We start from the raw sequence: 288,358 nt of genomic DNA, 5'->3' as shown, positions 1-288,358 counted from the left end.
TACCAGGAAAAGGGAAGAAAAATGAGGAATTGTGAAGATAGGATAGGACAAAATTACTATTTACTTTGTGTCCAAAAAGGATATTTGGAATGATAAGAAAGTCAAGGAAGAGTCAGATTTTACTGAGGGGTGAGATCTTGGCATTCTATTTGAGCAGTACAAAGCCCTGGTGGATGCATGCTTTCTGGAAACTGTGGTAGCCATTAGATCCTTAAATTTGTTGGGTAGAGGGGCAGGAGGTAGAAGGGCTAGAGCAACAGCCCAGTGGTAGGGCATTTGCCTTGCATGTGGCTAACCCTGAATGAACCCCAGTAGGATTTCTGGCAACCCATATGGTACCCAAGAATGCCAGGAATGATTTCTGAGCACAGAGTCAGGAATAACCCCTGAGCGTTGCCAAAAATTTGTTGACTAGGGCTAGGCTCCACAGGTTATTAGAGTTATTGTGAGTGGAGGTGTTTGACGTGTGTGTGTGTGTGTGTGTGTGTGTGTGTGTGTGTGTGTAGGTGGTGGGAGGATTCCTTTAGATGAGAGACAGGCAATATGTTTACCCTAAATATCTAAATGAATGTATTATCTCTAAATATAAGTATAAATCAATTATGTCTATTTAAGCCTATCCACCTAATCTAATCTAACATATAACATAGTATAATATCCTGATCCAGTGGTGATTGCTTCAAGGAAATACTTTGCTTAAGAAAGGAAATATAGAGAAGGATCAAAACAGGCACATTAAATGATGAGTTCAAAGAAACCCAAAGGAACAAAGAAACACTGAGAATATTCAACTTTTTACCTTCCTTCTTGGGGTGCCTATAAAACATAAGGTGTCAGACCTCCAACCAGACAAACCAGTTCCAGTGAGCTCCACTTATATTCCAACCATAGGACAAACAATCTCGCAGTTCTTGAATGTTACTGGGGTTGACTCCTCTGATATGTATGCTAAAGACAGCTTTGGCCTCTAGATATTCTAATTTAATTTTTAAATTAAGTAACATTCACTGGGTTAAAAAAAATCCAAAAGTCTCAAAGGTAAAAGCAAAATTCCTCTTCTCTTTTCACTTTCTTCATCTTCTTTCTCAGTGAACCACTCTTCCTGGTTTTTCTATATCTTCCCGATCTCTTTAGGAATTAAATTTAATAAGCAAATAGAATGTTTCTCTTTTGGGGGAGTTTGGCCCACACCTGACAGAGCTCAAGTTATTTCTTTTGGCTCTATGCTCAGGAATAATTCCTGGCTCAGGGAACAAGATGGAATGCTGGAGGTTGAATCTGGGATGTCCCTGGGTTGAATCATGTGGAAGATAAGACAACCTTACTCATTGCACTATTTATCTGGCCCTAGAAAGGCAATTCCTTTTTTTTTTTTTTCTTCTACATCTAGTGGAGCTCAGGCTGGCTCTGTACTCAAAAATTAGCCCCGACAGGCTCTGGGGATCATATGGGATGCTGGGAATCGAACCTGGGTTTGCTACAGGCAAGGAAAATTCCCTACCCACTGTGCTATTGATCCAGTCCCCCAGAAAAGCAATTTTTATCTCCCCATTTTCTGCACAAATTGTAGCATCCAATACCAGTAGTATCTTTCACAACTTTTTCCCTCATAAGCCACTGTATTTTGTAGACTTTATATTTTTTGCTTGTTTTTTTTTTTTTTTTTTTTGAGCAATATTCAGTGGTGCTCAGGGGCTACTCCTGACTATGCACTCAGGAATTAACCCTGGTGGGCTCAGGGGACTATGTGGGGCTCTGGGGATTGAATCTGAGTCGGCTGTGTGCAAGGCAAGCACCCTATCCACTGTACTACCCAGCCCCCCATTTTGTAGGCTTTCTATGTCAGCTTATTGACTTTTTTTCTTATTATTTTTATAGCTACATGATAGACCCGTGACCTTAAATTTTATATTTAGACCACTATTGATAGTAGGCAGGGCATTTTCAATCCTTTCTTTATACAATGATGCCAGTTCATACCCTTGCCAATATGTCACTGCCTCTACATATATGCAGGAATATTTGAAGGTACATTTCTAGAACATGAATCTCTGGGGCAGAGACAAAACATATATTCCCTACTTCTCCCTCAGCTTTGGTAGCAGAGTAGGTTTTGAAACTGGTTTGACAAGCTAATAGGAGAAAAATGGTACTTCTGCAGCTTTAATTTGAATTTCTAAGTATGGTTTGAATAAATGTGTAAAGAGTAATTTGCATTTGTATTTTGGTATTCTTTTTCTTTCCTTTTTTTCTTTTTTGGTTTTTGGGTCACACCCGGCAGCGCTCAGGGGTTTCTCCTGGCTCTACGTTCAGAAATCGCTCCTGGCAGGCTGAGGGGGGGGGCGGGGGGGGGACCATATAGGATGCCGGAATTCGAACCACCGTCCTTCTGCATGAAAGGCAAACACCTTACCTCCATGCTATCTCTCCGGCCCCTGGTATTCGTTTTCATTTAAAGTGAACTATCCTGAAAAATTCAAGTTCATAGCTTCCCACATGTATTTCCAATGTCTCTGTAATCTTTGAGAAAATAGCTTTATTTTAAAAATAGCTTCTGACATGCTTGGAAAATAAAATGAGTGCCATCTACAAGTCACCACTGAAGGATATAAAAGCCCTACAGAACGCTTTAAATTAACTTTTGAGAAACATAACAGAATTCTAAAAAGACTTCAATCTCCAGAAAGTTATGATACTATTTCAAGTCTGGTTGAGGTCGAAGCAGCATCGTTAGAGTCTTTGTCAATTTATGATCTCTATTCTTGTAATAAATATTTTCCCTATGAATTCGCCAGCATTCCCTCACCCTCTATGAATAGCCCTCTTCTCTGGTCTTGAACAGAGTACAATAACTACTTCCTATGTTCTAGATATGCCCTATAGCATGCATGCCATTCCCAATGGTTTCCCAATGACCATCACTCCAGGCACCTGGGAGCTAAACAAGAGGCAGAGTGGTAGTTCTTTCTTTAGTATCACACTTTGCCAAGAGAGATATAGATTGTAGAGGGCTCAGCTGTTGGCACTTTCGGGGGTCCCAAAACCCACAAATTTGACAGAACATTTGGGGATTTTTATTGGTATCACCTTAAAGTTCATTTAAAATGATGTCTTTCGGATTTAGGAGACTCAATAAACAGAAAGCACCTGTTTCTATTGACTGGCTTCTCATTCCAGACCAAAGCCAGGTTCATCAATGATCCCAACATTCAAGATGGGAGTCCTCTAGTCATGAGGCCTGCCTAACAGCTAATACGCCTGGGTTTAAGTCTTCATGGCCTCAGTAGCATCCATGACAAGCACAGCTGTTTTCTTCCACACCCTTCCTCACCCAGCCCAGCTTGGGAATCCGCCTCAGAAACTGGCCCAGCTGGTGTGTCCTCTAATGAGTGGTTGGGTCATGAGGAGGAGGACCTGAGCTGGAGGGGGGTGGGAGCCCCCAGGGATTAATTTGCCTGAATAGTTCTCAGCTGACTCAACTCTCGGCCATCAGGCTTTCTTTCCTCTGCACTCTTGGCCTTCCAGGTCATCCTGGGGAACCCCAAGCCTCACCTGGACCATCTCTTGAATCTGAAAAGCTTGGGGACACCTCTGCTTGGTTTGTGGGCACGTCTACTGGCCTCAGAGTCTATCGACGAACATTTTTCTGTTGTGACTTCAGCTCCCTTTTCTCCCAGAAATCCTGGTCTACACTTCCTCATCCAAGGGAACCTTGGATGAACTCTTGGATCATTCTTGGGTGATGCCTTGAAGGTGGGGAACAGGGGACCTGAAGGGAGAATGGCATGTGCTGAGATTCTGGGAAATTCTTGCTTTGGACTCCCACTATTTATTCTTGAGAGCCAGCTAGAGGATTCTGGGTAGGAGTTCTGCTATGGTCTAGCAGGATGTACCAGCAGAACTTTCTTCTCTCCAGAGAGCAGCGCAGGAAGGGGTGCTCCTTCCCCAACTCCTTCCCTCCCCCTTTAGATCTCCCTCAGAGGAAGAGGAAACCACCTTTGAGGAAACACAGGGGGGTACTTGGCTGTAACTGTGAAGGTTTCCAGCATCTTCTGCACCCTGGCCAGGAAGCTCAGGTGGCCATTGCAGCCCAGAGTCCTGCTCAGGCAAATGGATCTCACTTCAGATGTCACTAGTCCCTCTCCTCCTTGTCCCTCTCAAGAGACTGCAGATGAGGAGCCTGAGGTGGGAAGATGTCATAGTACTTCCAACCAGGCATGCCTACTGCCCCTCCATCCCAGGCCCTTGGCTATGTGGAGCAGGGCAGCTTTCAGAGCAGCATAGAGGCCCTCCAGGGGCCCTCCCTCATGACTGCTTCCTCACCAACAGCACCCAGGGCAAGATGGCAGCCACCACAGCCACCACAGCAATGAGGGTGATTAGCAGTAAGGCCCTGGAACGGCAGCAGAAGGATCTGGTGGAGCTGGGAGCTGGGGACGAGTCCGAGAGCTCTGCAAGACTACGCCTGGGCAGGACACTGTCCTGCTCCCCTAGGGGCATCCCATGGCGGCTGATGATGAAGATCTGGGGCTCCCGGGCCATATTAGGCAGCACATCCAAGGGCAGTTGAGTACTCTGGCCTGAGGATGGTCTCCAGGCAGACTGGGAGAGAGCCACGGGATTGGTATGACCCCCAGAATCTTGGGGTGGTGCAGAGGGCAGGCCCACGGGCACTGCCAGGGTCTGGGAGCTCTTGTCCAGCATAGAGGGCCAACGGGAGCTCTTCTTGCTGAGGAAAGTGACATAGCGGCAGATGGGACAGACGATTGTCCTCTGGACTTGCCCATCCACACGGGTGGAGAGGAGGTATTTGACCAGGCAGTCGTGACAGAAGACATGGCCACAGCTCAGTGTCCGGCTGGCACCTTCAAGGTCACGGAACTTCTCATAGCATACGGGGCACTCACTGCCCGAGCTGTCTTTGCTTTCTCCTTCTGACATGGCCACTCTGAGGAGAAAGGTCTTAGCTGTAGGAGGGAAGGGAAAGGCTGTGAGTACTGGGGCTGCTATACTCTGTCCTCTTGCCCTTCTTTCTTAAGTCCCTTTCACACCTTTAGCTCCTATTGCCTTCTTCTCCTTCTTTTGGCTTTCTGTCTTGGTTTCCCTCCTGTTCTCTTCTGCTTCTCATCAGTAGCCTACTGGTAGCAAATGGACCTAGAATCTAAGACTTAGGAAGAAAAGGGGTGCACTACTGCAAGGGAGACTAAAAGATAAATAAGGGGAAAATCCAGATATATATATGGCAGGAGACATGTGGTGTGTGATGAAAATATAGCCTCAGAGACACTCTCTCAACTCAAATCTGATAGACACCCATGGTGGGATTACCACTGCATTTTCTTGTTTTTTTGTTTTTGTTTTTGTTTTTGTTTTTTTGTTTGTTTGTTTGATTGGTTGGTTTTTGGGTCATGCCTGGCAGCGCTCAGGGGTTCCTCCTGGCTCTACACTCAGAAAGCACTCCTGGCAGGCTCAGGGGACCATATGGGATGCCAGGATTTGAACCACTGTCTTTCTGCATGCAAGGCAAATACCTTACCTCCATGCTATTTTTCTGGCCCCATATTTTCTTGTTTTGATGCTGGAAGTGAAGGCAGGAGACCCCAAGCCCTTGGGGAAGCAGTTGACTAAAAACTTGCTCTTCTTCTACCCCTCACGTAAATCCCAACTTAGATTTACACTCAGTGTAGCCATTTCCCAGACAAAGCTTCTACTATTCCTCAACCTTCCCTCTGATCATTGGTTTATATTCATTTCTTGGATTGCATACCTTTGTGCTAAGCCTGATTAAAAAACAAAGACTGTGGGCCCGGAGAGATAGCACAGCGGTGTTTGCCCAGGACCAAAGGTGGTTGGTTTGAATCCCGGTGTCCCATATGGTCCCCCGTGCCTGCCAGGAGCTATTTCTGAGCAGACAGCCAGGAGTAACCCCTGAGCACCGCTGGGTGTGGCCCCCCCCCCAAAAAAAACCAAAAAAAGCAAAAACAAAAACAGAAAACAAAGACTGTTTTGAAAGTAAAACTCAGAACTCACACATTCAAAGGCCGGCTGGCCCTCCACATGGTCATGGTAAAGAGTTGCGGGTTCATGCCTCCCAAGGCCACAGCTCAGGTGTTCTTCAAATTCTTACAAGTCTGCCCAAGGCACTGAGAGAACCTTTGGTTAACCCTGGTGAAGGCCGATTCTCATCCTTTGAAGATATGTCTGGTATTTGGGGAATGGCCCAGAGCCGTGCTTGGAACTAATCCTGGGAACAAAATAAAAGAACTTTTCAAATGGCTGTTGCAATGATAAATCAAAGATATAGAATTATTGTAAAGAAACAAGGTAGACTGTAAACATTACTTGACAGCAAAGGAGAGACCCCTGTGGTATTAGCAATAGTGGCAGAATTTTTGGATTAAGTACACAGCTTCCAAGGATGTTGACTTTGTGTAGAAACACTACTTTGGGTTTGTTGCAAGCCCAAGTGTTCTAATTTGAAAACATTCTATATCATAACTCTGTCACCTAAACTCATCTCTAACAGCAATCTTAATAACCTACATAGTCAGAGTCTTCCATTAGTGACATAGACAAAATACCCTGGGACATGTTGACAGATAGGACTCTGTGTAGTTCCCAGACCTGAGACATGATATAATGGGGACAAGATCAGTTCCCTGATGACACCAGCAGTGATACCCAAACAATAAGCCTGGAGTAGCACCTGAGTACCATTAGGTATAATGCCCAAACCCAAATAAAATAAAGTAAAATAATATAAATACAGAAGAAAAACTATAATTTGTTCAATAACCAATATATATACATTCTCTTCTCTTACTTCAATTCCAAATCTAACTTACCATACCAAAAATGTCCCAAGAGGGGACTGGAGAGATAGTACATTGGTTTGATCCTTAGCATCCCATATGGTACCTAAAGCCGACAAGGAGTAAATCCTGAGTGCAGAGCCAGGAGAAATCCCTGAGCACCACCAAGTGTGACCTCCCAAAAGTGTGGCCCCCCAAAAAAAGTTTCACAAGGGGCCTGGGAGATAGTACAGTAGATAAGATGATTGCCTTGAACATAGCTGACCCAGGATTGACCTTGGCACTGTATATGGTACCCCAAGCACACCCAGGAGTAAAACCTGAGTGCAGAGGCAGGAGTAAACCAGGAGCACAGGAGTAAGCCAGGATATAATTAGGCATATGGCCCCCAAACAAACAAAATATTCCAGGAGGCTAGTTCGATTTACACAGCACCGCATGGTTCCACCCAACTTTCCTGGCACTGAGTCTAGAGAAGGACTTGAGCACTGGGTCACCTCCCCCGTCATGAACAAACCAAACCAAATCAAAAGTAAACAAAATGCTCTAGGGCTGTGAGATGGTTCAAAGTCTAGAAGGCATTCTTTGCATGTGGAAATCCTGTCTTCTATTCCCAGTACCACCAAGCAGCACTGGAAATGGCCTCTAAGCTCCAAACCAGGAACCTCTCTATCCAAATGAGTGTGGAGACCCCAACCAACCAACCAACCAACCAACCAACCAACCAACCAACCAACCAATTTTTTTTGTAAATGTCCCACAGTTATGAGAGAGCAAAAATAAACAAGCTGGAATGAACCTTACTGTGAAGGCAACACCAAAATGATTTTAGGGGTATCAGTTTTTGGTTTCTAAGGGGTACAATATGGCTCCCAAGTGCTCAGACTTTGCCACTGTGCTCAAATTCTTCATGTATTTATTACTGTCTATATAATTTTGGGTAAGTTTTAATTTATTATTTTAATTTATTTGTTTGTTTATTCATTTATTTTTTGGATCACACCCGGTGACGTTCAGGGGTTACTCCTGGCTATGCGCTCAGAAATCACTCCTGGCTTGGGGGACCAAATGGGACATGTCCTAGATTAGTGTGTGCAAGGCAAATGCCCTACCACTTGTGCTGCTGCTCCGGCCCCTATTTTGATTTTTATTATTGGGGATATACACTTGTTTTTTTTTTTTTTTTTTTTTTTTTTTTTTTTTTTGGTTTTTGGGCCACACCCTGTGACGCTCAGGGGTTACTCCTGGCTATGCCCTCAGAAGTTGCTCCTGGCTTCTTGGGGGACCATATGGGACACCGGGGGATCGAACCGCGGTCCGTCCTAGGCTAGCGCAGGCAAGGCAGGCACCTTACCTCCAGCGCCACCGCCCGGCCCCCCGGGGATATACACTTGTCTGTACTCAGGTCTTACTTCTGGTTCTGCACTCAGGAATCACTCAGTCAGGGATCAGACTTAGGTTAGCTTCATGTATGGTGCAGGCTCTAACTTCCGTACTATGTCTTCAATCCCTAAGTTTTTGACATCTCTGAGCCTCAGCATCCCTATGTAAGAGAAGGCCAATACTAATAGTATTATCTTCTTTTTCTCAGAAGCTGTGCAGATTATTAAGTGATCTGATGCGAATGAACAACCTGGCTCTGAGTAAGTGCAGAGTAAATGACAAGTTTTGTAGTTAAGGCATGCCGAGTCCTCTCCCCTCCATGCTTCTGCTTTTTCTTCCTTCTTTCTATTCCCCATGTAGGAGTCATGCGGATGACTAATGAAATCACACCTATGACAGACAGCAGCTCCCTCAAATTAGGATAAATGGACAAGATGACACTTGATTCACTAAGGAGAGGGAAATGGAGAAAAAGTAAAATGGTGGGGGTCTTACCAGGGATTACTGCACCCCCAAGTGCCTGCAGGAGTGATCCAGAGTCAAGAGTAGCCCCCGAATATTTCAGGGTGTGGTCCTCCGCAAACAACAACAAAAAATAAAATCGTGATTCCAGTGCTTCTCAGTTATTTTTATGACAAACTTGAAAATGACCAGAGTTGGGGCTAGAGTACTAATACAGCAGGCAGAGCACTTGCCTTGTAAGCAGCCTACCCAACTACATCCCTAGCATCTTCTATGGTTCCCTGAGTCCACCAGGAGTGATTCCTGAGGGCAGAGCCAGTAGTAAACCCTGAGCACTGACCAGGGTGTCCCCCCCCAATGAAACAACCCCCAAAATGTCTAGAGTAAACCAGAGTTATTCCCAGGATAACCATGATTTTCTAGTTCAGTCAGCTGCTAACACGTTACCCAGCATTTCACAACTCCTTTTAAGTGTATGGCAGAAATTCCATTCCTCTGTTCGTCTGACTGTTCACCAAGTATTTATGGAGAGCCATAAAAACTGCGTGGCATAAAAACTGAGGTAGGCATAAGAGATAAGCAGTGATCAAAGGGGTCCTTCATAAACTTTAGAGTAGGTTTTTTTTTTTTTATCAAAGTTTTCCTGAAAATAGACCCATTCTGACCTTGTTTCCATTCTGTGGGCCCTCCTGTCCTACCAGATAGCCTCCTCATTTGGTGCCATGGCCCTTATTTATGTGGTTTTCTGTGGCCTCCTTGGAATATCCTGGAAAGGGGGGGGGCAATAGTGATCCTATGACTGAGAAACACTGCTTTTTAGAATCTTGTAAACATTTGTAATTTTTCTTGAAAATATTATTTTTTTATTTTTAAATTTTCTTTTTTATTTTTGGGTCATACCCAGTGACATTCAGGGGTTACTCCTGGCTCTGTACTCTGAAATTGCTCCCGGCAGGCTCGGGGGACCATATGGGATGGCGGGATTTGAACCACCATTTGTCCTGGATCAGTTGATTACAAGGCAATCGCCCTAATGCTGTGCTATTTTTCTGGCCCCTTGAAAATACTATTTTAAGGAAGAATGATCGAGAACTGAAACTGTTTGGGTAATTGATAAGTAGGTATCAAGGCAGGCAAGAAAATTAAAACAGGGGGCCGGAGAGAGCATGGAGGTAAGGCGTTTACCTTTCATGCAGAAGGTCATCGGTTCGAATCCCGGCGTCCCATATGGTCCCCCGTGCCTGCCAGGAGCAATTTATGAGCACGGAGCCAGGAAAAACTTCTGAACACTACCGGGTGTGACCCAAAAATCACAAAAAAAAAAAAAAAAAAGAGTATAAAAAAAAAAAAGAAAATTAAAACAGATGAGAAAGGGAAATAAAAGACTTTCGGGGAAATTTAATTCATGTTAATTTTCTAGGTCAAGGAAGAGGAAGCATTGATTTGTCTGAGATTATCAGAGAAGATAAAAGAGAGATATGGGAAAGAGAGACTTCATAGGGGATAAAGAATATATTTTTAGAGTCCGTGGATACTAGGTGAATAAATTTGAGCAGAATCAGGACTATCCTCTTTGGGATGAGCAGGGGGAAGAGGAGAGTCTGTATTTCGAGTCTATATTTCTCACCTGAATTCAAGGAACAGTAGAGATCTAGGGAAGAAAATACAATCTAAGTTCCCACTGGTGGCCTCTCTGGGCAATCCTTTCCTGTCCTGCTGGAGAGGCATGTCATTCATGCCTGCACAATGCCACCCTCATTCCCCACCTTCTTTTCATTTCCCTTTCTCAGTCCTACCCTGATCCCTCCCTTCTTCATCTCTCCCTTTCTTTAGATTCCATCTCATTCACCATCCTCGAGTTCCCGTATAGCTCTGACTTGCATGCTGGGTAGAGGTGTAAGTCATCAAAAGTAATTCAAGAAACACGCTCTGCTTGGGACACAAACGAACGAAACAACAATGCATGGTCTTCTGTACCCCAAACCATCCCCATGGCTGCTTTAGGAATTTGGGGGAGGGCAATGTTGGAATGTCGGAATGATGTGGGATCCAGTGTCGAACTAATTATAACAGCGACTATTTATTGAACACTAATTATGTGCTTGGCATTTTGTATCCCTTCCTCACCGAATCCTGACAACAACTCTGGGAGGTAGATATTATCTTCATTTTACAGATGAGGCCCAGGGCTTAAGTCAAGTAGCTTAAAGACATACTGTTGGTCCAAGGCAGACCCAGGCTTCTATCCCTGACTAGCCTGGCTACATAGCCCATACTACACACTACTGCCTTTCATGAGGGGTTAGGCGTGTCTCTTTGGTCAAAGAAACAGAAGAAGATGGCCTCAGACCTCATAGAGAGATGTTGATTTTGTAAACACCCAGGAATACGTGTACCTCACAGAGCCTCAGAATCCAGTTGTACTCTATCTAGTACAAATTATATTTTTATGTCATTTGTACCTCAGTAAAATGGTTAAAAAAAAAAATAGGTCCAGAAGCACTGATGGAAAAGTAGCCATTCAAACTTGCCTCCTCAGAGTGAATTCAAGCATGCCTTCCCCTCTTTTGGATCTGAAGGATAAGGGCTGGTCCAAGAGAGAGGTGACCTCCTGAACCCCTAGCACCCAGCTTCCCCCACAGTGCAACACATCCTGACACTAGGAGGTATCACCCCCCCAAAAGAAAAGTTACCCTTGCCCCCATCTTGAGCAATTTATCTGTGAGACAGAGCAACACGTCTAGACATCTGAGCTTCTCTTCTAGAACCACAATTCAAGGTCACTTCTACACTCCCCCATCCTCCCTAGCCCCCGGAATCTCTGCATCACTCCAGTTTACTTTGACTGGACCCACCTCCATCTCTCCCCCAGACTCACTTTGGGCAGGACCAGGGAGAGCAGCTTCCACCTCTCCACCAGGGCCTCCTTGGAGCAGATCTGAGCCTCTCAGAAGTGTGGGGCTGGCGGCTGCTGTCACCGTGACTGCCGACTGCCTCAGAGGCATTTCCTAATGACTGAGCAGGTCTGGAGGACAGCATAAGGGAAGTGAATGTCGCCCAACCCGTTTGAGGCTGAGAGGGTTTGGCAGCTGGTAGAGTCAGGTGATCATGAAGATGCTAGGAAAGGAGCCCCTGGTTCGTGGAGGAACCTACAGAGGGGTTCTGGAGGGTCCTCAAAGATGGATGTCCCCAGTGCAGTAAGAATATTGTATCCATATCCTTCTACCTTCCTCCATCATTTTAGTGATTTTTCTCATTCTTCCATTGAAGGGATCTTTCTGGGAAGGCTCACAAAAAAAAAAAAAAAAGTTACACACAAATGTTTGGGGAATATGCTTTTGTGCACTTGTCATTTGTCACTTGTAAACGCTAAGGAACTTGGGGTTCTAAAAGACAATACTACATGGATAAAGAATCAGGGGGCTGGGCCGGAGAGATAGCATGGAGGTAGAGCATTTGCCTTGCATGCAGAAGGATGGTGGTTTGAATCCCAGCATCCTATATGGTCCCCTGAGCCTGTCAGGAGCGATTTCTTAGTGTAGAGCCAGGAGTGACCCCTGAGTGTTGCCGGGTGTGACCCCAAAACCAAAAAAAAAAAAATCAGACAGGAAAACCAGCTAAGTAGAACTGTGTATTCATATGGCAAGACATCCCCCTCTGTGAGATGAAGCAGAAATGTTTCAGAACAATTTGTCTAATGCCATTTAGAAAACTAAGAATATGATCGTTTTAATAGTAAAATATCAAGAGAAAGACATAACTGGTGGTACAAGTTATTTCTAGAGGGACTTTCTAAATCATTAAGTGCTTTCATATGTGAATTTTACCCTGAAGGGATCTTTCTTTTCATGATCAAAAGAAAAGATAATTAAGAATAAGGCAGGCATAATATGTGGGGATATATCTGTGGGAGTGGGGTGGTGAGAGGGCATCTTCAGCTGAAGGCTTGAGGTGCTGTGGGTCCTCAAAGCAAGGGGTCAGAGGAGATGCAGACTGTGCAAATGCCCCTCATTTGGGGCTTCAGGAAATCGCAGGAGGGGCTGGAGCAAAAGTATAACAGATACAGTGCCTGCCTTGTATGGGGTTCGATCCCCAGCACCCCATGTAGTCCCCTGAGCTCCACCAGGAGTGAGTGTTGAGCACAGAGCCTGGAGTAACACCTAAGCATGTCCAGCTATTCCCCCTTCAAGAAAAAGAATAGAGCAAGAATAGAACAGTGGAGGAGCTGCAGGAGTGGGAGACCAGAAACTCTCTGGATTTTCTGGCTTCCTAGACTTCTCAGGGATGACAATAAAATTCTTAAAAAAAATTAGCTTTGATGGGGCCGGGCGGTGGCGCTAAAGGTAAGGTGCCTGCCTTGCCTGCGCTTGGACGGACCGCGGTTCGATCCCCCGGTGTCCCATATGGTCCCCCAAGCCAGGAGCAACTTCTGAGCACATAGCCAGGAGTAACCCCTGAGCGTTACCGGGTGTGGCCCAAAAACCAAAAAAAAAAAAAAAAAAAAAAAAAAAAATTAGCTTTGAGGCCGGAGATATAGCATGGAGGTAAGGTGTTTGTCTCTCATGCAGAAGGTCAGTGGTTTGAATCCCGGCATCCCATATGGTCCCCTGAGCCTGCCAGGAGCGATTTCTGAGCATAGAGCCAGGAGTAACCCCTGAGCACTGCTGGGTGTGACCCAAAAACAAACAAACAAAAAAATTAGCTTCGAATGTTTAAACTGGGCCAGCTTCAAGATTCTGTCTGTTTTTGAACAGGGTGTAAACCAAGCCCTGGAAGATCATGGGTTCATTGGCTCATGCAGCAGAAAACTGGCCATCTTGGGAAGAAAGGACTGGCTAAGCTCCCACCCTGCTGAAGTTACGCCTGCTGCCTCCATCACCCAGAATCATTGTTTTCCTGATGGCCCTGTCTCATCACTAACATTCTACAATTCCCTTTTGGGACACCCATCTGACGAAATTTTAGGTATGCCATTTTTTGGGCTGCTATGAACATTTTGGGGGGGAGGGCAAGTTTGGGCACCCTCCTCCTGTATTTTCCTTCTTCCAGGAGGCCTAGCAGTCGAATACATGCCTCTAAACATCAGGGTATCAGTAATAGTGTTTTAAATCTCTGGACAACTTCATTTATTTAATTATGTAATTTCTATAGGAACACACCAATTTATTTATTTATTTATTTATTTATTTATTTATTTTGTTTTTTTGGCCACACCCGGTGACGCTCAGGGGTTACTCCTGGCTATGTGCTCAGAAGTCGCTCCTGGCTTGGGGGGACCATATGGGACGCCGGGGGGATCGAACCGCGGTCTGTCCTAGGCTAGCGCAGGCAAGGCAGGCACCTTACCTCTAGCGCCACCGCCCGGCCCCAAAACACACCAATTTAACAGAAAGGACAGCTAACAACAAAAGCTTACCAAACTTTCTGCCATTCTATTAATTACTCTTCCTTAGGAATACAATAATTTTCACAAATATGCTTGCTAGTGTACTCTTTTCTTTATTTTAAAAACTATTCTCGCGGGCCGGGCGGTGGCGCTAAAGGTAAGATGCCTGCCTTGCCTGCACTAGCCTTGGACGGACCGCGGTTCGATCCCCGGTGTCCCATATGGTCCCCCAAGCCAGGAGCAACTTCTGAGCACATAGCCAGGAGTAACCCCTGAGCGTTACCGGGTGTGGCCCAAAAACCAAAAAAAAAAAAACAAAACACAAAAAACAACAACCAAAAAAAACTATTCTCGTTGGCATGGAGGTAAGGCATTTGCCTTGCATGCAGAAGGTCATTGGTTTGAATCCCGTTGTCCCATATGGTCCCCCGTGCTTGCCAGGAGCAATTTCTGAGCATGGAGCCAGGAGTAATCCCTGAACACTGCTGGGTGAGACCCAACAACCACCAAAAAAAAACCCAAACAAACAAACAAACAAACAAAAAAACCCCCAAAAAGCACAAAAAAACTATTTCTTCTCTTCCTTTTTAATTTATCTTTTTAATTTTTTCACTCATTTGGAAACAAATGTATTATGATCAACTGTGTCAACTATGTGATACATTTTATTTAAATGAATTAAAAAAATAAGAAAATAAAACAAAAACAAAAAATAAAATTCTTACAAAGTGCTAAAGTTTGATTCAGTTCAACAGACTTCATTTATACACATTAAGAAACTTTAATTGTAGGCAGTGAGTGAGTAGCTAATGATAATGTAGCTTTCTGAATTAGAGTACATTAAATTTTGTTGTTGTTTTTGTTTTTGTTTTGGGGCCACACCCGGTGACGCTCAGGGGTTACTCCTGTCTATGTGCTCAGAAATTGCTCCTGGCTTGGGGGACCATATGGGATGCCGGGGGATCAAATCGCATGATCTGTCCTAGGTTAGCCGTGTGCAAGGCAAATGCCCTACCGCTGTGCCACAGCTCTGGCCACAGAGTACATTAAATTTTTAACTTCATGTGCTCAAACAATATTACCATGTAGTGGTACATAGAATATGGAAGAGTAGATGATGGGGGCCGGGCGGTGGCGCTGGAGGTAAGGTGCCTGCCTTGCCTGCGCTAGCCTAGGACGGACCGCGGTTCGATCCCCCGGCGTCCCATATGGTCCCCCAAGAAGCCAGGAGCAACTTCTGAGTGCATAGCCAGGAGTAACCCCTGAGCGTCACAGGGTGTGGCCCAAAAACAAAAACAAACAAAAAGAAAAAAAGGAAGAGTAGATGATAAGTAAATTAAAGGGGCCAAGGAGAGGCACAATGATTTTCTGACAGGAGGGCCTATGTTCAAACCCAACCCTAGCATAGTAGGACAGTCTCCTGAGCACCACCAGGAACAACCCTCTATCAGGGGTCTTCAAACTATGGCCCGTGGGCCACATATTGTATTTATTCCCATTTTGTTTCCTCACTTCTAAATAAGATATATGCAGTGTGCATAGAAATTTGTTCATAATTTTTGTTTTTACTATAATCTGGCCCTCCAACAGTCTGAAGGACAGTGAACTGGCCCCCTGTTTAAAAAGTTTGAGGACCCCTGCGTCTAAATTGTAAGCTAGGAGTAGCACTGGACACTTCTAGGTGTGGAAGAAATGAAGGAAATAAGAAAGGGAGCTGGAGTGATAGCACAGCAGTAGGTAAGGCATTTGCCTTGCTTGCAGCTGACCTGGGATGAACCCAGGGTGGACCCGGCTTTGATCCCCCCCCAAATTCCATATGGTCCCCTGAGCCTCCCAGGAGCAACTTCTGAGCACAGAGCCAGGAGTAATCCCTGAGCACCGACAGGTGTGGCCCCAAAAAAATCAAAATAAATAAATTAATTAATTAATAAAAGAAGAAGAATGAAAGGATGAAAGGCTTAAAACAATCTCTGGCCACTTTAGTAACAGTATTGCAAACCATAGTGTCTAAAAGGAAAGATAAAAAGGAGAGAGAGAAAGACAGAGAGATACAGACAGAGACAGAGAACAACAGAAAGACAGAGACGAAGAGAAAAAATGTCTGCCCAGAGGCAGCCAGGGGAGAGGGCTGAGGGAACATTGGTGGCAGGAAATGTGCACTAATGACAGGTGTTGTACATTGGATGACTGGTAATCATGAACAACTTTATCTGTGGGGGAAAGACTGTATTATGAACAGCCTCATAACCATAGTGTTTAAATAAAGTAACTTAAAAGAAAACAAGCAAAAAGAAATTAGTTTTGGGGTACTGACTATGGCATACAATGGGCTTAGGGTGCCTCTCATTGGGATGGCTGTGATCTGGAGCTTCATTGACCTCTTTGTGTCCTGTTTTATCCCTAAGGGTCCCAACCGTGGAGTTATCACCGCCATGTTGGTGACCTGTTTAGTGTGCTGCTCTTCTGGCTGACTGTAATTCTGGCCCATCTCAAGCCTCTTTTTGGACCACAGCTGAAAAATGAAACTATCCGGTGACTCAAGTATCTGGCTGTGAGAAGAAGACCAACCTCTATAATTTAGACTTTGAGGTTCTAAGGAGATTTCCTCTCAAATCACCTCACACCACACAGTTTTCTCTGGCTCCCCCATCTTGGCAGTCAGCTGCCTTAAACACATCCCATTCGAAGTTGTCCATGGCTGGTTGCATGAGGTACATACCTTAAGCCTTGCACTTTCTCTCTTCAGCTTAGCATCGTAGCTTCTGACTATTCCTAGGGCTTTCTGGCCATTACAGGAATCACAAGTACTTCAATATCACATCCCTGAACCAGATCAAGTTATCCTTAGAGATTCAAACAATGTTATGTGATTTATGAAATAATATGAAGTTTCTGATATTCCCAATTATTTTTCACTGGCCCTGTCATGATTATCTCTTTTTGTTTGTTTGTTTATTTTTGGGGGGGGATCACACCTGGGAATGCTTAGGGGTTATTTCTGGCTCTGTATTCAGAAATCACTCCTGGCAGGCTCAGGGGACCATATAGGATGCTGGGTATTGAACCCAGGGCAGCTGCATGTAAGGCAAGCATCTATAGTTCAGCTCTAACAACCACTTTTTTTTTTGTTTGTTTTTGGGTCACACCCAGTGTCAAGTGCCAGATTAGACTCTTATTGATGATGAAGTAACTTCTCCAAATTCTGTCTTTTGGTTTTATTTATTTATTTATTTATTTATTTATTTATTTATTTATTTATTTTATTTTTTTGTTTTTGGGTCACACCCGGCAGCGCTCAGGGGTTACTCCTGGCTCTATGCTCAGAAAACGCCCCTGGCAGGCACAGGGGACCATATGGGATGCCGGGATTTGAACAATCGTCCTCCTGCATGCAAGGCAAATGCCCTACCTCCATGCTATCTCTCCAGCCCCATCCAACAGCCACTTTTATAACTGCCTGTTGTCAGAGTGTTGATGTACAGACTTGATGAAGAAATCTGGAAGTAGTAGAAACCATTAGAAGTTGGAGAGGTGGCCGGCGAGGTGGCGCTAGAGGTAAGGTGTCTGCCTTGCAAGCGCTAGCCAAGGAAAGGACCATGGTTCGATCCCCCGGCATCCCATATGGTCCCCCCAAGCCAGGGGCAATTTCTGTGCGCTTAGCCAGGAGTAACCCCTGAGCATCAAATGGCTGTGGCCCGAAAAACCAAAAAAAAAAAAAAAGAATGGGGGTAACAGCTCCACTTCAACCATTTGGGGCCGGGCGGTGGCGCTGGAGGTAAGGTGCCTGCCTTGCCTGTGCTAGCCTAGGACGGACCGCGGTTCGATCCCCCGGCATCCCATATGGTCCCCCAAGAAGCCAGGAGCAACTTCTGAGCGCATAGCCAGGAGTAACCCCTGAGCGTCACAGGGTGTGGCCCAAAAACCAAAAAAAAAAAAAAAAAAAAAAAAAAAAAGAAAGACGGTGGTTCGAGTCCCGGCATCCCATATAGTCCCCCGAGCCTGTCAGGAGCAATTTCTGAGCGTAGAGCCAGGAGTAACCCCTGAGCGCTGCCAGGTGTGACCCAAAAACAAAACAAAACAAAAAAGTTGGACAGGTTTTGCTTAGGTTTTCCTGTGGGTGGGAAAGGGCCAGGGATGGAAACAGGCCTTTGTTTGCCTCTGTCCACTGGCTAGCACAGCCAAAAACAAGCACTGAAGAGGCATCCCAAGCTGGAAAAGAACTTTTGACATTGAGTCTTGATAAATGACCGGAGACAATAAAATATATTAATAATATGTTTACATGAATAGAAATAATGATATGTTAAGTAATATATACTGTCCTATCAGTAATAACATGATAGAACAGTGAATGCTCAACATATGCAACTAATCTGAGAAAGTGAATATGTTAGAATACTTTAACTTAACTTTTTTTTTTTTTTTTTTTTTTTTTTTTTTGGTTTTTGGGCCACACCCAGTAACGCTCAGGGGTTACTCCTGGCTATGTGCTCAGAAGTTGCTCCTGGCTTGGGGGACCATATGGGACACCGGGGGATCGAACCGCGGTCCGTCCAAGGTTAGCGCAGGCAAGGCAGGCACCTTACCTTTAGCGCCACCGCCCGGCCCCACTTTAACTTAACTTTTAGGGGGTGAATCTTAAACATTTAGTAAGATCCTAAGTAAGTAAGACATGGAGCAGGAAGATTTCACAGGGAGGGCCAAGCACAGCTCAAAGAGTTTGAGTGTGTGTTTTGCACATAGAAGATCTGGGTTCAGTCTAAGGTATTGCATAACCCCCCAAGTACCATATCAGTCATAGTCCTCAAGCACTCCTGGAAGTGGATCCTCAAATATAATAATATAATAGTAATTATTTTTTTTTTTAGTTTTTGGTTTTTGGGCTACATCCAGCAGTGCTCAGGGGTTACTCTTGGCTCTGTGCTCAAAAATCGCTCCTGGCAGGCTCAGGGGACCATATGGGATACCAGAACTTGAACCTGGGTTTGTCTTGGATCAATCGTGTGCAATGCAAATGCCCTACTGCTGTGCTATTTCTCCAGCCCCAGTAATTTTTTGTTTGTTTGTTTTGAACCATACTTGGAAGTGCTCAGTGCTTACTCAGTGTTCAGGGATCACAGGGGGCAGGAATCTGGGTGCTAGGGATTGAACCTAGGTCAACTATGATCAAGGCAAATGTCTACTTGCTATATTATCTCTGTAGTCTCAATTGTAGCTAACGAGCCATTTTGGGCCTTCTCTGACTGTCCTGCTGAATTTGATCCTCTCTGCCTATCGTTCCCTGAGGGCTCTTCTTCTTTGAAAGTGAGCAGTCCCACCACAATAGGTGGAGCCAGAGGAGCACCTCTGAACAACACCACCATAACACGTAGAAAAAGCCACACTAAAAGTGTGACAATGGGAACAATGCAGGTCAACACCAGGCATAGAAAATGAAGATGGCAACTCTGATGACCCGAAAACTGCCAACCACCAGTTAGTCTCTCAGATAAGGAGCTTAGAGAAGAAAAATGGAGAATGTTCATAGAACCCAATTGTAGTTAAACACACAGAGCCTAGCAAAATGTACATCCTGTTTTTCTCCCTAGACAGAGTAAATATCTTATTTTTCTTTCTAAACGTGTGGAGTTTTGTCTTGGCCTCCTCACTATCTTTCCACATATTGAGAAGGGCTTAGGCAGGTTTTAGCAACCACATTGGGGGCTCCAAAGTGTACTTTTATTCCAGTCTGTAAGGTATTTATTGCAGTATGGCGGCGAAGTAGGTCTGTATGAAGCGCTGGCCTTAAAGTGGCTGAGTGAGTCCATTTTCAGACCTTCATAAGATGTAGAGTGATTTTTTTTTCAAGTGGATGGGGAAGAAAAGGTGAAGCTCATGTGGCTTAGGTGGAGTATGGGTCAATAAGAGTTTTAACCATAGGCTTCACTTGGAACTACATCTAAGATAGGCTCTATTGAGGGAGTGGTGAGGAAGGGGAGATGAGTATTTCCAATGAACAGTCTTCAGACTCTGAGTTTGAAGAGATGGTAGCTGATTCATTATATACTTCTTAAATTATCAGCCCTGAAATGTTCTTTAGATCGAAGATGCCCCTCTCCTCCTGGGGCATGATGTGGGAGAAGCTCTGATTTTTTGATGTGAAAAATGTAGGTAAATGTACCAGAGCAACACAGCAACTCAGAAGGTGGCCATGGACAGCAATTCTCTAGTAAAGGTCGTGGCACCTGCAGTCCAGCACGAGGTGTCCATCACAACAAAAAAAATCTCAATCACTGTCTTTGTCACTGCATTGAGGTCTTTGTTTTCAGGTCCCTGTTCGGGTGCCAGATATAAGTGAGGTTGGTGAAGTCAGATATGGGCAAGCAGAGAGCTTACCAATTCAAAGACCATCCATGAGCCATTTCAGAGAGAATAACTCCAACAGTCTTTCATTTTAGGTGGGGAATGGCTATTTACAATGTGTCTCAGCCAATTAGGTTAGGAGGAAAACAGGAAGAAGAGATAAAAAGTATAAATGCTCAGGTCTGGAGAGATAGCATGAAGGTAGGGTGTTTGCCTTGCATGCAGAAGGACAGTGGTTCAAATCTCAGCATCCCATATGGTCCACCAAGCCTGCCAGGAGCGATTTCTGAGCGGAGAGCCAGGAATAACTTCTGAGCGCCGCTGGGTGTGACCCCCCAAAAAAAGTCCCCCCAAAAACGAAAAACGTATAAATGCTCTGTTTAAAGGAAAAACAGGACTTGTACTCTGCTTTAGGGAAAAACAGGACATGTGCTCTGTCTAGGGAGAAACACAGGATGCAGTGCTCTGTTAGGCTCTGTCTGTTTAGCTACACCAATCATTAAACATTTTTTGACAGGTAGGGGGGAATTAATAATTAGAAAGTCTGAGACCATGATAATAGCTAGAATCTACACACTGTAATTTGATTGAGGAAGTATTGGGAAATTAAGGTCAGCATAGACTTCACAGGTACCTGTGTGAATAAAGACCAAGTGCCAGTGCTAGGTGATTATTTAATCTGTTTTTTGCCTCTTATTTCAACCCTCAAGTGAATAAAATAGTACCTATTCTATTTTACACTGATGATTAAGTGAACAGATGCAAATAATATGCCTGGAAACATTCCTGTTATTAAGAAGTAAGAACTCCATTAAAGTTATCTGCAATCATTGCCACTAAAGTGACTATAGGCTAAAGAGGGGCAGGGGAACTACTATAGGACTCTGGCCTGTTCTTGGCTTAGGAAATAATTTCTTTTTTTTTTTAGGGAATAATTTCTTTATTCAAAATTCTGTATTTACAATAGCCAGAGTCTGGAAACAACCACGATGCCCTTCAACAGATGAATGGCTAAAGAAACTGTGGTACATATACACAATGGAATATTATGCAGCCATCAGTGGAGATGAAGTCTTGAAAATTTTTTTTTTTTTTTGGTTTTTGGGTCTCACCCGGCTGTGCTCAGGGGTTACTCCTGGCTCTATGCTCAGAAATTGCTCCTGGCAAGCACGGGGGACCATATGGGACGCCGGGATTCGAACCGATGACCTTCTGCATGAAATGCAAATGCCTTACCTCCATGCTATCTCTCCGGCCCGAAGTCATGAAATTTTTCTATACATGGATGTACATGGAATCTATCATGCTGAGTAAAATAAGTCAGAGGGAGAGAGAGAGAGATGCAGAATAGTCTCCCTCATCTATGGGTTTTAAGAAAAATGAAAGACATTATTGAAATTATTTCCAGCGAGGAGGGCTGAAAAGACCAGCTCATGATATGAAGTTCACCATAAAGAGTGGTAACTGCAGTTAGAAAAATAACTACACTAACAACTACCATGACAGTGTTAATGAGTGAGAGAAGGAGAAATACAGGCAGGGGATGGGAAGGAGGGAGGGGAGCACTGGTGGTGGGAATGTTGCACTGGTGAAGGAGGGTGTTCTGTTTATGACTGAAACCCAACTACAATTATGTTTCTAATCATGGCCCTTAAATAAAGATTTTATATATTAAAATTTTTTTTTGCCAACTCAGGCTAGAGCAATATCACAGCAGGTAGAGCATTTGCCTGGCTTGTAGCTGACCCAGGTTCAATCCCTGGCCTTCCATACAGTTCCCTGAGCACAGCCAGGAGCAATTCCTGAACCTGCTGCAACTCTTCCCATAAAAACAAGAAATCCTAAAAACCCATTAAACCCATTTGATTATTTTTTAAAGGTAATTCGCCAAAATAGGAAAATATTTTCATTGTAGTTTAGGTAACATGACTTCAATGATGTTAATTTTTGTGATTTTGATATAGTCAAATCACACTTTCAGCAACACCAAAGTGCTCAAGATCCTTTATTCCTGTCCTTTGTCGTTTCTAGTCTGCCTCTTCTTTCCTCCCTCTCACCCCAGTCTCATCCACAGAGCTTGGTAATTGCTCTGATTTATTTATTTAGTTGTGTGGTCTTTATCTATTATTTTAAAAAACTTTTTAATTGAATCACAGTGAGATACACAGTCATGAAATTGTTCATGATTGAATTTCAGTCTTGCAGAGTCCAATTCCCTTCACCAGTTCACATTTCCTGTAAGCTAAGTCCCCAGTTTCCCTCCTCCTCCATCTGCCTTGGTGGCAGACATTTTCTTCTCCTCTCTCTCTCTCTCTCTCTCTCTCTCTCTCTCTCTCTCTCTCTCTCTCTCTCTCTCTCTCTCTCTCTCTCTCTCTCTCTCTCTCCCTCCCTCTCTCTCTCTCTCTCCTTTCCCTCTCTCCCTCCCTTCTATTCCTTTTAGACACTGATCTTCAGTATTGTTACTGAAGGCGTATTATGCATATCATTTTATCTCCTTTCAGCATCTAGTTCTTGTTCAGAGTGATCCTTTCCAACTATCATTGTCATAGTGGTCCCTTCTTTGCTCTAACTGCTTGATTTTTTTGTTTTAAAATTTATTTATGGATTTATTAACCATCCCATTTTGTGTGTCCTACTTTGACTGCAGAGAGACAAATGCTGGCTGAATGAGGGAAATACATTTTCAAGTGAGTTGATCAGGTCACATTGAAGACATGAATCCAGTTCAGGGAATCTCACGGGGTTGTTGTTATCAAGTCAATAAAGTATTTTGTTGGGAGAGGTTGGCCAGGGTGGGAAGGGGTCCAAAAACTTCCTTGCAGTGACCATTTTAATTTATTTTTTTGGGGGGGGGGCATAACACTTGCTCCAACTAACAGCAACTTTCTGTATAGGATTAACAGTTGGGCCAGGTCAGGAGTTCCCAAATTTCAGAATTGCCTGATTTAAAGTATAGATTTACAGAATCTATCTCTGGGCCTGAGGAAGTGCCTAAGAAATGACATTCTATAAAATAATTCAAAATAAGGGAATGGTTCAATGAATGGATAGGTAGGTTATAAGATATGATAGTGCATGCTAATGATGAAATTCTATGGACTGGACATATGAATTCTTATTGTAAAAGTCTTTAAGGAGTCAGAGAGATAGCCTTGCCTTGCATGCTATGCCTTGCCTGGTACCGCCAGGGGTCAGTCTTGAACACAGAGCTAGGAATAGACTCTGAGCACCAAGACCTTAACTTTTTTTTTTTTTTTTGTGGTTTTTGGGTCACACCCGGCAGTGCTCAGGGGTTACTCCTGGCTCCACGCTCAGAAATTGCTCCTGGCAGGCACGGGGGACCATATGGGACACCGGGATTCGAACCGATGACCTCCTGCATGAAAGGCAAACGCCTTACCTCCATGCTATCTCTCCGGCCCCAAGACCTTAACTTTTTAATATGTTCCTGCTCAGGGATGATCCACAGAATTGTAGGCATTTACCCCAAAGAGTTGAAGATAGAACGGAAATATATATATATATATTACATGTCCAGGTTTGTAGCAGTTTAGAGTTGCTTCCTGAAGGTGGAAGCAAGCAAACTATCTACTCAGCAAATGGATGAATAATCAAAATATGGCCTTACTCAATGGAATATTATTTAATCTTTTCTTTCTTTCTTTCTTTCTTTCTTTCTTTCTTTCTTTCTTTCTTTCTTTCTTTCTTTCTTTCTTTCTTTCTTTCTTTCTTTCTTTCTTTCTTTCTTTCTTTCTTTCTTTCTTTCTTTCTTTCTTTCTTTCTTTCCTTTCTTTCTTTCTTTCTTTCTTTCTTCCTTCCTTCCTTCCTTCCTTCCTTCCTTCCTTCCTTCCTTCCTTCCTTCCTTCCTTCCTTCCTTCCTTCCTTCCTTCCTTCCTTCCTTCCTTCCTTCCTTCCTTCCTTCCTTCCTTCCTTCCTTCCTTCCTTCCTTCCTTCCTTCCTTTCTTTCTTTCTTCTTTCAGCACCATGATTACACACATGATTGTAATTGGTTTTCAACATAAAAAGAATGCTCCCCTTCACCAGTGCAACATTCCCACCACCAATGCCCCCCATCTCTTTCTTTCCCCACCACCTGCCTGTATTCGAGACAAGCATTCTACTTCTCTCACTCATTAACATTGTCATGATAGTTAGTGTAGTCATCTCTCTAACTGCTCTCACCACTCTATGTGGTGAGCTTCACATCGAGAGCCAGTTCTTCCAGCCCTCATCTCTGTTGTCTCTGGGCATGATAACAATAATCTCCTTAATTTTTTTTTTTTTTTGTGGTTTTTGGGTCACACCCGGCAGTGCTCAGGGGTTATTCCTGGCTCCATGCTCAGAAATTGCTCCTGGCAGGCACGGGGAACCATATGGGACAACGGGATTCAAACTGATGACCTCCTGCATGAAAGGCAAATGCCTTACCTCCATGCTATCTCTCCGGCCCCTTTAATTTTTTTTTTTTTTAGGTTTTTGGGCCACACCCTGTGACGCTCAGGGGTTACTCCTGGCTATGCGCTCAGAAGTTGCTCCTGGCTTCTTGGGGGACCATATGGGACGCCGGGGGATCGAACTGTGGTCCATCCTAGGCTAGCGCAGGCAAGGCAGGCACCTTACCTCCAGCGCCACCGCCCGGCCCCTTTAATTTTTCTTAAAACCAATAGATGAGTGAGACTATTCTGTCTATCTATCTTATTTCACTACTTATTTCACTCAACATAATAGATCACATGTATAGGAAAATTTCATGACTTCATCTCTCCTAATGACTACATAATATTCCATTGTGCATATGTACCAGAGTTTCTTTAGCCATTCATCTGTTGAAGGGCATCATGGTTGTTTCCAGACTCTGGCTATTGTAAATAGCACAACAATGAATATAGGTGTGAGGAAGGCATTTTTGTATTGTGTTTTTGTGTTCTCAGGGTATATACCTAGGATTATTCAGTCTTTAAATAAAGGAAATTAAGCCAGAGCAATAATGCAGTCAGTAGGGAATTTGCCTTGCATTCCAACAACCTGAGTTTGATGCCCAGCATTTTATAGGGTCTGCCAAGCGCACCAGAAGGGATTTAGGAGTACCAGGAGTAACCCATGAGCATTGCTGAGTGTGGCCCCCAAACAATAAGAACAACAACAACAAAACAAACCAAGACAACAACGACAAAAATAACAAAGAAATTAAACACCGGCCACACAATATGCTTGCAAGGCAAGAACCCTACCCGTTGTACTCTAAGCTAGCCTCAAGGGCTTCTTTTTTTTTTTTTTTTTTTTTTTTTGGTTTTTTGGGCCACACCCAGTAACGCTCAGGGGTTACTCCTGGCTATGCGCTCAGAAGTTGCTCCTGGCTTCTTGGGGGACCATATGGGACGCCGGGGGATCGAACCGCGGTCCGTCCAAGGCTAGCGCAGGCAAGGCAGGCACCTTACCTTTAGTGCCACCGCCCGGCCCCAAGGGCTTCTTTTTATTTCAAACTCATGACCCTTCCAACGCAGCCTTCTTTTTTTTTTTTTTTTTTTTTTTTTGTTTTTGGGCCACACCCGTTTGATGCTCAGGGGCTACTCCTGGCTATGCACTCAGAAGTCGCTCCTGGCTTGGGGGGACCATATGGGATGCCGGGGGATCGAACCGCGGTCCGTCCTACGCTAGCACTTGCAAGGCAGACACCTTACCTCTAGAGCCACCTTCACGGCCCCACCAACGCAGCCTGCTTAGCTCAACCAGAGTCTGCTGAAGACAGTCTCTTCTCTCACTGTCTGTGGATCAAAGTACAGCTTGCCCTCTCGTCCCAGACTCGTCCCATTGACCACAAATCATGGTCATAGTAGGGACTTTCAGTTCAGGTGCAGAGATAGCACAGTGGTAGGGTGTTTGCCTTGCATGAGGCTGACTGGGAGGGACCCGGTTTGATTCCCAGCATCCCCAGCCTGCCAGGGGCGATTTCTGAGTGCACAGCCAGGAGTAACCCCTGAGCACCACTGGGTGTGGCCCAAAGACCCTATCAATCAATCAATAAAGAAAGAAAGAAAAAATAAAAAAATGATGACCCAGGAAACTAGAGTGAATGCTAGAGGTCTTAGTTCTATTTCAGACACTGCAAGGCCCCCCAAGTAGCTTCAGATGGGATCTCAAGCACCAAGCCAGGAGCAGCGAAGTGTTGCCCCCAAACAAACACAAAAAATATTTATTTTTATGATTATAAATGCAACAATACTTCGTGGAAAAAAGTGGGAAATTCTTAAGAACACACACACACACACACACACACACACACACACACACACACAAAAGACTTAAGCTGTATTCTTCCGCTACAACTACCATAGATAATTTGTTTATTCTACCTTGACTGTAAAATTAATTATATAGAGAGAGTATATGATAATCATCATTATTTTTAAGTTGAGACATCAGAATTTATAATAGTTTAACATGGATGCTTTGGGCCTGAGATATTACTGCTCCATATCCACCACTGTGCCTATGTTTCTTATAGCTATCCACTCCCAAACCAACTTGGCAAACTCAATTTTATTTTTGTTTATTTTTATTTTTTTGGCCAAACCAAGCGATGCTTAGGGAAGAGTTCTGGCTCTGCAATCAGGAATCACTCCTGGCGGTTCACTGGGGATGATTTGGGATGCCAGGGATCAAACTCAGGTCGGCAGCATGCAAGGCAAGTACTCTTTCAGCTGAACTACTCAAGCCTGGCAAACTCAGTTCTGAGGGCATAAACTCAGGGTTTCATTTTTATGATACGTTCCCTTGCCTTGTTTCTTTCTTTTTTTTTTTTTAAAGCTCTCCAAAACTTAGGCATGTGCATCAGCCCTGACCATGCCTTGTTTCTTTCTTTCTTTTTTTTTTTTTTTTTTGTTTTTTTTTGGGCCACACCCGGCGGTGCTCAGGGGTTACTCCTGGCTGTCTGCTCAGAAATAGCTCCTGGCAGGCACAGGGGACCATATGGGACACCGGGATTCGAACCAACCACCTTTGGTCCTGAATCGGCTGCTTGCAAGGCAAACGCCGCTGTGCTATCTCTCCGGGCCCATCCTTGTTTCTTTATACATGACACTTAAATGATATAATCTAAAAATTGTCCTCCATCACTTTAGATGACATCCTCAAGCTCCACCCAACTGACCTGCAAGATTTAATTATTTATTTTAATTAAGTAGTATTCAATTGTATATACGTACAACAATCTGTTTCCCCCCTTTGGTTTTTTGAGACAAATCCAGAGCTCAAGAAACTTTATGGAGATGAAAATTGAACCCAGGCCTCCCACATGCAAACCTTGTGCCCAATTTATTTGAGCAATAATTTCTTGATCAGTTCAGCAGTGAATGTAGGCATATATATATCTCCTTTTTTTGTTTTTGTTTTTGGGCCACACCCATTGATGCTCAGGGATTACTCCTGGCTCTTTGCTCAGAAATTGCCCCCTGGCTTGGGGGGACCATATGGGATGCTAGGGGATTGAATTGCAATCCATTGTAGGCCAGCATTTGAAAGCAGACGCCTTCCCTCTAGCGCCACCGCTCCGGCCCCTATATCTCCTTTTTAATCAATGCTTTTGTGTTCTTGGTATACATGTTAAAGAATGAAATTATTTGTTTATATGGAAGGTTTCTTTTTAATTTTTGGATAACTCTATAATGTTTTTCATAGAGGCTGAGCCAGATGACATTTCTATGAACTATTTTTTTGGGGGAGGGCTTTTGGGCCACACCCGGTGACGCTCAGGGGTTACTTTTGGCTATGCATTCAGAAATTGCTCCTGCCAGGCACAGGAGACCATATGGGACACCGGGGATCAAACCCAGGTCTGTCCTGGGTCAACTGCGTGCAAGGCAAATGCCCCACCGCTGTGCTATCACTCCTGCCTTCCTATGAACTATTAAGGGCTCCCTTTTTTTTTTTTTTTTAACCACAGTCCCACCAGCACAGGTTTTCTTATATAGTTTTTTTGTTTTGTTTGAGTCACATCTGATCCTTTTGTGGTGTGTTTTTATTTGTCATTGTTGTTTTGATTTGCATTTCTCTAATCAGTGATGATAAATTCTTCTTTTTATGTTTGTTTTTGAGAAATGTCTGTTTTCTCTATATTGTCGTTTTTTTTGTTTGTTTGTTTATATTTTGGGGTCACACCCGGTTTTGCTCAGGGGTTCCTCCTGGCTCCAGGCTCAGAAATCTCTCCTGGCAGGCTCAGGGGACCATATAGGATTCCGGATTTGAACCAATGACCTGCATGAAAGGCAAACGCCTTACCTCCATGCTATCTCTCCCCTTACCTCTATGCTATCTCTCTGGCCCTGTTGTTGTTGTTTTTAAATAAATTCTTTAATTGAGTCACCATAGCATACACAGTTACAAAGTTGATTGTGGTTGAATTTCAGACATACAATGTACAACCTCTTTCACCAGTAAATATTTCCCATAACCAATGTCCCCAGTTTCCCTCCTGCCCTTTCCCTTGCCTGCCTCTGTAACAGACATTATTCTTCTCTTTCTATCTCTCTCTCTTTCTTACTTTTATTTCCTTTTAGATATTGTGGTTTGCAATATTGTTACACAAATACGCATGTCACTTTATTTTCTTTAAACACTCAGTTCTTGTTCAGAGCAATCATTTTTAACTATCATTGTTATAATGATATAACAACTTATAATATAGTTTATAGTTTATAAACTAAACTAAACTTCCCCACTATTTATGGTAAGCTTTTTACCATGGACTAACCTTCCTGGCCCTGGTCTCTATTGTCTCTGGATATTATTGCCATACTCTTTATTTTTTAAAAAAATCCACAAATGAGTGATATTTTTCTAAATCTATCCTTCTCTGACTCATTTCACTCAGCTTAAATACTCTCATATCCAGGGGCCGGGCGGTGGCGCTAAAGGTAAGGTGCCTGCCTTGCCTGCACTAGCCTTGGACAGACCGCGGTTTGATCCCCCGGTGTCCCATATGGTCCCCCAAGCCAGGAGCAACTTTTGAGCGCATAGCCAGGAGTAACTCCTGAGCGTTACTGGGTGTGGCCCCCCCCCAAAAAAACCCCCCCCAAAAATACTCTCATATCCATCCATGGATAAGCAAATTTCATGTCTTTATTTTTCCCTAAAAGCTACAGAATATTCTATTATATGTATACACCCTGGCTTAATCTATCGTATTCTTAATTTATGTGTTCTCGGGCACTTGGGTTGTTTCCAGATTCTGCTTTTTGTGAATAGTGCTGCAACGAACATAGGAGTGAATTTGCATTTGTGTTTTTGGACCCCTGCGGTATATTCACAGGACTGATACTGCTGGTCAAATGGAAGCTCGATTTCTCGCTTTCTGAAGAATGTCCGTGCAACTGACCTGGTTTTCATTCTTGGCACCCCAGATGGTCTCCTGAGCCTGCCAGAAGTGATCCCTGAACAGATCCAGGAGTAAGACCTGAGCACTACAGAGTGTGTTGCACAGAAGACAGGTTTTTATTTATTTAAAGTGTTTTAATCTTTGGTAACAAATAGCTTAAAGCCTTAGTACTTCAAATAAAAGCTATTTCCCATTTGCTTATTTCTTCTTCTTTGGGATTCCCTTTGATGAAATGTTCTCCTTATTAAAATGTTATGCTATGAATCTCTTATATAGGGGCTGGAGCAGTGGCACAGTGGTAGGGTGTTTGCCTTGCATGTGGTTGACCCAGGACAGACCTTGGTTTGATCCCCAGCGTCTCATGTGGTCCCCCAAGCCAGGAGCAATATCTGAGCGCAGAGCCAGGGGTAACCCCTAAGCATCTCTGAGTGTGAACCAAAATCAAAACAAAACAAACAAACAAAAAATTGAAGTGTATTAGTTGACAACACTATACATATTCTCCCCCCTCAATTTGGTCTATGGATTCAGGTCTTTCGTTGACCTGAACCCATTTGGATTTGGACTTGGTGTTTGACTTTCCTTAGCATGGTATTAGAAAGGGGTCCACATTCATTCTTTGGCATGTGACCAGGTGAGTATCTCAGCACTATTTGCTTGAAGAAGAAGCTTTATTTTCTACCTCAGGCCTTTTGCTCCTTTACTGAAGATTAACTCCCTATATCTGAGGATCTGTCTCTAATCACTCAATTCTGTACCACTGATTCAAGACTCTCTTATTCTAGTACCAACCATGCTAACACTATACACATTTTAGGAGTGCTTTTATACAAGTCTTCAAGTGTAAATAATCATAACACACCCAACATCATTTGCACAAGGGTGTTGTTTATTTTTGAAGCTTAAAGGGGGTTGGACCATACTCAATGATGCTCAGTGACTTACTGGCTCTGTGTTAAGGGAGCACTCCTGCCAGTACTTGAGATCATGTGCAGTGCCAGGAATAAAATGGGATTTGATTGTAGGCAAGTTATACTATATGCCTATGCTATCTCTAGGACCCTGAGCAAGAATTTGTGACTGACTTCTTTTTTTTTTTTTGGTTTTTGGTTTTTGGGCCACACCCGGTAACGCTCAGGGGTTACTCCTGGCTATGCGCTCAGAAGTTGCTCCTGGCTTGGGGGACCATATGGGACACCGGGGGATCGAACTGTGGTCCATCCAAGGCTAGCGCAGGCAAGGCAGGCACCTTACCTCTTGCGCCATCGCCCGGCCCCGTGACTGACTTCTTATACCATACTTCTTTTTCCTCCTAAATTTACAAGTTGCTTTCATTATTTAACAAATTTATTTTAGTTACCATGATTTATAATTTTAAAATACTCTTAGTAATAAAATAATATTACATAGTAATATGTATATAAACATTATAAGACAACACCTTCCATCAATGAGTATTCCTTTTCTTCCATCATTATCTCAATATCCAACATTGTCCTCAAGATTTTAGGTTTAAAAAAAAAGATTTGGGGCCGGGCGGTGGCACTGGAGGTAAGGTGCCTGCCTTGCCTGCGCTAGCCTAGGACGGACCGCGGTTCGATCCCCCGGCGTACCATATGGTCCCCCGAGAAGCCAGGAGCAACTTCTGAGCGTCACAGGGTGTGGCCCAAAAACCAAAAAAAAAAAAAAAAAAAGATTTTGGTGAACTCTCATGCTTCTCACCTAAGAATTCACTAAACTCCTAAGGAATGGAAAAGGACAAGGGACTAAACAAACCTGGGGTTATTGTAGTTATTGTATTATTGTAATTTAGAGAATAAGAAATTTTTGTCAGGAATAGTGACACTAAGAGGCACCAACAGGTGAAGGAAGCAAAAATTAAGGAGGTAGAAAGAAATCTCCAGGAGAAAACTCAGCTGCTGCTGCTGCTGCAATTGAACTGTGACGATTTTATTTTTTTATTTATTCATTCATTTATAAAATAAATTTATTTTTACTTTGGGGTCATTCCTGACGGTGCTCAAGACCTTTTCCTTGGGGCTGGAGAGATAGCACAGTAGGGCGTTTGCCTTGCATGCAGCTGACCCAGGATGGATCCAGGTTCGATCCCTCGCATCCCATATGGTCCCCCGAGCCTGCCAGGAATGATTTCTGAGCACAGAGCCAGGAGTAACTCCTGAGTGCTGCTGGTTGTGTCCCCCCAAAACAAAACAAAACAAAACAAAACAACAACAAAAAAGAATTTCTCCTGGTTCTGATTCAGGAATCATTCTCGGTAGTATTCAGGACACCATATGAGGCTGCAACCTGGGTTGGTCCATGCAATTGTGATTTGACTTTCTGGAGCTGAATCAAGGGACCAATAAGTATTCGTGTCCAGCAGGTGGTGCTGTAAAGATGTCTCATGCCAAGACTCCCCAACACTTAGGGAGTGGCAAAGTCACTGGAGCTTGGGACAAGCCTAGGAGCCTTTGAAGGGGTCAGTGGGTAGGGCATTTGCCTTGAGCGATAATACATCAGGTAGGGTGTTCCCCAGAGCACCACCAGGAATGGCCCCTAAGCACTAAGATCTCTGAGCACCTCTGGGTGGGGGACCAAAATAAAAACAAACAAACAAAAGGGATTGGGGCATGAGAAACCTACTGGCTTAAACTACCATGTTTTCCTGGAAATAAGACATCCTGCCAAAATAAGACCTACTTGCAAGTTTCCTTCTGGATGAAATATAAGGTATCCCCCAAAATAAGCCCCCCTCCAGGCTCTAACTAATGAAAATTAATTTATGGTAAATTGATCGTTAGGGCTGCCCTGACCGGCATCTGTAGAATTCATAGACCATAAAACAAAACAAAACAAAACAATATAGCTTAAAAATGGTTCAGAATACAGTTATTTCTGACATTCCATGTTTCAATACCATTTCTACCACCAGTCTAACATTCCCTCCACCATTGTTCCCAGTTGCCCATTAAGATCCCCGACTTCCAAGCCTGCCCCCTTGGCAGGCACAACATAATTTATTGCTTGTTATAAGTGGATAATGGAATTAACAACAACAACAAAATACTTCAGTAAAAAAAAAATTAGTGAAAATTGTGACACAATGGGGTCATCAAGTCATTGTTTGAGATTTGTCTGGGACTGACTGTAAGAGTCTATTCATGCATTGAAATCAAACTTAATCGACATGAAGTTTTCACTAAGTCTTGTCTCTCTGCCTTATGGGGAGAGGCTAAATAAGTGGTTGGCACTTTTTGAGTCATCAGAGCTCCCATCTTCATTTTCTTTATATATATATATATATATATATATATATATATAATTTATTGATGAAAATGCATTACATAGTTGACATAACTGATCATAAAACAATTGTTTCAGGAAGACCAAAAGCAACATGATTAAAAAAAAAGAAATAGAAAATTGAAAGAAAAAACTTAAAGAGATGGGAGAGAAAGGAAAGAAAATGCTCAGTGGCAAGTATATTTTTGAAAATTATTGAATCACCAATGAACTCATTAATGCACTAGCAGAAAGTTTAGTAAGCTCTTATTATTTTTTTTAAAGGGTGAGAGTTAAAAAAAATACAGTAAAAAGGCCTGGGTGGCAATTGTAGCTTGCATAGGCCCAGCAAAATATGGGGGAAATAGAAGGGAAAAAGCCTTGACTAAGTACAAGGAGACCATACCCCTGAAATTTTCTGGCATAAGACCGACTCAGAGCTCCAGGCACACTAGGCTGTCCAACCCCTGATTCATTTTCTGTGGTCCTGGTAAAAATTTTTTGCAACCATCTTCATTTTCTATGTATGGTGTTGGCCTGTGTTGTTTCCCCATTGTCATGTCTGTAGTGTGATGGGCCCTTATTTCTTTTCTACTCCATATCTTTTTACGTATGTACTATTTTTTTCTCAGAAGATATTAAAAGTTTTATTCCCAACTTACTTCTTTGTTCCTCCACATATCTATTGCTCCTAAATTTCTTTAACTCTATTTTGTTCATTATTTTACATCGAATACTTTCTCAAATACTTGGTGACTCATTGTTGAACGTTCATTCTGATGATTATGAAATAAGAAGCTGACTGGACTGTGAGTATGGTGGGTGGATCTTGGTAGTTGTTGTGAAATATGAGGCAATCAAGTGGGAAAATGCAGTCTATGTGATTGTGAGACATCTCTGGAGTCAGTCTGTTCTGTCTAAAAAAAATCTTGGGCCTGCTTGAAGATCCCAAGTTGAGTTACTAGCATTCTAGGATGCCATTAGGGGAAGGCACAACATCTCATTATTTCATGAGAGTCTTTGAAGAACATTTCCTCACTTCATTCTTTTTCCCTTTTTGATAATGAGACTTGATCTTTGGTGTCCCTACGAACTCAGGTCTGGTACTTCTCTGACTTAGTTTATACAAACAATATAGGAGTCCCCTTTTATCTGTGGAGGTTTATTCCAAGACCGATATAAATGCCTGAAACTTTAGATAGTACCAAATCATGCATATGTATTACTGTATATATAATTGCCCACATATTTTTCTTCTATCTACCTATCTATAATGGAGTGTCATTTATAAATTAGCCACAGAAAGATTAAACAACAATAATTAATAACTACATGGTAACTACGTGGAATTAATAGGCTAGTATACAGTCATAAAAGCTATGTAAACGTGCATTTCCTCTCTATTTTAAATAATATTTTTGGATCAAAATTGACTGCAGATGTTTGATACTATAAGATGCAAAATCAGGGCCTGGAGAGATAGCACAGCGGCGTTTGCCTTGCAAGCAGCCGATCCAGGACCAAAGGTGGTTGGTTCGAATCCCGGTGTCCTATATGGTCCCCTGTGCCTGCCAGGAGCTATTTCTGAGCAGCCAGGAGTGACCCCTGAGCATCGCCGGGTGTGGTCCAAAAACAAAAACAAAAAAAAAAGATGCAAAATCAAGGATATAAGAGAGGACTACTGTGAAAATTTCTGAATTGGGAGGGAGATAAATAGCCCAGTTGCATGAGCTGTAAAATTTGTGTCTCTGTGCTTTGTAAGCACCTCATTTTCAATCTATCTTCCTGTTGGTAGCCTCCCTTCGTTCTCCAATTTTGCTGACACTTCTAATCCTGTGACTTACTGTGGTTCAGAAACTTCTCTGATCCATCCTATCAGCTGTCCAGCTGTCACTCTCTAGCTGACTTTTTTTTTTTTTTTTTTTTGTGGTTTTTGGGTCACACCCGGCAGTGCTCAGGGGTTATTCCTGGCTCCGTGCTCAGAAATTGCTCCTGGCAGGCACGGGGGACCATATGGGACGCCGGGATTCGAACCGATGACCTTCTGCATGAAAGGCAAACGCCTTACCTCCATGCTATCTCTCCGGCCCCTGACTTCTTTTTTTTAACCTTCAAAAGTTCTGTTGACATTTTTGCTCTCTGTCGTCGCCTTTTCCATTCTGTGTCCTGGTGAGCTCTACCTTTTAAATTCTCATTCTATCTTTGTTATGGTGATTCAGGAGGAAGTGAAGATGCTTTTGTTCAGTTCATCAAGATAACTACTGGTTGTAGTGTTTTCATTCCAGTATCGACTTCCTCAAAAGATTATGTTGCCAGCATCAGGGAATTACCATTTGTTTTTTTTTTTTTTTTGGTTTTTGGGCCACACCCAGCGGTGCTCAGGGGTTACTCCTGGCTGTCTGCTCAGAAATAGCTCCTGGCAGGCACGGGGGACCATATGGGACACCGGGATTTGAACCAACCACCTTTGGTCCTGGATCGGCTGCTTGCAAGGCAAACACCGCTGTGCTATCTCTCCGGGCCCCTTAAAGGCTATTTTAATTGAACTAAGGAATTACATGTTTATTAATCATTTGAATTTTTCTAAAAGTTATTTATTTATATATACATATTATTTTTTTATTTTTTTTATATATATATACGTATTATTATTCCTTTTTTTCTTTCTTTTTTTTTTTTTTTTTTGGTTTTTGGGTCACACCTGGCAGTGCTCAGGGGTTATTCCTGGCTCCAGGTTCAGAAATTGCTCCTGGCAGGCACAGGGGACCATATGGGGCGCCGGGATTCGAACGGATGACCTCCTGCATGAAAGGCAAACGCCTTACCTCCATGCTATCTCTCCGGCCCCGTATTATTCCTTTTTTTCCCCCTTACATCCCCACACCACTTTTTTTTTGGTACTCTGAACCTCATGTATGCAAAACATTGAACTATATATCTCTGAGTTCCATCTTTGATTTTTTTTTGGGGGGGGTCACAACTGGCAGCGCTCAGGGGTTACTCCTGGCTTTGTGTTCAGAAATCATTTCTGGCAGGCTCAGGGGACCATATGGGATGCCGTGATTCAAACCAATGACCTTCTGCATGAAAGGCAAATGATTTACCTCCATGCTATCTCTCCAGCCCCTGAGTTCCATCTTTGGACCTATCCTTTCTGTTTTTGTGATAACCAGATTTTGTGGAGCTTGCATGTTTGAGTGTATTGATCACTGGGTTTTGTGTTTGTCAAAGTTCTTACATTTTAGTTTTGGGTTGTGTGTACCTAACAGCTAGCACAGTGCTTGTAGCGCTCACACACTTTAGTTGTGCTGTTGCTATGGTATGCTGATGAGTGTTGCTTATGGGGTCTTCCCTGAGTAACTTATGTGAAGTAGAGAGAGAAAGGTGGGGTGCAGCTCTGAGAAGGAAAGTTACTTCTTTCTCTCTATCCACCCCTGACAACCTGGAAATGGCAGGGAGAATTTGGATTGGAGAAAGTCACCTATGAACCGAGCCCTTGCAGGGCACAGACTTTATGTCCAATATGCTCTGGGAAGCACCTGCCAACCTGTACCTGATGTCTACTTGTTCTGCATGGAGAGGGAGTGATTCCTGTTGCTGAATTTCTAGGGAATCGTGTACTCATGTTGGAGTAAGGAGTTATTCTTTACAGGAGAGGATAGTCTGTCCTAGACCTCACCCAGGCTTTTTAGGACTGTTGCCCTGCATTTATAGAAAACAAATTTGAGGAGGAGACAAGATAGTGAAATAAAGACAACTTTTATTTAAAGATGAGGAAGAGGAAGAGATATGGACATTCTTCAGGTAGCCTGTCCTGTGGACAGAGTTGGGTAGGGAATTGTCATAGAGGAAGAGCTTTAAAAAACTTTTTAAATGTTTTTTGGTTTTTGGGCCACATCCAATGGTGCTCAAGGATTACTCCTAGTTCTGCATTTAGGGATCATTCCTGGCAGGCTTGGGGAACTATATGGAGTGTCAGGGATTGAATTTGGGTCAGTTGGGTGCAAGACAAATGGCCTACCTCTCTAATCTCTCTCTGGCCCTAACTTCAACTTTTGATGATCTTTCTTCATGTCCTATCCCAACCTTTTGTCTCCTGAAATTTGTCCTCTCCTTCAAAATTGGTGGTTGAGGCTTCTCCTAAACTATTTCTGGCACCAGTTAGAGTCTTACCAGGTCTTAAAAGGTTCCTGTTCCACAAAGTGGGACCTGGAAATAATACTCCTAGAAGCTTTGGGCTAGTGACGCCCCAAGAACTCAGTGCCAGCCTCTCTTTAATACCCCATCCTTCCTAACTGCCTGTCTACCTGCTTCATGAGGTTCTGAACCAAATGGCAGTGTGGCAAGGTTTCACACTCAGTGTAGGTGAGGGGTGCCAGTTTCATGTTTGCACAGCAGGTTCTCCCACTGAATCGGGGCTCTCTCATTCTATTACTCTTTTTTGTTTTCTAGGGTAGAACAAGGTTAAATGGTTGTTTTTTGGCAGCTCTGTGAAAAAGTTTAAGGTAGGCCCCTTATTTTACTGTGCATGCAATCTTAAAACTATAGGCTTTAGAAATAGAAGTTTTGAGTCACCATGTCTGCATCCATCAGCTACATAGATTCAATCTATTCTCAAAAGAGGTGTAAACCAAGTCTTCAAAAATTATGAGTACACCAGTCATTCAGCTGAAAGCTGGCAGTTTGAGGAGAAGAGATGGGCCAAGTCCCACTCTGCTAAAGACACTCCAGCTGCATCTAGCACTGAAAATCATCAATTTGCCAATGGAACAACTTCACCATTCACCTACATCTTTCTGCAGAAACCAATCTGACCAAAACTTCAGGTATACCAGTATTTGGGGTGACACCACCAGGACTTTTTCAGAGTCAGTGCGGACACCCTCCCTCCACTTTCTCGTACTTCTGGAAGACCTGGCAGCTTAAAACAAGTCCCACGAAAGCCACAATATCAGCCGCAGTGCTTGAAATTCCTGATCAATTTTAAATTTTTAATTTTGTTATGCCAGCAGGAACACACCGATTATGATGCCAATATGTATTTGAAGCCACTGAATATTCAGAAACAAAAGAGAAAACAGAAAGTCTACTAGCAATAAGAGATTAGTAAACCTTTTTTTTTTTTTTTTTTTTTTTTTTTTTTTTTGGTTTTTGGGCCACACCCGTTGACACTCAGGGGTTACTCCTGGCTATGCGCTCAGAAGTTGCTCCTGGCTTGGGGGACCATATGGGACACCGGGGGATCGAACCGCGGTCCATCCAAGGCTAGCGCAGGCAAGGCAGGCACCTTACCTCTTGCGCCACCGCCCGGCCCCGAGATTAGTAAACCTTCTTACAATGACTTAATGACCACACTGAGAGATGCAGTAATGTTCACACATTTTCTTGTTTTCTTCTTTTTTTTTTTTCTCTCCCTTTCCTTTCTTCATTTTTTTTCTAAAAATTTCACTCCTACTTACCTGGAAACAAATAGATTATGATCAACTATGTTATACATGGTCTTTATATATAAAATACTTTATGTGTAATAAAAGAAAATAGTTTTAATGACTATATGTAAAACTTGATAATGTTCCTCTTCTCTTGAACTATAGAATTTATATTCACTGTGAAAAAGTTGAAAAGTGGGGCTGGAGAGATAGCCCAGCAGTAGGGTGTTTGCTTTGCACTTGACCAACCAGGATTTGATCCCCAGCATCCCATATGGTCCCTCAAAACTTCCAGGAGAGATTTCTGAGTGCAGAGCTAGGAGTAACCCCTGAGCACTGCTGGGTGTGGCCCAAAAAGCTAAAAAAACTTTTTTTCATTATTTAAACATCATGTTTTACAAAATTGCTCATAATACAGTTGTTTTTGGCGTTCAATGTTCGGCACCAATCCTACCAATAATGTAACATTTCTTCCATCATTGTTCCCAATTTCCACATGTACCCAAGCCTTGGCAGGCACAAAATAAATTACTTCAGATGCTTGCTACAACTAAATGGTAATGGAATAATTGAAAAAATTTCAAAGAAAAAATTTGTGAAAATTGTTATATCTCACAATGGGAACATTAGGTCTGAACATTATCTGAAAGTTTATTAAACTATTGCTTATTGGACATTCTGTTATTGGTTTTGTTTGTAGTTTTTAGGTGGCAATTTTTTTTGGACTTTCTTTGCTGTTTTTTGTTTGTTTGTTTGTTCTGGTTTTTTGGGTCACATCCAGCAGCACTCTGGGGTTACTCCTGGCTCTGTGCTCAGAAATTGCTCCTACCAGGCTCGGGGGACCAAATGGGATGCTGGGATTCGAACCACCGTCTTTCTGCATGCAAGGCAAACACCCTACCTTCATGCTATCTCTCCAGCCCCTAGAATTTTAACAAAATTTTAACATGAAACACTTACAAGACTGTAAGAGACCATAGCTTTTGAATTTATTTAATTTTGGTTCAAAGTTTTGACTAGAGGTTTTCCTTTCAAATACAATTTAAATATATTAAAAAGGGAATACTCATTAGTTTGGGACATTTAAAATAATCCGAACATACCTTCAAAGGACACAAATAGAATTCCTGGTAATTTACTTTACAAATTATTAACTTGAGGTCTTCAAAAGTAGGGACATTTGTTAGTTTCTTGAGTCAGTTTTGGTCAACCTTTAATAGTTATAGTTTATGTTTTTGTGTTTTATAATTGGAAATTTAAGAAATTATTACAGCTACTTACTGTGGGAATATTTTAAATGTTGTATAAGCTATATCCTTTGACAATGTGCCCTCAGAGTATGAAATAGAGACGGTTAGAAAAAAAGAGTGCAGGGGTGTGATTTATGCAAGAAAGATGTGTGGATATTATGAAAGATCATTTGTGAATACTAGAAAAAGGAAGGGAATTCTGTGAAAGTGTTAACAGCCAGTTGCAAATAGGAATGGAGGAAACTGACAGAGTTAACTTAAAGGAATTGCAGAAATTTAGAATGTGTACTAAGGAAAGAAACTATATAACCAAAAGAGATGTTATTATTAATATTATTATTATTAATATGCCTCTAAATTAGAAGTGAGATAATGTTTTGTATAAAAAGAGTTTAGATCTTTTCAACTTGTGTTATAGTGTTCTTATGCTTATTGGGTGGGAATATCTTTTAGCCTAAAAAAAGATAAAAGATAAAGGTTTGAAAAGAATAATCAAGAATTTGAGAAAGTTCATTGAAGTTCAGTGGAAAGATTCTTGAAAAATTAATGCTAGTCAACTTTTGACTAGGAATTTTAAAATCTAAATTCTGCAAACTATAGTGGGCATTCTTCCTGGTATTCAAAATTCAAAGTTTCAAAGTTCTGTTCAAATAACGTGTACAGTAAAATTTACATATTAGTGGTGGAATTTATGTGATGTGGATTTATGGTGTGTAACATGCCTTAGGCCTGTGAGTACATAAACCGAAGCCAGGAGAATGAATAAAACTTCAAAAAAAAATTCAACTTTTTGTATGCTATGTAGGATTAGACATGTTTAAACGATTTTGCATTTGCTGCCATCCAATTGAAAGATTTTTTTCATTACTTTCTGCCAGAGATATTGATAGCTGTATCACAAAGAGCTTTATGAATACGGTTATTTTTTTCAAAATTGAATCTGTAAAGTTATAATAAGTCTTACTTTGGAAAGCTCCAGACATTAGACAAATAGTTTCAAGATTTTCTGTGTGTAAATTTGAGAGCGATTTGCTTTTTCTCTCTCCTTAGTATTTCTGATGTTTCATGGCATTATGTTGAGTTTCATAAATACAGGCAGGAAGTTTTCCTCTCTGTAGTGGGGATCACTCTTCTTGCAGACAGGAAATCTTAAAAGTCAGGTAGGAGACCCCAGGGCTCTCTTTCAGGGGGACAAAGTTGAAAGGGGTTGAGGTTGAATGACAAGCAAGTCCCTACTGTCAAGCACTTGGCTGACATAACATGGAGCTGATAGAGTTGGAATGGCCAGAGGAAATCGGAGATTCTCTAGGAGTTTTTGGATCTGCACTGACTGGCCACAGCCTGTGAGTCTGGGCCCTGATCTCACCCTCTGCTTTCAGTCTCAAGAGAAGAAAAAAGGGCCGGAGAGATAGCACAGCGGCGTTTGCCTTGCAAGCAGCCGATCCAGGACCAAAGGTGGTTGGTTCGAATCCCGGTGTCCCGTGCCTGCCAGGAGCTATTTCTGAGCAGACAGCCAGGAGTAACCCCTGAGCACTGCGGGTGTGGCCCAAAAGCCAAAAAAAAACCCAAAAAACAAAAGAGAAGAAAAAAGAATCTGGAGGCCAGAATCTCTCCCAATTCTTAGGAGATTGAAGAGGGCTGTCCAGGACATTCCTACAGAAGGTGAGATGCTCAAAGCCATTCTTCAGGTCATTATGCTGAACTGACCTTCTCATCTCTACATCAGCCAAACCTGAGTAACCCTGATGTGACAGGTAAAATATTAAACACCTGATATGTCCTTGACCAATCCCCAGAAATTCTCTGTAAATAATGGAAATCTCCAGGTAGAGATTTCTCCAGTATTGCTATGTTTATGCAAAAGAACAAGCAGAAATTATTCAGCAGTCTGGCAAGGTTCAAGGTGGAGAGAAAAACCAATGCAATTAAATGCATTTTAGTGGGCTTAACTTAAAGCCCTCTTGTCTTGGGTAACCTATGTGGAAGAGGATGTAACTTAACCTGAATAGGAGAAGTAAAAAGAAGTGAACTCATTTGCGTTTTTTAGAGTACCATTTACTGCTCCCGAGCCTGATAAGTTTAAGTAATATTCCCTTGTCTAATTTGTCTAATTTGTCTGATTATTTTCATATTGATAAACTGCAAAGCCCAACCTGTCAATTGCTCTTAATAATTAAGGCAGTGTGAGCTAGGGCCTACAGTCTCTTGCCAGCTTGAAGAAGTTACAGAAGATGGACCATTGCCCACTCTCCCTTTTAATGACTATCCTAAAGTCATAAAATCTTTAGGGAATATATGTAACAAGAAGGTCATCAGGAAAGCGTCTGGGGGAATAAGGGCAAAGAAGGGTCACAGGAATTCAACGATCTAAGGCACTGACATCAAGTGGAAATTATATTACGCCTATCTATCCCAGAGGTTGAGGCAAGTAGCAAGAATTAACTAGACACTGACATTTAAAGAGGATGGGTGGTATCAGGAAAGGAGGAGAGCAAAGATTGTGCCTTCTCCTAGAAATGTTAAGAGTAAAAGAATTGGGGCCGGGCGGTGGTGCTAGAGGTAAGGTGCCTGCCTTGCCTGCACTAGCCTTGGACGGACCACGGTTCAATCCCCCAGCGTCCCATATGGTCCCCCAAGCCAGGAGCAACTTCTGAGCGCATAGCCAGGAGTAACCCCTGAGCATCACCGGGTGTGACCCAAAAACAAAACAAAACAAAAAAAAGAGTAAAAGAATTGACACCAGGTGTAGGAGGCCATTCTCTTGGATCCAGAGCAGGAAATCACCCCAGACTAACAACTCTTTTAAGTTATGAAACCTCCTCTCTCTTCGAGGTGCAGAATTATAAGGACCCCCTGCACATTCAACTGACTCAACTTCCAGAACCAAGGCAGAAGGATGGTACATCATCCTGATGTACCAGCTGACAGTGATAACTGCAGGATGGTTGGTGAAAATGAATACCTGGGTCCGGGAAGGTGGCGCTAGAGGTAAGGTGCCTGCCTTGCAAGCGCTAGCGCTAGCGTAGGACGGACCACGGTTCGATCCCCCGGCGTCCCATATGGTCCCCCCAAGCCAGGGGCGATTTCTGAGCGCATAGCCAGGAGTAACCCCTGAGCGTTAAAGGGTGTGGCCCAAAAACCAAAAAAAAAAAAGAAAAGAAAAAAGAAAATGAATACCTGATTTATTTATGGATTATACCTGGACAATAAGCCAGACTGGGATAGAGGGTTTGTGAGTCAAACTGTCACCCCTGGGATCTCTCTCCTAAACTTTCATTTCTGCGATTTGTGAATTGTGCCTTTGCTTAGAGATAACAGCATTTTGTGTTTTAGTTGCTTAAAAAGTTAACTGCTGTTGTCTGATGTTAACCCCTAGACTCTTGAAACTCTTGAAACTAGAAAAGGGGGTTGTTAGATCCAAGACCCTGAAACTCTAAGTTGTCTCAATGAGCAACAAGCCTGAAGTTGCCTAACGTTTCCTCAGACTTTGAAGCTATAACTCACTTTAATGAGCATCAAGTCTGTAGTTGTTTGAAAGTTTACTCACCTCTTCCCCCTCTCTTCTCAGATACTGCTCTCCATCACATTCCCAAGCCAAATTCTGAGAAATTGAAATGTCAGCGTGTACTGTAGAGTGGTCAAGGCCTCCTTGTATGTAGGCCTCTCTGTTTTTCAGCCCAAATGATATCAGACCAGGTAAGGAGGATGGGGCAAAAGTTAGGACATCTGTGAGATGGGAGATACCTGTGTAAGGGATGGATGCAGGAAATGAAAATGAAAATTGAACCCATCATGTATACTATGGAAGTTAAACTGTTTGTATTAACCAATGAAATGCTCAGCCTGCTAAAGCCTATATAAATTGCCTGCTAGTTTCATGCAGCGCTTTTGTCTTTCATGAGACTGGGCTCAGCTGTAGCTGAATAAACTCCCTTTTGCATTTCACATTATCAGAGGTGGTTTTTGACTCTCAGCATCGATGGGGTAACCTGCTCGAACCCTAACAACACGAATCCCACCACCATTGTTATCTTTCCTTCACCAGTATCCCCAGTTACCCACCCACCACCATAGTCTGTCTCGAGGCAAGCACAAACAAATTTACTTCATATTGCTTATTACAACGCAAAGGCAACTAGAATGATCAAATCTTAGATCAACACAGATCAATTTGAAACAATTGTTCTGTCTCTCCATGGGATTACTAAATTCAGTGTCTAAGGATTTACTGGGCTGTGGTTTGGTACTTGTTGAGCCTTTTTTTACCACTAGTTAGGCTGATGGGGTACAATGATACTAGGGCTGACACTACAGGGTATTAAGGTGACACATGGCTGCTTGCTGCCATGTAGTATGAATCTAAAAAAAATTAGATGACTTGGAAATTTGACAAGGCCAAGTCAGAGAGCTGGGCCCTTTCTGTCAGCGTGTCATGGGTGGTTTTGGGCTATTGCTGTTCAAGCAGAATGGGGAATCTGTCTCCCTCTTCTGAGAACCTAGTCTGCCCTCTTGGCTGGTACATTTTATGTCCTTTCTTGACTCAAGTTGAGGTTCTTTGGGTATTGATTGTCACTCCAGCTATGCGATCCTGGAAAAGTTTCTTCACCTCTCTGAGTCTTGGTTTCTCACTTGTAAATTGGGAAAATTAATAGTTACTTCAGAGGATTTTTTTGCGAAACGGTATTTATCAAGCATTTATTACAGAGCCTGTTTCATATTAAGTATCTAATAAATGAAAGCTATTTTTACTGCCTGTTAATTGTTATAGAAGAGGATGACAGTTATATTACCCCATATGCTGTGTATGGAAAGAAACCCTTCAAAACTGATATAGAGCTTAATTTGCTGCTAGGACAGATGTCTAAGTCACAGTAAAAAATCATCTATGGCTACTTAGCTCTCTTCCCAGCTTTTTCTTCCCCAGGACCTGGATGGTATCCAGATGAGGGCTGAATAAAACCAGGCAATTTCTTAACATTGGTAGGATTCATGAATGTGAACTGAGAGGTGAAACGAACCCCACTTTACAAATATAAAATATTCGTCAGGCAGAACTGAGTCCTCAATGGCATGAATCACTGAGGAGAGGATGCAATTGAGAAAATGTATCATACTTTCAATTTATGATTAATAAGCTCAAAGCCAAGAAGAAAAAGTGGTTTGTTCTGGCTACTGTTCATGCTTGGAAAATTACCTTTGTCTGTAAAAGCAGTAGACTGTATTCTATTTTTTGTTCCCCAAAGAACATTCTGTATAGAAGTAGTGTCTTGTGAATTGATGTTTGGTGATGCTGAAAAATATTATATGCTTATTTTGAGGACCATTAGGTAAAATGTGAATAGCAAACAATCATATTATTTTATTGATGTGATCAGTTAGGATGAGGTTATGTAGGATTTAAACTTTTGGGGGTGCTGGTGGAGAGATAGTACAGTGGGTAGGATGTTTGCTCTGCATAAGGCAGACTCAGATTCAATCCCTGGAACTCATATGGTCTCTGAACCCACTAGGAATAGTCTGAGCACAAGGCCAGGAGCAAGCCCTGAGTACTGTCAGGTGCAGCCCCCAAATAACAACAACAAGCCAAAACTTATTTTGGGGGTGGGTGGGCCAGGGGTTGGGGCCATACACAGCAGCTCAGGGCTTGTTCCCACTCCGCACAGGCATTATTCATGCTGGAGCGTGGAGGACCATGTGGTGCCAGGGATGGGATTGGAGTTGTTCCCAAGCGAAGAGGATGCCTTAAGCTCCTCTGCTATCTCTCCAGCCCCTTAGATTCAACTTGGTTTTGTTTGGGGGGCTACATCTGACTGTGCTCAAGGTTTATTCTTGTCTCTGCACTGGAGCCACTTCTAGTGGGGCTGTGGAACCAAAACTGTGGCACCAGGATTGAACCTGGAGTGGCCAAATGCAAAACAAGCATTTAAGCCACTGTACTTTCTCTCAGGCTCTTTAAACTCATTTTTTAAAGGCTGTATTTATTCAGTAAGAAATTTTAAAGATGATATGTATGCAGAAATGGTAAATATTGTAAAAATGGTAAAATTGGAATATTGATATGTTAGGCATAATAGTAACCCTCAAAATATGAATAGTAGAATATCCATGCTCTAATCCTCAGAATCTCTCTCTCTCTCTCTCTTTTTGGTTTTCGGGTCACAACCTACCGCGCTCAGGGGTTCCTCCTGGCTCTATGCTCAGAAATCGCTCCTGGCAGGCTCTGGGGACCATCTGGGATGCTGGGGTTCAAACCACGGTCCTTCTGCATCTAAGGCAAACGCCTTACCACTGTGCTATCTCTTCGGGCCCAAGAATCTCTTAATATGTTATTTCTATAGCAACTAAGACTTTATAGATGCTATTATAAAGACTTCTGTGATAAGATTTCTGGATTATTCAGATGGACTCAGGGAAACAAATAGCAACCTTATAAGAGAGAAGCAGGATGGATAGAGTCATAGAATACAGTGCAATGATAGGAACAGTGACTGGAGAGAGACAGCTATAGGCCAAAAACTCTGAAGTCTCTTCACTCAGTGAGTGAGATGGAGCTGTCTCCACTGGAGCTTCCAGAAGGAAGCAGCCCATCTGATAGAACCCTGATGTTTGTCCTTTTAAGTCTGGGCTTAGACTTTAAGAAAATCAGTTTGTGTTAAGTCACAAAGCTTATAGTGAAATTCTTTCTCTTTCTTTCTTTCTTTCTTTCTTTCTTTCTTTCTTTCTTTCTTTCTTTCTTTCTTTCTTTCTTTCTTTCTTTCTTTCTTTTTTCTTCTTTTTCTTTTTCTTTCTTTCTTTCTTTCTTTCTTTCTTTCTTTCTTTCTTTCTTTCTTTCTTTCTTTCTTTCTTTCTTTCTTTCTTTCTTTCTTTCTTTCTTTCTTTCTTTCTTTCTTTCTTTCTTTCTTTCTCTTTCTTTTCTTTCTTCTTTCATCTTTCTTTATCTCCCTTTTCTTCCCTCCCCTCCCTCCCTCCCTTTACCTCCCCCTCTCCCTTCCTCCCTTCCTTCCTTCCTTCCTGCTTCCTTCCTTCCTGCCTTCCTTCCTTCCTTCCTTCCTTCCTTCCTTCCTTCCTTCCTTCCTTCCTTCCTTCCTTCCTTCCTTCCTTCCTTCCTGCCTGCCTGCCTGCCTGCCTGCCTGCCTGCCTGCCTTCCTTCCTTCCTTCCTTCCTTCCTTCCTTCCTTCCTTCCTTCCTGCCTGCCTGCCTGCCTGCCTGCCTGCCTGCCTGCCTTCCTTCCTTCCTTCCTTCCTTCCTGCCTGCCTTCCTGCCTGCCTGCCTGCCTGCCTTCCTTCCTTCTTCCTTCCTTCCTTCCTTCCTTCCTTCCTTCCTTCCTTCCTTCCTTCCTTCCTTCCTTCCTTCCTTCACTCCCTCCCTCCCCTCCCTCCCTCCCTCCCTCCTCCCTCCCTTCCTTCCTTCCTCCCTCCCTCCCTTCCCACTGTACAATCTGTCTGTCCTCATAGTAGTTTCTCACAACAGCCACAGACAATGAACACATGGGGTGTTAAGTATGAAACGTGATTGATTCTGCAAGGCCAGCAATTCCCCTGAGTGTAGCAAAGGCATGCTGTCTGATGCTTCCCTGAGTCACTTACCCCCACCTACCTGGAAGGGGCCCACGCCTGCTCACAGGAGCACACTGACCAAGGAGAAACAGGGTTCTCTACTTAATCCAGTGCTGAGCCCTTAGATCCCAGGACAGGTTCTGACTCATAGGAATAGTGTTATCTGGTTCAACCTGCTCATTTTACAGATGAAGAAACTGAGGGTCAGAGACTATGGGTAACAAGTAAAATCCCTTGTGACGATTTTGATTGGTGTTACTAAGGCAGTGGAGGAAACAGTCATGTGGAGGAGTGGCTGGTTCTCACACCAGGGTGGGTCGTGCAGAGAAGGGCTGGGGTGTCCACCTTTGGGTGGGGTCATGGGGTCAAGAGTGGACCTTGCCACCCTTTGATTATTTTCTCTGGCTGTGTGTCTTTTTCCCTGCTTCCTTCGACATCTCTTTATCAAGGTCTTAATAGCTACCTTGTCAAAACACAAGTTTAGCAAATAGTTGAAAGAGCAATATGCTTGGAAGAAAGGTTCCTTCACTTCTTTCTTATTCTGTCCTCAGCGTGGCCTGCTTCTATTTTCTTTTCAGAAAAGATACATTTCTACTGTCATTAACACATGAAACGTGGGATGTTTCTTTTTCATATTTCCATATCTAAGAGTCAAAAGTGGCCTTTGTAGACTGGACATTACCGAATAAAGCCCGGTATCTTAATTTTGAGCTGAACGAATAAACAAAATGCTCTTCTTGTAAAAGTCACACGTTTTCTTTTAGCTTTCATTAATATTTTTCTATATTATAAACTGTGATTTACCAAGTTGTTTATAAAACAGTTGTTTTAGACATTAAAATGTTCCAACACGCTAAATGTTCTTAGGTCATTTTCCTGTTGAAAACCCCACACATCATTATGTTGTCAGTTAATGGTTGTGTAGAAGTTAAGAAGTTGAAGATTGTAGGGTAGAAACTTAACATCTGAAGAACCAACATATTTAAACATTTACTAGAGAGAATAACTTTAGGTTGAGTTTATTAGGGAATCATAGCAGAGAAAATAAATTTTTATGATGTGCCACAGAACTGGGAATCCTGCTAAAGAATAATAGCACTAATATTCCATGTTACTCTTGTATTGCTGGAGTGACTTGATTGAAAGACTGAATTTTATTTATTTGGTTTTGGGGCCACATCTTGATGTGCTCAGGGTTTATAGAGGGACCATATATATGTGTGCATTAAAACCAGTCCTGCCATATGCTAGGCCACTATCTCTATGGCCCAAGACCAAATATATAAAAGGCCATAGAATCACAGACTTAGGAAAATCATATTCAAAGACAAAAAAAATTGTGAGTAGGGCCCGGAGAGATAGCATGGATTTAGGGTATTTGCCTTGCATGCAGAAAGACGGTGGTTCAAATCCCGGCATCCCATATGGTCCCCCGAGCCTGCCAGGAGCAATTTCTGAGCATAGAGCCAGGAGGAACCCTGTAGCGCTGCTGGGTGTGACGCAAAATCCAAAAAAAAAAAAAAATTGTGAGTAAGAGAAACTTACACACATATAGATGAATGGAGCTATACTCCTGAAATTCCACAAAATTATAAATAAATAAGTTGACCAAATATTTTCCAAATACTGCATATCTGGGCAAGAGTACAGAAGGTAATGTATTTGCCTTGCATGTGTCTGATTGGGATTTAATCCCTGGCATCATATGGTATCTTAAACCCCATCATCTGTAATCCTTGAGCACAAAGTCAGGAGTAAGTCCTGAGCACAGCTCACCAAAAGTATATATATATATATATATATATATATATATATATATATATATATATATATTTCTTTTTATATGGGTATATAACATTTAAAATATTATTAATAATATGGGCCCGGAGAGATAGCACAGTGGCGTTTGCCTTGCAAGCAGCCGATCCAGGACCAAAGGTGGTTGGTTCGAATCCCGGTGTCCCATATGGTCCCCCGTACCTGCCAGGAGCTATTTCTGAGCAGACAGCCAGGAGTAACCCCTGAGCACCGCCGGGTATGGCCCAAAAACCAAAAAAAAAATATTATTAATAATTCTGGGCTAATACATTTTAAAATTCACTTGAAGTAGGTAAGTTCTAGAAATGTAAAATCTAGTGAGGAGATTTAAAAATATTCAAGGGGAAATGTGAATAGGTCTATAAAAGTATAAAAGTGTATTTTATTCTAAGAAAAGGAAATTGGTTTTAGGTTAAAAACTATCATAATGTAGATACTGCTTAAGAGTTTGTATTAACAAAGAAGATATTATATTAAAAGTGCCTGTGGGCAGGAGAGATAGCATGAAGGTAAGGCGTTTGCCTTGCATGCAGAAGGATGGTAGTTTGAATCCCAGCATCTCATATGGTCCCCCGAGCCTGCCAGGAGCGATTTCTGAGCGTAGAGCCAGGAGGAACCCCTGAATGCTGCTGGATGTGATCCCCCCCAAAAAAAAACAACAACAAAAAATAAAAGTGCCTATGGATATAAAATTAAATCTGCTCAGACATAGGACATTAAATAAAAATGAATTGAAAGTGTAAAATATCCTTAGAATGCTAGGAGTAAACAAACCTTTCCAAATCTAGTAGAAGGCAACTAGAATTAATATCATACTTAGTGTCAAGTTCTGATAAGTGTTTTTCATTTTATTTATTAAATTAAATTTTAATTTATTCATTTTTTTAAAAATATTTATTTTATTTTTGGGGGCCACACCTGGCAGTGCTCAGGGTTGCTCCTAGCTCTGCCCTCAGAAATTGCTCCTGGCAGGCTTGGGTGGACCACATGGGATGCTAGGGATTAAACCCAGGTCAGCTGTATGCAAGGCAAATGCCCTACCTGCTATGCTATTGCTCTGGCTCCTATAAAAATTTTTAAATCTAATTAAAGAACCGTGTTTTACAAAGTTATTGATAGTTGAGTTTTAGGCATGTAATAGTTCAACAACAATCCCACCATCAGTGTCATTTTCCATTACAAGTCCTCCAATACTCTATTTTACCCCATTCTTTTTTTTTTTAAATTAATATCTTTATTGAAACATCTTGATTACAAATATGATTGTTGTTGGGTTTCAGTCACGTAAAGAACACCCCCCTCCACCGGTGCAACATTCCCATCCTCCATCTTCTGCTTGCCATATTGGCCCAGGGGTCACTCCTGGCTCTGCACTCAGAAATTGCCTCTGGCAGGCTGGGGGACCATACGGGATGCTGAGAATTCAACTGGGTCCTTCCCCGATTGGCTGCATGCAAGGCAAATGCCCTACCACTGTGCTATCTCTCCAGCCCCATCAATACCATTTTTTTGAAGAGTTATTTAGTCCATTTCATGTTCTCAACTCCTTTATCAAAAATTAAGTGTCCAGGGTCCGGGCGGTGGCGCTCGAGGTAAGGTGCCTGCCTTACCTGCGCTAGCCTAGGAGACGGACCGCGGTTCGATCCCCCGGCGTCCCATATGGTCCCCCAAGCCAGGAGCGACTTCTGAGCGCATAGCCAGGAGTAACCCCTGAGCGTCACCGGGTGTGGCCCAAAAACCAAAAAAAAAAAAAAAAAAAAAAAAATTAAGTGTCCATATGTAAGAGATTATGTTGTTGGATATTCAATTTTGACCCACTGATCAGAAAGCCTACCTTTTTTCCAGTACCGTACAGTTACAATCATTATTGCTTTATTATGGAATTTCAAATTAGGTAATGAAATACCGCCACATATCTTATTTTTCGGTCTGACTTTGGCTATTTATGGTCTCCTCTGATTCCATACAAACGTTATTATTGATTTTTCTAGGTCCTTGAAGAATGTCATCTAAATTGGAATGGGGATTGCATTGAATATATAATATAGATAGGATAGTCATTTTAACAATATTCATTAGAAGCATTTTGTTAGACTTCGTATCACTTGATAAATATAATTTTTGTCTGTTGCTGACTGGAAAAAGATTTATGGAAAAAAAGAAGCATTTTGTCTTTTATTTTATTTTAAAATAATTTTTTAACTAAATAGCCACGAGATACAGTTACAAAGCTGTTAATGATTGAGTTCAGCTGTACCACGCCCAACACTCATCAATTCACTGATGCACAATTCCTGCCAGCGATATGATCAGTTTTCTTCCTGCTCCTGCCCTCTCATCTGCCCACTGTATACCTCTGTGGCAGACATTTTTCTTTTCTTTTCTTTCCTCTCTCTTTTCCTTTATTCTTTTTATGCACTGTAGTTTTCAACATTGTTACTGAAGGGGTACCATGTACCTTTACCTTCTTACTAACTTACTCCCTGTTCTTTGTGGCAAGTTTCCAACCATGGACTAGTCCTTCTGGTCCTCTATTATCTTTCAGTATTATTATTATTATTATTATTATTATTATTATTATTATTATTATTATTTGGTTTTTGGGCCACACCCGGCGATGCTCAGGGGTCACTCCTGGCTGTCTGCTCAGAAATAGCTCCAGGCAGGCAGGGGGACCATATGGGACACCGGGATTTGAACCAACCACCTTAGGTCCTAGATTGGCTGCTTGCAAGGCAAACACCGCTGTGCTATCTCTCCGGGTCCTATCTTTCAGTATTATTAGCATACTATTTTTTAATATCATATAGATGAATGCTATCATTTTTTTTTTTTGGTTTTTGGGCCACACCCTGTGACGCTCAGGGGTTACTCCTGGCTATGCGCTCAGAAGTTGCTCCTGGCTTCTTGGGGGACCATATGGGACGCCGGGGGATCGAACCGCGGTCCGTCCTAGGCTAGCGCAGGCAAGGCAGGCACCTTACCTCCAGCGCCACCGCCCGGCCCCGAATGCTATCATTTTTTAAATATGGTGTTTGGATCACACTTGGCAGTACTCAGGGGGTACACTTGGCTCTGCACTCAGAAATTACTCCTGGCAGGCTCAGGGATGATATGAAATGCCAGGAATCAAACCTGGGTTGGCCACATGCAAGGCAAGTGCCCTACCCATTGTGTTATTGCTACGACCCCTGAGTGCTATCATTTTATGTCAATCCATCTCCCTCTGGACTCTTTTCACTCAGCATAATACTCTCACAGTCATCACAAGATAAGAAAATTTCATGACTTCAACTTTCCTAGATCCTTCCCAGGTTGGCTGCATTCAAGGAAAATGCCCTACCGCTGGGCTATCTCTCTGGTCCCGGAGAGGGCTATTTCTTAATAATCAAGGCAAATATACTTTAGGAAGAAATCACACTGTAAAATATTTATACAACCAACTATTGGTTTGGGGGCCACACCAGGTGGAGCTAAGGGGTTACTCCTGGGTCTTTGCTCAGATATTGCTTCCTGGTAGGTTCAGGAACCATATGGGATGCCTGGAATCGAACGTAGGTCTGTCCTGGGTTGGTTTCATGCAATGCAAATGACTTACCACTGTGCTCTGGCCCCATGAAACGCTATATGTCTTTTAAGCACTTTCATTTCAATAGAATTTCAGGAGCAAGTAAAACTGGTGCCACCTTGGCTGTTTAAAGGTATATGATTGGATACTGCTTTTGTTTAGAGACACACTGTTTATGTAGGTGTGATGCCAACAGCTCTTGGAGTTGCCAGGTGTTGACCAAATTAGCAATGATCAGTGTCATGTCATCCTTGGCCACTGAGGTCTAATTCCAGACTGCAGCTGACTCTGGGGGTAGGAACCAGGACTAACAGAGAAGATCAAAGCTTGCAGGAGCAGAGGCTCTGAAATCAGGAAAATCACAAGGCTGCCAACAGTTTCAGAAGAGAAAGTCTACAGTTCAGGTAGGCTGCTGGGGAAGGAAATTAGATATAAGAATCTGGGAGCATGATTTTTTATCAGATATCAGATTTTATCATAGGAGAAAAATGGTCAAGAAGAGACTTGCAACTTCAGTTTCTAAACAGCACCCTAATCCTTTGAGATACCAGCAACTTTTTGCGGCTTCAACCTAAATTGTTCTTATTTTTCTCTCTTGCCACTTTCAAACTATGCACAAATGTAATACTTCGCAGGCAAATGATCCTAGATCTAGAAGCAGGCATTTTTGACAGACAGGTTCTTTAGAATATGAAAGGATGGGAGAGGTTTGAAACTATAAACACCTCATAGTAAAGTCCTATCCAGTTTCTGCCTTCCTGTTGACTCGCAGCCAATCGGAATTTGAAAGTTAGTGGATAAATTCTATCAAATGAGCTGGACTTGAGCATTGTGAATTCAAAAAGCCTCTAGGCTGGGCCCGGAGAGATAGCACAGCGGTGTTTGCCTTGCAAGCAGCCGATCCAGGACCAAAGGTGATTGGTTCAAATCCCGGTGTCCCATATGATCCCCCCCCCTCCCCCCCCCCCCCCCCCCCCCCCCCCGTGCCTGCCAGGAGCTATTTCTGAGCAGACAGCCAGGAGTAACCCCTAAGCACTGCCGGGTGTGGCCCAAAAACCAAAAACCAAACAAACAAAAAGCCTCTAGGCTACAATAGAAACAAAAATGAAATATTCCTATTTATTTATTTTTGATTTTGGGCTACAACTGGTGATGCTCAGGGTTATTCCTGGCTATGTGCTCAGAAAGTGTTCCTGACTTGGGGGACCAGATGGGATGCTGGGTCTATCTGGGTCAGCTGCGTGCAAGACAAACATCCTACCACTGCGCCATCACTCTGGCCCTAATTTTTTTGTCTTGGGGCCATATCCAGGTGTGCTAAGGACTACTCCTGGCTCTGTACTCAGTGATCCACCTGGCAGGGCTTGGGAAACCATATGGACTGCTGGGGATTGGGTGAGCCAAATAGAATATAAGTACACTACTGCTGTATAACTTCTCTGCTGTACTATTTCCTTTGAGATGGTACAAGCCAGTATATTTATGGCTGTCTGGTTTGAAAGAATCAAGAACTAATTATAAATGAACATTTTTTTTCTTTTAAATTCTCTTTCTTCTTCCCTGTTGGGTCACACTTTATTTTACCTAAAACAAAGTTTATCCCTAGTCTCTTTGGATTTGTTTGGTTATGACTTGGTTTCACTCAAAACAAGGATTGTTTTATATGTAAACCTGGGTGAGACAGGCTCAGGATATCTACCCGTCCTTGGGGTTGTCGCTATACTCAATAAAAATGGTAGTTTTGGCAGGCAACAGGATCTCCATTCTAGGTAAACAACAGCCAGACTACAAGTGTTTCACCCTCAGCCTGGTTTGAATTATTTCTTGTGGTGACCCTGATTCAAACTCATTCACTTGGGCTTGGAGATACGGATCGTGGGGTGATTTTACACTTCCCTTTGTTGTTGAGATTTTGGTTACTGAATTCTGCACATGTTCCTGACTGGTGCTTGCACATTTGGCTGTTCAGACTAAGTTTTAGCCCTCACATGTGCTTATTGGGATTGCATGTATGTTGTCTGGTTATCGTGTTGACCAGTTACTGTGCTGTTCATTCGTGCGCTTGCCTGTGTTGCACTTCCTGGCAGTTTCCCCTGTGCATATTTCTGTTTGTTTTAGAGCCAGACGGGCCTGTGTTCAAAGCTTATTCCTGGCTCTGTGCTCAGGAATCATTGCCAGGCCTTATGTGGAGCTGGGGATGAAAATTAGGTTGACCACATGCAAAGCAAGTGTCCTGCCTTTTATACTATTAATCCAGCCCCATTGTATTTTTTTTTGTTTGTTTGTTAGTTTGTTTTTGGATTCTGGGTTACACCGGCAGCAGTGGTCAGGGGTTACTCCTGACTCTGTGCCCAGAAGTCACGCCTGGTAGGCACAGGGGACCATATGGGATGCCGGAATTCAAACCACCATCGTTTATACAAATCTGTCTGTGGCGTGGTTGAGAATTGTGTTGCTGGGGTTCACACAGAAAACAGATGCCAGGCTCCAACAGCAGAGCTGCCAGAATAGCCTTAGCAAGTGTTAGCATTTGGAACTTGTGACTATAAATTTGCAAGGCAGCTGAGCCACATAGCTATCCAGATCCATAAATGAGCATTCTGGGGTTGAAGCTATAGTACAGACTATAGGGTGATTGCTTTGCATGCTGATAACTCGGGTTCAATCTCTGGTCCCTCAAGTACCACCAAGAGTGATTCCTGAGTGCAGAGCCAGGAATAATTCATGAGCATAGTTATGCGATCTAAAAGTGAACAAATACTAAAGAAAAAGTCAGCATTCTATTTTATTTATTTATTTACTTATTTATTTACTGTGATGCTGGGGTTCAAACCAAGACTTCACACCAGGCAAGTGCTGTACCTCACAGGTATATCCCTGGTCATAAGTGGACATTTTTTCTCTTATTTGGGGGTCACACCCAGCAGTGATCAGGGCTTCATTTTTTTTTTTTTTTGTGGTTTTTGGGTCACACCCGGCAGTGCTCAGGGGTTACTCCTGGCTCCATGCTCAGAAATTGCTCCTGGCAGGCACGGGGGACCATATGGGATGCTGGGATTCGAACCGATGACCTCTTGCATGAAAGGCAAACGCCTTACCTCCATGCTATCTCTCCAGCCCCAGGGCTTCATTTTGGCTTTGCGCTCAAGCATCACTCTTGATGGAGCTGGGGGACCATATGGGATGCCAGGGATAGAATCTAGGCCTGCTCCATGCAAGGCAAATGCTATTCCTGTTACACTGTCACTCTAGCCCCGTAAGTGGGCATTAAAATCAGACATTAACTGTTCATCATTTTCTATTTTTCAGGGAATATTAGTCATCTACTTCTGTTGTTATGAAGATTACTTAGACATTTATTCACCCAAACAATATTAATTGAATGCGTATTCTATACCAATCATTATTATAGGCATTAAGACAAATTTCTCTATTAGCTCCCCCTCCTCTTCTTTCTCCCCTCCTTTACTTTCTCCTTCCCCTCTTCTTACTTCTCCTCTGCCTTCTCCTCTTCTCCCTTCCCTTCTCCTCCTCTATCAACTTTCTCTTTTTTTGTTTGTTTGTTTTTGGTTTTTGGGCCACACCCATTTGACGCTCAGAGGTTACTCCAGGCTATATGCTCAGAAATTGCCCTGGCTTGGGGGGACCATATGGGACGCCGGGGGATCCGGGGGATCGAACTGCTGTCCGTCCTATGGTAGCGCTTGCAAGGCAGACACCTTACCTTTAGCGCCACCTTCCCGGCCCCTCAACTTCGTCTTTACCCTTTTCTCCCCACCCTCCTCCTCTCCCTCCTCCCCCTCCTCTTCCTCCTCTTTCTCTTTTTCCCCTCTCCCCCTCCTTCCTCTTTCCTTCCTCCTCTCCCTCCCTCTCATCACCACCCTATGTTAGAAAAAAATTTTCTCTATTAAACAATGGGCACAAAATTTTACATTCTTTTTTTTTTTTTTTTTTTGGTTTTGGGCCACACCCTGCGGTGCTCAGGGGTTACTCCTGGCTGTCTGCTCAGAAATAGCTCCTGGCAGGCACGGGGGACCATATGGGACACTGGGATTCGAACCAACCACCTTTGATCCTGGATTGGCTGCTTGCAAGGCAAACACTGCTGTGCTATCTCTCCGGGCCCACATTCTTTTTTTTTTATTATTATTATTATTATTTATTTATTTATTTATTTATTTGGTTTTTGGGTCACACCCGGCGGCGCTCAGGGGTTACTCCTGGCTTTACACTCAGAAATCACTCCTGGCAGGCTTGGGGGGGGGGCATAGGGGATGCTGGGATTCAAACCACTATCCTTCTGCATGTAAGGCAAAAATGCCTTATCTCCATGCTATCTCTCCAGGCCCTGTTTTTTTTTGTTTTTTTTTTTATCTTTGTATCTGTTAGATTATACCTTATTTTACCCAAAACAAAGATCATCCCTGGTTTCTTGGCATCTGTTTACAACTTGGTTTTACCCCCAAATAGAGATTGTTTTACATGAAAACATGGGCAGGACTGGCTCAGTATAGCCTTAGTCCTCAAACTGGTAGTGGTCTCTGTACTCAATAAAAATAACTGTTCTGGCAGACAACTGGATCTCCAGATGAGATAGAAGATTGCTAGCCTACACGTGTTTCATCCTCAGCATGGTCTGAATCTTTTCATGTGTGACCCTGCTTCAGATTTGTTCGCCTGAGGTTGGAGATACAACACGTGGGTGATTTTTTAAACTTTTAATCAATTTTTTAAAAATAATATATTTATTTAAGCACCTTGATTACAAACATGTTTGTTGTTGGGTTTTAGTTATTTAAAAAAAGACACCCCCTTCACCAGTGCAACCTTCCTACCACCAATGTCCCCCATCTTCCTCCTCCCCCACTCCTTGCCAGAATTCGAGACATTCATTCTATTTCTCTCACTCACTACCACTGTCATGATAGTTGTTAGTGCAGTTTTTTCTTCATCTGAACTCACCACTCTTAGTGGTAGGCTTCATATCATGGTGGTCCTTCTGGTCCTTACCCTATTGTCTCTGGGTGTTATTACAATAATGTCTTTTATTTTTCTTAAATCCCATCGATGATTGAGACTATTCTGTGTCAATCTCTCTCCCTCTGACTCATTTCACTCAGCATAATATTTTCCATGTCCATCCAATGTATAGGAAATTTTCATAACTTCATTTTTCCTGATGGCTGCATACTATTTCATTGTGTATATGTACCACAGTTTCTTTAGCCACTTAATCTGTTGTCAGGCATCTGGATTGTTTCCAGAGTCTGGCTATTGTAAATAGCGCAGCAATGAATATGGATGTGAGGAAGGGATTTTTGTATTGTATTTTTGTGTTCCTAGGATATATACCTAGGAGTGGTATCACTGGATCATATGGGAGCTCAATTTCCAGTTTTTTGGAGGAATCTCCATATTGCTTTCCATAAATGTTTGACTAGACGGCATTCCCACCAGCAGTGAATGAGAATTTCTTTCTCCCCACATCCCTGCCAGCACTGATTGTTCTTGTTCTTTGTGATGTGTGCCAGTCTCTGTGGCATGAGATGGTACCTCATTGTTGTTTTGATTTGCATCTCCCTGATGATTAGTGATGTGGAGTGTTTTTTCATGTGCCTTTTGGTCACTTGTATTTCTTCTTTGAGAAATTGTTCATATTTCTTCTCCCCATTTTTGATGGGGTCAGATTTTTTTTCTTGTTAAGTTGTCAGTAACTTATATATCTTAGATATTAGCCCCTTATCTGATGGGTATTGGGTGAATAGTTTCTCCCATTCTATGGGTGACCACATGGGGGTGACTTTACAGGTATCCAGTGCTGGGTTCAGGGGATTCTGGAGCTATTGTCAGCAGTCCTTGGCTGACTATGTGGGCCAGATAGTTCAGTGCTTGGATCCAGCCACACAAGAATTCCATGAACAGTAAGTCAATATTAAGTGAAAACTCAATGAGCAGCTCAACTATGCTTATCATTTGACTGTAGTTGTTCTCTAGCTTCTGTCATGCCTTGAAAAATAAATTTGTGTGATTGTTGTATCTCTCCACTAGGAAATAAGCTCTGGGGACTGAAAGATGGCTTAATAATCAAGGCTAAATATCTGGCATGCACCACAACCCAGGTTCAAGCCTGTACCTTGGGGCCAGAGAGATAGCATGGAGGTAAGGCGTTTGCCTTGCGTGTGGAAGGTCGGTGGTTCGAATCCCGGCATCCCATATGGTTCCCCGAACCTGCCAGGACTGATTTCTGAGCGTAGAGCCAGGAGGAACCCCTGAGCACTGCCGGGTGTGACCCAAAATCCAAAAAAAAAAGAGAAGAATTTTAAAGTCTAAAGTCTGCAAAAATAGTGGGTATTCTTCCTGGTATTCAAAATTCAAAGTTTCAAAGTTCTGTTCAAATTACATATACAGTAAAATTTAGTCATTAAAGCACTAGCAGAAAGTTTAGCAAGCTCTTTTTTATTTTTTGAAGGAAAAGAGTTAAAAATAATACAGCAAAAACGGCGTGAGAGTGGCAATTGTTGTTTGCATAGTCCCAGCAAAATATGGGGGAAATGGAAAGGAAAAACCTTGGCCTAAATACAAAGAGACCTTACCCCTGAAATTTTCTGGCATAAGACCGACTCTGGGCTCTTATGTCTAACCCCTGAGTCATTCTCTGTGGTCCTGGTAAAAATTTTTTGCCAATTCGCTCGTTGGTGTCAGGTTTCTGTAGTTAAAGATTCTGGTTTCTGTGCATCTCCTTCATCAAAGTCAGGATGATGTGGCGTGTCCTCTAGTTTCACCTCAGCATTAGGGGGCAATGCGGAGAACCCTGCCCTGAAAGCAGGTTGTTGCTGTTGCTAAGTTGTCTGGTTGTTAAGAGAACCCTCTTTGGGCCCGGAGAGATAGCACAGCGGCGTTTGCCTTGCAAGCAACCGATCCAGGACCAAAGGTGGTTGGTTCGAATCCCGGTGTCCCATATGGTCCCCTGTGCCTGCCAGGAGCTATTTCTGAGCAGACAGCCAGGAGTAACCCCTGAGCACCGCCGGGTGTGACCCAAAAACCAAAAAAAAAAAAAAAAAAAAAAGAGAACCCTCTTTGGAGTAAGTCCATGCCAGGGCAGCGGTAGAAGTTCCCTGGTAGAGGTTTGCTTCCTGATAATGTTATACACAACTGTGGTTGTCTCCGTAGATGGTATCCATGGTTCAGGGTATATGGGCAATGACCGTTCTTTTGAGGCTGGAGCCAAGTCATTATGCCAGTGTTCAGGGTGTAATGTCCCACTGCATTACAAAATTTGTGTTCCCATCTCTATTAGAAAAGAGCGTGTGTGCTCGCTTTGGCAGCACATATACTAAAATTGGAACGATACAGAGAAGATTAGCATGGCCCCTGCGCAAGGATGACACGCAAATTCGTGAAGCGTTCCATATTAAAAAATAAAAAGAAAAGAGCTTGTTTGCATATGTAATATTTTTCCATTTTAATGCGCCTATGCAAACAATGCCACAAGGTATTATTGGTGCATCTGGGGCCCAAAAGAACAAGTCCAACAAGCCCCGTAATTTGGCTCTAACATGAACTCTAAGCAGACTCTTCTACCAGAATTCCTTATTGAACAGATCACAAAAACAAACAAACAAAAACCAGTGGGTGAAATTGTCACTATATAAGAGGATATTCAGTAAGAGTTATAGCTGTTAAGGGAATACATGTAAGATACTCAAAGAAGAAATACATATCTCTTCTATTTGTTTAGAAATAGCCGGTGTGTGTGTGTGTGTGTGTGTGTGTGTGTGTGTGTGTGTGTGTGTGTGTGTGTGTGTGTTAAGTCCGGGACAACACTTTGGTCTGTGATTTGGCATTCTGGAGTATGCGAAATGACTCCCAGCAGTCCCACATAAGGAAATGTCTTTGAGTGGGGACTTCTCAGAAGCCGAGTATGGTAGCAAACACAGGTACACAGTGAAGGAAGGTGGAGGACAGGAGGCCGCTGAAAGTAGATCAATAGCAACAGAGTATTGGTTGCTTCTCAGGCTGAGAGTCTATTTTTTCACTTTGGGAACTGGTTGGCAGCTGGCTTGAGTGGGGATAATCTGCTTCGTGAGGAGCCAAGAACTGAGGGTAAAAAGGGTTAAATGTGGGGTAATAGCAGATGGGGGTGAGAAAGAAAAGGACTAGAAAGGACTAAGCTGATGAGCCAAAGGGGGGAGGACAGTATATTGTATTCTGTATATTGCAAACACAGATTAAGCCCTATGATATCCTATTAAACTACCTATTGGTTTGAGAATGGACACTGGTGGGAAGGAAAGTTGCCAGTGACTTCCCCAAGCCTGTCCCTCTCATGCAGGGTGGGGGTTGGGGAAGGCCTGGGGTCCCCTTTATTTTATTTTTTTATTTTTTTGGTTTTTGGGCCACACCCGTTTGACACTCAGGGGTTACTCCTGGCTATGAGCTCAGAAATCGCCCCTGGCTTGGGGAGACCATATGGGACGCCGGGGGATCGAACCGCGGTCCGTCCTACGCTAGCGCTTGTAAGGCAGACACCTTACCTCTAGCGCCACCTTCCCGGCCCCCCCCTTTATTTTTTAATTTTAATTTTTATTTTAGTGGTTTTTTTTTGGGGGGGTCACACCCGGCAGTGCTCATGGGGTTATTTTTGACTGCACTCAGAAATTGCTCTTGGGTGAGGTGTCTGCCTTGCAAGCGCTTGCCAAGGAAGGATCATGGTTAGATCCCCCAGCATCCCATATGGTTCCCCCAAGCCAGGGGCAATTTCTGAGCACTTAGCCAGGAGTAATCCCTGAGCATCAAACAGGTGTGGCCCGAAAAAACAAACAAACAAACAAACAAACAAAAAAAGAAATAGCTCTTTGCAGGCCTGGTGGACCATATGGGATTCTGGGATTCGAACCACTGTCCTTCTGTTTGCAAGGCAAATACCCTACCTCCATGCTATCTCTCCAGATCCCTAAGTTCCCCTTTAAACTCCTCGCTGGCACCCACCTCTCTGGCCCCCTGGATGGGCACCCAGGGATAGCCCTGGTGTCCTGGAGGAAGGAGAAGGAAGGCTGTTGGGGTCCCTGCAGTCCCCCCTAAGCTTGGTAAAAAGGCCTTTGGCATGGAGCTTTGCCATTGCCAGGAGCAATTTCTGAGCACATAGCCAGGAGTAACCCCTGAGCGTCACTGGGTGTGGCCCAAAGAGTAACTTCCATCGGTGGACAATAAGTGAACAGTAAGATAAAGCGGGCTCAGAATGTTGTGGAATGGCTCGAATCCCAGTCCATACAGGTTGCATTCAATGACAAAGGCAATAATAGATGCTAAAACAAACTTGGGGCTGGAATATTCACTGCTTAGTATAATTTTTGAAATCTTAACCTGATGCTCATTTGGTTTGCTGGGTTGGAACACTATTTGAGGGAGATAAACTTGATAAGGGATAGAAAAACAGGAGGTTTTGAAGTGGGATGGCATGGAGGGAAATATTGGGAAATAAATGGGTTTAAGACTTCATGAAGAGGCCAGTGAGGTGGCACGGAGTTAGGCATTTGCCTTGCATGCAGAAGGATGGTAGTTCGAATCCTGGCATCCCATATGGTCACCTGAGACTGCCAGCGATTTCTGAGCGTAGAGCCGGGAGGAACTCCTGAGCGCTGCCGGGTGTGACCCAAAAACCAAGGGAAAAAAAAAAAAGACTTCATGAGGAAAAGTCTTTAAGGTTTTTGTGACTGAGTGAAACTGAAGCTGGGAAAAGGTATAATTAAGAAACATGTGATAAGGACTGTGTCTTAATGACTAGAAAAGCAGTAATACCATAATTAAAAAATATAAATATTTAGGGAATTTTAGTCGGATCAAAAGAAGAATATGAGGTGCGGGGGAGATAGTACAGTGGGTAGAAGCAATCTTGCATGTAGCTTACTATGGTTCAATACCCGGCATTCCATATGGTCCCCCAAGAACCACCAGGAGTAAATGCTGAATTCAAGCCAAGAATTATCCCTGAGTACTGCTGGGTATGGCTCCCAAATAAAAATAAAAACAACAGCAATAAAAGGAGTATATGAGGGCTGAGGAAATATTTCAAAGAACTGGAGCACATCCTTTGTATGTACTACATGGTCCCTTAAGTACTTGCTAGGACTGACCCCAAAGGACTAAGACCTAAGACAGGAGTGGCCCTAGAGTACTTAAAGGTGTGACCCAAGTCCTCCCTCTATTAGAGTCGGTCTATCTCTATTCCTCCCACTGGTGGAACCTGGTCTCTGGTTCTTTGTTGCAAGGGAAACTGAGATACTTGACTGTTCTCTGGAATTAAGATATGGACCCCTTTAGCTTAATCCAATAAAAACGTTGTATGTGACCTCAGCACACACCTTCCTAGGGAGTTACAGGTAAGATCGGGGCAACTCTTACTCACTTATTTCTAATTCAACTAAGATTTTATAACTGTGTTTCCCATAGAAGCTACTTTCAATGTTCACTTTGACTTTATTTTCCTCAATGTGCATTTTGGAAGGTTATGGGAAGAGGGATGCTGTTATTTCTCTTCGATAAACCAAGGTCTACCCCCAGGGAAGTTTAGTAAACAAGGTAGGAGATGAGTACAGGTGCTTTAAAACCCGAGAGCCCTTCCAAGCAAAGCCTATTCATTAAGATGGAGTTAACAGAACAGTTCTTAAAATCATCAGTTTTGGGTCTAGGCTAGATGAGAGGGGTGGTGACCTAGATGATGCCAATATTCTCGGCAAGACATGACCTTCTATTAGGTAATTCAGTATGCTTCCCAGAACTTCAGCTAAGAGGTGGAGATAAGGGATAAAGCTTTTATTTTTTTTTCTCCTTCTTTGAATCTTTTCTTTCTTGGCACTAGGCTCATAGTGTCTCCCTGTCTATGATCTAATTGACAAAGGAACACCTTTGGACTGGGGAGGAAATTCTCAGAGCCTGAATGAGTTTCCATTATTTTCTGGGTCATTGGAGTTAGATCTGCCTTTGGAGATTAGATTGCTTTTGGAGTTAGATCGGATTAATTTAAATCTCACCTCCTAAACTGGCACTACCCAAGAAGGATGGAGCCAGAGGAGCCTGGCTGCTCCACTTTGCTTCGCAGCCGTACTTATTTTCTAGTCCATAAACCCTAGCACAACACGCAGAAAACATCACACTACCAACGTGACAATGGGGAAACAACGCAGGCCAATACCCTGCGTAGAGAATAAAGATGGCAGCTCTGATGATCTGAAAAGTGCCAACCACCTATATAGATTCTCAGATAAGGAATTTAGAGAAGAAATATGGAGGATGTTCATAGAACTCAAAGAAAGCATAGATTGAGCTGAACAAATCATAAATAATCAAGAGGAAATGAAAATAGAAATCAGAAAACTCCAAACTGAAATAATAGGACTGAAAAAACTTGGCAGGTGAAATCACTGGAAAGCCTTTCCAAAAGAGTAACAGCAGCTGAGAACCGAATCAGTGAGCTGGAAGATGAGGTGCATAACAACTCCATACAGCAAAAGATTGAAAAGAGCCTTAAAACAAATGATCAGACAATGAAAAAAAAATTCTCAAACAATGTGAACAGATGAAAATAGAAGTCTTTGATAAACTCAACAGAAACAACATAAGAAACATTGGTGTCCCAGAGACTCAGGAAGAAAATCCCCAGCAAGAATCAGCAGTCAGGGGCCGGGCGGTGGCGCTGGAGGTAAGGTGCCTGCCTTGCCTGCGCTAGCCTAGGACGGACCGCGGTTCGATCCCCCGGCGTCCCATATGGTCCCCCAAGAAGCCAGGAGCAACCCCTGAGCGTCACAGGGTGTGACCCAAAAACCATAAAAAAAAAAAAAAGACTAACTGAAAGGTCTACTTTAAGCCAAGACAGACCAAAATACACTCCAAACTCCCACACAAAGATGACAATAAATCCCATGACAATTATCTCTCTCAATGTCAATGGATCAAATACACCAGTTAAGAGACACAGAGTGGCAAAATGGATAAAAAAGCTGAATCCTGGGGCCCGAGGGATAGCATGAAGGGAGGATGTTGTTTGCCTTGCATGCAGAAGGACGGTGGTTTGAATCCCGGCATCCCATAAGGTCCCCTGAGCTTGCCAGGAGTGATTTCTGAGAGCCAGGTTTCAGATTTAGATTAGATTTCAGATTTAGAGCCAGAAGTAATCCCTGAACACTGCCGGGTGTGACCCCTCTCCAAAACAAAAACAAAAAGTTGAATCCTATACATTAGAAGGACATGAAAACTTATGCTGAGTGAAATAAGTCAGAGGGAGAGAGACGACACAGAATAGTCTCACTCATCTCTGGGACTTAAGAAAAATAAAAGACTTTATTGTAATAATATCCAGAGGCAAAAGAGATGAGGGCTGGAAGTATGGCCCACTGTATGAAGCTTACCAAAAAAGAATGGTGAGAACAGTGAGTTAAGTTAGAGAAATTACACTGACAACTATCACAACAATGGTAGTGAGTGAGAGAAATAGAATGCCTGTCTTGAATACGGCAGGAAGTGGGGAAGGAGAAAGATGGGGGGCTTTGATGGTGGGAAGTTTGCACTGGTGAAGGTGGTTGTTCTTTTTTATAACTAAAACCCAACTACAAACAGGTTTGTAATCATGGTGCTTAAAGAAAGATATTAAGAAGATTCACTCCTGGGGCCAGAGCAGTAGCACAATGGGTAGAACTTTTGCCTTGCATGCAGCAAACACGAATTATATCCCCCACATCCCATATATAGTCCTCTGAGCCAGGAATGACCCCTGAGCACAGAGCCATAAGTAAACCTTGAACACTATGGGGTGTGGCCCCCAAACAAAATAAAAACAAAACCTCAGCTCTTGGCCTGGAGCAAAAGCACAGCAGGTGTGGACCCAAAAGCAAAACCAACCAACCAACCAAACAAAAAAAAGCTCAGCTCCTTTGAATCTCAGTTTTCTTTTTTTCTTTTTTTTTTTTTTTTGGATTTTGGGCCACACCCAGCGGTGCTCAGGGTTACTCCTGGCTGTCTGCTCAGAAATAGCTCCTGGCAGGCATGGGGGACCATATGGGACACCGGGATTCGAACCAAACACCTTTTGGTCCTGGATCGGCTGCTTGCAAGGCAAATGTCGCTGTGCTATCTCTCCGGGCCCGAATCTCAGTTTTCTAATATGAAAAATGGAGATTTTAATATCAGCCTCATGATTTCTTATTAATGGAAAGTTCTGTGCGTGAGTTTCTAACCCAGTGTTCTTGAACCTTCTATCTGTGGATTGACACCTGTCTGCATACCTGCTGATGGAAACGATTTCTTTCACCTGAACTGATCAATATAGTACTGATCCACTGCTGTTAATCTAATTAACTTTTTAAAAATATTGTATTAATGGTAAGTTCTGTGCATGTTTTCTAACCCAGCGTTCTTGAACCTTCTATCTGTGGATTGACACCTGTCTGCATACCTGTTGATGGAAACGATTTCTTTCACCTGAACTGATCAATATAGTACTGATCCACTGCTGTTAATCTAATTAACTTTTTAAGAAAATTGTATTAATGGTAAGTTCTGTGCATGTTTTCTAACCCAGTGTTCTTGAATTTTCTGTGAATTGGCACCTGTCTGCATACCTGCTGATGGAAAAAAAAACTTCCTTCACCTAACACCAGTATTGATCCACATTTATTTTACTCTAATTAACTGAGTTTTTTTTTTTTTTTTTTTGTGGTTTTTGGGTCACACCCGGCAGTGCTCAGGGGTTATTCCTGGCTCCATGCTCAGAAATTGCTCCTGGTAGGCACGGGGGGACCATATGGGACACCGGGATTCGAACCAATGACCTCCTGCATGAAAGGCAAATGCCTTACCTCCTTGCTATCTCTCCGGCCCCGAGTTGTTTTTTTTTTTTTTAAATTGTATTAACACTAGTCATCTTGAAGGGTAGTAAACATAGTAGTGATAATACTGTGATGTCTTCCTTGAAGACAACTATAGACTGGGTGGGTTTGAAGTTTCTATTTCCTTTCTTCCTCTTCCTGAAACATATGCTCCTCTTTCTTGCTGAGTCTATTTTTTGGGGGGGGGCCACCTGTGTAAAAATGGGGACAAATTCAAGTCCCTAATTTTACAAGGGTCCTTATGATTCAATGATGCCATGGAAGCAAGCCTGGAACTGCAAATCCACACACATGCAACAGCCAAAGTTAAGTGTGTTAGTTTGAATTTTCTATTTCCTTTTTTCCTCCTCCTAGACTACATGCTCCTTTTTCTTGCTGAGTCTATTTTTGGGCCACATGTGTAAAAATGGGGACTAAGCCAGGTCCCTCATTTGAAGGGGGTCCTTATGATTCAATGATGCCATGGAAGCAAGCCTGGAGCTGCAAATGCACACAAATGCAACAGCCAAAGTGAAGTATGTGAGGCATGGCGGTCGAATCTGCCTTCACTGCTGTCCTCTTCCCTTCCCACTCCGGGGATGGATCTAGATGCAGGATCTAGCAGCGCAAAGTCTGAGCCCATAGAGACAAAACGCACTAAGCCTTGGGAAGGCCTGTCTTGGCCCCGCCGCGGGGAATTGTGGGAGCGGACGCAAACGTAAGCCGTGATGACGTCAGCACGCCGGCGACGTCAGCGCGCCGGGGTGCCGCCGCCCCTTCCCTTCCCTTCCCTTCCCACCTCCGCGTTTCCGCCGGAGCCTACTACCGCTTTGAACTTCCGCCCTCCCGCGCGCTCTGCGCATGCGCCAGCACTCCTTGCGCACGCGCACACTCGACTCGTGACGCGCTCAGCAGCCGTGCGCATGCGCCAACCAGCCGCGCGCATGCGCGGTCCGAGCCCCGCCCCAGCGCGTCACAGAATGGCCGCGGACACCTCGGCGGCGCTTGACGTGTCGGGGCGGAGCCGGCGCGGAGGAGGCGGAGGCGTGGGCGGCGGAGCCGGGGACTGCGGCGGGGCGCGGGGCTGAGATTTGGGGCGCCAGCAGAGCGGCGGTGTCGGGGTGCGACGGCGAAGATGCGCTTTTGACGCCCTCGGAGGTGAGCGCGGGGTGCGGCCGCTTTTGAGGGACCTGCTGAACCCCGGGGTCATGTCGGGGGCCCCTCTGGGCCGGTTCGGTTCGGTTCTATCCGATTTGGACCGGTTCGATCCGGCTTGATCCGGTTCGATCCGGTTTGAACCGGTTCGATCCGGTTTGAACCGGTTCTGTCCGGTTTGGACCGGTTCTGGCCTGTTTTTTCCGGCTCTGTCCGGTTCGGTTCGGTTCTGTGCAGCCGCCCCAACCGCTCTAAGTGTCCTGCAGCCCAGGTGGGCGTTGTCTGGTGGCCCCAAGTGGGTGTCACCGTGTCCAGGGGTGCTGCCTGGTCCCCCCCTTTCCTGCCCACCCACCTCTAGGCGCCTTTTTAAAGGCCCCAGCTGGGTCGTTCGGAACTTGGGGGGCCCCAGGGAGGCCTCTCGTGGCTCTCTGCTGCTTGCCACACGCGCTTCTGGGGCGTTCCCCCAAAGCTGACATTGCTCAGGACTTGCCCATCCATCACCCCAACTTGGTGCCGTTGGGGACAAGTGTCTTGTCACCAGACAGGTTCTTTCTGGAGCCTCTGGGACTCGAAGCTCGACAGGTAAGTATTGAAAAAATTTGCACCCACCACACCCACACCCACACCCACACCCAAAGCCACGGCTCTTTGATCCCTGATATTCCTCATTATTAATAATTTTAGGCTCCATGTCTGTAGCTGCATGTTGGCATGTTTGCATATCTCTGATGCACATTCTTGCTCTCTCTCTTGGGCCCTTGTTATTTATTACCCACGTAATTGTCTTGGTTGCATCCTTGGCCTTGGACCGACGTGGGAACCGAACCCAGGAAGGGTTTGCAAGCATTAAGTGCTTTGGGAATGGACTTGAAGTCTTCTGGGTTCTTTTTTGTGGGATTTTTTTTTTTCTCTTTCACATCCCTAGAAAAGAAAACCAAAACCAAAGCAAAAACACAAGCGTTTTTTGACTTGTCAGAAATAGATCGAGCTGGTTTTGTGTGTTTTTTTGGTCCAGTGTTCTCTCTCTTGAATGAGTATTTCCTCCTCCTCTCTCACCTCTCTCAATCTTTCGATGCAAGTTTTGTTCCCCAAAATTGTCTCGCTTGCTCGCCTCTCGTGGGCCTGTGAGTGTTTTCATACACTTAACAGATTTATTGGAATTTTTTTAGGAGACACATAGGGTCAGATCTGCCCAGTTGTAAGAAAAAAAATGCTGCTTTGAAACTCGTTCCATGGTTCCTGGCTAGTTGTTGGCCTGATAAGTGGCATTTATCAATTAATCGACTTGGGAAATAAAATAATGGCTTGGCTAAATCTTGAGGTTAAGTGTAAGCATTGTAAAATGGAGCGGACATTTTTGTCTAGATTTTTTCTTAGATATATTTAAGAATTTAGAATATGGAAACCAGAAACATTTGGCCCTTGTTAGAAGTTGGCCTGTCTTAATGAACTGATAGCTTGACTTAAACATTTTTCTAATTTTTATTATTATACCATGATTTATCAAGTTGTTCCTAATACAGTCGTTTTCAGGCATTAAATATTCAAACATCGATCTCATCACCACCAGGGTGACTTTGCCTTCACCACTGTCCCCCATCTACCACTGATGTAGGCGCACATTTACATCCTATTGCTTGTGACCACACAAAGGCAAATGGAATGATCAAAACCTAGATCCACACAGGTTTATTTGAAATATTGTCCCGTCTCCATGGTATTACCAAAGTCAGCGTCTGAGAGTTGACTGGGTCGAGGTTGGTGCGACTTGAGCCTTTTGGAGTGCTATTTAGGCTCGCTGACATTGGGAGATGTAACTTTCTCATTAGATTTCTTGTAGTACTCTTGGACTTGGCACTTCTGTAAGATATTGAGGTGTTGCGCTGTCTTAAAAAAATGGTAGTTTGGGGAAAAAAAAAGTGGGGAAGATAGCATACCTTGGGGCGTTTACCTTGCATGTGGCCACCCTGGGATGGACCTGGTTTCGATTCCCAGCATCCCATATGATCCCTGAGCCTGCCAGGAGCAATTTCTGAGCTTGAGCAGGAGTAATCCTTGATCATTGCCGGGTGTGGCCCAAAAGCCAAAAGTAAAAAAAAAAAATGATAGTTTGACTTAAAAAAAGTCCCCCACCCTTATGCCTGACTGCGGAATTACTTCTGGTAGTGTGCAGAGATGTGTCTTGCCTGGGTGAATCTGGGTAGGCTGTGAGCAAGTCTTACATTTACTCAAAAATCTTTGACCCTCTTTTACATTTGTTTGGGTTTTGGGTCTCACCCGGCAGCGCTCAGGGGTTCCTCCTGGCTCTATGCTCAGAAATCGCTCCTGGCAGACTCGGGGACCATATGGGGATGCCCGGATTCGAACCACCATCCTTCTGCATGCAAGGCAAATGCCTTATATCCATGCTATCTCTCTGGTCCCTTACTCAAAATTTTTTGACCTTTTTTTTTGGGGGGGGGGCCACACCCGGCGTTGCTCAGGGGTTATTCCTGGCTGTATGCTCAGAAATAGCTCCTGGCAGGCACGGGGGACCATATGGGACACCGGGATTCGAACCAACCACCTTTGGTCCTGGATCAGCTGCTTGCAAGGCAAACGCCGCTGTGCTGTCTCTCCGGGCCCAATTTTTGACCTTCTTAATAGGGTTCTCAGGAGGTCTGTGGGTAGGCCTCACGTGCAATGCTCATCACCTGGTCTGCAGGCTCAATGCCAGGGCCCACAGGTGCAACGCTGCTCCAGTTCTGTGGTGCCAGGCATTCTCGGCCTTCGCCAGCAGGGCTGGGGGCTTCCAGTGCTGCGCTTGGTAATGCTCTGGAGACTGTAATGGTGCTGGAGTCAAACACAGGTCAGGCATATGGTTTGGGTTCTTGCTAGCATGATCTTCTGCCTCCTGTATTTTTTGTTTTGTTTGTTTTTTGTTTTTGGGCCACACCCGGCGATGCTCAAGGATTACCCCTGGTTCTGCGCTCAGAAATCGCTCCTGGCTTGGGGGACCATAGGGATGCAGGGGGATCAAGCCACAGTCCATCCTAGGCTAGCCATGGGCAAGGCAGGCAGACACCTACAGCTTGCACCACCGCTCTGGCTCCCTGTATTTTTATTTATTTTTTAAGGAGAACTTTGTGATTAGGGAACTCACAAGCAGATTCTTAGGGTACGGCAGGCCAGTCCTTGCTATTCTCAGTTAAACCAGTAGTGTTTCAGTGCTAGGTCCTGCTTTGCAGAAGACCACCAGGATCACTGTGGCAGGGCCTTTCGGGCCACACTTGGTATTGCTGAGAAGGCCGTACTGTGTCAGAATGACCCCTGTCCTATTGCCTTGGCACCCTGTTAGATTAATTAGATTCTCTATATGCCCTGTCCTGCAGCCCATTATTGCCGTCGCTATAATTTTTTTTTTTTTTGGTTTTTTTGGGCCACACCCGGCGGTGCTCAGGGTTACTCCTGGCTGTCTGCTCAGAAATAGCTCCTGGCAGGCACAGGGGACCATATGGGACACCGGGATTCGAACCAACCACCTTTGGTCCTGGATTGGCTGCTTGCAAGGCAAACGCCGCTGTGCTATCTCTCCGGGCCCTACGTCGCTATAATTTAGGGCTGCATATAGGTCGTGGAGTGCCAGGTGTTCACCGAGGTTTGCACTTTCAGTTCTAGTGCTTGCACATGTGCGTGCCAGCAGTGGCACTTTGGTTTATGTACTTGATTTTGTGTTTTGGGCCACACCCGGCGGCACTCAAAGATTCCTTTTGGCTCTGGGCTCAGAAATCTTTTCTGGCAGGCTCGGGGCACCTTATGGGATGCTGGGAACCGAACCCAGGTCTGCGACTTGCCAGGCAAACGCCCTGCTGCTGTACTCGCCCTCCAGTCCCTGTTTATGCACTTGAATTATGGTTGTGGTGTTTGCTGGAAGGTTGCTGCGGTATCCACGTATATGAGTTGCTCTTGGCTGTTTTACTCACACATTGTTTTAGTTGTCTGTAGATGTCTTTTTTGTTTTTGTTGCTGTTGATTACGCATACCTGGCTGGGGTGTAACTAGACTCCACCTGCAGTGCCAAGAATAGACAGAAGAGATCCTAGACTCGAAGAACAGAGCTGCCAGGAGGGAATTCGAAGCCTCGACTATGCTTTTCAGAAGAGCAATGGCGCAGCAGTAGGGCGTTTGCCTTGCACACGGCTGACCCAGGACTGACCGTGGTTGGATCCCCCAGTGTCCCCTACGGTCCCTCGAGCCAGGAGCTCCCTCGAGCCAGGAGCGATTTCTGAGCGCAGAGCCAGGAGTAACCCCTGAGCATCATCACCGGGTGTGGCCCCAAAACAAAAACAAACAAAAAATCAAGTCTCTTAGTAGCTACTTTAAGTATCTTGCTGGTGCCTTCTGACGCACTTAAATATTTAGGAATGTGAATTCTTTTTGTTATACATTACCTTGATAAATAAGAATTAACCACCTTAGGGGCTGGAGAGGTGGTGCTAGAGGTAAGGTGTCTGCCTTGCAAGCGTTAAAGCATTAGCTAAGGAAGGACCGCGGTTCGATCCCTGGCGTCCCATATGGTTCCCCCAAGCCAGGGGTGATTTCTGAGTGCTTACCCAGGAGTAACCCCTGAGCATCAAACAGGTGTGGCCCGAAAAACCAAAATGAATTAACCACCTTTGGGGGCTGGAGAGATAGCACAGCTGGAGGGTGTTTGCCTTGCTTGCAGAAGAATGATAGTTTGAATCCCGGCATCCTATATGGTCCCCCGAGCCTGCGGGGGTGATTTCTGAGCGTAGAGCCAGGAGTAGCCCCTTAGCGCTGCCAGGTGTGACCCCAAAAAACAAAACAAAAAAAGAAATAACCATCATTGTCTATAATAACCTTTTTGAGACTGAGGGCTATGTTGTCTCATACCAGAAAGGTCACCTCAGTTCTTTTAAGGGGGCTGTTTGGTTTAAGAAATGTCTTCCAGTCTTTAATTTTAAGCCTATAATTTTTCTGACTGTTCAGATGTGTTTCTTGAGGGCATCAGATTGTTGGATTCAGTTTTTTGTTTGTTTTTGGGCCACACCTGGCAGCACTCAGAGATTACTCCGGGCTCTGTGCTCAGAAATCGCCTGGCAGGCCTAGGGCACCATATTGGGATGCCGGGTTCGAACCAGGGTCCATCCCTGGTTGGCTGCGTGCAAGGCAAACACCTTACTGCTGTGCTATCACTCCAGCCCTCCATTCTATCAAATCTTAATGGGAGTCTAGTTGGGTGAAGAATTCTTGGTGAGGTGTTAATTTTGTTGATTTAAAAAATATTTACTATATCCCATCATTGTCTTTGGGCTCAGAAGGTCTTAACTGGTAAATCCTTAAATCTTAAGGTGCCCTTTTGTATGTAATTTGCCTCTTTGATCTCACTGCATTCAGTATTCTGTCGCTCTGTATGGTTTTCATCATTTTGCTCGGGATGTATCTTGGGAGTATTTTTATTCGGATCTCTTCTAGCTTAGGGCGTCCAGGATGTGGGTGTCTGCACTCTGCACTCTCCAGCTCTGAGACCTTCTCAGCAATTATATCTTTGTTTGTTTGTTTGGTTGGTTGGTTTTTGGGTCACACCTAACAAAGCTCAGGGGTTCCTCCTCGCTCTACGCTCAGAAATTGCTCCTGGCAGGCCCGGGGGGACCATATGGGATGCTGGGATTGGAACCACCATCCTTTTGTACGCAAGGCAAATGCCTTACCTCCATGCCATCTCTCCCTCCGGCCCCAGCAATTATATCTTTGACTGTTGTTTCTTCATAGGGGTTTTATTTCTGATCCCTGGGAACTCAGTGAATCTTATGCTGTTTCTCTAAATTCATCACAATTTTTTTTAATTTCATTTTTTACTTTATTTTGAGGATTTTTCCATTTTCTGTTGCTTGGAGGTTTACTGACTCTTCAAATTCACTGATTCTGTCCTCAGCAGCTGGTTCTCTGCTGGTGAGGCCTTCCAGTGAGTTTTTTAGTTTGCCTACCAATTTTTTCATTTTTGATATTTGTTTGTTGATTTTATTTTTTTTCATTTCAGTACTCATTCTCTTGAGTTTTGCTGGCTATTTGTTCCATGGTTTCTTTGAGCTCATTAAGCATCCTAAGCATTTTCATTCTGAAGTCCTTTTCAGAGCAGTAACTTAGGTGGCTATTACTGATTGATTCCTCAGGATTCCTTTTTTTTTTTTTTTTTTTGCCTATTACCTTTGTTGGGGTTTGCTTATTTTATTCTGAAGGTGTGTTTTCTCCATGTCATTTGGTGGCTCCTTCACTGCCAGGGAGATCTCTGAGAAAGCTATAACGAGTGTGGGAGATGATTTTTCTGGCCTCACTAACTGCTGCTGCTTCAGAACTGTGGTGCCAACTTCTGTTCGGGTCAAGTCTGCTGCATTGGCCACTCTCACGTGGGCGAAGGGAGTGTAGTCTGGGCAGCCCCCTGACAACGCTCAAAAACTTTCCTACTTTTGAGATTTATTCTCTACTGTATAGATGTCTTGTTGAGGGAAAATTTCGTAGGGCATGGATATGTAATGAACTGCCTCCATTTCAGCTTCATATTTATAGAGGTACAACTAAAGTGTCATTGTAGCTTATAGGTTTCTATACTTATATTTTTGGGGGTGCTATTCCTGGCTTTCCACTCGGGAATCACTCCTGGTGGTTTTTGGGGAACCATATGGAATGCTGGAGATTGAACTTGGGCTAGCCAAGTGCAGGGCAAATGCTCTACCTGCTGTATTATCTCTTTGGCCTCTGGTTAACTTTCTGTAGTCTTTTTTTTTGTGGGGGGTCACACCCGGCAGTGCTCAGGGGCTACTCCTGGCTCAGAAATTGCTCTTGGCAGGTTCTGGGGGACCATTTGGGATGCCGGGATTTGAAACACTGTCCTCCTGTGTGCAAGGCAAATGCCTTACTGTTGTGCTATCTCTTCGGCACCCCAACTTTCTGTAGTCTTAATAGCTCCAGCTACATAGTTTAAAATATATATATATTCTTTTGTTTGTTTGTTTTTGTTTTTCAGTTATACTTGGTGGTGCTCAGGGGTTACTCCTAGCTCTGAGCTCAGAATCATTCCTGGTAGGCTCGGGACCATATGGGATGCCAGGGATTGAACCCAGGTTGTCCTGGTCTGCTGCATGCAAGACCCTACTGCTGTGCTATCAATCTGGCTACATATAGTCAATATATTTTTTCATTGTAACTTAAGACAAACTGAAAACTGTCCTTTTTTTTGGGGGGGGGTCACACCCAGCAGTGCTCAGGGAACCATCCAGGATGCCAAGGATTGAACCTGGGTCAGCTGCATGCGAGGCAAATGTCCTTTCCACTGTGCTATGGACCTGAGAGAGTTAGCACAGCGGCGTTTGCCTTGCAAGCAGCCGATCCAGGACCAAAGGTGGTTGGTTCGAATCCCCGTGTCCCATATGGGTCCCCTGTGCCTGCCAGGAGCTATTTCTGAGCAGACAGCCAGGAGTAACCCCTGAGCACCACCGGGTGTGGCCCAAAAACCAAAACCAAAACCAAAAAAAAAAAAAAAAAAAAAGAAAGTGTCTTTTGAATGTCCAACGTAGTAAATATTTGTTTTGGGGGGGTCACACCCGGCAGCGCTCAGTGTTTCCTCCTGGCTCTACGCTCAGGAATCACTCCTGGCAGGTTCCGGGAACCATATGGGATGCCGGGATTTGAACCACAGTCCTTCTGCATGCAAGGCAAACACCCTACCTGCATGCTATATATCTCTGATCCCTACCACTTAATTTTTATGCTAGTCCTGTTTTATTATTATGAAGAACTGAAGCATTGAATAGTTGATAGCTGAGGCAGATCTGAAATTATCTTGAGGCTTGTTGATCTCGGTTCTGGGCACTTAGCATCTGCTGTGCTGCTCCAGCTATTTGTTCCCTGCTTAAATTTTCTGAGATTGTTGTTTTGGGCCGTAATTGGGGTCACTCCTGGCAGTGTTCAGGGTACCATGTGCTGGGGGTGGAACGTGGAGCTCCTCCTGCATGTAAGGATGTATTCTTTTTTTTTTTTTTTTCTTTTTTCTTTTTGGTTTTTGGGTCACACCGGCGTTGCTCAGGGGTTACTCCTGGCTGTCTGCTCAGAAATAGCTCCTGGCAGGCACGGGGGACCCTATGGGACACCGGGATTCGAACCAACCACCTTTGGTCCTGGATCAGCTGCTTGCAAGGCAAACGCTGCTGTGCTATCTCTCCGGCCCGTAAGGATGTATTCTTGCCCTTTCAACTATCACCTTGAACCTTTCTATAGTTAAAATGCCTTTGGGGGAGCTCCTATACAGGGCTATGCTCAGGGCTTACTCCTGGAAGTGCTCAGGGTGGGAAGATCAATTCTGGGTGCTGGCCCTGGTTAAATGTTAGTCTCAGATTTAATGCTGTTAGAGGAACAAGTACGATCCACTGTGCTCTTGCTTTGGCCCACCCATTATGTCCTTTAGAATGAACATTTTTGTGTCAGGATGTAAAATTGCTCATTGGTATGACAGCTATATCTTCACTGTGCTGATGAATCTCCATGTTTCCCATAGCAGTTGAGCCAAACAACCTTTCACAAGCAGTGGGTAAGAATTCCCTTTTCACAACATCCCTGCTAACAGGTTGCTTCCTCTGGTAAGAGATGGTACCTTGTTGTCTTGATTTGGATTTTCATGATAACGAGCCTTGTTTCATGTGTCTTTTGACCATTTGATTTCTTCAGAGAAGGGTCTGGCCATGGATTTGGGGATTTGTAACCCCATTGTTCAGAGAGTTTTTGTTCTAATACCATGCTGTTTTGATGACTATCTTTATATCTTTATAGTTTCATATTAGTAAATGAGATACCTCAATATTTTATTTCTCAGTGTGGTTGGTTGTTCAGTGTTTTTTTTTTTTTTTTTTACTTTTCTACACAGACTTTATTATTTGCTATTCTGAGTTCTTGAATGGCATTGGAATATAGATTGGTATTGTATTGAACTATAATACTTTAAGTAGGATGGTCTTTTTGCGGTATTGATTTGACAGTGCATATGCCAATATGTCAGTAGACAGTCCATCAATATGACAGTGTCATGGTTTGACAATCTATGAGCATAAAAATGATTTTTATTTCTTACAGTTTTCTCCTTTTAACAATCTTTTTACTGAGACACTATGGTTTTCAAAGTTGTTCACAGTTGAGTTTTAGGCATACTATGTTGCATCCATGCCAGTCCCACCACCATTGTCAGCTTCCTTTCACCAGTGTCCCCAGGTTTCCCATACCCCCAGCCCTCAGCCTGCCTCTTTGACAGGTACATTTTTTAGTTGGTTTGTTGTGGTTTGGATTTCTGCTTTCATTGTTACTGGATCTGTGATTTGAATACACTATAGAGCTATACGAGGCTTTTACATCACTGATGTACCCTATGCCTTGTACGCTTGCCCTTCATGTCTATCTCTTCATACTTCTTGATTTCTCTCTTAGTGTCTTTTTTTTTTTTTTGGTTTTTGGGCCACACCCGGCGTTGCTCAGGGGTTACTCCTGGCTGTCTGCTCAGAAATAGCTCCTGGCAGGCACGGGAGACCATATGGGACACCGGGATTCGAACCAACCACCTTTGGTCCTGGATTGGCTGCTTGCAAGGCAAACGCTGCTGTGCTATCTCTCCGGGCCCTCTCTTAGTGTCTTAATAGCTTTTATGGTATAGATCTCTTACCTCTTACCTCTTTTTTTTTTTTTTTGGCGGGGGGGGGGGGGGGCGAGGTCACATCCGGCAGTGCTCAGGGATTACTCCTGCCTCTACGCTCAGAAATGGCTCCTGGCAGGCATGGGATGCCAGAATTCAAGCCACCGGAACTCTGTATGCAAGGCAAATGCCCTACTTCTATGCTGTCTCTTGAGCCCCACAGATCTCACCTCTTTTTTAAGGATGCTTTCTAGATACTTGAATTTTTTTTTTTTTTTTTTGGTTTTGGGTCACACCCGGCAGCTCTCAGGGGTGACTCCTGGCTCTACGCTCAGAAATCGCTTCTGGCAGGCTCTGGGGACCATATGGGATGCCGGGATTTGAGCCACCGTCCTTCTGCATGAAAGGCAAACGCCTTATCTCCATGCTATCTCTCCGGCCCCGGATACTTGATGTTTTTGAACACTATTTTAAATGGAGTAGACTCTATTTTCTCTGTAGTTTATTATTTGATATAGGAATGCATCAGACTGTTGTTTTGGGCCACACCCAGCTGTGCTCAGGGATCATTAGTCTTGGCTCTGCACCCAGAGATCACTCCTCCTGGGCTTGGGGAACCACATGGGATGCCAGGGATGGTTGGTTATGTGTAACTGGAAGTGACCAAGAAGTAATTTAAGGCAAAAGAATTGATTCCCATTCAGGAACCAAAGGCCAAAGCCTGACAGGGACAAATTAATACACAAACATATCTTATAAACAGATATAAACAGTGAGATTCCTTAGGGAACACTACTTAGCTAGGCTCTTTCCTTTAAAATTTATTTTTTATTTTTTTGGGGTCATACCCAGTAGCGCTCAGGGGTTCCTCCTGGCTCTGCGCTCAGAAATCGCCCCTGGCAAGCTTGGGGGACCATAAGGGATGCCGGGATTTGAAGCACGTCTGTCCTAGATCTGCTTTGTGCAAGGCAAATGCCCTACTGCTGTGCTATTGCTCTGGCCCCAGCTAAGCACTTTTTTTTTAAGTTTTTTTGGGCCTCACCCGGTGATGCTCAGGGGGATTACTCCTGGCTATTCGCTCAGAAATCGCTCCTGGCTTTGGGGACCATATGGGATGCCGGGGGAAGCGGTGCTTGCAAGGCAGATGCCTTACCTCTAGCACCACCACTCCAGCCCCATAGCTAAGCACTTTTTTTTTTTTTTTTTTTTTTTGTGGTTTTTGGGTCACACCCGGCAGTGCTCAGGGGTTATTTCTGGCTCCAGGCTCAGAAATTGCTCCTGGCAGGCACAGGGGACCATATGGGGCGCCGGGATTCGAACCGATGACCTCCTGCATGAAAGGCAAACGCCTTACCTCCATGCTATCTCTCCGGCCCCCAGCTAAGCACTTTTTAAAGTGAGAATTGCCCATAGATTCTCTGTCTATGTATTGATACGGATCAATTACAAAAAAGCAAAGAGAGCCACGTGCAGACTAGTTTAAACTGGGCATGTGAATGATATTACAGATGAAGAAAACAATCCTAACCCAAACTCATGGCACTCAGCACTTCTGGGTGTGGCCTTGATGACCCCAAGCGACTCTGGGTCCAGGCACGGAATTGTCAGGCCTACACCACTGGCTGTGTATTGCTTGCGGGAGGGGGGGGGGATCTTGTTTATTTATTTTACTTCATTTAAAGAAAATGCACCACACAGTTGACCATAATACATTTTTTTTCCAGATAAGTGAGAGCAAAGTTAATTGGAAAAAAAATAGAAAAAATAAAAAGGAAAAGAAGAAAGTTTCTTTTCTTTTTTTCTTCTTCTTTTTATTTATTTATTTATTTTTTTGCTTTTTGGGTCACACTCAAAGCTCAAGGGTTACTCGCTCTGGGCTCAGAATTCATATGGGATGCTGGGGATTGGAACCACTATTTATCCTTGACTTGCTGCATGCAAGGCAAACTTCCTCACACTGTGCTATCTCTCAGGTCCGATGGATTTTCTTATTTATTTAACTGCGCTTTCTCATTTGGTGTTTTCCTTACTAAGGTCACTACAAATTTTAGATTAGAGCCTTTCCCCAAGAGAGCTACCTACTTTTCTGTTCTTATAAATGACACTCATTCTATCTTTGATGTAGATGTAAAAACTACTCAGACGTCTTGTTTGTTTGTTCCATTCCAGAAATAATTACTAATGAAACAGGTATTTAGATATTAGTAAAGGCAAGTGACACTTTGAAATCAAAGAGAAAATAATACAAGATGGCAAATGACCTACTGTATTTTATTGCATGATCATTGCCACCTATATAACTGTAGCGCCCTGTTTTTTCAGTTCAAAAATTGGTTTATTTACTTATTTATTTTTTGGGGGGGGGTCATACCTGGTGATGCTCAGGGGTTCCTCCTAGCTCTGTCCTCAGAAATCATTCCTGGCAGGCACAAGGGACTGATTAGAATGCCGGGATTCGAACCACCATCCATCTGGGATGTGCTGCATGCAAGGCAAACACCCTACCTCTCTGGCTCCATATTTATTTTTTTTTAACATATAACCAAAGAGCTTTTATTTTTTGGGCCACACCTATGGCATTCAGGGGTTAATCCTGGCTCTGCACTTCGAAATCACTCCTGGTAGTCTTGGGGGACTATAGTGGATGCCAGGGATTGAATCCAAGTCGGCTGCATGCAAGGCAAACGCCCTACCCGCTGTGCTATTGCTCTGGTCCCACCGTAGAACTTTTCAGAGTTTTTCCCCTGTTAGTCACACTGCTCAAGGTAAATGACAGCTATGCTTCCACCAATGGATCTGCATCTGTTTTCTTTAAGCCCAGAATTCTCAGTGTTGTACACTGTAAGGATGGGTAACAGACCCTTTAAAGACCACTTTTGCCATTTCCACAACATTGTTGATAACGAGCGGTGATCCCAATTGATGCCAGTTGGAAATGAAAGAACTATAGAACTTCAGAACCTTAGAACTCTTGCGCCAGGGGAATTACGGGTTGGGAGGAGCAGGAGGGAGAGGTAGTGCCCAGAGGAAGCACACTTGCTTTGAACTTGGCCAACCCCGGTTTGACCCTAGCATCCCCTACGGTTCGCCCAGCACTGCCAGGGCTGATTCCAGGGTGCAGAGCTAGGTAGGAGTAACTGCTGAGCATTGCTGGGTGTGGCCCCAAAACAAGACAAAACAAAACAATCCAAAAAAGAACAACAACAAAAGGAAAGCTGGGTCTTTAAACCTGAAGGAAAGCCAGAAGCTTCAAAACTGACAAGAATTTTGAGTACTTGAGATGGGTCCGGAGATAGCACACTGACTGAGGACAAAGTAAACAGTAGGAGTAACACGAGGATCCCATATCAGGCAATGGAACCAATGATAGTGGCACAGAATTTTTTTTTTTTGGTGAAGCAAGATAGTTTGTTGTTGTTGTAGTAGTAGGGTGTTTTTTTTTTTTTTTTTTGTTTATGTTTTTTAGCCACACCCAGCAGTGCTTGAGGGTTACTCCTGGGTCTGACTCAGGTATTACTCCTGGTGGCGCTCAGGGCCATATGATACGCCACGGATCAAATCCAGGTCAGCCATGTACAGATATAAAGCTAATGTCCTCTCCACTGTACTGTTGCTCCAGCCCTGCAAGGTAGTTTTTATTGAGTGGAACTTGCTCAGAAAGATGTGAGAGGAGAGGAAGAGGAGAAATGTCCTCAGGAACTGTGTTGAGGAAACAGATTTCTCCAGAGTGGAAGTAAGGAAGCAAAGCCACACTGAGACCAGCAGACGAGATGTGTGTTGAAGGGAGAACAAAGAATTGTGTGTATAAGATTAAAACTTGGATGTCCAACCTTTATATCGCTGGAGTAAATTTTCTCCAAATACTATTTCTCCAAAATACTATACTGTATTTTGACTGTATGGCTGGAGAAGAGAGCTCAGAGGGGAGCCCTTGCCATCCACTTCAATATAAGTAAAGTAAATTCTGGACCTGAGTTCAGACTTTGAATGCAGAAGGCCCGTTTCAGTCCTGACACTACATGATTCCTCTGCATTGCCAGGACAGACCGCAAACATTGATCTGGGTCCCCTGAACACCATCAGGTGTGGTCTAAATACCTTTTTTTTATTTTTTATTTTTTTTTATTTTTTTGCTTTTTGGGCCACACCTGTGATGCTCAGGGGTTACTCCTGGCTATACGCTCAGAAATAGCTCCTGGCAGGCTCAGGGAACCATATGGGATGCTGGGATTTGAACCACCGTCCTTCTGCATGCAAGGAAAACACCCTACCTTCATGCTATCTCTCCGGCCCACTCTTGTTTTTTTTTTTTTTTGGGGGGGGGGTTGGGTCACACCCAGCAGTGCTCAGAGGTTATTCCTGGCTGTCTGCTCAGAAATAGCTCCTGGCAGGCACGGGGGACCATGTGGGACACCGGGATTCGAACCAACCACCTTTGGTCCTGGATCGGCTGCTTGCAAGGCAAACGCCGCTGTGCTATCTCTCCGGGCCCTCCGGCCCACTCTTAAGACATTTTTTTTTTTTTTTTTTTTTTGGTTTTTGGGCCACACCCGGTGACGCTCAGGGGTTACTCCTGGCTATGCGCTCAGAAGTCGCTCCTGGCTTGGGGGACCATATGGGACACCGGGGGATTTGAACCGCGGTCCATCCAAGGCTAGCGCTGGCAAGGCAGGCACCTTACCTCTAGCGCCACCGCCCGGCCCCTCTTAAGACATTTTTATGCTTAACTTTAAAGTGCTGCAGATTTAATATTGCCCCAGATTTTATACTTTTACTTAGGTACCTTCATTCTTTTAATTTAGAAAATTATCTCTCATGTTTCACAGGCTTTCTTGATCATGGATGGTGAGGCTATACCAGATTTTTCAAGTTTAAAGGAAGAAACTGCCTACTGGAAGGAGCTTTCCTTGAAATACAAACAAAGGTAATATTGAAAAGCATAATATATTTTCATTACCTCATAATATATTTTCATTGACTTCAATATGTAGTGTAAGATGTAGAGCAATTGCTTTTATTGCTTGCCTATTTGATGGAAATATTAGCAAATATTCAGGCAAAAATTATTGAGTTTTTTGGGGGCCGGAGAGATAGCATGGAGGTAAAGAGTTTGCTTTGCATGCGGAAGCTCGGTGGTTCGAATCCCGGCATCCCATATGGTCCCCTGAGCCTGCCAGGAGCAACTTCTGAGCATGGGGCCAGGAGTAACCCCTGAGCGCGGCCGGGTGTGACCCCCCCAAAAAAAATTACTTTTATAATTAACTTCAAGATGATCCTTATGATATGTGATATAACTCATTGTTTCCATTTTGTTTCCGTGTAGTTTCCAGGAAGCTCGGGATGAGCTAATTGAATTCCAGGAGGGAAGCAGAGAATTAGAAGCGGAACTGGAGGCACAGTTAGTTCAGGCTGAACAAAGAAATAGAGACTTGCAAGCTGACAACCAAAGACTGAAATACGAAGTGGAAGCATTAAAGGTAATTAAGGCAGTAGAAGTGGGGAACTCATATTTTCGGTTTATTAAAATCAGTATATAAATTTAACTTAAGAGCAATAGGGGCCGGAGCCATGCTGCAAGTGGTAGGGCTTTTGTCTTGCATGTGCTAACCTAGGACTGACTGTAGTTCTATCCCTTGGCGTCCCATATGGTCCCCCAAGCCAGGAGCGATTTCTGAGCACATAGCCAGGAGTAACCCCTGAGCATCACCAGTTGTGGCCCAAGAGCAAAAAAAAAAAAAAAAAAAAAAAAGAGAGCAATAGGCAACAAAGTAGAAGGTAGCAGTGAATGTAAGGCTTTAAAATTTTAAAATTAGGGGCCGGGCGGTGGCGCTGGAGGTAAGGTGCCTGCCTTGCCTGCGCTAGCCTAGGACGGACCGCGGTTCGATCCCCCGGCATCCCATATGGTCCCCCAAGAAGCCAGGAGCAACTTCTGAGCGCATAGCCAGGAGTAACCCCTGAGCATCACAGGGTGTGGCCCAAAAACCAAAAAAAAAAAAAAAAATTTTAAAATTAAAACATTTAAAATATTTTGGGGCCCGAGAGATAGCATGGAGGTAAGGTGTTTGCCTTGCATGCAGAAGGACGGTGGTTCGAATCCTGGCATCCCATATGGTCCTCCAAGCCTACCGTGGGCGATTTCTGAGCGTGGAGCCAGGAGTGAGCCCTCAGCGCTGCCAGGTGTGACCCAAAAACAACCAAAAACATTTTTTTTTTAAAATTAGAATAGAAAAATTAAAATTTTGGGTCATATCTTGAATTGATCAGTTTCTATTCAGAGTGGAAATGATCAAACACCTGAATTATACATGAATTCAAGTACATAGGAATGAAAGTGTCATTTACACTGTGGGAAGGAGAAGGAGATTGGGGTAAAATTTTTGGATGGCTCTGTTTTTAACTTGGATCACATTACTTATTTATTTATTTATTTATTTTCACATTACTTATTAAAAAAAGTTACATGTCATGACATTTCCCTTCCGCTGCTCCCTGCCTTTAGGAAAAACTAGAACATCAATATGCACAGAGCTATAAACAGGTTTCAGTATTAGAAGACGATTTGAGCCAGACTCGGGCTATTAAGGAGCAGCTGCATAAATATGTGCGAGAGCTGGAACAGGCGAATGACGACCTGGAACGAGCCAAAAGGTAAGTAAGGATGCGCATTTTGGTGGAAAAACCAAGGCGGGCGATTGGTGGTTCATTTTGTCTTTAGACTTAAGTGATAACTTCTGATCTTATTCTCAGAGTAAAGTGAATTTATACGAAACGAAATCCTTTCCCTTCTTTGAAGTATTTCCTTTTATTTGCTCTTCCTTCTTTCACATGGTACTGTTTTCCTTTGGCACTCTTTTTACTTTAAAATATCTCATTTGCTTTTCCATCTTTTCTTGTTTCTTCGCCACTACCACGCTTTTATAGGTTCTCTCATATATGAATTCTGCCATCTGAAAAGGAATATTTGATCCTTTTCTGTTTAAATATTGATGACTTTTCTCAAAATACAAGTTTTGTTATAAAGGCAGTCTCTAGTGGCTTGCTTCTCTTGTTGCCAAACTTTTATATTTATATATATTTAATTTTTCTTAACATTCCAGTCTTTTTTTTTTTTTTTTTTGGTTTTTGGGCCACACCCGGTGACGCTCAGGGGTTACTCCTGGCTATGCGCTCAGAAGTCGCTCCTGGCTTCTTGGGGGACCATATGGGACACCGGGGGATCGAACCTCGGTCCATCCAAGGCTAGCGCAGGCAAGGCAGGCACCTTACCTCTAGCGCCACCGCCCAGCCCCAACATTCCAGTCTTAATGATATAATATTATTGGTATATATTAATTATGTAGCAGTTGTTGGTTATTTTTGTCCCCTTGATATTTATTGAGTGACTCGCCTGCCCGTGGATGTCACAGATACTTATTTAAAAAGATAAGTTTTTATCTAAAAAGATAAATACTTGAGTGGAACGAGGACTGGTGCTGAATTTCTAAGATCCGTAAGAAGGAAGCAACTGAAATGTCTTGAGGGTGCTTAAGCATTCTGAGGCTGAGTCAGCAAAGGGAATAGAAGTTAAATCAGCAGAGAGAAAGATGCAAAGACAGAGGCAGGAAAGCGTCAGGAGTTACTCATTTTCCACTATGATTAATGAATGACCAAGTGAGGTCACTGGAGGAAAGAGGATTGGGGCCAGATTGTGAGCAATCTGGTCTGCTGTGTTTGAAAACATGGTGGATTCATGGGTGGATTAGGTGGGTGGGTGGGTGGGTTAGATGTATTTAAGTATTTTCTATATTTATTTATTTATTTATTTATTTATTTATTTTCGGCTGCAGTTGGTCATGCTCAGGGGTCACTCCTGCCTCTGCATTCAGGAATCACTCTTGGTGTTGATGGAACTATATTGGTTGCTTGGGGTCGAACCTGGGTCAGCTGTGTGCAAGTCAGGTGCCCCCTATCTATACTGTCACGCTCTGGCCTGTATTCATGAAATTTTTTGGGGGTGTGTGCTTGGGCCACACCGGGCAGTGCTTGGGTTCTGGCTCTGCATTCAGAAATCTTGCTCCTGACAGGCTGGGAGGATCATATGGGATGTTGGGGAACGAACATGGGTTCGTCCCAGCTTGGCCGCCTGCAAGGCAAACTCGCTACCTCTTTGATATCGCTCCAGTTCCCCTATTTATGAATTTTAAAACAAAATAGTATTATCAGGGGTTAGAGCAATAGGAAGGCAGGTAGGTGCTTTCCTTGGATGAGGCTACAAGGATTCTACCCCTGGCATTTCATATGGTTCCCCAAGCCTACGAGAAGTAATTCCTGAGTTCAGAGCCAGGAATCACAACTGAGTATCTGCTGGTGTGGCTCAAACCACCTCCAAAAACAAAACAAAACAAAAAACCCTCAAAAACCCAAAATAGAAATACCAGAATTTGATGTGAGATGGTAATACTGAGAGAAATTAGAAGTTGGGAAGAGATTTGAATACCGCGTAAGAGTAATTTTGGATGATATTTATAAACTAAGGACTAAACGTTGAGAAGAAATGAATTGAGAACCATTTTGGGAGTTGATAGGACTTGAGAAAAGCTGGACATGTCATTAAGACTTAAAAATTGAGATTAGAGGGGGCCAGAGAGATAGCACAGCTGTAGGGCATTTGCCTTGCCTGAAGCCGATCCAGGAGGACCGTGGTTAGAACCCTGGCATCCCATATAGTCCCCGGTTCCTGCCAGGAGCTATTTCTGAGCACAGAACCGGGAGTTTCTGGGTGTGACCCAAAAACAAACAAAAAACAGATGAACAAAAAATCGAGATTAGAGGAACCAGAGCAATAGCACAGTGGGTAGGGCATTTACCTTGCACGCAGCCAACCCTATTTTGATCCTCTGCATCCTATTGGGTCCCCCAAGCTCATCAAGAGCATGATTCCCGGGGCCAAAGTGGTGGCGCAGTAGGGCGTTTGCCTTGCATAGGCTGAACCAAGGTGGACGGTGCGATTCGATTCCCAGTATGTCCCATATGGTCCCCCAAGCCAAGAGCGATTTCTGAGCGCATAACCTGGAGGAACCCCTGAGCATCACGGGGTGTGGCCCCAAAAAAATAAAAAGTGATTCCTGAACATGACCCCCTTGGCACTGCTCGGAGTGACCCAAAAGCCACCCAAAATTTGAGGTTAGAGGGACTAAAGGGGGATAAACTAGTAGGTAAGGTGTTCGCTTGGTATACTGCTGACTCAAGTTTAGTTCCTGACACTAATCCCTGAGCCTGCTAGGATTGGTCGTTGAGTGCAGAGCCAGGAGAAAGCCCTGAACATATAGCCAGGAGTGTCTAAAAAATCAAAGCCAATTTAATACTAAAAATATACTATTTTGAGAGTAGGAAATTTTTATTTCTGTAGCAGATAGCATTTAGTGGGTAGGAGTCTCATTGTAAATATATACATAATTTTGCAAGTTAGAAATTCAGGGAGAACGGGGCTGGAGAGCTAGCACAGCGTTAAGGTGAGTTTGCTTGCATGCAGGAGGACGGTGGTTCTAATCCCGGCATCCCATATGGTATCAGGAGTAACCCTTGAGCGCTGCCTGGTGTGACCCAAAAGCCAAAAATAAAAATAAAAATCAGGGATTGTGGTTAAAATCCAATAAGGAGATAGAAATTGCTAAGTGACCTTTTTGGGAGGAAATGTGGAGATGGGAGTTTTAGATCAAAGGACATATTGAATGGAACCACTGGTAGCTGTTGCCAAGTGCTTCTGACTGGGATGAGATCATTCTGTTTTCAACTGGGCCAAGCGGGCTTTCTTACATCAGAAAGTGTCATGTGATAAACTTACTTTTGTTTTGATTAGCCATTTGCACATGTTTTTTTTTTAACTCATGAACTCTATTTCTTTTTTAGGGCAACAATAGTTTCACTGGAAGACTTTGAACAGAGGCTAAACCAGGCCATCGAAAGAAATGCATTTTTAGAAAGTGAACTCGATGAAAAGGAATCTTTGTTGGTTTCCGTGCAGAGGTTAAAAGATGAAGCAAGAGGTAAATTATTCTTTAATTTACCTTATATTTATTCACTGACAGAATATCTTTAAGTTCGGAGTTCTACACCAACTTCAGGATCTAGTTTTATGTTTTGAATCTTTTAAAGTTGTTGTGGGAGCCACATCTGGGGGTGTTTAGATGACACCTGGGACCACTGCCAGCTATGGGGATGGGAGCGGGGTGCCCTGCACCTGGGCAAAGGGTTGGAAGCCAAGGCCTTATGTCACTTCCTCCCTCCATCTTAGATTTATCTCGTCTTCTCAGTTTTGTGAAAGATGCTTTTCCTGCTCCATTTCATCTTCCAAGCTCCTTTGTCATGGATTTAACTATAAGGTTAAACTATGAGGGTTTCTCTGGGTTCTCAGTTGTAATTCATCGCTCAGTCTTTCCTCCTTCTAATACTGTGCCATCAGCTGGACCTTGTTCACCTTTTTGAGTTGGTACCTAGATATTTGATGTACAGAAAGTGGATGCCGGGGCCGGGTAGGTGGCGCTGGAGGTAAGGTGTCTGCCTTGCAAGCGCTAGCCAAGGAAGGACCGCGGTTCGGCGTCCCATATGGTCCCCCCAAGCCAGGGGCGATTTCTGAGCACATAGCCAGGAGTAACCCCTGAGCGTCAAACGAGTGTGGCCCAAAAACCAAAAAAAAAAAAAAAAAAAAAAAAAGAAAGTGGATGCCCTTACCTTTCACTCAGTCTGAGAGGAAAGGCTTTCGGTCTTTTGCTGCTGAGTATAGTTATGGTTGGCTATATATGGGTCTGTTATCTATGGCTTTTAAATTGCTGTCTTTGAGATTAAGATTCTGTTTATAATACTAATAGCGGTTTCTCATGCCCTAGTTCCAACACCATACCCAAGACCGATGTACCTCTCTCCGTCTCCCAAACTGTTTTCTTTCAACTAGAAAGGTTTTTTTCTTTTTTCTTTTTTTCTTTTTGGTTTTTGGGCCACACTTGGCAGTGCTCAGGGGTCACTCCTGGCTGTCCGCTCAGAAATAGCTCCTGGCAGGCACGGGGGACCCTATGGGACACCGGGATTCGAACCAACCACCTTTGGTCCTGGATCGGCTGCTTGCAAGGCAAACGCCGCTGTGCTATCTCTCTGGCCCAGAAAGGTTTTTTTCTAACCTTATTTTGTTAAGTTTTTTTTCTTTAACATGTGAATGGATGGGGGCTGGAGTGATAGTGCAGCGGGTAGGGCATTTGACTTGCACACAGCTGGCCTGGGTTTGATCCCTACCACTCCGCATGGTTTTTTGAGCCTGCCAAGAGTGATCTTTAAGTGCAGAGCCAGGAATAAGTAAGCACTTAGCACAGCTGGGTGTGTCCTAAAAAAAAAAAAGCAAAAAAATAATCATGAATGGATGCTGAATTTTATGAAAAACTTTTCTCTGCATCAGTTGCTATGGTTATATGGTTTTTCCTTTTCTTTTGTTGAGATTATGTTAACTGCACTGCTGAACCAGCCATTTTTTTGTGGAACGGGGGACAGATAGTATGCAGGAAGGAGGGTGAATGCCTTGCATACTTCTCATTTGGTACCAGTCTGGTCATCTGAATTCTGCCAGGATTGATTCCTGAATCACAGAGCCAGGAGTAAGCCCTGAACACTGTGGACTCAAAATAAAAATAGCAAATGAAGTGCTCATATTTTTCTGTATCATTTTGGTTCCGTACAAATTCTGCCTTGGACTATGCTTTGTTTCCGCATAACTATACTATTTGGTTATGACTTTAAATTTTAATTTTTATGATTTTTTTTTTGGTTTTGGGGCCACACCTGACGACACTCAGGAATTATTGATGGCTCTGCGTTCAGAAATCACTCTTGGCAGGCTCCAGGGACCTTATGGGATGCCAGGGATCGAACCTGATCTGTCCCAGGTTGGCCATATGTAAGGCAGAAATGGCCTACTCGCTACATAGCCTCTTGGTTATGACCTTTAAAAATAAAATGTAGGGGCTGGAGAGATAGCATGGAGGTAAGGCGTTTGCCTTTCATGCAGGAGGTCATCGGTTCGAATCCCAGCGTCCCATATGGTCCCCCGTGCCTGCCCAGAGCAATTTCTGAGCCTGGAGCCAGGAATTACCCCTGAGCACTGCCGGGTGTGACCCCCAAAAAAAAATAAAATGTAGCATTTTTATTTGTATTTGATCTATATTTTTTATAGTACCAGTTCTCCTCTAACTCAGGGCTTCACATGCAGTTCATATTCTCTACTGCTGCCCTTAGCTATAGCATTTTTCATTTCTAAAAGGTAATATCCTTGTAGAGGTTAAATGTTTTACTAGGAAATGTGCTTCTGAGCAATAATGCTGTAAGAAGAATGACTTTAAGGCATTGAAGCGGGATTATGCAAGGATGGGGAGATGATACAGAAGGGAGGGCGCTTGCCTTGCTCTCGGCAGACCTGGACTGGTCCCCGGCATCCCGTATGGTCCCCCCTGAGCGTCACCGGTATTAATTCCTGAGTGCGGTGCCAGGAGTAACCTCAGCATCGCTGGTTGTGACCCAAAGACAAAACTAAAAAATGCCGAATGTGTCTTTGCTTGAAGCCTTTGTTTCTCCTAGTGAGTGTTCCTGCTATTTGGACATTTTCCAGATTTAAGGCAAGAGCTAGCGGTTCGAGAAAGACAACAGGAGGTCACCAGGAAGTCTGCTCCCAGTTCCCCAACGCTAGACTGTGAGAAGATGGATTCCGCTGTCCAGGCGTCGCTTTCTTTGCCAGCTACTCCCGTAGGCAAAGGAATTGAAAACACTTTTCCCTCACCAAAAGGTTGGTCGTTTCTTTTCTTCCTCCTCCTCTGATAGATGAACTTCAGCTGGTTTGTTGATGATACAAGCATTCCTAAAGTTCCAGCCACACTGTCAGCTTCAAAGTTAAATCCTGACTATGCGATGCAGAAGGAAGAATTTTTTTTTTTTTTTTTTTTTTTTTTTTTTGGTTTTTGGGCCACACCCGTTTGACGCTCAGGGGTTACTCCTGGCTATGTGCTCAGAAATCGCCCCTGGCTTGGGGGGACCATATGGGACGCCGGGGGATCGAACCGCGGTCCGTTCCTTGGCTAGCGCTTGTAAGGCAGACACCTTACCTCTAGCGCCACCTTCCCGGCCCCAGGAAGAATTATTTTTTGGGGCCACTCATACATAGGAAGCAATGTGATTTTTAAAAATTCAAATTTTTCTTTCCCTTTTCATTACTTTTCTTTTCCTCTTCCCTCCCTTTCCTTCTTCTCTTCCTTCTCTCCTCTCTTCTCCTTTCCCAGGTGGGTCCTGGGGGCCCAGTAAACCTGATGGTCTGGTGCTTGGATTAGGAGATGTAGTGTTGAATTTAGGACTTCACATATGTGCTCTACCACTGCAAACTTTCTCACTGGCATAAGTTAAAAGATTTGTTTGTTTTTTATTTTTTATTTTTTGCAGGGGGAGGGCTTCCCAAGTGACTCTGTGGCATTCCTGGTGATTTTAGCCAAGTGGGTTGGGCATTCGATGCTAGGGCTTTTTTTTTTTTTAATTTATTTTCATTTCAAGAAAATGCATCACATAGTTGACATAACTGATCACAATACATTGGTTTCAAGATAAGGGAAAGCAAAGGTATTGAAAAAATAGAAAGAAAAACCAAAAAATAAAATGGAAGAGTAGGAAAAAGGAAGAAGAAAAAGTTCAGTAGAATGGCAGGACTGGAGGATGAGGTGCTTCTCAGATACAGGGCACCCTGGTGAGGCTCTAGGCCACTAGACTGATCTCCTGTGTTATTCAGGGACCTTCACGGCTGTATTTGACAATGCTTGGGGAAATGTGTGGTGCTAGGAATGAAAGGAAACCTTCCATGCATAGCATATTTCCTAACCCTTTAATTTCTTTCTTCCTGGCCCAAGTCAAAGATTTTTTTTTTATCTGTTTATCTGTTTTATTTTGCTTCTTGGAAATTTATTTTGATTATGGTATTAAATAGTTTATAGGGTTTTAAGAAGACAGAAAAGTAAAAACATTTGTACTCTTTGTAACTTAGAATTTATTAACACTGAAATTATTTTTCCATTTTGTTTACTTTTTTATACATACCCCCTTAGTCTCTCTACATGATTTGTGGTCATATATAGATATAGTTTTGTTGTTTTAAAATAGTTTTGTTTGCTTTGGCCACTTAACATGTCTTGGGAGACTAGAAGTTTTCATAACACAGAAAGTGATCTCTTGAAATCAAGTAAGATTGACTGTGATAGACATTCCTTCTGTTTTATGCTTGACTAGCTACTATTTTAATAGTCTTATTTGTTTAAAAAAGGTCTCTAATTTGTAGGAAATTAACTATTTTCTCTCTCTGTTGTTTGTTTTGATCATGGGTGAAGAGAGTGGAGGTCTGTGTTATGGTATTTCTCATATGTTGCATGCTTCATATGCCAACATCTGGTCGCAGTGTTCTAGAGATCACACTTAGCACCAGGGATCACAAATGAAGCAAAGATTTAACTTCAAGGTCCTGGCTTGGGGGACCATATGGGATGCTGGGGATTGAACCAAGTCTGTCCTGGTCAGTCAGCTGCGTGCAAGGCAAACGTCCTACTGCTGTGCTATTGCTCCGGTCCCATACCTGCCATTTTTAAAGAGTAACTGATGAATATACATTACGAATATTCCTTTTGGGGCCGGAGAGATAGCATGGAGGTAAGGCGTTTGCCTTTCATGCAGAAGGTCATCGGTTCGAATCCCGGCGTCCCATATGGTCCCCCGTGCCTGCAGGAGCAATTTCTGAGCCTGGAGCCAGGAGTAACCCCTGAGCACTTCTGGGTGTGACCCAAAAACCACAAAAAAAACCCCACCACCACCAAAAAAAAAAACAAACAAAAACAAAAACAAAAAAAGAATATTCCTTTTGAATTCAGTCATTGACTTTTCAAATAGAGATAAGCAGAAAAGCCATTTAATAGCCACAGGAGACTAATATTTAAACTTTTAATGAAATGAATTGAGATTATAATTATTGTTATGTGGCAAAACTGACACATAGTAAAAATATTTTATACTGTTACCACTGCTAATTTAATGATTTGTGTTTTATTTCCCTCTAGCTATACCAAATGGTTTTGGTACCAGTCCACTGACCCCTTCTGCTAGGATATCAGCATTGAACATTGTGGGAGATCTTTTACGGAAAGTAGGGGTAAGTATTCCATCATTTATCTGTACAGATTTCAAATGAACAAGGTCTTATTATGATTATTTTTGTTTGCTTGTTTGGGCCACGCCAAGTGGTGCTCAGGTTACTGATAGCTCTGCTCAGAAATCACTCCTGGCAGATATTGGGGGACCATATGGGATGCCTGGGATTGAACCTGGGTCAGCCACATGCAAGGCAAATGCCTTACCCACTGTACTCTCTCTTCCTGCCCCAGCAAGATATTATTTGTTAATTTGACTTGAAGGAAGAAAAAAAAGGATGCTCTCTTCTAGTAAAGACTAATTAAGCTGAGAAGCGAAAGTATTCTTTTTTGTGTCCCTCCCTCCCTCCCTCCCTCCCTCCCTCCCTCCCTCCCTCCTTTCTTCCCTCCCTCCCTCCCTCCCTCCCTCCCTCCCTCCTTCCTTCCTTCCTTCCTTCCTTCCTTCCTTCCTTCCTTCCTTCCTTCCTTCCTTCCTTCCTTCCTTCCTTCCTTCCTTCCTTCCTTCCTTCCTTCCTTCCTTCCTCCCTCCCTCCTTCCTTCCTTTCCTTCTTTCCTTTTTCCCCTCCTTCCTTTTTCTCTCCCTCCCTTCCTTCCTCCCTTCCTTTCTTCCTCATTCCCTCCCTCCTTCCCTCCCTCTCCCTCCTTCCCTTCTTTCCTTCCTTTCTCCCTCCTTCCTCCCTCCCTCCCTTCCTTCCTCCCTTCCTTTCTTCCTCCTTCCCTCCCTTCTTCCCTCCCTCCCTCCCTCCCTCCCTCCCCCTCCCTTCCTTCCTCCCTCCCTCCCTTCCTTCCTTTCTCCCTTCCTTCCTTCCTCCCTCCCTCCCTTCCTCCTTCAACCCTCCCTCCTTCCCTCCCTCTCTCCCTGCCTTTCCCTCCTTACCTCCCTCTCTCCCTCCCTTTCCCTCCTTACGTCCCTCCCTCTCTCCTCCTTCCCTCTTACTGTTGCTATTCTCTGAGTTTGAGTCCCATTGGACATTCTTTTGTTCTCTATGATTGTTTCTACTTTGTGGAGCCACCATTTTTTTCTAAAATACTTTCTCTAAAGCCTTCTGTGTTTTTCCTACCCTTTACTCTTTAAAGTGTCTTTTTACTTCTGCTTTTATGATATAATTATTTTGCCATTCCCACCCTTTCTTGGTCAGCTGTTGGGTTATTATTTTGCTAATCCTTTTAGTATAGATATTCAGAATTTTGTCCTTGATTTTTTTTTTTTTTGTCATATTATCCCTAGCCTTGATTTTTTTTTTTTTTTTGTTTGCTTGTTTTTGGGCATACCCGGTGATGCTCAGGGTTTACTCCTGGCTATGCCTTGGGTACCATATGGAACACTGGGGGATCTAACTGCGGTCTGTCCTAGGTCAGGTGCCTGCAAGGCAAAAGCTGCTGCGCAACCGCTCTGGGGTCTCACCGGGCAGTGCTCAGGGGTTCCTCCTGGCCCTACACTTAGAAATCACTCTTGGCAGGCTCGGGATGCCGGGATTAGAACCACCGTCCTTCTTCATGCAAGGCAAATGCCCTCCCTCCATCTCTCCAGCCCCATTTTTAAACTTTTAGTATTTATAAACTTTTATTAAGGTACCAGGATCACGGTGTTTTAAAACATCATTCCAACACCACACCCGTCTCTAGAGCACTTGCTTTTCTCCCCAAGGGTCTGTCCTTCCTGGCCACTCTTCTGTGTAAACTAAGTTTTGTAGGAAAAAAGGCACTCTTCAGAGGTCTATTCTTGTTTTGGAGGGGTTGGGCACAACCTGTGTGGATGCTCAGCGCATGCCTGTTGGTGTTGGGTGCCATGGTTCTCACCAGGGTCCTGGCTGTAGCCACATGACCTTTGTATGTCTCTCAGTCCCAAGGCAAATTCTTAAAGAGTTAGTGTAATTTTCTGGTTAGTTAATTATAGGCCAAAAATGATAGGTATCTGTCAGACATTTTACAGTGTTCTGTCAGAATAGCTTTTAACTTCATGTGAATGCACTTGGTTATTTTGATGAAGTAGAAAGGATCAAAACTCTATAAGCATTGGTTGCATTGAAAAGTCTCAACAGATGGGGCCGGAGCAATAGCACGTCGATTGGTATGTGTGTTTGCCTTGTATGTGGCCAACCTGGGGTGAACCCTGGTTTGATTCCCAGCATCCTATATGGTTCCCCGAGTCTGCCAGGAGCGATTTCTGAGCACAGAGCCAGGAATGCTACGGGGTGTGGCCCCCAAACAAAACAAAACAAAACAAGAAAATCTCAATTGAGCTTAGAGTGTACCCCAAATAAGGCACTCAGCTTTGATCCCTACAGGCTTGTCTCGAGTGTCAAACACTGAGCGCCACTGAGTGTGGCCCCCAAACAAAACAAGAAAATCTCAATTGAGCTTAGAGCGTACCCCAAATAAGGCACTTAACTTTGATCCCTTACAGGTTTATCTCGAGTGTCCCTTGAGCACAGAGCCAGAGTGAGATCGGAGCACCTTTGGGGGGCGTGGCCCCCAAACAAATTCTCAACTTACATATATTTACAACTTTTTTTTTTTTTTTTTGGGCCACACCCGGCATTGCTCAGGGGTTACTCCTGGCTGTCTGCTCAGAAATTGCTCCTGGCAGGCACGGGGGACCATATGGGACACCGGGATTCGAACCAACCACCTTTGGTCCTGGATCGGCTGCTTGCAAGGCAAACACCGCTGTGCTATCTCTCCGGGCCCTATTTACAACTTTTATGGTACTTGCTTTCAACATTCTCCCTTGATTTTTTCCTCCTCTGTACCTGACCAACTAATGGTTCACATTGTAGAAAGAAACAGTGGAAAGCTGGATAGGGTCAGGAGACCTGCGCTGTTTCTACTTGTGCCAGAGTTTTCCTAATTGTCTGGTGAGAACTATGTCTGTATTGCTCAGGAATGTGTGTGGAATAAATGAAATACCATGAGCTTGGAAATAGAGTCAACATCTGGGGCTACTTCTTTTCCATTATGGTGCTGGGGAGCATGGGTATACACCATGTAGTGCCCAGAATGGAGCTCAGAACGGCTCCTGTATGTGTTCTTCCCAGTAACTTCCCAAGCCTCAAACATTTCCTCTATAAAGAAATGGCTTGACACAACCCAAAAATACCTTCTGCACACCTATATTCATTGCAGCGCGATTTATAATAGCCAGAATCTGGAAACAACCCAGATGCCCTTCAACAGATGATTGGCTAGAGAAACTGGGGTACATATACACAATGAAATATTATGCAGTCGTCAGGAGAGATGAAGTCATGAGATTTTTCTACACATGGATGGACATGGAAACTCTTATGCAAGACGGAGAGAGACAAAGAATAGTCTCATTCATCTATGGGTTTTTTTTTTTTTTTGGTTTTTGGGCCACACCCGGTAACGCTCAGGGGTTACTCCTGGCTATGTGCTCAGAAGTTGCTCCTGGCTTGGGGGACCATATGGGACACGTGGGGATCGAACCGCGGTCCGTTCAAGGCTAGCGCAGGCAAGGCAGGCACCTTACCTTTAGCGCCACCGCCCGGCCCCTCATCTATGGGTTTTAAGAAAAATAAAAGACATTATTGTAATAATACCCAGAGACAATAGAGATGAGAGAGGAAGGACCAGCCCATGACTTGAAGCTTACCACAAAGAGTGGTGAGTGCAGTTATAGAAATAACTGCACTAACAACTTATATCATGACAGTGGTAGTGAGTGAGAGAAGTAGAATGCCTGTCTTGAATTCAGGCAGGGGTTGGGGAAGGAGGGAGATGGGGGGGAACATTGGTGATGGAAATATTGCATTGCTAAATGGGGGTGTCCTTTTTTATAACTGAAACCCAACGACAAACGTGTTTGTAACCATGGTGCTTAAATACAGGTCCATTAAAAACAACGAAATGAAATAAAAGAAAAAGAAATGGTCAGAAACCGCATTTTCGATGAGTGACTCTTATTTTGACCATCGATCCTTCTTTTCGCAGGCCTTAGAATCCAAACTAGCAGCTTGTAGGAATTTCGCAAAGGACCAAGCATCACGGAAATCCTATATTTCAGGGAATGTCAACTGTGGGATGATGAGCAGCAACGGCACAAAGTTCTCTCCATCAGGGCATACCTCTTTCTTCGACAAAGGGTAAGTCTTGCCAGCTTCAGGTGAAAGAATTTGAGTAGTGACCATGTAAATGATTGAGATTATTGAAGCCTTCGAAAGGGAACACTCAGTTTCATAAACCTACCTGCAGTCTGTGCTCCCCTTTAAATCTCGGGGGACGTGAAATCTGTTGTCTTTTTATCCCCATGGAGAATGTACTCTGGCAACCTGACTGAAGCGTGCGTAAACGTAGCAGAATTGAGCTCTGGGGATTACACAGGATTATGATATGATTTTGTTCTTAAGGTGCTGGTGGCTAACAGACTTTCTCAGCGAATACTGCTTAATGGTAGAGGAGAGCCTCTTAACATTTGTGTATGCGCACATTGCAAACCGTCAGCTTCAAGGTTTCAGGAAAATAGAAAACCACTGTAGCAAATAGTGTTTGGGAGGCAATTTTTATACGAGAAGATGTTCTTTGAGAGAATTGAGGACTTAAAAATCTGTGCTGGGGCCGGGCGGTGGCGCTGGAGGTAAGGTGCCTGCCTTGCCTGCGCTAGCCTAGGACAGACCGCGGTTCGATCCCCCGGCGTCTCATATGGTCCCCCAAGAAGCCAGGAGCAACTTCTGAGCGCATAGTCAGGAGTAACCCTTGAGCGTCACAGGGTGTGGCCCAAAAACAAACAAACAAACAAAAAAATCTGTGCTATAAAATTGAAGCCGTGATATATTCTTTTCTTTTTTCCTTTTGGTTTTTGGTCATACCCAGTAGTGCCCAGGATTTATTTCTGGCTATGCACTCAGAGATTAGTCCCGGTGGAGCTTGGGGTGTGCTGGGTGGTATGCTGGGGATTGAATCTGGTCTGCCAGGTACAAGTTAAATGCCCTGTTTGCTTTACTATCCCTATGGCCTGGCTATAGTGTTTTTGTTTTCGTTTTTGGGTTACACCTGATGGTACGGGGGGGTTGCTCCTGGCTCTGTGCTCAGAAATCGTCTCTGGGAGGCTTGGGAGATCAAATGAGATGCTGGGATTCAAACTATCACCTGTCCTGGGTTGGCTGTGTGCAAGGCAAACGCCCTACCCATTGTGCTCTGGCCCTAGCTATGGTATACTTTGAATGCTGCATATAAAAGACCAGTCAGTACAGAAGTACACGGAGTAAAACAGAAACTTTTTTGATTTATCACATTAGTTGTGAGTCCTTGGGGCATGTCTATAATGTCATGTCATTATAAAATATGCATATATATCTTTTGGTTTAAATTTTGGGCCATACCCAATACTGCTTAGGACTTATTCCTGGCCGGGCTTGTGGAGGGGGCCATAGAGATGGCAAGGATCGAACCCAGGTTTAGTTGCAGACAAAGCAAGGGTCTTTTCTGCTGTATTAGTTCTTCAGAACAGAATTATATTTTGAATATTGCTCTATAACACGCCTTAAATATTGCTGTTATCTTTCCATATCACTGTGTACTGTTCTTGTCCAGTCAAGCAGAACTCAGGCTGCTAACACTACACAGCCAAGCTCTCACACTGGAGAGCCTTCATGCCAGTTAGGTAGGACCTTGTGCCTTGGGAAGGCTGATCTGCTACTGTGAGGGAGCTGTGATTGAGTTAGGAATTAAAGGTAGTAGAATCCACTGGCCCTGTCTCTGCTATAAACTACAGAGGATGCTTCTTATTCTTACTCTGTAAAACCAGTCGAGACACAACTCTAGAAAATTCCAGTTTCTTAAAGAATTTCACATTTTTCATTCATCCCAGTCACTATTGACTTACGTTATGGAAGAAATGATTTGGTACTATTTCACTTTAAAAAGTCTTTGTTCATCATAGTGTTCTGGTGTCTTTCTTTTATTATATTTTGTGGGGTGGGGGTCACACCTAGTGATGTCAGGTCGGCTATGTGCAAGGCAAACTCCCTACCCACCGTATTATATTTTCAGCCCTGACGTGTTTGCATTTCTTTTAAGTGTTTCCGGGGTTGGAGTGATATAGCACTGAGGGGAGGGCTCTTACCTTGCATTCAGCCAACTTAGTTTCGAACCCTGGCATTCATTCCATTTGGTCCCCAAGTCTGTCAGGTGTGATTTGTGCGTGCAGAGCTACAAGTGACCCCTGAACATCACTGCGTGTGCCCAAGGACAAAACAAACATCAAAAGGAGCTTTCTCCCTTGAGGCATATATATTTTTTTCTTGAAGGATTATCCTAAAATAGTAAGTCATGAATCTGTTTAATAAATGTGTAGACATTTTATTTTTATTTTTTTAACCACTAACTAAAAGTTATTCCATCACCAACTATGAGTAAACTATAAAATTACCTGCTAAGTTCCTACACCTAAAATCATAGTTTAAATTATTAATTTGTTTCTCGCTGATCTCACCACGTTGATTTCACCATGTGGCTTTTGTAAACTTTTAGAGTTTAGATGCTGGTTTGTTCCACGCTGATTTCACCACGTGGCTTCTGTAAACTTTTAAAGTTCAGATGTTGGTTTGTTCCACGCTGATCTTACCACGTTCTGTAGACCATGAGGTTGCAGGTTTTCAGTAGACCATGAGGTTGCAGGTTTTCAGGTTTGCCACGGAGCAAAGCTGAGCTGAGGCGTTTTTGCTTCTGGGCTGATAACCTTTCGCCGCTTTTCCCTCAGGGCAGCACTTAGCAAGCCAGTTTTTGGCCACAGCTTTTGCAGAGGGCTTTTGGATGTTCAAAGTTCAAAGTTATTTAAACTAAAAGTTCAGTCCGAAATTTCCAAAGCCGAAATCCAAATTTAAGCTGAAGGTTGTTATTAGAAAATCAGTCCACTTTAAATACAGTCTTTTTTTTCCTCCGTTTCCAATTTAAGCTTTTAATTAGTTTTTTTACAGGCCGAGGTTTTTGTTTCTTGTAACAAAGTTTCAGTTCTGGGCCTGGGCCTGGGCTGGAGGTGATGCAAGCTTTCACCTCTGTTGTTTTATTTGCCCTTCTTTCCCTAGAAGGGGTTACGGCCATATTTGAACATGGCTTCACGTGGCCAAACCCTTTGGGCTGACTGCATTTGAAAAGAGCCAAAATGAAACAGAAGAGCAGAAATTTCACCATTTTCGCTGTTTTGTTGGGTCCAGGATTCAGGTCCCTGTTCGGGCGCCAGATGTTGTGTGAAATAATTAACGATGGGGCTGGATGGCGATGGATGGAGGCCTTTGTGCTTAGGCTCCAGCCACGTGGCTTCATCCCCCATCCAGCTGGCGGGTTCCAGGCCCAGGTGATGGCGTAATCAAGACTCACTCACAGGCAGGCTTCAGGAAGCATTAACTTTATTCATGGCCTATTCACCACATGTGTGTGGCCTATCTCATAACCTTTTAAGCACTAGTTATTCTTGGCCCTGCATCTAAACTCCTTTCAGCCATCTTTCCTTTGGGCTCCATGCTGGTCAAAGACCAGAACACAGAAACCCAGAAGCCAGAGCGCACAGCAGCACAGAAAGGGCAAAGAGCCAAAAGGGCAAAAAGCCAAAAGGGCCCGAATTCCCTTGGTCCAAGCCTTATATAACATTTCCCAGACCCCTCCCAGGAATGGGAGGGTCTAGCAGGTAAGGTTACACCTACTATCCGGTTCCCAAGACCCCTCCCAGAAAAGGGTGGGTCTAGGGTTTTAAATAGGTACACCCACAACTATCAAGCTTTAACTTTCAAGAATTCTTTTGGGGGGAATTGTGTACATATAAAATAAATATTCCTCAAGGCAGGAGTGCCTCTTTTGTATAAAATAAAACAGTGGAACAGTAAATGGAATAAACAGATTTACTTTAGAGTGGACATTTCTCCTAAATAATAGAGGGAATGTTGAGGTATAATTTTATTTAATGTTGGAAACTTTGCCTCATGATTTCTTCTTGAAATTTAATTATTTACAGTAAAGCTATTCTCTGTCTGTAGTCATATATGGGCCTTAAAATGTGAGAAGAGGGACCGGGCGGTGGCGCTAGAGGTAAGGTGCCTGCCTTGCCTGCGCTAGCCTTGGACGGACCGCGGTTCAATTCCCCGGCGTCCATATGGTCCCCCAAGCCAGGAGTGACTTCTGAGCACATAGCCAGGAGTAACCTCTGAGCATCACCGGGTGTGGCCCAAAAACAAAAACAAAAAAAAAATGTGAGAAGAGGCACAAGTCTTAAATTGGTAGGTTACTTGGCCTGTAAAAACTTTTGATAACAGTCATGATGATCTCTGACATTTCAGGCTTACTCTGCCTATTGTCTAGAGAGACTGAAAGCTGTAGAATAGCTATTTTTATTTATTTATTTATTTATTTATTTATTTATTTATTTATTTATTTATTTATTTATTTATTTTTGGGGGTCACACCCGGCAGCTCAGGGGTTCCTTCTGGCCCCAAGCTCAGAAATCGCTCCTGGCAGGCTCGGGGGACCATATAGGATGCCGGGATTCGAGCCAATGACCTTCTGCATGCAAGGCAAACACCTTACCTCCATGCTATCTCTCCAGCCCCAGAACAGCGACTTTTAGAGGTGAACTCAGGCTCTGCATGTTGTGTAGATGTAGGGCGATTCAGTACTCCCTAAAACTCGGAGAGGGCCTTGGGCCCTGTGGCAGTCTTTGTCCCCATAGGGCCATTCTAGATGCAAGTTTAAGCATTATTTTCCAAATGAAACCTGGAAATGTGCTTTCCTAGTTAGAGTGTCTGGTTTCAGGAGGTAAATATCTTACTGCACTGTTCTATAGAAATTGGGAGGTCTGTTTTTGCAAGTTTTTAGTTTGTATTACAAATTAGTTAGCTAGTATTTATATTTGTATATAGATATGATCAATACATGTCTTCTCGCCATTTTCCTGAGTACAATTCTGGTGTATTTTTAAAAATAATTTTTATTGAGCCCACTGTGTCTTTCACAGTTGTATTTGAGGTACATAGTGCCAGAGAATTAGGGCCATTCTCACCACCATGTTGACCTTCCTCTCTGCCCCTCTTTCCAGCATACATTCCATCTCTCCATCCTCAGCCCCCTGGACTGCTAGTGTAACAGGTCCCTTTTGGGTAGAGCTTGTTGAAGTTTGGGTCTCTTGATTCTATTGTCAATGACTTTGGGTTGGGTATTTAGGTCTCACCATTTTTTATTTCCACTGATGTTCGTGAGACTGCTTGCCTCTGGTACCACCCACCTGTTTCCCCCTCAGTTTGTGAGGCAGAACAAGATGATCCATGTTTGGTTTTTCCGTCTTATACTTTATTATTTTTTTTTTTTTTGGTTTTTGGGCCACACCCTGTGACGCTCAGGGGTTACTCCTGGCTATGCGCTCAGAAGTTGCTCCTGGCTTCTTGGGGGACCATATGGGACGCCGGGGGATCGAACCGCGGTCCGTCCTAGGCTAGCGCAGGCAAGGCAGGCACCTTACCTCCAGCGCCACCGCCCGGCCCCTTATACTTTATTTTGATTTTTCCTTCCTTTGTCCTGCCTGGTTCCTTGCTTATGGTCTTTTTTCCTGATCTATTTACTAGATAAAGACCTTGGTAGCAACTAGAAAAGTAAGGAGGGAATCCCCAGGTCAGAAAGGGAAAGAAGCCATTTCTTGAAGTCTAGTTTTAATTTCAGCACGAGAAAGAAAAAGCCCTCGGGCACAAAAGTCCTGCTCTACCTCTCACTCCTAGGGGTCTGCAGGGCCGTCCCCAATTTTGCTGGTGTTCTTAGAGACTTCGCAGCTTAGTTTGGGATGAAGGTAGAAGCATCATTTGGGACAAGTAGGCTTCTGGTGCATTGCAGAGATATCTCGATAGGGTTAAGCTTGCTTTCTTGCCTCAAAATCTTCAGGTGCAGTGAAGTCACACACAAAATTATACCTTATTTTTATTTATTGCCTTATGCTATAAAACTATTTTCTAAGTTCTGGCTATTTGAGGGTTGTGATCATTTTTGCCAGTGCCTAGAACTGGTGTGCTGAGCCCATTTCTCAGGGATTTCTGCCTCTTCCAGCTGCTAGGTCCTCCATGTCTGTATGATATAGCTAGACCTCAATCTTGGAGAGACTTAAGGCCTCTCACTATATTTCTTTCCTCCATCTTTTCTACTTAATCTTTTTGTCACCCTAGTCTTGAATCAGTCTGATTTCTTGGGCTGTGCTTTGTACAGGTGGGCATAAATAAAGTTTAAGGCATGATATAAGAATAGTATTTGTATTACTGTTTTAATGTGTTTTTTCCCCCCTTTTTTTATTAGGCAAGAAAAAGTCATATTTCCCTCGTTGTTCATGGGTAATTGAATTTGTTTGCTGTGCCCTTTTTTGTTCTTTCTCTTTATGGCGTGTGGTGAAAGACACATTAACAAACTAGTTTACTAACTGCCTGGGCTGACTCTGCTTCAACCAACTTACACCAGAGTGAGCTTGAAACTTTCTGTTTGACTGGACTCTAGACCCATATTATTGGCTCAGTCGTGCAGAACAAGAACAGATTAGCTGTAGTCCTCGTGGGGCAGCCGGGCAGTTGTTTCTTGCCAGCCTGATGGCATGACTGAGAGATTACTGTCATGATGAGGCCAGGAATGTGGGGAGGGAGGCAGAATTGAGGGTCACTTCCAAAGCTCTGATCCAGTTTGACTCATGGGACTGCTGGGTTTCTTAATTCAGTGTCTTCTGCTTCCTCAAAGCAGGCGCTGATGGTAGGACTGTGGGTCCTCCCTCTTGTGTTCTCTTGGACATCGGAATGGTAGACGGGGCCACATACCGAAAAGTTGTTTTTGCAAGAATGCATTTGAGTTGGCAGAGTGAACTGGGGATTCCATTTGGCTGTAGCTAGCTGTGTTGAGGTTCTGTTTCTCCGTCTAACGAGGAGCGTGCGTTCTGCATGCCTGCTCTCTCGGATAGTGCTAGCCAGCTCTCGTCCCTTCTCTAGTGCTTTCGCAGGCGGACCTGTCTGGGTGCTTTGACAGACTCAGTTTCCATCCTTTCTCTCTTTGGCATTGGATTTATTGTCCTGATTAAGTCACCCCTTTTTACTTTTAGCTGCGTTCCCTATCTTTTCAGACTCTAACTAGATTTTGGTTGGCAAGGCCAACCAAATTTTGTTTGGAACCTTTTTTGCATAGACGAGTCCCAGATCTGTCTCTCCATCCCTGCCTGTCCTTTCTCCGTTCAGTCCTGTGTTATCCGCTGGGACATTTCCCTCCGGCTCTGTTGCTGCCCCTGAAACCCATTGAGGTGAGTATGGAGCTGTTGTTTTTCTTGATAGCCTTCACCTCACACAACTTCGTTGCTTCCTTCCTTGGACATCTTCAGTGAAATGCAACTTTGCTTCAATATCACACTTGACTCTTGGTGTCCCTCTTACTGCCTGGAGATATCTGGAGTAGTTCTGTTGAGGGAGGGAAGTGGTTTTGTGTCCATTAGCTTTGCTGTACTAGAACTTCTGACCTTTTGGGTGGAGCTCAGCACTGTTGCTCTGTCTTTCATTTATTTATTTTTTAGATTTATTTTGGGTTTTGGGCCACACCTGTTGGTGCTAATGGGTGACTCCAACTAGTGGACTCAGGAACCATTTCTGGTGGTATTTGGAGAACCAAATATGGGATTCCCGGGATCAAACCTCAAACCCAGGTTGGCCTTGTACAAGGCAAGCACCTTGTCCTTGGTACTATCTCTGTAGTCCCAGCAGCTGCTCCATGTTTGGCTGGCCTCTCTAGATTCTCTCTTGGACAGAATTTTCATTTTATTTATTATTGTATTTTTGGGTCACATCTTGTGATGCTCAGGTACTGCACTCATAGATTGATCACTCCTGGCAGGCCCAGGAGCCATGGGGGTGCCAGGGAGTGAACCCAGGTTAGCATGTGCAAGGCAAGTACCCTACCCTCTGTACTAATTCTTGAGCCCAGAATTTGGGATATTTATCGCTGAATCAAACTTTTCAGAGCTTCTCTTGTTGTTTATGGCCTGTGTGTGAGTAGCTTTGAAGTTAGTTTCTTCAGGCATTGACTATATTTTTACCCCTTAATTAGTCGAAGGTCATATCTTTTTGCATATGACAAAGGTCGTATCTTTTATAGGATCATACCTCTTCTGTGTATGAAACAGTGATTGTTGGCTGGACGTGCGCACGTGAGTGTGTGTGTGTGCACGCGTGTGTGCGCGCATTTTAGTTTCTTTGAATTTAGAGAACCTCTTGAGTCTTCCGTTCAGTTCTTGACCCTCTGGGAGGATGGGATGGGTAGCCGTGGTGGGCACATGAGGACACTGGACCCTTGCAGCTGACCACATATGCAGTCTCTCCCATATTGCGAGTAGGACTGTTTCCTGGGGTCCTTTTTTAGGAAAGGCGGGAGTGGCTTTCTGAGCGAGTGTTCAGGTCTCTTCCTCCAGCTCTTGCTGCTTCTCTGGCTGTGCTGCCCGGTGGGTGGGGCTGGCTTGATGCTCAGTGCTGGCTTTTCAGTGCTGGGTTCTGGCTGAGGCTTCTGTGCTGGCCTTGTCCGCTGCTCGTGAGTCTGCAAAGTAATTTACCTCTCTGGGTTTGCTTGCTAAACAATGTTAACAAGTTATTTTTCTCCCCTTTATCAAGATACCTATAAATATTGTTAGAAATGTGAGAAACAGCAAAAACGTAAAAAATTAAACAATTTACCACAGCGCAGGGGGAAAAAAGTAACTGTTATTAAACTTGACTCCGCATACATGATTTTAAATTCCTGTGTGTATCCTTATGCAGTTTTTATTTAGATAGTTTGTGCATCTTTTAAAATCCAAAATCTAAATATGGACTCTCTGCTCATATAGTCATCGTTGAACAGAGTTGGTAAATGTGCTTTTTTATTTTTCTCAAATTAGTTTTAATTACTTTCTGGCTAGTTTCCTATGCTGTTCCAACTGGAATTGGTTGTTAACGGTCATAGACTATTCCAGCTTTTATTGCACTATTATTTATGGTTGCCTTTTGGTTTCCTGATGGGAAAACCAGGCTGCCATGGCCGGAACAGACAGTTTCATTCACATAGGCTCAGCCTTTAATTCGCTGAGGCTTTCTAGGCCCCCTCAGGCAGTTGGGGTTCTCCTATGGGCCAGGAACGAGGACTAATGAATTTCTTGATGTGTGTTGAGTGCTTTTTCAATGAGTCTCTCTCTCTTTCTCTAACCCCTTCCCTTCTCTGTCTGCTCCCCCCACAGGGCAGTAAACGGCTTTGACCCGGCTCCTGCTCCTCCTGGTCTGGGCTCCTCGCGCCCGTCGTCTGCACCGGGTATGCTGCCTCTGAGTGTGTGAGTGCCCGGCCTCCGGTGGGGCCTCCTGCCCTCCGTCAGTGACCCCGGACACCTGCGCCTCACTCCAGGGTGCCTGGGCCCAGCCTCTTCCCCAGGGCCGGCAGAGGGCAGGGCAGGCTGCATGCGGTGGCGGCCGCGGGGTCCGCCCAGCCCGGGACTCCACGCGATCTCCAAACCGGCTTTGATCTCTTCTCGCCGTAGTGCCGTTGGTTTCATATGATTGCACTTTTGTGGGTCACAAGGTGGTTGGTACCCGTGTGTATTGCTTGGTCACTGGATGCAAAAGTACCATTTCTCATACCAGCCTCCTTCTCCTGTCCTGCTGTACCCCGTAGGGTTTATTGTGTTTAGGACACAGCAGATCTTCCTAGACGTGCTCCCCAAATCAGGTTGACCACATGGCCTCCTCAGGGGTCATGATCATGCATCCCCCAACTCGACTCATCCCTGCCCCCAACGTAGGCCCCTTGCTATCACAGAGGAAGGCCACCGAATGAGGTCCCAGTTTTTGCACCTTCTGATTTGACTTCGGCAGTTTCCATTCTGTAAACGTCTCCCCGAGCAGCGGAAGGCCTGCCCGAGTCCCGGGTGGGGGGTCCCCTGGGGCCTGGGCCCAGACGGGCTGGGCTTCTGTGCAGTCTCCCCATGTGCCTCAGATAAGGGCAGGAGGTGTGGCAGCTCCTCGCCAACCTTCTAGTCTTCCAGTCACACGGCATCTTCAGACCAGTTTTGTTTTCCGGGGCCCTTCCAGTTGTCGAAGGTCTGAGCGACCCGATGCCGGGGCTGGCCAGGGCTGGCTCCTGCGAGCAGACCGACAGTGAGAGGTTTGTCCCTGCACATCCTTCGATTATGTTCATGCTGCATCGACTGTTTACATTTGTTTTATTGTATGTAGGTTTGTGGACACTGTTGCCTAAGATATTTGTCTCTCCCTTGGGCTTTGTAGCTTTTATTTATTCAGAACTCATACGGGCATGTCCTACTCTGGGCAGCTGTAAGAAGAACATCACGTGGCTAATAATATTCTTTCCCTCAAAAAAAATCTTTTAATGTGGAAACAATAAATTTCACAGTAAAAAAAACAAAAGCAAAACCGACGTTGTTTTATTGAGTTTGTATCATCCTGTGAAAGAAGGACTGGAGTTGCAAAGCCGGGCTTAAATGTCACTTCTGCTCGGCTCCAGGATGCAGGCAGACGTTGAGTAGCTGTGGAAGGGGGCCAGGAGGACGATTCAGGTGGCCTTTGGGGATACCAGATGTACGTTGCATGTTCTCATGCTGACTCTGGTGCTAGCCCAGGCCCCATGTGCACACGGGAAGGACCGGGACTTGGAAGGAGGCAGTCGGCGAAGTCATACGTTGCAAATGGTTCTAGGTGTTCTGGGATCTGGGATTTGTGGTTACTAGGAACTGGGTTTCTCTCACCCCTCAGGCTTTGTATTAAGACAATGTGTAAACTGAGGGATTCTGAATGTATTAGTTTCTGAACATGGTTTGCTTATGACGAAGCATAAATAAACTAGTTTTAAAACGAAACGAAAACCTAGTGAATCAGTTTATTTCCCCCTTTGGTTTTGGGGCCAGCTCAGATGTGCTGAGGGGATATTCCTTCTCACAATTTCTGTCTCTGGTGATGCTCAGAGGACCATCTCAAGCAGGTAACCAAATGCGCTGTCTCTCTGGCTTATAAATCTAATATTTAAGTTACAAAGAAACAGTGAGTGGGATACATTCCCTGAATTGTTTTGTTACTATAAGGGCAGAAATATATAAACACAAAACTTCTATTTTACTGTAAGTCACACCGAGAGATGCTTGCAGCGGTCTGAGTGCGGTGACAAAATGGCTGCCTGGACAGTTGCAAGGAAAACTCCCAGGTCCTCACTGACTCACGCAACACCTTCCAGTGTCTTTTTCAATCCTCCTTGGAAGAGTTCAGAGGAGGGGGTTACGCATTTTGCGGTCCTCCTCATACACACACAGATCTAACACAGCACGTAGGGAAGGGACTAAAGCAAGGACAGTTAAAAATATCCTTTCACTTAAGTCCTGGAGCGCCCCATCTTCAAATCCACATCCCTGGCCTCCCAAGGATTTCTTTCTTCCTTTCCAGCTGAGAATGCCTGATGCCCATTTTGCCCCGACATTTGGTGTCCAGTCGACTGCAGGGAGGGCTGTCGCAGGGAGGCCCATCTGCCCACTGGGAGGCACCACTCCTTCAGGGTGAGGAAAATATGGTCCAGGAAAGGGGCAGCTGTGTTTTTTTGTTTTGTTTTGTTTTGTGTCACATCCGGTGGTGCTCAGGGGTAACTAACTCCTGGCTCTCTGCCCTAGAGGAATCTTTTTTTGTTTTGTTTTGTTTTAGTTGTTTGGGTCACACCCCCCAATGCTCAAGGCTTACTACTGATTTTGCACTCAAGGATCACCCCGACTTTGCCCCCTGCGGCCCCTAGGTAAATTGAGTTTGAGACCCCCTGAACTAGCCTATTTTCTACATCTCAACTACTTCTAAGAAACCTGGGCACAGATACCCCATACGACCAAGACCAGACATGGAATTTAAAAAAAATCAGCATTATCCGCAGGATTTTGTAACCCCTAACTCTTGTACTGGAGGGTGCTCAACCTAACTTGCTATGGAATGTCCTTGGGTCTCAACACTTAAATCTGCCCAAAGCTTTTTTGGGGGGCCATACCTGGCAGTACTTGGGGATTGCTGCAGACTGAATCTGGCTGTGTAGGCCACTTGCAAGGCTGTGGCTCAGTTGTGGCCTCCCAAAGCATTTTTACTGGGCATCCTGTCCCCCAAATATCTGAAACCCTGGAGTCTTAAAAATATTCAAATCCAGAAACGAACCTCATTGGTTAGAGATCTAGGTCCCAGGTGCGTGCTTGTCAACATCTGGGACTATGCCAGACAGCCTTTTTCTTCTCAGTGTAACTCCTCCAAGGTCTGCTGAGAATAAGACTTGTAGTGAGAACAGAATTATTAGCTTATTATCTGACAGTTTTTGAAATATAGTATTCTCCAAACAAAAGGGGGCTTGACAATCAGCAGTTTAAGACTCACAATCATTAATGGATGGCAGGAGAAAAAAAGATCGAGAAGATGAAAAAAATAATTCCATGTTCACATGATTAGTTTCGTTTATTGAGGTCTGTTTATTCTCAATGGGTGCTTTCTCCTCCAAGGAAACAGAGCAGGCGTGGATATCTATAATGAATAAATTTATTGTCTTACAAAAATCATTGTCTAGAAATGTGGGAATACAAGAAAAGATATTTGCAGTCAGGTAGGTGTCTGGTGGTCAACATCCAGTCCAATTCATGAAGGGGGGAGAGGGAGACCAAAGATTCTAAACCCACAGGACCAATTCTTCCTGACAGATGGTAAAGCTTTGAACCCAAAAGGTCTGTATTCTCAAGCACGGATCGGAGGATCTAGGATCTATAGTTAACACTGATTCGTTGTCACTGAATGTTGAGGATACCACTTTGACTAGAGAGAGGTACATGATACGGAGCAGTCGGAACGCAATACATTAAATCGTTACAGAGGCAAATAATATATTTAACATTGTCTTAGTACTGTAGTGTCTAAGGCACTTTCTGTAATGTCAGTTGCTTCAACTACCAACCAAAAAAAAAAAATACAGAATGCTAGATGGTCGCTAGAACACTGTCCGAGGGAAGGGGAAAGGAAAAAATGAAGAGGATTCACATCCACTGGCATGTCCACATTCAGGCAGGCGGCGTCTGTCTCCGAGGGTCACGGAGCCTCATGGACAGACGGAACTCGCGTCTGACACGAAACCAGTATTTCCCATTTTGGGCTGAAAGCAGCGGCTGAATTTCACGGTCGGCATGAGGGCCTGGCTAGTGAGGGGGGCGCGCCTGGCACCGACTCCTGCAGAGGGTCCCACGCTGCTGGCTCCTGAGCGAGTGGCAACTATGCTCTCTATGCGCAGGGCAGGCCATGACAACACATGTGGGGACACCGCCTCTGGGAGACAGGCACGTCTCAGACGAATCCCAAACGGATGTCGCCTTCCCCAGTCCCACCCACCCCTCCGAATTGTTCCCGAGTCCCTTTCACAGTTTGCTCACTGAAATAGTGTTTGATCATTAGCGGAAGGAAATGAGATACGAGTGCAGTTTAGGTCCATCACGTCCTAAGAGACGACGTACGTGTGTGGCTGAGGATTGGGGGGGCCACGCGACACAGAACTAAGTTACCTGTCCTTACGACAGAGAGCATGCAGAGTGACCGAGCGACAACCACGGGGCTGCTCCACGAACCCAGTGACTGGCAACGGGGGTCTGGAGTTGGCTGGAAAAAGTTTTCTTCTTAACACGTATTAGAAAATGGGCTCCGGATGAATATATGGAAAATAGATGCAGTGGTGAGACACTTCTGTTTAACATGTGCATGTTTCGGGGGTGTGTGTATATATTTATATATATATACTTATATATATAAAAAAGGGGAGCGGTTGTACCTATGTCTGAAGCAGAATACAGTATGTATAGGCTGGAGAGCCTTAAGACACAGGAGATCTTTCCGGCAGGAATCCCACAGCTGGCCCATTTTCTAAAGCTCTAGGCGGCCCCAAGGCAGCTGGGTTGGGTGAGTCCTTGCGTGTCCCACTGGATCGCCTCCGCTTGCTTCCTCTGACTTTACTCTGACTGGGGGGGCTGCGTCTCATTGACGTCGCTGGTCTTACTTTCGGTGTCGTCGTCTGAGAGCTCCAGGGAAGCCCCTTCAATGTGCAGCTGGCGCCGTCCAGATCGGCTCGAGGAAAAACTGATCGGGCCACCCCGCCTGCAGAGAAAAGAGCAGACATACGTGGGGAAAGGTTGAGAGACTGACAGGCTCAGAACTTCTTCCAGGCCTGCCGCAAGGACACGATCAGCCTGGGGTGGTTGTGGTGAGCAGGAAAGGCTTTGCATGGTTTCATCTCTGCTCTTGCCTGCCCACAAATATCAGCAGCACAGTTTTCTCAACCATTTTCTGATCTTAATTTCCTTCTGTGTCCACATCTCCCCCCAAGATGATCCTTTATCTTAATGGGCCTCCAGGTAAGCAATTTTTCACCCGTGGCCCGAGAATGGTGGGTAGAACCAACATATGGCTATCTATGAACAACTGAACACTCAACTATCAATGTCCACCTTAGTAGACCTTCATCCAATGACATAAGATCCTGTTGTATGATATCACAATTTTTAACAATTTTTTCTTGGGGCTGGAGTGGCAGGTAGGGCATTTACCTTGCACCAGCCAACCTGGGATGGACCTGGATTCTACCCTTGGCATCCCATATGGTTCCCTAAACCTGCCAGGTGTGAATTCTGAGCGCAGAGGCAAGAGTGACCCAAAAACCAACCCATCAAACAAACAGAAAACCCAAACAACCAATTTTCTCTAATGAAGTATTTTGTCTCTGATAATTCCATTACCATTTAGCTGTACCAAGCACTATGAAGTAGATGACTTGTACCTGAGTGTAGGGAATTTTACATTGGCAGTAGAGTTAACTGGAATATTGAATATCAGAAATAGCTATTATGAACAACCCTGTAAACAACAGTGTCTAAAATAAATTTAATTAAAAACAAATAAAAATACCCCCCCCCAAAAAAAAACCAATATGGTTGTCTATGGAAGAAATGGTAAAAAAGATGAATTAAATATTATGGATACAATTTATGGGCTTCGTAAGATCTCTTGCAATTTTTTGTGTGTGGCTTATTCCTAGAAGAATATTAGCCCAATGACCGATCACTCCCGGTGGGCTTGGGGGACCATACGAGGTGCGGGGATCGAAAGGGATCAGCTGTGTGTAAAGCAAGTGCCCTACCTGCTGTATTCTACTTCTCCTGTCCCCCACTTGCATTTCTGATAACTATCATTTATGTTATTTTAAGTTTATGTCATTTTAAGTTCACTGTATACCAAAGTGGGACATGAATTTGGTCTGTGGAAAGATGTCTAACAATAGTGCTAACGGAGAAGGGAACTGACTTCACAAGAACTGGCTATCCTATTTTTATTCTATTCTTTTATTTCCCAGCAGTGCTCATTGGTGCTTTTGAGGGGCTCCTGGGACCCCATGCGATGCTGGGGATCAAAGGTGGGCTGGCCAGATGCAAGGCAAGCATCTTCCCTGATGTAGTATTGCTCTGGTCCACAGGGACATAAATCCTTAAGGAAATTTTCAGACCAGTAAAACCCACATCCATAGCTGTTTTTGCAAGCTCTGGGTAGACTTTGTATGACTGAGTAACTCTTAAAGTACTGTTCAGGGTCACTGACCGTAGCCGGTTCTTCAGGGTGCTGACCTCACGGGTCAGGGCCTCATTCGCTTCGGTGGAATCATCCAGTTCCCGCTGGAGCTTGCGCCTCGAGGCATTGGCCCTGGTCGCTTCTTCCTCTGCCTCCTCCAGCTGGCGTTTCAACTGCTTCATCCTGGCATTGGCTTTCTCCATCTTGGGGAATTTAGACAAACCCAAGTCAAGCCATACGGGTGAATCCAAGTCGGTTGCTGCCACCCTGAGCCCTTTGGTACAACTGCCACTCAACTGATGACAGTCACATGTGCCCCCAGAGACCCGCCATCCTGAGCAAAGTCAGTGGCTCCAGAACTAGAGGGAATTTAAAAAAAATACCAAAACTCCATTTTAACCCATAATTTTCTACAGGAAAAATGGTGGCTTAGTATACAAAAAAGAGTCTACACTGCAGCAGGCCTAGGAAGAGGTTATATTTCTACATCTCTCTCAATCTGTGGGTGTTTTGGATAATCTACTTTGATTCAAGTACTGAAAGACCTGATCAGAGAACCAAGAGACCCTCTTTGAATGGCTATTCAGTGACTGACCAGTACACCTTAAAGGTCCATCTCACACACACCCTGAATTTTGCCCCCAGGGTTGCCAGCTGAGATGGCAAAAGTGGGAGAGGAAAAGGGGAGAAGGGAAAGAAGAGTTTGGGCCACAGGTAGTGAGTGAGTCTTTCATCCTGTCCACCTGTTTTGTCTGCTTTACCTCCTGTGTCTACACTGGCAAGTCTTGTGGCAGAGGGAAGAATGCCAGATGCCAATGGAGACTTGACCACAACTTAAAGTCCTGATGAACATGCCCTTGACTCTCCAGACAAAATATCCTGGGGGCCATGGGGATTTCTCAAAGGCTTAATCTGATCCCCAGCACCACAGCTCCTGTGTCCATCTATCTCATCAACCAGCTAAATGTAACTGCCTCCTCTTCCTATATATGCATTTGAGGTCTGGCAGTGAACCCAACAGGCAGTGTTCTCTGCATTCCCAAAAAACCTGCAGTTTAACGGGGGGACAGAGACGGTGTGATCTCAAAGCCCTCCAACATATTTTTTATGCCTGATGGCTCCAAGGGACACATCACCTTGGCATCCCTATCACCCAGAAAATCCTGGTTACGATGAGAAATAACGTGAGAATGAAGAGCTTCAAATAGCATTTTCTTCATTTAGCTCGTCCAAAGTAGAACTTGGCTTTTTCTGCAAGTCTCCTGCGGAGGCAGTGCCTAGCTGAAAGACGAGCCCACTGCCCTGCTTCTCCCATACCTGTTCTTTATATTGGTCTGCGTGTCGGCGTTCATCTTCCACCTGCATGAAGATTTCTTTCAGCTTCTTCTCTGTACGGCGCACTAGTTTGTTGGCAGCCGCTCGTTCCCTATTGGAAAAGGAAATTTTAGTTTTTTTGTTTGACTGTGTTCAGGGATCATGCTTGGCAGGGCTCATGTCAGATGTTGGGGATTAAACAAGGCAAACACCTTACTTTACTATATTGCTCCAGACCTAGGAAAATGTTTTTTTTGGGTCACACCCAGCGGTGCTCAGAAATCACTCCTGGCAGGCACGGGACCATGTGGGATGCTGGGATTTGAACCACTGTCAGTCCTGGGTAGGCAACATGCAAGGCAAACGCCCTACTGCTATGCTATCTCTCTGACCCCTAGGAAAAGTTTTAACATCTACCCCCACCCCAGAGGGTGATACACATATTGAAATTGTTTCCAGGGCCTAGAAATTTTTCCCTCTGATCAAAATATGGATTGCCTTTGAAATTTATGAATATGGCAAACAGAAAATGTAATATTCCTAGGGATGTACCGTAGAAACACAAAAATACAATTCAAAAATCCCTTCCTCACACCTTTATTCACTGCACTATTTACAAAGCCAGACTCTGAAAACAACCAAGATGCCTTTCAACAGACGAATGGCTAACGAAACTGTGGTACATATACACTGTAGCAGGTCAGCCCCTGAAGAGGTTGACTGATGGTGGGATGGAGAATGAGGCCCTTCTCTTCCAGCTCGGAGCACGCGTCTGCCACCCTGTCTAGCCCACGGTTCTGAGGTGAAACGGCGGGTAAACAGCTCGCAGACAATCAGGCTCGTGGAAATATTTGCTTTATTCGGATGGACAAAACTGAAGTCCAAAGACTCAGATTCAGTTCCAGCCAGCAAAAAAGCTCCTCGCCTTCCACAGACCCTTGCTCTTATACTCTAGAGTCAGGTCCCACCCAATGGTGGGATCAGATACCAACCAATGGTGGAAGCAGAATCAGGTCCTACCCTAGGGTGGGGGCAGAATGCCAGGTCACACCCTAGGGTAGGGCACAGATTAGGGTGAGCAACATAGTAATCCCCCAAAATATTTACATACACAACATACACGATGGAATATTATGCAGTTGCCAGGAGAGATGAAGTCATGAAATTTTCCTATACATGGATGTACATGGAATCTATCATGCTGAGTGAAATAAGTCAGAGGGAGAGAGAGAAAGATGCAGAATGGTCTCACTCATCTATGGGTTTTAAGAAAATAAAGACATTACTGTAATAAGGCCCAGAGACAATAGAGTGAAGGGCTGGAAGGGCTGGAAGGACTGGCTCACAATTTGAAGCTCACCACAAGTGTGGTAAATGCTCTTACAGAATAACTACACTAACAACTAGCATGACAATGTTAAAGAATCAGAGAAGAAAAATGCCTGTGTCGAATACAGGCAGGATGGGGGGCGAGGGAGATTGGGGGCATGGGTGGTGGGAATGTTGCACTGGTAAAGGGGGGTTGTTCTGTTTATGCCTGAAACCCAACTATAATCATGTTTGTAATCATGGTGCTTAAATAAAGATTTTATATATTAAAAAAAGAGAAAGCATAAAAAAATGTAATATTTCCTACACAAGCTGTTACATAAGCTACCTTTGTTGATTTCTTGGATTGAAATTTAGCCCAGAGAAACAAAACAGTATAAAGTCTAGTGTCCATTTCAATTTAAAATTTACTGAAATTTGGTTCATTGGTCATTACACGTCTTGCATAATTGAGGCTCTGGGTTCAATTTCTGGCATTGCAAAAACAATTTCTCCTCCCTCCCTCCCTCCCTCCCTCCTTCCTTCTTCTTCTTCTTTTTTTTTTTTTTTTTTGGTTTTTGGGTCATACCCAGTGACACTCGGGGGTTCCTCCTGGCTCTACACTCAGAAATAGCTCCTGGCAGATTCGAGGGACATATGGGATGCCGGGATTTGAACCACTGTCCTTACCTCCATGCTATCTCTTCGGCCCCTTTCCCTCATTCTTTAGTTTAAAATCAAAGAAGTTACCTTAATTCCAAAGACCTACAGAATCCCATGTGAAGAACGTATTTAAGGAACTCCATCAAAGAAACAAAATTCTATTTTTCCTTGACAAATACACAAATATCAAAGTGATGGAGTCAGATATCATGTTAACTACAATGGACCCACAAACCCTTGCTTTGTTTGCATGCAGTGGAGCAGTTGTATTTACTGAATGCTGGGTGAGGGAACAGGTTCAACTCTTGAATACAGGCCCTGCGTGTCTGGGTCTTAAGTTCCTTTCACAAAATGGTGCATAAAGATTCCAATAGTTCTATCGACGCTTGCCCCAAACTGCACCATGCCATTCCTCATAAATTTCAGAATGGTTTAATACAGAAGAATAGAAAAAAACAAGTCCTCCCCGTGGGATAAGGAAAGCTGCTGTTTCTGTTGTGTTTTTCTTTGCTAACGAAGCATTTTCGAGGATGCCAACTTGGGAAAACCGACTTATACCATTTAGCAAATCATGGGGCACAGCATAAGAAGCTTCAGCTAAGTCTAAGGCAGGCAAGATCAGCTTTCTTTGAAGACTTATACCACTCACTAGCTTGCAGCCTGCATACCAGGATTCTTATTTTTTATTTTATTTATTTTTTAGTTTTGGGGTCATACCCGGAAGCGCTCAGGGACTGCTCCTGGCTCTACACTCAGAAATCACCCCCAGTAGGCTCAGGGATATGGGATGCTGGGATTCGAACCACCGGCCTTCTGCATGCAAGGCAAAAGCCTTACCTCCATGCTATCTTTCTGACCCCACATCCCAGTATTCTTGGCATTTCTTCCATTCCAAGGGGAACTTTGTTTCTGTCAGACTAAGACTGAACCTAAACCTTGCATGTAGCAGAAATCCATGTTTTAACTTATAGTAGCTAAACCTCTTACTTGGCTTCCTGCTCCAGTTGCTCCTCCAGCTGTCCGATCTTGGCTTCGAGAGCTGCGATCGTGGCCTTGAACTTGGACTTGACGGCACCCTCCAGCTCCTGCAGCTTGGCCTTCAGCTCTTTGTTCTGCCTCTCCAGCTGCTGCCGGGCGTTGTCGCTCTTCTGGGCAGCACTGCGCTCTGCGGCTAGCTCTGCGTTCAGCGTGTCCACCTGGCGGATGGGGGGACCGAGTGAGACGTGCCAGGGAGGCAGCACAGGCCTTGCTTGCCCTGCCAGGCTACTGAGGGGCTACCTGGAGTGTGGTCTTGCGGAAGCGATCGTTGAGCAGTTCCATGTTGCTCTGCTCTTCTTCAAGTTCCTCCTCCAGCTGTGCAATTCGCGCCTCCAGGCGTCTCTTTTCATCTAGCAGCGCAGACCTGGCAGTGACAAGGAGACAATACTTGTTCCAACTCTCCCAGTGCAAGAGAATAGCAGGGCACCTCCACCCGCCCAGCCACACAGCATTCTCGCCTTTTCTCATCTCCCTGGAACCAAGTCCCACACTGTCAGCAAGTCCTATTGACTGCATTTCTGATCTGTCACTGACTTGTCCCAAGCTCACTACCATGTTCCAGGTTCTGTCATCTTTTGCTGTGACATTCCTGCTGCTTCTCCCTCCTTACCACAGAGAGCAACCAACGTTTACTTTCTTTTTTATTTTGTTTTTGGGCCACACCCGGTGACGCTCAGGGGTTCCTCCTGGCAGGCTCGGAAACCATATGGGATGCTGGGGATGGAACTCAGGTCCGTCCGGGTCTGCCACGTGCAAGGTAAACTCCCAACCGTTGTGCTATAGCTTCAGCCCCAAAGTTCACTTTCTTTTTTTTTTTTTTTTTTGGTTTTTGGGCCACACCCTGTGACGCTCAGGGGTTACTCCTGGCTATGCGCTCAGAAGTTGCTCCTGGCTTCTTGGGGGACCATATGGGATGCCGGGGGATCGAACCGCGGTCCGTCCTAGGCTAGCGCAGGCAAGGCAGGCACCTTACCTCCAGCGCCACCGCCCGGCCCCGCAAAGTTCACTTTCTAAGTGTAGATTGAACCTAGCATCAACTACTAGTTTTCCAGTCATCAAGAAAAATTCCACCTCCACCCCCCCCCCCCCAGCGTGCTAGAAAAAGACAGGATAAACTCTCAGTATGGTGACAAAATGGAAAAACAATTGGAAAAAGCTAAAGTTACGAAAGTCTTCAGAAAATGTAAGTCTAAGGAATCTGATTGTATAGTCTAATGAACTTGAAAGGGAAGGGTTGGCCTTCTGGACCCAGGTCAGTCCTTCCCACCTAATGCGCCCGCATTCCCCCAGAGAAATTCAAGGGCTTGGTGCCTCACGATCATCTTTCCAAGTGAGCAGTTGGCAAACTCCTGATGCGACGGGACAGCCTGAGTCCCCTCAGCCCAGTACAGGTGAAGCCAAGGAGGACCTGGTGGGCCCCACTACTTTTTAGATGCCTGTTCCCTGCTACGGTTGCCACAAGACTCACTTGCCAGAGGCGCTGTTCGTGATCTCGTCGGCCAGCTCGTCTCTCTCCTGCTCCGCATGTCTCCGTGCTCGTTCAGATGAGGCAAGTTCCTAAAAAAGTTTGAATGTTGGCTTACGTCCTGACTGTGGTATTTTCAAGCATGAAATCTGACGGTCCCTGGAGGCTGCAGTCGCCTTATTCCAGGTATGTACATGCAATTCAAAAATGCACTTAGAGAAATCCCACACGTTTGCTCGAAAAGACTATGTGTTTTTTATTCATAAATAAATAAATTCAGGCCCAGAAAATAGGTAGTTATGGAGGGTGGCAATAGTCTTTGGTAGGATGTTACTTAGTATTCTAGGTATTTTGCTGGGGATTTTCTTCTTACAAAGTTACCAACCATCCCTTCTGCTTTTAGACAGGTGTATAGGAAAAGTACAGGAGCAGTGTCAAAAGACAAATTTGTGAACAAAAATAACAGATGATTAGTGATCTAGTACTGTATTAAAAATGGATAATAAAAATTACACTAGGGTACAAAGATGAAAACATGTTTAAGTTATCTCGGAAAAACGTGAGTGTTATGGAAAAAGGAAACAAACCTCTTGCAATTGAAGGATTTCTGCTTCTAGACTCTTCAATTTCTTTTCACTTTCCTTGGATTGAGCAAAAATTTCATCCCTGGATGCGCGTGCTTCTTCTAATTCGCGTTGGTAATCCTTCATCTGGGCCTAAAATTATTCAATGATAAGGTGTGAGACACTTTTTCCTTTTTTGGGTGGGAGGGGGTCACTCAGAGATTACTCTTGGCTCTGTGCTCAGAAATCGTTCCTGGAAGGCTCAGGGACCTGCCATATGGGTTGTCGGGAATCGAACTTGTCTAGGGTTGGCTACATGCAAGGCAACCGCTGTGCTATCACTCTGGCTCCATGGGACACTTTTTATTTTTGGTTTTTAGACATAAAATTTCCCTAACTTATGAAAGTAATTGTTTTTTTTTTTTGGTTTTTGGGCCACACCCGTTTGACGCTCAGGGGTTACTCCTGGCTATGCGCTCAGAAGTTGCTCCTGGCTTCTTGGGGGACCATATGGGACGCCGGGGGATCGAACCGCGGTCCTTCCTTGGCTAGCGCTTGCAAGGCAGACACCTTACCTCTAGCGCCACCTTCCCGGCCCGAAAGTAATTGTTATGATAAATATAAAAATGCATATAGGCCGGAGTTGTGGTTCAATGGTAGAACACATGAAATGAATGTGTGAAGTCTTGGGTTCAATTTCCAGGCAGTCCACTCCTCCTCCCATCCCCAAAAGAGGTATAAGTAATGAAGAGAGATAAAAGTCTTTTTTTTTTTAGGTCAAATGTCCCTTATGAATAGAGATGCAAAGTGCTTAGTCTACAACCTTTATGGATTAATGTGATGTGATCAGCCCAGTCAGTACACAGCAGCATTTGGAAAAAAAACAGTATCTTTTCACTATACACACATTAAATTATAAGCAACAGGAAAAATTCATCTGATAATAGCCACTAGTGAAAATCTAAAAGCTAATATCAAAGGATGAATGCTTCCCTGAACAACAATAATAAAATAAGCAATAAAATAGCATATCAGATCTCACTGCAGTTCTATAGAAACAACGTAACAGAGATTCTAATTCAGTCTAGATTCTAATTCAACTAGAAACATTATAAAAATGAAGAAAAATTACTTTATAACAGCATTAAAAATAAAATATGATCAACACAAAAAAAATCAGTGATAGGGGCTGGAGTGATAGAACAGAAGTAGAGCGTTTCCTTGCACACTGCTGACCCAGATGGGCCTGGGTTCGATCCCTGGAATCCCAAATGGTCCTGCGAGCCTGCCAGGAGCTATTTCTTTCTTTTTTTTTTTGATTTTTGGGCCACACCTGGTGACGCTCAGGAGTTACTCCTGGCTATGCTCTCAGAAATTGCTCCTGGCTTGGGGGACCATATGAGATGCCGGGGGATCGAACCCCGGTCTATTCTAGATCAGTGCGTGCAAGGCAAATGCCCTATAGCTTGTGCCACAGCTCTGGGCCCACAAAGCTCATTTTTGAGGGAAACAAACTGATATTTATGCTAGCATTAGTATGAAATTGCAAGGAATTGTAAATAATCTAGAAACAGAGCAAACTGAAGTCCCATTCCTCATTTTTTTTTTTTTTTTTTTTTTGGTTTTTGGGCCACACCCTGTGACGCTCAGGGGTTACTCCTGGCTATGCGCTCAGAAGTTGCTCCTGGCTTCTTGGGGGGACCATATGGGATGCCGGGGGATCGAACCGCGGTCCGTCCTAGGCTAGCACAGGCAAGGCAGGCACCTTACCTCCAGCGCCACCGCCCGGCCCCTCCATTCCTCATTTTTAAAACTACAAAGCAAGGGTAAAACCAGACAGTGTGAGGACAAAAAAGTAAGAATGAAGAGTATAAAAATAATTAAGTCTACGGGCATTGAATTCTGCGAGAAACTGACAAAGCAATTCAAAGGGGCCATAATTTTATTAAAAGGTTCTGGGGTGGTTGGGAAGTACTCAAATGGTAAAGCTCATGTACCAGACCCTGACTTAAGGCCCATCACAGCATGACCCAAACACTGCTAGGCACAGCATCACCACAAGTGTATGGCCTTTATAAAAAAATTTTTTTTTGGTTTTTGGGCCATACCCGGCGGTGCTCAAAGGTTACTCCTGACAGGCTGGGGGACCAGACAGAATGCCAGAAACTGAACCCAGGTCCATTCCGGGTTGGCCACTTGCAAGGCAAATGCTCTGCCACTGTGCTATCACTATAGCCCCTATAAAAATAATTTTAAATATTATATAATTCTAGGATAACTAGATACTCATAACTGAAAGAATGAAGTTGGGTCTATACTCAAACCATATAATAGCAAATAAATTTAAAAAATAGTCCAATATTCTCCATAACTTTGCGATACTCTTTTATTTTTCATTTGTTGGTGTTCAGGGGACTTTTTGGGGTGCCAGGAATCATATCCAGGTTGGCTGTGTGCAAGAAAACAACCTACCTGCTGTATCATCACTCTAGGCCCTGGGGCAATTAAGAAGTGTTTTGGTTTTGGGGCCACATCTACCTGAGCTCACTCCTAGCTCTGTGTTCAGGAATCATTTCTGGCTGTACTTGGGGATCTTATGAAGTTCCGGACATCTAAACTGGGTCAGACGTTTGGCATTTGCTAGACAAGTGCCTTAGCCTCCTTTGAAGAAACAAAAGCTCAAGAAATTAAAAACAAAAAACAGAGGCCAGAGAGATAGCACGGAGGTAAAATGTTTGCCTTGCATATGGAAGGACCGTGGTTCGAATCCCGGCATCCTGCATGGTCCCCCGAGCATGCCAGGGGCAATTTCTGAGCATAGAGCCAGGAGGAACCCCTGAGCGCTGCCGGGTGTGACCCAAAAACCAAAAAAAACAACCAAACCAAACCAAACCAAACGAAAAAATGAACTTCATTGAAATAGAAAACTTTGGGGCCGGGCGGTGGTGCTGGAGGTAAGGTGCCTGCCTTGCCTGCGCTAGCCTAGGATGGACCGCGGTTCGATCCCCCGGCGTCCCATATGGTCCCCCAAGAAGCCAGGAGCAACTTCTGAGCGCATAACCAGGAGTAACCCCTGAGCGTCACAGGGTGTGGCCCAAAAACCAAAAAAAAAAAAAAAAAAAAAAAAAAAAAAAAAAAAAGAAATAGAAAACTTTGTATCACAAACAATACCATGAAGTTAGCGAACAAAAAATTCAACGAAATCGGTATTTAAAAATCCTAAGGGGCCGGGCGGTGGCGCTGGAGGTAAGGTGCCTGCCTTGCCTGCGCTAGCCTAGGACGGACCGCGGTTCGATCCCCTGGCTCCCATATGGTCCCCCAAGAAGCCAGGAGCAACTTCTGAGCGCATAGCCAGGAGTAACCCCTGAGCGTCACAGGGTGTGGCCCAAAAACCAAAAAAAAAAAAAAAAAAAAATCCTAAGAAAATTATTCAGTATATAGAGAAGTATTTTAGCTCAATAATACCTCAAAGATGTCGTCAAGCAAAATAATTGCCAATAAGCATATGATAAGACTGAAATCATTAAGGAAAAGCAAATAAAAATACAATAAAAAAGTTTTATATTCACTAGAATGGCTATAATTAAATATGGACAAAAGCAAAATGTTAAATTGCCTCATCATAGCTGTTGGGAATATAGATATTGTGGAGGAAAGGTTTGACAGTTCTTCAAAGTAAAGTTCACACAATAATTTAGCAATTTTAGGGGCCGGGGTGGTGGCGCAGTGCTGTAAGGTGTTTGCCTTGCTGGCGCTAGCCTAGGATGGACCGTGGTTTGATCCCCTAGTGTTCCATATGGTCCCCCAAGCCAGGAGTGATTTCTGAGCGTATAGCCAGAAGTAACCCCCAAGCATCACCGGGTATGGCCCAAAAAACAAACAAACAAACAATTTTGCAATTTTACTCCTACATATACCCAAGAAACTGAAAGCACCGGAAATGTGTACACGAATAACCTCGCATTATTCATAGTAACCAAGAGGCAGAAATATCCAAATGTCCAGCAACTGATCAACAGATAAATGAACAGGCAATATATATTTATAGAGTGGCATGCCTATTGGTAGTAAAAACAAATAGCTGTACTTATTGATGCCACGAAATTTGAGCCTGGAGCTTACAAGTCTGTGACAAAGGCAACATGCTGTATGGATTCCATTTATTTGAAACTCCCAGTTTCAAATGCAAATGGGGAGACGGAATTGCTGATTAATTCGTGTTGGACAGGGTAGGGAAAGTAGAAAATCAGGAAGAACAGCTATTAGGGAAAAGCTTTCTTTTAGGGGGACAACTAAAATTGTCCCAAAGTAGATAGAAGACATGGTTGTATGTCCTAAAGAAATACTTAAAAGAGCACAGCAAACAAGTAGGTAGACAAATTGCATGGTACATGAACTACCTCTTAATCAAGCTGTTAAAGACTACAATTACAATTTTATCTTGATAACAATCCTCATTTAAGTTATTTGAATATTTAAGGAAAACCTTTGACATTACCATAAAAGAACTCATGCTTTCTACCAAATGGTTTCTATGCATATATGTCTATATATAAAGACCTACACACATGTTATATACAAATGATATGCTAATTTGCCCCACTTATCTGTTTAACCCTAGCTCTCACTGCATATCTAGCCGTACCATTTAAATGGCTGCACAGGCCTGGAAAAGCCACACAGTAGCTTAGAGCATCTGCCTAGCAAGATATGGTGATGTGGTCAAATCCCTAGTGTTCGACATTTGCTTACTGGGGTCCAGGCCACTCAGTTCTCTGCAACCCCTGGCTTTGCTCACTTACAAACACAATGTTAAAGAATGAGAGAAGTAGAATGCCTGTCTCGAATGCAGGCAGGGGTGGGCCAGGAGGGTGGGCATTGATAGGGGGAATGTTGCACTGGTGAAGGGGGGTATTCTGTTTATGACAAACCCAACTACAAACATGCTTGTAATCGTGATGGCTTAAATATTTATTAAGAAAAAAAAATAAAAACATAACAGGACAAGCACAGCTGCCATGCTTGAACCAGGCCAGCTCCATAGACTCACTCTTTACTCTAACAAGATGTAAACTGAGCCGAGAAAGATTACACTGGCTCACGAAGCACATAGCTGGCTATCTCACCCTGCCAAAGCTACGCTTGCTGCCTCCACCACCCAGATTCGCCATTTCCCCAAAGGCGTGCTTCATCACTGACCCTCTAAGATTCCCTGCTAGGACTATGATCTAACCACACTTCAGGTATGCCAGTTGATAGGCTGCTATCACCAGGGCTTTTCTGGGAGCTCATGTGGGCACCCTCCCCCATCGTATCTTCCTTCTTCTGGGAAAGCCAGGCAGCTGTAACCACACCCAGAAATGCAGTCGCCATGTTCTAACCTGGCCTTCTTCCAGGAGGCCCAGCAGCTGAGTATATGCCCCTAAAATCTATAGGATAGTTGTTTTGAATTTCTGGACAACTTTGTTGTCCAATTTAACACACTAGACTTGTAACAGAGCTTATTAAACCTCCTGTTATTGTATTAATAACTTCATTGGTGGTAACAGTAATTTCCACAAATGAGCTTGCTACTGTGCTTTTTCTTTTAACTTTTTAAATTGACTTTGCTTTCACTTATCTGGAAACAAATGTATGATCAACTATGTCAACGATGTGATGCATTTTCTTTAAATAAATAAAAAAACCTACACCAGTTAGCAATACATCTTCATTTTGCTCATAAAGATCAGCTACGATCTTTTCTATTTTTTAAATCTGTATACTTTGCTGTAATAAATTCTCAGGATGTGAAACTGCCAAGGGGAAAGCAACAGGTGAAGGCTTTTTGTGTGTACTTGGGAAACCATGTGATGCTTCTGGCATGCAAATCATGAGCCCATTATTGTTGATTGTCGAGCTCTCTCTCTCTCTCTTTGGCCCAGGAATTTTATAGCCTTTGTCACAAAATTGACAAACATCCTCCTCAGAGAGATTGTGCCAATTTATGTTTCCAGTCATGTACAAGAGGGCTATTGCATGCCTACCAATACTGTCAATTATTGTAGACTTCCAGCATGCCTTTTTTTTTTTTTTTTTTTTTTTGGTTTTTGGGCCACACCCGGTGACGCTCAGGGGTTACTCCTGGCTATGCGCTCAGAAGTCGCTCCTGGCTTGGGGGACCATATGGGATGCCGGGGGATCGAACCGCGGTCCGTCCTAGGCTAGCGAAGGTAAGGCAGGCACCTTACCTTTAGCGCCACTGCCCGGCCCCCCAGCATGCCTTTTGAGCCACATGATTAAATCTTCTATAATCTGACTGAAAAGATGACTAAGGCTATTAACATCTAAAGGAGGTAAGTTGGCATACTTCTCTCAAGTGGCATGTTAAAGAATGATCAGAGGTGGGACTGGGGAGAGAGTAGTACAAAGGTCCATTTGGTCTTTCCTGGCACTGTAGGCCAAAAAGAGCAGCACCACATTCCCAGGCCCCAATATTCAACCAAAAGGCAAATTGGCAGAGAATCCCTGGAAGTGATCTCCATACCCTTTGACAACTTGGTGAGGCCCCCATAAAACAAAACAATAAATCATGGGTTTTGAACCCCAAAGAGCATGGTAGTTGCTTCACCCAGTGACTCAACTCCAGCTCTCTCCAAGACTCACTCCGGGGCCAAGAATATTGTGTAGATACTGGACACATACAAGTGCCATCTTTCTGTCCAACTACCACAGCTCTACAACAACAGTTCCCCAGCTCCACTGTGCTTTCCAGAGTGATTCCGAGTTAGTACTGTGTTTGACAGCAAGGTGATCATGCTTGGTCTTACCAGGGACAGATGACAACATCAAAGACATGATTAGCTCTAACATACCTGTAGTTTGCGAAGTTGCTTGATGACTTCATCCCTGGCTTTGTTGGCAGCTTCAATTTGAGCTTCAAGGTCCTTTAGGTCTATTTCCATTTTTTTCTTCGAAGCAATAGCCAGAGCCCGCTGTTTCCGTTCATCTTCCAATTCTGCCTCAAGTTCTCGCACCTAATGGACAACACTGGGTTATGTCTGAACAGACCCGAGGGCAAGTTATGCTTGTCATTAGTAAGAGCTCTGGTTATTCTGTAGTTTTATCTTCTGCTACCAAGCAACTATTAACAACAACAACAAAATCACAGTAGTAAAGTTTTGTTCAAGGAGATATATTTTTTTTCGGGCCATACCTGTTTGATGCTCAGGGGTTACTCCTGGCTAAGCACTCAGAAATTGCCCCTGGCTTGGGGGGACCATATGGGACGCCGGGGGATCGAACCGCGGTCCTTCCTTGGCTAGCGCTTGCAAGGCAGACACCTTACCTCTAGCACCACCTCGCCGGCCCCTCAAGGAGATATTTAAACAAATCTACTAGAAACCTTTTCCACTGACAGCTAGGATATAGATGGCCAAGTCCCCGTTTTTAAGCTCATAGTCTAGGATACAACAAAATTGAAAGATGGAAACAACTTCCTGGAAAAGTTTCTCCTAGGAAACTTCAATGAGACCCCTGTGGTGATATATATGCTGGAGTCTTAAGCTTAGATGCTAGTTCCTTCAGCAGATGCCAGGCCTTCAAGAGGAAGTGTCCTGCCAAGCAGACTCTAAATTTTGGCCCACAGAACCTGAGTGAAAAAAGGACTTTTTTTTAAAGGTACTAAGTTAAGCTAATTTGTCAATCCAGCAACGAATTATTAGTAATGGGATGAAACCAATGAAGTTAAACACAACTCTATCTATCATCTATCTATCTATCTATCTATCTATCTATCTATCTATCTATCTATCTATCTATCTATCTATCTATCTATCTATCTACCTATCTATCTACCAATAATCTACCAATCATCTATCTATCTATCTATCTATCTATCTATCTATCTATCTATCTATCTATCTATCTATCCATCCATCCATCCATCCATCCATCCATCCATCCATCCATCCATCCATCCATCCATCCATCTATCTATCTATCTATCTATCTAAGATCCAAGACGATACTAAGGGACGGTCTCAAAATATATCCAATTCATTAAAACCTTTTTTGATTTTATTTCCATTTTAAAAGTGGTTTAATGAGCTCATGCAATTTGAATTTCAGATAAATGCAGAATCATCTTCTAGAACTTGAGCCAAACTGTGTTTTCGCTTGAGTTCACGAAGGACTCTTAAAAGGATGGGTATACTGGCTTATAAGCAGCTATTGATAAATATAAAATAAAGACTTTATTATATTAAAAGAATGATCAACTTACAATTAAGTTTATTCGCAGCTTTGTTCTAATAGGATACTGATATACCAATGGGCTTTGTGAAATAAGCAACTTCTTCCAAAGTCACTTCACTCCTCTTTCGACCTACCTGTTTAATCAGCAGCCGCTTCTTTTCTTCATTCTGCTCATCTCTGGTCTGTAAGTCCCTTTCAAACTGGGCCTTCATTGCCTGCATGTTAACCTCTAGGCGTAGCTTGGCATCTTCAGTAGCCTGAAGTTCATCTTCCAGTTCCTCGAGCTGGGTCCTCATTTCTTCCACTTGCTGCTCCAGTGCCCGTTTCGACTTTTCAAGTTCATGAACCTAGATCACAGGAAGCAGCAGAAAAGAGTTGATCTTTGGCGGGGGCACAAAGGCAGTAGGTTTGTTTTATATCAACTACTCTGGGCAGCCTCCCAACATGTTTCACAAAATCTTCCCTTTCCCTCTCTGGTTGCTGCAATTCCTCGTTTCAGAGTTTGCCATTTATAACAGTATACCATTATCCAATTCTTTATTCCCTTTTCTGTTTTATTTTTGGGGCCACGCCTGGCAGTGCTCATGGGTTACTACTGGCTCTGAGATCAGAAATTGTTCGTGGCAGACTCGGGGACTATATGCAATGCCAGGGATTGAACCTGGGTTGGCCGTGTGCAAGGCAAACCCCCACCCACTGTGCTACTTCTCCGACCCTTGATTTATTTATTCTATGAAGACCTTGAAGCTAGGAAACCTTTAAAAATCCAAAATGCAAAGAACATGGGATCAGAGGAATTTGTTGAGACATCATTTGCCTGCTGTATGTGTATCTATGGAGTTCTCTCCAAATTTCCCTGGATAATCATGGCCATTTTTCTGCTGCTTTCCTGACCATGAGGAATATTGACCATGAGGGTACTCCCAGTATTTTATAGGAAATTCAGCAGAAGGTAGGGTAGTCTTCCCTCCCCTTATTACGATCAGGGAACCCAATGTAAAGAAAGAGAAGCCCAGTGGTTTTTCAAAGCACATCTGCAGTTCATAAAATCAAGGATCAAGTGGCTACCCCTGACAAGAGCAAAAACTGTGGGAAAGCCAAGTGCTAAACCTCCTCAGATGTCCAGCAAGAGGCTTGTTTCATTATCCTCAATATTTCATGAGAGCTGTGGAGTAAATGCAAATCTTGTAGGAAAAATATACACCGGAAAGACAGACACTGTCCTTGAAAACGGAGAATTAGCCACTGCAGGCTTTTGAAGTCTTCATAGGAAACTAATGGGGCCTTTCCCACCATACCATTTACTCCGTGCTGGAGACAGATCCCACTTGTACTCAATCTGAAAAGACCCTGTGACTCAGGCATTCAGGTAAAAGTCTAAAGAAGAATGAAGCTCTTTTGTTTTATTTTTGCTTTTTGGGCCACACCCAATGACACTCAGAGATTACTCCTGGCTATGCAATTCAGAAATTGCTCCTGGCTCGAGGACCATATGGGACACTGGGGATCGAACCCGGGTCTGTCCTGGGTCAGCTGCATGCAAGGCAAAATGCCCTATTGCTGTGCTATTGCTCCGGCCCCAACAGTGAAGCTCTTTTAAAAAGTTCCTGACAGGATGCAAATTAGAGCATTATGAGAACAACAGAAGTAAGCCAAGTTCTCTTTTTGTTCTAGTCCTCAGAGATGATTGCTATAGGAACAGCCCAGAGAACCAGACAGCTTTTCCCGAACATCTAAGGCCCAAACTCCGAAACTACTGAGCTTTGGGGGACAGCATTCCTAGGCCCAGCAGGCACTCCTAAAGAATTGCCTGCTCCTCCACTTCCACTAAATGAAGTCCTCAGTGATACTCACATTTTTTCCCACGTCATCCTTGGAGCTCATCAAGTCTTCCATGTCAGCCCGCAGCTGCTTGTTCTGCCTCTCAAACTCTTCCTTGGCCTCCAGGGCTTCCTCCAGGGCCCTGGCCAGGGACAAGGCTTTCGTTTCTTTCTCCCGGGCCTCCGCTTCTGCACGGTCTCGCTCTTCTGCGTAACGAGCGGAGATGTTCTTCTCCTCTGCTAACAACTATTTGGAATGGCAACGGGATATATTAAGAACTACCATTAAAAAAAAATTCTCATTCATATACCCGACAGGAGGGATACTATTATAAGGCTACTTTTTGCTTTTCTCACTTTTATTTATTTTGGGGGTCTATACCCCCAATGGTGTTCACTCAGGGGTCACTCCTGGCAAGGCTCAAGGGACCAAGGGACCTAATGCTAGGGATTAAACCTAAATCCATATGCATGCAAGATAAGTGTACTACCTACTGCAATATCATTCAGGATCCTCTCTTACTTTTTAAAATCATTTTCTTCTCTATTTTGCTTTTATCATTTTTTTGGGTAGGAGGGCAGTGCTCAGGGATTACTCCTGGCTCTGTGCTCAGGGATTACTCCTGAGTATTGGGTAGTGAACCAGTGCGCAAGGCAAAACACCTTACCAGCTGTACTAGCTCTCCAGCCCCTGCTTTATCTTGTACATATTTTCTTAACAGGTATGACTTTAAACCAGAGTGACCAAGGTGAACATTTTGCCAGAATCTACGTGGTGTGGGTTTTGGAGTCAGGGCAGCAGGAAGTAGAGAACCCACCTGATCGAACTTCTTTTGTTTCTTCTCCAGGTTGGAGACTATCTGGCGCTGGTGGTCCAAGTCCACCATCAAATCATCAAGCTCCTGCTGCAGGCGGTTCTTTGTCTTTTCCAGCTTGTCATAGGCCAGAGCCTTTTCTTCCAGACGTTGGCTCAATGCCTCCACATCTTTGAGGAGCTTCTTTTTGACTTCTTCCAAACTTTCAATTGTTCCCAAGTCATCCTCTACTTTCTTCTTAGTATCGGTCAACTAGGTTTTATGCAAAGGGGGAAAGAAAAAAACCAACCAACAATATTAGAGAATTGAATTGGTTTTTGCATTTGAGGAATAAAAAAAATTAATCATTTTTTGTGAGAATACCATCTGAAGTCAGTATTATGTTCTTTAAAAATTAATCTTAAATGATAATTAAATTTCTTAGCTGATAAAATAACAGCTGACTTGAAGCCTGACATATTTGAAATAGGTCAGTGTCTTTATTTTTTTAAAGTTTTAATTTTATTGAAACCGAAGCTCTTCATAGTTGGGTTTCATACATACAATGAATGGGGGCCAATCCCACCACTAGTGTCTGCCTTCATCCAACAATGTTCCCCAAGTACATTTCATACCACCCTCTTGCCCCCCAGTTTGCCAGTATAACAGGCCTATTTTAAGTTTAGGTTGTTAAAGTTTGGGTCTCTTGATTCCACTGTTGCTGCCTTTCGCTTGGATATTTAGTTCTGTCCTTTTTTAACTCTACCAATGCACCTGAGACAGCTTAGCCCTTGGCCCCATCCTTTCATATTTGTGTTTCTCCTCTTCCACAGTGTCTTTATTTTAAATGCTTTTAACTGCATCACCATCATAGTATCAGTTTTTGATTGGATCAGAGGAAAAATAAAACACACTTCATGAGATAAATTTAACATACTCTACCCCAAAGGAAGTTGAAATGATTTAGTACAACATAGCTGTTGAATCTATACAACTAGGCCAACATGGCTTCTAATGAGGACACATACCTGAGACTGAAGGGCCAGCATTTGTTTTTCCATATTCTTTCTGGCTTCCTCCTCTTCCTCCTGCTGCTCCTGGAGGCTGTTCTTTTCCTCTTCAAGCTGCCGAATCCGACTGCTGAGGTTCAGCTTTTGACGTGTCTCCTCTTGAAGAAGCTCCTATTTATTTTTGTAACAGGTCAATACTTAAGCAAGGGCAGCATTTCTACTCAAAGATCCCAAGACCAGGGTACCATGAGTTATATGACAGAACCCACTATTTTATATTCCCTACATTTATTTCACCAGTCCTTTTTACAATCTTCTTCACCAAATCAGTTCAGACACTTGGCAGTTCTCATGGGATTAACTCCAGTGATTGGATAAAACCAAGTTGTCTTTTATACTTCTCCCAATTAATTTTCTTGAACTATAAACGTTAATGTTAGATTACACCTTGTTTTATCCAAAACAAAGATCATCACTGGTTTCTTTGTTTCTGTCTGTTTACAACTTGGTTTCACCCAAAACAAAGATCCTTCTCGGTTCCTTTGTATCTATTTGCTTACAACTTGGTTTTACCCCCAAACAGATCCTCTGATATTGTAAACCTGGGCAGGACTGGCTCAGGGTAAACTTGAGCTATCTGCCCTTACACCCTGACTGGGGGTGTTCTCTACTCAATAATAACAACCTCTGGCAGGTCGCTGGCTCTTGAAGGCGATGTAGAAGATTGCCAGAATCCATATTTCACCCTCAGCCTGGTTTGGATTATTTCGTGCACTCTGTACTCAGTAAGTTTTAGACTTACTTGTTCATCTGGGGTTGGAGATACAGCATCTGGGGGGATTTTACATGCTAACAGGTCTTTTTCATTACCTTAGGTTTGAAAAATCCTGAAGGCACACTTGTGACTTGTTTTTTTCTTCTTCCTTTAGGTTCGCTATCTGGGATGTGCCTCATCATTCTTTAAGTCACACTGAGCTTATTCCTAACTGTCTAATTATTTCTCTTTCTCTAATTAATTTCTGTCTAATTATTTGCTCTTTGAGATTTTTCCTTAGCTGGCAAAGAAACACTCATACACTTCTGCATTAACTAACAACTAATAGTGAATCAAAATTTTTAATACAACTAAAAGTACTAAAATACTTTCAAGTCATCCTAATTTCTACCCGAGTCAAAAACATCTCTAACAAATGACTCATTGCAAGTCTTAACTTAATAAGCTTCAACCTACCTTTTTCACAAGCCAGACTATTTTAGATTAGGGCAATAAAATTTCAGTAATCAAGTATTTTATTTCCTGGATAATACAAGGTAGTTTTTAATTAATGAAGTTTACTTAGAATGATGTGAAGAGAGAGAAATAGAGGAATATATATTCAAGGGAGAATATGGGCTTGAAAGAGCAAACAAGCAAGCAAACAAACATAGACACCAGGCAGTGCTCAGGGGTCATTCCTTGCAGAGCTCAGGGGATCACATAGCTTTGGAGGCCAGATTAGGTTCAGTAACCTACCAGCCACACTCTCTCTCTCCAGCCCCTGAACAATAAAACATCTCATTTAAGAACAGCCAAACATCTACATGCATGCAATAAGACCAACAGATGGTGAAACCATCACCCAGAAAGCATTGCTCTCAGCATGACAGGTACCAGACACAGGCAATAAGGGTTGGGGCTGGAATCACAGCAATAGTGAAAATTTCCTGTATATTATGACTGGTTACAGTGTCAAAAAGTACAAATGTTGGAGGTAACACCGGATCAGGAGCTTGGGTTCAATCCCCAACCAGCTCCAGGAGTGATCCCCAAGTACAGAGGAGTCAGTAGTTGTCCCTGAGTACTACCAGGTATGTTACAAAAATCAGAAAATTTCAAACAAAAGAAAAACTCCAAATTATAACATAATGAAGATAAGAAGGTAGTTGTAGGACTCGTATGTTTGAATTGTAGGGCAGTACAGAGATTAAAGAAATGATTATGGGAAGGCCCCTCATTTCTAGAATTACCTGTGTATCCTGTAGTTGAGACTCAAGACTAGCAGCATCCTTAGCAAATTTAATTCCTTTCTTTTCTGCTTCTTCTAGAAGAGTTGAGACGTTATCCAGTTCATTCTATAAGAAGAGTGGAACAGATGAAAAGGGTCTGGAATCACCAATCTTTTTTGTTTGGTTGCCTTTTTAAAATTTTTTTTATTTTTGGGTCACACCCGGCAGCACTCAGATGTTGATTGAACCGGGGTCCATCTTGGGTTGGTTGCATGCAAGGCAAATGCCCTACCACAGGACCTCACGTGGGCACTGTTCCCTTGCTTGAATTCTCTTACTACAATGCATGTCAAGACCTGGGTCCTCCTAGTGAATCACTCAACATGGATGTGCATTGGGTTAAAAGCTTTGTAGCAAAGGAAAATATACATTTTTTCCTCACCAAAAAGTACTCATCTAAGGTAATTTTTTTTTTTACTGCTTAAATGCCCTTTGTTAGACAATCAAGCTATTTGCATTTATATGCTTTTATATACACTTCTGCAGTGAATACTGTTAGGAAAGAAACTGGGTCTATACCCTTACTTTCCCAGGAGAAAAGATTCGATGAGTCTTCGGTGTCCAAAGGGGTTTGTGTATTTATTTACTCATAAGTATGTCTTAAAAAATTAGGCACCACTGATTTGCAACAACTATTATAAATTGGTATTTATATTTTTAAGGGTTGTGACATCAAAACTGCCAGATGGAAAGGTGGTATTAATTTAAAATTCAAGCGGCAGTAAATACAAATTCAAGTGAAAAAAACAAACAAACAAAAAACAGACGGCCTGGAATACTAGGCATGGGAAGTATTTTCACCCACTACTCCTTCCTTCTCTTTTATTCATTGTACCAATGGAGAAGTTGAAGTGTCCCGATTTACAGTGGAGAATGACAAACCAGGTTAACTGTAGACATACGACACTGGGATGTGTGGTACAGGCTATTCCAGACTTACCTGTAATTTATTTGCTTTCTCGGCCAGTTCTACCCTGAGTCGGTCTCCTTCTGAGACCTTGGCATGGAGTTCTTGAACCTGGGCATCAAGTTTCTTCCTCTTGTGTTCAGACTCGGCCTTCACTTGCTGAAGCACCTTGACCTCACAGGCCAACTCCTTGTTATCTGTCTCAAGGCCCTGCTTGTTCTTTTCCAGGTTTGCTTTGAACTAGGAGAGGGAAGGGAAATTTTTATTTTTATACTATTCCATGAAAAGGTAAGATGCATTCGTGAAACCGATGTCTGATCCAGTTTGCAATCAACATTTGCTGAACGAATAAAACACGATTTTATTTTTATTTATTTATTTATTTATTTATTTATTTTTGATTTTTGGATCACACCCAGCAACGCTGAGGGGTTACTCCTGGCTCTACGCTCTCAGAAATGGCTCCTGGCAGGCTTGGGGGACCATATGGGATGCTGGGTTTCGAACCACCGACCTTCTGCATGCAAGGTAAACGCATTACCTCCATGCTATCTCTCCGGCCCCAAAACATGATTTTCTATGTGCAGAGAGTTCTATAACAGGAACACACCTGTACAGTTGACTTATTGTAGTAGATACCGATGACTTAGGGGTTCATCCACCACACTATGAAATCTATCATTTTCAGTGCAGGGATATAATTTGTAAATAATATTTCCTGTCCAGAGAGTAACCATTCAGTTACATTATCTTTTGCATACAACTTGCTTTGCTAGTTAAGAACAATATTTAGTTGTTGTTGTAAATAGCAATTTTTTAAAGAATTAACAATGAGCTGAAATACCTTTTTGCTAGGACTAGTTAACATCAGAAACCCAACTGAATAACCACAGGTAGACTATAACAGGAGTAAATGTACTTTGGTCCAAGGTGATCAGAACAGGCTATGTTTTTAAGGCTGTGGGGTGCAAGGGTTCTGGGGCCATATTGCTAAGCTTCCATCTGCCTTCCCATTTACTTGTTGTGTGGCTCTGTGGCTTAAGTACCCTGTATTATTGAGCCTAAGTTTCTCTGTCTTTTTTTGTTTTGTTTTGTTTTTTTGGGCCATACCCAATGACTCAGGGGTTACTCCTGGCTATGCGCTCAGAAATCACTCTTGGCTTGGGGGACCATATGGGATGCCGGAGGATCGAAACACGGTCCTAGGCTAGCGTGGGCAAGGCAGACGCCTACACCCTGCGTCACCATTCTGGCCCCTGTCTTAAATGAAAATGACGACTACTATATAGGAGTTTTTCCTTTGCCCCTTTCCTTTTATTGTAATGACTTGGGGTTGTACATTGGCTACAGAGCTTGGTAGGAGTGGTTCACTCCTTAGTGAGGACAGTGACGCCAGGACTCGAGGACTGCACTTGGTATACCAGGAAGTCACACTTGGTGATGTTCACTGCCGCACCCTGGCAGTTCTTGGAGAACTATGCGTGCCAAGGACTGAGCTTAGCTCCTCATTCAAGCTAAGTATGTGCTGTCAGTCGAGCTCTTTCCCTATTCCTCTTGACAATGTGTTCATAACGGTCAAAAAAGACAATGCAAGGGTTATGTAGTATATCATGAACATGCTAGTAGTAAATCAAGTCGATGTTAACACTGCCACTGTATAAATTAAAAAGTTAGCTTGTTGAGGGCTGAAGAAATATTACAGGGAAAAAGAATTAGCTAATAATTAGCTAATTAATAATGTTAATATTAATTATTAACATAGCTTATAAATAATACAGTTAATGTAATTATCACGCAATGCAATTACACATTATAGGATATATAATAAATACCCAAAACATTTTGTTAAATATTAAAATATCACATCATTTAAACAATATAAATTGCTATGATTATAAATTAATATGTTCATAAATTGCTAATTAAACAATAATGGATGGACGGTTTTCTCCAAGCCAGAAACACACAGCAGGGCTTCCCTTACCCTTTTAGCTTGTTCCAGCTGTTCAGAAAGCTCTTCGAGGGCCGTGGCATGTCTTTGTCTCATATCCTGGATTTGAGCTTCGTGGTTCTTAGTTTCTTCCTCAAGAGCCTTCTTCAGCTCGGCTACTTCTTGTTCACGTTTCGTACTATTGAAACATAAGTTTTTGAGGAATGGAGTCAAATTCAAAATACATTCCGAAGGTGCTATCTTTATCTTAAATTAAACCTTAGATAACTATTAGACAAGGCATTTTCCAATATGCCGTATGCCCATTACTGCGATATCAGAAATTCTAAAATCAGAACAACTCCTCTTCAACAGTCTACTGACAACTGAAACACAAAGTAATATCTTTTTTTTTTTTTTTTTTTTGGTTTTTGGGCCACACCCGGTAACGCTCAGGGGTTACTCCTGGCTATGTGCTCAGAAGTTGCTCCTGGCTTGGGGGACCATATGGGACACCGGGGGATCGAACCGCGGTCCGTCCAAGGCTAGCTCAGGCAAGGCAGGCACCTTACCTTTAGCGCCACCGCCCGGCCCCCACAAAGTAATATCTTTAAAGCTCTTTAGACTGTTCTGAGTAGAAAATTTTCATTGTTTATCAGGAATCAATATCATAGATGCTGAACTACCTGCTAAGCCAACAAAAGTGTCAATAAAACTGGCAAAGCGTAAATTCTCGCGTGGCTTTCAAAAGAGGCTAAAGGGATTAAGGGCTAGATTAATCAGAACACTGCACTCATAAAAGCAAGAGTCATCATTCACGTGAAGTAGCAATAATACACTAAATTACTCCTAATATCCTATCAGAAAATGAGTTAAGGTTGGGAGGAAGTAGGACAGGAAATTAGAATGCAAGTTGAAGGGTTGCACTTCTGGCTCAGAAGAGTTGCTAGTGTCTGAGATGAGAACACAACAGGTACAAGATGAGACGAATTTTGGATGTCCTTAAATAAGCAAGTTTTATAAAACATGTATTTAGGTTTGTATAAAAATCACGGCAGTATTTCAAATAGGGGTTTCTAATATCTTTATGACATAATGTAAGCACAGTAATTTGAGTAACAAAGCCATCTCATTAACTGGAAGAGACTTTACCTGTAAATAAATCATTCCTTGATAACATTTGTTGCACTTTCTTTCAGCACAGAGCGCATTCAGATGGAGACAAGGAAGGTAAGACAAATGTAAGCACTCCTGCTTACTGCACTAGTAACATTGAAAATAAACTTGCTCCATAGTTTTTGTTTTTCGGCTATACCCAGTGACGCTCAGGGGTTACTCTTGGCTATGAGCTTAGAAATCACTCCTGGCTGGAGGGACCATATGGGGTGCTAGGGGATCGAACCATGGTCCATCCTAGGCTACTGCATGGAAGGCAGATACCTTACTGCGTGCATCACTGCTCTGGCCCCGCTCCATAGTGTAAATATGTAACTAACAGCAATGGTTTCTACGATTATTTTTTGTGCAGGCATATTTTCTTTCCAAATTGTGCAAAGAAAAAGGGTGGTCCAAATGCCAATTTTGTTGTAGCAGGTAGCCAGACAATATGAATCACTAACAGTTCTTCTGTGGCCAATAGTGTAGCTCACCACAAATCCATTACAGGTAAAATATATACATTTAAATACACACACACACACACACACACACACACACACACACACACACACACACACACACTCTACTAGTTCCAGTTCTCTTGCAGAGGAAGGAATAATGTTGGAGATGGGAGGACACTGAAATCCAAATGTCAGCCACAAAGAACTCAGAACTAGCAAGGTTACTTCCCTTCATGTGGTCAGTGGTCATGTGCTGCTTACGGCTGTCTAAATCAGTGCTGGCCCACTCATATGAGAGGTTTCGAAAAGTTACCATAGAGTCTAGTCTAGATTATCTTGGTAAAATTACTTTTTGGTTTATATAGTGCATATTTCTCAGACTAACACATTTCCCACCAGCAAGTGATGCGCAACTATACCAGTGGCAACACTTCGGCTATCATGCTGTACTTGGGTCAGTGGTTGTTTCTTTTTTATTCCAAGTAAATTATTATTATTTTAAATATAAAATTTCATTTAAGCACTATGGTTATAAAAATGTTCATAATTGGGTTTCAGAAATAAAATACACACCCCCTTCACCAGTACAACTTTCACCATTGTCCCCTATCTCCCTCCTCCCCCAGTGGTTTTGTTTCTAATCCCTACTTGCACCTAAAAAAGAAAAAGAAAATCAAAGGAATCCTTTGCTTTGCTTTTCTAAATCAAACAAAGCCCATTTCTTTAGTTAGTAGAAATAAGTCCAAAGAGTTCAAATGCAAATGAGTCTACTGATATGTTAGTAAAGTGTGTTGCTTTGCTACTAATTTTGGGTTTTTGGGTTACACTGGGTGGTGCTCAGGGGTTACTTCTGGCTCTGTTCTCAGAAATTGCTCTTGGCAGGCCTAGGTGACCATATGAGCTGCCAGGAATGGAACCTAGATCCGTCCAGGGTTGACCGTGTGCAAGGCAAATGACCTATTGCTATGCTGTCGTTCCGGCCCCTAACTCTGCTACTAATTTTGATACAAACCTTGGAAAACAACCTGGGGACAAGTAGGGAGGCCTGCATTCTTATAAAGTATAGTGTCCATTAACATTAATATGAATACACTTAAGTTACCAGCAATTAAAATTCTTCATAAAACAAAATGAATGAGTACCGTATTTTAATAATGCTTGGTTTTCATAAACTGAAACAGCATAATAAGCTGTTCTGGATAGACAATTTTCATTGTTTTTCAGGAATTGATATATCATAGATCCCAAACTAGACTTATCATTTGTACTATTACTTATATCTTTGTGAGAGTTGAACAGAAAAGAATGATCAGTATTTAACAAAATTTTTTATTAAAAGTCTAAGAAAAGGGCCTGGAGAGATAGCACAGCGGTCTTTGCCTTGCAAGCAGCCAATCCAGGACCAAAGGTGGTTGGTTTGAATCCTGGTGTCCCATATGGTTCCCCGTGCCTGCCAGGAGCCATTTCTGAGCAGACAGCCAGGAGTTACCCCAGAGCAATGCCGGGTGTGGCCCAAAAACCAAAAACCAAAAAAAAAAAAAAAAAAAAAAAAGTCTAAGAAAAATCAAAGACCTTTTTGCAATAATTCTCAGAGACAAAAGAGAGGAGAGCTGGAAGGTGTAGGTCATGACATGAAGTTCACCACAAAGAGTGATGAGTGCAGTTAGAGAAATAACTACATTGAGAACTAACAATGTGAATGAATGAGGGAAGTAGAAAGCCTGTACAGGTGTGGGTGGGGTGGGGAGGAGGGAAATCTAGGAAATTGGTGGTGGGAATGTTGCACTGGTGAAGGGGGGTGCTCCTTACATGACTGAAACCATACAACTACAATCATATTTGTAGACACGGTGTTTAAATAAAGATAATTTTAACAAGAGTCTAAATAAGAATATTTTATTTTAAAGCAAAGATCAAGTTCCTGATGTTAAAAGCGGACATTTTTTTTTTTTTTTTTTTGGTTTTTGGGCCACACCCGGTGACGCTCAGGGGTTACTCCTGGCTATGCGCTCAGAAGTCGCTCCTGGCTTGGGGGACCATATGGGACGCCGGGGGATCGAACCGCGGTCCGTCTCCTAGGCTAGCGCAGGTAAGGCAGGCACCTTACCTCCAGCGCCACCGCCCGGCCCCAAAAAAGCGGACATCTTAAATTAAAAAAAAAACAAAGTTGAAATTAAAACTGCTAAGTTTTGTGTTATTCTGCTGAGTAGGCAGAGGAAGCATTTAACCCAAATTGGCATCAGACAGACTTCAAGCCAGATACTGTCTCTTGGTGAACAATTTCTGGATTGTTGTTCTAGATTACACATCATGGGCAAAATCCTTGACACATTCTGAGGGTTACTTCCTCCATTTGTTCAAGTCAAATCACCCTCTGACACCCATGTGACAGTTTAAGAGCAGCCTTTTCAGTAGGCTCAGTGTGAGTTCAGCCTTGTCCCCCAGAGGAGCATGACAGGCTTTACCACAACTCTTTCCCTTCCTGTTGTCCCAAATCATTGCCTATTTGTGCACACTTGCTTTCATAAACGACGAGGTCTCCTGTCTTATTCGACTGGGCCACAGCTGCATTCTCAGTGGTGGGCTACTCTTACCATCGCTCACTTGTATAGCAGCTGGTAAGTGCTGTGCTCACCTACGCTTTTCACTTTCCGGCTGTTGCAGTAGATGCTTCTACTTAATGCACTCTTTTCTAGGTACCTGTATTCATCTTTTATTTTTCTTTTTCTTAAGTAAAATCAGGAAAAGGAGGGCGAGGATAAGAGAGGGAGAGAGTAAAGGAAGAGAACACGGGCTTCTTCACAGGTTGAGAGAGTACCAGAGCACAACCTAGCTTGAAAAGGGGGAGATACGGGCCGGAGAGATAGCATGAAGTTAAGGCGTTTGCCTTGCATGCAGAAGGACTGTGGTTTGAATCCCGGCATCCCATATGGTCCCACGAGCCTGCCAGGAGCGAGTTCTGAGCATAGAGCCAGGAGTAACCCCTGAGGGCTGCCGGGTGTGACCCTCCCCCCCAAAAAAAACGATAAAAAAAAAACAGAAAAGAAAAAGGGGAGATTTGGGCAATCTGTGCATGGCCCCAAGGAGCAGATGAGCCTTCTTTTGTTTTTTATCTGTCTACTGTTATTCACATTAGTAGCAATTGTCAGCAGAAGTCTTAACACCCCAATATCTCCTCTTATTTGGGTATTGGCACTATCTCTTCCTCCGTCCTTCCATCTTTTCTTTTCTTGCTATTTTTCTTTTCTTGTTTCTTTTTCTTGTGATTGAGGTACTTAGGTGGCATCAAGTGTTCTGGAGGATTGCAGGACCAAGAATGGAACCCAGAGCCTCACACATGCAAGACTTGCTGTAACACTTAAGCCATATCCCTGGTCCTGCTTTCTCTCTTGTTCTGTGTACCACAATACTGGTTCAGCAACAGGCAACACATATATTCTACCTATGCATGGTTTCTTTCTAACCATTGCTGTTTTGCCATCATTCCACTTGCCCATATTTTCAGGAAGGGCTGCTAAAAACGACCACATAAAGTAAAACACACCCTCTTCCCCAGCACTCCCTAAGTATTTAAGTTGGCGTCTGAACATTTGAGAGCGCTTAGCAGGCACCTGTGCTGTGCTTCTCTGCCTTCCCTCTACTCACCGTAGTTCCTGCTGAGCTGCAGTGGTATCCAGAGTGTCTTCCAGCTCTGTTTTCAGAGCTTCCAGTTCCTCACTCAAGTCCCTTTTCTGCTTCTCTGCCTTGTTTCGTGAGGCCTTCTCAGATTCAAAGTCTTCCTGCAACTCAGCAATCTGGGCCTGCAGCTCTCTTACAACCTTGAGCGCGTTGTTCTTGTGGAGAGTCTCGTCATCACCCCTGTCAAAAGATTGAAGCATGAGGTTTCTCTTCAAGCCCGCGTTCTCCCGTGAACACATCTATCTTGTAATTTTTTTTTTTTGCTTGCTTATTTCTACTTTTGTCTCTTGTTTGTTTGTTTGTTTGTTTTGGGCCACACCTGGAGCTGCTCAGGGCTTATTCCTGGCTCTGTTCTCAGTGATCATCCCTAGTGGGCTTGGGGACCATTTTGGGATGCCAGGGATTGAATCTGTGACAGCCACATGCAAGGCAAGTGCCCTATCTATTGTACTATTACTCCAACCCTCTACCTCCCATTTCCATTTGGGAGAAGCCCATGTTCTCTTTTCAATATACACTTCTCCCTTTCTCTCTCCTCTCATCTTTCTAAGTTAGTTTCTAGGAGCTGGAGTGATAGCACAGCAGTAGGGCATTTGCCTTGCATGTGGCTGCCCAAGATGGTCATGGGTTGGATCCCCGGCATCCCATATGGTCCCCTGAGCCAGGACTGATTTCTGAGTGCATAGCCAGGAGTAACTCTGTGGCCGCCCCCCCCCCCCCCCAAAAAAAAAAGTCTAGGCATGAAAAGCACCCACACCTGATTGCCAGGTAAACCAAGTCAAAATTCCAAGTACTGATCCAATCTTGGCATCAGCCAGAAGAACTGAGCACCAACAGTTAGGCTCCCTCCACAAATCCCCATCCCCCAAAGTCTTTTGATAGCAATAAATCACAAATTCAACTCTGCATATCCAAATAGTTATTCCTTATAAAGAAATTAAATAGTAGACGAATATACTAATTATATCGATCATTTAAATTCTAAAGCTAAAAGAATAGCAAGTGTGTGTACAAGGAAGAGAAGGATATCATTCATAAAAAGTAATTCTAAATTTTCAGCATGCTGAAACTAATTTGTAACATACAGAAATAAAAACATTTGAAATGATAAAACAAATTTGTTCTAGTGTGAACTAATAAGGGTTTGATTTTTGAGGATAAATAGGAGAGTAGTTCTTGAGATTTCTCTTGCTGTTCTGCCTGAAACAAATTATGGACATGTGGATCTTTCATTTCCTCATATAAGGTATCATTCTCCCAATTTTCATCGACTCTTAAAGACAAGAGTCAAAAATGAATCTGTTGAAAATAAACCCTGCAATGACAGAGTCCACTACAAAAGTGTTTTGTGGAGGCAGCCGACCTGGCCAGAGCACCCTGCAGTTCCTCTTCCTTCTTGGCCAATTGGATCTTGAACTCATCGATCTGAGCCTGTAGTTCTGCAATTTGGTCCTGCAGGTCAGTGGTTTCACCATCCAGCTTTCTTTTGGCCTTTTCTAATTCTTGACGAGTCTTCTCTTCCTTCTTTAAGCGTTCTGTAGAGAAGATGAAAAGGATTGTCTCACGGGCTGGACACCGACAACCGTATCATATAGAGAATTTAACATATTAAGAAACTCAAAATACAAGTGGATTGAAGATAAGCCACTTTATACGAAATCCAGTGAGACAAATTAAGATAAATGAAATTGGGCCCGGAGAGACAGCACAGTGGCGTTTGCCTTGCAAGCAGCCGATCCAGGACCAAAGGTGGTTGGTTCGAATCCCGGTGTTCCATATGGTCCCCCGTGCCTGCCAGGAGCTATTTCTGAGCAGACAGCCAGGAGTAACCCCTGAGCACTGCCGGGTGTGGCACAAAAACAAAACAAAACAAAAAAGATAAATGAAATTAATGGGAGAATGGACTCTGAAGGAAGATACTGGATAGATTCCCAGGATAGTCTCTTTAATCTTATTTTTTGGGCAGTGGATATTGGCCTTACCTGGTAGTGCTGAGAGGCTATTCTTGAATATATGCTCAGGAGAGACTAATGGAGGTGCTCTGTGGGATCATATACTGTGCTGGGAATCTTATTGGGATTGGAATCAACAAGGCAAATGTTTCCCCAATTTATTATATTTTGCTTGTATAGGACATATTTATTTATTTATTTATTTTGGTTTGTTTGTTTTTGGGCCACACCCAGCAGTGCTCGGGGGTTACTCCTGGCTCTCCAGTCAAGTATTACTACTGTGGCCGGAGTGATAGCACAGCTGGGGACTGAACCTGGGTCGGCTGCATGCAAGGCAAACGCCCTATCCACTGTACTCTCACTCCACCTGCCAATTTTTATGTCAGCAGACTGACCCTTTGTAAAGTGAGACATAGAGTAAAATGCTCTTCTTTGATTACAAACACATTTCCAATGACTTATATGACTCAAATTTAATTCATATTCCTACTATGTCAATCTAATAGATAGTTCAAAAATTTATGACCATCACAATCAAGTTACTGAAAACAATACAACAGACCTATATTAGTAAGTGAATCCAAACGGAAGGTGATTATTATAAAATCATCGCATATTTTGCAGTTATTGCATGTTCTGATTAAATTAAAATTAAAAAAATTTTTTTTTTGTTTTTGGGCTACGCCCGGCGTTGCTCAGGGGTTACTCCTGGCTATCTGCTCAGAAATAGCTCCTGGTAGGCACGGGGGACCATATGGAACACCGGGATTCAAACCAACCACCTTGGGTCCTAAAAATCTAAATACTTACCTATCTACTTCTAAATTTCTTTTGCTCAAAAACTAACCTTCTAAATCTGATATCATTACTTCTTGCTTATTCCTGATTTTAGCCAAGTTTTTCGCCTTTTCTTCCTCTTCAGCCAGCTGAGAAGAACATTCAGCGATGCGATCTTCCATGAGTTTTTTCTCCTGAATGGGAAAAAAAAATTGGCTTAGGAAAAGTGCTCAACATCCCCACATGCTAATGTGGGGATTGGTATTACTTATAAGACAAATTTCAGGCTGGAGTGACAGTGCAATGGGACAAAGTGCTTGCTCTGCAAACAGCTGCTCCTGAATCCAAATTTCCACAGTTCCCACATTGGCTGTTTCCGATCACGAGAGCTCTGCTCTCTTTGATCTCTGGGGTAGCTAGTGGTTTCCAGCCACACCACTGCTATGTTTGTTGAAGCACAACAAAGGGGTGGCAAAGAGTTTGACTCTTCATGAGCATATCCATTCCTACTACAGTGACCAAGAGTGGCCATCATAAGAGAGCATGCCTCAGCTGAGGATCTGATCCTTGGAAACACGTGTTATCGATGAAACTAAAGGAGTGCAAATCCTGGTGAGCACCAAGGCAGTGTGTGTAAGCACCGCAATCTAATATGTGGGCCCTAGCATGTCTCATAATTGCTGTGAGCACCACTGCAAGATTTATTTGACCCTCCCACATCGGAATATCAACATCAATAGTGAAGGGAAACAGGGCATGGGGAGGAAAATGAAAACAAAAGAAAGAAAAGTAATTTTGGCTCCATGTCTCAGAATTTCTTAGGAAGGTTCATTCATCCTGGTACCACCGCACCACCACCTCGTATCTGAACTTTTGAGTTGCAAAATCAGGGATGAAGAAATTAATGTTTTTGCACAGAAGAAAAAAGTCATTAATGAGTTAGCAATGTGCACAAAACTCAAATTAATCTTTAGATTTTCATATATGTTTGGTGGCTTTAAAAATAGTCTATGTCTTTAAAAAACCTAAATAGCTTACATTTAAATTCAGAAAGGACATTTTGAGAATTTTTTTATTTGAAGCCCCTTTCAGTGAATAGCTTATCAATTGACCTACCTACCTACCTACCCACCCATCTATCCTTTGCTTTTTTGGTCCATATCTGGTGGTACTCAGTGGGGCTTGGGGTCCATATGCCAGGATCAAACCTGGGTTTGCTACATGCAAGGCAAGTACCATACTCATTGTATTATCTCTCCAGCCCAAACTAACATATCATCTATATTTCTTTCTTTCTTTCTTTTTTATTTATTATTATTATTATTATTATTATTATTATTATTATTATTATTTTTTTTTTTTTTTGTGGTTTTTGGGTCACACCCGGCAGTGCTCAGGGGTTGTTCCTGGCTCCAGGCTCAGAAATTGCTCCTGGCAGGCACAAGGGACCATATGGGACGCCGGGATTCAAACCAATGACCTCCTGCATGAAAGGCAAACGCCTTACCTCCATGCTATCTCTCCAGCCCCGATATCATCTATATTCTAAAATGAATTCATAAATAGAAATATTCTTACTTTGATAAATTTAGAGTTTTGGTCCTCAAGAAGTAGAATCTCCTCTTCCATCTTCTTGATTTTTGCCTCTGCTGTCACCTTTTCCAGCTGCAGTTTTTGCCGGGCCCCTTCTTCCTCATCAAGTTGTTCTTCCAGGTCCTTATGAGGAGAACACAGTTAATTCTCACACATTCTCCACAAAATTCTACCAGAGACTAATAGTGGAAGGGATGCATGTTACAACGAAATACCAATGTTCAGTTTCCAAAATGACAGATGTTTGTTATTTCATAGCATTTCGGATTATTATTCAAATGTACATATGGTATTGGAGTGCTACAAATGCCATGGTCCCTAGCGTCTGGATTAAAGGCCACGCTGAAGGCATGGGTTTGCTTTTGGTCCTTCTCTCTCCGTGGTGGCTATCCTTCTTCCTCTTCACATTGCCAGCACCACTGAGTTGCTACTTAAACCTCCTCTGCCATTATTTAAAATTCCACCCTGAGTTCAGTTATTTAAGTCTCCCCAAGCCACCTGAGAGACGGTTGGGTTCCATTTCCTGCCATAGACAAAGAGCTGGTTCTGAAGAAAAGACAGAAATCTGCCACTGTTTCATCCGCCGGGGATGCCAGGCTGCTACCTGGATCTTGTTTCCAGTACTGGGGAGTGGAGGAGTTGATCATCAAAGCTATGGCCAAAGCTCACTCTCAAATAAAGTTTGACTTTCCATAGCGAGATGGCTTTCCAGAGGAAACAAAAATATGATTCAGAAGGATTTGGGTAAAATGTTCTTTTCAAGAAACTTTTAAAAAATCTTTTTATTTCTGGACCTTGGAAAAATTTAAATTGTCTTTTTTTTTTTTTTTTTTTTTTGTCATTAGGAGAAACTTGTAGTGAGATGCCAGTTCTCCAGGAAGGCAGAACTACCTTTGTACCTGTTTCTTAGAGCACTTAGAGCTAACAGCAATTGGTTTGTAAAAACTAATTCTCTGTTGTCCCTGGTTTTTTACTATTTATCAAGAATAAAGTCCTAAACAAGTCAGTGAGATATGACAGTGGATGAGATGTTTGCTTTGCATCTGGCTAATTCAGTTCAATCCTGGGCACCTCATATGGTCCCCCAGGCCTCACCAGGAGTGATCCCTGAGTGCAGAGCCAGAAGTAAACTCCTCAAACACTGCTGGATGTGCCCTCCTCCCCCCAAAAGAGTAAAGTCCTAGAATTTAGAATTGGTGAATTAAAGGTTATATATATCTTTTATAACTTTGGGAATGCTATCTTGCTAATATTGGAAAGCATCTGTATTGAAGAATGAAAAGCATGAAATAATTTAATATATGGGGCAGTTGCCAAGGAAACAACATATTTGGAGGGGGGAGTGGTTCATACTTGGTGGTGCTTAGGGATTATTCCTGGCTCTGTGCTCAGGAATCATTCCTGGGGGCTTTGGAGACTATATGTGATGCCTGGGATAAAACAACATATCTTTTGTGGGTTTGAGAAACATCTAAATGGTTTGTACTTTGCGAATATAAGCTATTGGGTGAGAAAATCGACAGAGCCAGGGAAGAAAGTTTGGTACCAGATTCATGATATACTAGTGGTAGATATGGAAAAATTTGACACCCAAGAAACAAGAGGTGATGTGGCTTTAGTGGTAGCTGGATTTGATCCTTGGCATACCAGGGATCCAGAGCAGGAGTAGGTAGGACCTGAGCATTGCTAGGTATGGCCCCCAAATCAAAACAAAACAAAAAGGGAAGTGAGTATATCCTAATTTTGGGACAAAACAATTACGCTATGTAATTCGTTTAGGTATCCAAAGATCTATCTATATAGAGAGACAGCTGTGAGTTTAGCCTGAAATTCAAGATACTACAGCGGGTATGGAGTTTGTCTTGTATGCAGCCAACCCAGGTTTGATTCCCTACCATCTTATATAGTCCCCTGAGCTTTCCTGGAGTAATGCTGGAGCACCACCAGGTGTGGCCCCCAAATCAAAGAGAAAAGAAAAAAAGGTGAGGCACAATACTACTCTATATAAATTTTTAGGTATTCAATCATTCACACAGATGGTGTTTCATCTGAGAATATATTGGAACTCAGAGTAGTAACTTCTGGAGCCACAAACATGTCCCATAGCTGCTGTCGTATCAGCTCATAGGGCCAACTCATCTTTTTTTGATTAAGGCAGGCAGGCTTGGGGGTGGGTGGGAAACCAGGGGTAATAATGGGAATGTGATACTGGTAGTGGGATTGGTGTTGGAATATGAAATGCCAGAAACAACTATTATGAGCAACTGTGTAAACCATGGAATTTAAATCGAGTAATAAAAATTAAAAAATTAATAATTTCTGGAGCCCGAGAGATAGTGCAGTGGGTAGGGTGCTAGCATTGCATATGGCTGCCTCAAGTTTGATCCCTAGTACCCCATATGGTCTCCTGAGTCCGTCTGGGGTAACTTGAGTATAGAGCTAGGAGTAACTAACTTCTGAGCACTGCTGGGTGTGACCCCAAAACAAAAGTAACTTTTGGGGAAAAAGCTAAGAAAAGGCTGTTATTTTAATACCTGGCAATCGCTTATGTAAGAGCTCAGCAGTTCTTTATTTCTTTATCTTTTTGTTTTTGGGCTACATCCGGTGATGCTCAGGGGTTACTCTTGGTCCTATGCTCAGTAAAGGAATTACTTCTAAAGCAGCTGATCCAGGACCAAAGATGGTTGGTTCGAATCCCGGTGTCCCATACGGTCCCCCGTGCCTGCCAGGAGCTATTTCTGAGCAGACAGCCAGGAGTAACCCCTGAGCACTGCCAGGTGTGGCCCCAAAACCAAAAAAAAAAAAAAAAATCAGGAATTACTTCTAGCTGGTTTAAGGGGTCATATGGGGTGCTTGCCAGGGACTGAACCTGGATTGGATCCAAGTAAAGCAAAGAGCCTACCTACTGTACCATCACACCAGTCCCAGTGCTTAGCAGTTTTATGAACAAATCAGTACTAAGCTCTAATAGAGGAAACAACAGAATTTTTAATGACAACATCAAGAACAAATTAGGTTCCCTCCAAAATCCAGATCCTGAGAGAACCAGAATCAATTTGAATCAATTTCTATAAAACACACACACGACAAATGTATGCTAAAAGAAAAATTTACTTGACATGTGCTTCAAAGGATGGAAATGGCTTAGAACTCTGATTACAGACAATTTTGGCTCTGAAGTGGACTAGAGATCCAAAATACAAGGAAAAGTGCTCGGAGATACCTGAATATGTGCTTGCATTTTTTTCTTTTCATTTTGGAGGATTTGGTTTCTTTCTTCTTCTTCTTCAACCCGAGATTCCAAGTCATGTAGAATCTCTTCTAACTCCTGCTTTTTAGCTGCAAGTCTTGCTCTCATCTCTTCTGCTTCAGCAAAAAGCTCAGTCTCTGCTTGAAGTTGCTCTGCAAGGATATTTTTCTCTTCTAAAAGCTGCAATTACAACAAAGTGTGAGCTCTGTGAATTCACCCCAGTGTAGACATAAGACAGAGTTACCATAACAGGCAGTGAATATCACCAAAAACTTTGTGCTTGATAGGTCTATTCATATTTTTCCATTTAAATTTTTGTTTTACTTTTTGGTTTTGGCTCATACCTGGTGGAGCTCAGTGCTTCTGGATTACTCTGGCAGACCTCAGGCGGACCATATGGGGTGACAGGATTGAACCGGGGTTGACTGTGCCCGACCTGTAGCCACTCCAGACTCCCATTTAAGTTTTCTTAATTCTTACTAAATTTTACACTTGTAGGTTGTGTTTATTTCATAAAAACCCTAAAATATATTAATTAAGAATATTAAATAAAGGAGCTGGAGCATTGGCATAGAGGTAGCGTGTTTGCCTTGCACGTGGCTGACCTAGGACAGACCGTGGTTCGATTCCCTGGCGTCCCATATGGTCTCTTAAGCCAGAAGTGATGTCTGAGTGTACCCCTGAGCATCACCAGGTATGGCCCAAAGACCCCCCCAAAAATAATATTAAATAAAGCTTTATTTATGGCAGGGAAGACATGTTAATAATCACAAGAGCAAGTATAAAATAAAAGTTAATGCAACATGTTTTAGATGCCACAGTAGAAAACTTAGTTATATAAATGAAAATAGACAGAATACTGCATTGTATTAAGTTATTTTAATTTATATAGCTTAAAGTCATATAGCAATCAACCATTAGAAATTGAATTTTATTGATTTATTTTCTCGTAATCTCATTTGCCATTCTTTTAAATTTTGTTGGAGCAAGTAATATGAAATCTATTTGTTATGTACCTGCCAAGGGACAGAATCAAGAGTGGGGGAGAGAACCTGGGGACATTGGTGGAAGAAGGGGACACTGGTGGTAAGATTGGTATTGGAACTATTCCTGAAACAACTTTATTATGAACACTATAAACCAGTGTATTAATAAAAAATTAACAAAAAAATACCCCACCAAAAACCAAAAACCAAAACAAAACTTGAGAGTTGAAAACATATCACTGGCCAAAATAAAAAAGGTCAAATATGTTTTTAGCTATCGAAAAAGAAGTTCCGTGAAAACATTTTTGGTTGTTTCTGTTGTCTCACTTAATTTAAGACTTCCTATTCTGAAGCCAGAGAGATAGATGGGAGGAAGATGCTTTGCCTGACATGTAGCAGACCCTGGTTCATCCCAGGTACTGAATTTAATCCACTGAGCACTGCCAGGAGTGACCTCTGAACCAAGTGCCAGGAATAGCATCTGAACACCTGAGTGTGGACCAAAAACTCAGCACCCCCATCCCAACAAAATAAAACAAAACATAAAAACCATAAAACAAACTTCCCTACCTCCTCCTCTTCTATTAGATAATTTTTTAAATGAGAGAAAATGATGAGGTTAAGTAGTTTCTGAAAGCAATGAAGTTCATGATGACTAGTAAAAATGTTTGATATCAAATAATAGTCTTGGGCTTTGAATAATGAAATTCTATTATTGTCATCAGCACATATTTCCAGAGCTACTGTTTTGTTTATGGAGTTAAATTGCCTAGAAAGGAATATTGCTTTTAAGACCACTATTGCTGGAGAAAGCACTTGGGGTGTGTGTGTTTTGTACTTGCTCAATCTTTCATTTATGGAGGGTACAGTTATGGAAGGTAATAACTGGAGATGTGTGGAAAAAAAACAAACGGTAGGTAAAGTTATTCCCAATTAAAGGGGTGAGATTTTCACTTACGAATTCAGGAAACAGAATCTATGAGTTCAGTGCAAATACCTGTTGATGCTTTCTCTCCATTTCTTCAAGCTCTCCTTCCACTTTCGTTTGCTTCTCCTTCACCTTCAGCAACTCCTCATCTTTAGCCTGAAGCTCTTCCTCTTGGCGTGTAACTTGCAGGAGTGGTTTTACCTATGACAGAATGAGAGTCGACCAATCTATTCCCATCCTATGGCCTCACGACTGAGCATACGATGCTGATTAGAAAGAAAAATGTAAGACCAACCTTGGTGAAGACTCGCCACCACTGCCAGTGCCGTAACTTCAGATACGCAGCACAGTTCCTCTGCAATACCTTTAAGGCACTTAACTGTTGCTGTTTCTTGGCAAAGGCCCTGGAAAATGGTAGAAAAGTTATGTTAAAAATTTTTTTTTAAACAGACACGGTCATAAGAAGATTCCTAAAAGCAAACATTCTTAATAGCTAGGCTGGGGTATGAAAATCAAGAACTCAGCTGAAATGTAATAATTTATTGGTTTGCTCAGCTGAACTCATGCATCTATCATGGAATTCACTGTATTTTTTTTTTCCACACATGCTTTCCTAAACATTCTTGTCATTTACCCATATATGTACATATGCACAAATTTTTAAAAATATATTGCATCTCAGGTTGAAGTGATGGTGCAGCGGTAGGGCATATGCCTTGCATGTGGCTGACCCAGGATGGACTGTGACTCGATCTCCCAGGTCCCTCCCTAGAGTGGGAGCAGAATACTAAGTAAGGAATGATCTAATATATGGGATGCTGGGAATCAGACCAGGGTCTGTCCAGGGTTGGCTTTGTGCAAAGCAAATGCCCTACCACTGTGTTATTCCTCCAGCCCCTTAAAAGTTCTTTTCTTGACTGGCCATCAATCAGAGCTGCTTTTCAATTCACGTCTAAAGCACACTGTTGCAAAACATTAACTTTCCAAGTTCAGGCATTCATATGATTTATCAAAATAATCTGGAAAGGGACTGAGGTAGTGGTAGCTCAGTGGTCAAGAAAATATTTTTCTAAAAAAAAAAAAAAGAAAACATTTTGTTCTGGGTTCAAATTCAATTATCCCTCCTCTTACAGAAACAAACAAAAGAATAAATCAGCAATAAAAACATTTGTTTGGATGACAACTTATTTACTTTTCTCAATTTCTCTTACTTCTAAAGCCCAAGTATTTTTCTAAGAAGTAAAAGAAACACCACTGTTAATTCTAGATCCAAATCAACTAATTTTAAGTCCTCTGACTCTCAAATTCAAAATTCTCCACCAATACCTTGGGTTTAGGTATCGCCATTTTTACTAAATCACAACACCCATCCTTAATGAAATAAGGACTCATCCTTAAAGAAACAATGTATTATGATCAACTGTGTCAACAGTACGACAGCCTTCGATGTGAAAGGAGTTGCATAAATTTTGTGGCTTTGGATTGCTTTGTGTACTGCTAAGAAATGTTGTAATGTACTACAGTTTGGGGACTTGAGGTACAAAGTAATTGTGCATGGTTTTAGTTTTTCTTAATGTTTTTTGGCTGAAAATTCAGAATTAAAGTGTCAGCAAGGGGACTTCTTTTGAGAATTCTGTTTATGGGTGATTGTCTTTCCACTGTAATTTCACCTTGTCCTCTTTCTGTGCATCTTTGTCTTCATAAATAAAAAAAAAAATCACAACACCCAGTAATACTCATGCCCTACCTATGCACATGGCAGCCAGCTTGATTTGAAAATATTGACTACTTCTCAACAACCTCTCAACCAACTCTAAAGGATTGCTTCACTTTCTCAAATGATATCATACATTCTCGTAACGGTTACGCTCTTTCACTGGAAATCCTTCCCAACTCTTTTTTCTTTATTATCCTTGAGAGAATCACGGTAAAGCAGAATACTCATGTTTTACTATTTGGCTGTAGCTTTTATTTCCTTGTTTTCTTAGTGTAATATCCTTCTTACTTGGCTACCTTTCCTACTAGAATACATTTTCATACCAGGCACCTTATATTTCTTACAACGGACTTGCATTTCTTTCACAAAATACAATGCCCAGCACAAGCAAATGATTCAGTAATTCAAGATTACCCACTTACTTTCTCGCTAGATAACCTCTGCAAACAGCCTGGAAGAAGATAATTATGTCCGTAATTTTTAAATCTCTTTCTTCCTCTAAGTGTGCCAAAACCCCAGCTCTAAAAAATATTTTGCTCTGTCCAATTCTATACAGGTTTGGATCCAATTCTAAAGCCCGAATCTAAGAGAAAAAGAAAAAGAAGACATTAACTTCTTGCTACAGAAAAGAAATAACAATAGTGTACAAACCAGAAAAAAAAAAATCAAGAAAAAGTTTACCATTCTCTCACAAGCCTGTTTGCCATCCATAAAACCTTTAGGAATAGCATTTGGAGTTAGGATCTCATATCTGTAAGAAAAGCAGTCAAAAGAAAAAAATCTTTCGTAAACATTTGTGAAAACATTTTTTAACTTTTTGTGAGTTTTACATTGTCTAAGAGGCAATAGTCTGATGGCGATTAATGTCAAATTATGAGAAAAAATAGTGGCCAGATAATCATTTTAGGGTTTTTTTTTTAAGTTCTCATTTGTCTTTGAAAATAAGCAGCACAACAAAAATAAGTTACTTTTAAACTTATTTTTAAATAAGTTAATTGTCCAAGGACAAGAACTTGATCTAATAAGTTGCGGCAGAGGAAAACAGTATGGTATATTCAAAGAAACAACGAACTGTTTTCCTCCTTCATGGCCCACAAAGTAATCATCCTTTAAAGATGCTGGGAGAAATAGGGTTTTTTGTCATCACTGTCAATTTGTAGGCCGTAGAAGAGGCTGCAAAATCAATGCCTGTTACATAGAATACTCCAAGGTATCAAAGCAACACTCAAAATAGGTTTGGCTTGAGTTCTACATGTCTAGTGAGCATACATATAAGATAAACACCTTGTGCACGTAAACAGTATCTCAGTAAAATAAACTTTAACATGATACAACTATGTTATAGGAGAAATTCTGATTACATTAAACAACTAGGATGCCAATCATAAGCATAAATAGTTTATTGCCTTTATTTTACTCTGTAAATACAGTATTTATAGAGTAAAATAAATTTTACAAATCTTTATAAATTCACACTTTTTTATAAATTTTACAAATTTATAATTTGTGTACATTTTACAAATTTTAAATAAATTATACAATTTTTTGGTTTTCAACCTAAAAATTTAAAGTCTGTGGCAACCCTGTTGGTACCATTCTTTTGAACATTCAGTGTTACATTTAACTTAGGTATATGTTTCTTTCTTTTTTAATTTTTCTTTATTTGAAGGGAGGCTTGGGCTACACCTGGCAGCACGTAGGGGTCACCGTGGCTCTGCTTTCAGAGATTACTCCTGGCAGATTTGAGGGACCTTTTAGAAGGCCAGGGATTGAATCTAGGTCAGCCATGTGCAAGGCAAATGCCCTACCCACTATACGTCGCTCGGCTCCTATATTTTTTATACACATTCTGTATGTGCAAAATGCTATTAAACACAGAGCAGATTATAGTATAAAGCCTGAAATATCTGAGGTATGTCTGTGAAGTATGTTCATTTCTTTTATCAGTAAAAAGTAAAAATTTGTCAGACTGTCAAACAAAGGACTAAAGTAGGAACTGCCCTTCAAACCCAGAATGACTCAAATAGCGTTAAAATTGGATTTTAGATGCTATCTGGAACAATTAGGAAAAAATAAACAATTGTTTTTTTTATATACTATACAAAAATGTATTAAAGGTTTTTTTTTTTTTGTCGTTATTGTAGTGTTTTGGTGCTACAACAGAGCAGTGCTCAGAGCTTACACCTGGCTCTGCATTCAGCGTTCGCTCCTGGTAGGGATTGAGGAACATAAGGAGTGCTAGGGATCAATGTCACATGGAAAGCAAGTGCTCTATACTATCTTTCCAGCCCCATATTTTATGGAACAACAAAATGTGGGGCCGGAGTGATAGCACAGCATAGCATGTAGGGCATTTGCCTTGCATGTAGCTGACTAAAGCTCTATTTCTGGCATCCCATATGGCCTCCCTCTACCCCCAGACTGCCAGCAGTGATTTCTGAGCTCAGAGCAAGGAGTCGGTATGGTTCAAAGCAAAGAAACAAAAAATAAATAACCAAACAAATGTTACTATGTTTGGAAACCTTTTAGGAGTCAAAAGGAGAAAACTGTATTATTAATGAAAATTATCCACTTATATATTTATTGATTATTTTGACTTCTTTATTTTGGTGTAGATATTGAAGTTGATGTCTCCAATTTTATTTTATTTTATTTTCTCTTTCTCTTTCTTTTTGCACTCCGGCATGTTTGATTTCAGGACCGAGACTATTGTGTGGTGCTTGTCTTTATTGCTGTAGTGCTCACTGGATATTTAATTTGATATTTCTTTCTGTATTGTTGCGGTGTTTCAATTACCTTTTTTCTGTCCTCTCTCAAATTGAGGTTGAAAGCCTTTAGATCTAGAAGGACTCTGCCCATTTTCAGCTTATTTGATTTTTTACCCCATTCTATTGCTTTTCTTTCCTTCAAACAAAACCACATAATGCGAACTATCTAGCTCGCCTCTCAAATAGAGGGGGAAACAAGGAAGGGTACCAGGACCAAACAGATATATGGTCACTAGAAGTAAGCAAGGCACAGAGGGACCACTTACTCTAGCAGCCCGGGGGGTGATGGTGAGGGATATGGGTTGCAGGAAGGGAATGGGGGTGGAGGGAAGACAAATTTGGTGATGGGTATTCCCCTGATTCAATGTTAATATGTACCTAAAATACTACTGTGAAAGACATGTAAGCCAATATGGTCAAAATATAAACTTAAAAAAAAAACAATGAAACAACTACTACCCATAGCATGTTCTTATCATTTTTCTATTACAAAGGAATTTTCTGTGTTGTTCTGTTTTTCTCATATTTTTTCCTATATTAAAGGGCCCATTGAGTATACATATATAAACACACATAAAATAAATAAAACAGGGGCTGGAGAGATAGCATGGAGGTAAGGCGTTTGCCTTTCATGCAAGAGGTCATCGGTTCGAATCCCAGCGTCCCATATGGTCCCCCATGCCTGCCAGGAGCAATTTCTGAGCATGGAGCTAGGAGTAACCCCTGAGCACTGCCGGGTGTGACCCAAAAACCACAAAAAAAAAAAATAAATAACTAAAACACACAAACATAAAAATATAAAAGATATATACATGCACAATATATACAAATACAGTGATTAATTAAAAAAGATAGGGCAAAAAAAAAGTCAGGAGTGACTCCTGAATGATTTTTCAAAACCTCTTACTTCTCTTGCACTTACAAATTTTCTTCATATATTTAAGAAAAAGAGAATGCTCCTAATTCAATGTCACTATGTACCTAAAATATTACTGTAAAAGAGTTGTAATCCCTTTGGTCAAAATAAAAACTATTTAATAAAAAAATTTAAATGGTTTGAATGAGTTCTTAGTTTTTAGTATTTAGCTCACAATACACTTCAGGGCCCTGAAGGCAGTGGTTTGGAAACACCATTAGCATATTACATCTTTATAAAAATAGGTACTTGGTACTCTTAGGCAATTATAAAGTTCTTTATATGAAAATAAAAACAAATCAGGGAACAAGGGAAATCTTTTCATTCTCTATCTCACCGTTTTGATGTAATCAAGGTAAACTTGAGTACCTAAAGAAATAAAGGCAAAATCGAGTAATACCTCTGTCTGAATTCCTGGAAAACTATCCGGTTGGGAAACCCTTGGCGACAGATTCTGATACCTTCCAGTACACCGTTACAGCGAAGTTGGTCAAGCACTAGATGAGGGTCCAGTTTTCCAGCCTAATCGAACAAATAAATAAATAAAAACAAAGCTTCATACTTTAATCTCTGCAGCCCACTGGATTAATTTAAGACCAGGTCAAGTCTCTGCTCAACACCTACCCTCTTCTCATGATTGGGAATGATGCAGCGGACGAAGTTTGGGTTGGTGTTTCGAAGAGTTGCCATCAACTTGGTGAGAGACTCTTTGTAGAGTTGTCCAACAGTCCGGAACATGCCCTTCTTGGTTTTATAGGCAGAGCCAAAAGCCGTCTCAGTCATGCCAGTGACTTGGTCCAGACCCACAATCCGGTCCACTGATAAAAATATAAAATGGTTAAGTGTAAGTAAGAAAATAAGCCAAATAAAATTATTTAGCAGGGGAAAAAAAGACGGTGATAGTGCAGCAGCACAAGCTTTGTGAAACAAATGATAACAGATGCCATAGAGGTAAGGAAGGCAGTCAGCATATTTAGACACTGCACAAGCCGTGAGACCAACAGCCACATTGTTCTATCGCGGGAGACTCGAGTGCTTTGACGACTTGCTATCACATACCAGCCAATGCATTCTGCTACGCTAGTTTCAGGAATCCACCATCTTTGATAACATTTTGCCTGCTACACCTACTATTATTGAATACATGAAAGATCATGGCAGTCATTATTGATACACAAAATGATGCTGTGATAATTCTCAAAATAGGAGAGGATGATAAAAATACACATTGAAAACATACAATTTAACAAAGCAAATCCACTGAATGAATATGCTTTAGAGACAAGGGAACAGAATTCTCTCTTGTTGGTAATGAAATTTTCAGTAAAGTTATTTAGGTGTTTAATAGGAACAAATGAGAAAAATTAAGTTGCAGCACTTCAGTACTCATTAATGAATGGGTCAACTTTAGTTCTCTCTTCAAAGTAATTAACTGCTATAAACAGTACGCACACAGGAAGGTGTATCCTGAAAAAAATGATCGGTGCCTGAGCCTCGTTTAACAATGGTTCAACTTTTCAGATGTCCCACTCTTATCAAAGCACTGCTATTTCCAGCATGCTGGAATTATGAATAAATGTCCAGCAGTATACCAGTCAACACTGAAATATTCGGTTCAAAATATGCTCTCACTTGAAAAAAATAATTGTTAAAAGAAACACTACTGGAATATTTTAAAGACGATAAACATATCGACTGGACTGTACCTAACAATGCTTATTTAATACTAATGACTACCTCTACTTTATTCCATTTGTTTCCCCAAGACACCAAGCCCATGAAAAACTACCAAAAATATATTTCTACAATTCTTTATTTCCTTTGAAATGGTTTTTCCCCCTATAATTTAGTTAATATGGTTATAATGGTGATAAAATTTAAAGTACTAATGTAGAAAGCTATTATGCCCCACCGCCATCCAGTGCCCATGTCCCTCTACCACTCCCCTGTTGTCTCTAATCCAATCCTTATTCCTAGTGTCTGGTTATCCATTTTGTATTCCAAGGACAAGGATCTATTATTGTTCAATTATCTGTTCTCTAATTTTGTCTCTTTATACAACAGATAAGAAAGAAATCAACCAGTATTTCTTCCCTTCCTCTGATTTTGCTTAACACAATACTTTACATTGCAGTGAACAGCACAATTTCATCTTTACTTACAGCTGTACAGTATTCTATTGCATATATAGAATTGTGCTGGACTACAACTTCTTTATTCATTTGTTGTTGGATAGTTGGGTTGTTTCAATTTCAATTGTCCAAGAATGCAGAGCCCAGGGCAGGTGTGGAGAGGGAGGGAGAGGAGCAGGGGAGCGGGAGAGGGAGAGGGACAAGGAGAGGAGAGGAAAGAGAGAGGACAGGAGAAGAGGGGAGGAAGAGGGGAGGAAGGGGGGGAGGAGAAAAGAGTGGAGAAAGAAGAGGGGAAGAGAGGAGAGGCAAGAAGAAGGGAGGGGATAGAGGAGAAAGGGGAGAGGAGAGAGGGAAGAGAGGAGAGAAGAGACTCTTCCTATTTTGTTCAATATTTTTTTATCATAAATGAATGTTGAATATAGCCAAAATGTAGCCTTCCTGTATTGATCTGATCATATAACTTTTTTAATTTTTTGTTGATAATTACATTAGTTGGTCTACATATATTGAATCATCCTGAATCTCTGGGATGAATCCCACTTGATACTGGTGTATGACCCTTTTTGAGCTCAATTCATAAGATGTTGTTGAGGCTCTTCATATTGATGTACATAGGGGATAATGGTCTGCAACTTTCAAGTGATAGATACCTCTGCTTTGGGGAATGGGATAATGTTGACTTCCAGATGGCTGATAGGAAAGATTCTCATTTCCTCCATAGTTCTGAAGAACTTTTATTTGAGGTGTGTGTGTGTGTGTGTGTGTGTGTGTGTGTGTGTGTGTGTGTGTGTGTGTGTGTGTGTCTTATGGACTACCTTTGGCAGTGTTTAGGGCTTCCATAGTTCTGAAGAACTTTTATTTGGTGTGTGTGTGTGTGTCTATGTCTTATGGACTACATTTGGCAGAGTTTAGGGCCTCCATAGTATTACCCCGTGGATTCTGCCTAGGGATGGAATAAGGGTGAGATATGTGAATGATAAATGCCATATCCACTGTACAATTTCTATGACCCCAGTTTGGAAGAATTTGAGGAGTGTGGGCAGTAAGTCTTCTCTTAAGGTTCACTAGCAAACTCATATGAATCATACTTTTTGTTGAGGACATTTTAAAAACTGTTTTAACACACTGGTGCTGGTATGTACCACTGGTGGTTCACACTTGAATATCCCATTCCACTGTTCCAACAGACATGGTATTGTTGGGATTGGAACGGGTAGGGCATTTATTTGCCTTGCATGCGGCCAACCCAGATTTGACCCCAGGCATCCCATACAGTTCCCTGATTCAGCCAGGAGTAATTTCTGGGTGCAGAGCCAGGAATAATCCAAGTGCCAGTATTGTTCCAAAACCTGGTGGCAAGAAATATAAACTGCACACTAAGGGCTAAGCTTCTTACTCATGCCTGGCCTGTTCAAGGTTTTTTTGTTTTGTCTTTTGTTTTGTTTTGGTGATGAGGGCTGGCAGGGAGGAAGGGAGGCACACATGAGGTGCTCAGGGGTAAATCCTGGCTCTATATTCAGAATGCGCTCCTGATAGGTTCAGGGGACTATACAGGATGCTGGGAATAGAATCTGAGTCAGCTGCATGGAAGCACCTTACCTGCTGTTCTATCTCTGGGGCCTGTTCAAGTTTTCTGTTTCCTTTGAATTTAGTCTTGGGAGGCTGATATTCTTTATTTAGATTCTATAGCTATTTACATCATGATCTTTTATATTTACGAGGTACCTACTTTAATTTTTCTCCTGTCATTTACAATGAAGGTTTTCTATATTTTGTCCATTATATCAAATATCAAATATTTTCTATATTTTGTCCATTATATATATTGATTATTGATTTTGAAAAACCAGCCTTCCATTTCATGGCCCTTTGTATTATTTTTCTTAATATTGTTTTTGAACCATACCTGGCACTGTTCAAGGTTTACTCTTGACTCTCTGTACTCAGGGATCAATCCTGGGATGCGGGGGATCGAATCCACATTGATTGTAAGGCAAGCACCCTATTGTGCCATTGCTTTGGACCCTTTTCGAGTTCCAATTCACTGAAATTCTGGCTCTAATCCTGCCCTTCTGTTTACTTTGGATTCACTTGTTTTTCTCTTTCTAGTTTCTCAAGCTGTGAGATTAGGTCATTAGTTTGAGCATTTTCATCTTTCTTGACATAGCTGGTCTTGCTCTAACTTGCTCTTTAGGTCTGCTTTTACTATCTCATAGGTTCTGATTTTGTCTTCATGGTGTTTTGAGAATTCTTAATTGTTTTTCTCTTTGATCCAATTATTGCTTAACAGTATGTTGTTCAGTCTCCATATGCTAAAGTTTCCCCCAATTTCCTTTTTTTTTTTTATTAGTTTCTAGCTTCATGGCATAGTAGTAGTCTTGATATGATTTCTATTTCTGTGATTATATAGATATTTGAGTTGTGTCCCAACATGAAATTTATTCTGGAAAAATCTGTGCATTGAAGAATCATATGTTTGGATTTTTGAGAGTGAATGGTCTTGTAATTGTTTGTCCCAGTTCTTCCAATTCTACATAGAAGGTTCTTGTTTCTTTATTAATGTACTGCCTGGTTGATCTGTCAGATGTAGAAAGTGGGATACCAGTCTCCCAAGACTACTTGTGTTACAACTGATATCGCCTCAGTTCTGTTATCATTTCCTTTAGAAACTTTCTCTCCTTTCTCTCAATACAGATCTAGGGATGAGAGTTAAGATTTTTCTTTCTTTCCTTGCCCTCCCCTACCAGTTTTTGCTTTCTTGATTCCTCAACCGTATGGATCTCTGTCTCTGATTTTTTTTATTTGAGTGCTATTTGGTCTGTCACAAATGTGGTTGTTAGTTTTTTTCCCTCCAGTAAGCCTATATAAGTGGTTTTCCAACCTTTCACTCTACGACTATGCTTATGTGAGAGATCAAGTATGTCTTGTAAGCAATAAAAGGTTAGATTCTGTTTGATAATCCATCAAACCACTCTGCCTTTTTATAGGGAAGTATAATCTAAAGAAATTCAGAGAAATTATTGTTGCAAAGAAATTTGGTTGCTTATGCTCTTTGGCCTATACTTTTTGAGGCAATTCTGTATTTCTAACAAAGCTGGCATTAATGTTTCGAATATCCTCAGCTGTTTATCTGAGAATGTTATTAGACCACTGTCAACTCTAAAGGATAACTTTGCAGAGCATGAGAGTCTAGGCTGCATTCAATATTTGGTATATATTATACTGTTCTCATTTTTTTGTTTGTTTTTGGGTCATACCTGGTGACTCTCAGGGGTTACTTCTGGCTATATGCTCAGAAATCGCTCCTGACTTGGGGCACCATATGGGACGCCAGGAGATCAAACCACAGTCTGTCCTAGGCTAATGTGGGCAAGGCAAGTGCCTTACCACTTATATCACCACTCCGCCCCTCCATTCTCATTTTTATCATAGTTACATGTATATTATGTTTTTACTATATGACTTTTTGCTTCTCTCCTGCTTTAAGGTGTCTGTCTTTGGTTCTTACCATTTGATTACAATGTGTCTTGGTATTGTTCTGCTTGATTTTAGTTTGGCACTTTTAGGTTCTTTTGTTGTTGTTGTTGTTGTTTTGTTCTCTCTTTTTTTTTCTTATTTTGTTGTTTTTGGGTCACTCCTGGTGATGCTCAGGGGTTACTCCTGGCTCTGCGCTCAGAAATCACCCGATAAGCTCAGGGGACTATACGGGATGCTGGGAATCAAATCACCATCAGTCTTGGGTTGGCCACATGCAAAGCAAGTGTCCTACCGCTGTGCTATCTCTCCGGTTCTACTTTTTGGTTCTTTTGGATCAGTGCTTCAATCTCCCTCTTCATATTGGAGAATTGCTCACCTATTATTTCTTCAACTAGCCATTCTTCCTTCCTTACTCTTTAGTTCTAGGATTCTTCTGATTCTGAGATTTTTCCTCCTAGTATCTTATATTCTTTTCTACTTCCTTTTCTTTATTGATATAGCTATGGACTTCATTTATCTTGCAGTTTAGTATATTCTTTAGTTCCTTTATTTCTTTTTTTTTTGTTTTTGTTTTTGTTTTTGGGCCACACCCGGCGATGCTCAGGGGTTACTCCTGGCTGTCAGAAATAGCTCCTGGCAGGCACGGGGGACCATATGGGACACCGGGATTCGAACCAACCACCTTTGGTCCTGGATCGGCTGCTTGCAAGGCAAACGCCGCTGTGCTATCTCTCCGGGCCCTAGTTCCTTTATTTCTATTTAAAATTCTTTCATATTCTTCTACTAAGTTCCACTAATAAGGCTTCTGTTATTAGTGGGTGTAGTTCAACTCATGCTCCTCCCCTTATGGTCCCCCAGGGTTCCACTTGTCCTAAACCAAAGTTGATAAGGGAATGGGACTCCATGTGACCAGGCCAGGGGTACTCAAACCTTGGTTATCCCCTAGCTTTCTGGGCTAGTGTTGGCATGAGAGAAAGGGTTAACCTGAGAATCTGTGTAGACTGCAGCTAGGGGACTCATTTCTCTAATTTCCAATGAGGTCTGTATTTTGGAGGGCTGGGAGGGTCATACTTGTGGTGTCTAGGGACTAATCCTAGTATTTTTCAATGTTAGGGAACCATATGTGGTACTGAAGACAGAACTAGGGTCAGTCACACGCAAGACAAGCGCTTTATTAACCCTGCACTTTCTCTCTGTAAACTCCAATGAGGTTTTTAATTACCCCAGAGGTAAGATAACTGTTCAAGTTACAAAATTCTTAAACAAATAGTGGGAAGAAAGTGGATAAAATGATTGTCTGAGTTCATTTGTACTATCCTATAAATTCTCCTAACTGAAGCCATCAGACTTGGCTCTAGATCAATGTTAGTCCTTTCTGCTTGTGCTCCACTTCAGACTACCATACTTTCTTGTAACTTCAGTCTATATCTTTAACTTAATCTGGCAGAAAAGAGCCCAAAGCCCCAAGCCAAATCTTGCATGTGCCATAAACAATAAAGTTTTCTCATGAATTCATTTCTCAAGGAATCTTCTCTCCAGGTTAGGTAGTACAGCAGATAGGGCACATGCTTTTCATATGGCCACCAAGGTTTGATTGCCATGATCTCATAAGGACCCCAAGCTCTTCCAGGAGTGAAACTGAGGGCAGTCATGAGTAACCATGAGTACCACTGGGCATGGCCTCAACCAAAATAAAGACCCCAAAACAAAAACACACAACAAATGTCCTATAGCCTGGTATCTATCCATGCCTGTTTCTTCCTAGCCAAAATTCTTACTAGAGTAAGAAATACCTTGTCTTTCTTCCTCCTTTTCCACTTATTTCCTATGATGCAGTAAACTGACTTTTAGCATACCCTCCTTTCTATATTTGAAACTACCCAGGATAACAGAGATCAACTGTTACAAGAGGTACCATCCAATGCTTGTTTTATTCAATCCTTTACATTTATTTGTTGGTCACAGCTGCACTCTAAGAAGTCTCTCCATGACTGGATTCTTTTATGAGTTCTACCCTCTCCCGGTCCTTTATCTACCGTTCCTCTCCTATATTCTTAATTCCCTCTATAGTCTCCTTGACGATTTTTCTTCCATTTATTTCTAGACTCACTAGTGGTATATATAGAAAAAAAATCATCTCATCTGAAATTCTTTCTAGATCTACATATAGACAAATATTTCTTGACATGTTTTCTCAAATCATATTCTTATCCAGAGTGATTTCACTATTTAACTAGTTTTATCCAACTGCTCTGAACATTAGTCAGCTAAGCTTACAAGCTCTTTTCCATCCATGTTACAAAGATACCTTTGCCTTCTACAAATTCTCATTAAGTGCCTATCCTTTATGCCCAGGACTGGTTTATTCAAGTCTATCCTTTATATCCATTCTAATGCCTGGCATATATGACACATAGATACATACATATGCATTAGTGATGAGAAATCATCATTAAATGCAATTACAAATAATGAGAAAATGCTTGTGGAAGAGTAATATGATATATGAGAGAGTGAGATGGCTGGAGATATCTCTGGAAAAGTCATACCTATTACCCAAAGGTTAAGATTTAATCAGTGGAGAGAAAACCCAGACAGTGGGAAGATCATGGACAGAAAGTAAAAGAAGCAAGTGCCAATGAAGCATTCTGAGTAAGGAGTGGAAGCAGAATGAAGACACAGTTTTATGAGATCAGAAAGTGAAAGTTTTAGCAGTCCACACTCTAACAAAAATGACAATAGCCTACCATAAGGCCATTACTGAGAATATAGACAGAAGATTCATGAATTTTAACTTTTAAAAAGTGACATGTCTGGTTTAGCTCCCAGTATTTTGGCTTGAGGAAATGACTGGCTGGTGAGGTCACAGTGGGAAAAAGGGAGAGTTGGAGTTCACAAGTGAGAGGGCAGGATCTAAATTCTATGTATAAAATTTGGGGTGCCTATGAGCCAGGCACAGGTGGAAATGGGACACCAAAATAGATTAGTAACATTCCAATCTGCTATGAAGAGAGGTTTGTACTTGAAATGATAAAATAGGGAGCTTGTCATCTTAAATAGTATATTTAAGATTTTGGAGGTATGAGATGAGCCACCTAAAAACTGAACAAATGAGGGCTTGGGATCAAATCTTGAGAGCTGGGAAGGAAGAAGAACTAGATAATAACAATGAGAAGTGATGAAAAGATTTATCTCTTAAAATGGAAGCATTCTTTATTTCTACTCTCACATCTTCTCCTGTATTTCCTATGCAGGTGTAACCACTGGTCCTATCCTGGCACTCACCGACATGGCAAGTCAAACTTGTAATGTCTTTATTCCACTCTCCTATCCACTTCTGGTTTTGTATTCTAGCCTCACTTTCCCATTTCATCTTATATCCTTGCTGCTTTTTTTTTTTCCATTTGACTTTTGCCTTCATGTGATTAACAAAGTGTTATTTTTTTTAATGCAAAAAGAGACTAATTATTTATTCCTATACTTAAGACCCTCCTATTTCTCTTATAACCCTATACTATAAACAGCAAAAACAACCCAACCGAGAGTCATAAACACCTGCATTCGAGCTACATGAGCTTGGATCAAGTTACCCAACTTTTCCAAGCCTATTTCTTCCTTTAAGAAATAAAGTTAATGGGGCTGGAAAGATAGTATAGTGGGTAGAGTGTCTGCTATGCATATGGCCAATCTGGATTCAATCCCCAACATCTCATATGGTCCCCCACGTACTGCCAAGAGTAATTTCTATGAAGAACCAGGAGTAACCCGAGTATTGCTGGATGTGGCCAAAAACACAACAAAACTTAAAAATCAAAGAAAGTCAATGTAACCTATGCAGGTATATGAAATAACAGGAAAACATTCAAATAGTCAATCAAATTATTTCCCATGTTGCTTTCCCCAAACATATTACATTCCACTTATACTAATTATTTTTCTAAAGATAAAGTCTCTGTTCTCTTTGTATATAATAAAAAGGTCTCTCTGTATATAATGCTTATTAATTTTCAGTCATCCTGGCAAACATAGTAGCAGAGTCCTAGATGTATGACAGTTTCTATAGCCTGACACTATTGTTATTTATCCCAGAGAGGTAGGGGTGTGTGTGTAATGCAGGGCCAAAGTAAGAATGTGATAAGCTTTTTTTTTTTGGTGGGGTGCACACCCAGCTATGCTCAAGGTTTATTTGTGGCTCTATACTCCCAGTGGAATTACTTCTAGTGGGCTGGGGGTGGAGAGAGACCATAAGGAGTACCAGGGATTGAACATAGGTCAGATGTGTGCAAAGCAAGCATCCTACCTGCTGTGTTATTGCTCTGGCTCCAAAAATATGATAAACTTAATGAGTTGATTCTTTGCAAAAATTAGATCACCTAGGAGTGGCTCTGTCTTCAGATCTACTGTACAAAACACACTTGGTCCATACTTACATCATAGTCCCAAAGGAACGAGCATCAATGTTATAGGAGAAGGAGATGTTAGAAGAAGAAAAAGAGTGGAAATGTTAGATGAAGCTACTGCACTCATGAATTTCCTAAATCAATGACTTAAGGTGTGCCTAGACTGAGCAAAAAAAAACCAGGCACTTTAACTGCTGTTTCAAGAGAAATAGTCTGGGGATTTTCAGAGATTAGAACCCAAGAGCTAAAGAAAAAAAAAATATTTTTTTTTGGTTTTGTTTTTTGGGCCACACCCAGCAGCATTCAGGGGTTATTCCTGGCTCTGAACTCAGGAATTGCTTCTCGTTTAGGGAACCATATGGGATGCGGGATTGAACTCAAGTTCGTCCTAGGTCAGCTGCAGGTAAAACAAATGCCCTACCACTGTGCTACCACTCTGGTCCCAAAGAGCTAAAGAACATTTACTTAATAAAGTCCTACTTTGAGAAGAAAGTCAGAAAGATCAAGAAAATTTTAAAAGAACGTAAGTTCCATGTGGACCATAAGCTTAAAAGTACCTCTTAGTTCTTTCATTTCTCCCTTTCACAGTTTTGTTAGTATTTTTCAAGGTCACAGATAAATTTTGTTTTTGTTTTTGTTTTTTTGGGTCACACCCGGCGGTGCTCAGGGGTTACTTGGAAATGGCTCCTGACAAGCTCAGGGAACTATATGGCATGCTGGAGATCAAACTGGATGGACCATGTGCAAGGCAAACACCTTTTTTTTTTTTTTTTTTTTTTGGTTTTTGGGCCACACCCGGCGTTGCTCAGGGGTTACTCCTGGCTGTCTGCTCAGAAATAGCTCCTGGCAGGCACGGGGGACCATATGGGACACCTGGATTCGAACCAACCACCTTTGGTCCTGGATCGTCTGCTTGCAAGGCAAACGCTGCTGTGCTATCTCTCCGGGCCCCAGATAAATTAATTTAAAGATTTATTCTACTGGAATTTTTCTGTAAAATACACGGTCTTGCTTATGGCTTATGGAGTGACTCTGACATCAATTACCCCCTACCCAGATCTGCTCTCAATGTTTATAAATCTACTATGAATTAGAATTGGTAGCAAATATATTGACTTGTATCAAATGGGCATTTTCCTTTAAAACTATGTTTAAAACACTCTTGTGATGAACTTGGATCTTAGTATTATGCTCTAAAAAAATCACAAAGAAGATTTTATAGGATAAATTTTACTTTATCTATGAATTCCATGACTTGACATTTTCATTAAATAATTGAAGGCTTAGAGATCTTTTTTTTTTTTTTTTTTTTTTTTTTTTGGTTTTTTGGTTTTTTGGGCCACACCCAGCGGTGCTCAGGGGTTACTCCTGGCTGTCTGCTCAGAAATAGCTCCCGGCAGGCACGGGGGACCATATGGGACACCGGGATTCGAACCAACCACCTTTGGTCCTGGATTGGCTGCTTGCAAGGCAAACACCGCTGTGCTATCTCTCCGGGCCCTAGAGATCTTTTTTTTAAGTTGCTTTTCGGGGGGGGGGGGGTCATTGGACATGTTTAAGTTCTACATTCCCCGAATGCTTGGAGATCAATTTAAAGTTCAACGTAGACGTGCAAGCAATATTCCATTTTCTCCTAGTTTCAAAAAGTTTAGGGATGATATCACTGTCTCTGTTTCAAAAGGAAAGCCAAGTAGCCAGATATACACATACATTCCACGAAAAGAGTATAACGGTAATACCAAACCATGTAAATCTATGTAATCATTTGTTCACAAAATGTTATCTACTTGTAAGAAAAGCTCCATTTCCTTTGAGTTGAAAATTTAGCTCATCAATTCCTGACTATTCCCCTGAAGAGAACTGTGTATCAAAATGGTACTACTGAAAAAGGTAGCAATATACCTTTTAATATGCAGTGCTGTAAGTGCTGTGCATAAAATAAGAAGCAATGTATTGGCAATAGCATTTGAACTGTTTATGCATTCATACAGTTGCCTGGAAGTATAATAAAACTGAGCATGAAATGAAAGGTCCATGCAAGACTATGAGCAAAACAAAAACAGAAACCCAGAAACCAGACCCGCCCTTCAATCTACCAGGCCCTCCCAAACCTCCCCTGTCAGCACCCCATGAGTTCTTCCTGAGGGCTTAAAACCCTTTCGTTTTGGAAGATCTATAGGCTTTATACATTCACCTGGAGGCTCATGAAGACCAGAGACACTGTCATAGAAAGAAGCTCTCTGAAAGGTCTGAATCTCTAAAGCAGAGAAACAGTGAAAACAGGACAGAAGAGCAAATACACAAACACTTCAGTTAGTGTGAAAAGCATTTGACATCACAAGTAACTCTCCCAATTTGAGCTAATGAAGGTAGCTGGACCAGGGCAGATTCCATGCAAACATTATTCCTTAAAGAATATGCACACTTCGACAAAATTCTTTTTGGTAAATTTAGGATAAATTTAAACTGAATCAAAACTCCAGGTGTGAGCATTATACCAGATCAAAGTTAAATGATTAAACCCGTATTAATACTCCTAAAAAATTACATATTTAGGAGTAATATGATATTATTTGTATTGTCTTTTATAAAATTACCTGGCAAGTAGCCATTTAGGACAAGATTACATTAAGTTAAGGTTCTCTGAAATTCACAATACTGTCTAATTTTACTTCCAATGAAAATTTAGAAAATTAAATTTATTTCAGTCATAAGTAACTACCTTAAAGGAAGACAATATTAAAGTTCTGTTGCAGCATAATGTTAATATAATTCCAAACCGTAAGTTCAAATATTATTACATCACACAGTTAAACAAAAATATCCTAGGAGGCATAATTTATATGAAAAAGAATATTTCCCCCTCATATATATAAGTCCCAAGAAGTGGCAAGAACTCTTAAGTACCTAGTAGTTTTCAAAAAGTTTAGCAAAATGTAGAGTACTATGTATCTCTAGGGCAGGGCTGCCACCCCCAAATCTTATTTCTCTGGATCTGGCTTTGAGAAAACTACAAAACCCTAACACAAACTCTACTTTAATACAGTGCTTTGCACTCAAGCTTTTCACACTTCATAGGCGAACTATATTCTTCAAGTATTCACACATTCACAGTCAACTTGCCATTTTTCTCCTCCTGTATTCATGTGGGTATAAGAGAAAAACAGTTACCTGTCTGTCCAGGGCGATTTTCTTTTCCAAGAAAAGAAGTTTTCCCTTGATCCCAAAAGATGTCTACATACAGAGTGAGCAGTTATGAATTAATCTTAAAACCTTCTTCATACTTCTATACAGGGCAGTCACCTTTCTATAAAATAGGTGGTACTGCTGTATCTGTCCTCTCCACCCCAAAGAAAGGATCCTTCCCCAAGAGCAAGTGATACCACTCATTAACCTGGATAATTTCCCACTAAACTGAAGGATAAGACGACTTCCTGCTAACAGTTCCATTATAAGGAGAGCACATGTACAGCATTATTTCAGAGTAGAAACTACGCACAGCCGAATCAAACTTGGGGCAGACGATATTTCTGAACCTATTTACGAAAGTAGCCAAGCATACTTCTGAATGCCTGTAATTATAAAAGAAAGGCTAGAAAAATGCCATGTACCCAGGGCAGTGAGAGGTCTGGGATGCTGAATGAAATATATATAGATCAAGGATGCCTCCGCCTTGAAGAAAATTCAGACTGTTTTTCCGCTCCACATTTCCATAACTGATTAACTAACACTTATTTCTATTAAGCAGAGAGCCCCAAAATACAGGTAAGGAATCTAAATATTCCGATTTGATAAGATACAGAATCTGTAATACAGAATGAGGATCCATCATTGCAATCCCACTTCTATCCTCGCTTGCCAAATCTTACGTTCCTAACATTCTAACCTGTGGGTGCCCGAGCAGCGATGAGCACTAGAATGAGCATTAATCATTGCAGTTCTGCCTCTGCCACTGCTTGCCAAATCTTATCTTCCTAACATTCTGACTTGTGGCTGATCTCAAGTAACTTGGAAGGGTGAAATAATTCGGGGAGAAAAATGGGAAGATGGGAGGAGGAAGATGTGGAAAGAAGAAAGGTGCTAAGGCTGGTCAGTCAAATCAGGCTAAAGTCACATCTGTGTATATTCTAAGATCTAGATGATCTTTTCTTATAGGACATGCGCCATTTCTTTTACAGGTTATAACCACAAAAAAGCTCATTGTTAGATATGCAGTTACATATATGGTTGGGTCAGATATTAAATAGGTATTTCCTATAATATCGTCTGCTTGCTAAGAAGAGTCAAAAGTGGCTCATTGTGTCAAGATGAGTATTATACCCAAAACTAAAGTTTTATACTGTCACTATTCCTGTTCTCATTAAAAATGAGAAAACACAGTAAGACATGAATAGTAAAATGTCAATTAATTCTTTTGTGTTTCTGTTGGGCAGCCTTCCATGTCTATGGTTTTCCATCCTGTCATCTCACACTTTCCTTCTTCCTCCAATAGATCAACCAACTAAGCCTACTTGACACTGGCATTGCGTTCTCTAGGATCTAGTCTCAGATTATTCCTCCCATGTTATCCCTGCTCTCTCTACTTCTATGTTCTTGTACATCTTAAAACCTAAATGAAATACAAGATATAAGTTCTGCTTTTCCATTTTCCATACTGTGATCATCCAGTTCATTTGCTCAACAACAAACTCTTTCCTTCCATGTCCACTTCAATAGTCATCACTATGAATTGGTTTACATGGACCTTTTACTGATCTCTTAATGTTTAAGGCATGAATAGAACTATATGAATATTGAAAAACTTCTAGTGCTAGCAAGTTTGCTGTCATTATGTATCCAAAAAAGTATTATCCTTTACTATGTCCTTCTTTGTGACATTTTATCTTATCTTAGACCTCAGAAAAATGATAGTTCTAGAACTATCCTAATGCCCTAATGGAATACTAGTTGGGAACATCACTAAGAGCTCATTCTGCATCCTTCACATGTCATTCCTCCAGATACCTTCAGCACTCATTTTTCAGATGCATTTCCAACTCACCAAAGTACAGTTCTTTCTAGCAATCACTCTATGACAATAGCTTAAAACATGGTTTCTTCTGCTTTAATTCTAGTTTTTTTTTTGTATTCTATTCTAACACTTCCTAGCCAAGAGCCCCTCATCCATTTACACAAGACCAAGTCCACATGAAATTGCCACTTTGCTTCTCAGTCCTTATTTAGCATCCCTTCAGCGACCAGCAACTGGATATACTCAGCCAGTTAAGACTTCCATGGAAATGTTAAAAAGACCAAAAGCTTCCTGTTTACTGATCAGAATTCTTATCTTCCCTCATCTATCTTTTCAGTCTCTTGCACATAATGTCCCTGTAAGATATGTATCTGTGTGCAGTGCACTCACCTCTACCACAATTTTCACACTCACTTGAACCATTATAATTATTCTTGAATATTTCTGACATAGATATCTTCCCCTACTCACTTCCTATGCTAATTTTTCTCTTTGTATTTTTCCTTTTGCCTAGTTACACTCTCTCCCTCTCTCCCTTCTTGAGATAGTATCTGTAAGGTCTTGGGATGTTATAGACAGAGCAAAAGTGAACCAGACCTGGTCTGTACTCAGTGTAAAAACCTAGTAAGGGATGCAGGAGATAGAGTACAGATGGTAGAGCACTTGCCTTGCATGCAGCCAACCAAAATTCAATATTCTGTACCCCAGATGGCTCCCTGAGCTCTACCAGGAGTGATTCTTGACTGCAGAGCCAGGAAAAAAATTCCTGAGTATTGTCAGGCATGGCCGAAAAGCCAAAACAAATAAACATAATCCAAAAAACTTTGCAAGAGGCCTGGGAGATTAAGGCACTTTTCTCACATCTTCCAAGGTCACTTTTAATACGTGGCCCTTCATAGAGCACTCATAAGTGAAGAACTAGGAAGAGCACCCAAACATTGCTAAGTATGACCAAAACCCCAACTCCATTCCCTCCCCTACTCACAAAGCAAAACATCCATTAAAAGAAAAACAAATCTAGGAAGGGTCAAATCCAGGGCTACAGTGATACAAGGCCTAAGACTAAGCAAAGAAGTGTGGGCTACAAACAAACTGAAATAGATGATATTGGTTCTCACTCAGGAATAAAGGCATTAAAAACCTTAAAGACCTCTTTGCTCTAATTACCAAGATCTTCCCTTTAAATGAACCATGATGCAAAAAAAAAAAAAAAGAAAAAAAAAAAAAAGAAACCTGAAAACCTACGCAAATTCAAAGAACTTCTACGTGCAAGCTCTTTGAGTTTATTCACCTGCCACTGTGTGTGTGTGTGTGTGTGTGTGTGTGTGTGTGTGTGTGTGTGTGTGTGAGAGAGAGAGAGAGAGAGAGAGAGAGAGAGAGAGAGAGAGAGAGAGAGAAGGACTAGTACCAGCAGATGTCAATACCTTACTAAGTAGTATAAAATGCAAAAATGATGCACAGAATACATTGGGAGCAGGATATGCATAGACATTTATATAAAGCTCTCGGCCAACAATGCTTCCATAACTCAAAGATCATCTGACCAAAAATGAGATGCCTTGTCACCCAGGATTTAAAAAAAAAAGTAAATCCTAATATAATGGCAGCCCTGCACTAGGGGAAGTTGTAACATAAAATATTAAAATATGCCTATATACATATACACATGTGTGTTTAAAAAAAAAATCACACTTAAGTGTCAATTAGAAAAGGAACCCAAACAAGCTAAATTACAAACAACGCTTACCATCCTTCCAAAGCTCGGCAACAAATCTGTCTGAGGACTGATGCAGGAGGGTGGCTACATTGTCATTCAGAGGGTCCATATTTTTCATCAGCCACTCATCTGCCTTATAATCCACCTAACCCACATCAAAGGAAGACGTGGGAAGAGAGTAAAAAACGAAGATTTACAGAAATGAAATATTTAAGTCTTTACTGAAGATAATCATAAGGAATGGTTTATGATTATTAAAAAAGCAAAGAATAATTTATTTCGATAGCAATTACTTATAGTAAAAGTCTTCAAAAATATTGATCAGCACTTTTGTTACAACATTCAGCAAGTTTTTTTTTTTTAACTTTTTGTTTTTGGGGCCACACCCAGCTGTGCTCATGGCTTACTCATGATTTTGTACTCAGTCAGGGGTGGTCACCAGATGGGATCGGGGGACAATGGGGTTGTAGGGACAAAATCTGGGTCAGGCATGTGCAAGGCAAGCACCCAGTGGCTCTACTATTGCTCTGGTTCCAACCCCAGAAAACTTTTAAACACAGTACTCTGAAGTGAGTGATGCAACTCTTACCTTTCCTGCATAATGTATAATGCAAAAATCAGCTTTATCTTTAAGTTGCCGAGGTTTCTGAAACTTAGAATGGGAACCTTGCTCTTGAACCAGCTTTTCAACAAAAGTTTTATCTGTGGCTTTCGGGAACCAGCATTCTTCGTCCAAGAGGGCGAGTACACCAGGAGGGTTAGCCTAAGAGAAGCAATAAGCATGAACACGTTTTATATATTACTTGAAATATCAAGATATTTTCTCTGATTTGAAAGTTTGTTTTTCAAAACAATGAAGAGTTTTGTGGAAAACCAAATTGCCCAAACCATAACTAAAATTCAAATAAAATTCAACTGCTATATAAACACTTGTTAAAAAATAACTGGATGAATCATCAAACTCAGAAGCTTATTTAGTATGTAAATTCTAAGCTAACTAATTCCACATTGATGCTCATCAAAAATAATAAATAAAAGATTTTAGAAAGGAACTGGGAGTTAAGAGAAGAAAAAGATGATTTACATAAAGTAACTGGCTGGATTAATCAATACATGTATACATTGTTATTAAAAACAGCTGGAATGCATCAGTCATTTCATATCCCCATCAAGTTAAGTTTCTGCTTAAGTGACAAAATTCATCACCGTTGAAATGTCTAAAGCTATCTTTAAGTAGAATATAGTAAGATAATAAAATAACTTAATACCATATGTATTTCAAAAACATTTGAGAGTTCATTTTACGTTACTCAATTAATTCACTGAAAAAATTCTCGGATATAAGAAATCTAAATAGGGGCCGGAGAGATAGCATGGAGGTAAGGCGTTTGCCTTTCATGCAGAAGGTCATCAGTTCAAATCCCGGCGTCCCATATGGTCCCCCGTGCCTGCCAGGAGCAATTTATGAGCATGAAGCCAGGAGTAACCCCTGAGCACTGCCAGGTGTGACCCAAAAACAAAAACAAACAAACAAAAAAAAACAAAAACAACAAAAAAAAAAGAAATCTAAATAGTTTAGTATGACAAAAAAAGTTTATCTCACCAGAGTACTTTCCATTGTTTTGGTGGGGATTTCCTCCCCAATAGTTCTGGTAGTATAGAAATACAGGACTGACAAGTTCTGAACCAATAGTACTTGGGAGCACTTGGTCAAATCAAGTACAGTCAACACATACTGAAAACACCAGAGTTCCAATGCCAGTTGAATATAGAGAAATGAGCATCTTAAATGACAAAACATCCCATTCCTTTTATAGAAGTTTCTAAATAACAATTTTGGGCCAGAAAACAGCCAAAAAAAGTAATCGTGTTTGTGCATCTTTGAGAATTCTCTGGAAGTTATTATTGGTATGCTTTCAACATCACTTTTAAATAATGATACAAAAGATACCAGCAAATTCTTTTCAACTAAGGTAAATTGAGATTTTGGTTCTAAGTAAAAGAAGAAAGAGTGCTCTGGAAGATAAAATAAATGAAAATTATGTTACAGTCCCTGAAATTCAAATTTTTTGTTTCTTTTTTTTTTTCGGTTTTTGGGTCACACCCGGCAGTGCTCAGGGGTTACTCCTGGCTGTCTGCTCAGAAATAGCTCCTGGCAGGCACAGGGGACCATATGGGACACCGGGATTCGAACCAACCACCTTTGGTCCTGGATCAGCTGCTTGCAAGGCAAACGCCGCTGTGCTATCTCTCCGGGCCCTGAAATTCAAATTTTGAATAAGCTAGCTCTATATTATCTCTATGGACTGAATGTCCTGTAGATTTTCTTGTTCCCAAACTAATCCCAATTCCTTCTGGCTATAGTATGGTAATATTTAGGATCTTAAAATTAGTTCTCTGAGCACAGGTGACAATCAGAGAGTGAGCAACAAGAAAAATAACTGATTTACATTTTAGAGTACTTTTTGTTGTTGTTGTTGTTGTTGTTGTTGTTGTTGTTGTTTTTGGGCCACACCCGGTGATGCTCTGGGGTTACTCCTGGCTACGTGCTCAGAAGTGGCTCCAGACTTGGGGGACCATATGGGACTCCGGGGGATCAAACTGCAGTCCGTCCTAGGCTAGCGCTGGCAAGGCAGACACCTTATCTCTAGCGTCACTGTGCCGGCCCCTACATTGTAGAGTACTTCTGAGCTGTTAAAATGTAACCACTTATTCACACAATAATTTTGTGTAAATTACTGATATTAGTCATATCAATGATCAATGCTTTAGTTTTCTTATATTTTGTTTATCTTGTTATTCCTATTATCTTTTGCACAAAACCTAACTGCCAAAGTATATACATAGCCAAATATTTCATCAATACTGGAGGCCACAATTTTGTTTTATGCTTCATAAGTAAACAAGTTATATAGTCATATATATTTCTATAAAACACTACATAAAATGACCTGATGCTTTTTGTTATTGTTATTAAAAATATTGTCTCCCCCCAAATACTAATAAATTTAAAAACATCTGCCAATCTCTAAAGTGGATTCACAGACATTTTATTTTATTTTTTATTTTTGGGTCACAGCTGGTGGTGCTCAGGGTTACTTCTGGCTCTGCACTCAGAAATCACTCCTGGCAGTGCTCAGGGGACCATATGGGATGCCATGGATTGAACCCAGGTCAGCCACATGCAAAGCAAGTTTTTTAACTGCTGTACCATTGCTCCGCCACCCAAACATTTTATTTTTAGCTAAATTCACAGTATTGCCCAGAAAGTTGGGCGAAACCCCACACCCTTTGATAGGCTGAAGACGAATGCCACTATCATTCCCACATTGGCACCTATAATGTATGAGGAGCTAGGGCACCACAGCTAGGATATTCTTATCTGTCAAGATTGAAGCAATGCTATAAGAAATGAGCTAAAGAAGGATCTTTCTGGTATGCTAGTTAATTTCAGAACTGATATCAAAGTATTGCCTTCTAAAATATTTAGTTTAGAAATTATCTTCCATGCTTTTTAAACAGGATTAATTTCTACCTCAGCTTATACCAAGGACACATTTTTTTTTTTTTTTTTTGGGGTTTTTGGGCCACACCCGGTGACGCTCAGGGGTTACTCCTGGCTATGCGCTCAGAAGTCGCTCCTGGCTTGGGGGACCATATGGGACGCCGGGGGATCGAACCGCGGTCCGTCTCCTAGGCTAGCGCAGGTAAGGCAGGCACCTTACCTCCAGCGCCACCGCCCGGCCCAAGGACACATTTTTTAAAGCACAGTTTGAATATGAAATGAAAAGCAAATAGCAGGAAAATATTCTTACAGGTCTCTCTATGAGGTCAATGCAAGGCTGCAGATCTAATCCAAAATCGATAAAATTCCATTCAATGCCTTCACGCTGATATTCTTCTTGTTCTAAGATGAACATAGTATGGTTGAACAACTGCTGCAGCTTCTCATTGGTGTAGTTGATACAAAGTTGTTCAAATGAATTCAGCTATAAATACAGAAGGATTTTGGAGAGGAAGGAAAACAAGAATAATTTACCGTGTTATCAAAAATTCATCATAATTAATAACCTTTTTACTACGGTGATTAAATTGAGGGAGTTTTATTCTATCTCACATTTATGGGTTTTTTTTATCTACAAAGTTATCGAACCTCATTATTAAAAGTGCCTAAGGCCCTCGCCCTCCCATCACTGTTTTTTACCTGAGAAGCCCAAAACAAAATAAAAAATATGTCGAGGAGGTGGAGTGCTAACACAGTGGGTAGGGTATTTGCTTTGCACACAGCCGACCTGGGTTCGAACCCTAGCATACCAAATGGTCCCCTGAGCCTACCAGGAGTAAATTCTGAGCTCAGGTCCAGGTATGAACAACAACAAAAACGCTGAATTAATACATTAAAGGAAGATTTACAATTTTAGTTATGCTAAAGAACTGATATAGTTTTCCATGCGTTCATGTCTTTTGCTTTTCACAATAGCATTTAAAATCATCTTCGATGAAATCTTGGCCATTTCTTATTTTTAAATTTTATTCTCGGGCATTTTCTCTGTTTTTGTTACACTTGAAGATAAGGGTACTTGGGAAGGAGAGCCTTTTCTTTCCTTATACTTCTGATTGTTTATACACAGTAACAATGTATAAACATTATTTATACAATTCTTTATACAATGTTATACATTTTTATATGAATGATTTTTTTGTTCCTGAGCCTCTTTCATTATTTTGCATGCGAATTTTAAAATGCCATTAGAGCTTTCTCCTACAAAGACCAACCAGTGGATAAAACTGCTTACATCAGTAAAATTTCAGATTTTGTAAGAAGAAACCAAAATTTTAGAGTGATTTATTTTAAAAAGAAAACAAGTCAATACTTGCTAAAATAGCAACTTATTCAGAAAAATATTCATTTTAATAATAATGTCTAACTATAGGGTTGCCTATCCAAAGAGATATATGGCTATGAATTTTTAGGAGACCAAAATTTCATCAACCTTCTTGTAAGAGCATAGTAGAAAAGTAACTGATAAGAGTTCTGATTAATTAGAAAAACCTTGCAAATCCACAATAAAATATATTAAAATCCACATGTAAGTGTATCTTTAAGATGCAAATTATGATTTTTCCACATTCCCCACTATCCCCAACTCATCTGAAGACTATCTGATCTATGGCTTACTGCAACAGTGAACAGAATCATCATGGATTCCTCAACTTGCTTAGTGTTTCGTTTTTGTTTATTTTGGGGCCACACCTGGCAATGCTCAGGACATACTCCTTGCTCAGAGCTCAAGGGCCACTGCTGGCAGGTTCAGGGGACCATATGAGCTGTTGGGGATCAAACCTAGCTTGCCTGCACATAAGGCAAATATGCCTTACCTGCTGTACTATCACTCCGGCCCCTTAATTTCTGCTTCTGTCACATATCATAAGATATCTCCAATTCCTCTCTTCCTACATTATTAAAATGACCATTTTTCTCCCACACAGGCACACTGGGCTTATAATCCTCAACATATTAGAAAATTTACTGAGACAGGAGTTTCTCATTCTTCAAGTATACTTGACCCCTACTGCTGCAGAGATGATTTAAAATCTGAGAAGTGAGTGGGTGTCATTTATTGTTTGATTTTACTGGAACGAAGCAGGCACTGTACTGTCGTATTTACTGTTCTACTCCACCTGCCTGAAACTGTACTTGGTACATTTATTACAGGATTAAATAGGAAAACAGGGTGGAGGGAAGCATACCTCAAAAATTTCAAATCCAGCAATATCCAGGATTCCGATGAAAGATGCTCCCTGACGTTTGGTCCTGTCCAGAGCTTTATTGATTCGGTGAACAAGCCAGCGAAAGAGACGCTCATAAGTGGCTTTAGCCAGTGCTTCGACTGCAAAATCTGCCTATAAGTAAAGATCAACCTTACTGTGGATGCGATCTTAAGACACCAATAGTTATATGTAGTTTTACACTTTATAGCACTCAAAAACTTCCAAAAGAGCACTTACTGCTCAGCTAAAGCTCAGAAAGAATGAGAACAATTTAAGATATATTGGAAAAGGACCAGAGACCTAACTCCAAAGGTCGAGATCTAGCTCTCTTCCTAGCATTTTATAGTATTCAGCACCAGTGCCCCACGGAACAATCATCACTGGCTATGTACCAGCGATGTAATTCTGCACGATTAAGCCAACCAATAAGAGTGGGCACAGGACCCTGCAAATTGCTTGAAAGCACATCCTAACCTTCCCCCCAAACTGGAAGTAATCCAGGAGATGAGTAAAGAAGATATATTCAAGTTAAATTCCTCCCTATTTCCCTGGTATTCTGGAACAAGTGCCCAGTCTTGAGGATATTCACTGTAAAGTAGATAAATCGACCCTGGCATCCTACTACTGAGTAGAATCTCGTTTTGTCTTCTTAGGTGATCTGATCTTACCTACCTGGGGAAATTAAAGGTTATGTTTCAAATCGACCTTTCAAAAAGTCACCTTTAAAATTTTTCTGAAAAATTACCCTAAAAATGCAATTTGTACCCAGAAGCATAAAAGAAAACTTTAACCGATTCTGTTTGTTCCATGCTAATCAGAATGACTAATGCCATGGCTTCTTTTCAAACACATGTATAGAAACAATGTAATGATAAACTTACTTGTTCTTTGGTCTGTGCTTTCTGGACATAGTCTCGACCAACTTTGATCCGAGGAGTCAGTATAGCTCGAGTAAACTCCATCACGTTCATCCCCAGAAGATGGCAGAGCTTCTGTGCAACTGAAGTGTAAAAAAGACTGCTAAACACTAGATCTATATTGTTGTGACAATGTTTTTTTTTAAACTTCTTTTCTTAATTAATATCTTTATTTAAACACCTTTTGTGACAATGTTCTATGAACATTTGGGAAACCTGAATAGTCATTAAATTATAAAAGAAAAAAGTTTTAAAGATAAGGAATTTTAATTTGATAAATATTTTCATTCTTTTATTCATAACACCTGCTCTTTGGTTATAGTAAATGGCTATAACTATTGCAATTTCAATTATTTACTGACTCTCAGTATAGTGAAGTTACTGAGATCTAAGAACAAATGGACATGAAACAATGGACAAATGAGAATAATAGCAGCTAAGTAATTTGTTTGTTGCCAGAGCGATAGCACAGTGGGTAAGATGTTTGCTTTGCATGTGGCTGACCCAGATTCAATTCCTAGTATCCCATCTGATCTCCTGAGCCTGCCAGGGTTAATGCTGAGCACTGTTGGGTGTGGCCTGAACATGCCTTGAGTCTGTAAAGACCTAAGTTAAAACCTGAGTACTGAAAAACAAAATCAAAAAAGAAACTATCAGGTCAAATTAACACAAGAGTTAATTGAATGGGATCCCAGTTAACTGAATGGGATCCCAATATTACCTCTTAAAAGCAAACCATTAATAAGAAACAATGGGCCAGAGTGGGGATCACAAGAGGTAGGGCATTTGCCTTGCATGTGCTAACCTAGGACTAACTGGTTTGATCCCCTGGCATCCCATATGGTCCCCCCAGCTTGCCAGGACTGATTTCTGAGTGCATAGCCAGGAGTAACCCCTGAGCCTCACCAGGTGTGGCCCAAAAAGCAAAACCAAACAAAAACAAAACAAAACAAAAAACCAAAAAACAATGGTAAAACAAATTATAAATCTACAGGCCAAATGAGTCCATTTATCTCTCCAGGTAATATTGAATGAGTTAAAAAGGGAAAGCTCTTCTTTAAGAGCACAATTTCAGAAGAATTCAGTATAAAGAAAATCAATAAGACAAAAATTGTAAACAAATTATTTCAGGCAAGAATGCTAAAACCAGCAAGTGAAAAAAAAGATGATGAAGAACAGGGTATTTACTTACAAGAATCTTACCCTCTCCAAATATTTAATACAAAGGGAAAACAGTAATCTTTTAGTGGAGAAATCTAGTGTAGATATTGCCTTAATTAGCCATATGATCAAAGCCATATGATCATCACCGATGAAGAGACAAATTGCCATGTTAACTACGTAAACACTATCACTTATGATGATATTCTCTTTTTGTTTGTTTTTGGGTCACACCCAGTGGTGCTCAGGCATTATTCCTGGCTCTGCCCTCAGAAATCTCTTCTGGCAGGCGTGGGGGCCCATCTGGGATGCCAGGGATTGAACCCAGGCCAGCAGCATGCAAGACAAATGCCCTACCTGCTGTACCATCATCCTGGCCTCCTTATGATATTCTTAACAAAAATGCATAAACTGAATATAAATCAGAAAGAATCATTATACAAACATCAAATGAAGTGCCCTCTAGAAAACAGCCTGCCAGCTTCTTTTAAATGTGTCAAGGCCACGAAACATCTACTTCCTATCACCCTGATCTAGGGATTGTTCCAGATTAAAGGACTCTAAAGAATTACTAAAATTTAGTGCCATGCGTCAAGTCTTCACCAGAAAAATACATGGGAGAGTTTGGCAACATAGATCAATACTGTAGCATGGGCAACAATAAATGATATCCATGTTGAACAGAAGATAGTATCTACCTTAGTTTCTTGGCTTTGCTCTGGTTAGGCAAGACGGGGGTGTGCATGGAGATATTTTTTAACTAAACCTTGTTATTTCTTTTTTTTTTTTTTTTTTTTTTTTTTTTTTTGGTTTTTGGGCCACCCCCGGCAGTGCTCAGGGGTTACTCCTGGCTGTCTGGCAGGCACGGGGGACCATATGGGACACCGGGATTCGAACCAACCACCTTTGGTCCTGGATTGGCTGCTTGCAAGGCAAACGCCGCTGTGCTATCTCTCCGGGCCCAACTTTGTTATTTCTAAATCTAAAAGCTGAAACAAATTTTTAAAAACATCCTGCTCAGAGATATTATGATTGAAAATTACCTCATCATGATTCTAAAAGTCTAAGAAAGTGTTCCCTTATTTTATATTTTTATTTATTTTTGCCATTTACATTCAGAAAAAAAAAGTCCAGTCTAAAAGATAGTATTTTGTCAAAACATTTCTAAAAGCAATTCTGAAAGTTTTCTAAAAGAAAAATAACTCTTTTAGCATAATTGAAAAACTGAATCAATCCTGTTCAATTTCTGGCTGGAACCCCATAATCATTTATCATGTTCTTCAGATCTCCGATATCTCTACTTTGCAAATTGGCCAAGAGATTTGATAGGTGTTTTTCTTTTTAGATGTGGGGAAGGGGCCATAAGACTCGTAAGTGGTGTTACCATCAGGTGGCCAATTAGCAGGTCATTGTAAGGGCACACGGATGGGCTTTTGTCAAGGCATGCAGCATGCATGTCTCCATTTTCAAGGGAGGCACACTCCAGATGTGGCTTTTGGCTTTCCTGGTGCAGTGTCTAATTTTTCATCCCAAGAAATATTTCAGCCAGAAGGTCCGATGGAGAAGTCAATCATAACCCCCGTGTGGATTACTGGCTATTTTTCTGACATGGCTGTGACATTATTTATCTCTTTACTTTTATTTATTTGGCTTTGCCTCCCTTGCTAACTACAGATATTCGGCCTTAGTTATCCTGCAATCTTATAGAAATTTTCAGCACCAAAGACTGCAAAATTCTCCACTGGCTAGTATATTTGCAACCCAAAGGTTTAGCCAAGCCATTTCCCAGCAACTTTCTTTTTCCTGCTCCCAACTTCATGGTGCTAAACAATAAGCCTTTCTTGAATTCTACTTTCTGCGAACTTCTTGCAAACCAGAATACCTCCATCTCATGTTTCACCTTACCTCTAGCAGGGCTTTTTCTCACCTACATTGGGTAGTTATTTGATATGTAGATTCTACGATCAGGTACCATTGGGTTGTCCCTCTTAAGGATCCTCTGCCCTTTGTTTCCCTGGAAATACCTTGCATACCAGAGTAGTGCTTAAAAGATAGCTGCCTGAAAAAATATATTTGTCTCTCGTCTCATACACGTGGGTCCCCATACAATGCATTTTGTGTGGTCTCAAGTATTTCATATTTCATATTCGTCCGCATGTGTGCCCGTTTTCCTCTAGTGGAAGTACTATGACCCACGAGAATTGCTGAGATGCAACACGTCATCAGCAGGCTTTAATGTGTCAGGGTTTACACAAGTCACCATTCCTGAGAGTGCTGTTGTTGGGTATCTCTCAGGTTATATCTTGAAGGGATCGTGGACCTCCAGGACTGCATCCAGTGATGCTTGGAGCCAATCTGGTGCTGGGAATTGAACCTAGGTACTATCTATCTCCCAGTGTACCCCATCTTTCCATCATTTTTGGTATTTTGAAGTAAAAACAATAACCCTCAACTCCCAATTCTCATTTGGTCTTTAGTTCCTTTTCAGATTTTATCAAATTTCAAGTAGTTTAATCTTAGTTACTCAATTTAAATCAAAAGCACAAAGAAAAATGAAATAAAACAGGCATAACAAATTAGCTGATCGTATCAGAAGCAGCAAGTTCTAAAGAGAAAATTACATCAAGTCACAGAAATTAATTTTGTGTAAACTAATAAAATCAAGGCAATTTTGCTGCAAACTATAGTACCAGGATTAATCTTGTTTCAAAATGCCAGGAAAAATTATTGCATAATAATATACCTAATAACTTGACAAAATAAACCAAGCTGTATAATTCCACTTAAATGAGTTATCAAGGGTGATCAAACTCATAGAAACCAAGTGTTCAAAACAACTTTCAAGTTGGTGGAAATTAGACCACCATACTCACACCAAACAAAAACGTTAATTCATAAAGGATTAATGTCATTAATTTTACAAATTAATAGAAAACATCATGAAAAAACATAAGGCAAACTGTCCATTGACACTGGTTTCAGGAGTTTCTTCAAAGGTTAGAGTTCTCTGGCAAAGGAAACCAAACAAAAAGAAACAAACAGGAATATTTCAAACCTGAAAGCTCTGCAGAAGAAACCAAGACAAAACTAAGAAGAAACTCGGAAACCCCTACGGAATGTGATCAAGTATTTGCACATTATACCACTTAGAGAAAGCAATGTCCAAATTGAACAAGTAGGGCTGGAATGACAGTACAGTGAGTAGTAGGGCTTTTATCTTCTGACCTAGGTTTGATCTCTGGCACCTCATACGGTCTCCCTATGCCCACCAGGCGTGCAGAGTGCAGAGTCAGAAGTAACTAAGTCTGAGCACCATCTGAGCACCACTGGGTATAGCCCCAAAACAAACAATTCAACAATTAAAAAAAAAATTTAACAAACTGAGAGAACTGGGGGCTGGAGAGATAGCACAGTGGTGGGGCATTTGCCTTGCATGCGGCTGACCCAGGATGGACATGGGTTGATCCCCAGTGTCCCATATGGTCCCCAAGCCTGGAGCGATTTCTGAGCACATAGCCAGGAGTAATCCCTGAGTGTTACCGGGTGTGGCCCAAAAAAGAAAAAAGAAAAATAATTGAGAGACCTGGACAGATACTTCCTTAAAGACATATATATATGGTCAACTGAAAATTTGGGGTCATCTTATATGCCAAGTATATCCCGAAAAACGTTACCGCTAAACAAAAATTGTCTGGATACTACCATGAAACAAATTTTCCAACTTCATCCTGCACCAATCACTGCAAGGCTGCTCGGACCGCCTCTCTAATTCAGCCAACCCAAGCAGGCTTTTTATGCATGCAAATTATACAAGTTCTGTACCCAAATCTACATGGTAAAAAGCCTGCTCAGATTGGCCAGAGTCAGAGAGGAAGTTTATTACAGTATAACCTTTGAATCTTTGCTTGTTGTGATTGGCTCACTATGGTACATATAGTTGCAGCACAGGAACGTTCTGTCTTATACAGCGAATATAGGCCTAAACCTATGTTTTAACTGTAAAATTAGGGGGTCGTCTTATATGCCGAAAAATACTGTATGCATCGCCTACTGCTGGGCATGGCAGCAGTATTTCCTTTTTTAATCCAATGCTTATGTCCTTATTTTGAGAGTCAAGTATCACACTGAAATATTCAGCCAACACTTGACTCCTGGGACTTGCTTCAAACTAATACTGAGAAGAGGAAATAGGAGGCAGAATAAACAAAACATGTATAGGGCATGGCAGTGTTTCCCCCTGTGTTTAGGTTCTACTGTAATTAGAAAGTTAAAAACTCCTACACAGTGCAGCACAAACAAGTGATGAACGGCATCCTATTTCTTGAACAAAACAGTAATTTGGGATGGATCATTCAGAGAGAACTGCAAGTTTAAAATTCACTCGTAAATTAGGAAGTCATTTAATTTACTTCCATTACTGGCAATTACATGAACAGGCATGATCTTTTAAAACATAAAATACACTTTAAAATGAAAGTGTTGATTTACAGCATTATTAAAAGAATAGTTTCACACTTGTTCAATTGTTTGTTACCATACCACATCCACCAAAGTACAAATATCCCTATAGCACTATCTATTTGAATCCCTTTAACTCTTGATCCATTTCCTGTCTTAAAGTCAATAGTTTGCCTTCTCAAGTCTTTTTTTTTTTTATTGCTGGTTTGTTTGTTTGGAGGGGGCACAAATGGAAGTGTTTAGAGCTTCCTTGCAAGAATGACTCCTGGTGGGGATCAGGAACTATCTGATGTTATGAACTAGAAGATGGGTCAGCCATATGCAAGGCAAGTGTCTTATCTGCTATACTTTCTCTTGGACCCCTGACTTCAAGTCTTATTTCATCATGTGAAAACTTTATGAAGGAACCAGGAAATCATAGTAGTCATCACACTACTATGATCATCAAATGAAAGTTCTAAGACATAAAGGTCTTAGATGAGGCATAAAGAAAGGTCTGGTCCAAAAAAAGGCAATAGAAGGATTGATTCCTTAAAAGGAAATTGCAATGAACAACTTTCAAATTGTTTACAGAAGAGGAGGGCTGACTGGGCCATGCCCTGCAGCTGCAGACATGTCTTCATATAGCTTTATATAGACTCATTTTATTCTTGAAAGAGGAGTGACCCAAGCTGTGAAAAATCATGGGCACACTATCCTAGCAACTGAAAACTGGAGCACACTGGAGGAGGGTTGGCCAAGTCTCAGCCCTGCCAAAACATGGACAGTTAGACCACAACACACAATCACTACCACACCACTGGTCCAACTTCACGCCTTTATCACTGATCTCTGCAGATACTCTTAACCTGACCAAAACTCCATGAACGATAATATTTGGGCTGAGAACTCTGGCGTCTACTTGAAATAAATACAGGCAGTCTCTCTCCTACTCTCCCACAATCTCCCATACTTCCAAGAAACCCCAGAAGCCACAGACATCCCACAGCTACCACCATGTCAGCTCATCAGTCCAATTCCAAAAATCCTGGAATTCTTGGGAGTGTGTGGCCGTGTTTAATACTTTCAAAAATTTCAATACTGACATCCCAGTAGGAACACACTAAATTAGATGTCAAAGTAGACGGCAACTAAGGTCAGTAATCATAAACAGTAACACTGAATGATCAATCAGTAGTGAACAGCTACTAAACCTTCCGACAATGACTTAAAGATCCTATTGCAAAATATAACAATTTTCACAATTTTTCTTTTACCGTAGTTATTTTTGTTTTTCTACTATGTCAGAGTTGTAAACAAGCAATATAAAGTAATAAAGTAAGTTACTTCATGCCTGGCAACCATCTAAGAGGCAACAAATACTGTAATTTAACTACTTACCTGTGTTTTCAGGCATAGAAGCTTGATCAGTGTTTCGCTCCTTTTTGAAAGAAATATTTCCAAACTGTAGTACTGAAGATACCACCTTCAGCATTGCTTTATATTGAGAAAAAGAGAAAAAAAAATTGCATCAAACTGTAGCTAAGCCATATCTTTATTTACTGCTAAAAATTCTCTATCCAAAACTATTCAGTCCTGTTATTGATGTTTTCATAACTGCCTATAACTTATTTCATTATAGTCAGTACTCAATAGTTTCTACACCATTTTCCAATTTAGGTCATTTGCAACCTTTATAACTAATGAAAATGAGTATAACAATTGTAGAGAAATAATACGTACATAGTATCTCCTCATGAGAAAAGCCCATGATATGCATGGCTTCCATCGTCTCCTGAAAGTTATCTTTGTCTTGCTGTCCCGGAATAGGAATGTAGCCGTTGGAGAGAAACCTGTAGTTATTGAATCCTTCAAGGAGCAAATCAGCTAAAGAAAAACGTAATGGAATACAATATAATAAACACAACAAGCTAAAACACACTCACATTAAAACTGGACTGATATAATAAACAACAATGGCATTACTAAAGAAATAGAAGAACTATATATATGTATCTACATTAGTCCTATCATATATGGTTCTCTAAAGCCCTCCAGGATATTCCAAGCGAGCCAATATTGTGAAAACTGTAAAAGGAAGGCTATGGCACTTGATGAAGGAAACATGGTATGAAAAAGCTTGAGAAATACTGCATTTTACCACATATTTTTTCTTATATAATAAGAAATTTCTCATATAAATTTCTTACATAAATAATATAAATATTTATATAAAAATACAAACATATATATACTCACTACCTGTAATAATGAAAAAATATAATGTAAAAATGTATAAAAATCTCAACAGGAGTTTTTGAGACAGTGGCTTGTATTTTTATTTCAGATGGAAATGATGGGGGCTGGGAAGGTGGCGCTAGAGGTAAGGTGTCTGCCTTGCAAGCGCTAGCATAGGATGGACCTCGGTTCGATCCCCTGGCATCCCATATGGTCCCCCCAAGCCAGGGGCGATTTCTGAGCGCATAGCCAGGAGTAACCCCTGAGCGTCAAACGGGTGTGGCCCAAAATCCAAAAACAAACAAACAAAAAACAGATGGAAATGATGTAAATCTTTCAGGCAATTAAATTCAGTTTTAGATTTTAATATTTTAGTCATCTTTAGAAGAAAAGTTTTGGATTTATTTCATTTCCTTTGATTCAGTCTATCCTCTTCTTTGTTTGTTTTGAGGCTATACCTGGAGGAGCTCAGGGGAACAATGGGGTACAGGGGATCAAACCTAAGTTGGTTGCATGCAAAGCAAGCACCCTTCTTGCTGTATTATCAACTTTTCCCCCACCCCATCTTCTATACTTCTATATTTTAGCAAGTAGACTACAGCAAATATATGGATATAAGAGAAAGATCCAGAAGCAAGTATGTAATAGGGAGCAAGGAAATACCCTAAAACTTTACCCAGGTGTTTGTTTGGGTGCTAAGTTTGCTTTTGAGTTCTGAGCAATATATAATATTATAATTCTGAAAATGGGAAAATTTTGGGCTCCATGGCTCTTTTGATAACTATGTTCCCAAGAGTAGAAGAATTTTAAAACAGAAGAATGGCTATATTTATTCCTAAAATATATGTTATTATGTATTCCCTGCAATTGTTTCTCTTGTTCTACTATAAAAATTCTGTTAATCACCCTCTCCTTTTTATTTTCTTCTTCTTTTAAACATGTTAGAGGATTACATATGTACAAGGTATGTATTATATACAAGTTATATTTCAGGACAGTCCCTACTATCTCTTCTTATCCATTGTTTCCTCTACCTCTTTCTTTTAAAACTTTGATCATTTATTGTTTTGATCAGCTTTTATAGGGTTACTAGTTGTCTGAAATCCCAAGGGTTTTCTTCTCATTCCCCACTATATGTTAATATAATCTTGAATTTTTAGACTTTGGTTGGCAATTGTTGCTTTTATGTTTTCCTTGCATGTCAGATTCCTGGGTTTTGGGGCCGGAGAGGTGGCGCTAGAGGTAAGGTGTCTGCCTTGCAAGCGCTAGCCAAGGAAGGACCGCGGTTCGATCCCTGGCGTCCCATATGGTCCCCACAAGCCAGGGGTGATTTCTGAGTGCTTAGCCAGGAGTAACCCTGGAGCATCAATGGGTGTGGCCCAAAACAAAAATTCCTGGGTTTTAGTGTTTTCAGATATCTGTAGCTAGCAAAAGTCTATATCCCAGATGAGAGATGTATTACTGTGATTGTCTATTTTTGTTTGTTTGTATGGTTTGGTTTGGGGCCATACCCAGTGGTACTCAAGGATTACTCCTGGATCTGTGCTCAGAAATTACTCCTGGCACACTCAGGGGGCCATATGGGATGCCAGGGATTAGACCCAGGTAGGCTGTATGCAAGGCAAATATCCTACCCACTGTGCTATTGTTCTGGCCCCTGCATGTCTATTTTGATACCTAAATAATGTATACAGTAGCTTTGAATTTGAGACTCCAAAGAAGACAGTTCTGCCTCTTCTTTCCCACATATACTTGTTTCTGACACAAACTAACCTCTGAGCAGCACTCTCCACTTTACCCAGCACAATCCTAAACTTCAAGTGCTTGTCACTCATAACAACTTAAATTACAGCCCATCGTATGTTTCATAGAACTAATGTAATATATGTATATATGCAAACATTGTGATAAATTAAAAGCTCATTTCAATTTCATGAAACTTATTATTATTATTTTTTGTTTTTTGGCCCACAGCTGGTGCGCTCAGGGGTTACTCCTGGCTATGTGCTCAGAAATCGCTCCTGGCTTTGTAGACCATATGGGATGCCGGGGAATAGAACCATGGTCCATCCTAGGCTAACACAGGCAAGGCAGATGCCTTACTGCTTGTGCCACCACTCCGGCCCCTTATGAAACTTATTTATTTATAAATGCTAAAACAGACTTGAATAATTTACATTATAAAAAGAAAATAAAAATACAAAATATGTTACTCTCGCCCATATGCCTGCCACATAATATATTTTTTCATTTAGATTTTCATTGTTTGACTTAAGTTTATTTTTCGTGGGGGGTATGCACCCCCAGACTGTTCTATTGCTCAAAGTTGTTCTCGATATTTTAATGGCTATTCAAATAAAAATAAAATAGAGAAAAAATATTGTAACTTACACTTTAGGTGCTCTCCTGCTCCCGATAACAGCTGATAAAAGATATGAAAAGTACGTTCATCTTTTGCTTGACGAACAGCACGAGATTTTTCCAGAAGGTCTGAGTAAAGACAGTTAAGGACTAAACAGAAAGCTAGAAATAGCCTTTGTAAGACATTTTCCTTCTCTGATATTTCATATCAACCGATGTATAATAAATTGCTCTAAATGAGTGACTGCAAGCAGATAAAGAAAACAAATATTTCTATTTCTTACCTATCTGTCATCTCTGGACTAAAGACTGGCATGCTCCTCTCCTTCCCCTAATTTGAATTCAGTGAATTTACTTAGAGCTGAAGCGGAGTTGCTTATTTTTATCTATTTATTTATTCTTTACGGGCCATACCCGGTAATGTGCAGGGTCACTCCTGGCTCAGCCCTAAGGAATCTTTCATGGCAATGCTCAAATGAGATCCTGGGTTGGCTGCATATAAGGCAAGCATCATACCCACTGTACTATGTCTCTAGCCACTGAAGCATTTGTTTAAAGCAGAAAAAAACTTTAGTACCATTAAACCAGGATTATCGCAATTTTACTACTAAAAAACAAAAAATCAAAAAAACAAGTCAACTTTATTTGCTCAGAAACAAATAGTTAAAATAACATAGTTAGCAGTCAAGACTTGGTTGATTCTAAAATCCATGTAGTTAAAACCAATTTTACTACTAAAAAAAAACAAACAAAAAACAAAAAACAAGTCAACTTGATTTGCTCAGGAAAAAATAGTTAAAATAACATAGTCAGCAATCAAGACTTGGTTGATTCTAAAATCCACGTAGTAAAACCATAGTTTTACTTATTGAGAACTAACTCCTAATGTTGAAAGCCTTATGCGAATTTTATTAGCCAGATCAACTCATACAACTTTTCTGAACAAAAGCATGAGGTTACAATTTGATTAACAACTGACCCGTTTCCTTACTGCTCTACTAGTTTCACAGTGCCAATACCTTTACTATCAATACCGAGTCTGAAATCTTAGGTTTCTCCCAAGGCAGGCAGCTCAGCTAACAATTAATTCCTGCATGTAATACTATTATAGACCATCTATATATTTGGAGTACAGAATTGAGACTTGCGTGGATTCTCTATTGTGCCTTTTTCGGCATATCGTTGAGTGGATGTTGGGTATGGCTCACAAACCCAACCCCCTTACCTTCCCTAAAAATTTAGATTTATTCCCTTGACATTTTAAGCGTTTTGAACTTCTTTTCAAGTTAAGTATATTTTAGACACAAAAGTATTCTGAATTAACAGGAAAATTTTTTATTCCTCACATGAGGGATAATAAAAACAGATTTCTCTTACTGGAGATTATTCTAGCCAGAATCAGAGAATTGTTATCTGTGTCCTTTGTAGTTAGTACTCACTTCACCATTCAAAATCATTACTATTATACTTTTAATTATTAATTTTTGGGGGGTATACTATACTGACAGGACTTAAAAACTTAATTCTGCACTCAGGGACCACTCCCGGTGTATTTGAGGGACCATCTGGGATATCAAGGATCAAAATTGAGTCTGCTACATGCCAAGAAAGTAAGTGCCTTCTCCATTGTACTATCTCTCTGGCTCCAATACTTATTTCTTCTTTTTTTAATTTAAGCAGCTTTTATGGATTGATGATTGATTGATTTGGCCCACACCCGGGGATGCTCAGGGATTATTATTCCTGCCTATGTGCTCAGAAATCGCTCCTGGCGAGCTAGAGGGTCATATGAGATGCCAGGAATTGAATTGGGTCTGACCCAAGTTGGCCACATGCAAAGCAAATGCCTTACCGCTGTGCTCTTTCTCTGGTCCCTGTACTTATTTCTTAAGACAACCGTATACATGTGGTATTTCTTAGGACTATTCTCTGTTTGAGGGGCTGGGGCCTGCGATAATCTAGCTTTGCTCAGGGGACCATTTGTGGTGCCAGGAGTAAAACCAGGGTTGGCTACAGGCAAGGAAAATGCCTCACTCTTAGCCTTCCTCTTGTCTCAGGTCTATACTCTATATATTTGACATTTTATATTTTTCTCTAACTTTATTCTCCTTAATATTAACAAAAACGCTTTAATTCTATACCTGTTTACAAGACTTGTTTCAATGAGTACATCCAACTCACATTGGTAAGTACATGGCTAAAAAAAGGACTACATACAGCAACAGAATAATAAAATGTTCTCAATCCACATATACGCTTCTGAATTCATATAATCTTCTCACCAGGGCCCATCACTTCTACAGACATATGGACAAGTTATAACTAGTGTTAGAAACAAATAGAAAAACCATTTGTATTTATTATTTAATAATTCAAAGTATTCATAAGTCAGAATTTCTCTAGATTTAAGTTTTACTATCTGAAAAACTGGATTGGATTTGCAGAAGGTCATCTTGAAGTCATATAAAATTAAGTCATTATTTAGGATTCAAAAGGATACACGTTTCAATATTGGCCCCAACTATATAGCCAGTTACATCGAAGTTGATCCGAATAAATTTGCCCTGAAAATGAAAAAGAAACACTGAAAATAGGGATATATATACATACACATCTAAAACCAACAACATATATCATATACATTATATTAAATGCCTAACAAACCTCTGATAAACTGAATATAAAGTAAATCTAAAGTAGCATCTCAAATAATCATTTAGACTCTTTTTAAACACTCCTAAATAATTTGAGAAATGAAATTTGAATACATTTAAAAAGTACTACAGGGGACAGAGGGATAGTACAGGGAGGAGTTAATGTACATGCCTGTATGTGGTCAAATCTTTTTTGATCCCTGGCCCCAACTGTTACCTGAACATGGCAAGGTGCAGTTCTAAAGGCCTTTAAGCACAGGTGGGTGGGAAAGCCTGGGTAACCCCAGGCACCATAAGGCCTTGCCACATTACATCCTTGGGCTCTTGCACTGAATATCTATCTGACTTGGTTAGCTGAGAATGACTGGAGAGCACCCAATGCAACCATTCAAAAAATACTACCCCACCACCAGCCAATTGCTCCAAAAAACAAATAAACAAAATCAAAACTACAATAACCAGAAAAATTCCAATCCCAGGTATGTCCCCTGAGTACTGCTAGAAGAAGAAGTAGAAAGTAGATTCTTGCATGAAGGAAATGTATTTTCTGATAGGTTCTCACCACTTCTTACACAGTCATATAAAGAGTCAAATAGAACAAAATTCTATGTCTTGCCTAAACAACAAAATAAAAACCCCCAAACTTGGGTAGTAACTGAGTATGTGTGAATAACAATGAAATATATAAAATTGGAACGTCCCTGAGAAATTAGGATGGTTTTAAAAATATTTAAAACCTTTGAGAGTTTATTTTGTTAATGCCGATCTTCATTTTTAGATTTATGGTACTAGTTACTGTTCAAGCTACAAAATTTCCTTATTTCTACATTATCTATTTCTTTCTAATAACTTTACATACACCCCTATTTTTAGCATATACTCAATTTCAAACCGCATCAGATAAAAATTTGATAAACCTACATCACACAAGATAAAGGTATATTGTCACATAGCCAAGTGGTCTAGATTCTTGTTGCCAAATGCTGATACTGAGTAAGAGTTCTATTCAATGACTAATGCCAAATGTTCTTTGAAACATATATTATTTTGAGCTTGAGAAAACCCTAAATTATTACTGAGATTTCACTTATAGGATCAAGTTCACTGTTATTTTACAGTTAGAAGCATTATCTTTACATTCGTTTTCTATTTCATCTAATACATGTGATTTTCTTCCAGTATTGTTTTTCTTCTCATTGCATCATCGGTAGAAAATGAGCAACTGATGGGAAATGATAAGTGAATATCTAGGATGACCAAATATCAAAATGTTTCAATGCTAATATCCTATAATATACCTTAGATATATAAAATTATCTAGTAAACTCATGACAACTACAAAGAAGAATAAACTGTATTCTATTTTTAAAACAAGTAAATTTTATCTTCATCCTTTGAAAGACACCTAAGGGAGTTAGGAAACAGAAATGACAAATAATTGAATTTCTAGAAAAAGAAATTTAAAAACTGAAATTGAGTTCTGATTTATGTTAAATTTCTTTATGAATTTTTTGGCTTTGTTTTGGGTCACACCGGCAGTGCTCAGGGGCTACTCCTGGCTCTACGCTCAGAAATTGCTCCTGGCAGGCTTGGGGGACCATATGGGATGCCGGGATTTGAACCACCATCCTTCTGCATGCAAGGCAAATGCCCTACCTCCATGCAATCTCTCCGGCCCCTATTTTATTTTATTGGTTTTTGGGTCACACCCAACAGCATTCAGGGGTTACTCCTGGCTCTACAGTCCTGGCAGGCTCAGAGGACCATATGGGATGCCGGGATTCAAACCATCATCCATCTGCATGCAAGGCAAACACCCTACCTCCATGCTATCTCACTGCCCCCCCAATTCTAAATAGCTATTTTATATAATGTAAATTATCTATATAAAATCTCAATAGATTAGGCAGAAATTTTTATGTTAGGAGATAGCCTAATGTTATTCTACTATATCTACAAAAGACAAGCTTCAAAACAGCAAAGAATATACTGCCAACATTCAAATGTCGCATTTTTAACATTGCAGAAAGTTTAATAAATGATTGACTACTGAAAATGTAATAAGTGATTCATCTGATTCTTTATTTCATTTTGGGGTCACATCCAGTGATGCTCTGGGCTTCCTTATTATGGCACTGTGCTCAGAGATCACTCTGACACATTTGAGGGGTCTTATGGAGTATCAGGAATTGAATCTGGATCAGCTGTGTGCAAGGTAAGGGCCCTAACTACTACTGTATTTCACTTCAAGTATTTCAATGGAAAAAAAAAAAAAGAAAAGTGTCTGCCATACAGGTAGGCTGGAGAATAAAAGATGGTGGGAAACTGGAGACATTGGTGGCAGGAAATATACACAGGTAGAGAAACGATTATTGGAACCCTGTATGAGTGAAACTCAACCGTGAACAACTTTGTATCTCAAGGTGATTCAATAAAAAAATAATAAATGGTAAGGAGGACTAAAGACAGAATGTAGAGGTAAGGTGCATGCCCTTCATGCAGTAAGCACCAGTTTGAATTGCCAGCACCATATATGGTGCAACATGCAATGCCAGGAGTCACTCCTGAGCAAAGAACCAAAAATAACTAATCCTTGACCATTGCTGGATGTGGACCTACCCCAAGATAAAAATTAATAACCTGAGGAATGGTGCAGGGTCATAAAACACCTGTCTTATGGCACATGGTTCAAATCCCTGATGTTCTACACGTGTAGAACTGCACTGACCCAAGTGATTTCCAGCTGCAACAAACACGGCCTAGTAAACACTAAAAACAATAAGCTATAAGCAAAACAAAACCAATAAATGTCATCTCCGGTGAACACAATCACAGTGCCTACAAAGAGTGTGAGCCCTATTAAAGGCCACTATGCAAGTACTGCAACGAAGGAGTGCAAACCTCTGTAACCACCATAGTCAAATCAGCACAACAGTGAAGGGAAGTGGGAGAAAGAGAAGGTAATAAAATAAACTGTTACAATACTTGTTCTCAACAATATGACTTCAATTTCTTTAATATTATTGACGTGCTATTGAAGGTTTCAATTTCTTATATTCTTTCTATCCAATTTTCTTAACATTGAGCAGAAGAAATTCTTTATTTTCACGATGAAACAAAGTTATTATGCTCATATTTTTGAACTCTAAAATCTAAAGTTGAACATTATTCTTGATATGTTTAGTTGTTCTTTTGGAAATTGCAAAATAGGAAAAAATTCAGATTCAAGGAGAAATAGAAGAAAGCCAAGGTTTTGGTCTTTTTAATTGTTAAATATCAAAATGACCTCGCCAAGCGGTGACTTACTTGTATAAGCAACATCTAGTGTTTTCATCAGTTCCCTACCCAAATTGGTTGTTTCTTTTACGTAACTGGAGTCCACAATTGATTTAAACGTGGATAGTGCTAAAAATATGTTTTGGCTAAATGAAAAGGCTCAGGCAAAGAGCAAAAGGATACATAAAAAGACGTCTACAGTGGGTTGGAATGATAGCACAGCGAAAGGGTGTCTGCCTTACATGTGTCCTACTGGGAAAAGACCTGGGTTCGTTCCCATATGGTCCTCTGAGCCTGCCAGGAGTGATTTCTGAGCACAGAGCCAGGAGTAACCTCTGAGCCCTGCTGGGTATGGCCCAAAAGCCAACCCCTCTTCCGCAAAAGAAGCCTACAGTAAGGGGAAGACTTTGCCTTCTATACACATCTATAAGAAGTCCACACCTATGAAACAATTTATTAACTTTGTGAATAATATTTAGGTTCAAAGTCAAATATCTAAATTTAATTCTATTTGTAAAGGAATGAACCTCATAAAGTTGACTTTTAATGTGAAGTGATATACTAGTTTAGCTATTTTATGAGATGTATCAAAGCACTTTGGCAATTAAATTAAAAAAAAAAACTTTTTTTTTTTGTTTTTGTTTTTTGGGCCACACCCGTCGATGCTCAGGGGTTACTCCTGGCTATCTGCTCAGAAATAGCTTCTGGCAGGCATGGGGGACCATATGTGACACCAGGATTCGAACCAACCACCTTAGGTCCTGGATCGGCTGCTTGCAAGGCAAACACCGCTGTGTTATCTCTCCAGCCCCCCAAAAAACCTAATTTATAAAATAAAAACAAGCCAAAAAAAAAAAGACCCAAAAGAAACTATACTCAACTTTCCTCTTAAATAAATATGTAAGAAGCAAGACATATGGGGCCGTAGAGATAGCATGGAGGTAAGGCATTTGCCTTTCATCCAGAAGGTTGGTGGTTCGAATCCCGTCATCCCATATGGTCCCCCGAGCCTGCCAGGAGCGATTTCTGAGCATAGAGCCAGGAGTAACCCCTGAGCACAAAAAACAACAACAAAAAAAAAAGAAGCAAGACATATGAAATGAAATCACCTCAGTATCAGACATTCTAGGGAAGGAGAACATAAAATGTTAAAATTCTGGGCCTGACAGATAGCACAGAGGTTAAAGTGCTTGTCTTGCCTAACACAGAGGTTATGATGCCAGTTCAGTTCCTAGCCTTGCATATGGTCCCTCAATCACTGTTTGTAAGGATCACTAAGCAAGAACTTGAACTAAGTACTGAACACAGCAAGGGGTAGCCCCAAACAAAACAAACAAAAGTGAACAATTTTCCTCAGATACATAATATCTTTCAGAACTCACTTATTTTTTGGCAGGAGTTTTCATAAATGGGTACAAAGTTCTAACTCATAGCTCTCCACTTAGGGATCACGCCTGGTGGGAATGATAAACTATGAGGTGCTGGGATTGGACACATCCTACTGCTATGCTGTCACTTCAGCCCCCAGGAACTAATATTTATTAAACTCAAACCGAGATTAAATTGAAGAGCAATTAGCTTTCAAATAGGTACTCTAATTTTTTATTTTTCTCTTGTAGGCAGATCCGAAACTGAGGGCTATTGGGATTACCCTCAGAATATTCAACCAGAATATTACCAATAACAACAAAAAATAAAACTATGAATAAAAAATTACATTTTACCTACAACATTTATATTTTGATGTCATAAAATATTGTGTATCATCTAAGAACAATGAGACTACACGCTTGCCTTTTAGAGTTCTCAACAGCAAAGAAAACTAGAATTCTCTCTCATATAAAAGATAAAGTTAAAATTGCACTTAAAAATTACAACAGGATGGGACTGGAGTAATAGTACAGTGGGTAAGGATTTGCTTCGCAAATAGCTGACCTGAGATCTATAAACAGCATCCTATATGGTCCCAGGAGCTCACTAAGAGTAGAGCCCTGTGTAATCCCTGAGCACTGCCAGGTGTGGCCCCAAACAAACAAAAAATAGTTATAATAGGATGACTTGCATATTTTCATATTGTCAAACACATAAAAGGAAAACTATTTAATTGAAAGAATTTTGTTTCTGGGTGGGGATATGGCTCAATGGTAGACCATTATGTTTCTTATCTGTGAAGTCATTTGGTTCAAACTCCGGCACCAAAAAATTGTTCCTTTTGAATTGACATTCATTTACTGTGCTAAGTACCTTATAGCTATAGTCATTAAACCCATAAAAATCGTGAGCATTATACTACCAGAAGTATGCAAGTGTGTTTCATAGACTAAAAAATATTTTCCTCATTCTTAATTCAGTGTTTATAGTGTTATATCTGCAATTTACTTTAAATTTTCTTTAAAACACTAGAGCACAGATAGAATGTTATGGATGCATATTAATTTTAATCTGTTGAAACTCTCCACTCCAGAGATAGCTATTTGACCTAAGTGAGTAAGCCAATTCTAAGAGTAATCGGTTAAGATTTAATCAAAATACCAGATGGCCAGTCCATTTTAATTTTGTAAGGCCAACTAAACAATGTTCAAAAGGCCTGGTAGCCAGTCACTCAGGAATTATTGCAGTCAGATAATTCAGTGTTCAGCAGGTCATGCAGTGGTGTTTGAACCCAATGGTGCTGGTGGCAAGCAGGGTGATATTCAGAGGGACTGGGGGCCTGGGGTTTCCAAGGTCATACCCAGAGATGTTTGTTGGGGAGGAAAACATGTGTGGCTCCTTCTTTCACATATCATAGTCCCAGAGTTATTTTCCCAGTTCCAGATGGCTATTGAGAAAATTAAAGATAACTTAATCTCCAACTATACAGAAACTTTAATTACTAAAATGAAGCTTGATGCCAATAGATGACTTTGCTAATGTATAACTAGTATTAAAAAATTCTGCTGTGAAGGGGGGGGGGCATTAAATATCAGGCTATAGGGAATAACAGATAGACACACTCTGGGGAGAACAAGGTGGCCATGAGGCCAGAGAGATAGCACAGCAGGTAGGTCACTAGCCTGCACGTCGGGAACCCAGGTTTAATCCTGACACATTTTAAAATAAGTTTATGATTATCAGTAAATATTTCACTGGAATACATATTTTATATATGCTATATATCTGGGGATATGTCAAAAAAATTCAGGCAAAAAGGGATGACAAGTGAAAGTTTTAACAGCTGTGCGTTATTTAAAGAGACCACACTCAGTTTCAACTAAGAATTGTATCTGACAGTGCTGATTTTTAACTTGCTTTCCTTATAATCTAAAGGACAAACAGTAAGAAGTCTTTACCTCTAGCTATTGGAAATAAAAGATATCAGGGACAGCCAAAATAGACCAGTCTGGGGGACAAAAAGAATCTGTGCAAACATTAAAAAGTCACTTCCACTAAAACGTTTTAGGGAACAGCTATCTGCTGACACAACCATTTGAAACGAAGGTCTCTGGTTTTAAAGTTTTATTACAAGATTAATTTTACATCAATCTCCATCTGGAATGCATTTTACTTCTCTCTAAACAGAGAACTAACTGTGAACAATTATTTTCATAAGGGTAATGCTTTTCTAAAGAATTCTATCTAATACAAACCATATGCTAGCATTTTTGAAAGAAAAGATATTCTTCAGGAAATGACTTGTCTGTATCAGTTCAAAGAAATGGAGACAAATGGATGTCAAAGTTTATGAAATTTATGGTTTCTAGTATTTTCACTGCAGGCATGTGACTTGTAAATAATGACGTGAAATTCCACTGGACACGCAACACTTTTTTGTTGTTGTTGTTGTTTTTAGGTCACACTCAGCATTGCTTAGGACTCCTGGACAGATTGGGAGACCATATGGGGTGCTGAGGATAGAACCTGAGTTGGCCCTGTGTCCCCAACTCATTTTTCAAAAAAACATCACATAAGGGGCCAGAGAGATAGCGTGGAGATCGGGAGTTTGCCTTGCATGCAGAAGGATGGTGTTTTGAATCCCGGCATCCCATATGGTCCCCCGTGTCTGCCAGGGGCAATTTCTGAGCCTAGAGCTAGGAGTAACCCCTGAGCGAAGCCAGGTATGACCCTAAAACCAAACAAACAAACAAAAACAAGCAAACAAAAAAAACCATCACATTACTGCTTCAGTATGATGCCAGTATCAACCCTAGACCTCAACAGTCCACAAAGCCATGCCTGCCACATATCTTCTATTTAGAATGAGGCATGTATATACTAAAGGTCTGAAAGAGGCAATTAATTGGTTGTGCTAAACAGTAAGTTATGACATCACAGACACTATAATTTAAAACCTAAATGAGGCTCTGTAAGTCCAGGCACACAGTGTCCGCATGCACGTGTCATCCTCATCCTCCCTCTTGAGATGTGTACTTTCTTACTGTCATGTGGGTTGTGTAACAAGGGCTCTCTCTGCTTCTGTTCTCTTTCTTAGACACTCCCTCCCACCTTCCTCTTCATTTCCAAATAAACCCTGTTTCTACTTCATTGCTTATCTCCTCCTCAAATTCTTTTCTATGAGGGAAAGCAGCGGGCCTGAGATGCCTCATAGGCCTAGAACTGACTTTATGTTCCTTGCCAGAGAAAGGCTCACAATTTTAGATCTTCCCATCTGTTCCTGGGGTGACCAGAGGCAGAAAGAGAAAGCAGCAGATTTCCTTCTTGTGGCTGCTACCTCTCTCTTCCCCTTTTCACATAAGTCACTCAGAGACCTCCACCTGCAATATAAATTGGTGATCACAAAGGGACAGTGAAAGAACTCAAGGGAGATAATCATGAAAATCTGCTGAGGTATACTCCCTTTTGAAATTTCTGTCATAACTTCTGTGAACCTGTGATCTCCCTTAGGAAGCACTCTCCATCTTATATGTCATGTATGATCAGTCACAGTGAGAGGGACACAAAGAAACCTTCTAGAGAAAGAACTTTAAGATTCCAAGGGACTATGGCATAAGATCAAAGCCCAGGCAAGAACTTCTTCTCATATCTCTGTTCTCAGTCCAAAATGGGGAACTGGCTAGAGATCACCAGGAAGCAATTGAGATTTTATGAGGCCAGTAGAGTCTCCCATCTAAGCAGAACTAAAAAGACACAGAAAGAACTGGTCAGAAAAAAATCCAGCATTAATGAGACAGAACTTCTTTCTCTCCAGATCCAGAAGTAAGGTCTTCCAAAGCCACAGCACTCTAGGATAGATAGGCTCACCACACTACTATAGTCATGTCTGAAGTCAGGTCAGACCCCTAGGGACACTTGGGGTACAGGGCAGACAGAGGTTATTGACAGAGACGTCCAATACAAATACTGACAATTCAGTAAGTATAAAAGGGTTCGAGTCCCTTGGGGAGGAAATTAAAAAGAACTGAGAAAGAATGCCAAATAGCAACTGTTAGCTTTTCCTCACCATAGATTGCTCCTACTCACAAGAAGCAGGAAAATGAAGACTCAATGATAGATACTTCCCTTTTTGGGTGTTTGGAGATAGGGCAGTTTCAGAGGCTTTGGTGTGCCCTATTTTTAGCCCCGTTTACTATCTTTGTTTTTAGAAATAAAAATTCCAAGGATAAGATAAAAAGTAATGGTTAATTTACAAAGTGGAGTAAACTTTTCCAAGTATGTTATAAAATCCTTGGTTTAAAGTATTCTGAAGCTTTATTCAACCTATGAAACTGTTTTGATGCTTTGTATTTAGAAAAGTTTTGTCAAAAGAAAAGTTTTTAACAAGTATTGTGGAGGCAAATTTTGGATGCTCAGTGAGAGAATAGTTAGAAACTTGTTTCCGAATTTCTTGGGAGATTGAACTACACTAAATTCATAAAGATAAGGAAGTTAAGCCTTTAAGAAGTGGCTCTAGAGAATATAGATGTGTATTTTAAACAAGAAGATGACAAATGAAAATGAGTATTGGGAAAGAAAGGAATTATATTAAAGTGAAACTGGTTGTGAACTGGAAAGAGGATATAGCATAGAATGAATGGAAAGGAATGTGCAGAAGGTTGTGTTTTATAGAAAGAAACTTATGGTTAAATTGGATCCTTATAAGGATATCTTTAAATTATATCTGCAGAGTTGATCTAATACTTTTTGGTGAGGTTTATGGAAAAAGATCTTAGATGTTCCAAACTCAAGTTCATGTTCTTAGAAAACTGGATACTTAAAAATTATGAGAAAGCCAAGATTTTTTTCCACATGAAGTTAAGAGGAAAGAATAATATTGCTGTCTAAACTGTATTCCACTTCTACAGATATTAACAATATTCCTTTTGACTGACTAGACCCACAGCAAACAGGCGGGTTGCATTTTATTGAGTAAAGTGAAACATTTTTTTTTCTCTCCCCTTGTCACCTTCAGTATGTTTTTAATACATTAAATTCAGATAGGAAGTCTTTTTCCTTTCTGTAGAGGGGTTGACCCCTCATTACAGACAGAATATCAAAGCCAGCCATAGGACCCCAAGCTAACTGACAGGAGCAGGGCCAGTAATAACAGGTCCTGTTCCAAGTACTTCACAATTCTCAGGGAGACCCTAGAGGCAGGCTGGTCTAAGGAAGACCTGGAAACCCTCTGTAATGGAAAACAAGGAATATCTGCTGATCTGCAAGGACTGGCCACATAATAAAACCAAAGATGGAATTTTAAGAACTCACTCTTGTCACTAGCCCTCTGGCTACCAGGACACACCTGATGGATACTGGAACTAAGACCTGATAAGAGAAGTTCCAGCAGGAACAAAAGTCAGGAAATAAAGGCCAAAGGAGATGAGGTAATCCCAACCCTTTCCCTTGACAACCCCACTATCAATGGACTCTTCCTTTGGAAAAAAGCCCCATGTGGGGCAGGTAGGGAGAAACCCTATAAAAACCAAGTTGGACTGGATACCTACTGGGCTAATAACTGAGGGTAAAGAGGGTTAAATAAGGAAGGATAATGAGTCAGGATTTGGAGATGAAAGGCTAGAAGGATTTCTGAGGGGAGGAAGAGGAGTAATATATAAGAGGGGCTATATACAATTTGGGCATGGCTTGTTTACAATTTAGGTTTGACAATCAGAGAGGAGTCCACTGTCTATCATCTCATGCCCATATAAAGACAGGCGTTAGTGTTCTATTCTTAGGTTGATCCTCATAGGCTGTGTCTGAGCTCTTAAGATATGACTGAGTTAAGAAAAGATAAATAATTGGTTAAGATATGGCTTAGGAAAGAAAGGAGGGAAAAAAAGAGGGAGGAGAAAAGAATAATTAAATACAGTGCAATGGATTGAATGAAGAAGAGTAAAGGACAGGGGGAAAAAAGAAGTAGAGGGAAGAAGAGAGAAAAATGAAAGAAGGGGAGGAAAGAAAAAAAAAGTGATTTGCCAAAACATATTCGATGAGTGGGACCTGTAGCAAAGGTCTGTGGTGCATCACTGACAGTTCTAGTGGTCTGAATGATCATATACTTTGGGTCCTAACTGAAGACATAAACAAAATACCCCTCACTCATTGTCATTATGTGCCTCAAATATTACTGTGAGAGAATTGTAATTCACTTCAACCACAATAAAAAAAAAAAAAAAAAACCCAACTTGGAACAAAAGAGATATGTACATGTGCTCTTTGCGCCCAAAGACATGGTGCCCAAATGCATGTGTCACCTGCATGAAATGCACCTGCACCTCCTGAGATGCATACTTTGCGATTTTCATGCTGGGTTGTGTACTGGGGCCTCTCTACATTCTCTCCAGCTTTGGAGAAACCCTCGTTCTCTCTTGAGTAAGCCCTGGGTACCACCAATGTGCACCCATTCTCCAAACAAACAATACCAAAACAAAACCAAACCCCAAACATCTATAGCTTCAGTGTTGTTATACCAATCCTTTCACTAGTATCAAAAGAAATCCCTGCAACCCACATATTTTTTAATTTTTAAAAAAATTTTTGAACCCACATTTATCTCATGATCTCTCAACTCCCAACCTCTTCAGTTCCCAATTCTATTTATGTCTCAGGGTTGGTTTCCATTGGGAACTATATAATCCATTTCTTTGTTTCTTTAGGTTTCATATATGAGTGAGATAATCTTTTACTTCCTATTTACTCCACTTAGCATGAAACCACCCATGCTAGATAAACCACCAGTGTCAGATAACTCAATATTATTTGAAAACAATGTAAGAAATTCTTCTACATTCCACCTTCTTTACGGAAGAAAAAACATTTTTCTACCAGAGTGATATCAACCTTTGCAAGAATGTGTAAAAAGAATAAGCACTGAGGGGGTAAATTTCAGAAAATGATGAATATAATTTAAGGGAGTAATAGATAAGGGTTTCTCAAAAGTTGACAAAACAGACACTCAATTATGTTACACTGGTCATGCAGCTGAAAGCTAGAAATCTTGGGAGGAAAGGGTGAGCCAAATTCCTCTCTTGCCAAAACCACACCTCCTACAATCATCACCCACAATCACTGCTTCACCAATGGCCCTTCTTCATCACTCCTTTATGGCTCTCTGCAGAGACACCTATCTGACCAAAACTAGAGGCATGCCAATATTTGGGCTGATATCACCAGGACTTTTTTTGGAGCGCAGCCACCCTCTCTCTCTCTGTCTTCTCATACTTCTGGAAGCCCTGGCAGCCAAGATCACAACTCACAAAAGCCACCCTATCAGCAATAGTGCTTGGAATTCCAAGACCACACAGCCACCATCACTCCATTTTTTTTGTTTAAGACTGTCATCTCCATATAAGCACACTAATCTAGATGCCAATGTGTATTTGAAGCTAATGTTCAAAAGTAACAGAAAGAGCGACTAGCAAGAAGAGCTCAGTAAATCTCGACAATGACTTATTAACCTCATTGCTTGAAAGAAAAGCACCTCACACCCTCTGTGAGGATTAAGACTCTGAAGTCTTAGCCTGCATGATAATTTAATCTATAATGCCAATAAAGATAAATAAATTCAGGTTTTCTATATCCATATAGTAGTATATTATATACTTTAGTCTAATACATATATATTTAAAAAACTACCGCCATAGTTATTAATTTTCTTTGTTTTAGTGCCATATGATGGATGCTCCTTCTGGTCCTGGGATAGGGAGGATGGGACCCTCCCTGTGGCATTCAAAGAACCAAAGGGATTAAAACAGTCTCCAGCATGTGATGCATTTTGTACTATTCTTTAGTGCTTTGAGTCAGCTCCACAGCCTCATTTCTTTTTTCAATATGGCTACTAGAAAATTTTAATTACAAATATGGTTTGCCTTGTATTTCTACTGGAAAAGCCTGTATGCTACTATAATCTATTAATGTCTCCTTAAAATTCTAGAAAGAAAAGTATTTTGTTTGCTTAATTACAGTTGGCAACTAACGAGATATCTAAGGAATTGAAAGTTCCTGGTGCTTTTAAACTTACAAAACGAGATGAGTTATCATTTTTCACAGTCTTCGCATTTCCAAATGATTCCAGAATTGGATTTGCTTGCAAAAGCTGCCGTTCAAGTTCCCCCTAAAAGACACACAGACATATAAATAAAAACAGATGTTTGTTAACCTAATGCCTTTCTTCCAGCTTAGGAAAAAAAAACAAAAAAAACAAAAATGAAAGTGTTCCTCTAGTTTGTTTGCCATCAACTTTGTTGGTTTCTTATTCTGAATGACAAAATGCTCTGCTAGAGGAAAAACATCAGGCTTTATGAAAGGATTACAAGGAAAAAGAAAATGTCACACTGATTAGAGAAGGTAAATTTAAGGAAAGGGCACAGAAATTAGAGAATTTTAAAAATAAAACATGTTTTCCAGAAATTAAAGTTAGCATGACACTTCAATTAAGAACATATTAACACATCATTTTTTCCTATTGTTTCTTTGTGTCAAAGGTTTAAGGCAACTGATTCTAAACATTATCCTGGTACTAAAAATAAAAAAAGAGTTGGCTCTTTTTTTCCACATATCATCTGTTTTCAAAGCTATCAAATATGATGATGCTACTGACTTCTTGCTCAAATTTAAAAGGTTAAGTATGATATTAATTAAATGCTTTATTCATTATCTATATATACATTATATAAATTGGTTATAACATTTTATAAACAAATTATTTAGGTATATGAATATATGCTTTCATTATGAAATACGATGGAAAGCTATATTAGAAAGCATGATGCTGGGGCCGGAGAGATAGCATGGAGGTTATGCGTTTGCCTTTCATGCAGAAGGTCATCCGTTCAAATCTGGCTTCCCATATGGTACTCCCCCCCACCCCCATGTCTGCCAGGAGCAATTTCTGAGCATGAAGCCAGGAGTTTTCCCTGAGCACTGCTGGGTATGACCCAAAAACCACAAAAAAAAAGTAAAAAAAAAAAAGAAAGCATGATGCTACTTCTGGCCACAAAAAAATAAAAATAAAAACAAACAAACACTATAAAGAGATATCATATTCTTAGATATAATTTTGGAATTATATTAATGTCAAATAAAAATACTTTTCTAAACACAAATCTTAACCCTATATTTTAAAATAACAACGTTTTGATCCAAAGAAAGAAAAAATACTAATTCACAAGACTTTTAAATTAATGACAGTTGTTACCTATTATTGTCAAATAAGAAACAAGGGTCATTACCAAGTGTGGCCCAAATCACCTTTCTCCATCAAAAACAAACAACTAGGTAAACAGATGTCATAAATAACTTCATCGTTTAACTTTACACTCCTTCACACAACAAGGAAGATAGGGATATGTTCTAAGGCACAGAGAAGGGAGGGTGCTATGTTTCTTACACATCTACTCTTCCGCATTTATATAGATTATCCAGAATTCACAAGTCCCAACTATAGACTACAGATGAGTTCAGCTTAAACCAGACAGGAAATTATCATATTAAGAATGTCCTAGCTATTAATTTCTCTAGACAGAATCAACTTATCTGGTTATCATTAGATAAAATGTTCCCATATAGCAGTTTCTAATCAATTAACTTCAATATGCCAGATCAGACACTATGTCTGATATATCCAGCATATGCTACTTAAACTTCTTATTCTGAGATAAGTTTAATGACTGAAAGTCATCATTAAGATTATTAGTTATCTGTGAGTGGAGAGGATAAGAGGGAAGAGACAGAAGTGGTCACTAAAGAGTAAGGGGTACTAAAGATGATGCGGTGGTATGCATGAAAGCCTATTAATAACAAAACTATAAACCATAGTTCCTAAATTTTTCTTTTTACAGTGCCTGCTTTGCAGGCAGGGTGGTGGATGAAGGGAAAAACGGGGACATTGGTAGAAGAAGTACATACTGGTGAAGAGACTGGTGGTGTGAACATTGTCTGTCTGAAACCCAATCATGAAAAGTTTTGTAGTTCACAGCGACTAACGTAAAAGATTATTAGTAATGATTCTATGGGACACAGAGTGCCTTTTCTTTTGATGTCAGCTCTTAGTTCTTTTCTTTACATCATTGTACCTATTGATTAACATCACACAAAGCAATGGGAGTGTGCTAGCATTGCAGCAATTACTTGGAATCCAGAACTCTCTTCTAGATCACTGATTCTGTGTGATCAGAAGATAAGAACGACCAAAAAACAAAAAACAAACCAACACAGTGATTTTTTTTAAATAAGTGGAGCACTAGAGCATTACCTTTACATTACAAATCTATTAAAGGATTAAATTCCTTAAAATTACAATTTATCCAAAGAAGTAACAATGAAATTATCTTATTATTCCCGTTTATTGGGTTTTTTTTTTTTTTTTGGTTTTGGTTTTGGTTTTTGGGCCACACCCATTTGACGCTCAGGGGTTACTCCTGGCTATGCGCTCAGAAGTCGCTCCTGGCTTGGGGGACCATATGGGACGCCGGGGGATCGAACCACGGTCCGTCCTAGGCTAGCGCAGGCAAGGCAGGCACCTTACCTCCAGCGCCACCACCCGGCCCCTGTTTTGTTTTGTTTTTTTTTTAAAAAGAATACCTTTAAAATAGGAAAATGCAAGGGAGGCATACACTTTGTCTTTAAAACACTTTACTGGCTCCCAAGACAATACGCATTAAATGGTAAATTTTATAGTCAACGAATTAAACCACAATAAAGCTGATTTTAAAAACAGCAATAAACAAAGACTTGCAAAAATAGAAGTCTACCTTCCCCTTTATTTTTACAGCTGAACACTCCTACTCTCTTGTGATAGAATACTAGAAACTACAAAATGACTCTCTTGGACATAGGAGTAAATTTTGCTCATAACGTTCAATAAAATTTTACAGATCAGGATGTCAAAACAAAACCATCACTATTCTCAGTCTTTCTTAAAATAAGGTTACGAAGTTATGAACAGGAGCACTCTACAGGGGAAAAGGAGTGCCAATTTCCTAATGTGACTTCATGATGAAGCTACCATTCCTACTACTGAGAAATATCTCATATTCCTCACAGGTGCTGGGGAAGAAAACTGAAAACCAGTGTTCTTTTCATATTTCTGGAAATAAAGCTATTACTTGACTCAAACTTGGGAAAAGCACTAGTAAAGAATCTGTGCACAATAAACACATGCTGTCATACATGCAAATCAACAAATGTCACCCAAAGTAAAATGCAGCAGTAAGCATGCTACTTACATACAACAGGGATCCACTCTGTACTTTAAAATGACATCAAAGCAAGTGTTAACGGTAATAATGTGTTGCACAGAGGACTTGGAAAACCTAAATCTGTACATTAATCAAAGAAAGTACAGATTAAAACATCATTTAGAATGTATTCCTAAAGAATGAAGAAAATCTGATTTCTGATCATCATAAATTATATAATTTTGTGGGTTTTTTTTTTTTTTTTTGAGACAGCTTTTCCCATGAGTGCCCTACTAACCAAGTACTTGGTGGTCATCCTTGGTAATGCTTGAGATACCATGAAGAGCTGGGGAACAAATCAGATGCTTGCTCCTACATGCAAAGCATGCACTCCAGCTTTCTGGTCCATCTCTATGGCCTTGAGATTCATTAACTGGCAAAGTGTTAAAATTCTTAGGGGATGAAGATTATTTTTATTAACCTTCCCAATCTGTAACCTCCACTAAAAGGTTAAGATAATTAAAGACTTTCATTGGAATAAAACAGTCTTAGAGTCTGAGAATTTCTTAAGAATTTTACGAAAAGGACAGGAGGAAAACTGGGACATTGGTGGTGGGTATGCCCTGGTAGGGTATGACTGACATCCAACCATGAACAACTTTGTAATTGTGGGTGAAAAACATCTGTTATATGAACAATCTTGTAACTGTGGTTTTTAAATGCTTTATGCCTTTTATTTCTATTTATGGTTCATTTTTAAAAGTCCGTTGTTTCTTAGTTTGTAGCTAATATCATCATTCTTATTAAAAACAAACAAAACAGTCGTAATACTAGAGAAAGATTTCAGCCTAAGTACAGATATCTCATTTTGTCTACAACATCTGGCTCAGCCCTGCTCACCCTTTTCCCAGATAGCGGAAGATACATATTTGTAGATTCTACATCAACATTGTGATGTTCAATACAATAATCAGGGAAAAATAACACTCCCATCCACACTGTCCTAACAAAAATGAAATTCCAGATTTATATTTTATATTAATAAAGCTTTTAGATGGAAACACATATTATGACTCCTTACACCTCTGATAGAAAAGTCCCAACTCTGTGACTAAAATCAAATAATATGAGCAGCCATCTACTTTCAGATGAGATGAGATTACAGGACTAAAAACACTGGGTTTTTCCTGTTGGAAAGAGTGCATACCACCAGAAAACCCATCAGCCCTCCCTTCCTACACGAACAGCCCAATGCCAGCAACCTGACAAAAATGGCCTAGCTCTGCCTTTATCAAACTTTCAAGCCACCAATTTTGTTTTACAACTATAAATCCTGGACTGCATGGCCACATGTCACCTTCTGACAACTCTATTTATAGTAGGGCCAGCCCAGTGGTTATCACAGAAAATATGGTGGGAAAGTTACACAGTAATCTACCAAGCTCAGTAACCCTAAACACTAACTAAACCCTAAACAGATGGCTCCTCTAGCACCAATCACAGCCCAGTAAATCCTTAAGGCACTGACTTTGGTAACACCATGAAGAGATAACAATCGTTTCAAATTGACCCATGTTCATCTAAGTTTAGATAATTCTATTTGTCTTTGTGTTGTAACAAGCAATATGAAGTAAACTTGTTTGGGCCTGCATGGAGACTGTTTATGGTAGTGGGTGAGAGATCAGGGACACTTGGTGAAGAAAAAGTGACACCGGTGGTGGGACTTGAACATTTAGTGCCTTAAATGACTATTATGAACAAGTGTTCTAAAACTTAGAAAAAAAGCACATATTGGGCTATAAAATTATAATAAATTAGAAATTGTTAGTAGAAAAGATATAACTTTTAAAGATGATAACCCATTCAAAATTTAATGTATGGCAGAAGCTAAGTTTTCTTATATTGTAAGAAATATTATCATCAGCATTAATATTATTCTAATATTTGACATACAAAAATCTTAGATTTGGAGGCTTCATAAAATGAAGTTCGTTATCATAATGAACTAATAAATGACAATTAAAATTCACCTCGAAAATAAACTTAAAACAAAACGACATGCTATTGAAAGCAAAAGTCTCTGAGCAAGAAGATGTCAAACTTACTTCTTTTTAAGACACTGAGAACTGATGCTATTTGTGCTAGTAGTGACGTGATCTAAAAACAGCAATTAGAGCAAAATACTCAAGTCTAAGAAGCATAAAAAAAAGCACTTGCCTGGTGTTTCACTGGTTTAGGCGATTCCTGCTGTTCATTGCAAACAGATAAATGCATATGTTAGCAAATGTGGGTCTTTTCCTAGCAAGAAGCCAAATATCTAAAGCACCAAGTCAACGTACACTTTAGAACTGTGTAAGCTGGTTAAGTTGGCATTCTCTTAGGCTGTGTTAACTGTCACTACTGTTTCACATACTTACAAGTCAAGGGTATCTATCTGACATAGTCTTATCCCTTTCTATCATCAATTCTTCCCTAAATTTCTGGGGACTTCAGAGCTTAAGCTTCTGAGGACATTAGCAATGGGTTGTTCCTAAAAATAATGGCTACCAATGGTTGAAGATCATCTTTTCATAGAAAATACAAAGTCTTCTTTAAGCTCATCGATTTTAAGTAATTTTTTTTGCTAGCAATTGGGCATTAAATCACAACCATAAATCTGGTGGCCTTATTAGAATAATCAGTTAACAGTTTCCTGATTAATTTGCTCATCTCCTTGAGAGGAACAAAATTTACTTTCTAGGGAGTGGTTAGGACATCATAACAGTACACTGAGCAGATATGCCTCCTTGATATTAGTTCTGAAATTATAGAAAGTAAATCTAAGATTTACAACAACAGACTAAAACTTACAGGAATATTATGGTCCTTTCGTCCTTTATGTGAAGAAGCAACATGAGCAAGGTACTGAATAACTTTCTTAGTATTTTCTGTCTTCCCAGCTCCTGATTCACCCCTGGAAAAAAAGTAACACTGGTTGCTTTGGAATTCAGATAGCACACAGTCAAATCCAGTGATAACAAAATAAAATTGGAAAAAAAAAGTTAGTAGAAAGCAAAAACAATTAGGAAAATAAAACTATCAGCAATGCTTACAAAATTTTTTTTAACAGAACTGAAGAAACCCAAGTATTTATTTGGTAGAAACAAGCAAAAATAAATAAATAAATAAATAAAAATAAAAAAAAATAAGAAAATGCTCAGAATACTCTTTCCCTTCTTACAGTAGGGACTTGTGCCCCCAAAATTTAGCATAATGTTCATGAAGAAATTCTTGAGCATCAGGAACATAGCGAGCACTGGAAGAGGATTCCTAAGACAATGGAATATAGAGGGATAAAAGGAACCTTGATACTGTTTTCTGATATTCATCTTTAAGCAAGACTTTCTCAGTGCATCCTTCAAACGAGGCTAAAAATTGTTCTCGCTTCTGAATCAAGGTGTGTGTGTCTCTTACATGGGCTTTCTATGGCAAGGCCCATGACCTGGATGCTTATTTGTGTTGTTTTACATTTGTTTTGGGGGTCAGATGTCATACTAAGGAGACACTCTTTCTAAATGAATCACCCTAAGATACAGTCACAAAGTTGCTCATGATTGAATTTCAGTGACACAAAGTTCAACACCATTCTCTTCAACAGTGCACAATTCCTACTGGTAATGCCCCCAGTTCGCTTCCTGCCCTCACCTCTGCAGGCCTCTACGGCACACATTTTTCTTCTCTCTTTTGTTCTTATTTATAGTCCCATCTTCTCTTTCGAATTTTCCTTTTAAACATTACAGTTTGCAGTAGTTACTAAAGGAGTGTCATGCCTATCACTTTACCTCTTTTCAGCACCCAGTTCTTGTCCAGAGTGATCATTTCCAACTATTACTGTTATAGTGGTCCCTTCTCTGACCTAACTATATTTCCCCACTCTTTGTGGTAAGCTTGTACCATAATCTAGTTCTCTTGGCATTCATCTCTATTGTCTTTGGGTATTATTACAATACTGGTTATTTTATTTTTTTTTATATCCCACAAATGAATGTGGTTCTTCTGTATCTATCCCTCTTGCTTTGATTCATTTCTCTCAGAATTCTCCATATCCATCTAGTTTGTATAAGCAAATTTTGTGACTTCTATCTTCCTAACAGCTATGTAGCAGTCCATTATATAAATGTACTAGATTTTTTATCCACTCATCTGTTCTTGGACACCTGGGTTGTTTCCAGGTTCTGCCTATTGTGAATAGTGTTGCAATGAACATAGGAGTGTAGATGCCTTTTCTGTATGTTTTTGTGTCCCTGGGGTTTATTCACCAGAGCAGTATTTCTGGATCATATGAAAGCTCAATTTCTAGTTTTTAAAGAAATGTCCATATTAATTTTCAAAAGTAGCTGTACCAGTCTACATTCCCACCAGCAGTGAATAAGAATCCCTTCCTCCCTGCATCTGTGGCAACTCTGGTTGTTCCTATTGTTTTTGATGTGCCCTAGTCTCTGAGGTGTGAGATGTTGTTTTGATTTGCATTTCCCTGATGATTAAAGATGTGAAGCATTTTTTCATGCCTTTATTGGCTATTTATAGTTCTTTTTTTTTTTTCTTTTTTTTTTGGTTTTGGGTTTTGGGTTTTGGGCCACACCCGGCTGTCTGCTCAGAAATAGCTCCTGGCAGGCACGGGGGACCATATGGGACACCAGGATTCGAACCAACCACCTTTGGTCCTAGATTGGCTGCTTGCAAGGCAAACGCCGCTGTGCTATCTCTCCGGGCCCCTATTTATAGTTCTTCTCTGAGGAAATGTCTGTTCATCTCCTCTTGCCACTTTTGGATGGGGTTGCCTTTTTTTTTTTTTTTTTCTTATTAAGCTTTACTACTAGCATCTTAGCTATTAATCGTTTGTCAGAAGGTACTTAGGTGAATAATTTCTTCCATTCTGTCAGTGATCTTTGCCTTCTGGTCAGTTTCCTTTCAGCTGCAGAAGCTTCTTAGATTAATGTAGTCTCATTTGTTTACCTTTGTAGCCACTTTTTGGTCAGTGGTGTTCCATTCTTAAAGATACCTTTAACAGGGCAACGAGGTGGCACTAGAGGTAAGGTGTCTGCCTTGCAAGCACTAGCCAAGGAAGGACCGCAGTTCGATCCCCCGGTGTCCCATATGATATCTCCAAGCCAGGGGCAATCTCTGAGCGCTTAGCCAGGAGTAAACCCTGAGCATCAAACGGGTGTGCCCCCCCCCCAAGATACCTTTAACTTCAATGCCATGGAGAGTTTTCTGCCTATGTTTTCCTTTGTATAACTTATGGTTTCAGGTCATGGCTTGGTGCTTGGGGTAAGTTGAAAATGATCCAGGACATCTGTATGTATTGTATGTATATACTCAAGCTATTCAGATATGGCCTGGTGTTGTTATTTTAACTTTTTTTAAGGATGGAGGTCGGCTAAGCAATAGTTAGGATGTCTGGGGTCTGTTGATGATTCAACCAGGCCAGAGATTAAGTGAAAGGGCCTCAGGTGAAGTGCTGTTCAGGCCCTGTGGTGTTTTTCATTACCCAAGATGCTCAAGGGACCAAATCTGGGTTACTTTATTAGGCATGCACCCCAACCACTCTACCTATCTCCGAGTCTGTGCGTTTGTTTATTTATTAAAAATTATTTCATTAATATTTGTACAGAGATCATGCCCAAATGTCCTAGGGGAGGGGAGAGATTGCGGTGAGGCAGGAAATACAAACCACAGCTGCCATACTAGCATTACTCTTTTGATCTACTCATGTACCACCATGGACACCAGGGTTACCCCAGGGACTCATATATTATAGTCACAAGCTTTACCTCTGAGCTTTATTTATTTATTATTATTTTTTTTTTACAATACCAGTGATACAAGTACCGTTACAAATAAGACTTGGTTTTTGTTTTGGGGAAGACTAATAGGTACTATTTCAATTTTCTTGATAGTGATATGTCCGTTCCGATATTTCAAATCAATTTGGTTGAACCACAAATTTCTTCAAGGCTTTCTCATTTCATGGCATAAAGATTCTCAACATATTTGCTAATTATTCTTTAAATTTCAATGATATTTGTTGTGACATCCCCCTTTCCTTTCTAATTCAGCTTAGTAGGGTTCTTCCCCTTTCACTATGATTCTTGCTAATGGTTTATTGATTTTTTTAAAATTTTATTGAAGCCATTGTGATTTACAAGGTCCTTAATAGTTGGGTTTCAGAAATGCAATGAATTTGGGCCAACCCCACCACCAATGTCATCTCCTTCCACCATGTTCCAAGAGAGTATTCCATACCACCACCCTTTGCTCACCTCACTGTCCAAGCCTGCCAGTATAACAGACTCACTTACGTTTAGATTGGTAGAGCTTGGGTCTTTTAATCTCATAGTTGTTAAGTTTGGCTTGAATATTTAGTCTGTTCCCTTTTTTTTTTTTTTTTAATCTCCACCAATGGACCTGAGACCACTAGGCCCCTGCCTCCATCCTTTCATATTTGTGTTTTACATCCTCCACTCAGTTTCTTTCCTTCTTCTCATTATACTCTGGGGCCAAGGGTGTTTCCCATTTAGACCATTGCATTTCTTCATGGAGTTGTTCTAAATGCCACTTTTGGACATCTAGCTTGAAATCTTAGAAATTATGTAGAGGATTGCAATGAATAGTGGTGTGCATACTTCCTTTTGGATGAATGTTTTTCTGTCCTGGGGGATAGATAACCAAAAAAGGGATTTCTGGGTCATATGGAAGCTCAATTTTGAGTTTACTGAGAACCCTCCATACTATTTTTCACAGGGGTTGGATCAGGCAGCATCCCCACCAGCAGTGGTTGAGAGTTTCTTTCTCACTGACTCCCCCCCAACAGATTGTTCTCAGTATTTTTGATATGTGCATCCTCACTGGTATAAGTTAATACCTCACTGTTGCCTTGATTTGAATTACCCTAATGATAAGGTAATGATGAATAATTTTTCATTTGCCTGTTGTCCATCTGTTAGTCTTCCTCAGAGAAGGTTATACAAATAACAAAACAAATATATACAAATCTCAAGTATACATATAAATTTTGCCTAAAAAGATGTAAATATTAGAGATACTGCATTTTAAGACCAACAGTCTATCAAAGCAATATGAAAAAGAGAATTGGGGCAGCGTGCTGAAGGGACCTGGGGGCTATTTATCCTGATGATTCTCAGTTAATTGGCAGTTTGTTTAAATACTAGGGTCCAAAAATGTGGTGCTTCTTGGTGGTGCTTTTGTGGTGACAGGACCACACCAGAGCCACTAGCGTAGTACTAGAAGGCCTCCAGAATCACACCCAACAATACTGAGAATAAAGGGCAATGTAGCGTTGGGAAACAAACTGGCATTTGGTATATGCCAGACAGTCATCCTAATTGCTGTTCTATAGCAACTGTTTTGCGAGTTATTTGTTTGTTTTTCTACAATAATGTCTTTTACTTTTCTTAAATCCCATAGATGAGTGAGACTATTCTGTGTTTATTTCTCTCCCTCTGACTTATTTCACTCAGCATAATAGTTTTCATGTCCATCCATGTGTAGAAAAAATTCATGACTTCTCTCCTGATGGGTGCATAATACTCCATTGTGTATATGTACCACAGTTTGTTTAGCCATTCATCTATTGAAAGGCATCTTGGTTGTTTCCAGAGTCTGGCTATTGTAAATAGTGCTGCAATGAATATAGGTGTGAGGAAGAGATTTTTGTATTATGTTTTTGTGTTCCTAGGGTATATCCCTAGGAGTGGTATAGCTGGAACATATGGGAGCTCAATTTCCAATTTTTTGAAGAATTGCCATATTGTTTTCCATAAGGGCTAAACTAGAGAGCATTCCCACCAGCAGTAAATGAGAGTTCCTTACTCCCCATATCCCCTCCAGCACTGATTGTTTTTGTTCTTTGTAATGTGTGCCAGTCTCTGAGGTGTGAAATGGTAACTCATTGTTGTTTTGATTTGCATCTCCCTGATGATTAGTGATGTGGAGCATTTTTTCATTTGCCTGTTGGCCTGCACATTATTTGAAACTGAAACCTTCTCAACAATGGGTTGCCACTAAAACAGGTATTTAAGCAGAGCCTCCAAAAATTTAGCTATTGAGTCCCATCCCAGGAAGTTTCCTGATTAAGAAAAGTCTGACCCACATAATACAAGAAGTACAAATAAAACTTCCATTAGCATCAAAAAGTCAGCAAAACCTACATACTTTCCCCTCAAAAGTATAATCTTCCTACACTCCCTTTTTGTTGAACTTAATATAAGTCTTTTGTTTCTGGTTAAATATCCATGAGTACTTCTACAAGCATTTTCACACAAACTTGTCCTTTCCCCTAGTTGTTTGTGTTAATGTGCAGGCTCCCCACTACTAGAACTAATTAAGACCAGGTTAAGTTTTCCTCCCAACATCCAACATAATAAAAGGGATTGATGAATAGAGAATGAGATAGTGAGTAGAATAAAATAATAACAGTAGAATCTAGCTGGTAGATATATGGATCTTGACTGTAAAATTCTTCAATTTTGCTTTATATTTGAAAAGCAATAAAATGTTGGACATTTTTAGCAAAAAGTCGAAGTAAAAGTGTTTCCTAACCTCTTGAGGATATAATAGCAGTCATTCCCTCCCCAAATGTTTCCTACGGTCATTGTTCCACAATATTGATCCAAGTTCCCAGATAATGCAAGTGACTTGAGCACACACAGCGCTTAAGTCTATTGGCTTGACACTGACATTCTTCCCTAAGTTTACTTCTGTGTTCATTTATTTCAGAAACCGTTTCTGTAACTAGATCCTACTGGAATTTTATTTTACTGATGCTATATAATAAAGAATTTGACTGGTTTATATCCCCTCCCTATCCTTGAGAGCCCTAAAGTCTTTGGAAGGCTTTGATATTCATGGTGGCCTTAAAGTTGCTGCTATAAAGATGCAACAGTTCCTTTGCATCTTGCCAAGACAATTTAGCAATTATAGCTTCAGATCTTTGAGTCTTGAGATTCCAACTTAATTTTCTAGAGGAAACTGGAGACTGAAGACTGAATTTAATCAGTGGGCTTATGATTCAATTAATCATGCCCATGAAATGAAACCCAACAACCTTTAGATTCTCCAGTGAACTTGTTTGTGATATATATTAGATTTTTCCCTTGCCAAGCATCAAACCCAGGGCATCATACATGAAAGGTATATTTTCTATCTTTGAAATATTTGCCTAGTCACTGGGTGCTTTAGATTTTTCCCTTGCCAAGCATCAAACCCAGGGCATCATACATGAAAGGTATATTTTCTATTTTTGAAATATTTGCCTAGTCACTGAAGTGCTAAGAGGGGCATGTTCTAACGACCTGGCACAGGCCTCAGAAGAAAGGGCATTTTCCATTCACCCCTGAACCAGGGAAGCCATCCACGAAACATCCAGGTTTGTCTATAACATCACCTGGAAGCAATCCTCAACCACGGAGGACCCTACCACTGCTCAGACATCGACCTGCTCAAAAGAGACTTCCCTTAACACTGAGAAGACTTAACAATAACAATGACCTGCTTACAGGACAGGGCTCCCTGCAATGCCCTTTAATTGTGAGGTGAACCGAGAGGACGCTCCACATCCTGACTTCAATGTAGGATATGCAGATTCCAGGATCTTTAATACAGAAACATGATGCCAACAACAGAGACTGTGTGAAAAATAAAAGTGTGTTGGCACTACGGACAATGTCTTGGATTGGACGATCTAGCTTGCCTGGAGCCTAGAGTTGGTCTTATGCCAGGAAACTTCAGGGGTAGGGTCTCTTTGTATTTAGGCCAAGGTTATTCCTTTCCATGCCCCTCATATTTTGGTGGGCCTATGTAAACAACAATTGCCACTCTAACACCGTTTTTACTCCTTTGACTCTACTCCTTAAAAAAAAACCCACTTAAAATTTGAGGTTAACTTAAGCTAATATGCAAGTACATGGAAATGTTAAAAATACTATGCCTCTAATGTTTAAGGAGTTATGTAAGTTTTATGGCTTTAGATTGTCTTGTGTGCTGTTAAGAAATATTATAATGTGTTACAATCTGGGGACTTGAGGGACAAAGTAATTGTACATGGATTCTGTTTTATTTATCTTAATGTTCTTTGGCTGAAAGTTCAAAGTTAAGATATCAGCAAGGGGACTTCTTCTGAGAATTATGGTATGGGTGATTGTCCTTCCATTGTAACTTTACCTTATCATCTTTCTTTGCATCTTTGTTCTCATTATTAAAAATAAAAAATTAAAAAAAAAAGAGGGGCATGTCCAAAATTGACCTGATCTCAATGTATGTGTCTTCTTTTGACTTGCTCTAATCTACTTTAAGGTTAACTATCAAACATAAGGGGCTAAAAGCAACTTCAACTATATATAACCAGGCCAGATGAATGGGTGGCCTGGGAACCTGAGGCTGTATTTGTTGTCACAATGTGGCGACCAGGTAGAACAAATAACAAATTTAAAATTTTTTAAATAAATAAATTAAAAAAATATAAAAGTGGTAATTTTTAATGCCACTAATTTTGAGAAACTGAGTGATTAGGTATCATACTTATATAAGTTTGAAGTTTCAAAGTAAAATGATTTAAAATTATATAAGATCTTCCTTTTGAAAAGACAACGCATTGTCTTAATTTTCTAAAACATCCTAATTGTATCTAAGCCAGTTTTTTTTTTTTTTTTTTTTTTTTTTTTGGTTTTTGGGCCACGCCTGGTGTGCTCAGATTGCTCCTGGCTTGGGGGACCATATGAGATGCCAGGGGATCGCCCTGGGTCAGCTGCGTGCAAGGCAACCTACGACTGCGCTATCACTCCAGCCTCTAAGCCAGTTGTTTTTTTTTTAATTGAATGTCAGTCTTCTTTTTTTAATTTTATACATTTCTTTTTTTTTTAACTTTATTGATTGATTGATTGATTTCTGGGCCACACCCAGCTGTGTTCAGGGATTATTCCTGGCTCTGTGTTCAGAAATTGCCCCTGATAGGCTCGGGGGACCTATGGGATGCCGGGAATTGAACCGGGTCCCTTCCAGTTCAGTCGCATGCCAGGCAAACACCCTACCACTGTGTTATCTCTCTGGCCCCTCTACATTTCTTGAATACATAATATGAAGAGATGCCAAGTTCTGGGGGAATATTAAAAGCAATTAAGTCTTAGTTTCCACTTTATAGTCTAATTGTAAAAGGAAATACACATAGTGTTTTTAAATCATTTGGTCCTTTAACTTTTAAAAATTCTTTTTATCTTTTTATGAACCACATTTGTAAAAAATTTGCAAAAAAGCAACAATGTTGGGTGAAACTTGTATTAAATTGGATTCAACTTGGGCATTATTTATTCCTTGGAGGAAGGACAGGATAAAGACAAATTTTAGCTGCAATCTAATAAAATATATCATATATGAGATAATGGGTCTGGCTAGACCAGGAAAAGGCAAAAAGAATAAACCAGGTGAGCAGAAACAGGTGTAGGACAAAAGAGACACAACTTAAAACAGACTGAGATTTCAAGCTTTGAGTACTGAAACCTGGCAGTATGACAGAAATAATATAAAGTCAGAGCAATAAAAATGTTTGTACCTCAGGTAATATGGTTACAACAGTGTTAAAGTTTGTATAATCGATGTACAAAGTCATTGCATCCTATCCTCCAAAGTGCCCATAGCCCTCCATCACTGTCCTTTTAGCTCTTCTGATCCAATCTTCCCTCACTCTACCCATCCCACCACTGGTTGGTAATTACCACTGCTTGGTAATCAATTTTATAATCCAAGGCCAAATGTTTGTCTTTCTTTGGCATATCCGATTCCCTTATTTCACCTTCTATATTCCTTAGATAAGTAAAAATATATCTTACTTGCAAACGTTAACTTTTACCCATGTTAAGTTTATACTGGCATTTACTCCTTCATAAATTGCTATGAAGTCTAATGGTTTTTACCACCCTTTGACCTAAATATATTGTATGATCCTTTCTACCTAATACAATGAATCTTAAAGAAGCCACCTGGATTGTGACAACGGTCTAAAAAGGTCTAAAATCTAGTCTGGCTACATGCCAGTTTACTTGAACCAGGAATTTATTTTACTATTAAAGGAAATTGTTTAGCTTTATGAAGAGCTTACAAGCAGTCAGAGTTTTTCTTACTCACTTCTGCATCTGTCATGATGCTTCTTTTCTCTCTAATGTCAATGACAGAATTCTAAACCCTGACCCTCAACTCCAATGACCTCTTTCTACCTCTCTTTCTTCAGCTACCAATGCTGTAGTCACACTATGTACAAGTCATCTGGTAAGTAGCTTAGTAGTCACACTGCCTCATTTTCTGCTCTGATAGCTCCCCATAACTAAGTCTCTGTTGTACTTCATCGAGACCTCAAAATCTTTTTTTTTTTTTTTTTTTTTTGTTTTTGGGCCACACCCGGTAACGCTCAGGGGTTACTCCTGGCTATGCGCTCAGAAGTTGCTCCTGGCTTGGGGGGCCATATGGGACACCGGGGGATCGAACCGCGTTCCGTCCAAGGCTAGCGAAGGCAAGGCAGGCACCTTACCTTTAGCGCCACCGCCCGGCCCCGAGACCTCAAAATCTTTGAGGCATCCAGTTCTACCTTCTTAATGCCCTTTCTCTGCCCATACACAGTGGTTCATCATGACACTTACTCTTGTCAATACCTTTAATTCTCTTACTCCTCTGTCCCTCATTTATACCTATTTACAAACTACTACAACTTGCAGCTTTTGGTGTACTGGAATTAGTTCCATTCTAGCATTTTCAACTGGTCATCTATACCCAGATTTCTTTAACTTTTTTATTTTGCAAATCTTTTTTTCACCAGAGAAAATTTTATATGCCCTTTAGTATATAGGTGTATAAAAAAGGCATACAAATCAAACACTAATGATCAATCAAAAATTATTTTTAAACTTTATTTTCATTTTAGCCACATCTAATAGTGCTCAGGGACCATATGTGGTGCCAAAGGGATGAACTAGGGTTGGTTGTGGGCAAAGCAAGTGCTTTGGACTATCTCTCTAGCATCTTAAAACAAATTTTAAAGATTCACATGGGGTTGCAACTCAGTTTAAGAAACTGGGATCTAGAAGCTTAGTAGAAAGGGTTAGATGTTGCTTTGATCTCCCACACCCCATATGGGCCCCCATGCTCTGCCAGGAGTGATCTTAAGCATAGATTCAAGAGTAAGCCTTAAGCACAGCCAGACATGGCCCAAAACCAAACCAAAACAAATCAAAACAAAAGAAGAAACTGGGCTATACACACACAATGGTCCCATTGTTTTATGGCTTGCGGTGTCTATGCCCTTTGGTATGTTTCCCACATTGACCTGATCTTACAGTATGTTTTGCTTGGGATGACAGCAAATGTGACACAAAACATGAACAATAATTATACACTTGAGTTTTTCTCTCCTATGTCTCTTAGATTACTGCCATTAAAAAGCCTTAGGTTAAAAAATGAAAAAGGAAACAGAAAAGCAAAACAAGAAAAACAACAATAAACCAATCAACCCACCCTTACTGGTCTGAGATCCATGGAGAAGAGAGCAAGTTACACCAAATAACAGCCAGCGAGACCCTGCCCCAGTACATGACTACAGATGCAAGGATCAGCCGAAGATGACACAACTCAGTACAACTGCCAGCTGAGTTCGACCCAATTTTTGAGAAATCCGAAGGACCATACTGTTTTAAGCTAATAAGGCTCATAGTAGCTTATTATTTAGGAAAAGCTAATTTATGCCATGGCTTGTGTCTAGTCTCTAGTGTCAATAACACTAGAAAGCAAATTATACAATAAAGCAGAATGTAAGCTGTTCTTAACTCTCCTACCCTGTCGTCCCTACTTTCTTATTAGATTCCTAAATTCCTATTTCATTGAAAAACAAAACCATTAGGTAATCTCAATCACTAGTTTCCTCACTCCCACCTAGCTGTATCAATATCTATCTGCCTCATGTTTCCCATGTTATTTGTGGGATTCGCATGTTCTCCTGCCTCCCACTATATTCAGACATACTATCTTCTGCCCTCATGACCCGCCTCATTCCCTTAAGTTTTCCCTTTCCTGTCTCCAGTTCTTATCTCTCACAGTTAAAATTAACATCACCATAAATAACAAAAACTCTGCCTCTTGTACAATGATTCAACAATCAGGGTCTTAAGAATTTAACTGAATTCCAAATTATCAACTTGAAGATAGTGTCAGCAATTTCTTTTTTTTTTTTTTTTTTTTTTTTTTTTTGGTTTTTGGGTCACACCCAGCGGTGCTCAGGGGTTACTTCTGGCTGTCTGCTCAGAAATAGCTCCTGGCAGGCATGGGGGGACCATATGGGACACCGGGATTCGAACCAACCACCTTAGGTTCTGGATCGGCTGCTTGCAAGGCAAGCACCACTGTGCTATCTCTCCGGGCCCAGTGTCAGCCATTTCATAAGTTAAGGGTTAGTCCTCAAAAACTACCCTGTCACCTCATTTTTGATGCCTGTCACAAACAGAGGTTATCACTTGTGCTACGACCTAGTGACAGACTGACAATTCTAACAACCTTCTCCTTGAAAGATGTCAATCCAAGAATACAAGGTTCTCTTACTTGTTCCAACTACCTCTAAATCAAAGGTTCCATGACCCCTAACTATTCCCCTTCTGGGGTTTGGTAAATTTGCTAAAGCAGCTCACAGCACACAGGGAAACATTTTATTTACTTGATTACTAGTTTATTATCAAAGTAACAACCAGATGGGAACAAAGCATGGAGGAATATATGGGGAAGATCATGGAGCTTTGTCCATGCACTCTCCAAGTAAGCCATTTTCCTGGCATCCTCCAAGTGTTCACCAACCAGGAAGGTGCTTTTGGGATTCTAAAGAGACTTCAGCTTAAGGATGTGAAATCACTGAACATTAGGGACTAATTCGATTCTACCCACTCTCCCCTTTCTCTAGAAGGAAAGTAGATTTCCAAGTTCCAATCCTCTAATAACATAGCTGGATCTACTGGTAATGAGCTCCAAAGATAGTATAAACACTATGCATATCATATACAGTCCCACGCTACTTGAAATTAGGAGTCCTACTCTAGTGGGTCTGTTGATGCTTTCTAATTTTTCTATCTCCAGCTCATTCCAGTGCCATCTCCCTTTCCATCTGCAATCGACCCAGCCTACGGCTACCACAGATCACTCGCAGTGTTCTATTGTTCAGTCCATACACGTATCTCTGTATACTTCTTTCGATCTCAACTGCATCTGATAGGCTAATTATTCCTTAGTCCCTTTTTTTTGGGGGGGGGGCTGAAATGAGGGTTCTTGGGCCACAGCTGTGCTCAGGGATCACTCCTGGCAATGCACAGGGAACCATATGTCATGTGGGGATCAAACTTGGGTCAGCCAGATTTATTGGATAATAGGATAGATTACCGAAATTTCTAATTTTTGTTTGTTTTGTTTTGGGGCTACACCTGGTGGCGCTCAGGGGCTACTCCTCACCTTGTGCTCAAAATTACTCCTGGCAGCCTCAGGGGACCATATAGGATGCCAGGGATTGAACTTGAGTCAGTTGTGCACAAGGCAAATGCCCAACCTGCTATGCTATCACTCTGGCCACAAAACGTCTACATATTAAAGACACAAGTTTCACAAATTAACATTATAAAATGTATGAAAAGTCTGCTCTGACAATAATTGTAAGCAATTTAAATAAGCATTAAAGTATAACAGTTTCTACCAAAATTTTAAAAATCGCTGTTAAACTTATATCCTTTCCACCAAATAGAGAATTTAGTTCTCAATAAGATAAAAACATGTCTGAACAATTAGTACTTACGTGCAAAGAATTGACTGGTCTTCACGATCTATAAAAGAAAACAAAACAAAACAAAAAGTGAACATTTGCCTGTTTCAAATAATTCATATAATGAAGTTACAGTAATGGCTTATACAATATTGCTAACTATTCCTCTCCGTCTTTTCTTCCCCAGTCCCAAGCAGTCAGGTTCACTTTGTTACTGCTAGCCAGTGTCACAGAATACAAATAATTAGAAAATAAATAACAACTCAAGTTTAGAATACATTAGAAGTCTATTTAATCTGATTTTCAAACCCTGTTTCTATATCAAATAATTTGGGAAAGCTTTAAAAATGCATACTTCCTAGAATTCCTTCCTTACTATATCATTTTCAAGGTGAAGTGACTGAAAATCCTTTTTAAAAAGTTCCTCGAGTAATTGTGATGTACAACCTGGTTTAGAAACCAATGCCTTTCAGAAAGACTTTTAGAATACCCACAACCAGAGAAAATCATTCTAATTTGAACCTTAAAGGAGAAAAAAATACCAAGTAGAGAAGACTGAAGGAAGATCAACATCAATACAAAGTTCAATCAATACAAAGCTTAAAGCACTTTCATTAACATTACTGTCTATTTTATAGAGAAGAAATTGTCCCTCCAAGAGTTAGAATATACTCTGGCTATACCGAGAAGTTGGGGCGCTAGGATGAGAACCCAGACCTACCTGCCTCTAGAACATATGCTTACAGGGGTCTCAAATTCACGGCCCACAGGCCGCAAACGGCCCTCCGTACAACATTTTGTGGCTCTGCCCTAGAGGAATCTTTTTTTGTTATGTTTTGTTTTAGTTGTTTGGGTCGCACACCCCCCCCAATGTTCAAGGCTTACTACTGACTTTGCACTCAAGGATCACCCCGACTTTGCCTCCTGTGGCCCCCAGGTAAATTGAGTTTGAGACCCCTGCTAGAACCTAAATAAATAAATCAAGCTGGCCTGTTTCTAAAGTAGTGGCCATAGGACCTGACTCAGAGAAGTTTTCTTTGGTTTTTGGGCCACACCTGGTGATGCTCAGGGCTTTGTTACTCCTGGCTGGAAGGACCATATGGGACTCCAGGGTATTGAACCGTGGTCCATCATGGGTCAGCCATGTGCAAGGCAAATGCCCTACCATTGAGCTATTGCTCCAGTCCTCCTAATCATATTTTATTCTTCCTCTGCTGCATATTTATTGTGCATAGCTGACATTTATTTTCCTTCATTTTTCCAGAGATCTCATCATATCATATCCGTTCTTTACTATGATCTTCCCAAATCGATAAGCTCATGGTTTTCTCCACATATCCATTCATGCTCAACTCAGGTGTAATCTCTTCGGTAAAAACCACACCAGGCAGTCTCCTTCAAGTACAGAAATGTTTCCTTCTTTATACTCAACTTCAGAATTAGATGGACAGCATTGGCAATGAATGCTTATTGGAAAGTGCTGTCTGAGGTCAACATGTCTTTTTTTATTTTTTCCTAGCATTAAGTTAATCTCTATTAGGCACATTAGCAGGAACTTGGGGCAAAATATTACACTGAGTACTAGCAAGGCTGTGAGAAAGGAAATTTTTTCTAGTCCTAGCTCTATTCATATGATATACATGTGTGTAATGTATAGAATATATAAATAAGGCATGGATTCCTAAGTAGACTCAAAATCTTCATCTACAAAACTAGCATTCTGTAGATCTACAAAACGTGCTTATTTGCTCTAAATATGAACCATCAGAACTCTAAATCTGAGAAATCTATAAAATTCTAATATGCAATACTTTGTTTTGTTTTGTTTAGTTTGGGGGCCACATCAGTGATGTTCAGGGCTTAATCCTGGCTCTGCACTCAGCAATCACTCCTAGTGTGGCTCTGGGGCAAAAATGGGGTGGCAAATATCAAACTGAGTTTGACCATTTGCAAGGCAAGCACTGTACCTGCAAGTACTATTGTTTCAGTCCTCTACAATAGTTTTATGACTTTTTTGAACTGGTTTAAACATTTAAAAAATCAGAACACACACACACACACACACACACACACACACAAATGGAGTTCCTTTCTAATTAAGTCAGTTGCCCATTCCTCAATTGTCACTGTCTAAAATCTGATACCTACACGAAAATTCTACCTTTTAAATATGTCCATACTTTATTTACCCTAACCTCCAAGTCCCCAAAAGAAAGTACTTCAGTAAGACCCATTTATTTTCATTATGTCTGTCTGCTCATATACTATATTTTTTGCCTCAGTTTCACTATTAATATAATAAAGATATGACTTATTAATTCGTTATTTCCAGTGACTCACAGAAAGTTACTAGATTAGGCTATCATCCATTCAGAATAAGAGCATATGAAGTGCACAAGTTAAAAATACAACCAGGGGACTGGAGCAATAACTCAACAGTAGGACGTTTGCCTTGCACACAGCAGACCTGGAACAGACCAGGGTTTGATCCCCAGCACTCCATATGGTCCCGTAATCCTGTTAGGAGCAATTTCTGAGTGCAGAGCCAGGAGTAACTACTGAGCACCACAGAATATGGCCCAAAACAACAACAACAACAAAATACAACCAATGAGAGAATAAAAATTTTTCCAGGGTGTATATAAAAGCAAGTCTAAGGAGCACTAAGCACAGAATGGAGGATAAATCTGAGAGGAAAGAAAGTGATACATTATTATTTTTCTATAATGAAAAATCTGTATTCTATCAAATCAATTTAGGTAACTTTTAAATTACTCGGCTTGCCCAAATTATGAATCTGAGGGAAAACAGCAAATTATATAAGAAAAGAATCTCATCACCGAGCTAGTCACTTTAATATGAGCATTAAATGTCTCCAAAGTTCATTTAAAATCCATCAGAAAGACGAGAGGAGGGCTTACGTTAGAATACAATTCTTTCAAGTGCAGAGACGAAAAGATTTTGAATAAGGGCAGATTAAGACAAAAAAAACTTTGTAAATTTAAATTACAGAAGTTCACAGTCAATTTATGTCCCAACAAATTATCATGACGTTACTTCATCAACCATGAGTAAGAGGCCTATCTTGCCAATCAACTCTTCACTGTTTTATTACATTTATAACAATAAATTTTTCCTTAAAGTAATTTTTGCCACAACCATGAATTTTCTACGCATATTTTGTTGTAATTTCTAAAATTTGCTAATAAAAACTTGATGTATTTTTACCCAAAAGTCATAAAGAAAGCAAAACTAGGAATAGCTCCTTAAACACACTAACACAAAACTGAAGCCATCTTATGACTTTGCACTATGTAGTCAGAAAACATGGCCCAATCTTAGATTTTTATTGCTAATATTAGCATAGATTCTACAAACTAACTTAGCATTGAATTTTACAAACCAACTCTGTAAATGTTTTCTGCTTGATAATGTGTTTTCTGCTATGTTGTATTAATTACACTCTTCATACTTTCTTTCCCCCTACTTATATCAAATTCTGAAAAGAAACTGTGGTTCACATTTTCTTTGCTTTTCCAAGACTAGTTGTTTCAAATATGTGATGGAATGCCAATGGTTCATTATTATCTATTATCTATCTCTCCTAGATATCTTACTTCTCTATAAAACTTTTAATCTTTATCTCCACTCTCAAATAAAACCTTTATGTATTTCCCTGAATAAAAAAATATGGCCTTTTGGCACATGTGTTGCCAGCCCATGCATATGGTGCCCATATGCACATACCATCCACATCTATATCCTAATATGCGTAGAAATTCTCGTCCCCACACCCATTCTACAGACCCTCTAAATAAAACCTGTTTTTACTTCACACAAAAATAGGACCTTTCTATAAATTCCTGACATAACGACTATCCTAAATACAGACACTGTAAAAACTCTGGCTACAAAGAGAAAGATTATAAGAGGATTTTCTTTTTTGAAGTAATGAGAAGAATTATAAGGCCTAAAGAGGAGATGTACTATACCCAGAAGACCAAATCTCATCTTTTTCAAAGAAGAAGGATGAACTTCAATCTGCCTGTTTTACTAGGTAGGCCATTCTTGGCAGCCTCCACTAACTGACCTTTTCTTTCTTCTTCCAAATGTTCTCTTTAGCTACAGAAAGACATTACTTAAAGTTTTATGGATAAATTACTCGGTTTTTCTGGGTCTCCACCGTGCTTAGTGGAGATATTCACATTATAAACTAAACTCCTTTACTATATTTTTCTCTTAAAAATAAAAAGGTACTAAGAACTTTAGTTTCTTCGATGCTCTTATTAGAATCTGTTAAAAAGTGAGGTCCATTACAACTGACAACAACCATACTGAGATTCCTAAGCATTTCTAGAAGATGTGATAGTTAGCAGAGATAAGGAACCAGTAAGGCTGATCTCAAGCAAATCAATACAAGAATCACCTTAAGAATGGGAAGACAGAACTACACCTACAAATGCAGTCACCATGTTCGAACTGGGCCAGCTCCAGAGTCAAGAGTGACTCTAGAATGAGATGTAAATCAAACCGTGAAAGGTTGTAATGGTCCTCGCAGCACAAAGCTGGTCATCTCAGGAGGAGAACGTGGGCCAAGTCTCCACCCTGCCTCCATCACCCAGAACCACTGTTTCTTCATCACCGCTTCATCAACCATGTGCTTCATCACTGCCCCTCTAAGATTCCCTTCGGGGACCATGATCTAACCACACCTCAGGTCTGCCAGTTGTTAGGCTGCTATCACCAGAGCTTTTTTGAGAGCTCATGTGGGCACCCTCCCCCGTGATATCTTTCTTGTTCTGGGAAAGCCTGGCAGCTGTAACCACACCCAGAAACGCAGTCGCCCATGAAGCTCACCACAAAGATTGATGAGTGCAGTTAGAGAAATAACTACATTGAGAACTATCCTAATAATGTGCATGAATGAGGAAATAGAAAGCCTGTCTAGAGTAAAGGCGTGGTGGGGTGGGGAGAAGGGAGATGTTGGACATTGGTGATGGGAATGTTGCATTGGTGAAGGGGGTGTTCTTTGCATGACTGAAACCCAACTACAATCATATTTGTAATCAAGGTGTTTAAATAAAGATATTAATAAAAAAGAAAATTGGAAAAATAAATTTCTTCTTTATTTGATGGAAGGAAGGAAGGAAGGAAGGAAGGAAGGAAGGAAGGAAGGAAGGAAGGAAGGAAGGAAGGAAGGAAGGAAGGAAAAGAAAGAAAAGAAAGAAGAAATGCAGTCGCCATGCTCAAACCCAGCCTTCTTCCAGGAGGCCCACCAGCTGAGTATATGCCTCTAAAATATGTAGATTTGAATTTCTGGACAACTTCATTTGTTTGATGCTTGTCACCCCTAAAGGAACACCACAATTTAATACACTGGACAACAAGAGCTTACTAAACCTTCTGCCACTGTATGAATGTCTTCTTTGGTGATAACAATAATTTCATAAATCAACTTGCTAGTGTTCTTTCTTTTAATTTTTTTCCTCTACCATTTTACTTTTTTTTTTTCCTCATTTTTTAATAACAATGCTTTCACTTACTTGGAAGTAAATGTCAACTATGTGATGCATTTTCTTTAAATAAATGAAATTTAAAAAAAAAGAGGAATGGGGGGCCTGAGAGATAGCACAGAGGTCGGGCAATTTTGCTTTGAATGCAGCTGACCAGGGACAGACCTGGTTCAATTTCTGGCATCCCGTATGGTCCCCCGAGCTTGCCAGGAGTAACGCCTGAGCATGGCCGGGTGTGGCCCCAAAACCAATCAATCAATTAACTGCTTTAAAAAAAATAGGAAGGCAAATTTGATGAAGAAACAATAGTTAATGGAACTACTGATAAAAATTTCCCAGAGTTGAGGAATATAAGCACCAATATCCAAAAAGGGTCACTATAAAAATCTAGGAAAATTCCAAGACACATTATATTCCAAATGACAAAAAAAGAGACAATATCACAAGCAGCAAGATCATAAAAGAACTTACATATTAAGGAAAGCCTGTACGATGTACAGCAGACCTATCAAATGAGACTCTACATACAAGTCAAAGAACGTGGAGGAATATAGTACCAAAATTCATTGAAATGAACACGTCACCAAGATTACTTTGTCAGCTAGATTACCAGTCAGATTTGAAGGACAATAGAGAGCTTCAAGAGCAGGCAACATTTTAGGTAAGTCATAGCTTTTAAACCAGTTTTGCAAGAAGCATTAATAGAGCTTCTTTAAAGAAGGACAAGTTTCCCAGATCGAGTGTGGCATTCACACATGGTAGGTGCTCTGGTTGCCCTTTACCAAAATAAGAAAGGTGCTTTTACTGCTACTTTGCTAAGGGATTCAATACATTTTCAGTAATGAATCAACGTCTCATTTATATTGATCTATATCTGATCAGATTTGACAGAGTTGTGTCTTTACTTTTGCTATTTTTACTCATTAAAGCAGGCAGTCAAAATATCTATAATACAATATTTTCTAATGTAAAATGAATACTCTCTTTCTCGGGATGAAACACTTTAGACTCTTACAACACCTATTCATATTTTCCCATTTAAATTTTCCATGAGGGTTTGGCTTATTTCATAGAAATAAGCTTTTGAAAAATTAGTTTTATTTACTACAGAGAGACATAATTACCATAGTAAGATCAAGTACAAAATAATATTTAATGCAATATATTTTAGATAACAAAGTCAAAAACAATGATGGAAATAAGCAGCAATACATCACATAATAGTAAATTATTTGAATTTATTTCACTGGTTAAAATCAAATAGCAATGAACACAAATTGACTTTTATTGACTTATTTTCTGCTAATTCCATTTGCCATTCCTTTAACTTCTGTTGAAACAAGTAATAAGAAATAAACTCATATGCTGCCAAAAAGGAGGTTAAAGATGGAAGAGGGAAACTGAGGACACTGACAGAAAAGGGGGCATTGGTGGTGGGATTGGTGTTGTAAAATTGTATACTTGAAACAATTCTATTATAAATAACTTTGTAAAAATCATGGTCTTATTAAAAACTAAAGGAAAAAAACAATAATAGCAATCCAGTTTTCCTTGTATAGATTATTGCTGTGAATTATATAATATATAAAACATTGAGCTATTTTCCATCCAGATTCATATATCTACAAATTTCACATGCACATTTCCTTTCTCTCTTCCTTCTGTAATTATATAGATTAAAATGTTGGGAAAAAAAACACTGAAAAGGGCACAAACTCTTTGGGACACACCCTGATAGACCATAGGCATTAATCAACACATTAATTGCAACTATTCAGTATAACAATATAAAAAGATTTAAAGATGATAGAAAATCATGTAAAACCAAATTTCTATTAATCTTAACTACTGTAACTTCCTTTCTACTAAGTAATGCAGAAAATATTTTTATATATTATTCTTAGACTCCAAATAGATTCTATAATTTCTTTCAGGAGATACGTTAAACTCAGAAGTCTGGAGTTTCGTCCCTTTTTTAAAATCCCACTTCTGTCTTCTGAAAACTCCCATTCTATACAATAGTTCAAAGATGAGAGGGCCAGCTATATCAATTGTAAAAATGCAGTTGAACAAAAAATGGATTTGGGGGCCCGGAGAGATAGCACAGCGGCGTTTGCCTTGCAAGCAGCCGATCCAGGACCAAAGGTGGTTGGTTCGAATCCCGGTGTCCCATATGGTCCCCCGTGCCTGCCAGGAGCTATTTCTGAGCAGACAGCCAGGAGTAACCCCTGAGCACCGCTGGGTGTGGCCCAAAAACCAAAAAAAAAAAATGGATTTGATTTAAAAAGTATGCTTTTTTGGGTGGTGCAGAGCGATAGCACAGCAGGTAGGGTGTTTGTTTGCCTTGCACTCAGCCAACGTGGGTTCAATCCCTAGCATCTCATATGGCTCTGAGCCTGCCAAGAGAAATTTCTGAGTACAGAAGTAATCCCTAAGCACCAGCAGGTGTGGCCCCAAAAATGTGTATTTTTTAAACAAGTGATTTACTATAGTTATAACCAATTCTTAGTATTATTTAGGTCAGAACCTGAGAAAGGTTTAGTCTTTTTCCTAAGGCTACAGTTAAGTTTGAATTTTATACATATGTATCAATCTAGGACATTATGCTAGTCTTTAAGCATTTCCTATTTGCCTCAGAGGACTGGTATATAAAATCTATTCAAGCAAGACTTAAGAGAAGAAATTAGTGATATATTTCATTAATTCCTTCATACTAAACCCTACCCCCACCCCCCATCTCCAGAATCAACCATCACAACAGCTTTTTATTTATTTCACTTTTTGGTGTTTGGGCCACACCCAGCAGTGCTCAGGGGTTACTCCTGGCTCTGTGCTCAGAAATCGATCCTGGCAGGCTCGGGGAACCATATGGGATGCTGGGAATTGAACCTGGGTCCGTCCTGTGTTGGCCAAGTGCAAGGCAAATGCCCTACAGCAACTTTTTATGATCTACAATTAGAAGTTTCTGAAGACTATGAAATTATTTTAGAATAACCTCACAATTGTATTATACCTGATAAAATTTACTCTTAAAAAATGGAAAGGGGGGGCAGGTGATAGTACAGCAGTTAAGGTATCTGGCTCTCCAGGGCCCCTAACATCACCAAGTACAGGCCTAGAGGCTCCTGATCAATGATAGATATGGACGTGGAGGCCTCTAGCACAGGCAGAGTACCCCAAGTATCCTCTGCACCATTAGGCCTGAAGAACATTAAATCCTATGGGACCCTTGCATTGAACTACAGGGGCAGGATGGCTGAAAATCAGTGGTGGACTCTCTGGGTCTCCTAAACATGACTTGCAAGCCACCTCCCACCCCCTACTCCCACACCAAGATTTAACTAAAAGCCTCTTTTTTTTTTTTTTTTTTAACCAAGAGTCCAGGATGTGATTCCAGTGGCAGAGTACAAAAACTCCTGTGTTCAATCCTTGGTTACCCAAGTACCAATGAGAGTAGCCGCTACAACTAATAACACAATAAGTATCAATAATATTCTTTTTTTCAGGGGGCAGGGTCACACCTGGCAGCGCTCAGGGGTTACTCTTGGCTCTCCACTTAGAAATCACTCCTGACAGGCTCGGGAGACCATATGGAATGCTGGGATTCGAACCACCATCCTTCTGCATGCAAGGCAAACGCTCTACCTCCATGCTATCTCTCTGGACCCAATATCAATAATATTCTTAATATTAATTAGAATCATGTTTACATGCAGTTTAGTTGTCTAGCAATGTTAAATGTACTCAAAACCAATAATTCTGGTTTTCAAAAACATATTTACAGAAACTATGATTCAAATGAATGACTTTCAAATTTATACTTCACTCTAATTCAAAAGAAAACAATTTATACTGGCAGGGTAGCTCAGAGGCAGAGCACATTACATGCATGTATGAATCCATTTACTTGAACTTTGTTGGTTTTGTTGTTGTTGCTGTTGTTTGTTTGTTTGTTTGTTTTGGGCCACACCCAGTTGTGCTCAACCCTGGCTCTGCATGTACACCCATTGTGCTATCTCTCCAGCCCAAATTTGGCCTCTGAACATAGAAAGGGACAAAGGAGAGAGAGAGAGACACTGAGAGACAAAAAGAGAAAGAATCTGGTATATGCTACACCTGTCTCTTTTACAGTCATTTAAATCAGAATATTTAAAAATCTTTCTAACGAAGCAGTCACCTTTTCTATTATTCTTCCATTGGCTCTTTCTTTTAGTTTTAAGGCCTAATATACAATAGAACTTGTTGTTTTTTGGGTTTGTTTTTTTTTTTGTTTTTTTTTTTTTTTTGGTGTTTGGGCCACACCCGGCATTGCTCAGGGATTCCTCCTGGCTGTCTGCTCAGAAATAGCTCCTGGCAGGCACGGGGGACCATATGGGACACCGGGATTCGAACCAGCCACCTTTGGTCTGCTTGCACAGCTGCTTGCAAGGCAAACGCCGCTGTGCTATCTCTCTGGGCCCTAGAACTTGTGACAATGAGCAAATGTTTATAAAAACTAGATGCTCAGGGTCAGCGCAATAGCACAGAGGGCAGGGCATTTATTTGCCTTGCACATGGCAGACCTGGGTTTGATGCTGGCATCCCATACAGTTCCAAGCACAGCTAGGAGTGATACCCGAGTGCAGAGTCAAAAACAACTCCTGAGCATTCTCAGGTATAGCTCCATCAATGTAACAAAAAAACAAAATTAGGGCCAGAGAGATAGCACAGCGATACGGCGTTTGCCTTAGATACAGGACAGTGATTCAATTCTGGCATCCCATATTGCAGGGGTGGCAAACAAGTTCAATACAAAGAGCCAAAATTTTAAACTGTGAGAGTCAGAGAGCCACACCACGCAGTGACCTGCCAAAACAGACAAACACTCACACAAAAGCATATAATTTTAACAATAATATATTAAACACATATTGCATTTTGCCATTTTGAGTGAGAGTAAATATCCTGTTTGCCATCCCTGCCATATATCCCCCGAGCCTGCCAGGAGCGATTTCTGAGCATAGAGCCAGAAGTAACCCCTGAGAGCTGCCAGGTATGACCCAAAATAATAAAAAAAAAAATTAGATGCTCTTTTTTTACGGGCCACAACTGCTGGTATTTGGGGGCTATTAGGACCATAAATGGTAATACTATGGGGGCTAAGCAATATCAGAGATCAGGCATACCTATGAGCCTTATATATGCAAGGCAAGTGGTCTATACTTGAGCTATATCCCCAGTTCCAAAACTGGATGCCTTTCAACAGGAAAATTATCATGAAGCATTTGCAAAGCAAGAAAATTAATTTTCTATAAAATGGGCATATTGCCTGTTCTAATCTTTACTTTCTCTAATTAGAAACGTAAAATTCTTTGTAAAACCAACTGAGATATTTTAAATGCACATGACTTTAAGAAATTCCAAACATTCAGTATGCCAATAATTTCCAGTTACCTTGAAGCATGCATCTGTAAGCAGACTCAGAGATAGCATAGATGTGTGGTGGCATCTCGTGACGTTTCTTTCCTCTGTACATTTCAATGATATTCTCAGAATAAATTGGAAGATTCTTATATGGATTGATGACCACACAGAAGAGTCCAGAGTAAGTCTAAAGAAAAAAAGATATATGTCAAAAATAAAACCACTCTTATCACAGACAGGGTCCTATAAGGAGACAGAAAACATCAGAATTTGAACAGTGTTTATACTTATCATTTACATAACTGATCCATAAAGTCAAATACAGCCCATAATGGGGAATTTTAAACTACAAGTAAAAACTCACACAGACTATACTAAGTGGTACTCTCTCAGGTTCATATTCAACTTCATCTTCTATAAAATAAAAAATAATATATGCGTTATATCTTTATAGCGGTACTTTAAGGTCCAAATACTATGTATTTACATTTTCATTCTAATTCTCTTGTAAGTAAACATGGTCTGAAGAGTTTATCAACACACACTCAGATTTCACACAACTGATCTTTAAAAAGAACCACTTGTCATGTTCAGAGTGAAGTATCAAAGAATATAGTTATCTAAAAAGATTTTTTTTTTTTTTTTTTGGTTTTTGGGCCATACCCGGCGCTGCTCAGGGGTTACTCCTGGCTGTCTGCTCAGAAATAGCTCCTGGCAGGCACGGGGGACCATATGGGACACCGGGATTCGAACCAACCACCTTTGGTCCTGGATCGGCTGCTTGCAAGGCAAACACCGCTGTGCTATCTCTCCGGGCCCATCTAAAAAGATTATTAATTTAAAGATTCACAAATATGTAAAATTTCTTACTCAATGGTTTTTGAAAGATTTTTTTACAAACGTTTATTTTTATTTAAAATTTTTATTTAATTAAAGAGCTGTTGTTCACAAAATTATTGGTAGTTGAGGTTTAGGCAATTAGGCAATATTTCAGCAATAAGCCAATCACCAATGTTAATTCCCATCACCAGTGCTCTGTCATCCCCCACCCCACTGCCTGCCACCTTAGCAGATCTATTACAAAGTTTGGTGATAGGACTGGAGAATAGCACAGAGGTAGGGCAAATGTTTGCCTTGCAAGCGGCCAACAATGAATGGACCTGGTTCGATTCCCAGCATCCCATATGGTCCCTTCAGCCTGCCAGGAGAGATTTCTGAGTGCTGAGTCAGGAGTAGCCTCTGAGTGTCACCGGGTGTGACCCCCCCCCCCAAATAAACAACAACAACAAAGTTTGGTGGTAAGTTAGATCTCATGTTTTCAGTGTTGTTGAATCTGTACTTTGGATATAGAGCTATTATATTATATGGAATGCTGGGGTTTGAATCAGGTCAGCCACAAGCAAGGCAAGTACCTTACTAGCTGTCCTATGTCTATGGCTCCTCCTCAATTAATTTAAAAATAAATCTTGAAAGGAGGAACAGAGCTTTGGTTATATTGGTGATGTAGGAAAGTATAATAGCCTGGATTAAGATCCTATATGGTCTGCTGAGCCTGCCAGGAGTAACCCCCAAGTGCCATGGGGTGTGGCCCATCCCCCAAAAAGAACAAAGTTAAAATTTTAATAACTCACAGAAGTAAATTTTAAAAATTGTAAAAATGCAAGATGTGGAGCCCGGAGAGATAGCACAGTGGCGTTTACCTTGCAAGCAGCCGATCCAGGACCAAAGGTGATTGGTTCGAATCCTGGTGTCCCATATGGTCCCCCGTGCCTGCCAGGAGCTATTTCTGAGCAGACAGCCAGGAGTAACCCCTGAGCACCACCGGGTGTGGCCCAAAAAACAAAAAAACAAAAACAAAAAAAATGCAAGATGTGAATAGGAGTACAAAAAAACCCAAAATATTAATCAGTACTCTTGTAGGAAAATGGGCAATAATGTAAAAATGTTGCTTATTTTTATTTTTAGTTTAGTTTATACAGAAGAGCAAGAAGAGCAAGTTTAAAAGAATTAATTGGGAGAGGGGGCTAGAATACAATATAGCAAGTGGGGCACCTGCGTTGCATATGGCTTCCCCAAGCTCTACCATGAGCAGAGAGCAAGAAATAAGCACCATCAGTTGTGGCCAAAAGGAAATAAAAAAAGAATCCTTTAGGCTGGAGAGATGCTCAGAAGGCTGGAATGCACACATAGCCTAGAAGTCTTGGGTGTCAGGCTCCTCAATTGTCACTAGGCGTAGACTCTGAGCACCATCAGATTTAACCCCCCAAAATCATAAAAATCAGCAAATAATGATAATTCCTTCATTAAAATGGCATAATCCCCCCAAACACTGTACAGATTCAATAGCTTCTATAAGGATAACCATGACATTTTTCAAAGAAATAGATCAAACACTCCTGAAATTCATGTCAAACAATAAACTTCCACAATAGTTAAAAGTAATCCATGGAGGGGCTGGAGAGATAGCATGGAGGTAAGGTGTTTGCCTTTCATGCAGAAGGTCAGTGGTTCGAATCCCGGCATCCCATATAGTCCCCCAAGCCTGCCAGGAGCGATTTCTGAGCATGTAGCCAGGAGTAACCCCTGAGCGCTGCTGGGTGTGACCCAAAAACCAAAAGAAAAAAAAAAAGTAATCCATAGAGAAAGATGATAGGCATCATTTTCCCCAACTTTCTACTACAAAGCAATAGTAATTAAAATGGCATGGTATTAGAATAGACTCTCATATAGAATTAAATACAAAATATTTAAATAAATATTTAAATGTTAAATATTTAAATTTAAATAAATATGAAATAGAATTAAATATGCTGAGATAGGTTCCTGGCTATGTGACAAGTTAATTTTTTAATAAAATAGTCTCTCATGTCAGTGAAATAGAATGAAATATGCTGAGACAGATCTCTGGGTATATGACAAGTTAATTTTTGAAAAAGTAACAAAAATATGAAGTGGAACAAGAAAAGCCTTTTCAACAAGTGGTGCTGGGAAAACAAGTCAGCTACATTTAAGAAAATAAACTTAGACCTCTACCTAACACTGCACAAAGGTCAAATCACAATAGTTTAAAGAACCTGATATCACGCCTGAAACCATAGGAAAATATAGGGAAAACTCTCCATGACATTGAAGCTAAAAGTATCTTCAAGGATGAAACCCCACTTATCAAAGGGTGGAAGCAGAGATAAACAATGGGATTACATTAAATTAAGAAGCTTCTGCATCTCAAAGGAAATTATGACCATGATACAAAGACCACTCATGGAATGGGAGAAATTATTCATCCGTTGTTCATCTGAGAAGGAGTTATACCTAAGATATATGAAGCACTGGTAGAGCGAAGAAGAAAACACATCCAACCACATCAAAGAATGAAGAGATGAACAAAAATTTCCTCAAAGAAGAAATAATCATCAGAGAGATCATATCCAAACAACAATGTGCTATCTTCTTACACCACACATTAGGACACATCAGAATAAGAACAGCCAGTGCTAGGGCAGATGTGGAAAGAAAGGGACTCTCATTTAGTACTGGTGGGAATGTAGACTAGCACAGCCTTTTATGGAAATTAATATGAACATTTCTCACAAAACTAGAAACTGAGCTTCCATATGATCCAGAAATATATCCTAGGGACACAAAAACACAACGCAGAAAAGGCACCTACATTTCTATGTTCATTGCAGCACTATTCACTATAGCCAGAATTTGGAAACAACTGAAGCGCCCCAAAACAGTGGATAAAGAAGTCGATAAACTGTGGTACTTTACACAGTGAAATATGCAGCTGTTAGGAGAAATTAAGTCATAAAATTTGCTTATCCATGGACATGAAGAGTATCATAGTGAAATGAGTCAGAGAGAAAGGGACATAGATAGAATGATCCCACTCATCTGTGCGATATAAATTTTAAAAAAAAATACACAGTATAAGAATAATATTAAAGTGGGAAGTGCAATTAAGACAGAGAAGGGACTACTATGACAATAACAGTTAGAAATGATCACTCTGGGGGGCTGGAGTGGTAGCATAGTGCTAGGGTGTTTGCCTTGGATGCGGCTAACCCAGGATGGACGTGGGTTCTATCCCCGGCATCCCATATGGTCCCTCAAGCCAGGAGCAATTTCTGAGCATGACCCAGGAGTTCCGCCAGGAGTAGCCCCCGCAAAAAAAACAAACCAGGGGCTGGAGAGATAGCATGGAGGTAAGGTGTTTGCCTTGCCTGCAGAAGGACAGTGGTTTGAATCCCGGCATCCCATAGGGTCCCCCAAGCCTGCCAGGAGCGCTTTCTGAGCATAGAGCCAGGAGGAACCCCTGAGAGTTACCAAGTGTGACCTAAAAGCCCAAACAAACAAACAAAACAAACAAAGAAAAGAACAAAAAAGAAATGATCTCTCTGAATAAGAACTAGGAAATAAAAGGAAGTAAAGAGATAGTGCATGATACTCCTTCAGTAACAGTATTGTAAATTATGGTGAGAGAGAGACAGAGACAGAGAGAGATAGAGGGATAGAGAGACAGAGAGAGAGAGAGAGAGAGAGAGAGAGAGAGAGAGAGAGAGAGACAGAGAGAGAAAGAGACAGAGAGAGAAAGAGACAGAGAGAGAACAGAAGCAGGCTCTGGTGGGGATGGGGAGAGTAACTGGGGAAATTGGTAGCAAGAAATGAACATGGAGTAAGGAATGGGTGTTGAACCATTATATAACCTAACTATCAATGACTTTTTAACTCTATCTCCTGGTAATTTGATAAGGGGGAAGAAAAAGTTTCTAAAGGTAGTAAACAGAAAAGGGTAAAGGCTCTAGACCAGGGGTCTCAAACTCCGTGGGCCGCAAACGGCCCTCCGTACAACATTTTGTGGCCCTGCCCTAGAGGAATCTTTTTTTGTTTTGTTTTGTTTCGTTTTAGTTGTTTGGGACACCCCCCCCCCCAATGTTCAAGGCTTACTACTGACTTTGAACTCAAGGATCACCCCGACTTTGCCTCCTGCGGCCCCCAGGTAAATTGAGTTTGAGACCCCTGTGTCCAGACTATCATCATTTTGCTAGACCTAATGAAACAATTGATCAGGACAGCAGCACTAGGTCTGGCTACTAAAATTCTTAAGTGAGCAATAGACAAGAACTCTCTTAATAGAGGAAATCAGGTAGATAGAACCCAAAAGGACTCACTGATCAATCTCAATGGGAAACAACCTGGCATTATGTGTCTCCTGAGTCCTTATCTGAGCAAGCTTCAAGATTCAATGACATGTTTGCAGGGAGCACCAAAGAAATGCAGTCAACAAAATCAAAAACCTGGAAAAAAGTCTAGAGCACAAATGACCTTGCTACAAATAGAAATAGTAAAAGAGAAGGGGCAGGGCCAGAGTAGATAGCACAGCAGGTAGGGTTATTGCCCTGCACATGACTTTGATTCCCAGCATCCCTTATGGTCCCTTGAGCCTGTGAGGAGCAAAGAGCAAGGAGTGACCCCTGAGCGACACTGGGTGTGTGTGGCCCCAAAACAACAAACAAACAAAGAAACAACAAAGAGGAAGAAAAGATTTGAAGAGGCAGACCATTCTGGCCTTTTTTTAGATACTGACTATATATTCGCTCTAAAATCTAAAGGAAATTTACAAAGTGACTAAATATTTGATGATGCAAAATTACTTTTCTGTAGGCAAATAATGGTTTTACGATTTCCTTTTATGGTAGATAATAGTTATGAATCCCAAAACCTATTACTTAGAAGCAAAAAGCTGACTAGAACTTTTAGCATCTTACAATGAATAATGCTAAGAGAAAGAAAGAGTTCCAGCCCATACAAGGATTGGGTAAACACCCCAACGTATCATTTGGAATCCTTAGAGCTAAATCCCGAGTTAAAGAGTATCCCAGAAATAGAAGAGCCCTCACAGACAACAAAACTCAGCTGGAGAAAAATGCCAATCCCTGACCCATTAACACCTGCTTCTTTATGTCTGAAACGAAACTCTTGGAAAGAATTTTCTTATTTTTGTTTCTTTGGCCACACCTGCCTAAATGCTCAGGGCTCACTCTTTGTGATGGTCAACTCGCCATATCTAATGCCAGTATCTGAGTTGGGTTACTTCAACTCCTGTATCTAAGGGACACCAGGAAGAGTTTATTATCATCCAGATCCTTCACAATTATTTAGACAATAATGGCACATATATGACAACAGTTATGACTAAAATCCAAGCTAATGGTTCTTCCCAATAGACTATTTTATTTTATTTTTATCTTCATTAATATGTTCAAGTAATAAAAAAGATATAATTTTGCAGTGGAGACATAGTACAGTAAGTAAGGCACTTGCTTCACACTGTTGGCCCAGGTTCAATCCCAACATGTATATAGACCCCTGAGCTTATAAAAAGCAAGGGGTAATCCCTGAGTACCATTGAGTGGGACCAAATACGAATAATAACAACAACTATAACAATTGAAAATTCTATCGGAATTACAAGCTATTAAACAAAAACATGAAAATTCCGAAACAGTAAAACAGTTAACTCAAATTTAAAATTAGATATAACTGAAAACTCAATTCACTTGGCTTTTTTTTTCTTTTTGGGCCACATCCAGTGACACTCAGGGGTTACTCCTGGCTATGTGCTCAGAAATAGCTCCTGGCTTGGGGACCATATGGGACGCCGGGGGATTGAACTGCGGTCTGTCCTGGGTTAACTGCATGCAAGGTAAACACCCTACCACTTGCGTCACTGCTCCGGCCCCTTACTTGACGTTTTAATCAGAATCAGACTACACGCATTCAAAAGCACAGGGCAGGCAGAATAAAAATACAAAATAATGTAAGAGTATGTAAATAGACTAGGGGGGCCAGAGAGATAGTATAGCTGGTAAGATGATTGATTGTCTTCTATTGCATATGGTCCCCAGAGCTACACCAGGAGTGATCTATAAGTACAGAGCTAGCCATAAGCACAGCCAGGTATACTCTCAAAACAAATAAATAAATTAAACATGGTGGTAATATCTCACTAACAGTTAAAATTTTTGCATAACTGGGTCCTGAGATGTGCCTCAAAGGATGGAGGGTGAGTCTTGCATGTGGAGGCCCTTGGTTTGATCCCTAACATCATCACATGGTTATCCCCCCAATAGGCACTGATAGAAATACATTGTGTGACTTCCTTTCAAAAAGAACAAAAATAAAACTATACGCTGAATCCTCAACAGAAAAAAAGAAAGGCAAAGGTATCTTCATGGGACTAAAAGTGCAAAGGTATCACAGTACAAAGTGCAAAGCTATCTTCATAGAGCTAAAAGAAAATAACTGCCAGTTTTCTTGAATTCTAAATCCAAAGAAAACATTCAAAAGTAAAAGAAATAAAACAAGCGTCAAACAAAGACTTCCCGTTAAGAAGTAAATTCAGCAGGCATCCTCCCATTCCTTTGCCACTGAACCGCTACAGCGGATGGCAGCTCCCTCACTCCAATGACCACCCTGACATCATTGCCTGTATCTTGAGCCCAGAACACGCCCTGATGGGTCATGCTGATGCCAGCCTCTTTTATCATATAGGTGCATCAGAGTTCTGCGCATCCACCATGGTAACTGCTCCCTGCCAGGACCAGACCTGCATGACAACCCTTCTCAAATACAAAATACTAATGTGGCCATGTGGAAATTTAATTCTTCAATTCCACTGACTCTAAGTATTGGTGGCTTTGATAGCTTTCCTTCAAATGCATCCATAGTTACCCTCTATGCAACGAAATTATTAGTCACCTGCGTAAAAACTGAAATAGTGCCTCAAGGTACAGAAATATATTAACCAATAGGCTAACAAGTTGCTAATATAGAAACAATTCAGACTTCTGATAATTGGAAATTTGAAGCTCAGATCACAGTGACCACTTAGCTTTAAGAACAATGAAGAGAAAAAAAAAAAAGAACAATGAAGAAACAAAGGAATTCACGTGCTCTAGCAGATAGGGACACTAATCCCAGCATATGATGGACTTCAATTAAAGCCTCAAGTCCCATCAATAAGTCATTTAAATCAATGCTCCATGAAATGGCCATGGAAATAAGGCAATAACTAAAAGAACAACTCAACCAACTGAAAAAGGAACTTACCTTGGGTATCAAAGAATCCATAAGCCACAACAACAGAATTCAACATGCAGAGGACCATGTCGGCAATACTGAAGACAAAATATTGGCTATCATCAAAAATAAAATGACAAAAGAAAAGAGAAACAAATGGAAGAGAATATAAGATTTGTGATAGAGAATTGCAAGCAAGAGGAATAATCTTCAAACCATAGGAGAGGAAAAAGGAAAAGAGGAGGAATGGCTGGCAGAAGAAATAATCAGAGAGAACTTTCCTAATCTGTGGAGAAAGGCACCTACACAGATTCAAGAGGTCCAAAGAGGAGCAAACAAAATAGACTTAAACAAAACAATACCAAGATACAAAGTAATCAAAAATGACCACATCAAAAAAGAAAGACTACTCAAAGCAATAAGAAAAAGAAAAACCCTCAAATATAAGAAAAGCAATAAAAATAGCAATAGATCTTCCTTATTATATTTTACAAGCCAGGAAAGAGTGGAATGACATACTCAAAATATTGAATGAAAAAAAAACAAACAAACTTCCAGTCAAGTCTACTACCCTGCAAAGCTATCATTTAGGCTTGAGGAAGGGATCAGAACCTTTTTAGACAAGAACTGGCAGCACTTTTTTGCAACAACTAAGCCAATCCTCCAAGAATTACTGAGGCCACCTATAAAGAGACTTGCAAAAACAACCAGATTCCACATATACGTACCACCAAAATGGCAACCCAGCCCTATATACTATTAATCTCTCAAATGGTAATGGACTAAGTTCCTCTATAAAAAGGCACAGAGTGCCAGGATGGATCAGGAAAGAAAATCCATCTATCCATCTGCTGCTACAGGAAACACATGTAGACTCACATACAGATTCATGAAAGGATGAAAAACAATCATACAAGCCAATGGAAGAAATAAAAACAAAGTTAAAATGGCCATACTCAGACAAGACCAAATAGCATTCTATATAAAGAGGGTAGAGACACTGATGGACACTACTTATCAGTTAAGGGGACAACAAATAGGTTGAGAAATACTATCATCAGCATGTATGCATCAAATAAATATCCCAGCAAAGATCATAATGCTTCTGCTAAAAAAAAAATTGATGTAAACATAAGAGTAGTGGGAAACTTCAACACTCCACTTTCAACACTAGACAGATCAACCAGATGAAATAATCATTAGAGAAAAGAGCCCTAAATGAAAAGCTAAAAGTACTGGCCTTTCTTCATTCCCCAAAACAAGAATACACTTTTTTGGGGAGTTTTGGGTCACACCGGGAGGTGCTCAGGATCACCCCTGGTTATGCACTCAGAAATCGCCCCTGGCTTTGGGGGACCATAAGGGACACTGAGAATCTAACAGCTGTTCGTCTTGGTTCAGCCACATGCAAGGCAAACGCTATACCACTGCGTTATTGCTCCGGCCCCCAAAATACACATTTTTGGGTCAGAGTGATACTATGGTGTGTAGGGCATTTGCCTTGCATGTGGCCAACTTGGTTTCTGTCCTTTGTATCCCATCTGGTTCCCCAGCACTGCCAGGAGTAATCCCTGAGCATCATTGGATCTGATTCAAAAAAACAACCAACCAAAAAAAATGGGGTGCTCTTTACATGACTGAAACCTAATCACAATCATATATGTAATCAAGATGTTTAAATAAAGGGAAAAAAAACACAACCAACCAAGAATACATATTCTTCTCTAGTGCAAACAAAACATTCTCCAGGTGTTGCATTAAATAATTAACGATGGGGCTGGATGGCGGTGGATTTCTCTCCGTGCCATCCCCGTCCACGTGGCTCTGCAACCTTCATGCAGTCGGCGAGTCCCAGGCCCAGGTGAAATCACTCACTCACAGTCAGGCGTTAGGAAGAATCATCTTTATTCAAGCCCTAGCCACCACGTGTGTGTGGCCTATTCATAACCTTTCAAGCACAGCAATATTTTGCTAGCCCTGCATCTTATTTCCTGTTAGCCATCTTCCCTTTGGGCTCCATGCTGGTCAAAGACCAGAACACAGAAACCCAGAAGCCAGAGCGCACAACAGCGCAGAAAGGGCAAGGAGCCAAAAAAGCAAAAAGCCAAAAGGCCGAATTCCCTTGGTTCAAGCCTTATTTAACATTTCCCAGACCCCTCCCAAGAATGGGAGGGGCTCGCAGGTAAAGTTACACCTACTATCCGGTTCCCAAGACCCCTCCCAGAAATGGGTGGGTCTAGGGTTTTAAATAGGTACACCCACATCCAGGAATAGATCAGATATTAGGGCATACTGTAAACCTATGTAAGTAATAATTATATATTTTACAAAGTACTTTCTCAGACCATACTACCATGAAATTAGAAATTAGTAACAGAAAGAAGATGGAGAAAACTTCCAGCATAGGGAAGCTGAAGAAAACACTGCTAAACACGAACTGGATTAAAGAGAAAATCAAGGAAGAAATAAAAAGATTTCTCCTGGGCCGGAGAGAAAGCATGGAGGTACAGCAGTTACCTTGCGTGCAGAAGGACGTTGGTTCGAATCCCAGAATCCCATATGGTCCCCTGAGCCTGTGAGGAGTGAATTCTGAGCACAGAGCCAGGAGTAGTCCCTGAGCGCTGCCAGGTGTGACCCAAAATAACAAAACAAAACAACAACAAAAAAAGATTCCTCCTTGAAACAAATGACAATGAAGATATAAGCTGTCAAAATCTATAGGATATAGCAAAAGCTGTGCTACAGTAGAAATTCGTAGCCATGCAGACCTAAAGTGAGAAATAAAAAGCCCAAATGAACACCTCAATACATCTAAAATAATCTGGAGAAGAAACAGAAACAAACCCAAAAGGCAAGAGAAGGAAGGAAATAGTAAAAATCAAAGCCAGAAATCAACAACTTAAAATCAAGAAAGCAATTAAAGAATCAGTGAAACCAGGAGTTAGTTCTTGGAAAGACTAAACAAGGTAGAATAAACCGTTAGCTAAATTCACAAGGGAAACAAAGAGAAAATATTCAAATAAATCAGATCAGAGGTGAAAGGGGAGAAAGTACAATGGACCCTTCAGCAATTCAAAATAAAATGAGAGGAAGGAGAGAAGGAGAAAATTACTCTTGAAATTTAGTTTGACCGATAAATTAAAAAAAATAAGAGGTTGTTATTATGAACAACTTTTGCTCTTAAGCTGAAGAATGAAGTGGCATATTAGATTGTTAGTCTTGTAATCTCCCAAAGCTGGAAGTGGAAGAAGTAGAAAACCGAAAAAGGTCAATCACAAGTAAACTGAACTGTAATTAGAAATCCTCCAGGAGTGCAGGTAGGGCAGAAAAGGAACCACTATGACAATGATAGTTGGAAATGACAAGACAAGAACTCTGGACAAGAACTGGGACTGGGTGCTAAAAGGACATAGAGGGATGGATATACATGATACACCTTCCTAACAATATTGCAAACCATAGTGCCTGAAAGGGGAAAGGAAAAGAGCAAGAAAAATGTCTGCCACAGAGGTAGGCAGAGTTGGGGAAGGGGAAAGGTAGGAGGGAAACTGGGGACAAGGGTGGCAGGAAATGTATACTGGTGAAGAAATGGATATTGGACATTGTATGACTGAAAATCATGAACAACTCTGTAATTGTGTGTCTCATGGTGATTCAATTAAAAAGTATTAAAATAAATTTAAAATGAAAATTTAAAAAAGAACAAGAACAAGAACAAAAAAAACAACCCAAGAATAAAGTCCCGGTCCAGATGGTTTCACTGGTGAGTTCAAACCTTCAAAGAAGACATACTGTCTTACTATCTTGACTCCTTAAGCCAGGGGTCTCAAACTCACGGCCTGTGGCCCGAGGCCAGCCTTCAAATATCACAGTATTCACGATTAGTCGCTTACCGAATAATCACAATAAAAATCGCATTAGTAAGAAAAAAATCGCATTAAACATTCGTATACCCCGAGCAGTTCCGTTTGGGGTATGCAAATGTTTAATGCGATTTTTTGCGATTTTTTTTCTTACTAATGCGATTTTTTATTGCGAATATTCGGTAAGCAAAATCCCTTATGCGGCCCTGCCTCACCCCGACTTTGCCTCCTGCGGCCCCAGGTAAACTGAGTTTGAGACCCCTGCCTTAAGCTCTTCCAAAACATCAAAGACACAGGAATCAGTCCTTCCTGACACCTTCTACAAAGCAAAATTACACTAATACCCAAAACAGACAGACATTTCTAGCAATTCAAAATAAAATAATAAAAATAAAAATAAGGAGGGAGAGAGAAAGTTACTCTTGAAATTTGGTTTGACCAATAAACTAAAAATATTAATAAAATACATAGAAAACTCTCAAGAGTCCACAAAAAGCTCCTGGAAACAACCAATAAAGCAAAGTAGTTAACTACAAAAACTGATTGCATTCTTATATACAGAAAAATGAATCAGAAAAGAAAGAGATCAAAGAGTCTATCCTACCATCAAGTATCTAATAATCAATTAACAAAAGATGTGGGAAATCTATATCATGATAACTTTATATCACTTAAGAAAAAGAAAAAGACCTTAGGAAATAAATAAATAATGCATTCTAACGAATTGAAAGAATAAATATTGCTAAAATGAATACTGCTACCTAAGCTTTTATAGAAATTCAATGCAATCCCCATCCAAATTCAGATGGTATTCCTAAGTACCTAGAAAAGTCAATAATAAAGTTTATATGGAACTTGGAGACCATGAATAGCCAATCCATACCAAGAAATAAGAAATGTGAAGGTATCTCATTACCCAACTTGGAGCTGTTATAAAGTTATACCTGGTCTTAGAATAAAGAAAGGTTCTCTAATCAGTAGGTCAGAATGGAATACTAATGACAAAACCACATCTATATGAAGTTATTTTTTTGATAAAGGAGGTGAGAACATGAAATGGAGTAAAGATAACCTTTAATGAATGGTGCTGGGAAAACTGGATAACTACATGTAAGAAATTAAAACTCAATCTATGTCTTATACCTTATACAAAAGTTAATTCAAAATGGACCAAAATAGGTCAAGGACACTGAGAAACTATGAAGTACATTGAGGAAAATATCAGCAAAATACTCCAAGACTTGGAGATCAAAAGTGTATTTCAATGAGCTAATACCACTGGCAAAGTTAACAAAATCAAAAAAATAAACAAATGGACTCTACATCAAGCTAGAGTTTCCGCATGGCAGAGGAAAAATGGGATAAAACTAAAAGACAGCTGTGAAAAAAAAAACACTTGTCCTCAAAATATTAGAAAAGGGTTTTATATCCAGGATATACAAAATGCTCACAAAGAATAACAACAACAAAACTTTAACATTATCAAAGAAGGGGAGAATGTAAATAAAAGTGTCTACTTTCAAAGGAAAACAAGCAGATTGTCAATATGCACCTAAAAAAGTGCTCAGCATCACTATTAGTAGGGAAATCCAAAATCAAGATAACAATGAGGCATTATCTTATCTCAGACCAGTAAGATTGGTTCAGGGAAAATCTGTGCTGGCAGGGATGTGGTGAAAAAAGGAAGTCTCATCCACTGCTAGTAGTAATGCTGATCCCCAGCTTTCACAGCATAGGGCCCTCAAGCCAAACCAGAAGTGACCCCTGAACAGAACGCCAGAAGTACATTCTGAGCACCACCGTGTATGCTACATTTCCCCAAATTGCCAAAAAAGTAAAACAAGTTTCTTATGGGCCAATACAAGCATATATAAATATAAATAAAGAGCAGCAGCACCTAAGTTTAGGAAGAAAGAATAAATGGAGTTCAAATATTCTGAAATCCATCCTTCATATACATAAACAAATTTTGTATGGGGGGGGGGGGCAGAGAGATATCATGAAGGTAGGGCATTTGCCTTGCACACAGAAGGACGGTGGTTCGAATCCCGGCATCCCGTATGGTCTCCCCAAGCCTGCCAAGAGCGATTTCTCAGCAAAGAGCCAGGAGTAACCCCTGAGCGCTGCTGGGTGTGACCAAATAAACAAACAAGAAAAAACCAACCCCCCAAAAAAACAAAAAAAATATTTTTGTATGAGTCAAGAATATATGCTAAAACAGGTAAAAACTAAAAATAAACAAAAGCATAGTAAAACCATGTAAAATAAGTTAAAGGGCAAAAAGATAGATTACTAAAATGAAAAAGAATGCATAAAGAATGAAGCAAAAAAACAGATAAAAGTATGAATTGAATAGTAGATTCAAACTGAAATTTTGTACATATTTAAATTAAATATTCTAGTTTTAAAAGAGACACGCCTTAAGTATAAAGACACAAAGAAGGCAAAATTTTTATAAAACAAAGAGCAATGCAAATCTGATGAAAAAGAGCTAAAACTAAGGTCAGACATAGCAAACTCTGCAATAAACATTACTAAACTGAAGACCATGTTATGGCGATTCACCAGAAAAATCACATTTGTACACATGAGAAAACAGTTCCAAACTGTAGATAGTAAAAACTGGCAGAACTACAGAGAAACAGATTTTAACAGTGACTGATAGAATAATCAGATAAATCTTTTTAACTGTAAGGATATGTAAGACTGAACAATTCTGTATACACAGAATACTGTATCCGGTTATCTGCAGGAAACCTGTTTTTCAAGCACACAATGAACTCTTATCCAAATGATCATAAGAGGAGTTTTATGTATAATCATTAGATCATAAAACAAATCTTAAAAAAAAAACTTAAAAAAAAGAATTCAATGTATGTATTCTATTTATATTAGAAATAATAAAATAGGGGCTGGTGAGGTGACGCTAGAGGTAAGGTGTCTGCCTTGCAAGCGCTAGCCAAGGAAGGACCGCGGTTCGATCCCCGGTGTCCCATATGGTCCCCCCAAGCCAGGGGCGATTTCTGAGTGCTTAGCCAGGAGTAACCCCTGAGCATCAAACGGGTGTGGCCCCCAAAAGCAAAATAAATAAATAAATAAATAAATAAATAAATAAATAAAATAAACCAAAAAAATCCCCTTGTGCTTGGAATGAATATCATTTATTTCTAAATAATCCAAAAGGATCATTTAGAACACAATACATCTTCATTATTTTGAACTGAAGTGGTAACAGAAATGCAACACATTAAACATGTAAAATATAGCATAACATAAATTACATGAAATGAAATTTGTAGCCTGTAGTTACCTTTTGGTGAACCATCAAGACAGATTTTGTTGAAACCTATCTAGAAAGATGTAAGAAGAGAGAAAGAGATGTGTCTGAGAAAAAAACATGCTTCACAGGAACACGTGCAGACAAGCAAAAAACAGAGCAAGCAAGCAAGACGTGTATGTGTTCAAGGGAGACTACAGGCGTGAAGAGCAAGCCTAAATGTGTGACCTTTAAAAGCACATATCTAAAAATGACTTAGGAAGGACACTTGGGATATTGGTGATGGGAATGTTGCACTGGTGAAGGATTTTATATATACATATAAAAAAATAAAAAGAAAAAAGAAAAGATAAGGCCTCCCAATGCTTAACACAGGCTGTGTTCTTTACATTGACTGTATAGAAAGAGGAAGTACAATAAATGCACCCCATATACACCTCAACCCAGGCCCTTTGCCTGGTCTGTATTGTGAATTGGGGGACAAAAAAAAAATAGACTGGCTGGGGAAAAGCAACAATTTAAGAATTAGAGGACAAACTAAACTCACAGAAAGGAGAATCAAATGAATGGTAGATATATGAGTAGGAAATTAGGTATGAAGAAATCAAAGAAGAAAGAGGAGATAAAGGGGCTAGATAAAGGGAATCAATTAAGTTAAAGTTTCAACAAATGATAAAAGAATATTATTTGAAAAAACTAAAACACCTCTAATAAGAAATGAACACACAGGGTAAGATATCAGGAATGAAAGAAAATATCCCTACAAAAAAACGATAGAAATAAGACTATTACAAAATTATGCTGGTAAGCTAAATTTAAAATGTTAATGACATAGACAAATATTAAAAAAGCCAACGATCAATCTTTTATAAGAAATTGAAAATATGTGCTCTCAGCTGCCCTTTTCTCCCACTTCTCTTTGCTATGGACTACTGCTCGCTACTGAATCAATTGTTGAGAGCCCCTCAGCTTGAAGACATTTCCTGATCTGTGACTGCTAGAAGCTGTTTTTCAGCTAACACAAGTCCACAGTGTAGGCTGAAGCTGTGCTTTGGATTTTATCCCCTCCAACCCCCAGGCTACTTCAAAAGACTTAAAGAGGATATGTATATTTCTTTCATATATTTTTGGTGTATTTCCTTAGTAGGTATAACTCTTACTATATATTTCCTTATGTAGATGTTATTTTCCCCATCCCTTTTTTGATTTGTTTAGTAGAAAATTCTAATAAATAAGTTTCTCTTGGGTTCTGAGTTCATGGTAGAACCAGGTTATAGGGATTCTTTAGCTTGTTAATTTTACCCCCATGTGCACCAGTAGTATCATGTGTCATGTGGCATTGTTCCTTTTTGCATAGGCACATTAAGATGGGGAAATCTTACATACAGAAAGAAATTCTTATCTAATATGGATAGGAATTCAAATATTTATTGCAGTGGGGCCTTTCGCCCTGATCATTTGTTAAAGTGAACTTGACTTAGGTAGGCTGTTCACCCCGAACCTTGGATCCCATCTTTGGTACTGGCACGGTTTTCTGCATAGCACTAGAAATCGAACTTCTAGTAAGGAAGGCTCTAATGCTGCTTTGGCACAGACTTGCTTCAGACTTGCTTCATATTATGCTCTAATGACGTGAAAACAGCAACAACTTGCTTTCAGGGCAGATTTCCTTGCCTAGCCATCTAACAGTGAGATGAAACTAGAAGACGCTCCAAGTCACCCTGACTTCAACTAGAATCTGTGAAAGAACCAAGATCTCTAATTACAGAAACCTGACTGCGACAACCATGACTGAGGAGAACTTCTATTGGAAAGAAAATATTGGAAGAAAGACTTTAGGGTTAGACAACTTAGTATGCCTGGAGTTGGGTCTTATGGCAGAATGCTTCATGGATTAAGGTCTCCCTGTTTCTACTTTGTTTATGTTTATTTATTTATTTTTTGGTTTTGGGCCACACCAGACAGCACTCAGGGGTTACTCCTGGCTCTGTGCTCAGAAATCACTCCTGGCAGGCTCAGGGGACCATGTGGGATGCCACGAATTGAACCCGGGTCTGTCCCAGGTTGGCCACTTGCAAGGCAAATGCCCTACTGCTGTGCTATCACTCTGGCCTCTCCCTGTTGATAGGCCAAAGGTTTTTCTTTTCTATTTCCCCAACTTTTGCTGTGCTTTTTGGGGTGGGCCACAAACGGTGACGCTCAGGGTTACTCCTCGCTATGCGCTCAGAAATCGTTCCTGGCTTGGGGAACCATATGGGACGCCAGGGGATTGAACCACAGTCCGTCCTAGGCTAGCACATGCAAGGCAGATGCCTTACCATTTTGTGCCACCGCTCCAGCCCTTTATTGCACCTTTGTCAAAAACTGCCAGCCCCTATATTTCCCCTTCTTTTTAATTTATTTTCTCTTTCTCTTTCATCTTTTAAATAGAGGCTCCCTCTTTTTTCATAGAACCTTGCAGCATGTATTACTTTGTTTAACCTCATATTTCTGCATTTTTCTATAAAATTAAAAAGAATAGAAGGATGGGTCAGGGGTTAAGTGGTCTTAGGTGCATTGGTAGAGAAAAAAAAGACAGAACTAAATATCAAAGCCAAAGTCAACAATAATAGACACAGGAGACCGAACATTAGAATAACAATCTAAACTTAAATGGGCCTGTTATGGTGGCGGCCATGGGGCAAAGAGTGGTGATGTAGGTTGGACTCTGAGAACATTGGTGGTCCAACATTGGGAGTTGGACACTGGTGGTAGGAATGCCCTGATTCACTGTAAAGCTGAAATTAAACTATGAAGGACTTTGTAGGTCACAATGGTTTCAATAAAATAAATCTTATAAAAAAATTGAAAATATAAAAAGCTTACATCTTTTACACATTTTCCACAAAAACATGTTATTTTTAAAAGAAAAGCATCAATTCTACTCAAAATTCTTTCAGAACACACATGAAGTGGCCTATAATTAATTTTATAAAATCATCATAATCTTGAGAGCAAAATGACAAGAACACAACAGGAAAGAAAAATTTCAAATCAATTTCATCCATTAATATAGATACAAAAATACTAACAAAATTTTAGCACATCATATCCAGGAATCAAATACATAAAAACAATACTTAAGCATTAAATGCTTAATTTAACACTCAAATATACAATTTTCAAATATAAGAAAATATTTCAAGCTTAGATATTGATAACATTTTCATTTCATATGCTAGTAAAATATATTTGATAAACATTTGAGAATATTTTAGCTGCAATATTGAGGATGCAAGAATCTATGCTCTACACCTCTGACTGTCACATCCGCAATACCAAACAGTCAAGGCTCTTAAAATTTACCCACAGGGGCCGGAGAGATAGTAATCCTTGCATCCCATCCGGTTTCCAAGCCTGCCAGGAGCAATATTTTTTGTTTTGTTTTTTTTTTTGTTTTTGGGCCACACCTAGCAGTGCTCAGGGGTTACTCCTGGCTGTCTGCTCAGAAATAGCTCCTGGCAGGCACGGGGGACCATATGGGACACCGGGATTCGAACCAACTACCTTTGGTTCTGGATCCGCTGCTTGCAAGGCAACCACCGCTGTGCTATCTCTCCGGGCCCCAGGAGCAATTTCTGAGCGTGGAGCCAGGAGTAATCCCTGAGCACTGCCGGGTGTGACCCAAAAACCAAAAAAAGAAAAGTACCCTCAAAAGGGGCTGGAGTGGTAGTGCAAGCGGTAAGGTATCTGCCTTGAGCAAACTAGCCCAGAACAAACTGCAGTTCAATCCGCAGATGTCCCATATGGTCCCCCAAGCCAGAGCGATTTCTGAGTGCATAGCCAGAAGAGACCACTGAGCGTCACCGGGTGTGGCCCAAAAAACAAAAAACACAACTGTATGCACTTAATATCATAATAGAAAAAAAATCTTAATATGATAAAGAATATTAAAATAACAAGACCACAGCAAACATCATCCCTAATAGTAAAATGCCAAAGGTTTTCTCTAAGTTCAAGAATGAAACAAAGACATCTCTAGGATTAATCAACATTTACTGAGGGTCTAAGTACGAAAAGAAGAAGTAAAAGAAATGTTTAAGGAACAAAATGTTCACTAGTCAAAGCCAATGTGAAATGACTACTGAAAATCAGATTATAATCAATAAGTAGACTTATCACTAAATAAAGTAAATATATAAAAATTACTTTAAAAACATAACGATTAGGGCCCAGAGTGAAAGTATAGCAAGGTACCCGTATGGTACCTTAAACTCTCCAAGAGTAAAACCTGAGTACTGAACCAAGAGAAAGCCATGAGCAAGGCTGAATGTGTCCATCAACCCCCCAAAAATAGAAATAATAAATATGGACCTCTTCTTGGGTCCCATGGACCGAGTCAACCCCCAACTCCTTCTCTTGAACCTAGGATACATCTATGGAACCATAATACTGATACTGGCTTCTTTGGTACATTAGAGATTCTGAATGTCTTTCTATCCTATTGACCCTTTGCTGGTACATTTTCCTTGTTCCTAATGCCTGCATCTAGACCCAAAATGGTTCCAAACAATTCTTCTCCTTCAACCCCACCAAAACCTAAGGGTCCATGATTTTTATATCATTTTTCAAATACCTCCATAATAAACCTCCTATGCAAATGGAAATATTAACTATTAACCTCCATGATTATTGAAATTGCATAGTAAAGGAACACAGAAATTGTTGGATAAACAGATTATAAGGAGCACCAATTTCTGAAAAATAGCAAATTAGATCAGATGTCAGATAACTGGGAATCTGGAGCTAAAATCTAGCAACCCATAAATCTTTAAGAACAATAGGGAAACAAAGATATTCAACTGCTCTAACAGACAGGGAATGAGGTCTGGGAAAAATAATAAAGCTCAAATAAAGCCGTTCTCATCAACAAGAGCAAAATCAATGCCCCATGGAATGGCAATGGAAATAAAGCAATATCTGAAAGAAAACATCAGTAACTCGAAGATGAACTGATTCAGTATATCAAAGAGTCCATAGAAATGAATTGTAGGAAGAATAGATATACTACCAACCCACAGCAACATAATTCAATATGCAGAGGATGGTATCAGTGATAACAAAGACAAAATACTAGCCATTGGGTTCCTGCCCTGCACTTAGACACATGGAAGACATTTAAATGGTCTCTGCTCCGCTCCACGAGGCAACCATGAACCACCCCACCCAGAACAGCTCCTGAGGGCACATAGGAAACATTTGAATGGCCTCTGCTCTGCTCCCTGAGGTGGCTGTGAGCCACCCCACCACCTCCTGAGGGCATGATAACAGAGACCATCTCCTGAGTATATGTCATCAGAGGTGAGTTGTCCAGGTCCACGAAGGGTGGAGCCAGAGAGCACAGCCGCTCTGATTCACTTCACTGCCACACACATCTCCTAGGCAATCAACATCAGCACAACACGTAGAAAACACAAGCATAACAACACAGGCCAACACCAAGCAGAGAGAATGAAGATGGCAGCCCTGATGACCTGAAAATAAGTGCCAAAAACTTATTTTAGCCTCTCAGATAAGGACTTCAGAGAATATGAAGGATCCTCATGGAACTCAAAAAAGGCATGGATTGAGCTGAAGGAACTGTAGATAAGAACCAAGAGGATATGAAAATAGAAATGAGAAAACTACAAACTGAAATAACAACACTGGAAAACTTAGTATGTGAAAAGAAAACCTCGCTGGAAAGCCTCTCCAACAGAGTAACAGCAGCTGAGGAGATAATCAGTGAGCTAGAAGATGAGCGGCATAACAACTCCATACAACAGGAAGAGACTGGAAACGAGCCTTAAAGCAAATGATCAGACAGTGGAAAAAATCTTCAAAAAATGTGAACAGACAACAATAGAAGTCTTCAATAAATTCAACGGAAACAATATAGAATCCTTGGTGTCCCAGAGACGCAGGAAGAATCAATAGTCAAGGGCAGCACTGCAGAGAAACTTCCAGAGCTAAAGACTGCATGCAAACAAATCCTGCATGCCCAAAGAGTACCAGCTAAAAGAGACCCCACGAAAAGCACCCCAAAACACATGCTAATGCAGAGAATCCCAAAAATAGGAAGACAATACTGAAAGCAGCAAGATCAAAAAGAGAAATTACATTCAAAAGAGCATCCTTAAGATTTACAGCAGACTTGTTACAAGAAACCCTTAAGGCCAGAAGGCAGTGGTGGGATAGAGTGACAAAACTCAATGAAATGTTTTGCCTAGAATAACACTACACCCAGCCAGACTCATGTTCAGGTTTGAAGGAAGTATTCATAGTTTCATGGATAAACAACAGCTCAGAAACTTTACAAACTCAAAACCAGCCTTAAAAGACAAACTATAAGACAAGACAGACCAAAAGACACACCAAACTTCTACACAAAGATGACACTAAATCCCATGACAATTATCTCTCTCAATGTCAATGAACTAAATGCAACAGATAAGAGACACAGAGTGGCAAAATGGATCAAAAAGCTGAATCCAACATTCTACTGCCTACAAGAAACACATCTGAATAGTCATAACAAACACAGACTCAAAATCAAAGGCTGGAAAACAATCATCCAAGCAAACAACTCCCTTAAAAAAGCTAGAGTTGGGGCTAAAAAGATAGCACAGCGGTAGGGTGTTTGCCTTGAATGCGGCCAACCCAGGAGATGGTGGTTCGAATCCCAGCATTCCATATGGTACCCCAAGCCTACCAGGAGCAATTTCTGAAAGCAGTGCCAGGAGTAACCCCTGAGCTCCTCCAGGTGTGACCAAAAACAAACAAAAAGCTGGAGTGGCCATATTAATAACAGATGACACAAACTTTAGACTTAGAAAAGTAATATGGGACAAAGATGGACATTTTGTAATCAAGGGATATGTACAAAAGGAAGAAATCACACTCCTAAACATATACAGACCCAATGAGAAACCAGCAAAATATTTAATACAATTGTTGACAAATCTGAAAGAAGAAATCAACAGTGGGAGACCTCAATACCGTCCTGTCAATCCTTGATAGGTCAACCATGCTGAAACCCAATAAGATTATACTAGCTCTTAAAGGAGAAATGGAAGAAAGAGGCCAAATAGATACATATAGTACACTCCATCCCCAGAAAATTGGAAACACATTCTTAACCAATGCACATAGGTCAATCTCCAAGATAGACCACATGCTAGCCCATAAAACACAGCTCCATAAAATCAAGAGGATAGAGGGGCAGGAGCAGTGGTGCAAGCAGTAAGGTGTCTGCCTTGCCCGAGCTAGCCTAGGACAGACCATGGTTCGATCCCCCGGTGTCCCATATGGTCCTCCAAGCCAGGAGTGATTTCTGAGCACATAGCCAGGAGTAACCGAGTGTCACCGGGTGTGGCCCAAAACACCCCCAACTCCCCCCCCAAAAATAAAGAGAATAGAAATGGTACAAACTACCTTCTGAGATCACAAGGCAAATCAGAAGTACACTACAAAGGGACACAGAATTACTAAGAGAAAAATTTATAGCTTTGCAACCACAATAGCTTAATGACACAATTTAAAAAATTAGAAAATGACCAAGAAAATGAACCACAACCATTTTCCCTCACTTCTTAAATTCAACCCTTTTTCCAGTCCTCTCTCTTCAGAACCCTTTAATTTCTCAATAGGGAGACAAGAGAAACAGGAAGCTTCTCTCTGAAGATAGAACAGTGAAAAGGTTTTTCTGCCTTCACAGACCTGGGTGGCAAGCCCATAATCTAACAAAACCTGGCAAACTCAGGCAAAAATGTGGTTGCCAAACACATTTTGTCATCCAGTTTCAACTAATGTTATTCTCCAGCCTTATTAGCTGATCCCCTTTTCCATTTTCCACAAGCCACCTGTTAACCTCAACTTTGGTGGTTCACACATTTTTTCTTTATAAAATAAAATGAAAGAGATACCAGTAGGCATAACTAAAACTGTTCTTTGCAAAGGTTAGGGATGAACTATTTCTTTCTAATTTTCCCAGCTCCCACATATCAGTCAAATGCTACTTCTCAAAAAAACATTCACTGGTCTACCTGCAGGATAATGCCATTCTCCTACTCAATCCCAAAGTCTGTTTCATTTTCTTTTTAAAGGACGCATCATGAAGACAGAGATCAGATCTGTCCTACCCACCCCACTCTCCCTAGCACCTAAAATACTATAGATGCTGAGGAATATTTGTTGAATATTCTAATTCTAATCCTAGTGGGGGAAAACTCGTTTTGATTTTAAATTACACGGATGCTCTAAAATCACTCCTAGGTGGCATGCATGATAAGTAACAATTATTGTCAACCACAGTGCCTAAAAGGGGAAAATTAAAAAAAAAGATAAAAGTAACTTATAGAGGAAAGTTGGAAGAAGGAAACTGAGGACACTGGTGGAAGGAAGGTATTGGTATTGAAACATTACGTGCCTTAAAATATCATAAACAACTGAAATTTTTAATTACAAGTGAAATTAAAAATTAAATCACATTCCTTGCATAAAATTCACTTTCCAAAATTCAAACTATTTCAGTCAACTTTTCTCCCTACCTCACATTTCATTCTAAATTTACACTCTATTTATACTGCTGCTTCACTGTTTGCCCTTCTAGATTCTGTCCTCCTAGATTTTTTTTTAGTATCTGACTTGCACTTTTCCTATTTTGTCTCTCATTTTCAATTACTTCTCTGACATGTAAATGACACCGCTAATACCAACATATTTAGCACAAAGTTAGCCACAGAACCTTACAATTTCATCCTGAATTGTTTCCTCTAAAAACCTCAGTTTTGATCATTTTCCTTTTCCTGCACCTAATGAGTACATTGTTACTCATCTTCATTTTACTTTTTCACTTTATGCTCTGGTGTTAGCTGGCTTTTTTGTTTGTTGGTTTGGTTTGGTTTGACAGCCACACCTGGCAATGCTCAGATGTTCCTGGCTCTACCCTCGGAAGTCATTTCTGGCATGCTCAGAGGACAACATGGGATGCCAGGATCAAATCCGAGTTGGCCACATGCAAAGCAAGTCCCTTACTGACTTGTGCTATCTCTCTAGCCCATAAGCTGAATATCTTATCAATTTGCTACCTGGATCCTAGGAATTCAACTCATTGCTATATTAAATTCCCTGCTCTTTCTGCCACATGCTGTCCTCTATCTTCCCAATCTTACTGTGCTCCCAAGTAGATTACAAATCTTCAAATATCGTATTAGTGCATCTAATCCATAATAGATTATTTATAATTATATGTTAAGATATCAAGCAAGACTTAGGTAAACATAACAAAAATAGTCATTTTAACAGAGTATATGGAGTTCCACATTCTCATTTGATCATGACCATATGAATAACTCACATTAATTCCCAATCACTATTCCACGTGATTCATTAGAGGCAATACTTACATAGATAAGTCCCGAGTAGTAACGATCCTTCAAATTATGTAAAACAGAGGCTTCATTCAAGCATGTCAATTCTGCCATATCCTCCACCTTGGAAAACTTAGGTGGGTTCATCTTCTGAATATCATCTTTGTTGACCATTGCTTTCTTGCCATTCTCTGCCAACTCCACCATAACTTCATCTCCCCGCTCCTCTTTGATACTAGCTGCTTCAAAACCATGGCGTTCCGATGGAATCCACACTAGTTTCTTAGCAGTCCAATCAGCCTGAGTGGCAGGGTTATAGATAACAGCCCTGTCCACAAAGAGATATCTCTCTGGATCTTCAAGTCCAGTTCTCTGCGCCATTGTAAACAGAAGGATTGAAGAACTACTGCCTCTGAAAAGGAGAACAAATCATATATTGAAAAATACAAGATATGCACATAATTTTTTTTAAGAAACAGTCTTTTGTAGCAATGCATATGCTTTATACTTCTCACCACTAGGTATGACTATTATAAAATGTCCAGAAATGGTCATTGTTGGCAAGGATATGTAGAAAAATGAACCCTCGAGCACTACTAACAGAAATGTAAATTATTGCAGTTTCTATGGAAAACAACATGGAGGTTCCTAAAATATATGAGAGAAAGAGGAGGAAGTGAGAGAGAGATCATATTATCCAGCAATTCCATAACTAGTTATTTAACCAAAGAAAATAAAAACACTATTGAGATTTATGTTCTTCTTGTAAACCCTATTCGCAATAATCAAGAAAAACAGAACAAGACAGTAGATTATGAAAGATGTGATGCATAGGAGGAATACAGAGAAGATCTTGTACCCTCAAAATATATATGGATGGGGCCGGCACGGTGGCGCTAGAGGTAAGGTGTCTGCCTTGCCAGCGCTAGCCTAGGATGGACCGTGGTTCGATCCCCCGGCATCCCATATGGTCCCCCAAGCCAGGAGCGACTTCTGAGTGCATAGCCAGGAGTAACCCCTGAGCGTCACCGGGTGTGGCCTAAAAACAAAACAAAAAACAAACAAAAAATATATGGAGGGGCCAGAGCAATAGAGCAGCAGTAGGACATTTGCCTTTCACCAGGTGATCATGGACGGACCTGCGTTCAATTCCCAGTGTCCCATATGGTCCCCCAAGCCAGGAGTGATTTCTGAGTGCATAGCCAGGAGTAACCCTTGAGCGTCACCAGTGTGGCCCAACAACAATATATATATTATATATATGTGTGTGTGTATGTGTGTGTCTGTGTCTGTATATATGTATATGTATATATAAATATATATAGACCTTAAGAGGGTAATATCAAGTAAAATAAATCAGAGGACAAAAACAAATACCATATGATTTCACTCATTTGGGGAATACAGAAATACAAAGCAGACTAAAGACTCTGGTGGTAGAATGGTTGTTACAAGAGAAGAAGTGAGATGGGTAAAACAAGTAGAAAGCGTTAATTAGTCAATGGTAGATATTGACATAGGTGGTGTGGCATGGTGCAATATATACCGTTACCAAGGTAAGCAATTATAAACCTGAAACATATAGTATCATAAATCTGATCTATTACCTCCAAAGAAAAGAAAATTAAAAAACAATCTCTAAATAAAAACAATAAAAATCTTTTGAGTTAAGGGAAAAGGTATTCTTCTTCTTCTTGGCCATTACTAACAGTTTTCAAAGTGAGCATCAATGAATGACCACCATGGAGCCAGAGGGATAGCATGGAGGTAGGTCATTTGCCTTGCATGCAGAAAGATGGTGGCTCGAATCCCAGCATCCCATATGGTCCCCCGAGCCTGCCAGGAGCGATTTCTGAGTGTAGAGCCAGGAGTAGCCCCTGAGAGCTGCCGGGTGTGACTCAAAAACCAAAAACCAAAGGAAAAAAAAAAGAGTGACCACCATAACTAATGACTCTAGTGGTCTAAAGACCTACTCAAAACATATCCTCAATGACTGAGAGAAAAAAAAGAAATTTCTGATTTGGCTTTCTTTGGTCTTTTCTTTCATTACTGCCACAAATAGGGAGTTAAAATAGGAAAGGAAACAAGAAAACAAAGACCCATAATAAAAGCAGTACCAGAATACAGCTACAAAACATAGAACTGCTAGAAGTGTAAAAAAACATCAGTTCTAAATATGCTCCAATTTGATCTTCAAGTAATAGGATCAAAATACTTTCTTACAAATCAGTCCTGTAGCTTTGAACTCTTGTGGACTTGATATGATCAAACAATGCCATGGGCCAGGAGAGATAGCACAGCAGCATTTGCCTTGCAAGCAGCCGATCCAGGACCAAAGGTGGTTGGTTCGAATCCCGGTGTCCCATATGGTCCCCTGTGCCTGCCAGGAGCTATTTCTGAGCAGACAGCCAGGAGTAACCCCTGAGCACCGCCGGGTGTGGCCCAAAAAACAAAAACAAACAAACAAAAAACCAATGTCATAAGGGACAAGCTTAATTAGGCTTCTTATGAGAGCCTTTCAAGTAGTTGAGGGAAACTATTCAGGCCCCCAGTTCCGTTCCTGCAGCTGTCATTACTCTCTCTTCCTCTTCAGCATTCCATCATTCATCAAGAAACACTCTACCATCATAATCTTTCATCTCTTAAACAGACTCGCATGTACTTAGGATCCTTTAGAACCCAGAGGCAGACATAATATGAGACAGAATATTCCAGAAGAAAAAGGAATAGTTTATAAAGTCACACTAAGAAAACCACTATTCTATGACATATAATTGAGATATCTCAAGTCCTAATTGGCTTACTTTTTTAGAACTCTTTTATAGTTGGCTTATACAGTGGCTTATAACAGCTCTATATGTTGTTCTAAGCTGCCTTTCCTCCCACAGTTGTGCAACTGGTTTTATTCAACCAAAAGACATCATCTTAAGAATTCTAAGATAGTATAGGGATTAAGACATTTGTATGACATGCAACAGGCATTGCCAGCACTACGTATGATCTATTGAATACTGCCAGGAGTAAGCCCTGAGCAGTCAGATATAAGCCTTGAGTAGCCTGTCTCAAAAACAGGCATCTCTCACTTTTCTAAGAGCCTTGTCATTTCTACTAAACATTATTTTTGTGTATGTAATTTGATGCCATCAGGTTATAAACATGGTTTTTATTACTTTATCTGCTTTTCTAAGAACATTCATAACTTCCTTTATTTTTAAGGTTTATTCTTAATTTCTAACGAATTAATCACTGATAGTGGGTAATTTACTAGTTCTTTCTCCAGTAATAAAAATTTTCTGGAATCATGGGGCTGGAGAGATAGTCCAGCAGGTAGGGTGCTTGCCTTGCACATGGCCAACCTAGGTTGGAACCTCAGTATCTCATATGGTCCCCCTGAGCACCACCAGGAATAATTCATGAGTGTAGAGCCAAGAGTAAGCACTGAGCACCATTGGGTGTGGCTCCCCACCACTCCCCCCCAAAAAGAAAAAGAATTTACCTGAATAAAATAGCTAATATTCTTTAGGAACTGTTATGGTGTAATGCAATCTAAATCCAATATAAACTCTGGTATGTGCATCAGAAGTACTTAAAATGCTTAAGCCTCTTCTGGACCCCTCTTCTGGGTTTCTACTGGGTAAATTTTAGAGCCTAGCAAGCTGCACTGCTAACGAATTTCACAAGTTGCTGGTGCTGCTGGTCCTGGGACCAGTTTGAAAATCATCACTTCATACACAGTACTTTGGTTGCCATGGTATACAGTAGTTAGTAAAAGCTATGCTGAGGCAGAATTGAGTACTGAAAAACCAATGATGACCTAGACTAATTCATAAATCAATTTAAAGAGCATGTTGCTATTTTAAGGAGTATGGGCTTGGATAAGACAAAAATTACAAAATAAAATTAAACCCAAAATTTCACAAGACATATCACGCTGAAACTTCACAAATAAAGAGAAAGGGAGATAGTTCACAGGGTAAAGAATACGCCTTGCATTTTATCCCCAGCACCCCAGCCATGCCTCAACTTCAGAATCCCTGAATATAGCTCTTATTTTTAAAATCTATAAATAAAACTGTTAACATGTATTACAAATAAAATTAAATTTGTCTTACAGAAAGTATTCTAGAGTCTAAAAACTGGTATATTAAAAATTCCATTACTTCTAGGAATTGATCTAATAAGGCTAGTAAAACATTTTTCTGCCTTTACAACACACTAGCCAATAGGGACATGGCTCTAGGGGTATTGGAATAGCCTAGATGAATCTAGAGACAAACAGGAGGACAAAAATTATTTCCTTTTGAAGGAGTCTATTAAAAGAGAAAATATATGGGCCAGAAAGATAGTACTGTGGCTCTTATACACAACTAAACTAGGTTCAATATCCTGTCCCACACATGGTCTCCCTGAGTTCCATCGTAATTCCAGAGCATAGAGCCAGGAGCAAAATATGAGACCACTAGGCATAACCCAAAAACATACAGGAGAGAAAATATCCAATTAGAACAAAATATGGCAAATTGATATTATTCTTTTAGGTATAAGCTACAAATTCCACATAACATTTAGGAACCTGCCCACAGTTATGCATGTATGTTCTTAATTTTGCATTGAGTAAATAATGATATGCTGATGTTTAGTTTTATAAAATGATATTCTCGTTTTGTGTTTAGTAAATCAGAATGAGTACTAAAGATCTTTTAGTAAAAACTGTTTTATAAATTTTAAATTAATTGTACCCAAGCAGTACATTTTAGGGGTCCAAAGTATCGAAACACATAATTTGGTGCCCCAGGTTGGATCCCTGAGCAGGCATGGTTCTCCCCCTGTAAGCATTGCCAAGTGTGGCCTTCTGTAGATGATTAAAAAAAAGTGAGTGTATTTTAAATGTGTCAGCAATTTTTTTAAATGAAGAAAAGCTTATAATTTAAAAGTACACCAGTTATTTTATGAAAACATAATAAAGAAATGTTCCTGGAGGCATATATTCAGATGCATTTTTAAAGAAGGAAAATCATTGGATCTTCACTGGTAACTGCATTGTAAGTCACTTTTACTTTTCTACAACTAATCTGAAGCTGCTTCTTGCTATATGAGTTTGGATGGAGGGGAACTCTACTGCTATTGAATAGGGGACAATTACCTATTCATTACATGAATTGTCCCTACACTCAGAAAACTATAACTTCTTCAGGCCCCGGAGAGATAGCACAGTGGCGTTTGCCTTGCAAGCAGCCCATCCAGGACCTAAGGTGGTTGGTTCGAATCCCGGTGTCCCATATGGTTCCCCGTGCCTGCCAGGAGCTATTTCTGAGCAGACAGCCAGGAGTAACCCCTGAGCAACGCCGGGTGTGACCCAAAAACCAAAAAAAAAAAAAAAAAAAAAAAGAAAGAAAACTATAACTTCTTCAAATAAGAAACCACCTTTTCTTCAAATTCTGATCCATATACCACCCTTTAAAAAATTCACAGGGGTCCTCAAACTTTTTAAACAGGGGGCCAGTTCACTGTCCTTCAGACTGTTGGAGGGCCAGATTATAGTAAAAACAAAAATTAGGAACAAATTTCTATGCACACTGCATATATCTTATTTAGAAGTGAAGAAACAGGGGGCCGGTAAGGTGGCGCTAGAGGTAAGGTGTCTGCCTTACATTCGCTAGCCAAGGAACGGACCGCAGTTCGATCCCCCGGCGTCCCATATGGTCCCCCCAAGCCAGGGGCGATTTCTGAGCACATAGCCAGGAGTAACCCCTGAGCGTCAAACGGGTGTGCCCCCCCCAAAAAAAAAGAAGTGAAGAAACAAAATGGGAATAAATACAATATGTGGCCCGCGGGCCGTAGTTTGAAGACCCCTGGGTAATGTAATAAAGGGGGGATGCTTAGATTACCCTTGGCCTCAGAGTTTAGGGAGGAAGACAGAGAAGGTAAGAACATAAGGGAGAAGAGGAGAAAGGATGTAATGCAAGAACAGGGACTGATGTTTGTTATCCTGGTAATGTGGTAGTGATATAGAAATATATACCCAAAGCACAGACTCACCAATAGCCTGAGCTTTAAGCTGCAGTCACTTACCAATGTACTGTGCCTGACAAGGTGGTGACAATGTGGGAAGATAGGGAGTATGGGAATGGTGGAAGGAAGTCAACACCAGTGATGGTATTTGGTGTTTAAATACTATCTGCCTAAAACTAAATTATCATAACTTTGTAAATCACAGTTTTATAATTAAAACATTTTAGGATAAAAATTAAAACTTCTTTGCAGATCAATCTGACAATTTAATTCTTCTCCTAACATTTGGTACTATTCTCTAGAATTCTTGTTTCCTTTACTCTGGACCAGAGAGTTTAGCAAGCAATGGGTATCCTCACTGTTGCTTCATAAAGCTCATGAGGATATTTTGTTCATTTTTAACTCTTCTCTTATAACAGGTAAATATGCTGTATTTTTTTATTTCATCTGGTAATAAATTTTTATTATATTGGTATTTAGTCACTCCTAAACGCTTTGACTTAATAAAAAAATATTTTTTTAATTTTTTTTTTATTTAAACACCTTGATTACATACATGATTGTGTTTGGGTTTCAGTCATAAAAGGAACACCACCCATCACCAGTGCAACATTCCCATCACCCAAGTCCCAAATCTCCCTCCTCCCCCCCCAACCCCCGCCTGTACCCTAAACAGGCTCTACATTTCCCTCATACATTCTCAATATTAGGACAGTTCAAAATGTAGTTATTTCTCTAACTAAACTCATCACTCTTTGTGGTGAGCTTCCTGAGGTGAGCTGGAACATAAAAAAATATTTTAAAGGCAACTACTATTATGATTGATCACTAATTATGATCAGGTACTAAACAGTTTACATATATACAAAAAATTATTTTTTAGTTTTTGTGTCACATCCAATAGCGCTCAAGGGCTACTCCCAGCTATTCCCCAGCAATGCTACAGAAACCATGTCAGGAACTGAACCCTGCAAAGCAAGGACTCTATCACTTTACATCCTTGGCCCTACCTATATCGCTTCTTAATCCACATAACATCCTTACGAAGCAGGCACCTATTAATAGCTCCGTACTACAAACATGGAGTCTAAGCCTAAAGAAAGACAATTACTTGCCCAAGGTCACGTTCTAAGCAGAGCAGAGCTAGAATTAAGCACAGAATTCAGCTGAGAGTACGTTGCAACCCTTAAAAGAGAAGAGTTAAATTTTGAAAGGCATCTGCATGCAATATATACTGCCTCTCCAGTAAATAAAAACCTTATCAGGACCAGTGTCATAGCACAGCGGGTAAGGTGCTTGCCTTGCAAGCTGTCTTATCCCTGGCAGCCTATAGGACCCCCTCAAGCACCTCCAGGACTGACAGCTGAGTGCAGAGCCAGGAGGAGCCCCTTCACAGTGCAAATTGCTTCCCCTGCAACATAAAAACCCTATTAACACATAGAAAAATCTGACAAATCTTTTGTTTTATAGAAAAGCTACCTATACTTAGGGATGAGGAGGAATAAAAAGGAATCTTGTTGCAGAAGACAATTATTTAAAACTTGAAAGCTTTGGGTCTCTCGTTGGAAATAAATGCTTAGCTATGGCTCAATCATGTGTGTATGTATGAATAGTTAAAGAGCAAAAGCCATCCCTTTCTTTAGTTTTAGATGTTCACCTCAGTAGCTTCATCCTATAGACTAATTTTTGACTTCAGTGAAATGCCACCAAGAAAATTTCTCAACTGCCTCCTAGCAACTACTATAGGTGTGCACAGGGAAACACTTTTAAGAATAGCTTGAATATTAAGTCAGACCATAATGATGGAGAAATGATGTATGTTGGCACATTCCTCTAAAGCAAATCAAGCCAGGTACTCTCGATTTGTGTAATATTATTTTGGCCACTTACATTACTGTGGTGTGTTAGTCTTTAAGTGCATCATCATTCTGCTTAACCAGATGAGTTCTAACACAACCCAAATGAAGGAGCAGGGCACGGTGACACATTATCTCTCAACAGCATTGGTGCATGTTAAGAACTGAACACCAGAAATGACCATCTGCATGTGCTTAGAAAGTGCAGGCACCCCCTGACACATATAGTCAAATCACAATGGAACGTGCCCTTCCAAATATCCTCCATCCCACCTCCCATTCCAGACTTTTCATTACTCTCATTATAATGATTTCCCTAAGGAGCCCAAATAAAAGGCCAAGATCTAGGGTCACATCCCTTTGCCGCAAAAGCGCGTGATAAGCTCACACAACTCCACCATATGCTTTCTCTAGATAAGACAAGGGGGGGACTGAATTTAAGATGCAATAAATAAGGAGCTGCATAAAATGGCCACTTAGGCAAGACAGACAGGGCATAGACTCCCGACATCAAAAGCAACGATTCTAAGAGAAGAAATCAAGTTAGACTGATGAAGGGTGCCAATAAAAACCAATTCAATTCCAAGGTCTCATCGGGAAGAATTAATCTCATGCAAAAAAAAAAAAATTTTTTTTGTTCTATTTCAACATTAAAATACAAAAAAAATCTCAGCTTAGACTCCAAAAAGTATTCTCTTTAGTAATTCAGCGAAAACTGCAGTCTTTGTTTCATTTGCAGGCTGGCTCTACCCCACCTTCTTTCCCGGACCCTACCCCATTTCCATGCACCCCATTTCTTTTTTTTTTTTTTTGCACCCCCATTTCTATCCACCGCAGAAGGGCCCAGGGAGCAGAGAGATAACGGTCATCACTGGAAGCCACGATGCCCAAACTTCACCAGCTTGGCTCAGACCCCGAATGTCTCCAACCTCCTTGCTAAAGAAAGGCCCAGTGGATTCCATCCAGGCCAGGTTGGGGGGCCCCAGGGCCACCGCCCTTCAGGCCCATGGGGGGCCCACCAGGCCCTGTAGAAAATCTTCAGCAAAGGGCAAAGGCTCTTCGGGTGCAACTTCCTTCCTTCCCCTGCAGCAGTGCACCTCGATATTCCAGCATCGGGGGTGTGAGAGGAGACACCCCACTTTGCACAAAGCCAAGCAAGCAAGCAAGCAAGCAAGCAAGCAAGCAAGCAAGCAAGCAAGCAAGCAAGCAAGCGAGTAGAGAGAGAGAGGAGACTGCAGGGAGCAAATTCCCAGCCAACTCACTTACACAATGAAGAAGGGATGTGAGGCGGACGCTGACCCTCCCCCAGGCCACATTTCCCGCCTTCCCGATCCCCCCCAATAAAAAAAAACACGGCCTCAGTGTCCCCCAGGATCCTCCAAGCACCCCAAAACCCACCAAGGGGCAAGAGAAGAGCATTCTAGGCCCCAAGGACGCATGCAGTAGCCTTCGCTGTACAATCACTCCCTTCCATCCTATAGGCGTGGGGCGCGTTCTCGATGCACCCCCAAACGTGCCTGACTCACCAACCTCACCATCAATCACCCCAAAAAAGGGAAGCAACCCAGCCCCATCATCTTTCCCCTCAAGGCGCATGAGGAGGGATGCTGCTATTATGCTGCCACCAAGAGAACAAGCCCGGCTTCCCCCAACTGCAACCCCACATGCCTAGGCCCTGAACCCCAAAATTTCCCACATATTCCACATCTCGAACCCCTCCAATATGGGGGTCATTCATCAATCCTCCTCCGCTTCCCCTAACTGCATCCTCTCACTCCTAGGCCCTGAACCCCGAAATTCTCCACATTTTCCACATCTCCTCAAACCCTTCCAATATGGGGGGGTCATTCATCAACCCCCCTCAGCTTCCCCCAACTGCATCCCCTCACTCCTAGGCCCTGAACCCCGAAATTCTCCACATTTTCCACACCTCCTCAAACCCCTCCAATATGGGGGTCATTCATCAACCCCCTTCAGCTTCCCCTCACTCCTAGGCCCTGAACCCTGAAATTCTCCACATTTTCCACCTCTCCTCAAACCCCTCCAATATGGGGGAGTCATTCATCAACCCCCCTCAGCTTCCCCCAACTGCATCCCCTCACTCCTAGGCCCTGAACCCCCAAATTTTCCACATTTTCCACCTCTCCTCGAACCCCTGCAATGGAAGGATGATGAGATAGAGTCCCCCTCAGTCGAACCCAGGCACCCCACATCCTGCCTGCTCCCCACAACCACCCCCAGCTCCTTCCTGCCCAGGCCTCAGGGCACACTCCATCCTGCAGGGAAGCGCAGCCTCACCTTCCGCCGAAGATGGAGGCGCCAGCGCCCGCCCTGAGCCTTCCCTCACACGCCTCAGTCCCCGCGCCCACCGCCGCCCTGCCTTCTCCTCACTGCGAGCCCCGAGCGCGCCCGCCGAGGGGGCGGGCCTTGCGCCTCAGGGCGCGCTCTGATTGGACCCCCGCCCCGCCCATCACCTCCGCCCTGAGCCGAAAGACGTTAGCCAGCACCCTAGCCTCGAGGCCACGCCCCCTTCTACTAGACCGGCTTCTGATTGGCTACCCCTTCCCGCCCCTTGCTCAACGAGGACGCTTCCTATTGGTCGTCTGTCACGTCCGTCAGAGCTGCCCAGAGGCGCGACTGCGATTCTCTTCAGTGATTGGCTGGCTGCAGAGTGATTGACAGCTGAACCTGACTGGGCTTTTTTTTTTTTTTTTTTTTTTTTCCCAGACAAGAGCCCCACTTGGCCCCTGAGGCCTGCTTCTCTCTCAGCTCCTGCTGTTGCTGCTGAGGTGGGGTTCCTAAAGAGGGGTGCAGCAGCAGGACCCCCCCCCCCCAAAAAAAAGGCCTTCTCAAGGCGTGAGGCAGCCCACCCACCCTCCGCTGGCTGCAACCGGCTCAGACTGGATTGCCTCAGGGGCTCTGCTCTCTGGCCTGCCTGTGCCTGAGGAGGGGTGGAGCCAAAATGGGGTCCAGAGGCATGACGTCATCCACCAGAGGCCTGAGGGGCCCTGAGGGGGCCCCCAAGCCAGGCTCAGGCGCTCGCCTACCTGCTCTGGAATGGGGTGAGGGGAGAAGAGATGAAGGGCTAAGCTGGCTCTGCCCCTGAGCACAGGCTCTGAGGAGATTTCACAGGCTGGATGGACCTTGCCTGAACCCCGGAGCACCCCGTTTTTGTCCCTCAGAGGCTGCAGTCTGGGGTGTTTGTGAGGGAGAAGAGGATTCCCATAACGAGAACCTTTGAGAGGACACCTCAGGGAAAAGGGGGGACATTCACCTCAGGAAAAGGGGGGGACATTCATCTCAGGAAAAATTCACCTCAGTCATCCTTTCGTTGATCCATCCAATGGGGCTCCTAGGCTCCCTTCAGCAAGAGGATGAGAAGATGTTGCAGAATTTGTTTCTACTCCCTCTGGTCTTCCTTTCCCAAAGGATGTAGAAAATGTTTGAGATCTAAAAATTAATTGGGTTCCAAAATGAACTCTGAAGAAAGATCCATTGTCTGGAGACTCGAATCATTTGGGTCCCCTGACTCTATGTAGGGATCTAAAAAATCAAAACAAAAAGTGGGTTCCAAAATGAATTCTGCAGAAAGATCAATTGTCTCTAGACTCGAATCATTTGGGTCCCCTGAAGCTATGTTGGAAGGTTGAAAACACAAGAATGAAGTGAAAGGCACAGCTAGATCTACCCCTAAACCATCAAAGCTGCCTCATCAGAACAAAATGAGACTCACATGTGTTGCCCCCGGTGCATCATGCCTCAACATGATGCTTTCTTGCTTTTCAGGGTTTACCTCTGGGATGGGTAGTGGGGCTCTCTCAGCCTTTGGAGAACCTCTTCTCTCATTGATTTTCTGTCTCTCTCGTTCTCCCTCTTTCCCTCCCCATGCTCCCCTTTCTGCTCTCTGACAAGAGTTAAAAAGTTAATAGCTGAGTTTCAGTCAGACAGGGTTCCGACACCCACCCCTTCTTGCCCAGAGTTCCTTTCCTGCCATCAATTCCCTCCTGTCTCTCACCCCCAACTTCCCTGCTATTCCCTCAGAATTTCTAAATTAAGCCTGTTTTACTTTAAAAATAATAATGAATTATTTTTTAGAATTGAAAATTAAGTCTTCATAGCAAATAACGTATTGGATATGGGCACAGCTGGGTATAGCATATCTGATATGTCATCCTTAAAAGTCATATACCTAGGAAACTTCTACTCCAGTAAATTGAAAAAAAAAGGCGGAAAAACAAAACAAGGCAGGAAATGATAAGGAAGATTTGGTGAAATTCAGAGAAAGTTCAGAGGCAGCTGAGTGCTGCCTCCTTCCTGAGGAAATCCGAATCGGGTTCTGTATTGTCCTTTGTCCCAGAACATCTGGTCCTCCACCCTCTTCTGCCCACTAGAGCAGTAAGCTGCCCCTTGTCCAGCTGTCTTGTGACTTGGCTCCATGAAGAGATCTGTCATTAGTGTAGTCTGTGCCTGGAGTACAAGTTAACTATGCAAAATATGTGAATGCTACGTCTCTTCTGGATTCTTAATGTGTTTAGAGAAGACTAAAGATTCTCTTTGTTTGTTGTTTTTGTTTGGGGACCACGTCAAACTCTCAGGAATTACTCCTGGCAGGCGCAGGTGATCATATTGGGTTCTGGGGTTCGAACCCTGGCCAGCCACATGCGAGAAAAGCACCCTACCTTCTGTCCTATCGCTTCAGCCCCCGGATTCTATTTTTAAGTCTCTTTTTTGTCCATCTTTGGGATCACTTCTGAATGTAATAGTCCTTGCTCAGAGCCTACACACCAACAGCCACCAAATTTGTATTTTCTCAAATTTTAAAATAAAATCAGTAGATTATCAGAGATACGGAAGCTCATCAAAATTAAGTACCACAAAGCCACTAGTCTTTATGAAAAATCAATACTAAAGAGAATATTTCCAAAAATATTCTAAAAATATTGCAAAAAATACTAAAGAATATTTGTATCTATCTCTTGAATCTCCCTAGCATTTGGATCCCTACATTTTCTTTCTTTCTTTCTTTCTTTCTTTCTTTCTTTCTTCTTTCTTTCTTTCTTTCTTTCTTTCTTTCTTTCCTTTCTTCTTTCTTTCTTTCTTTCTTTCTTTCTTTCTTTCTTTCTTTCTTTCTTTTCTTTCTTTCTTTCTTTCTTCTCTTTCTTTCTCTTCTTTCTCTCCTTCTCTCCCTCTCTCTCTTTCTTTCTTTCTTCCTTCTTTCTTTCTTTTTTTTTTTCTTTTTTTTTTTTTTTTTTTTTGGTTTTTGGGACACACCCGGCAGTACTCAGGGGTTACTCCTGGCTGTCTGCTCAGAAATAGCTCCTGGCAGGCACAGGGAACCATATGGGACACCGGGATTCGAACCAACCACCTTTGGTCCTGGATCGGCTGCTTTGGTCCTGGATCGGCTGCTTGCAAGGCAAATGCCGCTGTGCTCTCTCTCCAGGCCCAGATCCCTACATTTTCAAACGCCTGTTAGACATCTCTGTTCTGTTGGGAGGGGAAAGATAATGCAAAAATAGGTCTCAAATCTATTTTGTTCCACATACACACTTTATCCCACTAAACAAACTCCCCCATTCCCAACTTGCCTTTGCTAATGAAACCAGCCTTAAAACTTCTTTGATTCCTCTTCCTTGCTCCCACTGCAGTTATCATACGCACCTCATTTACTCGCATCTTGACCACCAGTCTCTTCTGACTCAAGTGTCTCAACCCTTGTAACTTCATCCCAGAATCTGCTGCCATTTTGATTAAGAAAACACAGGATGTAGAGCCAAACAGACCCAAATTTGAGTTCATCTCTGCCACCCGCTTAGTTTTTAACCTTTTAAACATCTCAAAAATGTGAATCCAAACATATAACTAAATAACTTACTTAATAAATACGTTACAAGATGATTTACTGGGGCAAAAAGTGAATGTAAAGTTTGAAAATGGTCTTCTTTTCTATCTCACTCTCCACAGTAATTTTTGCTGGAATTGTAGACTGCTTTTATGCAAAAAGAAAAAGTCCACAGGCCATTGTTTTGTAGTCCAGGTCAGAAGTCCAAACTTGTTCCCTCGGGCAGTTCAGCCCAGGAACCTGTTTTGTTCTAAACTGTTTTGTGTTTCGTCTGTCCAGAACTGATATGAAGCTTTTTAAAATTTTTGACTAAATTCCAACATTTAAAAATAAGTGCTGTGAAACCTCCCTAACCATGTCGGAACTGCAAATCAAAACCATAACGAGAAACCACTTCACACCCAGTAAAATGACTATTAAAAATGCAATAACAAACGTTGGAAAGGATATAGAAAAATAAGAACCTTTCGTAAGAAGAAAATACAAAACAGCACAATCTCTAAAAAATAGACCAGTTCCTTTAAAAAAACAAACATACTTTTACTACATGATCCACTATTCTGCCCTTTGGTATCTACTGAAAATAGCAAGCAAAATACAGAACGAAGACTTGCACATAAGTCAGAATAGGCTTCTAAATGGAATGTTCCTCCTATTGGTGAATAAAGTGTGGTGTAGAGCCATGCATTATACTATTCAGCAATTAAAAAATAAATAAGATATAGATAAGTGTAATGTGGAGTGAAACTGAACATTATGCTCAATGAAAAAAGCCAGACAGCACTCAAAAAATCGTTCATTTATATGAAATATCCATAAAAGACAAAGGTATAGAAACATAAAATAGAATATTGCCTGAGGTGAGGTCAAGGTGGAAAGAAGTAAGATAGGAGAGACATTAATAGTAAGTATATGAAAGACCTATTAGCATGATGAAAATATTCTAAGACTGAGTTACAATGGTTGTACAAATTGGTAAATCTACCAAAGATAATTAAATATTATGCAGTAAATTAAATGGTTTACAAGATATATCTTGATAAAAATACTACATTAAAGGAAGTAGAGATACCACTGATGATCCATATTTTGTTCGTTTTTTTCCCCCTGATTTTTGGGCCACACCCAGTGACACTCAGGGATCAGAAATCCATCCTGACTTGGGGGACCATATGGGATGTCAGAACCAAGGTCTGTCCTGGATCAACTGCATGTAAGGCAAATGCCATACCACTGTACTATTGCTCAGGTCCAATCCATATTTCTAATTTCCTTTAAAAACCTGGGAGATCTTGTAAAAAGAGAGATAGTACAGCAGTAGGGTGCTTGCCTTGCACACAAACAACCTGGGTTCAATTCCCTGTATCTCCAATATGGTCCCCTGAGCTGTCCAGGAGTGATTCATGAGTGCTTGACCAGAAATAATCCCTGAGCACCACCAGTTATGACCCAAATTTTCTGCTGCCCTCCCAAAACAAAATTATTGATACCTTAGCTGCTACTCATTTTCAGATAGTCCGTTATACTATTCCATTTGGTTTTAAAGTTGACATGCTTCATTCATTGACCAGTATTTCTTTTTTATATTACTATTACTTTATTTAAACTCCATGGTTTAAAAAGTTGTTTATAATTCAATTATTTCTGGCATTTAATGTTCCAATATCAATCCCACCACCAATGTAACATTTCTTCCATAATTGACCCAAGTTTCCCATCACTTTCTAATATGTCCTTTTAACAAGCACAAATAATTTAATTTATATTGCTAGTGACAACTAAATAGTAGTGGGATTATTGAAAAAAAATTAAAAGAAATTTTGTGAAAATTGTTATAACTCCAATGGGGATAATTAAGTCATTGTTTGACTAAGCTGTCTAATGTACGTTGAACATTCTGTGTTGTTTTGTGTAAAATAAAAATAAAATTCCATGATCTGGTGAGAGACAGCCCCATGCACCATGTTTCTAACTGCTTAGGATCTGATCTGAGGGTCCAGAGTTCAGGTCTCTGTTCGGGGACCATTATATAGAATAAAATCCTCCTCCGTTCTAAAATGAGAACACTGGAGAGTTGCAGGTCTGGAAGCAGCCAGTTCCATGGAGGTCCAGAATTATGGCAGAAACTTTGTGGATAGGGACACCCTGTGTTTTTAGGTCAAAAGTTTTTGCTTCCTACTTTTCCAGCTTTTGCTGCTTTTATACAAAAATTTATGCTGGTCCCCAAAGCCAGGAGTAATTTCTGAGTGCATAGCCAGGAGTAACCCTTGAGTGCCACTGAGTGTGGCCCTAGCCCTCCCCCAAATTATGCTATTCTTTATATTTTTAGAGTCATCCATCCTTACCTTAGTAGCTCTCTTTCCCTTAGGGTGTATTACCTTATGTTACCTTTTATTTCTGCATTTTTTTCCCTATAAAGTCAAATAGGGGGATTTGTGGGATTAAAGGGGTTGATCTGATTCTACCTCCCTCAGCATACACCTTGTTACTCATTGGTTGGAAACATCTTTGACTATATCTCCTTGAGACCACCTGGTCCCACCTCCAGGTGTGGTCATTTTTCTCAGATTAAATACTCAGATTGGGAGGAAGTCTCTCTCTCTTGCATTTTCGGACCTCCATGGAGCTGGCTGCTTCTAAGGTACAAAGGGCAAATGTGTAGGTACTCCTGAAAATCCATTTTTCCCTCCATGAGTGTGAATTATACTCCAGACCATGATTCATTTCCAAACCTGCCTGCGTCTCTCCATTGTTCTTGTGTTAGAACCCAAGAAAGAAGGAGGATTTTATTCTATTATAATGGTGCCTGAACGGGACCTGAACCCTGGATCCTCAGGTCAGACTTGTCTTTCCAAGTGGTTAGAAACACGATGCCTGGGGTGGTCTCTCACCAACCTATGGAATCTTATTTTTATTTTACAGTTTTTCTTGTTGAGTTTAGGTAATATCTATGCTACTTTTCTATCTAATTTGGTGTGCTCCTACTGCTGTGTCAGTATTGAGAAATTCCAATTTTTTTGAGGTTCTGTGGAACTGGGTTGAATTTAATTGGTGATGGCTGTGGGATGTATGGATGAAATGCTGGAATTTCCAGGAGTACTAGGCATGGATGGAGGCTACCCACTACCCACTCTGAAAAGACCCCAGTGTTTTCAGCTCACAATCCAGTGTACCTGGAGGTTTTGTTGACTTGATCTCTCTGCAGAGATTAGTTATGAAGCAGTGAAGTTAGGCCATTGGTAGGGCAGCAACTGTGGTGGGTCTGAATTCAGCTGCTGCGATTTCAGCAAGGTAGGAATTCGGCCCACCCCCCTCCTGAGAGCACCCAGAGTTTTCAGCCAAGAAACAGGTGTACTCATGAATTTTAGCAGGTTGATTTGCATCTCTTCCAAGAATCCCTGTCAGCTGCATCAACAAGCCACAGCAGCCCTCACTCCAACAACTTAACTTCTTGCTTCATTGTTAATCTCTGTGGAGATACCAAACCAACAAAAATTCCAGATACACTGCTCTATCAACTAAAAAATCTGGAGGGAATGGAGGCAGGCAGCATTCTCCCCACCACCACCCTCAACAAATTTCCAAAAGCCCAACAGTTCAGTTCCACATACTCCCTGATCTGTATTTCTAGGAAGACATTTGAAATTGTCATGCCAAATCATCCCAGAAAGATAAGAACTTTTTTTTTTTATCTTTCTAGTTGAAGGGCTATTTTCCTGACAGTATTCAATAAGTGGAAGTTTGATGTAATACCTAGGAAATAATACTCAACTGATATGAAGAATCCACAAATTCTTCAAACTTAAAGTCTCCAAAAGTCTGAGACAGAAAGTGACTGTTGGGATTCTCTGGGCACCTTAACTCTCTAGAGTTCTAGAAGGAAGAAAATGACTAATTTAAGGCCTCTCAACAGCCATGTCAGATAAAGCCATCAGATTTATTTGATTTAGAAAAATGAAGGCAGGATAATCCTTGCATACTAATAACATCTGAGAGCAAATCAGATTGGTGGCATTTTAAATGTCTTTGTGATTTGGAGTTATTCCAGCTGCTGATAAAATGCCTATATCAAAATAGATCTGGTCTCTAACTTCAAGGAACACATAGTCTAGTGGAAAGGATGAACAAATAGCCAATAACAATAACAATCTATATTGGTTATAGTTCTGTCCTTGGAGATCTAAAGAGCTTTAAGAGTTGTATTAAACCTCCGAAATTGTGTCTAAAATAAATTTTTGTTTCTAGGGGGAAAAAAAGCAAAGTTTCTCAGAGACTTTTAATCTAAATGGTTAGGAGTGTGGGGCAATGAGCATTGTAAGTCATCATGAGAAATATAGAAAGATTGGGGACACGTAAGAGGTCACTTAATCCAGAATGATAATACGGCATGGATGGAGATTGTCCCAGAATGTCTCCTGAATAGATTAATATTGAAAATATGAAGAATAGGGGCCGGAGAGATAGCATGGAGGTAAGACATTTGCCTTTCATGCAGGAGGTCATCGGTTTGAATCCCGGCGCCCCATATGGTTCCCCGTGCCTGTCAGGAGCAATTTCTGAGCCTGGAGCCAGGAATAACCCCTGAGCACTGCCGGGTGTGACCCAAAAACCACACAAAAAATATGAAGAATAAGAAATTAATCAGATAGATGAGAAAATTCCATCAGAGAAAGCAACACGTAGAAGAGAGATGGATTAAGCACAGAAAGAAATTCATAGTACTTAAAGCAAAGGAAAATGTATGAAAGAATAGTAAAATATAGAACTGAGATGGTAGGCATGGCCCAGTTGGTACATGTTCCCATGAGAAATTTAGATTTTTTTTTCCAGAGGACAATGAATAAGTATTAGAGAATTTCCATTTGAAGGGTTCCGTAACCAAATTACTTTTAGAAGAATTACTCTGGATATGATGCATGAACTAGATCAAAGTTGAACTGGGAGGAGGGGAATGCTGAGGAGGAGAGAGGACCAGGTAAGAGGCTCCTATAGCAAATGAGAGATTTTGATGATTTGTATACGAAAGGAGCAGCAGTCAGGAAAGATCTGATCAGATTGTGGTGATGACTATAATGTGAATTAAGTGAGATATTTAAGATGCCAAGATAATGTGTGAAGATAGTAAGTATCTAGCATGATGCAAAAGAATATCAACAGTGGGGCTATAAAAATAATACAGTGGGTAGAACATCTGCTTTGCACATAAGCTGTTTCAGGATTAATCCCTGTGAGTTTATGGATTATGAGCTCTGCCAGGAGTGAGTGATTCCTGAGCACAGAGCTAGGAATGCTCCCTAAACATCACCAGGTATGACTTAAACAACACCATCCCTTTTAAAAAAAAGGATATTTATAATTTATAGCACAATTGCTCAAGATGCGTTATAAAAGGATTTCCTTCCTCTTCTATTTATGGTCTCATGAACGAATAACAATCCCTTTGGGGTTGGAGATAGAGCCCACCAGTCCAGAATAACAACAAAAATTATTTCTTTACTTACTTTTATAAAAACTACTTAGATATTTTTGTCTCTATCCCCAATTCTCCTTCAAGACTAATGCTGTCAGATGAATTGCAATGCAACCAATCCCTGATACAAATCATAGGTATATATTTAAACCTTCTAGTAGCATCATTAAAGAGCTAAATTACGGTTCAAGGCTATGGATGGATGGATGGTAGAATACATACCTTGTATATTGAAGTCCTAAATTTACTTTCCAGCACCACAAATGTGATCCCTGACACCAGACCACAAGGAAAAAATTAAAGAGAGGGGCCAGAGCAGTGGTGCAAGAAGTAGGGCATTTGCCTTGCACATGCTAACCTAGGACAGACCTCGGTTCAATGCCCCGGGGTTCCAAGACAGGAGCGATTTCTGAGCGCATAGCCAGGAGTTACCCCTGAGTATCACCGGATGTGACTCCAAAATAAACAAGCAAACAAACACCAAAAAATAGAAAAAATTTAAAGAGAAATAACATAATTTTAAATGATAATTTTTATTTTTTGCTTTGGGGACACAATTGGCAATGCTACAGGGTTTTGGAAATCAAACCTGGTTTGACCACATGCAAGTAACCACCTCTCTAATTTTAATTTTTAACATATAAACCAATTTTTTGGGGGGGGTTTTGGGCCACACCCGGCGGTGCTCAGGGGTTACTCCTGGCTGTCTGCTCAGAAATAGCTCCTGGCAGGCACGGGGGACCATGTGGGACAACGGGATTCGAACCAACCACCTTAGGTCCTGGATCGGCTGCTTGCAAGGCAAACGCCGCTGTGCTATCTCTCAGGGCCCTTTTATGAACCAAATATTAAAAAGTCTTATGCTTCAACATAATTCCAAAATCCGATGTGTGTTTTTGACCATTTCATTTCAGACTAGCTACACTTTTAAGTACTCAAAAAATTCATGCTGTTGATGGCTACCATGAAGGGAAGTACACTAGACTTGACGGCAAGGTCAGTGTGTTGATGGCTACCATGAAGAAAAGAACACTAGACTTGAACAGCAAGGTCAGTGTGATCCCCTTGTACCACCGGGAACTATTTTAGTACTTGATAAATAGTAAATGCTCAATAAATATTTGTTGAGTGAAAAGATGGATGGATGGAAAAATTCCTTTCAGCCTTTCTGATGCCATTTTAGCTAAAGTCAAATGATGGCAGGTTTAAAACAGTGAATATAATGAAGATGCAAGGATAGAGTTTCAGGGAACCAAACTACCATAATTGGAAAGGCAAAGAAAAGTAATATGAGGAAATGGTGGAAATAACAGTCTTTAGATATATTATGGACTACATGCCTCAGAGAAAAAGGCAGGAATGATCTTAGAGATTCTTGAAGCTGATAACAAACCCTGTACACATCTGGGGATTCCTAAGCTGTAATTTCCTTTAGTAAATATTTAGGGAACAAATAGGAAAAAAGATAATAGAAGGTAACCAAAGAAAGAAAAAAAATAACAAAAAGAAAGCAAAATGTTAGCAATGTGGTGATAATTGCTGGTGTCACTATTGGCAAAATCCAGTAGTCAGATGTTATTTGAGGACCCAGGATGTCGTCATCTAGTGTTTGATTGAAAAAGGTCACTGGAGGCTAACAGTTGGAGAAGAATGAAGTCTAGATCATTTTCAGAATAAAGACAGGGTTTTTGATCTCGGAATGTCTTTGGGTTCCTGGCAAATTAGTTCTGGTTGAGCACTTGGTGAACCTCTGGTGTTGGATGTCTGAAGTTTGAAGTCATGTTTGATGTTGTCCTATGATATATATTAATGCCACAGAGAACTTGAAGGATCCAGGGCTGGTTAGTTTCTGCTTTTGCCACCAGTAGAGAAAACAGAAACTGTTGCTGAAAATGACTCTAGATCTCTAGATAACTTCCCACCCAAATTTATGACAATCTACAGTGGTATGTATATGAAAATCTACACTAATATATTCTTAAAAGATCTTTGTTGTTGTTGTTGTTTTTTTTTCCTGAGACATAGCAGATGGCAGATTGGGGTGGGGGAGACTCCATGGGTCAAACGCAGGACAAACACATGAAAAAGGATGTTCTTTATCGCTGAAGCAATCCCCAAATCTATCAAGGCTTTTCTTTTTTAAAAGTATTTTGTGTAGGGGCCGGGAAGGTGGCACTAGAGGTAAGGTGTCTGCCTTGCAAGCGCTAGCGTAGGACGGACCGCGGTTCGACCCCCCAGCGTCCCATATGGTCCCCCCAAGCCAGGGGCGATTTCTGAGCGCATAGCCAGGAGTAACCCCTGAGCATCAAACGGGTGTGGCCCCAAAAAAAAAACAAAAACAAAAACAAAAGTATTTTGTGTAGGTTAGGGATGTTGTCTTGCATGTGAGGCACTGGCTTGAATGTCCAGTCTCCTATCAGTCCTCAACTTCTCTGCGCCTTTAAGTACTAGTCTGAAAAATATTCTCTACCTACTTAATAGGACTGCTATAAAGGTCAAATACAATAAAGTCACATTTATAAAGGTTTTAGTATAAATTAGCAGTTAGGTGTTACTCTTTATTCAAATAAATGTATTCATCATTAGCATTGTCTTTTAGGGCTTATTTACAGCCTTTTATAGAAGTTTATTATGGAAGTTTTATTACTTTTGATAGCTATTGAATGTTGTTTCTATATTAGGGTTTTAAACAATACATAAAGAATGCATAATCTATGGAAGAAACCACTCAAGGATATTAAAAGTTTTATATCCCTGGATAGAACAACTTATACCCCAAATTATAACAAACAGTTGACAAAATCTTTAAGTCCACTTTAATAGATGAGTAGACTCCTATACACCTAGGAGCAAGAGAAATATGAAAGGGTAAGAGAGATTTCAATGCATCTTGAATACAGAAAGAACCTTCCACATTAGGCAGCATACTCCACTGGATCAATATTTGGACTCAACAATCAATTGTGTTGAGTCTATTACTTACAGAGGTAGGATGCTGGCGACAGCTTTTTCATTGGTAACACATGAATGACGATCATGCACATTCCATAGGATTGTTTTAAGTATTACAGACAGTAATGTTCGCAAAGACTTGAGACAACATTTGACCCTTAGAAAGTGTTCTCAATAGAAACTAACAATAAAAACTCAAACTGAAATCTGATCAAACTTCAAGACACAGCTACCAATTTACAGAAAACACAAAAAACAGTACAAGTAAAATTAACCAGAGGATTTAATCAGCAAATTTCAGACTGTACAAAATACCACAGGGCAAAACGGGTTACTTCCATAAATAAATGGCAGGGGAAGACACCCCAAAGAATTTATTTACTTATTTTGAGGGTCTAGGGGGCACACCCAGAAATTCTAAGGGGTTACTCTTGGCTCTATACTCAAGAATCGCTCCTGGTGGTGCTCAAGGGATCATATGAGATGCTGAGGATCAAGCCTGGGGTGGCCTCATACAAGGCAAGTCCCTACCAAAAGACGTTTTTAAAGTGTGCATGTGTTGGAGACTAGAGCATGGAGTAAAAAATGAATGCACCATATCTGATGGCAACATCCTATTTTCTGCACTTAACCCCATTTCTAGCCATGGTGTAACCCTGGAGACACCTCCATGTGTGAACTTGGTCTTAGCAGTACTTTATTTGAGCAGCATTATATCCTTAGACCCTCTCATTGAACCAGTAGCCTGATTGGATGAGTGTCACTGGAAGTCGATCAAGAGTAGGAAACCCTGAGCACAACTTGGGAGCACATGCCCTCAACAGAGAGATGAGACCATGTTATACATTAAAAGAGAACTCAGGGCCAGAGAGATGGTACAGTGAGTAGGGCATTGACTTGCACATGACCAACTGTTATTTTAATATAAATTAATGAGTCCTAGTGTTGGTAGGGGGATGATGAGGTCTTTCTCGACTGACTCCTATGGCCTGTAGGTTGCATGGTGATGGCGGAAAAATTCACAAAGCAGTCAGATGAAGTTCCAGGAGTCAGCCAGCTTTATTTCACGGTCCTAGCCTAACATATACATTTCCTCACATGACTTCTATTGCTAAGCCTTTTCCTAGCAGCCATTTCTCTACTCCTTCTGGCTTTCTCGGCCTCTGTCTCCCTTTGATCTGATTTTTTCAGGCTTCCTTGCTGACTAACTCCCTTTGCTGATGCCCAGTTGCTAATGCTGAATCTGATGCTGAATCCTTTGCTGACTCTAATTCTCCTCCTTACCTCCTCTTTCCCCCCAGTCAGCCTCCTCTACCAGCCCATTCCAGGTGTGGGAAGTTCTGATCATTCAGGTGGGATAAATAATAAGTTGGGGAGACGAGATACCCACAGCCAACCTGGGTTTGGGCCCTGTACCCTATATGATCCCCTGAGCCAACAAGGAGTGGTTCTTGAGCATATAGCTGGAGTAAGCGTGAACACCACCAGCTGTGGCCCAAATAAAGATAAATAAATACATAAGTCAATAGAGGAGAGACACTTCAAAGACATCAATTGATTGCAATGTGTAAACCTTTATAAATTCTGCTTTAAGCAATCTACAAACTGTCACTAATATATATCTCTATTTTATTGTGTATATCATAAACACATTGCATAATATACTTTATGAAACAGGTATTATGCATTGTCTGCATATTGAAGCATCATAAAGTAATCTTAAGTTTTATTTGTGATGATTGTGATTAAATAAAAATGGGGTTTGGGTTTTATTTATTTATTTTTTGGGTCACACCTGGCGGCACTCAAGGATTACTCCTGGCTCTGTGCTCAGAAATTGCTTCTGGCAGGCATCAGGGGTATCGGTGGGGTGGGGGACCATATGGGATGCTGTGATTCAAACCACTGTCTGTTCTGAATTGGCTGCATGCAAGGCAAATGCCCTATCGCTGTGTTATCTCTCTGCCCCCCCAAAAAACGTTACTTTTCTTTTTAGAGATGTACATTGAAGCATTTACAGATGAATTACTATGTTGTCTGGAATTTGCTTCAAAATGGTAAGAGTGGTACTGTGGAAAAGGAGAGAAGGAACATAAAAGATTGAGCATGAATTATTGATTATTATCAGCCTTGGGAAGGCCTTTAGATCAATAACTCATCATCACCGAGAAGACACCCTTCCCCTTTTGTGCCATGTGTGCAGGAGAATCTCTAGGGAGCCTGGCACTTACAGTCCAGAGAAAGAAATGCAGGTAGATGAACCAGAGTAATATGAAGCCATTCAGAACATGGGGCCATGTGCACCGATGTTCCAGTGAAAGGCACAGCACATTCAGGTTAGCTCAAGAAGGCCATCATGACGATAATTCACAGGGTCAAGCCACTCACCATCATTGGGGGTTTCCAGGTCCTCAAGGCTGCTGTTGGAGCACCAGTTGTAAAATTAACCCATGCACCATATATCTAACCCCAGGTAAATGAGTTTGAATCAGGGTCACTCATGAAATAATTCAAACCATGCTGAGGGTGAAACACATATAATCTGACAATCTTCTATCTCATATCTTTCCCAAACTGCCTGCCAGAACCTAGCACTCTAGGACCACAAAAAACAATATACAATAAAGCCCTCTGTACACCTATTTTCATAGCAGCACTATTTACAATAGCTAGAATCCAGAAACAACCCACATGCCCAACAATAGATGAGTGGTTAAAGAAACTGTGGAACATCTATACAATGGAGCATGATGCAGCTCTTAGAAGAAATGAAGTCATGAAATTTGCTTATACATGGATGGATTCAGAGACTATTATGAGTGAAATAAGACAGAGGGGGAGAGATAAGCACAGAATAGTCTCACTCATACATGGAATTTAAAAAAAGTAAAAGACTTTATTTTAATAATACCCAGAGACAATAGAGATTAGGGCTGGAAGGACCAGCCCTTGAAAAGAAGCTTATCACAAAGAGTAGTTAAATACAGTTAGAAAAAATAACTACACTAGCAATTATCATGACATGATAGAGAAATACAATGCCTGTCTTGAAAACAGGCAGGATGCAGGGTGAGGTAGGAAATGAAGAGACAATGATGTCAGGAAAGTTGTACTGGTGAAAGGGGGTATGCATTTTATGGCTGAAACCCAATTACAAACATGTTTGTAACCATTGTGCTTAAATAAAGAAATTACTTCAAAACAAAACAAAATGGGCCGGAGAGATAGCAGAGCAGATCTAGTAGGACAGATGGTGAATCCCGGCATCCCATATGGTTCCCCGTGCATGCCAGAGGCGATTTCTGAGCTCAGAGCCAGGAGTAACCCCTGAGCGTCACCGGTTGTGACCCCCAAACCAAAAACCGAAAACAAAAAATGTCAACCTCAAATGGTAAGAGTGGTATTGTGGGCAAGGGGAGAAGGAATATATAAAAATTTGAGCATGAATGACTGATACTGAGTGATAGGGCCTAGGAGATTTTGTAATCTTTTATCTTTGGGTCAGTCAGGCTACTCTAACAGAATTCCATAAAATAGATAACTTATGAATAACATAAATATGTTTGTTTGTTTACTTATTTATTTATGCCTCACCAGGCAATTTTCAGGTCTCACTCCTGGTTATATGCTCAAGGATCACTCCTGGCAGTGCTCAGAGGTCCATTTGACATGCCAGGGATGGAACCCAGGTCAGAGGCATGAAAGGCACATTGCACCTTACCCAGAGTCCTATTCAACCACTCCTAGAAATTCATTTCTTACAAAATCAAGGTACTAGTGAGTTAGTGCCTTGTAAAAATCTGCTATCTGGTTCTTAGATGGCTATCTTCTCTATAAAAGTTTACCTGAAACAACAGAGATGAGGACTCCCTGGGATTTCTTTTTATAAGGGCTCTAATCTCATTTGAGCTCTACCTCATGACTTAATTACCCCAAAGGTCCTACCTCCAAATACTATCACATTCAGTGTCAGGATTTTAACACAGGAAATGGAGTCGTGGGGTGGGTTAGGATATAAATCATAAATATTCAATTGCAGCACTGTTCTCTCTACTTTTACATATTTTTGAAATGTTCCATAGAAAGTTTAATGGGGTTGTTGTTGCTGCTGTTGTTGTTATGATTTTTTCTGAAGTTAGATTGCAGGGGAAGGGAAATAAAATCAGAATGGAAAAAGAAAATTCCTCAGATTGATTTTTACAACCCTGCCTAATCTGATCTTTATATAGCTTATCAAATTTTTATTTTATTTTCTTCCCCCTAAACACAGCTGTTTCTTTTCAATAATCATCTCTCCTAGATCTTCTCCACTTGCCTGTTTTGTTCTGTACAACTTCTTTTTAGTGTGCTTTACTTTCTGCTGGAAGGCCCAATGTCTCCAAATTTACTAGACTAAGTCTTCTCTCTCCACAATCAAAATCACCTCTAAACACTCTGGCCAAATTTTCTCTGACTTTATAACTTATTTAAATTACTTGATTTCCTGCCAGTTCTAATTAGGTCTTTAAATGAAAATATAAGCTTCTTCAGAGCATAGCTCATCTTGCTCTAAAGGTAGACAAAGAGTTGGCCCCTAATAAATATTCAGTTTATAAATGCAAATCTGCCTCTACTGTCTTTGCAGTTATATGTCTCCTATCTTAGATAACCCAGCAATTGGATTACTTGCAGTTCCTTAAACATACCCCAATTCCAGAAAGTTTTCCCATGACTCATATCTGGTCATAAAACTTCCTTTGGCAGAATCTTCCTAGCACGGGGGACCATGTGGGACACCAGAATTCGAACCAATCACCTTTGGTCCTGGATCTGCTGCTTGCAAGGCAAACGCCGCTGTGCTATCTCTCCGGGCCCATGTTATTCTTTCTTAAAGCCCTAATTTCTTACATCTCTTCTTCAAAAGGACTCACCTCTACTTCCTTTTCCAGCCAAATGAGTTCTTTTTTCAATTTCTGAAACAATGGGCTTAATTGTAAAATGTTATAGAAGAAAAAATGATGACTACTGCTTTGAGAATCTCCTGGATAGTTCCTCTCTTCATGGACACATGAACACAAAATAGCATAATTGTAGAAAAGGTTCATGGTCCAATATTAAATCAATACCTTGTTCTCTTTTTGTATACTAATACTGAACTTTCTGGTGCTTTTAGATACTATCTTATGTTTTCGTACATACTATCTTAAAGGGAAAACTGCCCTGCTTAAATTTGCAGCCTTTCTAGCGTTAGCGTGTCGCATTCATTTTAGGCTCTTAAAAACATTTGTTCACAGTATGAAGTTCATTTTCCAAATTAAGATAGGATGATTGTTGTAAATTCATTAATTTATGAAAGTTATACTTTTTAAGAGTCGTTGCTGGCTTATTTTTCACGTTTCCTACTCAATTTAACCTTAAACAAGTCACTGAACCTCCTTGTGTCATTTCTTTTTTATGAACTAGGACCACTCTGGATTGAGGAGCTGTTAAAGAGATAAGTACATTATCTTGCACACAAGTCATTTCTCACTGATGCCAATTGTTATCATTCTGGTACTTTGCTCCTCTGTCTCTCCTAGTCATGAGTCAAGCTAGAAATTGGCCTAGAGACATAACTGAAGAAATTGGCCCTAAACATAACTGAAGCAAGATTTTTGTTAGTTTGCTTTTGTCGTGGGGCCAACCTAACAGTGTTCAGAGATAACTCCCGATGAGGTACCAGGAATCAAATCAGAGGGGTCATGTACAAGACAAAGACTCTAACTTCTAGACTATTCAATTTCTGAATCAAGATTTACCAAAAGATTTTCCAAGAGAGCTGGGGAGATGTCTCAAAGGTTTGGAATGCATTCTGATGACCACCAGAAAGGAACAGTAGTGAAGGGATGGGTGTTGGAATATCGTATGTCTGAAACTCAACTACCAGTAACTTTTTAACTCTGTATCTCGCAGTGATTTAAGAACAAAAAATGTTTCTTTATCTTTTCGCATTCCAGTTTCAGGAAAAATTGGGAAGAGCTAAATTGGGAATGGAAAGTTAGCATCTGACAAATGTTATGTGCAAACACATGTTTGTAAATGAGACCATGATTTCCAAATACCCCTTTTCTGGAAGATGAGTAAGGCTCAGTGGCCCAACTATTTATCACACATGATGGCGCATTCTCTGAGTGACTGCGAACGTTGGACAGAAATCATATTGGAGTGAATTACTCATTCGCAAATGTCGCTATTAAAGCTCAGCCTAAGCTCTGAACCTGAACTTCTGGGGATTTCACCCAAAATAAACTGAATTCCTCAGTTATAATTGCCAAAGAATCTGTGTGCCAGATTGGCTCTAACTCCTGCTAGGGGAAATGCAACCCAGGCAAGGGACTGTTCACAACTTTGAGGGGGAGATCAGAGACACTGGCGCTGTCTGGCTTTCACAGAATTTATTCTTACTACCGAATACTATCAGCAATTGGTCAGCCATTCATCCTTTGATTCAGTTAATTAGTCCCTCCCTCAGCCATTATTTTTGACCACCCAATAATAATAATTAACAATTATTGGGCCCCGAGAGATAGCCCAGCGGTGTTTGCCTTGCAAGCAGCCGATCCAGGACCAAAGGTGGTTGGTTCGAATCCCAGTGTTCCATATGGTCCTCCGTGCCTGCCAGGAGCTATTTCTGAGCAGACAGCCAGGAGTAACCTCTGAGCAACGCCGGGTGTGACCCAAAAACCAAAAACAAACAAACAAACAAAAAAAACCAAACCAAACAAAACAAAACAAAAACCAAAAAAACCCCAATTATTTAGTATTTATTTCTTATGAGCCAGGCACTGGCCTAAGCATATTACGAGTTATTTCGTGTTATTCTTCCCCAAATACTGTGATATAGGTATTGTTAGGATTTAAATTTTTAGCTCAACTGAAATTGTGATGTAGGTGGTGTAAGGAAGAGGGAATGTATTTGTCCTGTTTTGTCTGGAGTCTTCTATCCCTTCCATTCACACATGATGAGGAAAAATTAAATAATACAATTAAAATCTTTGTTCTTTGTTGTTGTTTTGCTTTGTTTTGATTTTTTTGTTTGTTTTTGGGCCATACCTGGTGATGCTCAGGGGTTACTCCTGGTTATGCGCTCAGAAATCGCTCCTGGCTTGCGGGATCATATGGGACACCAGGTCCGTCCTGGATCAGTTGCATAAAAGGCAAATGCCCTACTGCTACGCTATCACTCTGACACCTGAAATCTTTGTTCTTATCATTTAAAGTCTTTTTAGATAAAGCTTATTCTCTTAGACCAACTTCCTCCCAGCTTCTGCTTTTCCCCTGCTTCTTA

At 41.1% G+C, this 288,358-nt stretch overlaps 3 protein-coding genes and 2 non-coding genes across 11 annotated transcripts; 3 read left to right on the top strand and 2 right to left on the bottom strand.

Annotated features, from left to right (window-relative positions):
• Positions 1 to 4,305: 4,305 nt before the first annotated feature.
• RNF222 (ring finger protein 222) lies at positions 4,306 to 4,941 on the bottom strand. The gene has a single exon (XM_049766334.1). The coding sequence runs from the start codon at positions 4,939 to 4,941 to the stop codon at positions 4,306 to 4,308; it is 636 nt and encodes a 211-aa protein (XP_049622291.1).
• A 55,029-nt stretch (positions 4,942 to 59,970) lies between these two features.
• Positions 59,971 to 60,077, top strand: LOC125998309 (U6 spliceosomal RNA). The gene has a single exon (XR_007491900.1). It is a non-coding gene; the product is annotated as a U6 spliceosomal RNA (small nuclear RNA).
• A 7,528-nt stretch (positions 60,078 to 67,605) lies between these two features.
• On the top strand, positions 67,606 to 106,263 carry NDEL1 (nudE neurodevelopment protein 1 like 1). Of its 2 annotated transcripts, XM_049766303.1 has the most exons (10): positions 67,606 to 67,678; positions 82,175 to 82,272; positions 82,672 to 82,825; positions 83,848 to 83,996; positions 87,237 to 87,373; positions 89,977 to 90,150; positions 92,450 to 92,541; positions 96,494 to 96,645; positions 103,692 to 103,803; positions 105,760 to 106,263. In XM_049766303.1, the coding sequence occupies exons 2-10, from the start codon at positions 82,187 to 82,189 to the stop codon at positions 105,775 to 105,777; spliced, it is 1,074 nt and encodes a 357-aa protein (XP_049622260.1). In that variant the 5' UTR covers positions 67,606 to 67,678; positions 82,175 to 82,186; the 3' UTR covers positions 105,778 to 106,263. The 2 variants fall into 2 exon arrangements, with proteins under 2 accessions (XP_049622260.1, XP_049622261.1); XM_049766304.1 differs by lacking the exon at positions 103,692 to 103,803.
• Positions 106,264 to 108,981: 2,718 nt separating this feature from the next.
• On the bottom strand, positions 108,982 to 269,174 carry MYH10 (myosin heavy chain 10). Of its 6 annotated transcripts, none has more exons than XM_049766233.1 (43): positions 269,087 to 269,174; positions 258,957 to 259,332; positions 234,337 to 234,493; positions 223,424 to 223,451; positions 210,409 to 210,511; positions 209,776 to 209,805; positions 204,402 to 204,494; positions 191,539 to 191,602; positions 189,069 to 189,167; positions 186,183 to 186,326; positions 185,841 to 185,936; positions 178,806 to 178,924; positions 177,904 to 178,056; positions 175,968 to 176,141; positions 172,742 to 172,915; positions 172,183 to 172,297; positions 167,619 to 167,681; positions 156,040 to 156,233; positions 155,816 to 155,937; positions 152,413 to 152,482; positions 152,154 to 152,314; positions 150,310 to 150,418; positions 150,084 to 150,215; positions 148,074 to 148,280; positions 144,836 to 144,973; positions 143,328 to 143,451; positions 141,892 to 142,063; positions 140,496 to 140,708; positions 135,286 to 135,430; positions 133,335 to 133,541; positions 132,356 to 132,460; positions 130,367 to 130,519; positions 129,363 to 129,611; positions 128,579 to 128,791; positions 126,859 to 127,071; positions 125,344 to 125,505; positions 118,514 to 118,642; positions 117,930 to 118,018; positions 116,702 to 116,825; positions 116,411 to 116,619; positions 113,456 to 113,564; positions 112,169 to 112,341; positions 108,982 to 110,674 (listed from the first exon to the last, which is right to left on the bottom strand). In XM_049766233.1, the coding sequence occupies exons 2-43, from the start codon at positions 259,299 to 259,301 to the stop codon at positions 110,530 to 110,532; spliced, it is 6,024 nt and encodes a 2,007-aa protein (XP_049622190.1). In that variant the 5' UTR covers positions 259,302 to 259,332; positions 269,087 to 269,174; the 3' UTR covers positions 108,982 to 110,529. The 6 variants fall into 6 exon arrangements, with proteins under 6 accessions (XP_049622190.1, XP_049622191.1, XP_049622193.1 ...); XM_049766234.1 differs by having other exon boundaries at positions 209,776 to 209,802; XM_049766236.1 differs by lacking the exon at positions 167,619 to 167,681.
• On the top strand, positions 249,885 to 250,017 carry LOC125998446 (small nucleolar RNA SNORA51). The gene has a single exon (XR_007492014.1). It is a non-coding gene; the product is annotated as a small nucleolar RNA SNORA51 (small nucleolar RNA).
• Positions 269,175 to 288,358: the final 19,184 nt, after the last annotated feature.

This window comes from Suncus etruscus, chromosome 20 (genome assembly GCF_024139225.1).
Source record: "Suncus etruscus isolate mSunEtr1 chromosome 20, mSunEtr1.pri.cur, whole genome shotgun sequence".
NCBI lineage: Eukaryota > Metazoa > Chordata > Mammalia > Eulipotyphla > Soricidae > Suncus > Suncus etruscus.
Note: the sequence above shows the minus strand (reverse complement) of the source record. Positions and strands in the feature narration are given on the sequence as shown.

What these genes read in the sequence shown, in the direction of transcription:
- RNF222 (XM_049766334.1), bottom strand. Translation starts at nt 4,941, where the DNA reads ATGTCAGAAGGAGAAAGCAAAGACAGCTCGGGCAGTGAGTGCCCCGTA.
- NDEL1 (XM_049766303.1), top strand. Translation starts at nt 82,187, where the DNA reads ATGGATGGTGAGGCTATACCAGATTTTTCAAGTTTAAAGGAAGAAACT. An exon ending in TCCTTGAAATACAAACAAAG is followed by an intron (nt 82,273 to 82,671) that starts GTAATATTGAAA and finishes GTTTCCGTGTAG; the next exon opens with TTTCCAGGAAGCTCGGGATG. An exon ending in ACCTCTTTCTTCGACAAAGG is followed by an intron (nt 96,646 to 103,691) that starts GTAAGTCTTGCC and finishes TTTTTTGCATAG; the next exon opens with ACGAGTCCCAGATCTGTCTC.
- MYH10 (XM_049766233.1), bottom strand. Translation starts at nt 259,301, where the DNA reads ATGGCGCAGAGAACTGGACTTGAAGATCCAGAGAGATATCTCTTTGTG. An exon ending in TTACAGATGCATGCTTCAAG is followed by an intron (nt 223,452 to 234,336) that starts GTAACTGGAAAT and finishes TTTCTTTTATAG; the next exon opens with ATCGTGAAGACCAGTCAATT. An exon ending in ATGATAACTCATCTCGTTTT is followed by an intron (nt 191,603 to 204,401) that starts GTAAGTTTAAAA and finishes TTTCATTTTCAG; the next exon opens with GGCAAATTTATTCGGATCAA.